At 48.9% G+C, this 249,872-nt stretch overlaps 6 protein-coding genes, 1 long non-coding RNA gene and 1 pseudogene across 38 annotated transcripts in view; 4 read left to right on the top strand and 4 right to left on the bottom strand.

Annotated features, from left to right (window-relative positions):
• Positions 1 to 18,418: 18,418 nt before the first annotated feature.
• Positions 18,419 to 36,039, bottom strand: INSRR (insulin receptor related receptor). Of its 4 annotated transcripts, none has more exons than XM_081494141.1 (23): positions 35,983 to 36,039; positions 34,874 to 35,030; positions 31,099 to 31,650; positions 29,198 to 29,501; positions 28,961 to 29,103; positions 28,623 to 28,767; positions 27,552 to 27,766; positions 27,153 to 27,279; positions 25,118 to 25,356; positions 24,738 to 24,905; positions 24,450 to 24,645; positions 24,212 to 24,253; positions 23,914 to 24,134; positions 23,521 to 23,657; positions 23,274 to 23,436; positions 22,934 to 23,039; positions 22,192 to 22,244; positions 21,780 to 22,009; positions 20,993 to 21,103; positions 20,705 to 20,864; positions 20,277 to 20,406; positions 20,021 to 20,155; positions 18,419 to 19,519 (listed from the first exon to the last, which is right to left on the bottom strand). In XM_081494141.1, exons 2-23 carry the CDS (start codon positions 34,953 to 34,955, stop codon positions 19,276 to 19,278), a joined length of 3,903 nt encoding a protein of 1,300 aa, XP_081350267.1. In that variant the 5' UTR covers positions 34,956 to 35,030; positions 35,983 to 36,039; the 3' UTR covers positions 18,419 to 19,275. The 4 variants fall into 4 exon arrangements, with proteins under 4 accessions (XP_081350267.1, XP_081350265.1, XP_081350268.1 ...); XM_081494139.1 differs by lacking the exon at positions 35,983 to 36,039 and adding an exon at positions 35,625 to 35,709; XM_081494142.1 differs by lacking the exon at positions 35,983 to 36,039 and adding an exon at positions 35,625 to 35,685 and having other exon boundaries at positions 23,274 to 23,433.
• On the top strand, positions 24,415 to 56,068 carry NTRK1 (neurotrophic receptor tyrosine kinase 1). 4 transcript variants are annotated; one of them, XM_081494145.1, is made up of 18 exons: positions 37,151 to 37,433; positions 40,694 to 40,768; positions 41,051 to 41,122; positions 41,282 to 41,374; positions 42,735 to 42,803; positions 43,572 to 43,717; positions 43,946 to 44,088; positions 46,599 to 46,731; positions 48,285 to 48,611; positions 49,013 to 49,030; positions 49,208 to 49,260; positions 49,538 to 49,640; positions 50,128 to 50,274; positions 50,591 to 50,721; positions 50,922 to 51,094; positions 53,642 to 53,882; positions 54,251 to 54,409; positions 55,670 to 56,068. In XM_081494145.1, exons 4-18 carry the CDS (start codon positions 41,352 to 41,354, stop codon positions 55,853 to 55,855), a joined length of 2,052 nt encoding a protein of 683 aa, XP_081350271.1. In that variant the 5' UTR covers positions 37,151 to 37,433; positions 40,694 to 40,768; positions 41,051 to 41,122; positions 41,282 to 41,351; the 3' UTR covers positions 55,856 to 56,068. The 4 variants fall into 4 exon arrangements, with proteins under 4 accessions (XP_081350272.1, XP_081350269.1, XP_081350270.1 ...); XM_081494146.1 differs by lacking the exons at positions 37,151 to 37,433; positions 41,282 to 41,374 and adding an exon at positions 24,415 to 24,543; XM_081494143.1 differs by lacking the exon at positions 41,282 to 41,374 and having other exon boundaries at positions 37,107 to 37,433.
• Positions 56,069 to 68,144: 12,076 nt separating this feature from the next.
• PEAR1 (platelet endothelial aggregation receptor 1) lies at positions 68,145 to 89,433 on the top strand. 12 transcript variants are annotated; one of them, XM_081494123.1, is made up of 25 exons: positions 68,149 to 68,304; positions 75,530 to 75,604; positions 76,073 to 76,201; positions 78,102 to 78,211; positions 78,873 to 78,977; positions 79,322 to 79,422; positions 80,172 to 80,264; positions 80,534 to 80,777; positions 81,534 to 81,654; positions 81,852 to 81,988; positions 82,072 to 82,284; positions 82,615 to 82,789; positions 82,884 to 83,004; positions 83,737 to 83,900; positions 83,994 to 84,096; positions 84,230 to 84,376; positions 84,577 to 84,702; positions 85,596 to 85,724; positions 85,828 to 85,956; positions 86,147 to 86,359; positions 86,595 to 86,683; positions 86,796 to 86,931; positions 87,102 to 87,176; positions 87,268 to 87,516; positions 88,221 to 89,433. In XM_081494123.1, the coding sequence occupies exons 4-25, from the start codon at positions 78,111 to 78,113 to the stop codon at positions 88,370 to 88,372; spliced, it is 3,123 nt and encodes a 1,040-aa protein (XP_081350249.1). In that variant the 5' UTR covers positions 68,149 to 68,304; positions 75,530 to 75,604; positions 76,073 to 76,201; positions 78,102 to 78,110; the 3' UTR covers positions 88,373 to 89,433. The 12 variants fall into 12 exon arrangements, with proteins under 12 accessions (XP_081350246.1, XP_081350251.1, XP_081350249.1 ...); XM_081494120.1 differs by lacking the exon at positions 75,530 to 75,604 and having other exon boundaries at positions 68,145 to 68,304; positions 78,036 to 78,211; XM_081494125.1 differs by lacking the exon at positions 75,530 to 75,604 and having other exon boundaries at positions 68,145 to 68,304; positions 78,036 to 78,211; positions 86,595 to 86,687; positions 86,803 to 86,931.
• Positions 89,434 to 90,376: 943 nt separating this feature from the next.
• LRRC71 (leucine rich repeat containing 71) lies at positions 90,377 to 102,213 on the top strand. Of its 10 annotated transcripts, none has more exons than XM_081494131.1 (16): positions 90,377 to 90,710; positions 94,313 to 94,462; positions 94,768 to 94,893; positions 94,990 to 95,065; positions 95,288 to 95,365; positions 97,147 to 97,215; positions 97,444 to 97,603; positions 97,689 to 97,772; positions 97,871 to 97,960; positions 98,640 to 98,786; positions 98,977 to 99,070; positions 99,419 to 99,507; positions 101,012 to 101,053; positions 101,132 to 101,243; positions 101,626 to 101,747; positions 101,980 to 102,213. In XM_081494131.1, exons 1-16 carry the CDS (start codon positions 90,548 to 90,550, stop codon positions 102,097 to 102,099), a joined length of 1,722 nt encoding a protein of 573 aa, XP_081350257.1. In that variant the 5' UTR covers positions 90,377 to 90,547; the 3' UTR covers positions 102,100 to 102,213. The 10 variants fall into 10 exon arrangements, 9 of the variants coding, with proteins under 9 accessions (XP_081350257.1, XP_081350256.1, XP_081350261.1 ...); XM_081494130.1 differs by having other exon boundaries at positions 101,129 to 101,243; XR_014054909.1 differs by lacking the exon at positions 101,012 to 101,053 and having other exon boundaries at positions 101,116 to 101,243.
• On the bottom strand, positions 100,439 to 214,459 carry ARHGEF11 (Rho guanine nucleotide exchange factor 11). 6 transcript variants are annotated; one of them, XM_081494111.1, is made up of 42 exons: positions 212,992 to 214,459; positions 153,520 to 153,552; positions 151,928 to 152,016; positions 150,855 to 150,953; positions 147,851 to 147,900; positions 147,441 to 147,498; positions 146,684 to 146,862; positions 145,776 to 145,847; positions 140,365 to 140,484; positions 138,426 to 138,471; positions 137,792 to 137,868; positions 136,245 to 136,382; positions 132,672 to 132,746; positions 132,382 to 132,483; positions 131,229 to 131,327; positions 129,717 to 129,759; positions 128,529 to 128,625; positions 128,262 to 128,384; positions 125,559 to 125,582; positions 124,402 to 124,546; positions 123,994 to 124,093; positions 123,197 to 123,226; positions 120,075 to 120,201; positions 116,693 to 116,872; positions 116,557 to 116,604; positions 116,163 to 116,350; positions 115,772 to 115,918; positions 115,423 to 115,502; positions 115,197 to 115,322; positions 114,521 to 114,638; positions 113,460 to 113,638; positions 112,818 to 112,893; positions 112,345 to 112,512; positions 111,551 to 111,641; positions 110,633 to 110,758; positions 110,130 to 110,191; positions 109,021 to 109,239; positions 108,310 to 108,672; positions 107,134 to 107,229; positions 105,961 to 106,208; positions 105,589 to 105,778; positions 104,497 to 105,026 (listed from the first exon to the last, which is right to left on the bottom strand). In XM_081494111.1, the coding sequence occupies exons 1-42, from the start codon at positions 213,021 to 213,023 to the stop codon at positions 104,971 to 104,973; spliced, it is 4,719 nt and encodes a 1,572-aa protein (XP_081350237.1). In that variant the 5' UTR covers positions 213,024 to 214,459; the 3' UTR covers positions 104,497 to 104,970. The 6 variants fall into 6 exon arrangements, with proteins under 6 accessions (XP_081350242.1, XP_081350237.1, XP_081350238.1 ...); XM_081494112.1 differs by lacking the exons at positions 140,365 to 140,484; positions 153,520 to 153,552 and having other exon boundaries at positions 123,994 to 124,090; XM_081494113.1 differs by lacking the exons at positions 107,134 to 107,229; positions 123,197 to 123,226; positions 153,520 to 153,552 and having other exon boundaries at positions 123,994 to 124,090.
• LOC145507514 (uncharacterized) lies at positions 198,439 to 199,544 on the top strand. The gene is made up of 2 exons (XR_014054910.1): positions 198,439 to 198,828; positions 199,253 to 199,544. It is a non-coding gene; the product is annotated as an uncharacterized LOC145507514 (long non-coding RNA).
• Positions 214,460 to 224,099: 9,640 nt separating the features above from the next.
• Positions 224,100 to 225,751, bottom strand: LOC145505230 (polyribonucleotide nucleotidyltransferase 1, mitochondrial pseudogene; annotated as a pseudogene).
• Positions 225,752 to 244,782: 19,031 nt separating this feature from the next.
• Positions 244,783 to 249,872, bottom strand: part of ETV3L (ETS variant transcription factor 3 like) — a 6,086-nt gene continuing 996 nt past the window's right edge. The window contains exons 4-5 of the mRNA XM_081494109.1: positions 249,439 to 249,562; positions 244,783 to 245,243 (exon numbers count right to left, since the gene is read on the bottom strand). Coding sequence (XP_081350235.1) covers positions 244,783 to 245,243; positions 249,439 to 249,562 — 585 coding nt within the window. The remainder of the gene's footprint in view (positions 245,244 to 249,438; positions 249,563 to 249,872) is intronic.

The raw sequence follows: 249,872 nt of genomic DNA, 5'->3' as shown, positions 1-249,872 counted from the left end.
TATCAGCAGTTGTTATTAATGACTTCCAGGCTGATGTCTTAAATCTGCAGTGGGCTTGCATCTCCGGCCACCCTAGAGGACCAGTCCCATTTCTGTCTTGTGATCCTCACTAATGAAGAGGAGATGGGGGAACGTTATCCCCATTTTCCAGATGGTTAGACTGAAGCTCAGAGAAGTTAAGTGCCTTGGCTTGGGTCTTTCAGTGTCTCGGGCGTTCATGGCAGAACTGAGACTAAAAACTAGATCTTCTTTTACTAACTTCACTGTGATTTAGGCCAACAGTCCGTGACTATGTGCCAGGCACTGTTCTTGGTGCTGAGAGTCCAGAGAGAAAAAGGATGGGATCAAGGCTAAGGCAACAGGTTTTTTTGTTTTGTTCTGTTTTAATATTTATTTATTTGGCTGCACCAGGTCTCAGCTGTAGCATGTGGGATCGTCTATCTTTGTTGCAGCACGTGGGACCTTTAGTTGGGGCATGCAAACTCTTGGTAGTGGCATGTGGGATCTAGTCCACTGACCAGGATGGAACCAGAACCTCCTGCATTGGGAGCTCAGAGTCTCAGCCACTAGGCCACCAGGAAATTCCCTAAGGCAACAGCTTTAAAGGAAGGGAAGAGGGATCAGGCAGCTCAGGAGGAGGCAAGGCCTTGGAGTGTGGGTGTGACTGGGCCAGCAGTGATGCTGGGGGTCGTGTTTACTTCTCAGAGGTGCTAGGAAAGTAGCTCTGCAGGCTAAATGAGGACTCCAGAGTCCTTCTTGGGTGCAAGGCAGCATGCACTCTGGCTCTGGCACCATCCAGCTAGGTAAACCACTGCTGGCAGCCCCTGAGCCAGCTTCCACTCCAACCATACAGCCGCCGCTCCACCTCATTTCCTTCTTCCATGAAGCTGAACTTGCTCGTCCTTCTTCTAGAAATACCTTTCCCCAACTTCTTCAACCCTGCTCATCCTCCACAGTCCCCTCTTCTGATGTCCCAACCCTGTATACACACACACACACATGCACACCCATAGCTAGATTAGGAGCCTCTGAGGTGGGCTCTCATAGTGCCAGCTCATACCACTAAGCCACCGCAGTCTCCCTTAGGTACCTGTTGGCAAGTCATTTCCCTCCTCTTGACATCTTGAGATAAGATCCTCAAAATGAGCTGAAAAGAGAGACACCAACCTGCTTGACAAGCATTTTCACTTGAGGACTTTCTCCAGACAGGGTACAAGATGAAACCACACTTTAGAGTAACCCTGGGTCAGAAAGATCCTCTGGAGAAAGGAATGGGAATCCATTCCAGTATTCTTGCCTGGAGAATTCCATGGACAGAGGAGCCTAGTGGGCTACAGTCCATGGGGTCACAAAGAATTAGACACTACTGAGCAACTAACACACACAAACACACACACACACACATACAGAGTAACCCACAGAGGGGAGAAAGGAAGAACTTATTTTTGCTCATGCTTCCCACTTTCTGTTGGTCAAAATGGTCTCAAAGGAACTTAGAGACCTCACGCCCTGTCCCTTGGTATCCACTCTGGAAGCCAGATCCATGATCCATGGTGTGGGGTTTCATATTAACCAGAAATGGGGGGGTGGCTCAGGAGATAGGTTCAACAAGTAGGGTGTGAAGACCATGCAATCCTAGGACTTCAACTTGGACTCTTGTCAGCTCAGGTCACAAAAAAGGACTCTGATAAAAGTGGAAGTGGTTTGGGAGGCAGGCAGCCAAGGAGTCAATGAAAAGGATCTAAGGAAGTGTGCAAGTTTTGTGTCCCACATGGTCTCCCCCTTATGCCTTCTCATTATGTACAGATCTTATACTCCAAGATAGGGCTTATGTTTGTTCTGCACAAACAGAGACATCCTTACTCTCCAAGAAGGAAGCTACAATCAATCACATAGCCCCCTTCCAGGTGGAGGTCAAGGGTGTCTTTCTCAAAGACTGATGTGAGAGGATTCATGAAAAAAGCTATAATCCTCATAGTTGTGACTAATTCAAAAATTCTGCTTGATAGTCATTATCTCCCTCCTCTGCTACTCATTCTAGATGCCCCCACCTTCACTTAGCATTTCATCTGGTCTGGATTGTTTACTGGTGGGGTTATTCAGACCTTCATTCCCCAAAGGTGTAGATGCCTAGTTGCCCTGCCCTTGTTGGTTGTTGTAGCTACTCAGTAACAGTCCTCACTAGGCATGTGTGCATGCTTATTCACTCAGTCGAATCCAACTCTTTGCGACCTCATGGACTGTAGCCTGCCAGGCTCCTCTATCCGTGGACTTCTCCAGTCAAGAATACTGGAATGGGTTGCCATTTGCTCCTCCAGGGGCTCTTCCTGATCCAGGGATTGAACCCTCATTTCCTGAATCTCCTGCATTGGCAGGTGGATTCTTTATCACTGAGCCACCTGGGAAGCCCCATCACCAGTCATGGAAGTACTAAGCGATGTCTCAGACATTCCTGACCAACTAACCAAGTCATTTGCCATTCCCTAGTAGTCCATGCCCATCCTTACTCTGGACCATCTTTCCCTATACGCAAAGTGGACGACTGATGTATGTTGCAGCTCTGACCCTTGGGAGGATTTCCCTTTAGCACTGTTCGTCAGGGACACTCTGTGTGAGACCATACTGATGCTAGTGCCAATAGGTCATCCTGGGACGTCTCTCAGCTGGTTACAAGGGAACCCCTGTGTGGTCATAAGGGCTTCCCAGGTGGCACTAGTGGTAAAGAACATGCCTGCTAATGCAGGTAGATGTAGGAGACACCAGTTCGATCCCTGGGTTGGGAAGATCCCCTGGAGGAGGAGATGGCAACCCACTCCAGTATTCTTGCCTGGGGAATTCAATGGACAGAGGAGCCTGGCAGGCTATAGTCCATAGGGTCGCAGAGAGTCTGACACGACTGAGGCAATTTAACATGCACGCATGAGGTCATAAATGAGGTTCAAGAAGAAGCAGTAGCCATAGAGGCAGGAGATTGGCAGTCTTGGACCACCTGTTCATACAGTTTACCAGTTCAAGCCTGGTCCAGAGGTATCATGCCCATTGCCAAATGGATTAGGTGTTTTGCCTGTCCAACTTTAGGACTCGTGGGTCAAATATCATTCAGCTTTATGAATAGGCAGTTCAGGTTGAATGGTCACTTGGTGCCCGTTGGCCGGGCACTCAGTCTCTATTAAGGCCCAATATCAAACCAATAGCTGTTTTTCAGCTGTAATTCTTTGTCATAGAGGGCATGACTTTGTTCCAGAACCCCAGGGTATGTGCTGCAGTTCCCCATCAGAGCTTTCCACTCAGCATCCTTATCCACCACAGGGACTTCTAGCACTATTTCCCAGGCTGGATCCTAAGGCCCAAGAGATGGGACAGGTTATTTATAGCCTGGACCTGCTGCAGGGGCCTGTCTTGCTCTGGGACTCACTTGAAACTGGCAGCCTTCTGGGTCACCTCACAACAAATCCAAAGAAGCCAAATAAATGCTGTCTTTCTCTCTCTCTCTCTCTCTATTTTAAATGAATTTATTTATTTGGCTGTGCCAGCTCTTAGTTGCAGCATGCAGGAGTTTTTGGGGATCTTTTTTTAGTTATAGCATGCAAACTCTTAGTTGCGGCATGTGGGATTTAGTTCCCTGACCAGGGATCAAACTTGGGTCCCTGGCATAGGGAGCACAGAGTCTTAGCCACTGGACCACCAGGGAAGTCCCTGTGTCTCTATCTTGGTGCTGAAAAGTATAAGGAACAATATCTTGTCCTTTATAGCAAGTTCCAGACCAAGGTTTTGGGAAGAAGGTAGTAATGGAGGGACTCTGAAGAGATCTGTGTCCAATATAGCAAGGATAATACAAACTGGATTACACACATATCTTTCTTTCCTTTTTCATTCCTACCATCTGCACTCAGGGAACAAAGATGTTGTGTATGTGTGTGTGTGTATGTGTTTGCCATCCTGCCCTGTGTCCAGACCTTACCATTGACCCACCATTACCTCATATAATCAGTTATTTGATACAAACTGTCAAGGGCAGGATTTGTCTTATTTGAGAATTACTTGGCACATTTTACAGGTGAGAAAACTGAGATCAAGGTCAAGAGACTAGCTTCAGTCACACAATGAGAGCTTCCAACTTGGGACCTCTAGGTATATGGGTGGGGAGGGATTTAGAGTCACCACGTCTTGAGTGTTTGCCATGAGCAAGCACTGTGCCAAGTGCTTTACAGGCGTGGACTCTCATACCTTTAATACAGACCCACAAAGGAGATGCTGTGATCATCTTCCTTCACAGACAGGGAATCTGAGACTTAGGAAGGTTAAATGACTTGCCCAAGGTCACATGGTCAGGAAGTGGGCATTAGAACCAGGTGATCTGGCTTGGGATCTCGACTACTAGCCAATACAGGTGCCAAGGAGTTAGGGACATCACTCCACATGGATGAGTGGGCCCTGCCTCCCTGCTTTCCCATTGAATGATTTCAGGATAAAGACACCCCAGGGGAGCGGAAAAAGAGCTGACTTTTTAAGCCTTTAACTGTCACTAGAACCAAAGAGCCTGCTATGAAATTTCCCTCTGAAGACCAGAATATTCAAGCTGTAAGAAACTAGAGTCCAGGAAACTTCCGTAACTACCAGTCAAAAACTCTACCCTTTTAGTAACCTATGCTTTGCTGCAATTTCAGCTCAAAACATGGACTCATTTGCAGAACCACAGTGTCTTTGAATGTAGTTTTTCATCCAGCAGAATGTGCTTGGCTGACATCACGAGTGATCATGACATGCTCCCACGATGCTACGGAAACGAGCAGTGATGTTTCAGCTTTCACATGATGCCTTTTCTCTGAACAGTTCTAGGCGTTTACAGGACCAAAGACTTGACTTTATAGTTACTCTTGCTGTATCTATTTAGTCAACACATATTCTCTTGCCTACAGTATACCAAACATGCTGGGGGCTAGGCATGCAAAAGTAAATAAAAACTCAACAACATGTTCTTTTGGAGCTCACGTCTGGGTGAAGAGAAGTACCCATGGCATATTAACCTTTTAATGCCTCTAGCTTCTTATTGCAAACCAGCAGGTAACACAGAAGCATGCTGAGAATGAGAGACTGTGAACCCGCCTCAACAGCCCCTTTTCCCCATGGGTCTGCATGTGTCTGGCTGGTTTCTAAATCGAAGTTTTATTACAGAATTAGTACATGAATTTGTAATGAACCAGGCCTAGTAAAGTTGTTTCTCGTTCTTATGAAGGTGTGAAAAAAATTCCTCTATAGTGTAACATACATAATAATTATATTTACAATTTTTTGAAAGTTATGAGGCCTTTTGCAAATGTAATATTCATATTGACACTAATAAATTAGATCCATTGCTGACTTTTAATATAGTATAGTGGGCTGAAAGAGCATCTGACTTCCTCAAGTCAACAATGAATCAGGTAGAGATCAAGATGGCCGAGTAGAAGATGTGGGGTTCACCTCCCCCCACAAACACATCGAGACTACATCTTCATGTGGAACAATTCTCACAGAATACCAATTGAAAGCTGGCAGAAGATCTCTTATACAACAAAAGCTGTGAGAAAAAGATGCCTACACAATTGGGTAGGAGAGAAAAAAAAACAATGAAACAATGAGTCAATGGCAGAAGAGACAGGTTTCTAAGTTTCTTTTCTTCATTCTTTTCCACTCCAAGGTGGAAATCTTCTCTTGTTTATGTTGCATTCTCAGTGCCTGGAAAAATGCTGTCCTGTCAGATCTAGTCAATAACACGTATTAACATGTTGAGAACATTTTTAAAACGAGAATTAGCTTTTAGAGAATTAAAAACAGCCCTTCCATACATGGAAAGATGCACAGTATTTCTAATTATTAGAGAAATGCAAATCAAAACTACAATGAGGACTTCCCTGGTGGTCCAGGGGTTAAGAATCTGCCTGCCAATGCAGGGGACACTAGTTTGATTGTTGCTTAAGGAAGATTCCACATGCCACGAGGCAACTAAGCCTGTGCACCACAGCTACCGAGCCTGCACTCTAGACCCAAAGAGCCACAACTACTGAACCTGCACACCACCTACTGCTAAAGCTGGCACACTCTGGAGTCCATGCTCTGCAACAAGACAAGCCACAGCAATGAGAAGCTCAAGCACCGCAACTAGAGAGTAACTCCCTGCTCAGTGTAACTAGAGAAAGTCTGTGCAGCAACGAAAACCCAGTGCAGCCATAAAAAAAGAAACTACAATATGGTACCACCGCACACGACTCAGAGTGACCATCATTAAAAAGTCTACCAAAAAAAAGTTTACAAATAACAAAGGCTGGAAGGGGTGTGGTGAAAAGAGAAACCTCCTACACTGTTGGTAGGAGAGTCCAATGGAGAGTCCTTAAGAAACTAAAATGGAGAGTCCTTAAGAAACTACAAATAAAATTACCATATGATCCAGCAATCCCACTCCTGGGTATATATATCTGAAGAAAGTGAAAACTAATTAAAAGAGATACATGTACCTCAATGTTCAAAGCAGCATTATTTACAATACCCAAGACATGGAAGTGACCTAAATGTCCATCGGCAGATGAATGGATAAAGAAAATGTGGTATATACATATATACACAATAGAATACTACTCAACCATAAAAAGAATGAAATAATGCCATTTACAGCAACATGGATGAACCTGGAGATCATCATACTAAGTAAAGTAGTCAGAAAGAGGAAGACAAATACTATATGATAGAACTTATATATAGAATCTAAGATATGATACAAATAAACATATTTACAAAACAGAAACTCACAGACAGAAAACAAGCTTATGGTTTCCAAAGGGGAAAGGGGGTGGGGGGATAAATTAGGAGTTTGGGATTAACAGATACACACAACTATATATAAAGTAGATTACCAGCAAGACCTTACGGTATGGCACAGGGAACTCTACTCAGTATCCTGTAATAAACTATATAGGAGAACTATGAAAAAGGAAATGCCTTTTCCATTCTTTGGAAGAATTATTCCTTGAGGCCCACAGTGACTACAGCTTAAAGAATGACTATCACATGAATCTGGGCCAGTTCTTAGAACTTCTCAAAAAAACACTAAAGTGAGCATGTTTTCCAAATATTGGTATCGAAAGCAAAAGTTCTGACTCCTACAAAACTATGAAGAGGTCTATGCTTACAATCTCATTAAGTTATATTTCTATTAATAAGACCAAAATAAAAGGACCAGTAGCTGTCTAGCATATGTGTGGGGAACCTAGTTCCAGTATATTTCCCTGGTAAGGAAACAAATACATATGCCTTTTAACTTTATAACAATGCAATTGCAATGTTACCTCTATGTTCTTGTGTTAACCGAAAACTATTTAATGGTAAATTAATAAAAGCCAGTCCATTAAAAAAAATTGTATATATATAGAGAGAGGCAGGAGAGGGGCCAAATCACTTTGCTGTACACCAGAAACTAACAACTATCACAACATTGTAAATCAACTATAATTCAATTTAAAGAAAAGCCCCTCTGGGCAGAGGTGGCTCATATTGGCACCTCCCCATCTCCTCACACTGTGCAATTGTCCCCTTCATAGGCCGCTCTCCTGCAGTTCCACACATGTCTCCTTGCAAACAATCGCAGGACAGGCTCTGTCACGGTGCAGACTTTTTCTTCTCCATGGGCACCTGCGCCTGTGTGGGTGAGTGTGTCAGAGGAAGAGGAGACTAGGGTGCTGTGGAAGGAGAATAGAAGTTGGGTTTGTTGGAGCCCCTGTTCCACCACCTTCTGGCCCTGTGACCTGGGGCAAATCCGCAGGCTCCTTGGGCCTCAGTTGCCTCACATGTAAAAGGGGGATAACCCAAACTACGCCACTGAATGCAGAAAATGTGCTATGACTCAGGCAATGCTTCATGGACCGGAAAAGGCTGTTGTATTTGGGTGCCATTGTTTTATTTATTTTATCAATAGGGTAATTATAAGAAATGGAGATTCATCCAGTTGGCCAGTTCAACAGAGCTGAACTCTCCCAGGATATGTTAGGCAGCCTAGGTAATGGAAATGCAGCAGCAAGAAGTGCACGGCCCTTGCCCTCTGGGAGCCTGCATCCTCCTGAGGAGAGAGGAGAAATCTGTAACAAAACAGGAAGATAATTTCAGATCACAAGACAATAATAAGATGATAGTGCAGGGTTTTAGACATACAGTAAAGGTTGCTTCCCTGGTGGCTCAGATGGTAAAGAACCTGCCTGCAATGTGTGAGACCTGGGTTCGATCCTTGGGTCAGGAAGATCCCCTGGAGAAGGGAATGGCAACCCACTCCAGGATTCTTGCTGTGATAATTCTCCTGCACAAAAGAGCCTGGTGGGCTGCAGTCCATGAGATCACAAAGAGTCAGACACAACTGAGTGACTAACACTCAGTCACAGTGACTCAGTGACTAACACAGCAGTTGCTGTGGAAGGCTGCTTCCCAGGAGGTGACAGACACGGTAACTCACTGACCAGGTGGGAAGGAATAGCCCTTCAAGGTCTAGAGAAAGTGTTACAAACAGGCCGAACAGGAGTGCAAAGACCTGAGACATTGAGACTGTCACAGGGCCGGGCCCCCGGAGCAGCCGCCTGTCTATGGGCTGCTGACCTCTCCTGAGAGCCCTCTGCAGATGGGGCCGGCACAGCTCCCTGGCAGGCCTTTCCCACACCAGCCACATAATCACTGGCTCAGTTACAACCTCCCATAACATTCTTTTTATTTATTTATTTTTCATTGTAAGCATTTTTTGGTAATTTTATTGACTTACTTATTTTTGGCTGCGCTGGGTCTTCGTTGCTGTGTGCCGGCTTTCTCTAGTTGTGGCAAGCAGAGCTGCTCTCTAGTTGCTGTGCGCTGGCTTCTTATTGCTGTAGCGTCTCTTGTTGCAGAGTATGGGCTCTAGGGTACATGAGGGCTCGGTAGTTGTGGCTCCCGGGCTCTAGAGTGTGGGTTCAGTAGTTGTGGTCCACAGGCTTAGCTGCTCTGTAGGGTGTGGGATCTTCCCAGACTAGGTATCAAAACCATGTCCCCTGCATCGGCAGTGGCGTCTTAACCACTGGACCACCAGGGAAGTCCCTCTCCCTCTCCTGTAATATTCTTTTCTTGGGAAGCAGGGAGGACTGGCCCAGGCCTGAAATGTGTTGGGGGAGATGGAAACAAAGTCAAAAGGCAGAAAGGAGTGATGGGGGCTCTGCCATGGTCTCTTCAGCCCATAAGTCAGTCTAACCTGGCCCAGGTTCTGCAGAGATTCAGCAGAAAATTCCACAATCCTGGTATTCTGCCTTTTGGACAAGGAGGGCCCTAGGGATGGACTCTTTCTCTCCACACACCACAAACCCCCCTTCCCCCCCACATAGGGGAGCACTATGAGAATGTGCACTGCTTGGTATTAAGTGTATACCCCTTACCCTCCCCTCACATCAGTTGTCTCCTTTTGTATCTGAAAAGAATCAAACAGAAGACCCTCAAGTCTGATTTTCAATACTCAAACACCTGATTGCCATCTTCTCCAAACCTGCTTTTAATTAGTCACCAGGCTGGGAGGGGGGCAGGTTTGGCACAGCCCCACCGATGCCAAGGCTCTGCTCGGATCGCTCTGCGTGCACAGTAGCCACCCGCCTCCCTCCGTTTCTGGAAACTGTGCCCACTGCTTTGATACACTGTGTGATAATTGCAACGGAAGCATTTTTCACCTTTAAAATGGAATTACTCACTCTCTTTGTCTGGAGGCCTGGGCCCAGGCCAGCAGCTCTGGCAGGGGAAGAATTCTCTTAAACCCAGAAACAGTGGACTCCTCCCAAAAACACAGACCAGGTTCCAGATCTGCCATCGAAATCACATGTGTTCCTCACCATATCATCAGGTGAATGTGCTTGGAAGAGCCTTAGCCTCTCTGAAGCTGTGACTTGCCATCTCCCTCCATCATTGTGCCAAGGTCAACCTGGGTGAGTTGCTTGATCTCTCCAAGCCTTGGTTGCCTGGTCCGCAACTTGGGGGAAGAACACTTCTCTGGAAAGGTGGTTTGGGGATTCCATCTGCAAATGGGTGCTGAGCCCAGCAAAGGGTCTGCTGATTTGTAGGAGGAGCTCAGGTCTTTTGTTCTCTTCTTTTCTATAAGTTCCTAGCCCCTTGATGGGGACATTTAACCACAGGCTAGGGTGTAGGGTCAGTCTCAGGTCTTCCCTCTGGCTGGGCTCCTATCAACTGGGTCTGGTCCCTCTGCTCAGTCCTGTGAGCAACTGAACTGATGACAGGAAGGACTCATGGGCATCCGTGGGATGGCTTGCCTGTTGATGTTTCCTTCCTAGAACCCTTTCCCTGAGTTCCTGGATGTATTAGTCTGCTTGAGCTGCCATAACAAAACCCACAGACTGGGTAGCATAAACAACGGAAATTTATTTTCTCACAGTTCTGGAGGCTGGAAGTCCAAGATCAAGGTGCCAGCAGTGTTGGTTTCTGGTGAGGCTTCTCTTCCTGGCTTGGAGGTGACTGTCTTTTCACCATGCCTTCACATGGCCTTTCCTCTGGGCTCACGTGGGGAAGCACGGGGCAGGAGGTGTCTCTGGTGTGTCTTCTTCTTCTGAGGACACGAGTCCTGTTGGATTAGGGCCTCACCCTTATGATCTCCTTTGACCTTAATGACTTCTTTCAAGACTTTATCTGCAGATATAGTCACATTGTGGGTAGGACTACAACACATGAATTTTGAGGGGACCCAATTCAGTCCATACACCAAATAGCAAACAATACACCAAATATCTCCCCTCAAAGAGAGAAGGGTTCTAAGGTGGCTAGGACCACAGAAGAGAAGCAGTCAAGCCCAGAGCCATGTGCATCCTCTAAGACCTCAGAGGAGAGAGCTCTCTTCTGGCTGGAGTGACAGAGGGAGGAGTCCCAGGGGAGAGAGCAATGTGGGGCATCTGGACTGGACCTTGATAAGAAGTCTTGGATGGGGAGGGCTGCCAGGTCCAGAGGAAGTCTGGGCAAAGACATGGGGCCCTGTGAGGAGCGCACCAGGTCAGATCAGTTTGCCCTCCTCAGTTCTCTTCTGCTTCTCTCCCCTGCTGTGGGTACTTGGGGAACATCTGTGCTGCCAGAAGTCTGCTCAGGCTGAATGTGCTGTTAAAGTGAATTTCAGCCCGGCAAAGGAAAGAGCTGGCCGGACAGCAGTGATGGCAGTGCAGCGGAAGGAATCCTGCAGCAGCTCGAGCCCTAGTGCCAGCCGGCTGGCCGCGCGGCCAGATGGTGCAGGGTTAGAGCTTGGTAGGGATGGAGAGGGTCGGACAGGAGGGACCTGGGGAGTCTGGAGAGCCAGCAGAGAGGGTTCTTGGTGACAGACAGTTAGGCCCCAGGACTGCTTGGAGGTATTCAGGAAGGGAGAGTGGTGGAGAAGTGTAGAGGATCCCGGTGATCTCCTGGGACCCCAGACCACCAGAGGAAGCTCCAGACGTGATGAGGGACCTGTGAAGCTGGGGGCCGCCGAAGGCACCAGGGGGTTGAAGATCAGCACAGGAAGATGTGCAGGGGAGTTTGGGATCTCGTAGACACTGGGGCCTGGAACTTGAGGTCTAGGGGGCCTGGGAGAGTTAGGGTTCACTGTCTCTCTCTTCCAGCATGTCCAGAGTGTAGACTCTGGCTGGGAAGGTGTTATGGCAGTCAGACCTGCATACTTTCTGGTGCAGCTCTTGGGGCCAAGGCCCTCACATGTGGCCTGAACCTCACCCACGACCACCTGAAGGAGAAGGCAGATAGCTCTGCAGGTGTTGAGCATCGTGCTGTGAGAGTACAGTGGACCTTCCATTTGACAAAGGCCGGGTGCAGTAAATTACTAATAACTTGCTCAAGCAAACTAGTAAGTATGTTTAGCTAAGATTCAGTTCAGGTCTGGCTCAAAAGACAGTATGTTTTCTTCTCTGCACTCTCCGCCCCTGGCTGGTTTGTTATCATGGTTTCATGGAGCATCTATTAGAAATGTATTGTGTGCTGGAGTGTGTGATAGTTTCAAGGGCTACAAAGATAAATAAGATATGAGGGCAGGGGAAATGCATGGGTAAACAAACTCAGATAATTCAGAGTGACAGGAGCTAAACTAGAAGCCAGAGATTTGGGGGATGTAAGAATGAGTGGTCCATTTTGCCCAGGATAAGGATGCATGGGGGAAGGAAGTCAAGAAGGCTTCAGAGAGGCGTTGGTAGTTGAGAGAGCTGGTTTAAAGGATGAGCAGGTGATCCTCAGGATACACAGGAAGGGGTGAGTGGAGAGAGTGGAGGAGATTCTGGGTTGAAGGAGCAAAGTGAGTAAAGATATAGAGGCTTAGAGCTGCAGGGCCCTCTGGGGATGGCATGGCTGTGAGGGGCAGAGAGCTTGAGAGAGCAGCCTGCCTGGGAGCTTTGTCTTTGCTGGTTGGCTCTGGGGAGCCCCTGGGGGACTCTCAGCAGGGAAATGATGAGCTCCGAGTGTCACTCACAGGGCTTGCAGAGCCCTGGTTCTTGCACAGCTCTGTGGGGCTGCCATGGTGCACTGCAGTGATCTGTCTGCATGCCTTCCTGCCCAGGAGACAGTGCACTGTGCAAGGGCAGGGCCTAGCTTTTGTCCATCTTTGTGGGCTCCCCAGGTGATGCTAGTGGTAAAGAACCTGCCTGCTAATGCAGGAGACATAAAAGACATGGGTTTGATCCCCGGGTCAGGAAGATCCCTTGGAGGAGGGCATGGCAACCCACTCCAGTATTCTTGCCTGGAGAATCCCATGGGCAGAGGAGCCTGGAGGGCTACAGTCCATAGGACTCTAAAGAGTCAGACATGACTGAGCGACTTAGCACACATGTGGCTCCTTCACTCAGTGCAGGACCTACTGTAAGCAGAGGTTCGGCACATACAACATGCTCTGGGGGGGTGGTTTGGTGCTGCAATCAGGCCATTGTGCAATCTGCCATCCCGCTCACAAGGACTTATGCCCACCCCTCTCCAGAGCCCTCTTAGCCCGGTGTGGGCACCTTGTAGGATGATGTGGGGAAAGTGTGGATGGGACTTCCTTGGTGGTGCAGTGATTGCTTCCACTGCAAGGGGTATGAGTTTGATCCCTGGTAGAGGAAGATCCTGCATGCTGAGTGGTGTGGCCAAAAAAAAAAAAAAAAAAAGACATTTAGGGCATCTTTGGGAAATAAAGATAGAGATTTTTTTTTTAAGTGTGGATGCATCTGACTTTGAATTCCAGCTCTGTCATTTATCAGTTGTAGGTCTTTGAACAAGTTATTTAACTTTCAGAAGACTCAGTTCCCTCATTTGTCCAATGTCAGTGATATAGTGAAGCCTACCAGCTTATTCTTTATGTTAGAGTGCATGACAAGTGTAGATATGTAGAAAGTTCTCAATACATTGTAGTTATAATAATCATAATAAATAATGACCATCATGGGTGGTGGTCACTTACCTATCATCTCAATTCTAATGCCTCCCTGCTATACTCTGCTTTGTGAGGCTCGGGCTGACTCTGCAAACTATATCTTGCAGAGCATATTTTCCAGTGGCTCTTATTAGGTTCTGCCAACAGGGAGGTTGGCTACAAGGAGAGAGGGGAGGACTTGCTTCTTCCATTTGCTTCCTTTCAATGTTGCTCCAGCACCAACTGGGCAACATTACTTCCTCCAAGATCTGATTCCCACCTCCAGAGGGATCCCTTCCCTGAGATTCTAGCCTCTGACAACCCCAACCTCACCCACATGTTCTCCCAAGCCAGGGGTGGGAGCTTCCTTCTGCTGTTTGTTCTGTGTTACTTAGTGTCCCCTTTTTGCTTTTCAGTCCTCCCACACCAGTAAAGCCAATCCCTTATATTCAATACTCTCTGTGGAGATACCTAGTGAGGTTTCAGTTTTCCTAAGGGGAGTCCTGACACTAACACCGTGGCTATATATGGCAGCCTGTATCCAGTGCCCTGTGGATGATGTGGAGTTCAGAAAGGGTGTGATAAGGGAGCCTCAGAGACCAAACATGGGGAAGCGGGTGGGGCAGATGCAGAGGCAAGTCCCAGTAGAGGACAGGATGGGTGCTGGGCAGCATGGTGCAAGCTGGGGGATAGGGAAGAATCTAGACTGATCAGAACTTTGGGTTTATTTTAGGTTGGGACGGATCATGATGCTGGAAAGGCAAGTTGCAGCTAGAAATGGAAGGCTGACATGCCAGGGAAGATTTGAAATAAAGCATGGACTGAAGAACAAGAGAGGACAAGTCACTTTCCTCCCAGCTCTGGAGGCATGGTGGGTGGCCGAAGGGGATGAATTTCCAGAAACTGACTATGTGATCTTAGACAAGTCGTTTTGCCTCTCAGATCACTGATCCATCCTCTCTGAAGTGGACTTTCCATACGCTTTGGAAACTGAAAGCTCTGCCAGCAGAAGAAATTATCAGTGTTAGATGCTATGCTATTCTGAGTAGCTCTGGGGGAGGGATTCACAGGAGGGAGGAGGATATTGTGAGGCTAGGAAAGAGAGGAGGTGAGAGTCCAGTGGGGAAAAATGTGTGGGGAGGAGGACTCCAGGGGTCTGATGGTCCACACTCTGACAGGGAGGAGAGGCTGGGCAGAGGGCAGGGGAAGGGATACAAAAGAAAGCCATGTTTGGGTATTAGCGTGGTATGTGGATAGGGCTGAGGAATGAGGGGGTGTAGGAACCCAGGCTGCCACCACCTGGAAGCCACTGTAAGTAAAGGCTGATCCGGCAGGGGTGAGTGGGGGAAGAGAGGTGGCCCTAAAGACACAGCAAGCAGAGGGCTACGGGCCTCCCTTTGGGTGGGCCCAAAGTTGCTGGGCTTGTACCTCCCCCTGCTTTATATCTCTGCTTCCTCTACCTCCCCCTGTTTCATATCTTCCCAGCCGGAAACATCTTGAGGTTATGAAAACAAACTGCCAATCCTAAATTCATGAAAACTGACTTTGGCCCAGCCTACAGCATGGAGGAAAAATGTTCTTGGAGAATATGTATGGGTCAGACCCTGAAGTACCCAACCAGGCTGAGAGAGGACAGAGCCAGGGACTTTACCCTCTCTGAGCCCAAGTTGGAGGAAGTCTCATTCCTTTCCAAGCAAACTGCTTGTTTTTCATGACATAAATTATGTATATTCTTTAAAAAACATAAAGAGAAAATACAGATAAGCAAAAAGAAGGTATAAACCACATATAACCTCATCTCCCAGATGAATGTTTACGCTTCCAGATACTTCTCTGGGTTTGTACATGTAAATGTAAAAAATCCCATTTATATTACGTGAAACCTCCTCTTGCCATTCTTCAGTGGATCATGGCCATCTTTCCATGGCACTAAATGTACTTCTGCAGCATCTTTTTAAATGATATCACAATTAGATAACAACAACAATCATTTGTATAGTGCTCTATAGCTTACAAAGCACTTGGCATCCATTATCTTATTTCAGCCCTTGTCCTTCCTAAGGGAGGTCTCTCCCTTACATAATTCTGCTTCCAGAAGAGGCCACCTCTGCCTCCTTCACACGTGGGCCTCCCCCTCACCCTGCTCCCCAGAAGTCTCTCTATAGCCCTACCTGCATTCTTCCTGCTTTGGGCAGGAGTCAATTTCCAGTTGCCATCTGAGGAGATAGATGCTGGCTAGACCCCTCTATCTCTATGTCTTTCTGGCTGACCCAGCTGTCAACCTCTGTCCTTCTGTTCACCCTCTCTCCTTTCTCTGCCCCTCAGAGAGGAAGGGGCCTCTGTCTTGTATGCTTGAGAATCTTAGGACTTGGAGGGAGCATGGGGTTTGGGGCTGACCTGGGAGCAGGAGCAGGATGCTGGCCTTCCTGTCCTCGAACCCTGCTCTTCCTCCTCTGTGATGACACCCAGTAGCCATCCTGGCTGCAGTCTACTGCTCTATGCCCAGAGCTTAGAGGAAGAGGAACTGTAACCCAACTTGTTCTGCCCCCACCTAGGCCTGATCCAGTGGCATGGGTCCCCTGACTCTCGACCACTTGACCTCAGACCTCCTATCCCAGGCCTCTGGGTCCCTCACTGTAGAAGGCTCCTATTTCCTACCCCATGAATATGCATCAGTCGATCCTGAGTTTGGAGGGGGTGGGACACGAGACCCATAGCCTCTAGCATCCCTTTGCTCAAGTGAAGGACTTGTCAAGAAGACATAAGAACAGTTCCAAAGGGGTAGGTGGTAAACATGTGATTCTTTTTTTAGATATTTATTTATTTATTTGAGGACTTCCTTGGTAGCTCAGACAGTAAGGCATCTGTCAGCAATGCAGGAGACCTGGGTTCAATCCCTGGGTTCTGAAAATCCCCTGGAGAAGGAAATGGCAGCCCACTCCAGTACTCTTGCCTGGAAAATCTCATGGACGGAGGAGCCTGGTAGGCTACAGTCCATGGGTCCAAAGAGTTGGACTCGACTGAGCAACTTCACTTTCACTTTATTTATTTGGCTGTGTTAGGTCTTAGTTGTGGCATGCCAGATCTGTCACTGCAGAGCGCAGGCTCTCCAGTTGCAGCACATGGGCTTAGTTACTCCACGGAGTGTGGGATCTTCGTTCCTGGACCAAGGACTGAACCCGCATCCCCTGCATTGCAAAGCAGATTCTTAACCCCTGGACCACCAGGGAGGTCCCAAACATTTCATTCTTTTATGCCTATCTGTCTCCACTCCATTCTCTTCCCTTCCCAGCCAATTGCAGGTGATTTTTACTGAAGTTCTGTCTGAACCTGGAGGAGACGAGAAAATCAAGGGTGTTTCTGGACCCTTCTAGTCACTGCATTCATCCTTCTGCTTCTGTGGCACATGTCTATCACTCTCTCTCACCAAGTCAACCTGTCTCTAGCTGTCTCTGAGAGAGGAGACACTTCCTCCCCCAATAAAGCTTCTCTGTATAGTTGGGAAGTCCCTTCTGAAATCTAACTGCCATCTTTCTTGCTACCTTATTACACCCAGTTTTGTTTAATTTTATTGGAGTATAGTTATTTAAAATATACATCTGTTTCTTTCCTAGGATATAGATGGCAGTAGCATTTATCTTCCAGTATCCCTACATCCTTCTCCCAAACATTCTTTTGGGTCAGTCACCAGCTACTCATCTTTGGAGGTAAAGCACAAGACACTTTTTTTCTGAAGCCCTCTTTTCTTCAGCTCCCAGTCCCTTCTTTAAACCCCTCCCCGTTCAGATGGCCAGCACTTCCTGAGCATGCCATGCTCCGTCCTGTGGAGGTGAGGGGACGTGGGTAGTGGGGAGAGGGCTTGACCCCAGTGCTGCCCTCTGGGTCTGTGCGAGTGCAGGGTTACCTGTGTGATCTGTGCGAGTGTGCGGGTCTCGGATCCAGGATTCTTGTGTGGAGCCTCTCCTCCCTTGTACTCGATAGTGGCCCCTCTGAGACCAGCATCTTGGGGGAGGAGAGAACAACCTTCCCCCCTCTTTTCGTCCTAAGCTGTGATTCTGCCAGCAACCATTAGGGGTCACTGTTGCCTTAGTCACCAATGACAGGCAGGGCAGGGGTGCGGTGGGATGCGAGGTCCCAAGTTGGGATAGTGCACGTGAGTTGTGGCTGTTATATAGAGACGGCCTTACAGACTCATACCCACTCCACTCATGCCTTAAGGAGCTGTGGTTTGCAGGACAGCTGCTGGAGTGAGCAAGTGCTTAGAAGTATAAATCTCTCTAGACCTGCTGTGTATGTGGGAGCATGTGGCATGCGAGCTCTGGCCCCAGGAACCTGGATGCAGGAAACACTGGTACAGGATTCTAAAAAGCCTTGAGTCAGGCCCAGCCCCTTCTGCTACCACTCCCTTCAGCAAGGTTTTAAGTCATTCATCTGCAATTCCTCCCCTTCAGATGCCCTGATGGCACTGGCCTAAGAGCCTGGAAACCAACTCGCAAGTGTTCCTTTAACATGCCTCCAGGGCGTCTCTGCTCATGGGATGGCATAACAGCAGGGAGCCAGACACATAGACTCTGCTCTGACGTGTTCCCTGCCCTGGCAGGGGGGCATCCAGCAGGGACTGGTAATGTCATCAAGACCCCTCCTCCCCTACCCCACGTTCTGCCCACCTCACGTCTGTCCTGAGAGACCCCAGGAAATGTCTATCCAGTGGAAACAGTGAGAGATGACCTAAAGATGAGGTGTGGGGGATGGGTTGGTGAGGCTGGGAGGCCGGATACAAAGGTTCCCCTGCCGGGCTCAACCGCTTCTGGCCGCCTGAGCCACAGATAATAGCAGGATTGTCCTGCTTCACTGCCATGGCAACCCTGGCTGCTCAGGTCCTCATGGAGGTGGTGTTTGACAGCAGTGTATTTATCCTGTATCGCTGCCTCAGGGTCACCACCTCAAGTCCCCAAGGAGGGAGGGAGGAAGTTCATCCAGTGTTAAGACCATATAGATGGAGAGATAATGGGCTGCCCGGGACCAGGGTACAGACAGACCTCGGCCTTTATTGTGCCTTCTCCAGTCTTCCCATGAGAGGCGGGGGTAGGGGGCAGGAGTGAGGGCAAGGAGGAAGCAAGGCTCTTAAAGCCTTAATAACCCCAGGGTAGGAGGGGGATTGAGGGGAAGGGCCTGGGAGAAGGGGTGAGTCTGCACCGAGGGAAGGCCCTGGAGAAGAGGAAGGGGGAGCACCAAGCTTGGGGACCCTGGGTGAGGCAAAGGAGAGGAGGGGGTGAGGGCAGGCCTCCAGGCCAGGCTGGGAACCCACTCAGCCAGGTCCCTGCATTCTCCCCACATGCGCTATGGCATGAGGCAGCGGGAGGAGGTGAGACACAGTGGTGCAAAGAGCGGTCATCTGGGCGCTCAGCCCCAGCATCCCAAACACGGACAGAGAGGCTTCCAGGCCCGAGTCTGGTGGCTCATCTGGTTTCTAGCGTGTTGATGGCGCCGGATATCCACAGGAGCGCCAAAACCGACGGTGGGGTCCCCAGACCCTGCCTTCAGAGCAGACCGGCCCCTCTTTCTAGTCTGAGTAGGCTCTCTCACTCAGAGCGTCTTGTCCACCGTCTAATCTCCACTCTTGCTGTGGCCTTGTTTACTTTCTCATGGAGAAGTCAGATCCCTGAGAAAATCTGTCCTGCCATGACTCAGCTGTGGTCTCCCTGTCACCCCCAACCTGTCCTGCTCCTGCTCTGTGTCTCCTTCGGCTGTCTCAGCATGGGGGCTGGGGTGTGAACGTCTCAGCCTCTCATGGCCGCAAAGCTTAGGTCCCTTCCTCTCTGTCCATGGGAGGTCCCTTCCTCTCTGTCTGTGGGAGGCCAATCAGCCAGGGAACGGGGTGCCCCTCAGTGTCCTGGACCCCCATTCTGGGGACTGAAGGCTGAGGAGGCCTCTTTTGGGGTTGGGGGGGAGTCAGGCTCTGCATCTGTGGGCGGCAGGGAGGCCCGGGCCCCCCGGCATTCTGGGCTATGATAGAAGGAGAGGAGGCGGAAGGAGGGCCTCAGCTCCTCCTGTATGCTGTCCAGGATGTGGGTGAAGGTGGGGCGCAGGCGCGGGTTCTGCTGCCAGCAGCGCTGCATCAGCTCCTGCCTGGTGGAGGCAGGGGACAGTGTTAGGAGGCACGCCTCCTGCCTCCTGCACTGAGAGGGTCAATCAGTGTGATGGAGGGGTCATGGAGGGGATCATGGGGGGAGTGTGTCTGCTCAGATCTGTGCTGTGTTTAGTTGCTCAGTCGTGTCCGACTCTTTGCGACCCTATGAACTGTAGCCTGCCAGGCTCCTCTGTCCATGGGGATTCTCCAGGCAAGAATACTGGAGTGGGTTGCCATGCCCTCGGCCAGGGGATCTTCCCAATCCAGGGATTGAACCCAGGTCTCCTGCACTGCAGGCGGATTCTTTACTGACTGAGCCACCAGGGAAGCCCGCTCGGGTCACAGGGGAGTAAATGGGGGTTGCGGTGGGGATTTCAAGTTGGAGGGCTCAGAGCTGGGGATCAGTGTAAGCCCGATCAGTAGAAGCCTCAGAGACTCCCAGGGGCGGGGCAGATGTGGGCAGGGCAGGGCCAAGGCAGGGCCAGGCTGGGGTGACTCACAGCTGAACGGGAAAGCTCTCCAGCTCTTCCAGGACCCCACCGTCCATGACGAACTTGAGCACCTGCTCATTGGATAGGCCCTGGTAGGGTTGTTCAGCCAGGGTCACGATCTCCCAGAGCACCACGCCAAAGGACCTGGGAGGACAGGGAGGAGGGCCTGAGCCTCGCATGCTTCATGCAGCTCAGCACACCCTAGGGAGTGCATCCCAGACCCTGCCTCCACACCCCCGAACCCCCTGCTCCAGCCAGGCCCCACCAGACGTCAGAGTGGGTGGTGAAGATTCCGTCTTTGAGGGACTCGGGGGCCATCCAGCGCACAGGCAGCAGCCCCTTCCCGCCCTTGCGGTAGTAGTCTGTCTCATACACATCTCGAGTCATCCCGAAGTCTGGAAAGTGAGGGTGGATGGGGTGTGGGGCAGCAGAGCCATTCACCAGCTCCTGCCCCAGAAGTACCTCTACCAACCCCCTCCACCTCCACAGTCTCCAAGAATCCTGGAATGTAAGGGCTCCAAGGACCTCAAAGTTCATCCCATCCAAATCCTGCTGTCCTCAGATGGGGAGACTGAGATCCAGGTCAGGGGGTGATCAGGGATAGAGCTGTGGGACAGGCCTGGGTCTTCTCAGGCCTTGCTTGGGGGAGTCTCTCTGCCCCGGCTGCCCCCACCTGCCTGGCCCCCTCTGTACCCCCAATCTTGACGGTGAAGTCCTGGGACACCATGCAGTTCCGGGCCGCCAGGTCTCGATGCACAAACTTGTTGGCAGCAAGGTAGGCCATGCCATCCGCAATCTCGCCAGCCATCTGGATCATATCTCCCAGTGCTGGCCGTGGGAGCCCAGGGTTGTTCTAGAACCAAGAGACGGGCTGGTGAAGCAGGAACTTGAGGCTGTACTCCTGCACAAGGATTATGCCTTCAACTGCCCAAGTCCTTTCTAATTCCCCAGCCCCTCACCCAGAAGCTTCCTGGTCCCCACCTCTGCCTCGGGCCGCAGAGATCGAAGATGGCTCTTGAGATCCCCTCGGGTCATTAATTCCATGATGACCAGAGTTGGCTGGCCCTGAGACACCACACCCAGGAGACGTACCTGGCATGGAGAAAGAGCCTGGTTGCAGGTCTGCTCAGCTCCCTTTGACCCACCTGGCCAAAACCTTGTTCTGCTGTGACCACAACCTGACTCAGATACCAACCCTCCTAACCCTAGCCATGACCATAACCCTCATCTTGACCTAACAATGACCTTGACCCTAACCCATGATCTTTTTTAAAATAAAATATATTTATTTGGTTGCTGCTGGGTCTTAGTTGTGGCACATGGGATTTTTTTTTTTTAAGTAGATGGCACGCAGGATCTTTAGTTGTGGCATCTGGGATCTAGTTACCTGACTAGGGATCGAACCTGGGCCCCCTGCATTGAGAGCATGGAATCTCAGCCACTGGACCACTAGGGAAGTCTCCCTAATCCATGACCTTAATTGTATCTATCATCTCAGTCTTCATGATTGGCTCAATTCTGACCTTGATTCCAGTCACCCTCCTAATAATGCTCTGAACACTCAGTAATTGACCTTCAACCATGACTGATCTCAGCCCTAGCCATGATCCTATTATAGCCCTACCATGACTTTTACTCCAATTAGGATCCTGACCACAGTCCCAGTCCTGGACTTGATGGTGCCCTGACCTCATCTCTGATCTTTTCCCTCTAACCACATGATCTTCATCCTAATTTTGACCCTGACATTGGACTTGACCTTCCTTACCACATGGTGGCACTTGAATGCCTTCATGACAGAGGCTTCCTTGAGGAACTCAATGCGTTCTCGTGGGCTGGCCAGCTCATTCACGGTCTTCAGGGCCACTGGCGTGGGCTCCTCTCCAACCTCAAGTCCTTGTGCCAGCCCCTCGTATACCATCCCAAAAGAGCCCTGGCCCAGTTCTCGGATTATGGAGATCTGCTCCCGAGGCACCTCCCACTCATCAGGGATGTACACTGAGAGGAAGTGGGGGGTCACAAGCAAGGATGCTGCTCTCTGCCACACCTCCACCCACCCTCTTCTCTTCTGAAGGGCTCAGGTTCCAAGGCTGCCTTCTCTGGGATGGCCTGGAAGTCTGTCTCTTCTCCCCTCCGGTCTCTCTTTCCCACACCACCTGTCCAGCCACCCCCAGACCTACTGTGAGAGGCGCTGAAGTATTCTGGATTCACAGAGGCATACAGGGTGCTGTTTCTGCAATGGGAGGTGAGGGGGGTCAGCCTGGAAGGGTCCTCGGGAAGGAAGGAGCAATGTCAGAGGACAAGGAAGAGGGATATTCCAAGGAGGAAGGAAGTTACTGATCCTATCTTATCTCTGGTCAGGGTGACCCCTGGGGAGCCCCAAGGACTTCCCAAGCTAGTCTTGGTCCTAGTTCTGGGATCTGGGATCTGACAGGCTAGGAATAGGGAGGACAAGAGTAGTGAGGTTCTGGTCTCCTCAGCTAGTCCTCAGAACCAGCTAATCAAAGTCCTGTCCTCAGTTCCCCCTCATATTCAGCTCCAGGGGGATCTGACATCAAGAAGCCCAGGACACATCCTGAGATTTCCTGCTTCTTTCTCTGCTATGATTGGACCAGTTTCATTAGTTCTCAGGCTGAGAGTGTGGTGACCAACAGTCCCAGTATGCCCAGACTGAGGGGTTTCTCAGAATTTGGGACTGTTACTACTAAAATCAGGAAAGTCCTGGGCAAACGTGGACAAGTTGGTCACCCTAATTAAAAAGTATGTCTCTTTCCTCCAGGTATGTCAGTGCCCCCAGGGGAAGAGTTACTGTTTCTAAGGAAGTCCTTTTTGCTGTCTCATCTACTACCATCTGATTGCACTGATGTTATGATGAGGGCTCAGGGAAGAAGGGGGTTGGGAATCAGTGGGACTTGTCATCACCTCTTCTTGCTGTAGAAGAAACCAAGGGCAGCAAGAATGATGAGCAGCATGAGCCCCACAGGGGTGACAGTGAGAAGGACATGCAGCCCCCCGGAGTCTTCTTCCTCTGGTGGCCAGAAGACAGCAGAGGGTCAAAGATGGAAAAGTCAGAAAAAAAGAAAAAACAATAATAATGTAAAAAGATGGTGAAGTCAGGGGGTCAAGGACACAGTGGGAGATGAGGATGTGGGGCGGATGGGGTAGAAAGTGGAGGGGCCTGTGGTTTCCACAACGGGAGATGTAGGTGGGGGCCCAGGTGGGGCTGTTTGGGAATACAGGTCTGAGACAGAGGCCTGCATACCTGGGCCAGGGATGTAGAAAGCGACACTGTCTGTCCAGGAGCCGTTGCCAGCCAGTGAGGTTGCCCGAACTCTGGCAGAGTAGTTTCCAGGAGGCAGCAGGGCCAGGTGGACACCCCCAAATTTGGCGTATCGCAGGCGGGACACACACAGCACTGTGGCCTCCTGAGGGCAGCACAGAATAGCTGGCTGGGAAGAGGGTGGAGGGACAGACTTGGGCTAGGTTAGGGTGTCTCCTGGGGTGCCTACCTCTCCCAGGCGGCGGTATTTGATTTCGTACTTGAGAATGAGTCCATTGGGGTCCGGTGGCTCAAGCCAGCGGAGGAGAACACTGCTCTTGCTGCCTGCTTCCCAGGCCACTTTTCCTGGGATACCATCAGCCTCTCCTGCAGGAGAGGCCATCGGGCAACCCGACTACAATTATTTCGTCTCACCTTCATGTTCAAACGCAAGGGGGCTAAACTGGGAGGTTCGAGGAAACTCTGGGAATATGGGGACTGGCAGGAGTGAGCAAGGAGAGGCCCTGAGGTTGGAGGGGGCAGGGAGGTGAGAGGTTGTCAAACTAGCTAATTAGAGCACTAATTAGATAGGGTCCTTGGAGTCGGTGTGTGGGCAGGGTAGAGCTGGGGGAGGGTCACCTACTGTGGGGCATGGTGCGCGCAAAGACGAAGGTGGCCGCGCTGCAGCCCACGGTGTGCGCCGCGTGGTTGCAGGCATGGATGTCGATCCGGTACTCTGTGAAGTGGCGCAGTCCACTCAGCACTGCTCGCTCTCGGGGCACTTTGTCCTCTTGAATCTTGAAATCCGAGCTGTTTCCCCCAAGGCGGAGAGCCTCGGCTGCCCGTCGGCTCCTCCCTGAGTCCCTAGAGAGGGCGCAAGTCAGAGCCATGGCCCCGCCTAGGGAACCGCGCTTCTCGGCCCCTGCTCCGCCCCCGGTCACCTTTGAGGGCTCTTATTGATGGATGTCACCTTCCAAAGGGATCTGGGAAGACCAGAGAGGGCCCCGTCAGGCTCGCCTGGAACGCGCCCCAGTGCCCTCCGCAGGGGCGCACCGCCTCCAAACCCACCCACAACCCCAGGCCCCGCCCACAACCCCCTCCCCACCCCGCCCCTCCCCTCACAAACCCCGCCCATCAGCACGCCGGACTCCCGCCTGGCTTTCTCGCTCCGAGACGCACTTGGGAATGGTGATGGCGTTGTGTAGAAAGTTTTCAAACTTCTTCTGGAACGACGCCTCCTGTGCCTCCAGCGGTGGCAGGACCTGCCCAGGAGGTGGGTGCTGGCAAGGGCAGCAGCCAGGCTCCCTGTCGGCCTCGAGTTCCCGGTCTTCTCGGTCGAAGCGGGGGTCGTTGTTGCTGGTGGGCAGCCGCAAGCCTGGAGGGGCGGCGGGGAAGGAAGTAGTTAGACTGGCAGCGCTCGCAGCCCAACACCCCAACCCCTCTGGGCCGCGCCTCCTCCCTGCGCACCGCGGTGGCAGTAGTCATTGAGGTAGAGGTCTCTGTCCTCTGCCAGACGTTGCCACAGCACAAGGTAGTAGGTGATGTTTCCGTTGCGCTGGATGGGTGGCTTCCAGCGCACCAGCAGGTGGGAGGAGGAATTGGACGTGGAGATGACGTCCTGGGGCACTGTGGGCGCTGAGGGTGGGAGGAGGGTACAACTGAGGGACTGCAGATCCCCCTTTTAAATACTGTCTGGTAATGGGCCCTTCTCTCTGAGGTCCGGCCTCCCAGCCTCTATAGGCCAGGTGTTCAGTGACCCAGCTTCTCTATTTCTGGTGCCCGTGTTCTTCCATTCTCACTAGGGTCCAGGCATCTAGCTCCCACCCCCTTCAAAGGCTTAAGCCTACCTGCAGGTAAGGTTCGGAGGTAGACGATGGGGCTTTGGGCTCCTTGGTGGGGGCTGTCCTCCGCTGTGGTCAGTGTGATGGCCCGTACAAACACAGCATACTGTGTCCAGGGCTTGAGTGGGGCTAGGGTCACCCCCGGCTCCTGGGTGCGGCTGAGGGGCAGCTCCACATCCAGTAGGTTCCAGCTCTGGGCCCCACAGGCATCCGGACCTACGTACTCTGTGGCATTCTGGAATGGGCTGAACAACCCATCCCTGGAGTTGAGGGGCAGCTCATTTAGCCCTGCCCCCTCTTCTCTGAATCACTCCAAGACTGTCACTGTCATTCTTCTCCCAGCGTGTGCAAGGGCATTCAGAAGCAGATGTGGGTCTGCCCTTTGGGGCAGGTGCCCTGTTGGCATGACTCACTCACTGAGTGGATCTGCTCAGGGCTGCAATTGAGCCATGATCCACAGTAAGAATCTTCCTGCAGTGTGGGAGACCTAGGTTCCATCCCTGGGTTGGGAAGATCCCCTGGAGAAAGGAATGGCTACCCTCTCTAGTATTCTTGCCTGGAGATTTCCATGGACAGAGAAACCTGGCAGGCTATGGTTCATGGGGTTGCAAAGAGTCAGACATGACTGAGAGACTAACACAGACACACAGACACACACACACACACACCACAGTATATATCTCTAAGGGAGCACAGCCATAGCCACACTGCAAGGCAGATGCCAGGGGAGTTTCCTGAAAAACCTCTAAGACTGTCTGCCCTTTGAGTCCAAAGACAGCCATGTATAGTCACACAGAATGTGAGCTGCACAAGCCAGAGGTTGGGGGGGTGGCGGTTTACATTGCGGTCCATGGTAGCACTCCTCAATATGTGGACCAGAAGATTCAGCATTACCTGGGAGCTTGTTAGACATGCAGATTTACAGGCCCTGCCCAGGACTAGTGGAATCAGAATCTTTGGGGATGGGGCTCAGGAATCTGTTTTTAACAAACTGTCCAGTTCATCATGCCAGAGTCCTTCATCTTCTACTGAGGCCTAGGAGAGCCTTGGCCCTGTGAATAGATTTCTCTCCCCCACTCCCAGGCCAGGCCCTGTGTGCGTGTGTGTGTACTAAGTTGCTCAGCTATGTTCTGACTCTCTGTGACTCCATGGACTGTGGACTGTAGCCTGCTAGGCTCTTCTGTCCATGGACTTTTCCAGGCAAGAATACAGGAGTGGGTTGCTGTTTCTGACTCTGGGGGATCTTCCCGACCCAGGGATCAAACTTGTGTCTCCTGCTTGGCAGGCGGGTTCTTTACCACAGTGCCACCTGGGTTCCTTAGGCCCTGTGCGAATGAGCAACTAAGATCTTTCCATTTTAATTCACAGGAAATTATTCCAAACCAGGTAGCTCCCATCTTCCACCTACCATAAAGGGTGACAGTACTCTTCACTCCATCTGTCTCTTCTAAAGATTTCTATTTTTGAACCTAGCCATGCTTTTGGAGAAGTCCTTCCTGTGGTCTAACCACTATCCATCCTGCTATGGTCGGTATAGTCACTCCAAAGAAAAGAGCAGTTGGTTCTTGGTTGTCCCTGCTACCGCCCTTCCTCAGGCTTTAATGAAATGCTGGCAAAGATGTGGATAAAACTGGCCAAATTAGTGGGTACTTCCCAAACCGCTGCTGGGGCAGGAGCATGTGGTCAGTACAAAACATTAGCATAGTGAATTGAGCTTTAATTATCCAAGTCTTCCCAGCAGGGCGCCTCTCCTGGGCTTTCAGAAATCCTGACTGTCTTCTCTTCATCACTGGGTGAGATAAAACTGAGGCACGGAGGGATGAAGAAGGTGAGAGGAGAGCCAGACGTGAGCCCTACAATGGAGTGAGACTTGGGGTTCTTGGCTTTCTGGCTTTCTACAGCCCCGCAGGGCTCTGCCCTCACCTACCTGTGGTCAACAAATTGGCCTGGTCAGGCTCTGACCCCCAACCCTGCTCTGGCCCCACCCCGACGTGCCCCACCCACTGACCCCGCCCTCTTTGGCCCCGCCCCCGCCACTCACGACTCCTTGTAGTACACGATGAAGCTGAGTAGGTCGCGGGCCTCAAGAGGTTCGTAGCGCTCCCATCGCAGCAAGATGCGATTGGCCTCTGTCACGTTGGACACAAAGCGCAGAGTGCGAGTCTGGCCTGGGTGGGGAAAAAGGGGAACACCCGCTTTCGAACATGTTGAGAGCACCTGCTTGAGCCGCCTACTCCCAAGCCCCCACCCTGACCCCACAGCATCCTACTGCTAACGTGGCCTCTGAAGAGAACTTATCCCATCGTTCCCTTCAAGCTTCCCCTCCACCCGGGAGCGTGTCTGGTGTGTTTTTGTGTGTGTGTGTGTCTGGGTGTTCCTTGGGGTCCCTTCTCTCACTGCCAAGGTGCCAGGTGCCAGGGCTGGGGGTGTTGGGCCTTACAGGCAGCTCGGTCTCCGTTGGTGCGGGGGTTGATCTCAGCCTTGTTTTGCCGTCCCCTGGTGCCAGTCACCTCCTCCAAGCGGTAGATGTGCTCCAAGCAGAGGCGTGGGTTGAAGGCGAAGTATATCTTGCCCACAGGAATGGTGAGCCCTGCAGCCACCCAGGAACCCAGCTGCTGTAGGTTCTGGTTATCCAGCACGTACAAGGTGTAGTTCCTGGGGGAGGCCAGGGGACCTTGCTCTGCACGGCAGGTGGGGGCAAGGGATGAGGAAGAGTGTGTCTTATGGGCTCTTCCTGAAGGGGCTGCACTGGGGGCACAGGGGAGGAGGGGCACATGGCAGCCCACCCACACCGGTACCCGTGGGCCATTAGTACACACCCACTCTGCGCCACTGACCAGGAGTGTGACGTCCAGCAAGTCACCCACGTTCTGTGTTTTTCTCATCAGTGAAATGGGGTCAACAGTTTTTCCACCTTCTTCCTTCCTGCATCTCACATTAACTGAGCACCTGCTCTGTGCCAGGCTCTGTCCTGGCTTTGGGGACACAGGGCGGAGTGAGACTCAGCCTGTGGCTATGCCTTTCCAGCTGGAGTGGGGACACCCCGTGGGGGGGAGGTATGCGAGAAACCACTTGGCTGGATGATAATTTAAAACATTATTTTGAAAAATCCTGGCTACATTAAGGGTAAGCTTCGACTGGTAGAGGTAGGAATGGGTTTCAAACCCAGGTAGTTTGCTCTGCAGCTAAGAGGATCAGATGACAACAATTATAGGCAATCCATATAGGGTGATATGTAAATATAATTTTATGTAATTGTATATATTTTGTTTCAGGCTCTGTTTTAAGTGCTTTATACATAACAGCTTCAGTAATATTCTCAACAGCCCTAAGAAATAAGTAGTGTTATGTTAACCCCATTTTATGGATGAGAAAGTTGAGGACCAGAGAAGTTAACCTATCCAGAGTCACATAGTTAGTAAGTAGCAGAGCTCGTTCCCACACACTTGACTACAGTTTTGGGAATGTTGGGGAGGAGATATGATAGAGGAAACTATTTCTGACTCCTTACCCATCCACCATGGTGTCCCCCCGGATAAGTTTGAGGTTCTTGAAAAAGCCTAGGGACACGAGGGCAAAGGAGTGCTTGATTTTGAGGAAGCCAGTGATGGTCTCTACCAGTCCCAGGCTTCGCTGCAGCTCCAGCTCCAGGTTATCTGGGGATGGGGAAGACAGGACTGGAGCAGGGGCAAGGAAAGTGATGGGTCCATTGTGGGGGAGCTGGCTGGGGGCCCAGGGAAGGGGGCCCTCAGGGCAGGGACCCAGGATGATGGAAAGTGGTGCTTTAGCTGGGTCATTGTAAGAGGGTGTGGCCAGGAGGAAGGGTGTGGCTCTGAGGAAGGCACTAACAGCCTTGACGAAGGTTGAGGATGAGGCTCCCTTCCACGTGGGTGCAGCCCACCAGATCCTGTGCTGCCTGGACAGAGTCGATGGTCTTGGTGCCCACTTTGCACTCTTTGGGGCACAGCCCCTCGCATTTGTGGCAGAATATGCTAGTAGGGGCAAGCAGAGGATGTGGCATGAGCCCTGGACCAGTGTGGGCCTCCTCGCTGCTCCAAGGGTGCCCCCCACCCACCCGACACTCACCTGCTGTTATTACGGGTGAAGCCTGGAGGGCACTGGGCCAGACAAGTACCCTGGTGGATGCCGAAGGTGGAGGCGCGGCCAGGCACAGAGCGCAGGCTGGCACAGCGCTCTGCTGTGACACAGCGCCAGGACTCATGCTGGTAGGTGCCTGGCGGGCAGGCCCGGTGGCAGGCGCCCTGGAAGTAGAGGTGGCGGCAGGCGACACAGGCGCGGGGGTCTTCCGGCCGGCTGCAGCCTCCCAGGCATTCGGGGTGGCAGCACTCGCCCCTGACTGTGCAGGCCAGCCCATGGGGACAGGGGCACACTGTGGGCAGAGTGCTGCGTTAGACCTTACCTGCACCTCCTTGGTCCTGTCCCACCCTCTCCCCAAGGGCTAACACTCTTGGTCTGCACCCAGATCCGTCCAATTCAGATGACACTGGTCGCCAACTCTTCCTCAGATGGGAGCTCTTGAAGATACGGACCATGGCCCCTCTCTGTGACTACCCACCTCCCACAGTGCCTAGTCAGGGGTATTCCCACAGTGCCTATCAGTGGTATTGGAACTCAGGACCAAGCAGTGACCTTGTCCATCAGGGCTCCCGCTCCCCAGCCTGCTGTTCTGTCTAGGCCTGGTGCCCAGATCATCGCTGGGCATGGGGCCAAGGTGAAACAGCCAGCTTCTCTTGAGGAGTGAGGACTAGGGCAAGGTGGACCTGGGAGTGTGTAGGAGAAGGGGCCATCCCTGGTCATTTGATCCAGGCCTCTGCCCATCCCTCCTCCCTCTTCAGTCTCTGCCCTGGGTGGAAGGTAGCCCCAAGCAGATGTGGAGGGGTTGGGGCTGGGTGCCAGGAGCCTGGCTCCTTTGCACGGTGGCAGCTGGATATGTCTGTGGGAGCAATGCATGTGGCAGGGGTCAGCCAGGGCATGTTGACACTATATACCAGAGAGGACATGAAGCAGCTGTGTTTACAGCCAACAGAGAGACATCGGGGGGGGGGGGGTGGGGGCCCAGTGGATACAGCAGGGATCTGGTTACTCTTCTGCCCTGATGCTGAGGCACTGGGGTGAAGGGAGCTGACCTCCAGGGGCTGCATGGAAGGAACCCCAGCTTGGGGAGTGCAGATCTGCTCCCAACCTCTCAAGGTTCCCTTTCCCTCCTCTATAACCTTCACCTCCTCCTCCAACCATCCCCGCCTTATTCCACCCCTCCTTTTCTCCACTCTTTCCTTCTGCTTCCCCTCCAGGCACCTTACCTCCTAAAAAAGATCCCACATCACATATTTGTCCTCATCTGTCCTGTTCTTCATCTGTCACCTCCTCCTTTCTTCTTCCACCCAGCTCCCAACCTCCCTATTTCAGTACTGCCAGCCTGTACTATGGCCGTTTGTACCAGAAACAGAACTAGTTACCATGGTCCAGGCGCTGTTGTAATGTTTTACAGAACAGTTTGTTCCTCATCACAACGCTATGATCATTTTACAAATGAGGAAATCGAGGCACAGGGAGGCGAAATGAACATAGCCAGTAAGTAGTAAAGCTGAGATTCAAACTCAGGACAGTCGGCTTTGCTCTTGACCTCTGCCTCATATTGCCTCTTGTGCAGCTGCCTTGTATCCATTCATGCTACTCTTCTCCCCCATATTCAACTTATACTTTCTTTTACTGTCTCCATGACTACCTGATACTGTCTTATGCCTACCCCTTGACTACCTGATGCTACGTCAGTTATTTAACTTTTCTGAACCTCAGTTTCCTCATCTGCAAAACTGGAATAAAGACAGAACCTCCCTCATAGGATGAATGAGGGTTAAAATAAATAGTGTCAGCAAAGTACTGACACATACCATCTTATGGTTGCCCAGTGCCATCTGCCTCTGTCCTCCTTGTGCTCCCTGGCCTTATTCTATGCCAGTGCCCACCTTTCTGGCAGTGACTGGAGGTCCAGCACCTGTAGTCAGTGTGCCCGCTGAAGGTGGTCCTGCCACAGGGCTCACCGGTGGCGCCCAGCAGGCCGGGGCACACATCGGCACACTCCTCGCCCAGCTTGTTGCCCACAATGTGGTTGGCACCAGGTGAAGGCTGCAGCAGGCCCCAGTCAATGGTGGAGAGATGGCACAGCTCCTGGTTCTTCTCCACACGCACAGCCCCACGCAGCACTGCCCCCAGCGCTGGCAGCCCCACATCCCGCATGTGTGGCATCTCGAAGATGACCAGCGCGTAGCCCAGGAAGAGGCGGGCACCGCGGATGACCGCCAGGTTGGGGAAGAGGTCACGCAGGCTCTCCAGGCCATAGACCCGGAAGAGCAGCAGGTAGTCGGTGACCTGGGTGAGGCGTGGGAAGCTGAGGCCACGGAAGTCCTCGCCGGTGGCTGTGAACATGAGCAGGATCTGCAGGTGGCCCTCCACCACGCTGCAGTTTTCCAGCCGCCGCAGCTCTGCCACCTCTGAGCGGATGTCCAGGCTGGGGCACACTGTGGGTACAAGCGGCAGGTAGCCATCAGTACAGCTTGGGCCAAGCACCCCATCCTACCTGGCAGTTAGGGAGGAGGGAACCACACTGGGAGGGGACATTAACGCAGAGTCAGGCTCTGTGGTGGGTATGAGGGGAACCTTCTCTCTGGGCTTCAGAGGCTTATCCGCAGCTTAGAGGATCCCCACCAGAGGAGCCCACCTAGGCAAAAGTGAGCCCCCGAACTTCCCTCCCAAACTCACATCCCCTTGTCAGTTGACCTCAAATTTCTTCTTGCAGTCAGACTCCAAAGTGAAAGCCTCCATGATTCCTTTCCTTCTCTAACCCCCACACACTGTGAGCTCCACCTTTAACATATATCCAGAACCACCTTCACTGCTTTCACCATCATCTTCTCCTGACTTTACAGTAATAGCTTCCTAAATGGTCTTCCCACTTCCGCCCTCTCCCCTCTCTCTTCTATCCTCCACTCCACAGCCAGAGTGGAAACACATCATACAAGTTGGATCACACTCCTCTGCCACTCACAACACCCCAGTGGCCTCCATCTCACTGATGAAAAGCTGAAGTCCTTACCACAGCCTACAGGGCCTCTGCACCTCTCCCACTTTATCCCCTTTTTCTCTCTTCTTCCGAGATACCGGCTGTCTTGCTTTTCCTCAAACAAGCCTGCCAAGCTGCTGCCTTGTGGTCTTTGCACCTTCTGCTCCCTCTGGCTAGAACACTCTTCCCTCTCAATGGCTCTCCACCTCTTTGAAGTCTTTGCTCAGATGCCACTTTCTCAGTGAGGACTTCTCTGATCACCCTATTATCTCCTACTCCCTTTCCTACTTAGTTTTTCTTCAAATGCTTAACACTGGCTAATATACAATTCACTTATTTATTTTGTTTATTGTAAGCTCTAGAAGGGCAGGGATCACCATGTAATTCATTGCTGTGTCCTTGGTGCCTGATATAGTGCTTGGCACAAAACTGGTGCTCAGTAAATATTTGATGAAGGAATGAATGAATGAATTCTGTGACTGAGAAGCAATAGTCTGAGCTTCATACACTCCCCTTCTCTCCCAGGCCTCAGGAAGCCAGAACCTTGGTCCCAGCATCTGTTTACTCTCAGAGGAACATTCCATGGCTCCCCATTGCCAAAAGTTCAAGTTTAAATTCTTCAGCCTGACATTCCAGGACGTTGATAAACTGGACCCCACTAATACCTTAGAAGAATTCCTTGGCCTGTTAACCCCTCAGTTCTTGTCCTGAGAGCCTCAGGTCAAGCCCCCCTTCCCCGACCCTCTGACCCTGAGTTAATTATGTCCCCTTCAGGCTCAGCTGAACTTAGTCCAGCACTCACTCCAGAACACCTGGGGTATTGCTGCAACACTGCTTTCTATCTCTCTGTCACCACTTCCAAGGAGGGACTCTCCTGTGGTTGGGGCCCTTGTCAGTCACCATGGTGCCCAGTTCAGGGCAGGAAGCACTGGGCACTCAGGGGTTGTGAGTTGAATCGCAAGTCTGGATCCCAAGTCTATTCCTCCCTCAAGGAACTGGGTGTGTCTGCATTTTTCAGGTCCCAGGACCCTGGCCCCATTTTTCTTTCTTTCTCCAAGTCACCTAGGACAATTCCCCTAATAGGCTGGATACCTGGTTCCTTCACTCATTTCTCCCAAGGATACTTTCCACGGTCCTCACTCAGAAGATTCAGGTCTGAATCTTTTGGTTTGCTAGTCAAGTCCTGCTAACGTCGGCAGCGTCCACTCCATCCTCTCCTACCCAGCCCTCAAGCAACATGGCAGGCATCTTAGATACCCAGGCCCATCCCCGTGATGTTTTAAAGGGGGTGGGCAGGATAGGCTGGCTCCCTGGGGCTTACTTCATACCTTCTTCCTGTTGTCATTAATGGTCCCTGTGCTTAGCTCTACCCAGCAACTGTGTGTGTCTGAGCACTTGCAGGTACACATGCATACACACAAAGAGAGGGAGGTGAGAAAACACTTCTAGTTCCTCTAGGCAAAGGCCAATCAGGCTCTGCAGGCAGATGGGGGGGTTCTTTCAGGAGCCCACATGCCAATTCCCATCATGCCCTGGCCTCTCTAGGGCTCCCCTGATGGGAGTCATTTGGACAAACAAATCTACCGACCTTCACAGGTTAACCCCTGCCTGCCTCCCCTCCAGACAATGCCCTGTGCAGAGCTGCACTGGGAACCAGACATCTGGGTCCCCTGACCAAACACCTCCCTCCCTCACATCCCAGGGGCGTGCTCCTGTCCTGACAACTGTGCTCCTGGCTGGCATCTGCTATGCCCCATCCTGGTGCAGCAGTGGAGGAGGGGAGGGGTGCAGGCGGTAGGGCTATGCCTTGCAGGCAGTGCCTCTGGGACCAGCAGTCTTCTGGGGACTCTGTACCCCAACCCATTCATATCACCCCTCTGTCTCTACAGGAAGGGGAGACTCTGCTCTGCCCCTGGAAGCCCTCAGTCTGAGGGCATCATGTGACCCCTGAGGCACAGAGCACTGGATTCCTGAGCTCCCTCAGTCTGGAAGGGAATGGTGGGTTTGGGGAGAAGGACATCTCTTACTCCTTCTGCCTCTGGATCTTCCACTCTCAGCATTTTTTTCCTCTACCTGCCAAGGCCCCAGCACCCCCATGAGAGCCACTTCATCTACGTGGTCCCATCCCCCAAAACTACACAGTGTTTAGCCTGGGGACTAATTTAAAGCAGCCCCCTAGCCCAATGGATGGGCCCTCAAAGTAGGGGACACAGGACAGGACCCAGAGGCAGGAGTTCAGGACATCAGTCTAGCTTGACCTTTCAGCTCTCTGAGCTTCAGTTTCCTGTCTGCACAGTGAGTTCAGTTACTTAATGGTGCCTAGTTCTCAGTTCCTTCCCATCCTGGCCCCCTTTCCCATTCAGCAGTTCTTGAAATGACCTCTAAGACCACCTCTCCCCCATTTTGGTTCTCATTCAGGCTTTACTAGGATCACTGTTTCATAAGCAGAAATGGCGGACATCTATCCATCCTTCGGTTTCAAGGAACTGAGGAACTGAGAGGAAAACACCCTTAATGTGGGAAACTGACTGCTTTCCCTGGTGGGAAGTCCTTCTGAGAGCTACCCCCAGTCTTCATGTCACAGTAGGGAAATAGATGCATTCTGGGTGGAAATTCAGTGTTTGGCTTCCCAGTCTGCTGGGAGGGAGATGGGGCTCCAGGAGACAGGGCTGGGGACTCACCCTCTCTGGTGTCCAGGCCAAATCCCAAGGAGAGGACTGCAAGCAGGCAGGCTACCCATGGCCACAGACTGGGCACTGCCATTGTCCTGGTCCTGTCTTGTGCCCAGTCCTGGCTCCTCTCCAGATGGCTCCAGGAAGTAGAAGGGTCTGACGGATCCTAAGGGACACAGAGATGCAGGCTTCAGAGGGAAAGGGAAGGGAAGGGGCAGAACGACTAAGAATCTTTCATAGAGATGGCAGGAGACAGAAAAGAAGTAATGAGAGCCACAGAGACACAGACAGTGACAGGCTGCTGGAGCCAGAGACTCAGTGAGAACCCAGAGACAGAGAGATGAGGACGGAGATGCAGACAGCAACCGGGAGACTCAGGCTTCCAGGGGGAAAAAGTCACACAGGGTGCTGAGCAAAAGACAGCGCCAGAGGCCTGGTCAACCCCGAGGGCGGGGGCAGAAGCCCGGGGAACTGGCCGAGAAGAGCAGCGGGGGTCCCGGGGCGTGCGGGACTCTCCTGGGAGAGTCGCCCCGGAACCCTCCGGGCGCGCTTGGCTCCCCAGCTCCAGCTGGCCGCGCTGCCGCGGTATCTCCCAGGGCGGCACGCAGCGGCCGCGCCCAGCTCCCGCTTCCCCGCCCCAGACCCAACGAATTGGTTTACTGGGACCTCTCGGCTCTCTCCGCCTCTCCCGCCAAGCCAAAATATTTAGCCTGACAACTCAAGGGTGGACAGATCTGTTGGGGAAATAAGGCCAAAATACCGGGGGGTGGTAGGCCTAGAACAGAGCTCCCCCCAACCTGGCTGTAGCTGCGGTGGGTCCCTCCACCCCCGCCCCTGAGGACTTCTTCCCAGGTGGGGTGCACGGCTAGCCTGAGCGGCAGAAAACGGCCCCCACCCCCGGGGAACGGGTGGTTCTGAGTTCTGCCACCCGCTGCCTTGACACCTGCGGGGTAACTAAATAGCTTGAAACCTGGCGGTTATACGACCCGTCTCCCGAATAGCCAAGCCCTTCGCTTCTCCGAGGCCCTCGAAGCCTCCTTAGGAGGCTTTTGGCGCGAGGCTCTGTCACAGTTAAGTCCCTTGGTTCCAACCAAAATCGTCGTGGAAAGGGCAATCACCCCGTGGGCTCCTCCTCTGTCTCGTCACCTTCCTGAATTCGGGCTGCTCGGTGGATCGGTCTCTGTCTCTGTCTTGGGGCATTGGGAGGAAGATGTGTTCTGGGGCCCTGGTGGGGAAAACTCTCCCCTCGGAGGGCTTCCTTCGTGGGTCCCTTTAGAATACCTCCCCCAGGACCCCTCTTCCTTCCCCTTTCCCAGGCATGAGGCCCACGGGGTGAAGGGGCTGGGACCCGCCCTCTGGCTGGTGCTGGGGACCAGGGGCTTTCCGGGTGCACGGCCTTCCTGGACCGACTTGTCCCCAGCTCCGCCCGCGGGCGGCTCCCGAGTCCGAGGAGCTAAGAGAAGATCTATTAATTTCTCCGCGCAGAAATCGATGCTCTTGTCAGAGCGGCGATCGATGCCTGCCCAGCCCAGCTTGGCCCTACCCTGCCTGGGGGCCAGTGCTGGCTGGCCCGGGTCAGTGGCTGAGGCTGGGTCGCCAGGCGCAGCCCAGTGGGGGGCTGCAGACGCGCCCGCACCCACCCAACTCCGGCGGAGCTCACCCCTTGCGCGCGGGCTGCCAGCGCCACCCTGTGGTCTCTTCTGGAAATCGGCGTCTCCGTTCCCCAGTCTCCGTTCTCCGGCTGTTTGGGGGCGACACCATCTCTTTCTGTCTCTTCTGTTTTTCCTTCTCCAGATCCTGCGTTTGGTTTTTTGCGAGTCCCTCCCCATTTCTTTCTAGGGTTTAGGGAGTATTTCCCCTAATTTATCCCAAGTGACATGCACACTTCCTCAGGTACGCGCACCATGCGTAGTGAGAGGTGAGGCCGGGGGCTGGCTAGGATGACCTGGGCTACCACCGTTTCCAAGCTCAGTCATCTCCCCTCCCCGCTAAATGCAGCGGCTCTAGGCTGGGAAAAATAATGTATCAACTTTCCAGTCTCCTCATTCCCAGCAGACACCTCTGAGGCTTTCTGAAGCTGCCCCTCCACATCTACTGGAGCTGGGGGGACCTTGGGGGAGTAGGCTGGCGCAGGGGGCCTCGGAAAAGGGTTGGGGCAGAGTTCGCGACTTAGAAGAGGAGAGGGCGGGGTTGGAGACAGAAGGGGCGGGGCGATGCCAGGCGGAGGCCTCTGGCCCCGCCCTTTCCTGGCGGCTGGTCTTTAACACCACCCAGCGCACATGTCGCGGGAGGCCCGGCAGCGGCTGCTGCAAGCGCACAGACGGCTGCCCGGCCGCAGCGAGGCGGGCGCCGTCGCGATGCTGCGAGGCGGACGGGGCGGGCACCCCGGCAGGCACCTCCGGGCTACGGGGCCGGGAAGCCTGCTGGCCTGGTTGATGCTGGCATCTGTGGGCGCTGCATCTTGCCCCGATGTCTGCTGCCCCCACGGCCCTTCGGGGCTGCGCTGCACCCGGCCGGGGGCCCTGGATAACCTCCGTCACCTGCCAGGCGCCGAGAACCTGACGGAGCTGTGAGTGTCTGGCGAGCCAGGGGGCGCGGGGACAGGCGGGCATAGCCGTGCCCCGTGGGCGCGGACTCGCCGCTTTCGTGCTAGATCAGGAGGGGCGGGTGCTGCGAGAGACTGATAACACGCAAGTCTCGGCTGTGCCTTGATTTTCCTCTGCTGCCCTGACAGCCTCCGCAGTTACTGCCTGGACTCTGGGCTCCGGGCAGCTTAGGTGCTAGCTTCGAGGAGAGGAAGGGGGGGCTCTCTGTGGACCAGATCCGAGAGAGCCCAACCTTCTAGAAACCGCTTTCTGGAGCTCAGCCACGAGCCCACCCTCTGCCCTTTGCCGCTGCTGCTGCTAAGTCGCTTCAATCGTGTCCGACTCTGTGCAGGAGGTGGTTATCTGCAGAGAACACTCCCTACCCCCAGTTTGGTACCCTTACCATTTTCCTTTCCCAGGGATAAATCCGCCCTTATGCCCTTCCCTGTCATGACCAGGCAGTCAGCTCTTTTCTCTTGAATTGGAAATTGAACTGAAATAGGTGGGAGGCGCTGGGGGGCCATAGCTTGGTGGTTGAGCTCTCCTCTCCCCATTTCCACCATCTCTCCTCCCCACCACGGCTTGATTTGGAGGTAGGAAATGAGAACCCCTCCAAGCTCCCCTCTCCCCATATCCGTCTCCTTCACCACCCTTTTCTCCCTACTTTGGGTAGGGAGACAGAGCCCTTGCTGAGAGATTCTCCTCCCTTCCAGACCTGAAACTGGGAGGAATTGCCAACATTTGCAGTACTCTGATATCCTGCATTAATTGGTTGCAAAATACTCAAGTACTTTTTAGCAGCTGGTGAAACCTATGGGAGTATTCTATAATAACTGGCTTAGAGATACTCAAGCATCATATGATGGTGTCTGGAAAATACTTGAGAATTCTATGTGGCTGGTGGGGCCAGCAAGACTTCTAGAAGAAAGGACCTGCTAGAATATCCTCCTCCTATTAGGCCTGGGGTTAGACAGTGGGCAAGGAACCCTGGCCTCATGCAGTAATAGCCTGAAAGGTATCTGTGGCAGGAGCCATCAATGTCTGGAAGTGACTTGAGCAGCCTACGATAATTGGCACTGAGTTACTCGGGTATCTTGTGGTAATTAACGGGAAGGTACTCAATCTTGCTCCCTAATGGCCCTAGGGAGGCCAGGAGGAGAGATGGCCTTGTCTTGGTCTGAACCTAGGTTTCTGCATGATGGGAGGGAGGTCTGAAGTCTAGACTGCCACCTCCAGTCCTGTGCATTTATCACTCTGGATCTTCAAAGCAGGGTGCAGGCTCTTGAATGTTTCCCATCAGCACTCTCTTTTCCTGATTCCCTTTCAAGCTCCTAGTGGGTCCAGGAGGGGGGAAGTGGGAGTGGGGAGTGTGGATAGGTGGGGGCTGGAGGCTGGAAGACATGTAGGGTGTGAGTGGAGCTGTCCCTCTGGGTGGGGCAGCAGTCTAACCCCTGCCTCCATCTGCAAGGTCCCCTCCTCCTCCTTCACCCGCAGAGCTAACGAGGAGATAATGGACTCGAATAGACAGATTGATTATGAATCCAAACGAATGAGGCAGCTTTGAGCACGCTGCCTGACAGTTTGCACATACTCGGCCACCCTACCTTCTCACTCCCTCCCCGGGTCCCTCACCCACTCCTGAGGTCCCTACACCTCTAGGCTCTCTTGGCAGGTGCAGGGGTTGAGTGGGTAGGATAGGGACCAGCTCTCAGAGTCACTGGAATTTACTCCCTAGACCTCAGGGGACTGATGACCTGACACCTGGGTGTCCTCCAGGGGCCAAGTCTGGGAAGGGCTAGCAGTGTGTGTATGTGCGTGGGGGTGGTCATTCAGGCTGGTCCTGGTTCTCACAGGTTGAGGAAAGCACAGGATAGAGGGAGAGAGTTCTGAGAACAGGCAGTGAATCAGGAGCCCCTGTATGTGTGTGGCGGGGGTGGAGGCCGTTGGGGGGGACATGACATGCCCCTGCAAGGGCAGCTGACTTCTCAGGAACTCCCTGGCGTGTGAGATCCAGAAGCTGGGCAGGGCCCCAGGGCAGCAGAACTCCCCCAGCTCTGCATGCCTGCTTTTACTTCTTTCTTTCTCTTCCCCCTATCTTGCTTTCTCTGGCTCTCTGCACTTATCTCTCTGTCTCTCTGTCTCCCTTTTCTTATCTGTCTTTCTCCTTGTCTGTCTCTGTCTCTCTGCCAGTCTCTTCCCGTCAGTTCCTCTTCCTAGGTGTCTCTGTTTCGCTATCTCTTTGTTTTTCTGCACACTATCCCCCCAGCCTTCCCATTGCTCTCTCACTGTATGAGACAGCCAGTCGATGCCTCTTCACCGTTTCCAGCTCTGACTCCCTTCTCTCATGGCCCCTTTCTTCTCCCTGAGTCCCTCCTGGGGCAGGGAGGGGCTCAAGGGGTCCTTGACTGACAGCCTGTATGCCTGTCACTGGCTTTGCTGAAAGATGCCAGGGTAGGGGGGTAGAGAATGGAGGGGTTTATACTTGAGTGTGGGGAGGGGCCAGTGGCTTTGAGGGGGAGAGGGTGATGTGTGAGTGTGTGTATGCGTGCCCAGTAGCATGGGTGAGCCCAGACAGTGGTCTCTGAGCGGGTGTGTTTGGGAGCGTGTATTTTCATGGCCCCAGGCCTTCCTTTGTGCTGGGTGGGGCAGTGGCAGTGATGAGCATAGGCCCCTCATGGAAGCGAGTGTTTGAGCATGACCCCCCATTGTTGAGCATGTGCAGGAGAGGCTCTGTGTTTAAAAGCAGGATGCCAGGCTGCGAATGGACTCATGTGTGTCTATGCATGTGAGTAATGCCCACACATTCTCACATGCATGTACATGTGTGTGCATGCGTGAGCTATGTGGCTATGTGTGTCTATATGGGAGAGTGTGAGCGTGCACATGGGGATGTCTGTGGGTTCACGCATGTATATGCTGGTGTATGTGAGGAGGTGCATCTCTGTGTATATCGTTACACATCTCTGTGTGTGTGTGCTTGAATGTGTGAGAGCATGCATGTGTGATAGTGTGAGGATGCAGTCATGGGACTGTGCGACTGTATGAAGCTGTGGGTCTCTGTGCGTATGTGGATGCATGTGGGTGGGCCTGCCTGTGCATGTGTACATGTGTAAACAGGTCTCTGTGTGACTGGATGCATGTGGGTGAATGTGGGCACATGTGGTCGGGAGGCAGGGAGGCAGGTGGGTGTGGGGACTTGAGTGTGGACCTGGGCCCCTGTGATTCCCATCCCCTCTCCCCACAGCTACATCGAGAACCAGCAGCATCTGCAGCAGCTGAAGCTCGGTGACCTGAGGGGCCTGGGGGAGCTGAGAAAACTGTGAGGGGCTCCACACAGGGCCTGGGGGACCAGAGGTTCAGGGAGGGACCTAAGACCAAGGGTGCTAGGGGCCTGGGAGGACCTGGGTGGCTGAGGACTGAGAGGCTGGCTGGTCAGAGAGCTTGGTGGCCTCAGGGGTCGAGGGTTGCCGAGGAAGTGTTTGGGGCTGGGGTGGGGAGAGGTCCAGGGCTCAGCACTAGAGACTGGGGGGCTGGCATGGGTGGAGAGCGGGGGCCCAGGTAACTGCCCCCTTCAGTGTTGATCCTGCTGTGCCCTCCCCAGCACCATCGTGAACAGTGGTCTCCGTTTTGTGGCGCCAGATGCCTTCCATTTCACTCCGCGGCTCGGTCGACTGTGAGTGACCGGGGCTGGGCAGGGCGGGCTGGGGAGACACCTAGGCTTGGGCGGCTAATGGGCTTGGCCCTCCCCAGGGCACTGTTCTGAGGACGGCCCCAGCCTGGTCAGGGAAGTCATCACACCCATTCTCCTGGGCCTTTTTCTCATCCACTTCAGGGATGGTGATCCTCTCAGCTCTCACCCTGCCAACTAGAAGGTCCTTCTTGCTGTCTCGCTTCCATGCTTCATGCTGCAGGACACTTCTCATAGGTGCCTGCCTCGGTTTTCTTCCCGGGGTTCAGACACACAGCAGTCCAAAGGGGGCAAGGATCAGGAGTGGGACCCTGGGTTCTGACCGGGACTCTGTCTCCCAACCATTTTCTGACCCCTGGGATGTCCTGGGAGCTAGGGGAGCAGATCAGTCACCTGGCATACTCCCCTGGGAGTCACAGGTACCCCTTTTGTAGAGAAGGGGGTGTGGTCAGGAGAGACCTACAAAGGCAAGACCCTTAGAGTCCCTGGTAAACCATCCCCTGGCCTCCTGAGGGTAGGAGTTCAGCTCTTCCTTCCCACCTCGGGCAGGTGGGGAGATGGGAAGTGTGGTGGGAGCCTGTGACTCAGGGAGTTGTGCTGGGGACTCTAAACTCTCTGTTGTGTCCTGTGATTTAACAACAACGACAGGATAAGGTGACGTTACCTCCCTGACTAGGTGTGGGGGCTTCAGTTAAAAATGCTTACTCAGTGACACCTCACAATACTTATTGTCAGTGAATCTTCACCGTTAGCCTGGTGAGAGAGGTAGTGTCATCCCCATTTTGTAGATGAGGATTCAGAGAATCAGCCAGGTTAAGTTTCTGGGCTGAGGTCATATAACTGTAAGTGGCAGGACAGAAGTACATTCAGCTCTGCCGGGTGTTAAAATGGGTCTTGCTGATCCCTGTGTGGTGGCTACTCTCCAACTCAGCCCCCACACGCCAAAAGACAGCTAGGCAAGGAGAAGGGTCAGGGCAGGCCCCTCAGAAGCAGACGGTCCCAGGTGTGGCAGCCTGGTGCAGGACACAGCGTCCTGGAGCCAGCCCCTTGCTGAAAAACTCATTTTCTCTATCTCTACAACTAGGGGCTGGGGGCCTGGGGTCCCTTTCCTTAGTCCTTGAGGAGGGGAAGGAAGGAGGGGTGGGGAGGGGACCTGAGGAAGGACTCTGAGTTCCGAGGCATCCGGCAGAGGGCAAGCGAGTGTGGGAGCCCATTCTCCCCTCCTCCTCTGGCCCCATCCTGGGCTCAGTGGGAGCACAGATGGAGCCCCTGCCCCCAGCTGGGGCCTCAGCACTTTGCCAGCTGGGGCCAAGGGTGGGGGAGGGGGAGCGGCTGTTCCTTCAGACCCCCTCCTCCCTGGGGTCTGGGAGGGGGTTAAGTGGGGTTAACCCTTGTTGTCCCAGGGAGATGATGGGACTCAAAGAGCCTAACCAGTCCCCCCACCCCAGTGCCTCTCCCGTGGGCTAGTTGTAGTTGCCAGGGCCGGGGTAGGGGAGCCAGATGTCAACTTCCTCCTGGCTCCTCCCCTCGCTCACACTGGGTCAGAGTGAGGTCGGGTCGCTCAAGGGGTCTGTCTGCTCTGTCTCAACTCCTGCAGGAATCTCTCCTTCAACGCTCTGGAGTCTCTCTCCTGGAAAACGGTCCAGGGCCTCTCCTTACAGGAACTGTGAGTGTGGGAGTGTCCAGGGGCAAGGGCAGCAAGTGTGTGTGTGTGTGTGTGTGTGTGTGTGTGTGTGTTCTGTGTGGGCCCTCGAGGGCCTGTTCATCTCTGTGAAGGTATGTCACTATGTCTGTATGGAACTGTTGCGGGGGTAGGGGGTTCTCTGTGGGGATGGCATGTTTGGCTGTCCACATGCATGTCTGTGAACACCCCCCTCCTCATCAAAGCAGAGGCTGTGGGTCCCTGCAGCCACTGAGGGGATTATTGCCCTGGGCACATTTAGGGTGGGGTGGCGTGGAGAGCTGGCCTGGACGACAGGTCCTCTGTGTGTTCTCAGGGCTGGGGGCTGGCACGGTTCTCTGGGCCTGTGCACAAGTGCATATCTGCCCACATTCCTAGCACACCAAGCTCATGGGGTGGGTGGACAGCAGTGGGAAATGTTTGGTGGGCACCTAAGGCCTTTGGGTCACTCCGGAAAGCAGTGAGTGCCCTTCCCTCCTTGCCACCCTACTCAGAGCCCTCACCTGGCTTGCCACCCTGGGGAGCCTGGGTGGGGCAATTCTGTACAGCCTGCAGCTAGCTGTCTTTGATTTTTGGCATTCTGTTTCTTTCAATGTCTCGTGAAGGGGGTCCATGAGAGGAACTTCTCCCATGTCCCTACTCCTTCACCTCTAGACAGTCCACCCTGCTATCTAACTGCACTCCCTCTTGCTGTAGAACTTCCTTCACATCTGCCCTTCCCCCCGACTCTCTCTCTTCCCCCACACCCACCAGAGTCCTGTTGGGGAACCCCCTGCACTGTTCCTGTGCCCTGCTCTGGCTGCAGCGCTGGGAGGAGGAGGGGCGGGGAGGAGTTCGGGAACAGAAGCTGCAGTGTCCTGGGCAGGGGCCCCTTGCCCTCATGTCCAACGCCAGCTGTGGTAGGTGCTGCAGGTGGTATGAGGGGCTAGAAAGAGGGGCACACCTGGGGAGGGGGCACTGGGCAGGGCTCAGGGAGCGAGCCCTGAAGTGGGGACAGGGGGAGAGAGCTGGGGGAAACTGAAGGTTGAGGGGCAGGGGCAAGGTCACTGGGGTGGGCAGGGGGAGGATCAGTGTCCCCAGGCAGGATGCAGAGGCCTCTCCCAGCTCTAACACCCCTCGGGCACCAGGTGAGCCCACACTGAAGATCCAGATGTCCAATGCCTCCGTGGATGTGGGGGCCGACGTGTTGCTGCAGTGCCAGGTGGAGGGGCAGGACTTGGAGCAGGCTGGCTGGATCCTCACGGAACTGGAGGGGTCAGCCACAGTGATGGTGAGAAGCCCTCCACTGTCCCCGCCCCCACGCCCTCCTCCTGATGCACCAGAGCACAGGGAACAAAGACAGGGAAAGAGAGATAGCAAATAAGAAGCACATAAACGATGAGAGATGGACAGAGATGGTTTAGACCCTTGGGACTCAGGCTTGTGCTATTGGGTAGCTATAGGCACACCACATGCCCTCAGGGAAGATCTTGGTCCAGCAGGGACCCCAGGCTCCACTGATCAGCTAGAACTTAGGTCCCCACTCTGGGAAGATATGCTGGCTGCAAAGAGAGAGGGTCACAGAGCCCTCCCATATTGGAGTTGACCCGGGGAACCCAACACACCAGCTCTCCAATCCACCTTTCTAGATAAGGACACTGAGAACCAAGGAGAGGGAACAACATTTGTGGTCCTGTACCCAGGCCAGTTCTTCAGGGCCTTCCGGTCATTTTCTAGAGAATCCAGAAGCAGCATCTCTTGGGTGTGTGATGAGCATATTAGTAAGCAAGGCACAGTTCTGGTTTCAGCTCTCTCACTAATTAATCCTTGGAGTGACTTTTGGAAAAATACCCCAATCCGCCTGCATTTTGGTTTTATCTGTCAACTGAGGAGATGGACATGATGGCCTTCAGATGTTCTGTCTGCCTCTGGGCACTTGCTGGCCTCTAGCTCTCTTACCCAGTTTGGGCATCTTCCCAGATCCTGCCCTTTGTCCTTAGACTGGCAACGGGCAGCCAAGAGTAGCCATAGCTGACTCAGGAGGTTTCATGGACAAGGTCAGCAGGGGTTGACATTGGGCTGTGCTCACCCAAAAGCTGGCCTCACATGGGTGGACACACAGAGTCCAGTCTCTGGAAGGAGTTGGGCCAGTGAAAGCAGGGTGTGGTGTCTAGTTTGGAGGCCCTTGCTTTGGAAAGAGAATCAACCTCAGAATTGCTGGTGGTCCCTTGGGCTTCCCAAATGGCTCAGTGGTAAAGAATCAGCCTGCCAAGCAGGAGACACGGATTCAATCCCTGGGTCTGGAAGATCCCCTGGAGAATGGAATGACAACCCCCTCCAGTACTCTTGCCTGAGAAATCCCACAGACAGAGGGGGCCTGGCGGGCTACAGTCCGGGGTTGCAAAGAGTCAGACATAGCGACTAGACAACAGCAACAACAACCCGGAACAATACTGAAGGAGGAACCACTGGAGTCCTGAGCAGGAGGTCTAGACATGGTAGGGGGACCACTGACCCCCGAGTGGTCCCACCTGTCCCATAGATCTTAGCCTCCAAGATTGAGTAATGGAAAAGGGGACAAGGCAGAAGCAAGAGGCTAGCCATGACCATCTGTGGAGAGACCTTTGATAAGCTGTATGTTTGGAGAAACTCCAGATTTTTGCTGTTCTCTTTGGGAGCTTCACTTCTGTCTTCTGGAGACTTCCTGTAGAAACGCCATCCCCTAGCTTAAATAGAGGGGAGGGGAGGCTGGTCCCCATCAGGTGACCATCAGGAGAGTGGCAGAACATCTCAAAGTGAAGAGTTCATGGGATACCATATTCCAGGGTGACTTAGAGGAGATAGAATAGCCGAGAGAAACTTAGGGCAGGGCTTCCCCTTCAAGAGGCTGGAACTCAGGGCTTGCACAAGAGGCTGGACAGCTCTTCTGGAATCTTTGAACTCACATATTCCAATGGAAGCTCAGAGAAACTTCACCTTCCCTGGCGTTTATTCAAGGGATTCCACATTCACAAAATTTCCAGAAAAATCAGATTTGTCCACTACTTCATTTATGTTCATCGTTTTATGAAAATAGCTTTCTAAAATGTCAAAAGATTTTGTCTGTCTCCTCGGTTTACAAAATAAGAAAATCTTGGTTCAGCAAGATTAAAAATTGTCTTAGGGCCATATAACCTCCGTGGTGTCTCAGGAAGAGAATCTGAATCTGAGTCAATCTTCCGATGATGATTCAGAACCAAGTCACTTAACTTCTCTCTAACTTCACTCTCTTTTTCCATCTGCCAAAGGTATTCATCACGGTTATACTGTTGCTTCTAACTGCTGCCCTGTTATCAGCACCATCTGTTTGTTTCTGATCTTCCTTGGGCTGAAACTAAATTTCTTAGAATTATGTGTTAAACAAGAATGAGTAGGTGGGGAGGTCCTAGCTGGTTGTCCAATTGGTTGTGTATATTTCCATACTTGGGATTTGTGACATCTATTCAGCTGTTCAGATGGGTGGCTTTATGGTTTGCGAGACTTTGTGCCTATTTTGAGGTTATTGGTTATGTTCTGGATTTTTCAGATCATTAAATCAGTGATCCAGGAGAAAGGGCAAACAAGCTCTGAAGGAGGGCCATTCTCTGCCATATTCTCTCCCACACCTCTTCCTTTCCCGTCCTTCCCTCTCTTTTCCACCTGGAGCCAGAGGGGTTCCCCAAAGACATCAGATCTGCCCACCCCCCACCCCCCTGCCCAGCTGCCTCCAGCCCCAAGCCAGCTGAAGCTCTTCTTGATTTTCCCCTCTTTTCTCTGACCCAGCAATCTGGGAGTCTGCCGTCCTTGGGGCTGACCCTGGCCAATGTCACCAGTGACCTCAATAGGAAGAACGTGACGTGCTGGGCGGAGAATGATGTGGGCCGGGCTGAAGTTTCCGTCCAAGTCAATGTCTCCTGTGAGTGCCAGTGACTGCCTCTGCACCCACCCCCATCCCTTCTTCCCTGAAAAGAGGATGTGAGGGTTGGGGGCTGCAGGGAAGGGGTGGGATGTATGTGTGTCCACAGCTGCTCCCTCCCAGCTATTTCCAGATTCCCATGAAAACCTGATCCTTTGAGGGAAGTCCTGGGGGCTCATCAAGGCCAGAGGGATGGAGAGGGATTTCTTTTTGGCCCCCTGCCCAAGTCTTGCTACCTGAGGCCCTCAACACCAGCTACATCCGTTCTCTCTGCTCCCCTGTATTTCTTCATGTTCATTCCTCTGTGGGACTTTTGCCCTACTTCCTAGTTTTGAAAGAAGAAATTCTCCATGCAGTTTCTCTTTAGGCTCACTGCCTAATTTCTCTAGGTCTGCCAACAAATTATTTAAAATCTTCTACATTGTATAAGTTTTTCTTCTTTTCTTGGGAAACATAATATACATAGATATGTACACAAAACATATACACTTTAAACAATAATTCGGTTTACAGACACTTCAGAAGATACCCCCTTCTCCCCATTCAGAACCCCATCCTTCTCCTCCACCCCATTCTGACTTTTATGACAATCATCTCCTTGCTTTTAAAACTAATTTTACACACGTATGCTTCCCTATCAGCTTGGTTGAATTTTGCCTGTTCCTGTACCTTATATAAATGGAATCATACCTCATATATTATTTTGTGTCTAATTTCTTCTGCTCTACATTGTATTTGTAAGAGTCATTCATGTTAACTGGAGTAACGATTAGTTCATTCATTTCACTGCTGAATAGTATTCCACCGCATGAACGCCGGCTGGAATTCCAGTGTCAATTGTGTATATATATGCTCCTCTGTCTGTGGGATTTTCCAGGCAAGAATACTGGAGTGGGTTGCCATTTCCTCCTCCAGGGGAACTTCCCAACCCAGGGATTGAACCTGCGTCTCTTATGTCTCCTGCATTGGCAGGTGGATTCTTTAGCAGTAGTGCTTTACCCAGTTCTTTTCTACTGAGAAACCCCATGTGTGTGGTATATATACATATATATATATGTATATATATGTATATATATATACTTTTTTCTATTGTTGAAGGTCTTTTGCTTCTTTCAGGTTGGGTCTATTTCAAACCCATATCTTCTTCCAAAAAGTTTAATAATTATATATATATGTATATATATATATATTTGCTTGTTTGATCTTTTAGGCCCCTTCCAGATCCCCTTAAGCTTGACTACACTAAATTTTTCTGGATTCCCTTATCCAAAAGACTCCATGTCTAATTTCCATAAGCTGGAACCCTACTTTTCTAGGGCTGTCACTTATTTACTTTAAACCCACCACTTAAATTCTTTAAGCTTCTGAATTTTATACACCTGCTGCCTGATTTCTTTAAGACTTACCATCAGCTTTCTTCAAAACATCTCTCCTTGTGAATTTCTTCGAGCCCGCTGACCAGTTTCTCTTAGGCTTGCCCCCTTTTGACTGTTCCCCCTCAGCCTCCTCTGGGACACCTCCTGACTCTCACTGTCACCCTCTCCGGTCCACAGTCCCGGCCAGCGTGCATCTGCAAACCGCCGTGGAGCAGCACCACTGGTGCATCCCCTTCTCGGTGGATGGGCAGCCAACGCCCTCTCTGCGCTGGCTCTTCAACGGCTCCATGCTCAACGAGACCAGCTTCATCTTCACCGAGTTCCTGGAGCTGGCAGCCAACGAGACGGTGCGCCATGGCTGCCTGCGCCTCAACCAGCCCACCCACGTCAACAACGGCAACTACACGCTGCTGGCTACCAACCCCTTGGGCCAGGCTGCCGCTTGGGTCATGGCCGCCTTCATGGACAACCCTTTCGAATTCAACCCTGAGGATCCCATTCCTGGTGCGAGGGCCACCCTGAACCCTGCTCCCACTCCCTGGGCCCCAACTGGGTGAAGATCCAGGTGTCCGGGGAGGCCTGGCTCACTTTCCACTGTGATCCTGACCCTGGAAGTTGGAGGGCCTGGTCCCAAAAAGAAAGTAGCCTGGAGTTCTGGTGTCCAGCTCTGTGCTGGCTTCCTTGCCCCTGCCTTCCCCAGCCCCAGGAGTCCTGCATCCCTGAGTTACTCCATTCACTAGGGCTGGCTGAAGAGAAAGCCATGAACCAGGGCATCCCTGGCCCAGCTGGAGCAGCTCTGCCTCCCCCTCCCACTCCCACCCACGAAGGGATGAGTCCAGAGGGGGAAGGGGACTCACTGCTCTTTTCCTCCATGTGATCGCTCTCTCTCCTCCCTCCTGCTGCAGTCTCCTTCTCGCCAGTGGGTGAGTAGCCCAGGCTGGAGGGCAGGTTCTTCTGGTCCCTGGAGCTGGGAGCTGCCGCTGGGGCAGGGGGCACAGTTAACCTGACCCTTGAGGGTTCAGGTGAGTCCAGGGTGGGGAGTCTGTGGAGGAGATACAACCTGTGACAAAGCCTATCCTTTCTACCCTGTGTCCCCACAGACACCAACAGCACTTCCGGAGACCCAGTGGAGAAGGATGAGACTCCTTTTGGGGTGAGCATGGGGAGTGGAAGCTTGTCCAGGACTTAGGACCAGGAGGCTGGGCTGGAGGCTCTTCTGTATGTCATTTCCAGTCAGAGCACAGAGAGCAGTCGAGTCTGGCCTGAGCTCCATCAACACCTTCCCAGCCATGACTCGGGGGCCCAGGGGAGGAGAAGGCAGGTGTGGGGGCCTGGCTCTGGGCATCTATGCAGGATGGAGAAGTAATTTACTAGTGGGGAGCTCTGAGGGTTCAGGATGACCCCTAGATCCAGCCACCCTATACCCCCAGGTCTCGATGGCCGTGGGCCTGGCTGTTTTTGCCTGCCTCTTCCTTTCTACAACATTTCTTGTGCTCAACAAATGTGGACGTAGGAACAAGTTTGGGATCAACCGTGAGTAGAGGGGCTGCGGAGGGGCTGTCAGTCTGTCTTGCTGGCTTTATTTCCTCCTGGTTCTTCCAGACTCTGTCCTCTGTGTGGGGGCCTGGGCACACGTGGGGTTCTAGAGAGTGGGTGTTTGGGGTATATGAGGACTCGTGAGTGTGAGTGTGTCGGTGCTGAAGCCAGGGTAGTTTCAGAAGTAGCAGCTGCTAATTGGTGGCTGGATTGTAGTCAAACGCTAAGTGGATCTGGGAGGTCTGAGCTCTGCGGGGGGGCAGTGGGGGAGTTCTCTGGTGGCCCATGGGGCCTGGGATTGGACAGGAGCCAGACAGAGAATGGCTGGAGTGCCTCCCTTTCCCCCTGCGACTGTTTTGCCTCCTAGCTCCTCGGTTCTTCCCGTGCAAGTTAGGAGGTGGGGTCACCTGGCACCCTGCAACCTGGCAGGAGCCAGGGTGTGTGCTTGGGCTGTGACCCCTGCACGTGACTGTGTCCTTCCCAGGCCCCGCTGTGCTGGCTCCGGAGGACGGATTGGCCATGTCCCTGCATTTCATGACTCTGGGTGGCAGCTCCTTGTCTCCCACCGAGGGCAAAGGCTCTGGGCTCCAAGGCCACATCATTGAGAACCCACAATACTTCAGTGATGCCTGTGAGGGGCTGGGTCAAGGGTGGGAGCGAGCCTGTGTGTGTGTGTTTGTACATATGTGTGCATGTGAAGAAGTTCCTGTGTGTCACTGCCTTTGCCCATCCCAGGCCTGAACAAGCCTTTCCTCCCAGCCCCCCACCAGCCATGTCCACATCATGTCATGGGACTTGGTGAAGGCTCACTTTCAGTGTGATCCTCCCTCTTGCCGGGTGCCCCCTGAGCCAAGCACAACCCTGCTGGACAGTCCTGTCCTTGCCCCTGTCCCATCCCTCTTCCAAGATTGGGGATCCTGGCTGATCCTGCAAGCCCCCACTCCCAGGTGTTCATCACATCAAGCGCCGAGATATCGTGCTCAAGTGGGAGCTGGGTGAGGGTGCCTTTGGGAAAGTCTTCCTTGCTGAGTGCCACAATCTGCTGCCCGAGAAGGACAAGATGCTAGTGGCCGTCAAGGTAAGATCCTGGCCACAAAGTATTGCTGGTCCAGGGCCCACCTCCCAGAGCACTGTCATGCCAGGACAGGGTGCTCAAGACGGGGGAGAGGCTGGGACCTGGCATAGTTCACAATTTGGGGGTGGATGCTGGGCCAGCTGGGATGTGGGGTGGTCAAGATTGGGCCCCCATCCGGGGATGTCCCGACCCCTACCATCCAGGCGCTGAAGGAGGTGTCCGAGAGCGCCCGGCAGGACTTCCAGCGCGAGGCTGAGCTGCTCACCCTGCTTCAGCACCAGCACATCGTGCGCTTCTTCGGCGTCTGCACCGAGGGGCGCCCGCTGCTCATGGTCTTTGAATACATGCGGCATGGTGACCTCAACCGCTTCCTCCGGTAGGAGATCCCGCCCGGCCCTGGCTGTGGCCCCTGGCCCCTGGCCTGTCATCCCTCCCCTACAAGCACATCCTGGCTTGTCTGCTGAACTGTAGGGGGAACACCAGGAAGGAGCAGGAAGGCATGGCTCCTGTCCCCAGGGAGCTCTGAGGCAGATGTGTGAATGTGGGGAGAGTCCCTGTGGAGGGCAGAGTGACAGTGTCAGGGAGACTGCATTAGTGGAAGCCATGAGCTGAAGCTGCAGGATGACTGGGCTTTGTGGAGAGTGTGTGTGCACTTGTGTGTGGCACACAGACGCCAGGTCCATAGGAGGTGGCAGTTTGGATCACGATGATAACAGCAATAACAAACATTATCAGGTGCTTACCATGTTCCAGGCGCTATGTTACATATTTTACAATTCATTTGTTTATGACTGTATGTGCTTATACCTATATAGCTATAATAATCTAAATGTATATTTATTTTTCATAGTCACCTAGCAAATTTATACTTGAGGAAAATTCTCCAAAATTTCCTTTCTTTGGCTTGAGACAGAACAACTCTGATAGGTTTAATAACTTAAACTTCTAGAAATGTACCCATTTCTCAAATGAGGCTTAGCGAGGTTCAGTGACTTGCCCAAAGGCACACAGGTAACAAATGATCTGGATGTGTGATGGTCATGTGTTCCATTTGCTGAATTCTTCCCTGATTAGGTGGAACCCTCCCCCCCTCCCCGAGGTCAGAGCAGGATGGAGCAGAAAAGGCCAGGGTTTGGGATCAACTCAGAGGAGCCTAGTAGGCTACAGTCCATGGGGTCGCTAAGAGTCGGACACGACTGAGCAACTTCACTTTCACTTTACCCTTTCATGCACTGGAGAAGGAAATGGCAACCCGCTCCAGTATTGTTGCCTGGAGAATCCCAGGGACGGCGGAGCCTGGTGGGCTGCCGTCTATGGGGTCGCACAGAGTCGGACACGACTGAAGTGACTTAGCAGCAGCAGCGACTTATTAACTGAGCCTTCCTTGCCAAGTAGCTTCCCTCTCTGGCCTCAGTTTCCCCACCAGTAAAAGGGACAACAACAAAAGAGATGGTTGGATGGCATCACTGACTCGATGGACATGGGTTTGGGTAAACTCCGGGAGTTGGTGATGGACAGGGAGGCCTGGCTTGCTGCAGTTCATGGGGTCGCAAAGAGTGGGACATGACTGAGCGACTGAACTGAACTGAAAAGGGACAACTGGGGACTGTGGTTCTGGATGAGTGTCTTTGTACAGCTGATGGTTGTGATTTGGTCTCTAAACATCCCCACTGAGAGTGCTGGGTCATTCACGTAGCCAGGCTGCAGAATTCAGCTGGAAAAGACCCCAGAGTCTGAGCTTATCTTGAGGATGGGGAGGAGCCTGGGGAGGATGTGGAACAGGAGGGAGGTAAGGTCAGACTCGAGGTTATGTGTGGAGGTGGATTGGCTCAGAGGAATCCAGGTCAAGAGGAGGCCAGAGAGAAGCCTTTCCCCTTGCTCACCAGACATTGTGTGGGCTCCGTGCTAGGGACCGGATACCAGCGAGGGCCCATCTGGGGCCCAGGATGTGGGGAGGGCAGCTTTATATGGTGGACGGAGCACGAGGAAACCGAAGGAAGGAATCATGAAAGCCCCTGACGAGTCTGGAAGACTTCCCCTAGGAGGGGCCGTCTGGTTCTCCTCGCCTCTGGGTTTCTATCTCTGCCTGGTGCACCGGGCCTCCTTTCCGAGCCGCATAACCCACTCCTGTCTCCCATTCCTTTGAGTGGCTTATCACCCTCCCTTCCTACGGGCTTGAGTCTCAGTTTAAATGTCTCTTCCTCTAGGAAGACTTCCTTAACTTCTTCCATCCCTACCCTGAGTGCCCCCAGGTGCCCCTCACACTGCATCCTACCCTCCACTGTAGCTCTGGTGCCTGGCACATTGGAGATGTTTACCAAATGTCTGGAATTAACGAATAAATAAGTAGGAAAAGGGCAATACTGACAAAACCACCAGCTCAGACAGCCTCGGAAGAAGGAATATTTTGGGAATGGTCTGGAGGGGTAGGTGTGGGGAGGAGGAGGGCATCCTGTAAACCATGGGAAGGAAGGCAGATCCCACAGGCATGGCTGAATACTAAGGGCAAAGGTGAGAGAGACAGAAATGGAGGACTCCCAGGTTTCAGGCTCACAGCCTGGGTGAGGGACATTCTCTTCCATGAGGCAGGGGCACACCTCGGGGAGGATGCTGAGCATCTTGGCAGGGGTTTAGTCGGACATGCAGCTGGGCAAGAGGTGTGGGAGCCAGTGGGCCGCTAGATGCTGTGGTTGGAGTTTAAGGTGGTTGCCTGAGAGGAAGGCATGCACTTGGGAAATGTAGGCACTAGTGGATGCACTGGAGGTGGGCACACCAACCGGCCCCCATCCAAGCCCCTCCAGACACCTGCTTCCCCTGTTCTCTCCTTTCTACCTTCCCTGAGACCCTCCCTCCGGCTCCCTTCTCTCAGGCTCCCCTGAGGTTCTCTCCTAGCCCATGCCTTCTCCCTCACTCTTTCTCCAAGGTCCCACGGGCCTGATGCCAAGCTGCTGGCTGGCGGGGAGGACGTGGCTCCGGGGCCCCTGGGCCTGGGGCAGCTGCTGGCCGTGGCTAGCCAGGTCGCTGCAGGAATGGTGTACCTGGCAGGTCTGCACTTCGTGCATCGGGACCTGGCCACACGCAACTGCCTGGTGGGTCAGGGACTAGTGGTTAAGATCGGCGATTTCGGCATGAGCCGGGATATCTACAGCACCGACTACTACCGCGTAAGAGTCTTTCATCCCAACCCCTCCCCCAGCCTCCAAACTGTAGACACGTCGTGGCCGCGTTCCCCCTAGAGGGCCTGCCCTTGCTGGGCACGCCGTCCTCTTCCTCGGGCGGTGTGGGGTCTGAGACTCTCTGATTCTGGTTTTTTAACCCTCCTCCTACTCCCTTGGCCCGCAGTGGAGGAGGGTCTGTCTCCACTGTCCCGGACGGACACGGCACCATCGGTTTTTCCTTCTTAGCCCTGGGAGAGAGAGCCACTTCTATTTATTTTTAATGACGGGGCTGGGGGTGGGTCTGCGCTGGGAGAGGCTGTCCGAGGGGCGGGCGCCCCCTGGAGGTGACGCGGCGTCCGTCGGCCCGCCGGCAGGTGGGAGGCCGCACCATGCTGCCCATTCGCTGGATGCCTCCCGAGAGCATCCTCTACCGCAAGTTCACCACCGAGAGCGACGTGTGGAGCTTCGGCGTGGTGCTCTGGGAGATCTTCACCTACGGCAAGCAACCCTGGTACCAGCTCTCCAACACCGAGGTCAGTACCGCTCCACAGGTCGCTCCCTGCCGGCCACCCCTTCCCTGTCCCTTCGGATCCCTGTTTTAGGGAATCCTGTCCCCTTCTGCCCCTCATCCCACCGCCGAGCACTCATCCGGCATCCTGCCGGCACTGTTCCCTCCGCCCCAACCCTATTCTCGTGCTCCTTCTCCTATTTTAACGGGCTCCTGGGAGAACCTCAAAGCACTTTATAAATGGAGCCTAGACCCCCATCCCTCGCTGCATTTTGTAGACCTAGTAGACATTATCGGAGTGAAAGGGAGAGGCGTGGAAAGAGGAACATAGCACGAGAGCACCTGACACTGCAGCAGGAAGGCTGGAGGTTAGACTGTAAGGACAGTCCCCTTGCCCCCCGGACTGGACACAGCCAGAGCAGGCCCCAGGTGTTCCCTCTCCCAGAGCAGCTCCCCTCACCCCCTCCTTGGCTCGCAGCTGTCAGTTTCCATTTCTCCTCCTAATGCAGTCTGCTCCCTGGAGGCTGGTGGGGTGGGGGAGAGGGTTATAGATTTTAATTTTCTCAAGCACTGAGAGAAGGAATGGAATTAGTGCTGCCCATAACCCAAGTACTCTAATGGGGAGGGAGGGAAGAAGAGGGGGATGAAGAGGCTCCAGGCCCTTCAACAATCTCCCTGCCACATTCTCTCCTTTGGATCATCAGCTTCTCTAGCAGTCCTTTCTGGAGTCAAACTTTGAGCTTTCCCACTGCAGTTTCTTGTCAGAGGAGCTAGGTCCCCACAGAGTGGTATGTACAGAAGAGGGGAAAAGTGGTGTTGCCCTCTACCTTAAAATGCAAGCCACCAACTTTTCAAGTCCTTTACCTGCAACTCTGCTCTATTTTCTTTTTGCCCTCTGGAGCTGAGAGATGGAGAACCCTTCTGGTCTTCCAATCAGCCCTCAACACTTAGTTGATGGATTTGGCAAATGTCTTGGCCCCTCTCCTTCCTCAAACCACCTGGCAAGTCTTCTGAGGGTCTGATTCCAGCCCTTTGGGATGCAATTCTACCTTAGTCCAGCCTTCACAGGGTCTATCTAGCTCTAATCCCTGTCACTGCTCAGAGTCAGAGTGGAAAGGAATCTTAGGCTTCACTGCATCCTTTTAGATTATTAGGAGCCATGAGGCCCAGACATATTGTATGATCTGCCTTGGGAGCCTCAGTGAGGCAGAGGCAGTGCTGGGTCTGGCCTCACTCTCCTGCCCCTAGCCCAGTGTGCCCTCTCCTCTCCCTCTGGTGGCCCTAGGCGATTGAGTGCATCACGCAGGGACGTGAGCTGGAGCGGCCGCGTGCCTGCCCACCGGAGGTCTACGCCATTATGCGGGGCTGCTGGCAGCGGGAGCCCCAACAACGCCACAGCATCAAGGATGTGCATGCCCGGCTGCAAGCCCTGGCCCAGGCGCCTCCTGTCTATTTGGATGTCCTGGGCTAGGAGGCTGGCCCAGGGCTGGGGCTGGGTAGCCAAATGCGGAATACTGCAGCCTGCCCTCAGCAACTGCCATGGTTCCCAGCAGCCCCAGGGTGATCTCAAAGCATCTAACTCACCCTCAGCATGCGGGAGGGGACAGGTGGGGTCTGGGAGTGCAGGATGTTCCTGCTTCTCTAGGCAGGGTTCTGTCATAGCAATTATATTTATTATCCCTTGGTTGTGTCTCTTGCCAATTCTTGGGATGACGTCCTTCTGGGAGGGGGTTATTGGGGCTCAGATAAGGGGATGACTCTGTGGGATCCTCCCCCTCTCTGGTGAACCCCAGCCACCTACCGCTACTGCATGAAGCTGTCACCTGTCTTGGGGCTGTTGTTTGCCTCCTAGTACCATGGCCATCTTGTCTGTGAGATGGTGAGGGAGCCTTGAATCAAGTTTCCTAGACCTTCAGACCCTAATTGCCGGTCTCTATATTTCATTCAGGAAGGCTGCAGTGGGAGGGATTGAGGTTAGATGGGGTGGTGGACAGGATGGAAGCATTGCTGGGGTGAGTCTTCCTTGTATTGGAGTTCCCAGAACAGAGCAAGCACACAATATGACAAATGGTTGAGAAAGAAGGAGAGGTGGGGAGAGCTTGCATATATGGGTGCATGTATGCATGTGTGTGTGTGTGTACATGTGGCTGGGACAGGGAAGGAATAGGATAAAGGAGTGGTTGAGGAAAGCAGGACCCCTTCTTCCTTCCCCTTTGTCACTCTTCTTGGCTCTAAGTGCTTTGAGATCCACATCTGGAGGCCAGGGATTGAGCAAAGTGGCTCTTTCCTAAGGACCAGGTGGGCCATCTCCCCATTCCATTCTGCCTGAAGTAGGAGGTATGCTCTCCCTGCCCTTCTGTCCCTTGGAACACCACTGGTCTTACTGAGTGGGCTGAGGCTTCTGTCAACTCCGAGACCGGGTGAGGTCCCCCACCCTGGGACCTGGGCCCTGTCTCCATCTTCCTTGCCCAGGAGCAGGGAGAAGCAATTCCCTCCCCCCCCACTCCAGCCCCATCACTTCCAATCACCTGTCCAGCTCCTGCAATAACCCACGCTCTCCATGGCTCCTCAGGGCCGACAGCATGGCTGTCTCTTGTCCCTGGGTGTCCAGCTCCCCCCACCCGGTGATTCAATCTGGGTCTTATCACCCCGAGGCCTAGCCCGATGGTGTCTGCCTCTTGTCCAGGCTGGTTAGTGCTAATGGAGGTCTGACCCAAGGCTGCAGGTTGATTGATGGGGGGGGTCTGGTCCCTGAAGGCCAAGTTCAAAAGCCCTCTTCTCATGTCCTGGGCTGGGTGGGGCTGGTGAGGCACCACTCGTGGGGAGGGAGGGCTTAAGCAAAAGTGATTGGGAGGAGAAGAGGTTGGAATATGCTGGGAGAGACAGGGTCGGAGGATCAGATCCAACGGGTGAGCCCAGAGACAGTGCAAAGAGAGAGACCATGCAGAAAAAGAAAGGGAGAGGACCTATAGACATGAAGACAGGCCAAGAGATTGCAGAGAAGGTGCAAACAGAGAAGGAGAAAGAGACATACAGATGGCTGGACACAAGTGGAGAGACGGAGGTGCGGATGAGTGGCATAAACAGACACAGGTGGAACAAGTAACTGAATCAGACAGTCCTGGAGAATAGCATGGCCTCCTGGGTGGGGGACGCCTTCTAGCTCATCCACACTCCCATCGCCCCCACCTCCTCTGCCCCTTGAGCCTCTGTTCAAGGCCAAGGAGGGAGGTAGGACACACTTCCAGCCTTGGAGACTCTGCCGGTAGAGGCGTAGGGGGCCTGGGTTGGCTCGCATTGAGCATCACTGAAGCAGAGGGGATGGAGGTCAGGTAACAGAAGGGACCTGCCAGGGCATGTGGAGCATTTCCAAGGTTAAGAGCATCAGAGGCTTTTAATACCACAGCTGGAGGTGTTGCTGGGAAAGCTGGGCAGGTGAGGTGAGGGGTTCCGGGAACAAGGTTAAGAAAAGGAAAATTCTGTAAGAGTGTGGGAGAGGGAACTGGATAGATTTTATCGATAGGGGAACAGGTGCTGAAGCCAGTGAAGCCAGTCACTCTGATCCCTTTGGGCAATTGGGGTCTGGGGCCTTGTCCTGGGTGGTGAGGAGGGAGCTCACACCAACACTGCCAGCTTCATGGCCTAAGAGCCCCACCTAGTCCCTCCCCTTCACTGATGGACTCGCCGATGAGCGCTTTGACAGGCACACCCGCCTGCTCCACGCAGTCATGTGTGTACATGCAAACATGGGCACGCACACACACAGCTCCCCTTACCCCAATTGTTGGATCTCATTGTATTTAATGGTGCTCCCCTCCGCCCACTGTGGCATGACACATGCCCTTCCCCTGTTAATCGCCTCCCGATTGTGCCAAGTCCATTAACTGCCCACCCCTGCCACTGCCACACACACACCAAGAGCTGAGCACCAGATGAGATGAACGCCTACAGGGGGATCAGTGGAATGGGGCCCTGAAGACCCCATGGGGACCTGGGACAGGAACAGCCACCTGAGGCTGTGGGGATCAGACATCCGAGCCCCCCAGATCTCCTGTGGTTCCCTCCTCTACCCCTCCCTTTCAGAGAGAGCTGTCTCTGTTGGGAGACAGAGGCTCAGATGAGGTGGTGGGTCCTACAGGAACACCCAGCATGGAGGAAAGAGCCCAGAACTCCCTTTTCTAAGGAGGCTTCTGCCAAATCCTCCACCAAGAGAAGAAAACAGTGATGCAGCAGCCAATGTGGCTCCCCAGGCGCCCCCAGAGGGGGGATGGGCTCTGCAGAACCCAGGGGTCCAAGATTTCCAGCTTTCCTAACCAGCCTCTGCCTCCTTCCTGCCTGCTCCCTCGGGGGCTAGATTCCCGACAGGAGAGCAGAGCATCTGTTTAGGTTTCCAGGAACAGTGCAGGCAGAGTGCTGGGGCAGCCTGGGTAGAGAACGTCCTTCAACTTGGGGCCCCTTGAACCCCCAAGTTGAAGAGAGATCCTAGAGAAAATTCCGGACTCCATAGGCCAAGGACTCTCTAAGTATCAGCTGTAGAAAGCCTGTCCTGCCCAATTCCTAAAGTGACCTGCTATATGAGAGAAAGGCTGACAGTCCAGAAGGAGCCAGGACTCAGAAAGACCAACTTTCAGTCTAGCCAGGCTGAACCACCAGGCAGTTCAGCAACCCCTCCAGGAGGAGTGAGGTGACTCTGTGGCTCTAAGCATCAGTCCCCTCCCAGACCGTTTCTCTCTGTCTCCCGACCCCCACCCCCAGCTCTGATGGACTCCAGTGCTAAGATGGAAAGTTTGAGCAGCTTCGGCTCTGGGGCAGTGGAGAGAAAAGAGACCTGGAGCTGGGAGAGACAGAGACAAGACAGGGCCAGAGATGCTGGTGGAGCTCACACAGGGGCAAAGAGGGCCACGGAGACAGAGAGGCAGCCTGGGGCCACGCAAAGAAACAAGAGTTGCTGGCGCAGGGCACAGAGAAAAAAGCAAGAGAGCGCCAGATTCGGGCCAGAGTTTGGGGCAGTGTGTTTTATTCTGAGCCCTGCCTCTAATCGTGCCTTGGACTAAGAGGCTCTTCAGCTCCCCTTCCACTCAGCTGGGTCCCTTCCTCTTTTTCCAGGGCTTGGTTCCCTGAAGGTTAAGCTTTAGTCTCTGCTGCCAGAATGCCCGGTTCTGCACCTACCAGCTAGGTGATGCTGAGTAATTTACTCAATCTTTCTGTGTCTTAGTATCCTCCTCTACAAAATGCAGATGATAACAGCACTAATCTCCTAGGCTCATTATGAGGTTCAAACAAGCCTCCTGAGAAAACCTCTTCCAGTGGGGCCTGATGGGTTGGTGGTAGGTGCTATGTAAATGTTTGCTGTTTTCATTCTTCCCTTTCCCACCCTTCTTCCTCCTTTTCCACCTCCTTCTCTCTTTCCTGTGACAGGTTTTGAGTACCCCCGGTCCTAGGCCTGGCCCTGGTCTTTGGGGTGTGATAAGCCAGGCTGGCAGGAAGAATGTTTTGGGGGGATGCGCGTGTGTGAGTGCTCAGTCGCTCAGTCGTGTCTGACTCTTTGCGACCCTGTGGACTATAGCCCGCCAGGCTTCTCTGTCCAGGGGATTCTCCAGGCAAGAATACTGGAGTGGGTTTCCATTTCCTTCTCCAGGGGACCTTCCTGACTCAAGGCTCAAACCTGCGTCTCTTATGTCTCCTGCATTGGCAGGTGGGTTCTTTACCACTAGCACCACCTGGGGAGCCCTTTGGAGGGGATGCTGCTGCTGCTGCTAAGTCGCTTCAGTCGTGTCCGACTCTGTGCGACCCCATAGACGGCAGCCCACCAGGTTCCGCCGTCCCTGGGATTCTCCAGGCAAGAATACTGGAGTGGGTTGCCATTTCCTTCTCCAGCGCATGAAAGGGAAAAGTGAAAGTGAAGTAGCTCAGTCATGTCCGACTCTTAGCGACCCCATGGGCTGCAGCCTATCAGGCTCCTCCGTCCATGGGATTTTCCAGGCAAGAGTACTGGAGTGGGGTGCCATTGCCTTCTCCGTTGGAGGGGATAGAGCTCACCAAAAAGGAGCTCTTGTCCCTTGATCCCAATCACCCCCTCCAGCTGTAGCAGCTTTAAAGAGAGATCCAGCCTGGCTGTGAAGTGTGTGAGGGAAGAAGGGGCTTCTCTCTTCCCCCAAAACTCCATGGGCTGTGGGTCTCCAGCCCTGGTGAAGGATGAGTGCCAGGTCTGCAGGGAGAGCAGGGCCAGAGCAGCCCCCATTCACCACTCTGTCAACTCCCAAGTGGGAACTCCCCTCCTGGCTCACCTCCTCTGGGCAGCCCTCAGGGATTACTCGGACCTTGACACCTCTGTAGGGTGCTTCTAAGGCCATGAATCCTCCCAGACTCTGAGTCGAGTCTCCAGTGTATACAACCAGGAGGGGGAAACATGCTTCTGAGGCTTTCTATCTGTTATCCCTGTGACCTCCTGATTCTGAGTGTCAGGAAATCCTTTCTGCTCTCTGCCCTCCTGCTTCCCACCTGGATGTGAAGGGGTTACTCAGCTCCAGGCCCGCCCACTGCAGGTCCCAGATGCCTGGGGCTTGTGGTCAGAGCTAATGTAGGTGGGAGTTGGAGGACAAGAGGGGATAAAGTTATTAGCATCTTCATCTTTGAGGGATATTGATTGTTGAGTCTCCAGTCTCACTTGGTCTTATAACGGGGCTCACGGGGGTGTTGGGAGGGGCTCAGAAAAAATCTCGTGAAGCCACCCCACCCCTTATCCTTGAGTGGGAACTGGGCTGCATGGGTTTTCTCAAAGGAAGACACTCAGAGACACAATTTGGGGGGCAAGGGCTGAGAGGGGAGTTAGGGTTTGGTGCCCTGGGCTGGACAGCTGGGGTAGACGTGGGCTTGGCTTCAGTTCACTACCCTTTGCTTTAAGATGTGTGTGTGTATGCGTGTGTGTGCACGCATGTGTAAGAGATAGAGAGGGAGGGAGGGAGGAGAAGGCTGGGATCCCTTCTGCTGAGGCTCATACACTTTCATCTGAGGCAAAGCCTCCTCCACTGACACTCGAATGTTCTGTGATACGTTACCTGCCCCTCTCCAAGCAGCTGACTGAATGTTCCTCATGTGATTCTGTGTGTGGTGGTGGGCAGTTCCCCCCAGCAGAGTGTGTTGCCCCCTTCCCACCCAGTGTGACTTTGGTCCCAGTGTGTCAGGTGCTGTTTGTATGTGGTATGTGGCAGTCCCTATGTGAAAGTTTGTGTCATTGGGCTCTCTGCCCACATCTGTGCAGAGTCTTGCTCCTGATCTGGAAACACCAGGGATGTAGCTGGGCAGGGAGCTCAGGGATCTGACTGTCCACCTTGTCCACCGGGCCTCTCTCCCAGCCAGAGGTCTTTCAGCTCCTGGCCGGCCAGCTGCAGAGGTGGGGACAAAACCTAGACTCCCAGGGATGAGAGCCTCAGAGAGGACGGTGTGGGGATGCTGGGGACAGAAGGGCACAGTCTCTCTCCCTTCCTTCCGCCCCTCCCTCCAGATTCCTCTCTTCCTCTCTTTCTTCAGCAGCAGGGAGGAGGGGGCAGGAGTGGCTTCTTGGGCAGGGGGTCAGACTCTGTTCCTTTTCCCCCCAGAGGAGCTGGCTTCCCTTGTGCTGGGCTAGGAGAGGAGGTAATTAATGACAGGGGGGCCAGGAGGGGAGAGTGTTCAGGGCTAATGTTGGTATTAATCAGGAGCTGGTCCCCAGTGACGGATAGGATTCAGCCTGGGCACTCTGTGTGTGTGTGTGTGTTGGGAAGTGGGGGGCAATGGAGGACCAGGAGCTCCTGGCTCATCCCGTCAGCCTCCCTCCCTCCCCATAGTGCCCCCCCACCTCCCTTGCTCTTGTTTTTCTGGAAGTCCCTCCTGCTGTCTGTCCTCCAACCTCCTGCTGATGGAGGGCCCAGCTCCCTTCTCAAGTCCAAGTCCACCCCTGGATGTGGGGGTGGAGCAGGCCCCCACCCCCACCCCTCCACTAGCCCTTATTGCGGGCAGGCATGCACGTTAGGTGATTCCCGAGGCTGTCAGCCCTGCTAATTGCCTCTCAACCTTCCCCTCATCACCAAGGCAGCCCCCCACGAACTCCATTAGCCCCCCCTCTCTCCCCTGATAGCCCCTAAATCAGCCCCAATTATTCACAGGAGGGGGGGCGGTCTGGGCTGAGCTGTGATTACAGCTAGAGTGGAGGGAGTGAGGGACGGAGCTTGAGTGCCAGGCAGCCTGACAGGAAGGCCATAGGCATGGCTGGGGGGAGGAGTATAGGGGTGGGGACTTTGGGGCAGATTCAAGTCAGAGAGTTCCCAGGGAGGAACACGGGAGCCTGAAATGAGGAGGGAAGTTCAGGTCGGAAGGCAAGCATTGGGTGGGGTGTGTGTGCCACAGCTTGTATTTCAGCCTCCCCTCCAGAAAAGAGAGGGAAAAGGTCACCGGGCACATGCCCTATGAGTGGGTTGTCCTCACCGCTGTCATCAGCATCACTGCCAACCGTTTATGACGAGCTTGGTTGGAGAGGCAGGGAGAGCAGCAAGAGCCTGCTGTATTTTCTCCTTTTGGGTTTTCCCAAGAGGATCTCAGGGATCCTTCTGTTCCCATGGGCTGTGTTTGGGGCAGAACCGCAGGCCCCTTCCTTCCCTGTGTCTGAGTGTTCTGGGGCACCTCTGTGTGGCTGTGGCTGAGACAGGGAGTGGCCTGAGGTGAGTTGTATGTCCAGGTGACAGTGGGACCAGCCCAGAGTCAACTCTCAGCCCCTCTTTCCAAGCTGGATCAAGGAGCCCTCTCCAGCCCTTTCCAACTCTTTTAAGGCCTCTGGAATGCTTCAGCAATCCCTCCCCATCCTGGAGGGAAAAGGCACCCATGCCCTCTGTTAGCACTTGCTACTGTGCTCTGAGCTCACACACTCCTTGGCACCTCTGCTCATCCATGCCATCACACTGCTCCCTGGATCAGTGCCAGGGCCTCCTCCCCACTTTCCCTGCTTCCAACCATGCCCCTTACAGCCTATTTTTTTTTTTTTAACACAAAAGTCACTCTTTTAAAATCTGAGTTGAATCATGTCCTTCCTCTGTCTCATAACCTCTGTCTTACACAGAGAAAAATCAACAGCCTTACTACAACCTACAAGGCCCTGAAGATTTGACCTCCATTCCCCTCTGTCCTCAACAACTCCCAGCATGCTCCCTGCTACTCACTAGGTTCCAGTCTCCTAGCTAGTCTGTGAACAGAGCATATGCTCTGGCCCCAGGGCCTTTGCACATGCTCTTCCCCATCTGGAATGCCCTTACCCCAGAAATCTGTGTGGCTCCCTCCCTCACCTCATTTAGGGTTTCACCTGGAGGATACCTTTTCAGTGAGGACTGTCCTGACCACCTTTCCAAAAAACTGTACCCCCAGTACTCCCCATCACTCTTCCTGTTTTGTTTTTCTTTATTGTTTTAATAACACTTATTGTCATCTGATGCATCATGATTTTACTGATTTTGTTTATCAGCTCTTCACTGGCACTACTACTAGAATGAAAGCTTGATTTTATTCCCTTTCATATTTAGGCAGAGGTTTTTGCCTATCTTGTTCATATCTCTAGACCCTATGCCTGTGCATAATAGGTGCTCACCGAATCTTTATTCATGAATAAATGAAGGAATAATTAACTCCTGGATTAGCATGTGAGCTCTCTGAGGGGAGAAACTTTTCTCCTCTTAATAAGTTATTAAATGAAAATGTCTTTAAAGTGTGCCTAGTAATCAGTAGGGTTTGTTTAATAAAAGCTAGTAGTTGCCTTCAACATCATCATGATGTCATTTTCTCTGTATTCTGGGCACTAGGTGCCAGTATCAGGCCACCCAAGATGGCTATTTTCTTGCTCTCTGTACATCCCCTGCTTGACCAGTCCCTGCTTCACCTACGTCCTGCTCCTATGACTGACCTTCCCTCTTAATCATAGAGCCTAATCAGTAAATGGTTACATACTCATCCCTGGCCCCAGCTAGTGATTGTTCTAATCTTTAGGTCAGAACTATCTTCACTGTGGTAGTTTATCAAAAGGGGGAGCCCCTCTGCTGGCTACCCTGCTAACCCATGAACCAAACTGACGTCAATTCCTTTATAACTGGAACCACCCCCACATCCCCAGTGGTTCCAGGACCTTGCATCAGATGTGTAACATCCCCCATCTGTTAAACCACTGATGCCTTTATCAATAACTCTGGGCTCTTTCTTTGGTCTTGAGGCTGGGAAATTACAGGGCTTGCAGGCCTGTGGGATGCAGCCCAACAATGGGTAAACACAAAACCAGTGCTATTGAACAAAAGGGTAAATGAGGACCTTAGACTCCCTTGTACCTTCCAGGGAGGCAACAGGGGAACTTCCATCCTTCTAGCTACAGGGCTGGGCCCAGGAGGCAGAGTTGGTGCAGAGACTTGGAAGATCATTGCACAGGGTGGCAGCCATTCACTCTAAAGTTTATTGAGTACTTACTTTGTACCAGGGTCTGAGATCCCAAAGACAATATCAACCTGGCCCCAGCACTTGAAGAACTAAGAGTTTAGCAAAAGAGAGGCAAGTTAAGCTTTCATATACAGGACTGGGATGGGGAGAAGCTGGAAAGGCTCCCAGAGAAAGGATAGTCGAGCTGAATGTGAAAAGATGAGAACAAGTTGTCGTGGTCCGGGTGCATGTTGGAAAAGAATTTTCCAGACAGGAGACAGAATGAGAGGGAAATAAAGTTTATTAGAGTGGGAGACGCTGTTAGAACAGCGGGCCAGCTCAAGGGAGAACCAACATTGAATGGGGATCCTTAATCCACTTTTATACCCAGGGTACAAGGAGTGGGGTGTTGTGTGTCATTTGCTGATTAGATGAGGCACGTATACTGGGTGGGGGGAAGAGTAAGGCAAATACCTCCTCCCTATAGGGTAGGAGGGGAGACAGGTTATACTGTTTCATTAATAGTTACAACATAGGGGAGGGAAGGATAAATGTCTGGTTTTTCCATTCCTGCATTCCAAGACCCTCCTTGGTTATCTGCTCTTTCATCCTTGGGTCACCACACAAGTGAGCCAGGTGAAGGAGGGAGGAGCCCACATTCTTCCTCTCTAGCCCTCTGTCTCCCCATTTACCCCATGAAAGTGATCCATCAAATGACCTTCAAAGCCCCTCTGGCCTCGGACATACTGCCACTCTATGGTCTTTGGCCTCCGGACCCAGGATCTGTCCTCTGGTTTCTGCTGTCCCCTGCTGGAGACTTTTGGTAACACCGGAGTCAGGAGAAGCAACATCCAACCTTGCCTTCTTTCCCCAAAGTGAGCTGCTGCTGCTGCTGCTAAGTCGCTTCAGTCGTGTCCGACTCTGTGCGACTCCATAGATGGCAGCCCACCAGGCTCCCCGTCCCTGGGATTCTCCAGGCAAGAACACTGGAGTGGGTTGCCATTTCCTTCTTCAATGCATGAAAGGGAAAAGTGAAAGTGAAGTCGCTCAGTCGTGTCCGACTCTTAGCGACCCCATGGACTGCAGCCTACCAGGCTCCTCCGTCTATGGGATTTTCCAGGCAAGAGTACTGGAGTGGGGTGCCATTGCCTTCTCCACCCAAAGTGAGCAGCACTGTCCAATCCGAGCCTTCCCTTCACCTCCCATCACTCGAAGCACCATACTAAACAACACTAGCTTTTCTCTCAGATAGAGAATATTCTCAATACGTATTTTTGACAAAGGGCTTGAAACCAGAATACAGGAAGAATTCATAATTGTTATAACCCAGCAATCCCACTTCTAAATAGTTACAGAAATAAATGAAAACATGTTCACACAGGACGTGTATGATTGTTCATAGTAGCTTTATTCATAAAAGCCTAAAACTGAAAAAAAACACTCAATGTCTATCAGCTGGTATAGACACAAATTGTGATATATCTGTACAATGGAATATCACTCAATGGTAAGCAAGGAACAAAAGATTTATGGTAAATGAAAGAAGCCAGACATGAATGAGTGCATATTGTATAAGTCCATTTATATAAAATTCTAGAACAAAAAATCTACAGTGACAGCAGTTTAGAGATTTCATAGGGCTGGCTTTGGGGAGTGAGGATGGAGTAGCTGGTGGAACCCTATCTGCAAAGGAGCACAAGGGAAGTTTTGGAGAGAGGAAAATTTTTTTTAAAAAAGTTTTTGACAGATGACACATTTGTCAAAACTAATCAAACTTGGGGAACTTCCCTGGGAAAGTCCTAGTGGTTAGGATTCAGTGCTTTCACAGCCCTGGCCAATGGCCTGGGCTCAATTCCTGGTTAGGGAACTAAGATGCCACAAGCCCCATGGCATGCCAAAACAAAACAAAAACAGATAAAAACCCCCAAAACAAAACAGCATCAAACTAAGACATTGAACTAAGTGAACAAGCCAGATATATATTGTAAGGACAAATAATGTATGATTCCACTTATATGAAGTACCAAATGAAATTCATGGAAGCTGAGAGTAGAATAGAGGGGCTGGGGAGGAGGAATGAGGAGTTATAGTTACATGGATACACAGTTTCAGTTTGGGATGATGAAAAAATTATGAAAGTGGCTGGTGGTGATGGTTGAACAATATGCATGCACTTTATGCCATTGAACTGTACACTTAAAAATGGTTAAAATGATAAAATTTATATTACACATATTTCACCATCATAAAAATGTAAAAGAACTTCATCGAACACTTTTAAGTGGGTATTTTTAAAAATTATATGTCAATTATATTACCTCAATAAAGTTGAAGTCGCCAAGGAGGAATGTACTTGTCTTGCTCTTTCCGAACTATTGTAGCTTTTTCTGTTCCGGGCGGTGATTTGTAGAGAGAGCTCTGTAATCAGACGGACCAAAGAATTTAGTTCAAATCCTGCTTTTGCCACTTGCTGGTTGGTGTCCTAATTACCTGAACATCATCACGTAAATAGAACCGATCTCGAGTTAAGGATTAAATGAACCCATACCTAAAGGTCTAACGATGTTGAAAACAAATATTAGTTGTTGACGAAAATTGCCTCTGTCCTCTCAGAGGCTGAGAAGGGAAAAGTGCCCTAAGAAGGGTGAGATACAGATTGTCCACCGCGGCTGCGATGCACTTCTCCCAGGTCGGGAGTCGCGGGCTGTGCGGAGGCGGGCGCTGGCCGCGAGGTGGCGCCCGGCTCGTGCCGGGTCTGGGCGGAGTCCGCCGAGCGCGGTGCATCTGAGCGCCGGGGCCTTGGACCGAAGGGGCGGGCAGAGGCGGAGACTCCGCGGAACTCTGCTTCCCAGGATCACACCCTCCTCAGGCGAGGGAGGAGGAGAGACATTTTCCCGACGCGGCTTTCTCAGTCTGGGATGCGCCCGTCGATCCCTGGGTTGTGTCTCTAATAAGATAACAGTTGTTGGGCCGCACTGGGAAGGTACCCGACGTAGACGATCTCACTGATTTCCCTCCGCCACCCCACTTTACAGACAGGAAAGCTGAGGCCCGAGAGGCAGCGTACCCCCTGGCTGCACAGCTGGTGAAGAGCCAAGGAGGGACTCGGGCCGGGACCCCGCTCTTGTCCCGTGCTCGCCCCCTCTCTGCACCCGGTCCAGGCTGTCAGGTCGGCCCCGCCGCCCCTTGGCCTCCCCTGTGTAGGTGGTCCCACCCCTACACAGCCTCCCTCCCCGGGCACTCTGGATCTCCCCTCCCCCGGCTCCCGGTTTCCTTGTCAAAACTTCCTGTCTTGGCGAGGGCCCGAGTTCCCACCCCCTTCCTGCCCCCCGCCCCTCCGCGCCCCTCCCCGCCCAGCGATCCACAAAGTTCGGCCTCTGCGCCGCTCCCGCAGTCGGGCTGGGGCTCCACGCAGCGACCCCTGCCCCGTCCTCCTCTGGGCCCACCCGGGCGTTCCCCATCCCAAGCAAACGGAGAAATAAGGTCGCGAGGCAGGTGAGTGACGGCGCCGCCCTGGTCCCGCGACCACTCTGCCCTGGGGGACCTCTGGGTGGAGTGTTGGTGTGGGGAAGAGAGACCTGAAGGGGATGGGGCAGTGGAGATGCGCCAAAGGGGATTGGGGGTTGCCATTCATAATGAAATTGCATGTAAATAACATGCAAATGAGGCCGCTTCCCAGCCCCTTGTATGGGACTTTGTGAGTCCAGGGGCAGCCACCACCCCACTGGCCCCCTCTGAGGGCTGGAGAGAGAAGCGTTACCAGGCCCTCTTCTTGGCTGAAGGGATGCCTAGTGTTAAGAGCACCCACGTTGGAGCCAAGGCTGCCCAGGTTCGAATCTCAACTTGTCCCCTTATTAGCTGTAGGACCTGTGTCTTGGTTTCTCATTTCTAAAAGGGGAATGATAAGATACAGTGCCTATCTTATGGGATTGTTGTGAGGTTTAGAGAGCAAAAACATGTCTTCTGATTAGAACTGTGCCTGCTCCGTGTTTATTACAGTGTCCCTCCTCTCCCCACCAGGAGAAACGTTTGAGGAGTATGGAGGGAAGGGACTCAGGTTTGCAGGTTCCTGGGGCTCACAGCTTTGCTGGTTTGAGGAGTAGGGAGTTGGCCAAAGATCTCAGGCATGTGGATCCTCAGAAAGCCCTGTGGGCTGGTGTGTGTGAGGGGGAGGAGGGTGGGAGGGTCCCAGAGGGGGCCGCATCTCCAGCCTCCAGTAGGGAACTTTCAGCTGTCCTGCTCTGGCCTTTTATGAGTGGCCTCTCCCGAGGCTGGGCTGTGACCCTAGTCCTTGGGGATGGGAACAGCTTGTGCTGGCCCGAGTTTCCCAGGCTCCCAGGCTCAGCCAGACTTCGGTTCCAGGCAGGATTGGGCAAGGGGTCAGCTCTCAACCCCAAGCTGGGCCTGGGGGGTCAGAGAGCTGTCTGAATCCCATCCCATCCCAATCCATGCGATAGTCCCTGGGGTGGGCATATGGGGGCCAAGGTGTGGGACCGCTCTCCTCTCTCTAGCCATCTGTCCCCTGCTGCTGTCTCTCCCGTTTTTGCGGTTTCCCAAAGCCTACCCAGCAAACTTGCCATTGCAGTTGGGGCTACCCTCCCTGCCACCTTGGAGCTGGTTTGACCAGGCTCCCCTCTGTCTTCCTGTCTTCACCCGGAGGTGAAGTTGAGGGTTGGCATCTGTTTCTCCACTACCCACTTCCCCCCCTTCCATTCCCTATCAGACTTTCCCAGAAGAGGAAACTAGCTCTCCAGGCAGCCCTGTCTACGGTTGGGAAACCTGGTCGCTGGGCTGCTGTCTGCCTCCCTGCCACCAGCACATGTCGCTAGAGAGGGGACTTGGGTCAGACAGGGCCTCCACCACAGTGCTCCGAACTCCTCCTTTGAGTAGCCTTGGAAGCCTTGAAAAAGACCCTTCCTGGGGTGCATGAGGGGCCCTGGGGCCCATCCTAGCTCTGGGGAGGGTGTTGGCACCAGTCCAGTCACCTAACCTATCGGAGAGAAGCTAGCAGGAGGAGCAAGAGGAGACAGGGAAGGAGAGAAAGACAAAGACAGAGATAAAGAGAATCAGAAATGTGGAAGCAGAGACCAACAGATGAAAACAACACAGGCAGAACTATTTGGAAAAACACAGCATATCTGGAAAAACAGAGCAGAGACTGAGAAAAAGAACAAGAAGGAGGTAGAGAAGGTAGAAACAGAAAGAGAGACAAAGTCCAAAGACTAAAGAGAAATCACAGGGAAAGAAGGACCTACAAGGGGCAGCCTTGTCTTTGGAGCTTGATGGACCTGGTCCACATACCCACCCTGCCCTTGACTGGCTGTGTGCCCTTGGGAAAATTACTTACCCTCTTTGGGATTTGTTTTTTGCGGGATTGCATGGCTTGTGGGATCTTAGTTCCCCAGCGAGGGATTGAACCTGGTCCCTGGGCAGTGAAAGTGGGATTACTTCATCGACAAAACAGGCAGTATAATAGCACCTTCTTTCTAGGGTTACTGAGAGAATGAACAGAAAAGATCCAGCTCACCATATAGGGGTGATAACTGGTGTCACAGCACCCACACATGGCAAGATGGAGGCCTCAAGCACACAGGTGGGCTCTGGGCCATGGAGCCTTCTGAGTTCCTCTCCCGTTTGGGACGCCCAGCCCGCCCCCACAAAGTAGCATCTGCGCCCTAGTCTGCATGGAAGGAGGTGTGTGGACAGTGAGGGGTGGGCGTAGTCCCTGAGTGGAAGTGCAGGATAAGGGCACACCCCCTCCTCTCCAGGTGACTCAGTGCACTGCACTCCCATGCCCTCACCCCAGAGGAACTTGGAGGCCAGCCCTGAGGAATTCCTGCCCACTGCCTTCAGGAGGGCCGGTCTGGAGCTGCCTTTCACTTTGTAATGTTGGGAAGTTCTTTCTGAACTCCACCTTCCATTGACTTACCAATGTTGGTTCTTAAAGACCCTGGAAGGGAGGCCCTGGTGTCTGGTGAGCCAGGAACAAGCCGCAGCCTCTCCCTCTCCCCCATTTCCCACCAAGTAAGGTCAAGCCTACCCAAGTCAAAAAGGATTTAGAGTTTATCAGTCCATCCACTCCACACAACATTCAGTTACCACCCACTTGGTGCCACACACCCTGGATGTGTGCCTGTAGGTGCTGGCCAGAACTGGGGACATGGTGATGAGGCAGGCAGAGAAGTGCCCTGACCCTACAGAGCTCCATTCCAGTGGGGAAGACAGACTTTAATAAAAATACAATGACCATGGGATGGGAGCCATGAGGGAACATTTGGGGGGCAGCCCGTCCACTCTTAGAGCCTCAGACAGGAATGGAATTAGAGGCTGTCCCAGTCTGACGGGGAAACCAGCCTCACTCACAAGCTGGCAGTCACAGGATGGGGTCCCCATTACCTCACCATGTCATCAGACTTGAGGGGTTCCGGGGGCTGTGAACTCCTGGCTTGACCTAGGTGAGTCCCACCTGGCCCCAGAGGAAGGACACTGGGCTCTCTGGCTGGAGTTTGAGGAGTGTTGGGCCCCTGGGAACTGGTCCATGTCCTGCTTGAAGCTGGCCTCAGGGAAGAATTGGGGAACAACCCAGAGCTCTGTTGGGCCACAGTGGTGAATGTGCTAAGAGCCTGGAGGAAGGTCCCAGGAAAGGGAGGAACAGGGGAGGTGAGTCACTGAGGGGGCTTCCTGGAGGAGGCTGGCCTGGAAGGAGGGGTAGGACCTGGATATTCCAGAGGTGGCCTGGGCAGAGGTGGCCGTGTGGTGAGAGACACGTCCAGTGTGATGGGAGCCCAGGAGCAGAGGCTGGCCACCTGGGCCCTGGGCGCCCTTTCCCAGGATGCTGGGGAGCCACAGAGATTAGAGAGAGGCAGTGGCCAGAGTGGAGGTGCACTTTCTGGGGTTATCTGGGGGTGGCGATGAGCAGGGGGAGTGATTCCCTGGTCTGGGTCACCCCAGAGGTCACCTCCCCTCCGCCCCCCACTGCTTTGTTCTTTAAAGCAGATTCTAATCCTGCTGGTGCCTCTGCTGATCACCTGGCTCTTGGGCAAGTCTTTCTACCGGAGACCCTCCCCAGTCTCTTCTGTGACATGGGGGTGACAGTCACTATACCTATGGGTGATGGTTAGGGTCTGGACTGGCTCCAGCCTCCAGCAGGCGTGTAGTGAATGTTTGGTGAATCAGAACTCTTGCAGTTTCTCTATTTCCTGATGAGTAAACAGGTCGGGCTGAGGACCCTCTAGCTTCTGTTTCCTGAGCCACAGAGAACACAAGGCCGGCCCCTCACCCCTGCTCCCTTCCCGCCCAGCCTTTGGAGCATGAGGAGTGTGCAGGCTTCCTGTCCCTCCATCCGGCAGACATGCCTGGCGTGCCGGAGTCCTGGCTTGGCTGGATGTAGGAGGGGCTTTGTGCATGTGTGTACAAGTGTGTACACGGGTGTTCTGAGTGGCACGTGGAGCAGAGCAGTCTAGGCTGCTGGCAGAGCTGGGTCAGAGGGCATTGCTGTGTGGGGGAGGGGATGGAAGTCTTTGGATTCAGATCTCTCTGCTCAGTGGGAAGGACCAAGCCATCCTGTCTCCAAGGCAAAGAGAGGTCAGGAAAGGGCACAGAGAACAGATAGACATGGAGGAGATCCTGAAAGACAAGAGCGGTACAGGGCAAGGCAACCTTGGCACCATGCTAAGACACGAGGGCTCAGTGTGTGGATCGTGGCTGGCGTCAGCCTCCACTCCATACCTGAAGGCAGATTCCCTAGCGCAGTGAACATACTACACAACTGTATATGGTAGCTTTGATACAGAAAAGGAAGGAGAGAGGCAGAAAGAGACCAAGAAAGTGACGGAGAAAGAAAAAACAACAGAAAGCAGAGAGTTTCTGATGAAGAAAAGACAAAAAGAGGCAGAGAGCCAGAACTTGGGGGATTCTGTTCTTGCATCATCTGCTGAGCAGCCTGTGGTCTGAGGCTCTGTTCTAGGATAGTTACTGGAACCAGTAGTTCCAGCTCCCACTGAACTCTGGGAGATGCAGGGCTGTTCTCCCATTTTACAGATGAGGAAATGGAGGCTCAACAGGGCTCAAGTGATGTGCCTGAGGTCGTACAGCTTGTAAGTACTAGAAACTTTGGTCTCCAAGATGTGAAGGGGGAAGAGAGAGACAGAGAAGAGAGGAGAGGGGGCCAGTGGAGACAAGAAAAAGAGCTGGAGCTGGTGCTCAGGCTGAGAGCTGGGGCGGGGGGAAACAGAACTCAGGCGTCCTGCCTCATCAACCGCCTTTGGCTTGAAAACGTACCTGGCAGGCAGCCCATCATTCTGGGGGATAGGGTTCTCGGGGGAAGCGTGATCCCCTCCTCTCCCCACATCCTTTCTCTTTGTCAGCATCTAAGGCCCTATTCCCATTCCCAGACATCCTAGGGGCTCTTCAGCGAAAAAAGGAAAAAAAAAGAAACAGTTTTTCCTGGAATTTATACTCAAAGAGTATGACAGTGCCAAGTGGAGTGGGGAAGGGACCGCTCTGGGTGCAAGAGGACTGGGTCTAAGTATGCTATAGCAAACAGTGGTTGTTCATTGAGCTTCTTATGTCGTTCTCTAAGCTCTTTGTGTGTATTAACTCATTTATGACTCTGCACGACAACCCTATGAAGAGAAGTACTATTATCCTCCCCATTTTAGAGATGAGGGAACTGAGCTGGGATTCTAACCCAGGTTTGAACAGGAGTGGCAGGGGCTACAGAGTTCAGAGGGTACCTTTTGCTGCACCACCTCCCAGAGAAGAGCAGCTGGAAGGGAGCTGGTGGGGAAGTCCCTCCTTCTGTCTCACTTCCATCAGCCCCACTCCTGCTTTCTGCCTTCTATAGAAATGGACCATATCTGGTCCACTAGGAGCTCCACTCCCTTCCCAGAGGCCTCAGACCCATTGCCCTCCTTCCAGCAGATGCTGGAACACAGTGAGGATGGAAGGGCTCCCTACCAGAGGGGATCAGGCTGAATAGAAGAGCAGGGGAGGATGAGCTGGGTTGGGCCCTGCGTGGGCCTGGAGGCTAAGAGGGCAGGGATGGTGGGGGGCCCTCCCAGGCGGGACTGGGGACTCGGAGGCCTGGCCAGGCGCCCAGCTGCTTTGCATCTCGAGGTGGAGGAGAGAGAAGTGTCAGCTCATTCTTGACTGTAAACACATCCTGGTTCCCACGCCTCTGATCGAGTTCTTGCGGCAGCACCCCCCCCATCCCCTTCCCCCGTCCAGCCCCTTCCAGACACCCCCTCGCCATAATCAAGGCTATTAAAAAGAGATGCAAAGCCCCTGGGATTCCCGCCTGGGCTCGGGAGAGACTGGAACTGCAGGGGGAGGGCTCTTCTGGTCTGGGTTTGGATCCCAGCTCTGATATTGCTGTCCATGTGGCCTCGGGCAGGGGACTTACCCTGTCCTTACCTGTCTCCTCATCTGTAAAGTGAATAACAATAGCTACCACCATGGGTTGCGTGCGTGATAAGTCACTTCAGTTGTGTCTGACTCTTTGTGACCCCATGGACTGTAGCCTCCCAGGCTCCTCTCTCTGTTCATGGGATTCTCTAGGCAATGATACTGGAGTAGGTTGCCATGCCCTCCTCACCACAGTGGGTTGACATAAGCTCTACCCGAGATGATCCATATAAATGGTTCAGCCCACTGTTTGTGCCAGCGTGGTAAATGATACGTGGGGTCACATTGTTATTGCAGTTGTGAGGAAACGTGTGTGGGTCCCTCAGTCCAGAGGTGAAGTGGAGAAAGGGGGCTGAGGGGGAGGTTATCTGTATGGGAAGAAGAAGGGAGCCTACAGTGCAGGCCCTGGGGTCAGATGGGGAGCCGGTAGTTGTCTGACTTAAACCCCTTGAAGGGGCATATGGACCCCAGTGCTGCTGGGCTTGGAGGTGCTGGGGAAGGGTGGGCCAGGATCTCAGGCTCCCCAGCCCCTAAGGGACAGAGGTTCAGATGTAAACAAGCCTAGGGCACCAGGCGGGGACTCCTGGTCTGGCCTGTGTTCCCTCCTCAGGGGCTGAGGCTGGGGAGGCCAAGCCCTGCCCCTCTTTGCCAGGATCCCCATCCCATCTCTCCCCGCCCTGCGGACCACCCACTGATCTCACCCACCCCACCCTGGCTTCCAGCCCCACCACTGACCAGCTGGGGCCTCCTCTGCACTCCAGTTCTGCCCTGAGGCCCTTTGGGAAAAGAGAATCACCTCACCCCTCTAGTTATTAGAGTCAACCCCCTAGGATTAGGGTTAAGCCCCCCTCATGCTTCCCTGGTGGCTCAGTCAGTAAAGAATCCACCTGCAATGCTGGAGAGGATCCCCTGGAAAAGAAAATGGCAACCCACTCCAGTATTCTTGCCCGGAAATCTCGTGGACAGAGGAGCCTGGTAGGCTATGGTCTATGGGGTTCCAAGAGTCAGACATGACTTAGTGACTAAACCGCCACATGCTCCCCTGAACAGTTTCCTCTGGAATTTGGTTAAGAGGAGGTAGCCGGTGGGAGGGGGCTGATGTAGGTGAAAGGAAGGACTTTCTCTCTCTGGGAGGGAAGCCCCCACCCCGCTTCACCTCCTGGAGCCTTTGTGCTGCAGGTCTTGTCTACCTCACTGCAGCCTTGAGCTGTGGGGATGGATCCAGGCCATGGGAAGCCTGGGGGTGAAGTGGGGGGTCCCTGAATGGCTGGAGATGAGGCTCACCCAGAAACAATGGTGATGACCCTCCATCCAGGCAGATTGGGCTCCAGTTGGAGGATGGGACCCCAGGCCAGGCTCCAGGAAGAGGGGAATGTGGACCAACTGACAGGTGAACAGGGGGAGATGTATGGAGGGTTCGGGGTCCTGTCCCTGGGCTTGCTGCCAAGCATACTTGAGGGAGAAGTGGGGAGAAGGTCGGCTGGGACCAGACAAAGGGGCTGGGGACGTGGCCAGAGGAGAGCTGGTGTAGTTTTGGAACCTTGGGAGAAGGAGCCAAATCTGTTGGGGAGGGAGCTGGGGGGGGGGCTGTGTGGGTGGGGGGTCAGACTGTGGGGGTCACCTGAAGGACACTCCTGACTGCAGCCTGGCTCTCTGAGGCCAGGCTGGGTCCCTCTCTCACCCCCTCAGAGTGGGCTGGGAAGGAGGCTTCTGGACCTCCCCCTACCTCTCCCCATCCTACCTTCCGAGTTCAGGGTGGTGGGAGGATGGAGCCACCCCATGCTCAGCCCGCAATCATGATCCCTGCTGCCCTCCCCACATGCACACATTCTAGCTGGGCTCTATTTCCTGTTTTCAGGCTCCATATCCTGAGCACCGGGCCCCCCAGGATCCTCTCTGGATGTCCCCAGGCCCTGGGGCCTGAGGACCGTGACACCCTGTCCCTGGCTCACCTGTTTCTCAGGCCCCAGGATGCCATAGAGGCCTGGTGAGTTACTTGGGGACTGAGGTTGGCCGGGAAGAACACAGAGAGGACTAGAGGTGGGAGATCTGCCCTGGGGGAGCTGTGATGGGGCCCCTAACCAGAGTCCTGGGAGGGCCTTACAGCTCTGCAAGACTGGAGGGGGTGGGTAGACATTTGTGGTGGGATGGCTGCCTGGGGAGGAGAGGTGGACCAGCCCTGTAGCTGAGAGGGTGGTGAGCAGACCGCTGGAGGGTTTACTGGTGGGGCCTAATGCACGGTGGGGAGCATCCTTAGGAGATTGATGGGAGCTGAGAGCAGCTGCTGCTAGGGACCCCAGGAGTGTGTGGGTGGGGGGCCTGGGGTGGGGCTGGTGGCAGGCATTCCAGAGATACTCAGGGGGAAGGGGCCAGCTACCATGACCTTTCTCTCTTCCTGGGAAAATTATAAGCAGATGTGGGTGCCTCAGGGAGGTGTAGAGGAGGGAGCCAGGGCAAGTTTTAGGAACACTGAACAGAGAATCTGAAACCAGAGGCGGGGGTGGCTGCTCAAGGGGCTCAGCTGCTCCTGAGCTCAGGAGCCAGAACAGACTCCTCTGAGGTCCTGAGCCGCTTCCCACCCACCGGGTGAGGCCAGGCGTGGAGGAGAGAGGGAGGAGCCCATTTCCAGATGACGGGTGGGTGGTCACAGGGAGCTGGGGGCTTCTTCTTAAGTCCGAGGTCAGGTTGGGGACCTCCTCGGTGACAGTGCCTAGAGTTGGGTGCAGGGGTGTGCTGGCATGGCTTTAACAACCGGCTCTGGTGGGGAGGGGTGTTGGCCCCGATTTGTGGTGTTTGCCGATTTCTGTGGTGTAAATAATCCCCCCATGCTTGGTTTCAAACTACTAATGTGACAGCACTGATCAAGAAGTTGGGAAGAGAAGTCACCATTGGTTCTCAGGAGACAGTAGGAGCTGTGCCAGCACACTAGTGGTGGGAGGGGCCTTTTTCAGGGTCACTGGGACCCAGTCCTACTCCTCCCCAACAGGAAGCCCCTAACTGCTGGAAGCCCCCAAACTGGGTGGTTTTGGCCTCTGCCTGCCTACCTTCAGGGACAGGTAGGCAGGAAGCTGCCTACCTTCAGCTCACCACTCGAGGCTGCTGATTCTGTCACAGAACTGCTTCAACTGTTGGAAAGTTCTTTCCCTAACTGAGCCCAGGCCAGCTTCTCTTATAACTTCCCTTCATTGGCTCCTATTTCACTGTGTTGTGCTTAGTTGCTCAGTTGTGTCTGACTCTTTGTGACCCCCTGGACCATAGCCTGCCAGGCTCCTCCATCCATGGGGATTCTCCAGGCAAGAATACAGGAGTGTGTTGCCATGCCCTCCTCCAGGGGATCTTCCCAATCCAGGGATCGAACCCAGGTCTCCCGCATTGCTGGCAGATTCTTTACTGTCTGAGCCACCAGGGAACCTTGGTACAATATCCAGGTACCCCGGGTAGGGGCTGGGCTGAGGGCTGGGAATTCACGCATAGGTCCCTGCCTCCAGAAGTCATGGTCAGGGAACAGGCACTGGAACAGCAGTATGTGGGTGAATGGTGCTGGGGGTCCCTGAAAGAATGGGTGGGGGCTGTCTGCCAGTGGAAGTTGAGGAGCAGGGCAAGGAAAGAGGGGTGATACTTGGGCTAGACCTTGAAAGGTGAGTGCTCAAGGTGAAGAATGAGAGGAGGATGTCCAGACAGAGGAAACCATGTGAGAAAGACTCAGGAGCATGGCAGTGCTCCACCCGGTCAGGAATAAGAGCTGGAGCCCGGGGAGCAGGGCTCAGAGGACCAGAGGCAGCAGCCTCATCTCCTCTCTCAGCCTGGCTCTGTCTCTGCAGAGACTTGCTCCTCCAGGTCTGTGGCTACAGTGCCCCTCACCTGCTCCGCACCTGGCCCTGTCACAGGCCCCTGCAATGTCACCACCCCTGCGGGCCCTCCTTCTCCTGGCCCTGGAGCTGGGGCTGGCTGCCACCCTCAACCCCAAGGACCCCAACACCTGCAGCTTCTGGGAAAGGTGAGAGAGGGCCCCTGCTGCACCTTGAGGGCTCCAAGCCCCCTGCTCCTTATTCTCCCCCCGGGCTCCTCTTTCCTCATCGCCTCCGTCTCTCCAGCCTCACTTCCTTCCTATTTCTGCTTCTATTACCTCTTCTCCCTCAGTGGGATGCTCTGACTCTATCCCCATCTTGATTGTTTCATTCTCCATCTCAGCTCTGACCCTGTCCTCTCTTTGTCCCGGTTCCTTGGTCCCTGTGTGAGGCTGGCTGCAGGACAAAGCACAGGGTAGGAGCTATTCACTATGGGGCAAGCAGAGGGTCTCGCCCAGGGAGAGCAAAGGGGACTGTGCTGGGAACAAGGCCAGATTTGCCGACAAGTGCTTCAACCCATCTCCATCCTCTGGGCCCAGAAGTCAGTTCCAGCTCAATCTCCCCATGTAGGGAGAAGGAGGCCAGGTGGCAGGGGTGGAAAATGGTAGGCTGGAATGGCATATTCCCAGGAATATTCCAACTCAGGGAGGATCCCTCTAGATCTAAGGACGATAGGATGGGGCTCCATCCTAGGCTTGGAGGAACAAATCTAAACGTTCCCCACTGTGGCCCAGCCCCCACACCCCTGCCCCTTGGGGCCAGCTCAGTCTCTCCCTGCCCTGGGCCCCAACCCTGATTCCTGTCTTACAGTTTCACCACCACTACCAAGGAGTCGCACTCCCGCCCCTTCAGCCTGCTCCCCTCAGAGCCCTGCGACCGGCCCTGGGAGAGCCCGCACACCTGTCCCCGGCCCACGTGAGTACCCGACCCCCTCCATGGGCAGGTGGGCTGCCAGAGTAGCTGCCTTTGTCCAGGCCCTGGGCCTCTGCACTCCCATCCTTCTCTCAGAACCTTCAAAATTCAGAGGAAGCATCTGGGCTCAAGGTGCACTGTGTGGGGTGTGTATGTTTGGGTGTGCAGGTGTGGTGTGGTGCGTGGGTGTGCGGCTGGGTGGGGGGCAAAGAGAGAATGTTCTTTCCATGCTCCCCCAGTGTAGAGTATTGGGAGGTGCCCCAGGCCCTCCCGGTGCCACACTGTGGAGGGGTGGAAGCCAGGGCCTCTGCAGGGGAGACTGAGGGCCACCTCTGGGTCTCCCCCAGTGTTGTCTACCGGACCGTGTACCGCCAGGTGGTGAAGATGGAACACCGAATGCGCCTGCAGTGCTGCCGGGGCTTCTATGAGAGCAGCGGGGCCTGTGTCCGTGAGTCCCGGGTGGGGCTGTGGAACGGGAAGAGCCTAGGCCACCTAGTCCTTCCCTGCTCCCACCAGGGTGGGGCTACTCCTCTGCCCTCCCCCTCCCTGGCCCTGTCTGTCTCTAGGGACAAAGCTGCCACTTCAGCCCTCTGTCTCTAGCTGACCCCATATCTCTCCCACTCCTCCAAGTCCGTCAGCTATCTCTGGCTCCGCATCTCTGTCTTGGGGCTGCCTGGGTCTCTTTGTCATTGTGTCTCCGGGCTCGGTGTCTGCTTCTCTCTCTGACTTTTCCTGTCCCTATCTGTTTTGACTTGTCGCTGTCCAGTCTCTCCTGTCCCCTGTCCCCAGCACCCTGAAATCTCCAGAGTGGAGCCTGCTCGCTCTCTCTCCCCTTTCCTCAGCTTGGACAATCACCAGCCCCCTACAGAGACTCCTACCCAGCCTGACCACCCCCCACCCCTCTCTGGACAGCATCCATATCTGGTTCCTATGTGAGGAACCTCACCCCCACCCTCGTTTCCCAACACGGTGCTTTGAGAAGTTCACAGAAAGGAGCTAGGGAGTCCAGAATCCTGAGGTCATGGCATGCTCTGACCTGAGTTGCTTACTCTCAGTCTGAGAGGCTGAAATGCTGCTTGGCAGGCTAACTCCAGGTCCCTGGTGTGGGAGGAAGCTGGGGTTGGGCTTCAGAGGATAAAAGGTGGGTAGGGCAGGAATGGAAGCATCTTCTCACCCCAACCGCCATCTCTGCCCCAGCGCTTTGTGCTCAGGAGTGTGTCCATGGCCGCTGTGTGGCACCCAATCAGTGCCAATGTGTGCAAGCCTGGCGGGGTGACGACTGCTCCAGTGGTGAGTGGCTGGTGACTGCAGGGCGAGTCCTTTTGTGCCTCCAAGGAGGCACACCCTCCCTACCAGGGCACAGGTGCTTAGGACCCCAAGGCAACCACCCAGCAGAGTCCCACTGCAGCCAGCTGCCTCTTCTAGGGGTATGGTGCAGGGGATGGGCCAAAACCGGGCATGGGGGCATGTATGGGGACCAGGAGACAGAGACTGGAACTAACTGGAGCTGGGGAGGGGCAAGACCCCTGGTGACCCCCTTGCACCCTCTCATCCCCCAGCTTGTGCGCCAGGAGTGTGGGGACCGAAGTGTGACAAGCCCTGTAATTGCGGCAACGGCAGCTCCTGTGACCCCAAGAGTGGGGCATGTTCCTGTCCCTCTGGCCTGCAGCCCCCGCACTGCTTTCAGCCCTGCTCCCCTGGCCACTATGGCCCTGCCTGCCAGTTCAGCTGCCAGTGCCATGGGGCACCCTGTAACCCCCAGACCGGAGCCTGCCTCTGCCCCCCAGAGAGAACTGGACCCAGGTATGTAACGGGAGGAACGCACACTAACGGGATTGCAGACACAGGATGCACGGGCATATATGGGGATACCAGGGGACTCAGGATCCTCAGTTTGGGGATGGAACCAAGAGGCCAAGATCCTGGTCCCAGCTTTGCTGTTCCCTGGTGGAGCAACCTTGAACACATTACTGCCTCTTCACGAGTTTGATTTCTATGAAATGGGAGCAGTATGGTCCATCTCAAAGGGCTGCTGTGAAGATAACATGAGCCAGAGTCTGTGTGAAAGTATGTCCCAGATGGGGCTGAGACAGTCACAGAGAACCTATTGCAAGGCAGGGTGCAGAGGGTGCTGGGGAGTCACAGGAAGGAGACCATCCATGTAGTTGGAGATCAAAGATCCAGCTTCATGGAGGAGCTCCAGAGTTGAGCCCTTGGGATGAAAACTATGGCAGGCAGAGATGTTCCCCCCAGAGAGAGACCAGCATGAGCAAAGGTGGAATGGAGGGCATGTGGAGAGCAGACAGACCACCCATGGCTCTTCACTCTGTCCCACTTGATGGGGCTGTGTGTCCCTGCCATTTCCAGTCCTGGAAACTTTTGATCCCTGCCCTACCCAACAGGGAAGGGGGATGAGACACCACAGGGATGGGTGGGTGTGGCTCACTGAACCCTGGGGTCCGGAGGGCCTGTGTGTGGCTGACCGAGCCTGGGAGGCAAAGGGGGAATTCCGTAGGTACTGCTTGTTTACAGACTGACCTCACTCCCTCTGTTCAACAGCTGCGAGGTGTCCTGTTCACCGAGTAGTGCTGGCTTCTCCTGCCCCAGCACTCCCCCTTGCCAAAATGGGGGAGTCTTCCAGGCCTCCCAGGATTCCTGCAGCTGCCCACCTGGCTGGATGGTATGAAGGGGGCCTGTGGGTATGAATTCTGTGGGTGGTTCTCTCCAGGGCTTCTGAGAGGGATGTGTGTGAGGTGAGTAGGCTGTGGGGGCCCTGGAGAGATTTGAGTGTTGGCGGGTATAGGGTATTGGTGGGGCCTCTGGCCATGGGGAGGGAGCTGGGCTCCTGGGGCTCTGTTGACCTCTCACCCCCCACAGGGCACCATCTGCTCCCTGCCCTGCCCTGAGGGCTTCCATGGACCCAACTGCTCCCAGGAATGTCGCTGCCACAACGGAGGCCTCTGCGACCGATTCACCGGGCAGTGTCGCTGTGCTGCGGGATACACGGGGGACCGGTGAGTGGTGTTAGCCCGGGCATGAGGGGTGCGAGGGCGGCTGTGGACAGCGTCTGCCAGGCTCACTCCCCCGAGGCGACCAGGTGCCGCGAGGAGTGCCCGGTGGGCCGCTTCGGGCAGGACTGTGCTGAGACGTGCGACTGCGCCCCGGGCGCCCGCTGTTTCCCGGCCAACGGCGCGTGTCTGTGCGAACACGGCTTCACTGGGGACCGCTGCGCCGAGCGCCTCTGCCCCGACGGCCTCTATGGCCTCAGCTGCCAGGTGCCCTGCACCTGCGACCCGGAACACAGCCTCAGGTAGGCTGTGGGACGCTGTGGTCAAGGGGTCAGGAGGCCAGTGGGAGAGGCCTTCGGTGCTGACGCCACCGGAGTCACGAAAAGCACGGGGGGCATATCCTGGGAGGGAGGGGACACAGATGTGACAGAGGGGAACCGGGCGGGGCCTCGGGAACGGGGATGTAGGGGACCGCCCTCGGGACGGCGCCGAGCCTCCCTGATTACCCCTCCACCCCGCGAGGCTCGGCTTCCACCACGCGGAGGCGGTGGGGGGGGGCGGTAGGGGGGGAGGTCGGCCTGCGGACCCGGCTCAGACCGCCCTGCGCCCGCGCCTCCGCCCTCCGCCCGTAGCTGCCATCCGATGAGCGGGGAGTGCTCGTGCCTACCGGGCTGGGCGGGCCTCCACTGCAACGAGAGCTGCCCGCAGGACACGCACGGGCCGGGCTGCCAGGAGCACTGCCTCTGCCTTCACGGCGGCGTCTGCCAGCCCGACAGCGGCCTCTGCCGATGCGCGCCCGGCTACACGGTGAGGCGAGCCCCGCCGCGAGGGAGGTGCGGAAGAGGCCGGGGGAGCCCGCCCGCCCCTCTCATGAGTGCGCCCACCCACCCCCCACTTTCAGGGACCGCACTGCGCTAGCCTCTGCCCCCCTGACACCTACGGAGTCAACTGCTCCGCACGCTGCTCCTGCGAAAATGCCATCGCCTGCTCGCCCATCGACGGCGCCTGCGTCTGCAAGGAAGGTACTGGGTTGGGGGCTCTTGGAAGGGCGATTGGGGGCGGGGCCATGGGAAGAAGGGAGAGTCCAAGTGCAGGGGCAGGCCAAGGGTAGGGGAGAGGCTGCAGGGTAAGGGAGGAATCACTGGGCAGCAGCTGGACGGCAGGAAAGTAACCAGGCTACTTCCTTCCTGGAATATCCATTTTGCTTTTATTTCAACCACAAAAATCCCAATTGCCCTTAAAAGCCCAGGCCAGAGGCATCTCTTCACTGAACGTTCCTCATCCTCAGTCATACAGAATCACAGAATGCCGGCGCCAGGAGATCTACCAGGGGTGGCCCGTTGGCAGTCTTTAGGGCTGGGTTCTGACACACATGTTTTGTTTGACTAGCTCTCCATCATATTTAACAAACGTCCCAGTCTCCAGTACCCACTCTTCCCTATTGTCTTACACATTACCTGGAGAACACATTTAGTTACTTAATGGGGCCTTTGTAAGCATTTGGGTTTGCTGCCAACCCCCTTCTTTTGGCAAAAGAGGCAACCTAGACCCAGAAGGGGGTGGTGCATCCCCTACGGTTATTCAGCCTTCTGTCCAACATCCAACTATTCATATGCTTGTCTCCTATGCGGCCATGAGCACACCCATCCCCACCCTGTGCTGGTAGCTCAGAGTCTGGCACAGTCATTGGCCAGTGTGTGCTTGCTCAGGAGGGCAGCTGGGTCCCCATGCCTACCTACAAGTCCCTCTTCCAGGTTGGCAGCGTGGTAACTGCTCTGTGCCCTGCCCGCCTGGAACCTGGGGCTTCGGTTGCAATGCCAGTTGCCAGTGTGCCCATGAGGCAGCCTGCAGCCCCCAGACTGGAGCCTGTACCTGTACCCCTGGGTGGCATGGGACCCACTGCCAGCTCCCCTGCCCGGTAAGTGTACAACCACCTGCCTGCCTGGGTGGAGGGGAGGGCACCACATCCCCCAGCTTACTGGCCTGTCCTACCCCCCACTCCCTCTCTAAGAAGGGACAGTTTGGTGAAGGCTGTGCCAGTCGCTGTGACTGTGACCATGCCGATGGCTGCGATCCTGTTCATGGACACTGCCAGTGCCAGGCTGGGTGGACAGGTGAGCCTTATGGTGGGCAGGCCCCAGGCTTACCTTGGAGTTGGGGGAATGTATCCCACAGGACATGTGTGCAGAGAATCCTTATGGATGAGGAGAGGGGACACAGGCCAGACTCATCCTACCCCTCTCACAGGTACCCGCTGCCACCAGCCCTGCACTGAGGGCTTCTGGGGAGCCAACTGTAGCAACGCCTGCACCTGCAAGAACGGGGGCACCTGCATCCCTAAGAATGGCAGTTGCGTTTGTGCACCCGGATTCCGAGGCCCCTTCTGCCAGAAATGTGAGGCTCCCTCCCCTCCCCCTGCCTTTCAGTCCAGTGTCAGATGCCAGAAGCCCCCCCTCTTCCCTTCTTGGTCTCCTGTGCTGACTCCAGTCTATGGGCTGGTGACCATAGCAGGAAGGAGGGAGCGAGAGGGTGGAGTCAAGGGCTGACTGAGGGTTGGCCCCTGCCCCCAGTCACCACGAGCCCCTTTCCCCCAGCCTGTCAGCCTGGCCGCTATGGCAAACGCTGTGTGCCCTGCAAGTGTGCCAACCATTCCTCCTGCCACCCTTCGAATGGGACCTGCTACTGCCTGGCTGGCTGGACCGGCCCTGACTGCTCTCAACGTACGTGTTGGCTTGTGTGTGAGTGCATGCCAAGGGGATGGGCTGAGGACCAAGAGGCTTCCATTCCCCTGATCCTGGGTATAAAAGCCTCTGGGCCCACCTTGATTCAGTCACTGATATAAACACAATAAGCAGATATTTATTGGGCATCACCTATATGCTAGGTATTGTTCTAGATGCTCAGGATGCAGCAATGAACGGGTCAGGGAAAAAAGTTCCCTGCCCTTCTGCATGGGAAAAAATGGGGAAACCATAAGCTCAGTTTTGGACATTTTTTTTTTTTTTGCATTGCCAATTTATTTTTTATTTATTTATAATGGCCTCTTTCCCATATAAACATATGAAGAACATCATGGAAAAGATTAGTCCAAAAAACTGAATAAAGCAAACTTTGAAAAGGGAAAATGAGAAGCAGTTACCATGGAAAAGATGGACAGGGTAGAGGGAAGTGATCTTGGAGATGACTTTTTCCATAGAATTCAGGAACTATTAGATTATCTGCTAGTATCATATACACAAAAATTATGCCTTGAATAGTGTGAGCATTTACTTCTCTCTTTCATTAAAAAAAAAAAAAGTCCAGAGCTAAGCGATGTAGGGTAGTTTGGAAGCCTTTGGTTGTCTGGCCCTGATCACATTATTTTGAAAGGCTGTTAGACAGGCAAGTGCAGAGGTTAGGCAGGCAGCTGGGCACATGGGTCTGAAATTCAGCCTAGAGACACGGCTGCAGATACGCGTTTGTGAGTCATCAGTGTGTAGATACCCTTCGAAGCCTTGGTGTCTCTGGGGAGACCAAAGCTGAGTGGAAGGCTTCAGCGATGCTGGGGACTGAGAATTCACCCAGGAGATGCTGACCCTGCCCGCCAGACAGGCTCCAACCTTGTCTCCTGCAGCATGCCCTTTGGGACACTGGGGAGCCAACTGTGCCCAGCTCTGCCAGTGTCGCCATGGTGGGACCTGCCACCGCCAGGATGGGAGTTGTTTCTGTCCCCCGGGCTGGACCGGACATCTCTGCTTGGAAGGTACCAACAGAAGGGCAACTCCATGCCCCGACCACCAGCCCTAACCTGAGGAGGGGACTGCCATTCCCTTGCCTCTCTGATCTCCTCTTCCACTTTCTCCCAGGCTGTTCTCCGGGGATGTTTGGTGCCAACTGCTCCCAACCATGCCAGTGCGGTCCTGGAGAGAGGTGCCACCCGGAGACTGGGGCCTGTGTGTGTCCTCCAGGGTACAGTGGTGCCCCCTGCAGGATCGGTGAGTTCTCATCTAGCCCCTGCCTCTGCACTGTCCCCAGGGAACCAGGACAGAGGTACCTGTCCAGGTCTCCACTAGGTGGAACTCTTGTATCACCCTGCCTTCCTACTGGGGCCTCTCCCATCCGTACATCCCAAGCTCACCAAAAGGGCCAAGACACTGTCCTGAGCAGCCACTCCATCCCACACAGGAAGCCAGGAGCCGTTCACCATGATGCCCACCTCTCCAGTGGCCTATAACTCGCTCGGGGCAGTGATTGGCATCGCAGTGCTGGGATCCCTGGTGGTGGCCCTGGTGGCGCTGTTCATTGGCTACCGTCACTGGCAAAAAGGCAAGGAGCACCAGCACCTGGCAGTGGCCTACAGCAGTGGACGACTGGATGGCTCTGAGTATGTCATGCCAGGTGAGCTGGCCTGGGGGCGGGACACACATGCGTGGCTGACTCTTAGGCACAGGGCAGATGGGATGCGGGGCTTCTGCATCCCTCTCTGGACCTAGGAGATGGGAAGTGGGGAGCTGGAGAGAGGAAGGGAGGTCAGAGAGGCCGATTACGGATCTCCTGGGACAGAATGGCTGTCTTGGGCCCAGGCCTGTGTCTGACCTGGCAGGCCACCCCACACCTGTGTCTGTTTGTGCAGATGTCCCTCCGAGCTACAGTCACTACTACTCCAACCCCAGTTACCACACCCTATCACAGTGCTCACCGAACCCCCCACCCGCTAAGAAGGTCAGTGCTAGGGGTGGGCGTGCACCGTGGGTGCCTGGTGGGTGCAGCTCTGGGTCTCCAGAGAGCTCCAGCTCTGCGTGTTCCTCTCCCTGTCCCACCCCTCCCCTGCCAGGTTCCAGGCAGTCAGCTCTTTGCCAGCCTTCAGGCCTCTGAGAGACCAGGTGGAGCCCACGGACTTGATAACCATGCCACGCTACCTGCAGACTGGAAGCACCGCCGGGAGCCCCCGCCAGGGCCTCTGGACAGAGGTAGAAGCCTGGGGGCCAAGGCCTTTGGTGAGGGTGGATGTGTGCAGCCCAGCATCTGGCTCCATCTGAGTGCACACGTCTGGAGAAGGGGTTCCGGGCCCCAGTTCTAGAGGAGGGGACCCTGGGGTGGGGACCAGGGGCTTGATTGCGGGTTGCTTTCTCCTTGTTAGGTAGTAGCCACCTGGACCGAAGCTACAGCTGTAGCTACAGCAACAGTAATGGCCCTGGCCCATTCTACAGTAAAGGTGAGCGCACGGGGTGGGGGGTGGGGGGTGCTGGCCTGGAGTTTAGGAGCCAGTGCCTCCACCGAGCTTGACTTCTTTCCCCCATCTTTAGGACCCATCTCTGAAGAGGGGCTGGGGGCCAGCATGGCTTCCCTGAGCAGTGAAAACCCCTATGCCACCATCCGGGACCTGCCCAGCCTGCTAGGGAGCCCCCGGGAGAGCAGCTACGTGGAGATGAAAGGCCCTTCCTCAGGGTCTCCCCCCAGGCAGCTTCCTCAGCTCCCCGACAGCCAGAGACGGCGACACCCTCAGCCACAGAGAGACAGTGGTACCTATGAGCAGCCCAGCCCTCTGGTCCATGGTGAGCCCTCCTTTTCCACTGGAGCAGAGAGAACAGGGACAAGGGACGTGGGAAAAGAGAAGGGACAGGGGACAAGAATGTGGAGGTGGCATGAAGTGGTAGCAAGAGCAAGGTCTTTGGGGTCAGTTGTTGTTTAGTCGCTAAGTCGTGTCCGACTCTTTGCAAGCCTGTAGACTGTAGCCACCAGGCTCCTCTGTCCATGGGATTTCCCAGGGAAGAATACTGGAGTCAGCTGCCATTTCCTTTTCTAGGGGATCTTCCCCACCCAGGGATCGAAGCCACATCTCCTGCGTTGGCAGGTAGATTCTTTACCACTGAGCTATCAGGAAAGGCTTCTTTGGGGGTCAGACTTCCGCTCAAACCAAGGGTGATGTTTGGGAAGTCATACTGCCTCTTAGAGCCTGTAGGTGGCGGTACCCACCTCACAGCGCTACGGATTTGAAATGGTGGTTTTACAGCACCTGAGTTGTAAACTTGATACCCAGAAAAGCTGGGAACAAGGCAGGTGACAGAGTGTCTTCCTATCTTGTGAAGTGGGCAGGTTGAGGTGGCCTCCCCCACTGGCAGCTGAGGAGCTGCACAAAGTGGCGGATAGCCAGGCACCATTCATCCGTCTTTGGGCAGAAGAGGCTGGAGAAGGGAGGAGAGTGGTGGGAAGGGGAGGAGTCACCTCCCTCTCTGTTGTCTCCCCTCTCTGTCTCCAGACCGAGACTCTTTGGGGTCCCAGCCCCCACTGCCACCGGGCCTGCCTCCTGGACACTACGACTCCCCCAAGAACAGCCACATCCCCGTACACTATGACTTACCTCCAGTACGGCATCCCCCCTCACCCCCAGTTCGGCGCCAGGACCGCTGAGGAGCCAAGATGGTGTGCAGAAGTCAGCATACCTGTTCTTTGCTGCTCGAGGCTGAAGACAGAGCCCACTGTACCCTGCCAGGGGCAGGGAGGGGACTGACCGGCCGTGAATATGAACAGTTTAATAGAAGAAGTGAATGGAGAGGAGATGGGAGCCTGGCTCCCAGGTTCTATCATGGGAACACAGTCAGCAAGAAGTCTGTGTTCCTTTTCCCCAACCCAGTGCTTCCCAAGGCCCCCAGGGCCCTGTGTACATAAACTGGTGGGTTCAATGTTGCTGGATAACTGATTTCAAATCAATGTAAAAAATGTGTATTGGGTAACTTTTCTGTGCACTCCTGGCCTAGGCTCTGTGCATGTGCGTGTGTGTGTGTGTGTGTAGGGGTGTGTGTTTGTATGTGTGTGTGTGTGTGGTTTCAGAGGGGTACCAGGCACTGATCCTGACTTGGGGCACTCACTATAATGGAGAGGCAGCCCAAACCCAGTTAACTCTAGACATAGCCTGATTGGCACCCCTGCATTCATCTGGTCCTCCAATCAACTGCTCAAAATACAAGCTGGTTAGGTTACCTCTGTCTGAAAGTCTCCATTGGTGGCCCATGGCTCTTGGGCTACAGTCAAAATTGTCCAAGGCCTTAAAGGCTTTGCTGGCTTGGCCTGTCTGTCTCTTCAGCCTTACTCTGAACTGTGTTCCCTGTCTCTCTGCTCCAGTTACACTGGCCTCTATGTCCTTCTCTCAGCCACATGGCTTCCTATGATAGGGACTTAGCGCATCTGGAATGCTCTTCCTCCCCCACTCACCTGTTAACTCCTGCTTGTACTCCACATACCATTTTCTCTTTCATAGCATTGATGACAGATGTATTTATGCACCAGATACCTGCAAAAGGCCAACAGGGTGCCAGGCACCTCTCTAATGTGTTGGTTTTTAATGTGATTATTTGATTATTCTCTACCTTCCCCACCAGGCTGTAAGTTCCCTGAAAGCAGGAATCCTGTGTTTATGTTCTACATTGGTTCCCCTTGGCACATAGTAGGCACTCAATAAATGTTCCCCCAAAGGCTGAGTGGCTGAGTGAGTTAAAGATACCAACGGTAAATACTGGCAAATGCTTAGATGGGCAAATTGCTGCTCTGAGAGCTACAAGCCTGGCAGGTCGAAGCCTTTCCCAAAGGGTAGAATTTCTACAGGGGAACAGCACAAAGGCTCAAAGGTGGGAAGGTCTGGGAGTGGGGGTGGGGGGGATGGAATGGAGTGGGCAGGAGAGCAGAGGGGACAGGGAGAGGGTATACTCAGACGGGGGCCCACCAGGGTCTAGACTACCTGAGGACTTTGAATCCAAATTTCTAGGAAGCGTGACCCGCCTCCTTAACTCAGTGGATCAACCAAGTCCCCAGACCTCCAGGAAGCTAAATATATGGGGTCGAGATTATAAACCAAGAGCCACGCCAACTCGCCAATCTGCGGGTCTCTCTGGGACTTTTCCACCGGCGGCCCTCTCCTTACAGGAGAGAAGGGCGGACACCGCAGACTGGATCTGTCCCTGCCCGGACTCTTTCCTAGGTTCCTCCGCCAGCCAAGATCCCTAATACGCTGAGTTGACGTCCGGCTTCCCTGGGCTCAGTTTCGCGGATGACTTTGGATGGCTTCCAGCCCGCCCCCCCAGCCCCACCTCTCCGCCCTGATCTCGCCCTAGCCCCGCCCCCTCCTTTGGTCCGGTCGGGTCCAGGCCGGGATCCACTCGTGTCCCTCCTCCACGGCCCCGCCCAGGTTCTTCTCCTTTCGCGCTGGGTCCACAGGGTCCGGCTCTCCTGGGCTTCCCTGCTGCTGTGACCCGCTGCTGCCCAGTCGGGCCCACTCTGCCCTGACTCCGCCCTTCCCGGGCGTCCTCCTCCGTGGCTCCGCCCTCCGGGCCCCGCCTCCTACTAGTGACTCTGCGGTGCCCCTGGCGGCCTCGCGTGCGCTCCGCGGTTGCCCTTTTGCCGCGGGCCGGCCCACCTCGCGCGGTTGTCGTGGAGAGCGACGCGGAGGCGACGCCACCGCAGGCGGGTCCAGCTGGTGCAGGCGGAAGTAGAGACCCTTGATTCAGCCACCTCCAGGGCAAGCCCCATAGAGTCTGGTCCTGCCTCCTCGCCCCCGTGGGGGTCCCCAGAGTCGCTGCGGACGGCAGAGGCATGTCGGGGGAGGCAAGCGCACCACCCGCGACCTCACCCAGGGCCCCGCGTCCCGGGATCCAGAAATCATCGGGTGCAGTGACCAAGAAGGGGGATCGCGGGGCCAAGGAGAAGCCGGCGACCGTCCTGCCGCCGGTGGGCGAGGAGGAGCCCAAAAACCCTGGTACGTTGGTGACGGGGTTGGGGGGTTAGGCCTCTAGGCTTCGGCTCCACGCACTCCCATCATCAGCCACTCGTCCCTCGGATTAGCCAGATTGGATGGGGCGTCGTCGTTGTTTCAGGCACTAGCGGGCGAGGTAGAGGAGCCAGCAAATAATAATAGAATTTCTAGTGTTAAGGAGTGCTATGTGGGAAAGGACTCCACCAGCAGAAGTTTGGTATGTGAATATAAATAGCTCCTGGCACGTGGTAAGAGTGTTGTAAGTGGTCACATTATTGGTGTTCACATGTTATTAGGCATGTTTATTCTCTGTACTATGGAGTCCTGCCCTGCCTATTGTGAGGAGGCACAATGGGGTTGATGGTGAGAAAGTATTTTTATAAACTCCACATTCACTTACTTGTTCACTCAACAAACCATACATTGCACACCCATTCCAAGTGCCCTGCTCCATCCTGGGATATGAATCACAGTTTCAGTCCCAGCACAGTTCCTACAACTCAGCTTGGCAGGTGTTTGTATTGAACTTGATCTTAAAGAACCCACATTGGTTTGGGATGCTGACAAATACAATAAGATGTGCTAATTTGTATGACAGAAGAGGGTCCAGGGAGTGATGGGAAGATGCAGGGGCACTGCCAAGAGTGACTTTGAGTTTTATAGATATTCATTTATTCCAACAATTACTTTTTTGATGTCTGCTCTGTAGCCAGGTCCGATAGAGACAGAATGAGATGGACACAGTCCAGCTGGAATGGAATTTACATTCTCTAGGAAACGAACATCATTGGAAAAGTATGCATATGAGTGTGGCTTTTTATGTTGCAAGTGATAGAACTCCAACCCAAACTAATTATCCACAAAGGGGAATTGATTGGAAGCCTTCTTGATTCAAACCCACCAGCTTTGCATTGAAGACAGACAGGAACTTGTGACCTCTGGATTCACAGAAAAACAACTTGGAGAAAATGCTCTGATTATCAGACCTTGGTCAGGTGCCATCTCCTTGTCGGTGCTGGTGGCTGTGGGAGGGGAGCTATAGGAGCTGGAGAAAGAGCATTTTCTAAAAGGAAAAACAAGACAGTTTAGAATCTCCTATAGATATGAGCCCAGCTACATCACACACATACACACACACCACTCTGGCTGCTGTGTGGGAAATGGAGTAGCAGAGGGAGAGAATGGGGGCAGGGAGATGAGTTACAAGGCATTTTAATAGCCGGGGTGAGGGACAGTTGTAGCTGGAGGAAAGTAATGAGGGAGCTGGGTTAGGCTTCTTGGAAAAATACTTCCATGGTAGAAAAAGAGTTTGTGAAGTAGTGGATGGTGGGGGAGTGAGGGAGGTAGCAAGAATGATTCCATGTTTCTGTACTGGACATGGGATGGGTTAAAGGGCCATCCATGGAGACAGGCATGCATGAAGGAAGAGCACGAGAGATTTCCAAGGGTTGATGTTGGCTGAGCAGCTGGATGGAAGGGTCTGGAGACGATGTCAGGTCTGGAGATGTGAATTTGAGAGCCGCTGATGTTTGGGTGCATTTAAACCCTGGGAATAAAAAAAGATTCCCCTGGGGAGGAAGGAAGTGGAGCCAGAGACAGGAAAGGGCTCAGAACCCAGCCTCAGGGATCTTAGAGGAAGAGGAGCTGACAGAGGAGCCAGAGAGGTCAGACAGAAAGGGAGTGATAACAGGACAAGGCCACATGGTCACAGAAGCTTTAGCAGGTGCACTGTGGCAGGGTTCAAACAGGGTAAAGAGTGAAGGCAGATGTAGAAAGTTTACAGATTTAGAGAAAATCCCATCTGGTGGCTTCTTTTCAAGAAGCTATGAGGTAAGGTCATAGTGAGCGTGAGGAGGGAGTGTGAGAGGGGAGGTAAGTAGGAGCAAGGCCCTTTCAGGGCTGTGCTGCCCACTGAGTGGCTGCTAGCTAAAGCCCAGATGTGGAATATTTCCATCATTGGGGGCATGCTATTCTAGAACGGGGTTCTCAGGTGCCCTCCTTGGCCCATCTTTGGCATCATCTGTGAACTTACTAGGGCTTCCCAGGTGGCTCAGTGGGTAAAATATCCACCTGCCAATGCAGGAGACACAGATGATGTGGGTTCAATCCCTGGGTCAGGAAGATCCCCTGAAGGAGGGCGTGACAACCCACTCCAGTACCCTTGCCTGGAGAATCCCCGTGGACAGAGGAGCCTGGCAGGCTACGGTCCATGGGGTCACAAAGAGTTGGACATGCACAGTGAGCTTGTTGGAAATGCAAATTCATGGACTCTGTTTAGACTATGGGATCAGAATCCAGGAGGGATGGGGCTCAGGAAATTCTTAACAGGCGTTCCTGATGATTCTTACAGACAGATGTTAAAGTTTGAGAATCTCTGTTTAGAGAAGATGGTGTGAGTGAAGTGAGGAAGGATGGAGGAGTTCTCCCAGCAGAGAGAAGAGCCTGGGAAAGCAGGACCCATGCAGGAGTCAGCTGTACAAGGGGCTTCCCCTCACCTCCCAGTGCCTCCTCTCATTTGCCCTCACTGTGCTGAGCACACAATCTCCCAGTGGCCCACACCCTGTGGGCAGCATCCCCGGTGTCAGCTGCGGGGAGTTCTTTTCTCTGGGCACAGCCCCTGCTGCCTGTGGCCTGGGTGATGTTGCTGCGGGGTCTCCAGGCTGCCCTGCACTTGAAAGAGTAGGCCTTCATCAAGCCCACCCTCTGCCTCCAGAGCCTCCCCTTTGCTGGGGACACCACTTTCCATCTCAAGGAACCACTTCTTCCTGGGAGGCCCATGTAGGAGCAGGAAAGTGCAGGCATCTTGGGTACTCAGACACCTCAGGCATGCAGAGCCCTCAGGATGGGAAGTGCTGGGCATCTGCCTGAATTACTACAACTCCTGGATGAGTTAAGATTTCCAAAGCACTTAGAACAGTGTGGGACAGGAGTACGGGCTCTATCCATGTTTCTTAAATAAATAAAGCCTACCGCCCTGCTTGGCCTCAGTCTACGCGTCAGGTAGGGGGAGTAGGGGTGGGGGAGTGGGGTGGGGAGATAAAGAGGTCCTTGTGGGTTCGTTCTTTTTCTCACATCAGGCCTGGGCCTTCTTTCTTCGTGTGACCCTGGGCAGTCCCCGCAAGGAAGGAACAGGGGAGGTGGCTGGGCTTGGGAGGCAGAGCACCCCTCCCCCCAATCCCAGGGAGCGGAGAGCTGGAATGGAAGCGGCCTTGACCCGCGGGGTGGGTGGAGGAGCCGGCACATAAAAGAGGCTCCCGCCTTGCCGACATTCCAAGCCCTTTAGTCCCCTTCTTCCAGGTCTTGATTTCCCACTGTTTCCTGTCAAATGTTTTCAGTGTCGGTCTCTACAACGCATCTTACATGTTAAAAATGGCCGTAAGGATGTCTGCCTCTATGGAGGGGCTCCTGGCCGCCCGAGGCCAGAAGCCCAGCGCAGGCGAGCGTGGGAACGCGGCGCTGGGCGCGGATCCCAGGCAGGAGGGGACGCGGGGCTGGGTGGGGCGTCCTCTGGTCTCTGCTGCCCTCTGGTGGCGGCCTTGGGCTCCAGCCGGCGAGCTCCGCGCGGCTCGGCCCTTCCCCGCCCGCTCTCGTCCCCGCCCCCGCAGAGGAGTACCAGTGCACTGGCGTCCTCGAGGTGGATTTCGCTGAGCTCTGCACGCGGTGGGGCTACACGGACTTCCCCAAAGTGGTCACCCGACCCCGCCCGCAGCCGACCTTCGTCCCCTCGGCCTCTACGTCGGAAAAGCCCACAGTAGGTGAGTGTCAGTGGAGCCGCCAGGGTGTCTGCCAGGGCCACCGCGTCCATCCCCAGCCTCCCATCGCACGGCGGGCGGAATGGCGGGGACGCAGGGCATTGTGCGTGTGAGTGAGGGGGGTGGATTTCAAGGGGGTGGGTGGGGAGGCGGGTGTGGGGTGTTTGTTTCGGGGGCTCTCCTGTCTCTCCGGAGGGGCCGTCTCGGCCTCTCTGGCAGCCGTAGGTTGGCCGGATCGTGGGGCCCGGGGCGGTGACTCTGCCCTCTCCCTCCTTCCCCGGCTCCTCGCACCCCTCCCTGCCTTCCAGATGATCAGCGGCTGTCGGGGTCCTGCAGCCTCAACAGCCTGGAGAGCAAATACGTGTTCTTCCGGCCCACCATCCAGGTGGAGCTGGAACCCGAGGACAAGTCCGTGAAGGAAATCTACATCCGCGGTGAGGCCTCCTCCGCGCACTGCCCCTCCCACCCGCCGTCCCCCACCCCGCCGTCCCCCTCCAGCCCGAGGTGCCTTCCTTCTGTCCCTTCCGCAGGTTGGAAGGTTGAGGAGCGGATCCTGGGTATCTTCTCGAAGTGTCTGCCCTCACTCAGCCAGCTGCAGGCCATCAAGTGAGGGGACATGAGGGTAGGGGACTGGGGGTGGGGCAGGGGCAGGAGGCCAGTGGGGGTGGCAGGCTCCTAGCGGCCTGGGGGAAAGAATGGAAGGGGCATGGAAGACCCTGGGGAGTTGGGGGAACAGGGGAACGAGGAAGTGTGTGGCTGGGGTGTCACAGTGGCTGAGGAGGAGAGGCGACGCTCCAGCTGCGATTCTGTGCTTCCCACCGTCTCCAGCTTGTGGAAGGCAGGGCTGACTGATAAGACCCTGACCACCTTCATTGCCCTCCTGCCTCTCTGCTCATCCACGCTCAGGTACGCAGAGGGGAACAGGCAAGGGGGGAGGAGACCTGGGTAGATCGGCTGGCTAGGTGGTTGGAAGGGAGCAGTTTGGGAACAAGGGGGACAGGTTCCAGCTCCTGTGGCCTGGGCTGGCATTCCTGTGGAAAGAGGTGCTGCTCGTGTCTGTGGGCTTTTGAAGCTCCCATCTGACAAGCAGTGGGGTCCCCTTTTCTGTCTACACCAGCACCTAAAGAGCCAACCTTTGGGGCCTTATTCCATCTCCTGTCCATCAGTCCTGCCACCACCCACTCTCTCCCTGTTCCTCACAGCCTGAGCTCTGACGCTGAACCAGGGACTGGTTCTTCTCCTACAGGAACTAGCAGTCCTGTGAGGGAGGGAAAAGGGCATAGCAATGAATACTGCAGGGCAGTGTGGGGACTGTAGTGGTGGATGGTTTATGAGAGACATGGAAGGCTGCCTGGAGGAAGTGGTACAAAGCTGAGCCTTGAAGGAGGAATAGGAAGAGGCCAGGCGGGGAACCCGGAAGGGGCTTTCCTGCATAGGAGGGAGTCAGAGCAAAGTGTGAAGTAGTGACTACAGGTGTGGTTGTTGTAGAAAAAACACAGCTGATTTGGCTGCCCTTTATTGAGGCTCCCCTAGCACCCTTGACTTCTGCTTTACAGACCCTCCCACCATCACTGGCTGGCCTCCCCACTTGTCTTCCGTAGATGGAAGGGATGCTTCTTGAGGGCAGGGCTTTTGTCTCCTTCAGCTGGAGCTCTTTGTTCATTCTCTCAGGGTAATTAGAAACAATTCAGCCAGCAGGAAAAAAATAACTATTGAATTCATCTTAATATGTAAAAATAAGTCAGATCAACACAATAAAATAATAAAAAATAAACACAATCAGGTTCAGATGATAGATGAGCCAGGCTGAAATGTTTAGCAGACATCATGAAAGATTTTTTTTCCTATGGGAGAAATTTTTTAACAGAGAAGTTTATAGCCATTAGTTCCATGTTTGTTGTGACTTGGAAAAAGATCTCGAACCTGTGTTGGAGAAGCCACTGCCCTGTGGAGGGGTCATGTACTGGGTAACTGTGGCTGTGTAACAAGTTACTGCAAATTATAGTGGCTTAAAACAACAAATGTTTATTATCTCACGGTTTCTGTGAGTTAAATCCAGGTGTAGGTTAGCTGGCGCCTCTGGCTCAGGGTCTCCGTGGGGTTGCAGTGAGGCTGTTGGCTGGGGTTGCCCTCATTTTGGGGGGTGCGGGGTGGTGGTGGTGGAACATTGGCAGCCAAGCTCACTTACATGGCAGCTGATTGGCTGTAGTGCCTCCACTTGTGAGCCTTTTCCTAGATCATCTGGGTGCTCTCACCACCCGGAAGCTAGTACCAGAGAGCACCCCAGTTGGAAACCACAGCCTTTTTGTAATCTAAACTTGAAAGTGACCTCTCATCACTTTGCCCTTTGCTTATTCATTAGAAGTGAGTCACTAGGTCCAGCCACACTCAAAGGGAGAGGATTACACTGGGGCATGGATAGAAGAAGTGGGGATCACTGGGGTCATCTGAGAGGCTCCTGTACCATCTTAGAGGCTCCCGTCACTAACTGGAGAGTAACCCCTTCACATGGCACACTTCTAGATTTCTAGTCTGGAGAAGGATCACAGATAATTTCCTGTGTCAGGGAGTTGGGGGTTGGGGCATGTTCCCAAGCTGCTCGCCAGAGCCCCGCCCTCCCTCTTTGTCCCCTTCCCTCACCTGGCCTCAGTGGTACCTCTGGGGCCTCAGATCTCTCCCACCCTCAGGAAGGTGTCTCTGGAGGGGAACCCACTGCCGGAGCAGTCCTACCACAAGCTCATGGCAGCAGACAGCACGTGAGACTCCTTTCCCTCATCCCCTTTCTCTGGGATGGCTCGTCCCCCATCCCAAGTCATCCTTAGTTCCCACCCTGCCTTGTCCCTCTAGCACCTCCCCAAGGACCCTCAGTTCCTCCACCCTCAGACCTGAATGGCTCTCCTCATGTCCCCAAGTTTTCCGAGGTTACCCGAACCGCCCAGGATCCCAGGTTTCCCGTGACCTGCGTGTCTCTCTCCGTTGCCCAGGATCGCGCATTTGTCTCTGCGGAACAACAACATCGACGACCACGGGGCGCAGCTCCTGGGCCAGGCTCTGTCTACACTGCACAGCTGCAACCGGACCCTGGTCTCGCTCAACCTGGGCTTCAACCACATCGGGGACGAGGGCGCGGGCTACATCGCGGATGTGCGTGCGCAGCGGGCAGAGTCCCACGCGAGCTGCGGCGCCGGGGGCCAGCCGGCTGGCTCACTGCCCCTCCCTGCCCCCGCAGGGACTCCGGCTCAATCGCTCCCTGCTCTGGCTGTCCCTGGCCCACAACCGCATCCAGGACAAGGGCGCCCTGAAGCTGGCTGAGGTGGGTGCTCGGGATGGGTGGGGCCGGGGAGCGATCCCCGCTCCCAGTCCCCGCTCCGCTCCCCGGACGGCTGATCGCGAGATGCCGCCCTGCCCCAGGTCCTGCGCCCCTTCGAGCTGACGCATATCGAGGTTGTGGAGCGCCGGCGCCTCCTGCTGGAGAAAGGTTCGCAGGAGCGCTCGCGATCGGTGAGGAGTGCCCCGAGCCGGAGAGCTGAACCGCTTCCCAGGTCACGGCTGGACGTGTCCTAACCTGTCTACTCTCCCTGTGTTGTGACCGTTTTTCTCTCCGACCTCAGCACACATCTAACAAACGTTTGGTCTCCAACCGCAGAACCACTCCGCTGACGGCAGTGTGTGTTAGTTAAGAGAAAGGACTAGATTTATAGACCGCAGGGACTTGGAATCTGGCACATCCACAAAACAGCTTGGGACCTTAGGCGTGTGACTTAACCTCTCGGGCCTCAGTTTCCTCATCTGTAAAATGGGGAAATAACTGTATCTACCTCATAGGATTGTTGAGAGGATTAAATGAGTTAATTCAGCTAATGCACTTGGAAGAGTGCCTGGCACTTAGTTTAAAATATGTTAGCTACAGTTTTCTCCCCTCAATATGAGTCTGAATGCCTTTCCTACCCTCCCCACCTCCCACCCCCGCCCCCAAGCTCATCCCTGGATCCCTCTGCCATTTCTTCCCAAAATGCCCTGCAAGAGTCCCAAACAAATTATGTTAGCATTTAGGCAGGGAGATTGGGATGGGGGTGATGCCAGCCTGACTGCCACCCAGGCACAAGGTTTCCTCTCACCCCTCACTAGGGAAGGGGCACTGGCTTCTTCCTCTTCCATCCTCTCCCATTTGTGAGCACAGCCTTCCACCTCTCGGCACGGGGACTCCAAGACAGAGCGTGAGAAGAATCAACTGATGGGGGTCAGCAGTTTTGCATTGGCTGAGAAGGACAAGACGCAGACAACGAAGACACCCAAGGGTCTGGGCAAGAAAAAGGAGAAGTCGGGGGTATGTGTGCTGAGGGCAGCAGAGCCTTGAGTGCTAGAGGAATAGGGGAGGAAGCTTCCTTGATAAACAAGTGGGGTGGAGGCTGGAAGGCCTTTGAAGGCCCAGGGTCCTAGTGCCGACTTCTTCCCACATCTGCTTCCCATCCCCCAGGGAGGTAGGACTCTCATCTCTCTTTTCACATCCTCCACAGGAAGTGGTGAAGAAAGAAGAGAAGTCAGGGCCTGGGCAGTCACCCACACAAGGATCCCCTAAGAAAGAAGACTCCACAAAGGCAGGCAAGGGGAGTAAGTGCTGGCACCCGGCTGCAGGTCGCTTGGTGTGGACGAAGGAGGAACCCTGGGCAGGATGAGGAGCCTGCCCTGAGCTAGTCTTTCTTATTGATGCTGTTGGAAACCCCAACCAGCCCCACTCACTGCACTCCACACCCTGTTTCCCTGGGCTGGAGCCCTGTGGCCCCGCTCTCAGAGGATTCCCCCAACCTGCCTGGCTGGAGCCCCACTTCAGCTCTATTTCTATTGCACCCAAACCCAAAGTGTGAGGAGTCCCCTTCCTTGCCCCAACCTTTCTCCCCGGGGAAACTGGGTGTTGTCAGAGGTCTGCCCTGTGCATTTTGGCTCCTCTTCCTACTCCAGAAGTAACCATCCCCGAGCAGAAACTAAGCAAGGGAAAGGGGGCCAAGATTGGGAGCAAAGAGAAGCGCAGCATCCTCCTGGAGTCCGAGGTAGGCTGGGAGAAGTGGGATGGGGGGCACGTCCCTGGGGTTCAGACCCCCAGCCCCTCCTGGGATGGAGTCGCCAGTCCTGTACTGTGGCAGCAGCCACCTCACCTGGCATTGTGCCCTCAGTCCTGCCCGCTTCCTATCCCAGCCTGGGCTTGCAGGGGGTAACAGCTCAGTGCCCCCTCCCCTTCTATTAGGAGCCCCATTTTTGATACTTGCCTCAACTCAGTCTGCTTCCCAAAATGCCATCTGTTCATCTCCACCACACCCACAGTTGCTTGTACGGTCGCAGAGGGAACAGAGCGTGTTCTTTGGCCCTGCCAGCAGCTCCCCGGGGAGGCAGGGTGTTTTCCTAGTTGTGGTACTGCCCTCACCCTGTGCACAGCAACTTGAGACCCTTTTCCCTTTGCCCCTGCAGCCTCCCTTTTCTCTTTCAATGTGGACCAACTTGTCCCTTGCTTTGAAAACCTTCCGGACTGCTGACTCCATAGCGCCTGCCCCCCACAGTGGAGTCAGCTGCCCAAGGGCTATGTGCACTCACACAGTCATACATCGGGGTATTGTGCTTTGCTTCATTGAGATTCAGATACTGTGTTGTTTGTTTTTTTTTAAACAAATTGAAGGCTTGTGGCAACCCTGCGTAAAGCAAGTCTTTTGGTGCCATTTTTTTTTCCCCCCAACAGCCCTTGCTCACTTTGTGTCTCTGGGCTACCTTTTGATACTTCTCTCAGTATTTCAAGTTTTTTCATTATTATTATAGTTGTTATGGTCATCAGTGATCTTTGATATTACTACCCTGATTCTCTGGAGGCTCAGATGATTGTTAGCATTTTTCTTTTTAGCAAGAGTATTTTTAAATTAAGGTATATACCTTGCTTTTTTTAGACATAATGCCGTTGCACATTTAGACTATAATATAAACATAACTTACATGCACTGGGAAGCCACTTTATTGGAACCGAACCCACATCTCCGAGGTATGCCTGTGTTCCAAGACCCTCCCCTTTTCGGAGTCTTCTCTAGGACCCAAGATAAGATCTTACAAAAGGGGAAAGTCAGGTGGAGAAAGTGGACAAGTGTTCCCTCTCAGTGCCGGTTTTCAGCCCCTGCCTCAGCCTTGATCCAGGCTGCTGTTCCTCCCCAGGATGATTGCCCTTTCCTCTCATTCTGTCTTCAGCCTCGTCTCCCTGTAGTTCCTCGTCCTCATTGCTCTCCCTGTTAGGAAATAGTGAACTTGAATGCCAACACTATTTCACGCCTCTGCACCTGCTGGCACTTTCCCCTCTTCATCTGATAAGGACCACACACTACTGAGAGGCCAGCTCCCAGGCCATCTCCTCCAGGATAGACTGCTCCCACGCCTGGCTAGCTGTCCCTCCCTGTGCCCCCCCAGTTCTGCTTCCCTCTGTCAGCTCCAACACCATGCTGCATTAGTCTCAACTCTCTGGCTTCCCCACACAGAGCTGCTTCTTGAGGGTATGGGCTTAATTTATCTTTGTATCTCCAGCACTCGGGACAAAGCCTGGACTATAACCGGCCCTCAAAACATGTATGTTGAATGAATGAATGAATGGCCTGTTGACCAGCCCCCCTCTCCTCTGCTGCAATTAGTATTCTGCCTTAGCAGCTGGTTGGGGAAGCTACTGAGATGGTCAACCCTCTCCTGGAGCCTGTGGAGCACCGCGATGGCAAAATTTTCATGCCTGGGAACAAGGTCCTCTTGCACCTCAACCTTCTCCGTACGTTTGCCAGTGCCCCCTGCCTTCCTCTCAGGCTAGCTGGGCCCCAGGCGGCCACGAGGGCACCCCCATGCTGCTTCATGGAGCAGAACCTGGTTCTCCAGTGGTTGGGCATCATGTGAAGGCCCTCTTGCATGGGGCTTTGGGGCGGAGGCTTTAGGGTAGGGGTGGGTTCGGACTCTGGGTCAGGCAGTTAGAGAGCAGAGAGGAGCAAGGTGAAAGACTGAGTGAAGTGAGACAAAAAGAAGTAAAGTAGAGTAGGGATGAAGGACCAGATCGGGTGTTAGTCTGGGTGAGTGAGCTGGAGGAGCAAGGGGTTAGTAGGGTGTCGGCAAGGAGGTGGTTGGCGCTCAGAGGCCACCTCGTCTACTCCTTCCGCCAGGAAACCGCATCACAGAGGTGGGGCTGGAGGCCTTCCTCACTGTGGTGCAGTACCAGGCGCAGTTTGCCAAATCCAAAAGCGCGTCCAAGGGCCCTGTGGGGTTGCTGTGGCTGTCCCTGGCGGTGAGTCCCCATCGCTCTCGCTCTCCATTTCCAAGGCAGGCCCTGTAGTTTCCCTTTTTATCACAACACAGCCTTCATCCCTCTTGCTGTGAGATCGACAGTCAGGCTCCTTTTTGCATTTTTTCCCGTGCCCCCCAGCCCCTAAGCCACCTTGTCCTAGGAAATGATTTTTCCTCGGATGATTCCCCTTCATTGCTTTTGTTAGCTATTAGTGTGCCTTTTCTTCTTTCAGAAAAACTGCTTCTCCCCACAATGTCCTGCGTACACTATGATCCAGGAGCTGATGCTGCCAAGGGACCCCATCAGTAAATCCAAGCACAAAGAGGAGGAGCCCATGGCTTTCTCCATGTAGCCCCCATCTCCTGCTTTTTCCCAGAGATTCTGGGCCATGGAAGTACCTCCTTTCCACGTGTGGGCTGGACCTCTGTGGGGAAAGCTCAGATCATTAACAAAGTCTATTGCTGTACTTCTTTCCTTGAGGTTGTCTGAAAGCTTTGTCCCAGAACTACTCAGAATAGTTTGACTTTATGCCTGTTAACCGTGTGTTAATATGGCCAGAAATGGCCAAATCCCTTTATGGTTCTGCTGGGGGTGATCTCAGTCCCTCTGGTTGTGGCCGGCCAGGGGCATTGCTCTCCCGCCACCGCAGGACCTAGTTCTTGCTTGCCCAGCCTAGAGTCACCCCCTCCTCCCCCACCAGAGGACATGTGATATGCCAGGGTTTGCAGTGTCTCTGGACTTAGAGGCAGAAGGGAAAGTCTTGGGAGAGTAGCCAACAGGCACAGCGGAGGGGAAGAGTGGGTGGGGCAGAAGCATGGAGCGCAGGCTCCACCATTCCACCTTCTCATATCCCTTCCCCCTCTGGACTGGTTTGGAGGAGAGGCAAGGGCTCAGCTTGTGAAAATATGCTGAGCTAGTGCGCTGCTTTGTTTGGAGAGGGTGCCAAATCTCTCATCATGTTTGTAGCAAAGGCAAAGCACTAAACGTGAACCTTGATGACACTGCCTACTGCCGTCAGCGACCTGAAACCAGAGCCACCCAGATGGTGCTGGGAGCAGGAGAGGTGGGGGCCCTGACTCTTCATCCTTTAGTGCTGCCCCCACTGAGATGCCCTGATCATGCCTCCAGAGCCCAGGACTGGCTTCTGGGGAGCTGACATTTACTCTTCCAGGAGCTGCGTGAGAAGCATCCTTTCTTCACCTCTGAGTAAATCTAACCTGGTCACATCCTCTCAACCCCCACTCCCCTTTTTGTTGCCTCAACAGAGATCTGCTCTCTGTGCCTCCCTGTGAGGCTCTGTGGCCCCACAGTCCTCCCTCTGCCTCCATTCGCCAGCACTGCTGCTTGGCCTCTTGGCAGCTGGCTGCTGAGCTTCTGCAGGGAGCAGGGTGCAGGAGCAGCTCTTTGAATCTGCAACACTGAGGACATCGCAGGTGCTTGGTGATGATCCGTCACCCCAGCCTCTCCTGTTACCCCTGCCTGAGGCCTTCTAAAGCTTCAGTGGAGCCTTAAAGCCCATGTCCTCATCCCTACACTTTATCAAGAATAGCTCATGTATTCATTCTGATTCTCAACCAGACTGTAAGCCCCCAAGGTCAGCACTCAGCATTATGCTGGGTTTAGGAGGTAAAACAGAGGGGAAAGAGAATCTGTCCCTTAGTCCAACAATGACAGCAAAGAGAGAAGATCTGAATGGTTACAGTCCTGGGGATGTGGCTGTGTCTGACGAGCTGCTTCAGGAGGGTGTCAGAGCCTGCCAGAGGACTCGGAAGGCATCTGGCCGGGCCTCTGAGATGACCCTCCCCTGTGTGTTGCCTTTAAAGTCCTAAAGCTCACTGAGGGCAGCCCATGAGGGCTCTTGACTCTGGGACCACTGCTCCTTTGTGTGTGTGTGTTTAAACTGAGATAAGTGTCTTTGTATGTCTTAGCCGTGGGGGCTGTATCACTTGGTTTGCCCAACTGAAGTTTAGCAAGTGTACCCTGGAGCTTCGGGAGAGAATATGGCAAGGCCTGGGTCTGGGGGCTGCGTTCTGTTCCCTCTAACCAATGCTAACCAGTCTCAGAGGGAAAAACTACAGTATCTTTGATCACAGTGGTTCCAAGAATCACACACATACCACCACAGTTGAAGAATATTTAACTTTTCTTAAAAAAAAAAAAAAAACTTAACCATGAAAGGAAGAAAATAAAAGAGTATACATTATTTTAACAGCAAAACAGTCATTTCCATATCTATATTTTATATATTATATATATATATTTATATATATATATGTATATATACACCTAGCACAGTGTGTATATTCTATTAGACAGTGGGGAGTGCAGTGGACGTGGTAATGCGGGCCAAGGCTGTGGTAGCCCCTGGGGATGGTCCTAGGTTAGTTTAGGGACTCCAGCATTCAACCCTTTACCCCCCTCCTGGGGCCCAGTTTTCAGCTCCGTACCTGATACACTGGTTTTCTACAGGGAGAGGGTGGGGAAGGGTGGACACAGGTGGGGTAAGAAGTTCCCCTGAAGATGATAAGTCCTGGGAGGGAGGGAGGAGCTCAGCACCGGGCCAAGGAGGCTGGAAGCTGGAGGCCTCAGGAATGGCTCCACCTTTGGGCCCTGATCCTGGAGCTGGGCCACTAACTAGGAGATCCAAGTGAACCTCCTGTTCCCTTAGCAGCCCCTCTGTAACTGCCTCCAGCGCTCCAGGATCAGAAACAAAAAAGGGTGAAGTTATTTACAATAGCAAAGATACACATACAATACATACATATTTATAGGAAACCAAAGTGACCAAGAGAGGAAGAGGTGGAGACACCCACCCCAGCCTGGGGGGCCTGTGGAGAAGGGAGGGGAGGAAGAAAGTGCATTTACACTGGAGCTGCCTCCTTACACTCACACTGGCTTGTCTGAGGGCACCCACACATACAGGTGCGCACAAGTGCGTGGGGATGGGGGGGCCTTTCAGATGCAGTCAGCATGCTTAGGAGACGGGAGGTCTTGAAGGGGTGGGCTGAAGGGAGGGGAAAAGACACTGAAACTTGACTCCAATCTGAGCAGACCAAGCAACATGCGGATCTTCCCCGGGGTCGGTCCCGGGGTCTCGGCTGGAGCCTTCTCCTCAACCGCCTCTACCGCGGGGAGGAGGTCTGGGGTCTCCCCACCCTGTGCCCTGCCTCAGGCCAGTCCCTAGAGGGGGAGTGGGGACGTGAGGACTCAGTGGTTCCGACAGCTACGGTCCTGGGGATGTGGCTGTGTCTGCCGTGCCGTCTTCCAGCGGAGTGGGGCCTGTGGGGAGTGGGGATGGCGGTGAGGAGCTGGTCTCCGAGACGACCCTCCCCCCATGTCTCTCCTGGGCAGTCCTCAAGCCTGTGAGAGCAGCTCTTTAGTGCCATCCTTCTGTGACAGGCATTCCCCACCAGAAACCTCAGAGTTTCTTGTGGGGCCTGGAAAGGGCTGTCTGCTGAATCCCATTTCTGTTTTGTGGGCCCCCAAACCCATGGGTAGGTATGGGTCTGTCTGCCTGAGTGGGAGCACAGCCGTGGCCCCAGCCCACACAATCTGCTTCTGAACCACTTATTAAGGACAGGTTTCGGATGTGAGACTAGGTACCTCCTGGTTGGTTATCTCCAGAACCCAAGGAAAAAAGAGGGTTCAGTTCTAAGGTTCCCACTTTTAGGGGGGCTTCCTCCTCCTGAAGCTGAGGAAATGAGTGAATGAATTGTACTTGAGGAGAGAGAAAATGAGACCCCTTCTCAGAACTCCCCCATCCTCATAGCCGTTTCCTCAGGAGGCGAAGGCCTTCTCCACACACCCACCCCCCCCCCCGACCCCAGAGGCCCTCACTCACCGTCCTCAGGACAGGGCCCCAGTTCGCGGCTGTCCGTGGAGTCAGAGGCCGGGGGCTCCTTGGCTGGAGGGGAGAGGGGCCTTTCTGTCCATCTAGCTGCCTCTGTGTGGAAACTGCCCACAGGCGTGGTGCCGCCAGATGACTCACCCCTGAGGGACCTGAGCAGCTCTCGGTGGGCCAGCTCCATGTCCTGGAAGAGTAGCAGAGGGACATCTGCTCTCCAGCCCCTCTGGGGAAGAGGCTGTGCTTGAGGGTGCTGGGGCGGGCTGAGGGCAGAGCCACTGGCCAGGATCTAGGGCTCCTGCGGAGACAGCTCTTGTGGGTGACGGGTCTCAGGGGACGGACTGCACCTCTGGGGACCCAAGTCCTTACCTTGAGCCTGTTGAGCTTGAGGGTAAGCTGCTCGATGGTGCGGAAGATCATGCCCACGTCCCTGAGGGCCAGACTTGGGGGAGAGCGGCCAGGGTGCTTTTGATCTCCATGGCCTCCCTGAAGTGGGGGCTGAGGCTCTGTCTGCCAGGCAGGGAGGCCGTCGGGCTGGGAAGGGCTCGTGTGTGCTCCTGATGGGTCAGTACTTGAGTCAGAGGGTCCTGCCGGCATGCTGACATAAAAGCAGTTCCCTGTCCCCAGCAAGACAAAGAGATTAGGAGGCAAACAGAGGAAGTCTAAGCAGTCTTCTGCTCCCCCAGTGTCTCCCAGGCTGACCCATGGGCCCAGGGAAGCCATCCTGCAGATGAGCTCAGAGCAGGCTGGCCCCAAGCTGCCTGCCAGTCTCCCAAAGCCCTTCGCCTTGAGAACCTTTGAGATGGTGATGCTGCCCAGTGGGGTCCACACCAGGGGGAGACTAAGAAGCTAGTGGTAGAAATTAAGGGAGAAGGGACAGGGTGGTTGTGTTTCTTCTGGGAAACTGCAGTGGCCCCCATTCCCTGAAGGAAGGGTGAAGAAGGGGGGTGAGCTGGCTTTAGGTGCTTCTGAAAGAGGTGGGTGGGCACCTCCTTCTGCAGCATCTCAGGCTCTGCTGAACTTCAAGACAGCTTCCTCCCCAATGGCCAATTACTTCATGATCTTTGAGATACCTCAACTCATCAGAGGGGGTCAGGGACAGCTAGAGAAGGATGCTGAGGGTCCCTGACAGGACAGTAAGCACAGGTAAAAATGTCCAGGAGCCTGGAAGGCCTCGCAAGCCCTTTTCCACAGTGACACTGACTGGTGTGGTGGTTGGTGTTGGGGGAGAGGTGGCTCAGAACGTCAGGCTAAGGACACTGCGCTCACCTCCCCCACCTCCTGTGACTAAACACAGCTGCTTCACTCTACTGCTCTGAAAGGGGACTGTGCAGCTCTTGGGAGAGGGGCTGTCACAGGTCTGTCCCCCCACCTTTAGGCCCAGGTCCTACTCCCCCTGATTCCAGACAGTTGAGGGATTGTGTATGGTGGTCCGTGTCCACATGACTGCAGGCAGGGGTCTAACACTGGAAGCCCAGCTCTGCCCTCAAGGGCTCCCGTTCCAGCCCTGCCTGTCTCTGGCTCCAAGGAGAAGTTCGTTACCCGTAGCCTTTGCTCCGCCTTCCACTTCGGGTGGCTCAGGCTCTGACTGGCCACTCTCTGGTAGTGCAGGGACCACCTTGCTGCCTGCCACCTCCGCTGCACCAACACCACCACCAGGGAGAGCAGAGACCGAGACAGAAGGAAAAGGAAGGGAGACGGAGCAGGAAGGAGAGGGAGAAAGAAGAGGTGGGGGGGGAGTGAAGAAAAAGAAAAAGGGAAGAACAAAGTAAACACAAGATCACACATGATTACACCCCGCAGAGCTACAGAGAACTGCTCCACCAATTCACCAATTCACCAGAGGAGAGAGAAGGAAGGTCAGGTCCTAGAAACCCAGGAGAGAGCGCACACCTCGGGCAGGTGCATAGAAAAATGCTCCTGGAAAAGGAGGCAGAGCTGGGCACTGGGAGAGGAAAGGAGACCCCCTGGCACTGGTGTGGACGCCCTCCCACCCCTCAAGAGTACCCTGTGCTTCGCTTCCTCCCCCTGCTGCCCTCCTCAGACCAGGCTGCCCTCTCCTCAGCTGACTTTTCCCTCCGTAGTCTGGGCTCTGGCCAGACAAACCTGCCCTGAGCCCTCGTCCCAGTCAGTCCTGGCTTTTCCTGTCTTAAAACCGGGGCCGCCCTAGCTCCCTGCTCATTCACCAGAGCCCCCCAGTCTCCACACGGCTCCCCAGCCTTTTCCTGCAGCCCGTCCTCTTGGCTCTGCCTCCAGACCCACCCTGCCTCCGTCCCACACATCAGTGCCTTCCTTGCTGCTCTCTGGAGCCACTGGCTACAGCCCTCTGCCCATGTCTTTCTGGGGATGAAGATCCTGAGAAGAGCCCCACTTCTTAGGACTGCAAGAGCAGTGAAGGACGCTAGCAGAAACTTATTGGCAGCTGACTTGTGCCACAGTAATATCCTCATAACGTAGAATGAAGTCCAGAGGGGCTTCAGAATTTCTCCCAGGGACACAGGGATATTAAGTAACGGAGCTAGGACCCTGTACCTTGGCTGTCTGACCCGAAAGCCTTTACATGATGTCAACATGCCTCCTTCTCCAGGATCCGGACAAACCTCTGCACACATGGCTTCCAGACAGGGGCGGGGAAGGAAGCAGCCAGCTGGAAGACTCAGTGCTCCCCTAGCAAAGTTGGCCATGTGCCCCCCCAGGGGACACCCCAACTTACTTTACCTTTTCTTACAACTTTGTAACTTCCTGTGCCCTCTGTGCTCGAAGCTTCTTCCTCCGGATTTTTGTCTAGCTCGGGAGATTCCCAGATCCCAGAATTCCTGGTCCTTGGGGGCAGTTGTTCCAGAGAACGCAAAGCCATATCCTCCTGCCCTGGCTGGCTCCACTCTAGCCCTGAGAGCGGGGCATTGTCCCCTTCAGCCCCAGTAGGAGCTCGCCCTGGGGAGCCTGGGTCCCAGGGGTGCGAAGTGATGCTGATGACGGAGGGTGTAGGGGTCAGGTCATCCTCGGGCTCCCTGGCAGCTCGTGGGTCCGTGGGGTGACCAGGCAGCAGGCTCCACAGGATCAGGTGCCGCAGGTTCTCCACTGGAGGGGAAATAGGGTGATGGCTTCCTGGACACAGGACCACACACCTGGCCATGGCAGGGGTGGGGTGCAGAGGAGGTGGGGGGCTGCTGCTCCCTTCTCTCACCCCCGACCTGGTAACACTGCCTCTGCAGTCACAGGGTGGAGCCGGGGGACCCTGGCCAGCCAGCTGGGGGATGGGGTGAAGGCTGGGGCCAGGGGACAGGAACGACAACGGTCTTTCTGCATCCTCTCCTCGAGCACAACTCAGGGAGAGCCTCTGAGCAGGCGGAGTTGGGTATCTGCCTGTTGACACTGGCCAAGCCACTGGGGCACGGGGGCTGACAGTCAGGGTCAGGAGGCACTCACCATCCTCCAGGGCTGCATCGGCGAGTCCTTCCATGAACAGAGGGCCTGGGAGGGGCAGAAGGATGGGGTCCCTCGTCCTGCTTCCCCTGTGCTCGCCGTCCAGCGAGGCAGAAGGGTGAGGCAAGGCTCCCAGCTCCTCTTCCTCCACGCTGCCCTCCTGCCCAGCATCTGCCAGCAGGGCCGAGTGCTTCCCTTTGATCCTCTGCTGGCACCCCATGCCTGTTTCAGATGGGAGGACAGTGTAAAGCAGGGAAAGAGGGAGGGCATGTATGGGCTAATCCCAGGTCCAGCTTCCGGTTCAAGGGGCTGGGAACACTGGCTGATTCATTCCACAATGTTTACTGAGCCTCGATCATGGCCAGGCACCGTCCCAGGGTCCTGGCACATGTCAGTAAAAAAACCAGAGATCCCTGCCCTGTGGAACTTAAATTCTAATTGATGAACATAGAGAAAAAGAAAAAAAGTAAATTAACTACATGATTTAGCTAAGAAGTGTGATAGGAAAGAAAAAACCATACCCGGGGGGTATGAGAGGTCAGGAATGCTGGTATTAGACGGAGTGGTCAAAGGAGGTAACTTGGTGCAAAGCGGACAGTCTAGCTGCACAAAGACTTGAAGTGGGGCGAGAGTTAGGAGAAGCATTCAAGTGGAAGGAAATAGAAAACAGACCCAGCCAGGGAGCCTACTCACGGAGACTTCTCTCTATACTCGAGGTGATACGTTATTTCACATTAAAAACTCAACGAGAGTTCTGTTTGGGACCCTCGTGCCCCTGTTGATCCCATCCTAGTGACTGTATCTTCAGCCCTCTGAGCTCCACTCCCCATCCCCACCCTTAGGATTCCTGTACCAGCACATCTCTAACAGCATCTGGTTCTCCATTAGGAACCCCCAGACTCTACCCGACTGCCCCCTCTTCCTCCTCAGGTGGGAAGATCTGTTCACTTGAGCCTGTTCTCTTTCCTCTTCCAGACCTCCTTCCTCATTCTGCTTTTCTCTGTTCTTATGGCCCTTTATGGCTCTCTCCAATCACCCACAGCCACCTCCTTACATGTGCCTACTGAAAGTGAACTGGGTCGGGCCCCTACAGAAACAGCTCAGGGACTTACCTCCAGGGGCTGCCTCAGGCTCTGGTTCACCACGGAACACCTCGGAGTCATCTGGTCCTGCCCTGCGGGGAGAAACAGTCAAGGTGAGAGAGGCCCACCTGCCTGGAATTCTGGCTCTCTGCCAGTTGGGAAGTGGCCAGGTCATGAAATTCCACTCTGGCCTCCTGAGTTCACATGGGCAATGAAGGAGCAGGGCCCAAGAAGGCAGTGGTTTAGATTTCAGACTGGCTGTCTGGTTAGCAACCTGGAGAGGAGGGTGGGGGCTGGCCAAGCTTCTCTTGGTCCTGATTCTACCCCCTCACACCCACAATTCAGGCACAGTCTGACCAGGGCAATGGGGGGAAGAACAGGCAGGGAGAGAAGGTGGGTGTAGGCGTACCTTACTCCACCTGCCTGCTAACATCTGTCAGCTGAGGCTGCCCAAACCCAGGGGTGAAGTGCTTAGAAGCAGCAAACAAGTGGCTTGGAGTGGGGATGGTGAGCGGGCCCGGAGGGCTGCGCACCTGCTGGGTGTGGGGCTCTGGTCAGCAGGCTCCTGGGAGCCTGGGGGCGGAGGGTGGATGGGTGTTGGGGCAGCTCCGGGGAGCCTGGTGGCGTTCCGAACAGCCTCTTCTAAGAGCTCCATCCACCTGTTGCTCGGCAGGAAAAGAGAGGTCTGGTGGTGAGAACAGGACAGAGGAGCACAGTGTCTCCCCCTACCAACCCTGAGTCAGAGCTGCGAAGCTCTTTGCCAGAACCTGCCCTGAGGACCCTCTGCCCAGCGGAGGTCCCACCTCCCGTGCGGTTCTGACTGGCTGCCCCACTTGGGGCAGGTTTATATACTTCGCAGGTTTATATTACTCGCAGCTACCAACTGCTGAACACCAACCCTCTGTTAGGCTCTGTGCTCTGCATTCTGTACCTGTTCTCTCTCAACGTAACTCCCAAGACGCAGCACTATCCACATTCACAGATGAAAGCCCCGAGAAACTGTCTGACCCAATCTGTTTCTGGCCTCTGGGTCAGACAGGCTACTATTGAGGCTGGCTACTGTTGGGAATATGGGCAGGTGGATGCCGGGGGGTGGAGATGACAGTTCTGGAGGCAAACACCTTTGAAGAATGCGAGCATTTAAAACACTTGATGGAGAGAGAGAAGAAGAACCCAGGGGAAGGGAGTGGGGCCAGAGAAAGGAGAGGAGCAGCGGATTGGCTGGAAGACTGCTGGTAACGCCTCCTTCCTTGGACAGGCCGCTCACGGGGTCAGGGATGATGATCCCGAAAGCCTCTCTGCGTCTGTCTTATCTCCCTCTTCTGCGTCAAGGCCCCATCCTCTAACCACTCTGGGCCCAGTTCTGGTCTCTGTCCATGTCCCCACACACCGCCCTGGTCCCACAGGGACGGCAGTTATGCGGGACTCCCCCGCTTCCCAGCAATCCTCACGTGTTCTTGTCCGATGATGTCAATGCCACCAGCTCATAGATCTGGGGTGGGCCCAACTCAGAGGTACAGATGATGAAGAAGGCCCGTTTATCTGTGTGGAAGAGAGGAGCAGAAGGGTCTGTACTGGGGGTGGCAGAGGCATGACTGCAGCCTGGGTCGGGTGACAAAGTGGGGACTTGAAACCCTGACCCTCAACCAGATGGAGAATGCAGCAGGAGTTGGACCTAGGTCATTGCGTTCCACTTACAGGAAGGACAGAGGCCCTTCTGGTTCCTCTAATGCCATCTTCATAGTCATTACCTTCCACTTTCCTCACAGTGAGGGCTGAGGGTTATAAAACTACATCACACCCATCCTCCCTTTTCACCTCCCCCTAAGAGACAGGCACCACGCCCCATGTTATAGTTGAAGAAAGCGAGCCCAGAGCCCTTCTTGTACATGCTCCACTTCTCACTAAAGTGCTCCAAGCACTGGACTGGGCTCTGGATTGTGGGTGTGAACTCTGCCTGTCCCTCCTGCAGCAAGAAGGCATGTCCTACTCGTCTCTGCCCAGTTCTGCTTCCTCATCCTCAGTCCACCCTAGGTGCTCACATCCCATCCTGCCTGCACCAGGCTGTCCACCTTCATCCCCATCCTACCCATACTGAACCACATCTTCCTGCTTAGATGAGTCAGGGTAGAAGGAAAATCACACAGGCAGGTCAGTAAGTTCATCACCGAGCGCTCACTGGACACGAGTAATAGGGCGCATGGCCTGGGAACTGGGCCAGCTGGGGCCGTCTCCTCATGGGTACCTGTGGCCACCGAGCGGACGAGCACGGCGTTGAGCTTGAGCACGGGGCTGAAGGTCTGCTTGCTGTCCGCGGAGCCCACGGCCGTCTTGCTGTGGCACTTGAGCAGCAGCTTCTCATCCTGTTTCTGCAGCAGCACCAGGAGGTCCTCCAGCAGCAGCACGTGGAGGTCTGGAGGAGGGTGGTGCTTGTGAGGGGCTCCCCGCTGCCTGCTCAGCCCTCACCAACACCTGGGATATCACAGGCTCCTGGATGGTCGTCCTCAGGGTCTGGTGACCTCCAACTGCTTGGTTTTTGGTTCTCCCTCCCCATGCTGTGCTTAAGGTGCCCTGAGCTCTCAACCCCAGTGGTATTTGGAGCTGCCTCCCAGCTACCGTACTGCCCTTAAGAGTGCCAGGTACAGGGCTGATGATCCAGAGAGGAAGAGCCCGGTGATGCCCTAGATTCCCTCCTGGCCCCAGGCCCCTGGAGCTTACCCAAGGTCTTATCCTTGCTGATTCTCCAGGTCAGAGGCCCCTCATGGATCATCTTTCTGGTTGTTAGATCCAAACTCTGAAAAAAAAAGAGATCCCAACTCTGTTAAAGAGACACCATTCATTCAACAAGCATCTGAGAACCTAGACTCTATGCTAAGGTGCTGGGCATCAGTGGTGTGAACAAGAACTAGTCCCCTGCCCTCACACTCTTGTGGGGATGCAGACAAGTAAAAAGGCAACTGCAAAGTCACAAGCCATGTGCTGTGCTGGGGGATACACTGGTGGCCCTGGCGGGGGTCTCTCTACCCCCTACCACATGCTGTTGAGCCTCTTAAGAGGGTCCAGCCCATCCCTTCAGCTTTATTTCCTCCCATATGGCCTTCACTGTTACCTTGAGTCTATTCCCACCTCCTGCTCTCCCAGGCTGAGTTCTCACATCTAGCCTTTGTAGTTGGGCTGTCTGCCCTTGTCTATCTAGGGACAAGGTGACAACAGTAACCGGTGCTGTGTAATTCCAAGGCCCTCATCACACGTCCTTTTACAAATGGGTGCAGGTCTCCGCCCCCCAGTACTCTCCAGGTCCTGAGTGGATTGCAGCTCCTAAGGAGGCCCAAGAAGTATGTGTGCCTGTGGGGCTCTGACCTTGAACTCTGCTGCCAGGGGGTTGCTGGCCCTCTCCAGGGAGGTGGTGTCCAGGCGCTTCTGGTAGCCTTCCAGACGGTGCCGGTTCTCTGTCTGCTTCACTGCTTCGTTCACATACTTGAGAATCTCCCGGCACTGGTCCCGGGCCCGGCAGAGTTTCTCATGCTCACAGGTGCCGCCTGCCCGTGGGGTAACAAGGGGTTTTTAGGGCTCCTGCCAGATGAGCCTGCCACAGCCTGACAGGATCTGGCTACCAACACACACTAGCTGGTTACTGGGGCCAGTAGTCACGCATCACGGGGATGGGTGGAGATATGCCACCCTAACTTGGACCTCAAATGTAAGGATGACATATTCTGAGGATCCATGGGCTTCAGACCTCTGCTCTGCAGACACTTGATGGCTCTTGGGAATTCCTGCCTAGACTACAACTGGCTCTACAGGTGTGGGGACACAGATAGGGACCGAGGGAGCGACGGCACCTCCCTCAAAGAACAGGGGGTTGTGGGTTCTTCCCACTTCTCCACGCTGATGCCAATGTCTCCAACTTGAGGGTGGTGAAAGGTGCTCGGGATCCCACGGACAGTGACGACCTGGGGCTAGACCCCCTATTCAGCTTGGTTCCCCTACTCCTCTGGAGTAACTCACCATGCACGGCTGTATCTTTTGTGCATCGCAACACCCCCAGAGACGTCCAGCAGGGGGCATGAATGGGACTAAAATCCAGTCACAACCTCTGGTGCGGGACCACGCCCCTCAGAGGAGCCAAGGTGCCCTGTGTGCCAACCCCACATCATCAGAGGCTTCACTCTCACCTGCACAGAGGCCCCACACAGGCCAGTGGCAGCCTGTACCTCCCCCTGTGCTGAGCACCTTATTTATTGCCAAAGCACATTACAATGGTTATCTTCTCTGAGACTGACCATAAGAACACAAGGATGAAGACCCTCAAGACCAGAGAGGTCAAGTGACTTGCTAAGGTCACAAAGCAGGTCTGTGCCAGAACCAGGCTCTGGGCTATGGGGTGCTGCCTCCCAAGGCCAGGCATCCGTGGGCCCTACCCTCCGTGTGCTTGATGATGTTCTCCAGCAGCAGTGGGTATTTGGTGAGCCGCTGCATCTCGGAGATGATGAGGTCTCGAAGCTGCAGTCGCCGGCACTGAGGGTGGCTCTCGGCCTCCTACATGGAAGGATGCACAGAGGAAGATGGCAACCTGGGTTAGGAGCTGGCTTGTGGGCTCAGGACCCACAGGACAGGACAAATGCTAAATAGGTCCTAATTCCAGAGAGTCACTCAGAAATGGTGGTGGCAGCTTCTTGCTTTGATATTTAGGAAAAAGCTGGTGGGAGCAGGAAGACAACAGCCCAAGAAAAGGATATGGTCAAGCCATATAAAGCAGGATTATTCCCACTTTATAGACAAAAAAACTGAGATCCATCTGAGTAAATACAGGCACTAGTAGGTGAGCAAGACCATCCAATGGCAAGTCTGGTGTCTCTGTCTTGAGAGTGGGTATATGTCAGTATTTCTGAAGAGGGGGCCTGGGGAGGGTGTGGATGGAGCCGAGTTGCTGGTCACCAACCCTGGTAGAGAGAAGAGGCCAGGGTGCCTGGAGCTGGGGGCCAGCGGAGCAGTCTGTGAGATTGTGGGTGGACCTGGTAAACTCTCCGCCTCGGCCTTACTAAGCTAAGACTGAACTGGCTGGTTTCAGCGGCAACAAGCAGAGGCCAAGCGTACCTGCATGAAGAGCTGGAACCGGCTCTCCTTGCGCTGCCTGGTCTTGATCAGCTCCAGAGCGATGGACTGATAGGAGCAGAACTGTGCGGCCACCTGTTGCAGCTCTTCCCGGGCGGGGCCGTCGAACTGACAGGGAGAACGAACACCACACAGCCCACATCACACCCCTGCCTGGAACCTCTCCCACTCTTCCTCCAAGGCCTCCCCGGGACCTGGGCAGCCATACCCGAGCCAGCATGAGGTCACTGACTTCTTTGATAATGGGGCCCTCCTCCCGGAGCTTCCTCATAGCTTCACACCAGGAATCTGGGGCAAGGAGAGAAGACAGAAGCGCCTGGGGTTGAGCTGTGTGGCCAGGCCCTTGGTGACGGGGGAAGAGGGCTCTGAGAGTCGTGCAGTGGGGGGCAGGGTCTGGGAGCCACTTCACTCGTGGGGGAGTTGGAATGCTGGCTTCAGGCTGGGCATCAGGTTCTCCCACCAAAGACGACGGGCAGGGGCTATGTGCTCAGGGGTCCTGGCTATGGGCAGAAATCTGAAGGCTGGCCAGGGGAGGGGGCGGGCAGGGGGATCCTCACTGTGGATCTCGATGAGCTCGGGCAGGTTGGGGAAGAGCCGGGCCAGCTCCTCACGGGGCAGCAGGCCCTCCTTCTTCATCCGCTGGTAGAAGATCAAGTCCAGGACCCGGAGTGTGCGCAGATGGGACGCCTCGGTCACGAAAAGCTCTGAGCAGAGACAAGGCGCAGGGACAAGGAGGGGCAGAGAGACAGCAGGACAGCCATCAGCAAGGATCTACTGGGACCTCTCCTGAAGGCCAGAATGGAGGTGGTCCTCGCAGAAATCACAGCATGGGCCGGCCGTGCCCCTAAGGCCCCACCCTCTCTTTTCTATCACCCTTTGTGTCCGAGGTGCTCTGCACCTGTTACCACATAAGTCAGAGTGGAAGCAGGGAGAGGCAGCTGGTCTCACCATTGATGACCTCCTGCCGGTCAATCTCCCTCTGGCTCAGCCTGGCCACCACGTCCTTGCCCACTGTGTGCTGCCAGTTCTGGGCGTCTGGCTCTGGCTCCAGGTCAGACAGCTGGCCCAGATCGTCTTCTAGCAGGTTGGGGAGGAGGGCGTCTGTGCAGAACCCCAAGCTGGGGGACTCGATACTCCTGGGGGAAAAGAGGTGGTGGCTAAGTGTCACACGGAGGAAGAGGTCAAACGTGGGGTGTGTCTCTCCCTCTCCTGCCCACCCTGCTTGTCCTGGGCCCTGGGAAACCAGGGGGCCAGGAAGAGGAGCTGCACCACCAACATGCTGGCAGAAGGCACAGCTGGGTCAGGGACACCTAACAGAGACGCTGCTGCACCCATCACTCACCTGCGGCCCATTTTGGGGGTGAAGGGAGGGGTTGGGTTCTCAAGAGACCTGTGGAGAGAATGTCAACTCTCAGCCACCCTCTGCTGCCTGGCCCCCAAGATACCAGCAGGCTGAGCCCTCCCGGAGCCCCGCCCACCTGGTGGAGAGGCTGGAGGCGGAAGAGGAGGCTGACTGGTGGAGGCGGGCGGCCTCCGCGGCGGCATCCATGTCCACGTCGCTGCGAGAGCGGGGCACGTTCTCCGCCTTCCGGGACCGCTTCATCTCCTCCCGGCCCTTCAGGCTCTCAGAGCGGCCCAGGCGAATCTCTGAGCGTGAACTGGGTGGAAACAGCAAGAGACCTTGGGGTCTCACATCTGACCAGCTCTGACCTGCTACTCCACCTCAGGGCCTGCCTCAGCACTGTAGGCTTCCAAACACTAGACCCAATGTGCCGAAACTCTTGGTGGCAGATGCTCCTCAGTGACAAACTGCTTTTATTACAGACTCCTTCCTCTCCCTAGCTTGGCTTGATGGACAGAGCCTCTCATCTTCCTCTTTCTTTTTAAAAAATTTTATTTAGTTAGTTTTTGGCTGTGCTGGGTCTTCGTTGCTATGCGGGCTTTTCTCTAGCTGCGGTGTGCGTGGGCTTCTTATTGTCGTGGCTTCTCTTGTTGAAGAGCACGGGCTTTAGGGCATGCAAGCTTCAGAAGCTTCAGACTTGGGCTCAGCACCTGAGGTTCCCAGGCTCTAGGACATAAGCTCAACAGTGGTGGCCCGCGGGCTTAGCTGCTCCAAGGCATGTAGGATCTTCCCAGACCAGGGATTGAACCCTTGTCTCCCTCACTGGCAGACAGATACTTTACCACTGAGCCACCAGGGAAGCCTTCATCTTCCTCCTGACTGATCAGAAAGGGATCCCAAAAGGAAGCTAAAATCTGGGACTTAATAGAATCAGACTTGTGGGGTGTCTGGATGCCAAAGACCCCGAGTCCCCATCAGGCTGCTGTGGACAGCAAAGCCTATCACCAGGAACCATGAGGTCCTACTCTCCCTGCCCCCGCCATCTCCTGGCCGGCCCACCTAGCCCTCTGCTCTGGAACAGGTCAGGGCCCACCGTGGACTCTGCTCGAGGCAGAGCTCTCCTTTTACAAGATCTTCTAAGAGGAAAGTACAAATACCCCCTGCACATACTCTTTAGCATTCTCCATACTGCCTGTCAGAAAAGTCTATCTGAATTCCCACCCCTCCAGTTGTGAGGTGCATTGTGGATTTCTTCTGTTCTTATCCTGAGAGCATCCTTTCTAGGCTTCCAGCCCCCTCGGAGCAGAGCAGCTTGGAAGGGTCCTTCAGGGGCATGCTTACTGATGGGCAGAAACCTGCTCCCTGGCCTGCCATTCTTGGCCACTGAGTGTCTGTGGGGCTTGAGATGCTGACGACTGGGTGCTGCTCTTTTTCAAGTCCTGCAGTGCATCAGCCCTGTGACAGCTGGCATCTCTGACCCCTAGCTACCCCAGGATGGTGCCTCCCCCCATGGCCCTGCTGGGCCGGTTCTTTGCTGACATTATTGCTAATCTATTTCCTGCTCTGTCTCTAGGACCACAGAAGGCCTGGGGAGTCTGGAGAGCTCTTAATAGCACAGCAGACTGCTGCAGAGAAGGAGCCAAATGGCTTGGTCTCCATTCATCAAGTCTCTCTAAACTGCCAAAGGATCCAAATGCCACTCCCCTCTGGGTCCCAAGGGTTTGTCTGCAGGGTTATAACCCTACTGAACTCACTCCTTGAAGTCTGTTAGAACAATTCTAACAGACTACCTCAAAACACTTGTACTGGTGCCCCACAATGGGTCACTTTAGCATCTCATCAAACCTTGTGCAATGAGGTTCCTGGGGTTCTTTCAAGTACCCAGAAGTGAGTAATGATCCCATGAAGAAGGGAGGCATACAACCCTTCTCTAGCCAAAAGCTCCTAGGTTACTGCTGTCTAGAATTGGCGGCTTCTTATACCTGTTTAGTTTCTACAAAAACCTCCAACACACTATGCTGCCAATGTCATGCTGATGTCATGTCAAGACTGTAAGTGAATTTATAATCGTCAAATCCAAATGCTTCTGCTAAGAGTGGATTTAGGATCCTCACGAATGTCTCAGGGCAAATTTACCTAACAACTTTAAGAATACGTTTACAAATGGTCTCAAATATTTCCTCAAAATGCTGACAATGTATCTTATAATTGTATATTTGATACATCTATAAGATCACACCTACCTCAGCAATCATATAATTTGTATACTTAATTTATTCAATAATATTAGAACTCAACCTCTGTTGTTGTTTTGTTGTTTAGTTGCTAAGTTTTGTCCGACTCTTTGCAGCCCCATGGACTGTAGCCTGCCAGGCCGCTCTGTCCAGGGGACTTCCCCAGGCAAGAATCCTGGAGGGGGTTGGTGCTTCCTTCTCCAGGGGATCTCAGCCTCTGACCCCGGCACAAATCTAACCTTTATCTTGCCTAAATCTTTGTTAACTCTCACTATGGCAAAACCTTTTAACATGTATTACGCTTATAAAGGCTTAGTATAAACAGAATGGAGTAGCCCTGCACACAAGCAGGAATTTTGATAACTAGTTATTTCAGGGGTAAAATAAATGGTTTGATTGTGCAGGCTGCTTCATGCCTTTGGGCCTGCATATAGTCCAGCTCAGCAGTGTACACAAGAACTAGTTTTGTACACAGACCACATTTACTATACCTCAAGTGTGATTTAAGGAAGGTGCAGGATGTTTCTGACTACAGGCAGTTTTTACTTTTAAGTGCTGGCTGTAGAATGTTAGACGTAACTTGATGGTTGTCACGTCACAGTCAAGAGCAAGTCCGAGAGTACGTGTCAATGCCAGAGAAGGGTTCTTCTCAGAACCCGGCCAAAGATGGAGAACGTGAGCAATACCACAGCCTCCAGTCCCCTTGTTCTTCTAGAACAGTTCATTTTGAATCAATGGCCGTTGTATCTCTTTGGTGAGGTGGACATCTGATGCCCATTATGCTATCTGCCTTTATAGCACCCAACAGAACCTCATCTTTAGCTCTCTTCTTCATGGGCACCAAAGACTGTCTTAACCCAACTTCCTTATTTTCCAAGATTTCCCTTCGCCAGCCCCCTCCACTCCCCCACCCCCAACCCGGACTCTTCTCTAGCTGTGTCATTTAGGGTTTCCTGACTAGTTGCTTTGTAACACAATCTAGCTCATTCTTAGTGTGGAGGCTGCTGAGTGGCCACGGAGTGAATCCAAAGGAATTTTAAAGGCACATGATTCCTGCTGGAAGGTCAGGGGCCCTGCTCTCTCGCCTGCTGGCCTGACCACCAGCACACAGTAGGTCTTCTTCTGGAGACACCCAGGCAGGAAGGTTGGGGGAGAGGGAGAGAGTGCTACAGTGGGAGCCTCACAGTATAGTGGGGGGTGAGGTAGCTGGCACTGAGCCCTGCTCCGACCCTGCCAGCGCTCCCCTCTCTGGGCAGCCAGCAGGCCCCATCCAGCCACTGTTACCTGTCGCTCTCCAGCAGGTCTTCGGGAAAGCTTCCTGTTGAGAGGCGCTGAGTCCCGGGTTCCGGGGCGTCGTACTGCTGGTTGTTTTCAAAGTGCTGAATGATGTTCCTCACGTTGCCAGGTTTGACTGGAAGCAGAAAGATAATGAAAGATACTCTGCTTTCAGTTCAGGGACGACTCCTCAGGGCCCTCGCTCCCCTCGAGCCCAGAAGACAGTGATGAGCAAGCATGGATGAGAACAGCATGGGGCCGAGGGTCAGGAGACACAGAGCTCTGGCTCTTCCACTGTGGGGTGTGGCATGTGCAGTCCCCCCACTTTTCTGGGGCTACTTTTTCTTCAGGTATAAAATGAGAAGCTTTGGAAATACATTTGCTCTGGATATTTCTTTTGGTTTGCACATTCTTTATTACAATGACTCTCACGCTTAAGAATCATTACTAGGTTTCTAGGTTTTTCCCAAGAGCCATATACAGGCTTAAAATATAGCCAGGAAGACCAAAAACACATCTACCTATAATTTGGCCAGGTTGCCAAATTATACCAAGCACTTTTCAAATTTATATTACTTTTAGAGTTCACTCTTCTGTTTTTCCTTGACTTGCCTTCCTGTTCTTTCTGCCTCCACTCCTGCCTCTTCATCTCCATCATTAAAGAATCAGACACTTCATTACCAGTGGTGAGTGGGGAATGGGTCTTAGCAGGACAGATGTTACTCTCGGGCATTCAAAGCTAAGACAAAAGAGAGCTGTCTCTGTTCCAAGTAGAGAGGGCAGGTAAGAGTAAAAAGGTGTAGGTGATACCACATGGAGACCCTGGAGAAGAAAGCTCAGGCTGGGGGCTCAGTGGCTCCCATCTTCAAAGAGGATTGGCTAAGCTCCAGGTCCGGGCTGTCAAAACAAGAGATGGGCTAAAGATGCCACTCTCCCTGGACCAACAGGAAGGATAAGTGGGATGCAGAAGGCAAGACAAATATCCCTAGGCGCCAGGCCCCGATCCTATCTGTACTAACCAGAGACTCTGCCATCGACATACACAAATTTATAAATCTCCCTGTGGATCTAAACCTGAGATTCATAAGAAAATTTCCAAGCCAGAAGAAACAGAAAAACATTTAACTGGGCTCTTCAAAGCTCACCATTCCACATCCTTTAGACAAGTAATGCTTTTCTAAACTGCAAAATAGGTGGCTGTGTATATGTGGTAGGAGTTGAGGCTGTTACCATCACTCTCATTTTGGAGATCAGAGTCAGAGTTGCCTGTCTCAGATTGAATGTGCATCTGGGCCCTGGGGCAACTGCAGGAGCCAGGGGCAGCTGTGCAGCCACAGCCAGGACCATCCCTGGCTGGGGGATGATGTGGCAGCCTGGGAATGTCCTAGAACACAACAACTCCGGGCAGAGTCCATTGTTCCCCTTCCCCTGGGCCACTTGGAAAAGGCCCAGTTCTTGGGATATAGTTACACCCTAGCTTACACCCTAGACAAGGAATAGGTGTGGCCCTGAGATTTGGTATAACCGAATAACCCAGAGTAACAGGGGAAAAAACACGAAGAAAGGAACGCATTTTTGAAAAGAGCAAAGTTTTTACCAGCAGCCTTTGCTCTCCTTCCTCTATTCTCTGAATAACAATGAAACAAAGTAAAAGTGAATTATATGTCACTAACAATCAGATACATTAACTAATAAACCAGGCTAATAGGTGATGATCATAAATGGCAAGGTTCTCAGTAAATGAGGTTTTCTAGCTTTGGTGGGTGTTTGGTTTTAGATGTGCATACAGATTTGTCTGATGTCCTGGGAACTTGAGAACATCAAATCAAATCATGAGATGACAATAGAAAGATCTGACTTAAAGAGATGGTGAATACCCAGCATCCTTGTCCTGCTCTTGGGATCAGCAACCCCACCCTGGGTGTTCCTGGCCCCTCTCAGGCTGACTCAAAGCAAGCAGCCGGGGCAGGTCTTAGGCATGCTGCTTACCTCATGCCCATCTCAAGGAGGGTGGATGGGAGGAAGTATGTGCTAAGAAATAAGAGACTGGGTTTCAAGGCCATTCTTTCATTTTTTTTCCATTGTTTTACAGAATCCCCCCTCCCCTCATCCCAATAATTCTTTACTTTTATTGTTTAAAATAGCATAGCAAGGCTAGGGATTTAACTTTAAAAATAACTTTGAAAATCATTATTTTAAATTGTCATTTGATATAAAGTGAATTCTAGCAATTGATTAAACTTCTGATTGCATCTCACTGCTCTCTCTCCCTTTGATTTACTATAGAACCTAGGAAATATTAATCACTTAATTCTAAGCATATGGACTCCACAGATGGGAAAGGAACCTGTCCAGCTCCAGGTTCTAAGTTTCTTTGTTAACGCCAATTATATATGTATTTATTTTTAAAAATACACAGATTTTAGAAGATATTAGGTCCTCTAATATACATACATTAAGGTCATTCTTTTTAAATGTTGCAGTGACACTGTGCTGGCAAAGTTTTAAGAGTCAGAAGAGATGCAAGTGCTGCACAAAAGGGCTTAAGCAAAGGAGATGACAGAAATTAAAATACCTCAAGGCAAAACTGTTGAAGACCCATTATTAACTAAAAAACAAACAAACAAAAAAACCCTACATAACATTCGAAAAATGAGGATTTTATTACATCAATTGAAAACAAAAACCTGAGGAGCTTGTGCAGGACATTTCAGTGTGAGAGTTTCCCTCATTTACACAGAGTCCTGGACTTTTGAAGCCGCATCCACAGAGAGGGGACAGAACTAGAGAAAGGCCTTAGGTCGTGGAACATCTTGGAGGGCCTAGGAGCTGGCCTCTGCCAGCACCGCCAGGAGCAGCTGTGCCTGGGGGGCAGCGGCCCAGCCCCTCCCACCCTGCATCAGGCAGTAGACTCCTGTGCCCAGCGTGAGGGCAGGAGCCCCTGGCAGGGGCTTGTCCTGGGGAGCTTTAGCAGCATGGAGGCACACGTAAGAGAAATGGAGTGAGGAAAGGGAGGAAGGATGGGCAGAACGGGAGGAGATGAAGGAGAGGGGAAGGAGGGCAGACAGGACTTGGGAAATGCAAACTCAATGCTAATGCAAAGAAAAACCCAAAGAAAATGGTCCTTTTACCTTCCACAGGGGACAAGGGAATATGAAATGCTAAAAGGAAACAAACAAAAACAAAAGTAAACCATGAAAAGTCAAATTAATGTTTCAAGAGTCAAAATAAAAATTACATCAAGCTGGGAAAATGAAAGGCAGTGGCAAAAATCAGGACTGATCCAGTAGAGCGCCCTCCTCCCCGCCTCCCTTAGGCAGCGATTTCAAGAAAGGCAGGAGGCCTGCACCACGGTTCTTCCCAGATTTCCAAGACTAACACGGGGATCTTAAGATAATAACTGGGAGTGCCAGCAGCAATGTCCAGACAAACGACACACGGTTGGGAAGAGATTGGTGACAGGATCCATGGAGGTTTGGGTTTCTGATGGCATGAGGGGAGCCTATGGGTCCCAAAGCTGCCCTCTTTCCACTCAGTTCAGCTTAACAGTCATTGAAACCCTCCATCAACGGCCTATAATTGCTCCCAACACACAGGACCTCAGGAGGACAGACAAGTCCATGGGTGAAGATGAGGGAGGCCCTAACTGTCAACAGAGCAGTCTTTCCAAGGTGGGGATACTCCTCTGTATGGCTATTCGGTATCTCTGAGCTCCTAGACCCAGGCACTGGCATGACCTCCATGGCTCTGAAGCTCCTGTACCTCAGGAGCCCGTGCTGTGTGTGGCAAGGATGCAGGAGCACTGAGAGGAAGCTGACCTTGGAGTTTGGGCCTCTGGCTCCCAGAAGCACAGGGAGGCCCCCTGCCAACGTACTGGTCTTGAATGGGCAGAGGCCCCTGCCTAAGGCTTTGCTCCCCGAATACTCACTGCTCTGGGAAGAGGTTTTGGGCTTCCCGATGTATTTGAGAATGGGGTTTCGCTTCTTGTCCTCCAAGGCATCCTTGTCTTTCTTGGAATTGCTGCTCTGCTGAGACAAGAAACACTAGGGTTTGTAGAAGGCCTCGGGAGCCAGACTGGGCCACTGATCACCTGGCCACTTCCCTTAAAATTGGCCCTAAACAAGCAGCTGGTGAAGACTCATGCTTGTACCCTAACTAGCACATTTGCTTCTGGCCAGGGACTGGAGGGAGGGAAAGAGAGATCTAGTCTGGCGATTCTCAGTGACTCCATGTCCAAAGGCAGCAGGACGAGCCAGGCAACCGGAGAGGGCTCTCCCGGCTGCCTCAGTGCAGGGATCTCGCCAAGCGATGCTCCTGTCTGGGGGAGCTCTGTCACCTTCTTGGTTTTCGGGAAGAAAGGTAGCCACTTGTCTTTGTCAGGAGCGGACTGGGCCTTTTCAGCCGTGTTGGGAGGTCGTGTTTCTCGAAGACGGATGCCCGCATGGCTCATGTAGGTATTGAGGGCGAAGCCCATGGGGGCACTGTAAGAGAGGAACAGGCGGTGAATCGGAAGCAGGTGGAAGGGCTGTGACTCTGCAGGCAGGGTGTGTGTGAGGGTGGGGTGGTGGTGGTGTTTCGACTTGCATGACTCCCAGAAGTCAGAATTCTTTCCTATGCAGAACTCTTTCCAACCAAGGGAGAGTGGGCAGTGGAAGGACGCATCAGTTCATCAAAACAAAAGCAAATAAGCCACAGGCATGCCTGGAGGATGGTGGAAGCCCACAACTAAGGTCCTCAGGCATATACTCGGGGCTGGGATGGCAGAGGGATGGGAAGAAAAGCCACCTGGCCCCAGCAAGTCCAGGTAAATTGTCCAGGTAATTGCCACCACCCACCCCAAGTACAAGAAATAAAGGATAGAAAGGATCTGTCAGGTTGCTTCCAACTGCCAGAAATGAAACTGTCCAGAGTTCTGTGTTTAAAAATGTATTTGTCTTTCAATGCAGTAGACAGATTATCCACTTTGTGGATTCAATGAAGCAAATGCTTCAGCCCTGGCTTTCCTCCTCTCTGAAACAGACTTCTATCCCCATCTTCTCTCCCTTATGAAGTGTGTGTATGCTCAAGGAATGCATACTCATTCTAACATTGGCTGCTGAGACACAAAGGCTGCAAGGGGAAAAAAAGTGCCAATGGAGTAAATGTGTTGTACCCCAGCTCCCCTCTGTAGGTACTGCTAACACAGGCTGATCCTATCACCGCTCCCTCTTTCGGCAGTTTACGAGAAAGAACTGGGGAGGCAGAGCCAGGGCTGAAGTGGGTGGAAAAGGGGAGGCCAGGAATGGGGTTGCTGGCAGCTTGGTGTCCTCACACTGAGGAGCGGTCCCACGTTCCCGGCAGTCAGGCATGGACCTTGTGACCTCCCCTGTGTTATGTTACACAGACACATGGGAAGTAAGCTCTGATGCTAGGGAGTCCCCTGTGCTTGGCAGATACGCACCGCCCAGTAGCTCAGCCCCACTCCTTCCACCTTGAAATCATAGACTCACTCACCTCCTGTCTTCCTCGTACTTGGACCTGGAACAAAAGAGAGAACAAATGACTCAGACTGCAAAGGCAGAGGCTCATCCGCTGTGCAAGACTGAGAGGAGGGTAAGTCCTTTCCTAGAGGAAGGGAGGGTGTCTGGGAGGGGAGCAGGATGATGAAAGGTCAGACTCAGACCCCTGTTCTCAGCTCTGGAGCCAGCCTGGGGCTCAGGAGGTAGGGGTTCTCACTCCTCTGAGGGACTCAGTTAGCAGTGACAATGATGATGGTATCCTTCTGGCTAAAAGGAAGGGGCACTGTGGCAAACACAGCCTCTTGCTTGGTGTTTGTTTCAGCCTCTGGAGCTGTTATGGAGGAAGAGGCTCCTCTTTGTGTCCACCTAGGACTAAATTAGAAGGGTTGGGCTGGCACTGAGGCAAGAGGAAAGAAGGTGAGGGAGCAGAGGTAATACCGAAACTTGATTCACAGGAGCCCATTTAAAAGAGATAAATGACAACAGCAACTAGTATCTGCGTGCTCACTATGGGCCAGGCACTATTCTGAGCTATTTACATGTATAACATTTATACTCAAAATAACCCATGAGTCAGTATTATATATCCATTTAATGAGGCAAGGCTTCATTCTTTTAAATAGAAGCCACTGTAAGTAGGGTACCTGTGCCGTCAGTAATAATTTCTTACAATTCTGTGGTGCCAACGATCTCAGAACAGGCTGGGCTGCGTTTCGCCTCCATCCCTGTGTCATTGGGGTGACAACCATCATCTGGCTGTTATCAGGGAAACTAAGGCCCACAAAGATTCAGGCTGAGGGTCAGAGGGTTGTTTTCAGACTATGCCCGCCCCGTGGGATCTCATCTAGTCTCATCTCCAACCCGGACCTCTTGTCAAATGCCAGGTTCATACACTCAGCTGCCTACTCAAATCTCCAGTCTGATGTCTAAAAAGACCTGAGATTTCTGACACTTGCAAAACTGAGCCCCCAACTTTCTACCACTAAACTGCCCCCCATACAGCTGTCCCTAACTCGAATGATGACACCTTTGTCCTTTTAGTCGTTAGGTAAGAACTATGGAGTCTTCCCTGGTTTTTCTTTCTCTCACATCCTATACATCATTTTTCAGGAAATTTCTCCATTGGTTCTACTGTCAAAACATACTTGGAGGTGACCTCTTTCCACAGCCTCCATCACCAAGGCTCTGGCCTGAGCCCTACTGCGTGAGCTACGGTAACTGACTTCCCTGTTTGGAACCCCACCGTCCTCCACCCACACTCGCGTCTCACAACTCCAGTGGCTCCTTGTTCACTGACAAAGAGAAAAACCAAAGGAGTTACAACAGTTCCCAGGCTCTGTGAGGTTGTACCTCCAGTTACCTCTGACGTCAGCAGTGAGTTTCTCAATCTGCTCTGGTCACACTCACCTCCTATTGTTCCTCAAATATGCCCTGGCTGTTCCCTCTGTCTGGGATGCTTGTCCCCCAAGACGTTTCCAAGGATGATGTCCCCATTTTCTTCAGCCGCCTAAATGTAACTTCCTGGATAAGGCTTTATTTGAAGTCATAACCCACTGGCTTAGGTGCTTCTGACCTCCCTCAGCCTGTACTAGGTACGGTTTACTTATTTATTATACACTGCATTCTCTTCCCACAATAGCATAAGCTCCAGAAGCACCGCTGTTTGTTTACTAATGTATTCTGGGAGACTAGAACAGTGCTTAGCACCAGTGGGGACTCCATGAATATTTGCTGAACTGAAATATCAGCAGAGATCATCTAGCCCAACTTTTGTCATTTTAGATGAGACCTGGTGGCTCAGATGGTAAGTAATCTGTCTTCAATGCAAGAGACCCAGGTTTGATCCCTGGGTTGGGAAGATCCCCTGGAGAAGGGCATGGCTACCCACTCTAGTATTCCTTCCTGGAGAATACTCATGGACAGAGGATCCTGGAGGGCTACAATCCATGGAGTCTCAAAGAGTAGGACTCAACTGAATGACTAACACTTTCCCTTTCAAGGTGGATGAAATGGTTTGATCAAGGCCATACAACTACTCAGAATTCCCTGACCGTCCAGCTGTTAAGATTCAGCACTTCCACTGGAGGGGCCACAGGTCAGACCTCTGATCCAGGAATGAAGACCCTGCATGCATGCCCATGGTGTGACCAAACCAAAACAACCCACACAGCTACTGAGTGGAGAAGCAGCAGCGGGGTGAAAATCTACGTTGACGCCTGGGAGCATCCCCACAAAGTCATTCCAGGAACCTGGGACATGTTCAGAAAACAGGACTGGAAAGAGACAACCACAGCAGGTGTTCCAGAAGTGCATAAGTTCAGTTAGCTCAGTACTCTGGTGTACTTAGTTAAGAATGGTTCAATTTCTCATGAGCCATCTGCCTCCTGAAGGAACTTCATCCCCTGGAGAATCAGCGCCAGATATGACCTTCAAGCAAGAAGGGAGAACCGTCAGGGAGAGGCTCTGAAGGGAGCAGAAAGCTCCCTGCGTTCTTGCAGCCTATGGTTTGTCACAACCACTGGATTACTGTCAGGAGCCCCAGCCTGGGACATGAAGCAGGAAGGTGGGACTCTCCCCATCTTCCAGGGGAAGACGGGTCAGGCAAGAAGTGGAAGAGGGGGAGAGGCTGGGAAACAGACCCATGAACCACATCACTCTGTGCAGCATGTTTGGGGGTGGGAGTGTACTGGAGACTCACAGGATGTCTCCTAGGGCAGCCAGCTGCTTCTCGGCCACCTGGCGTTCACGGAGAGGGTCCCCATCCAGCTCCAGCAGGTCATTTTCACCGTACAGGCTGCCCAGCCCCAGGGTGCGTTTTGTTCTGAGCCAGACACACAGAGAGAGAAACAAATGTATACCAACGTCCAACACTGGACAGGGAGTGAGATGCACACACACACACACACCAGGGGAAAGAAAAGGAGTGAGGAGGCAGGGAGGGAGCAGGAGGGTGGTCGCCGGACACCTGTAGTCATGGATCTGCTCCTGGATCTCCGGCATGGCCGCCTCCTGAGCTTCACAGAGAGCCACACGCACATCCTCACCACTTCGCAGGCGCAGGTCTGTGATGGGGGCAGAGGGAAGACAGCAAGGGGAGGGGTGTTGGGGAGGAGGTTACATTGGCTCAGCACCTCCAAGTCTCTTAGCTCCCTGTGGTCCCAGAGGGCAAGCTGGCGTTCTGTCCTCTTGTTAACTAAGGCAAGTGAGGCCTGGACCTACCAGGTCTCTCTTCAACTCAGCACTGGAATCCTGATGTCCAAGCCTCAAGGATAAAAGCATTTTCGGGTTGTTCTAACTCATTAAGTGGGGAAACATTAAAGCTCCTCTCTGGATGTGTCCAGACGCTGTGCTCTGACATTTAGTGCAAACCTCTAAGAGGCTCAGTCTTCCCCCACGGCCCCAGGCCTACCTCGCAAAGCTGAAAAAGGCAAGGATGCCCCAACTCCCCACCAGAAACTGGACAGTGCCTTTCCTGTCCCTACATTCGCCCTCTGCCTGTGCCCACAAGCTTCCTGTCATCCGGGCCTGAAAAGTGCCTCTTTTTTAGGGCAGCTTCAAACTCCTACCCTCTAGAAAGCTCCGGGGATTCGCCTCTCAGACTGACATCCTCTCCACACTGCATCCCTCAGCTCTTCTACTGAGACTTGAGGGAGGAGGGAGCAGAGCAACCACCTCGGGCACTGGCTCCGCACTGCATTACTTAAGGAACTCAAACAAAGCAAAACAAAAGAACAAAAACACTCCAGAGATTCTGACTCTGCAGGTGGGGTGGAGTGAGGCCCTGGTTTCTGTGTTTTTAAGAAAGAATTCCCCAAGGGATCCTGATGAGTGACCAGGTCTAGTAATCCAATTTCCTCTTGGAACAGTTGAGCCAACTGAGGCCCAGACAGGTCACGTGGAAGGCTGGGAGAAAAGACCTCGGTCTCCTGATCAAGTTGTGATTCCCCACGACAAGTTCCCAGGCAGGATGTGTCCTCTACTTGTGCTTGTCCATGGACTACTGCGAGGAGGAACTGTCCCTGTTTCTCCCTATCTGAGAACAGCTGCCCAAGGCAGGGACTGTGTGTGTCCCCTCCTTTCCCCGCCCCCCATCCTGAAGGCCCAGCACAAGATGGACCCAAAAGGACACAAACTGACCACGGAGCCAACTTACCAATTTCTGCCTGTAACATTTCTGGGACCTTCACTCTCAGAGGCTGAAAGACAGAAGGTGGGGGCAGAAGTGGTGAGGTCCATACACACACCGGAGCGGAGGTGGGAGGTACCATTCAGGGTAGGAGGGGCTCCGGAATATCATCTGCGCCCCCATCTCCCTGCACTACCACACCCTCCACTCACCTCCCGCCAACTGAATTCTAGGTTAGCGATTTGAGAAGTGGACTCTGAGGTGGCAAGGCAAGCTAGGGCCATACACAGGGTGGCACCTGTACTGTTTCCACTCTTATTTCAGGGACATCAGGGTGCATGTGGAGAAGGAAATAGCAACCTACTCCAGTACTCTTGCTTGGAAAATCCCATGGACGGAGGGGCCTGGTAGGCTACAGTTCATGGGGTCGTGAAGAGTCAGACAGGACTGAGCGACTTCACTTTCACTTTTCACTTTCATGCATTGGAGAAGGAAATGGCAACCCACTCCACTGTTCTTGCCTGGAGAATCCCAGGGACGGCGGAGCCTGGTGGGCTGCCGTCTATGGGGTCGCACAGAGTCGGACACGACTGAAGCGACTTAGCAGCAGCAGCAGCAGCAGGGTGCATGAAATGGAAAGGTCCGAAAAAGTGACCTGGGACCAGTTTAGCCATGAGGGAGGAATATTCATGAGGTGATCTGACAGCCCCCCGTTTCTTTTACTCCCAAAGGAGAGCTGGCCTCCGTTACCAAGTCTTCCCATGAGTGCGCTGCCTGGCTCTGCTCTACAACTGCCTGACAACTCGATCCTCAGGCGGTTCCCTAACAACCAACAGGGAACAACTGGCAGCTCTACCCTCCTTACTCAAGACCCGCTGAAGGGGACAAAAATAAAAATCTTGAGGAAAAACAGTTTATTTCCCAATATCATCAGTCCTAGTAGCTTACTGCCAGATGAACAAAGTCATTTTGGAATTACTTCAGTTGATCAGATTAGAAAGTCCAAGATGGGAACTACCCTCTGCAGGCCAGGGCACTGCCACCAGGTAACCCCAACACATCCTTGGGAGCTATGTCCAGAGGTAGAGTGCTCATCCGGCCCAGACATTCTGGGGTACCCTCCCTTTGAACCCTGCCTTTGGGCAGTAACAGCAAGTCAGGCTGAGCTTCATAAATCTGGGCTCGCCTCTTGGCTCACTGATTTCTATCATCTGATGTCTTCATCCCAGGGATGAGCAAGGCAAGGAGAGTTGAAGGAAACCAGGGCACTGATCCAGAGGAAACCAATTAGGACACGGTTCAAGTTCTTTTCTTCTCTAAACATTTCAGAGAGAGGCAATGTGCATTCTATCTTGCCACATATGGAACAAAAGAGGTACAAGAGCTCAAACTCTAGAGACTAGAGCTAGGAGCAGAACCCAGAAATCCTCTTTAAGAACCTGTCTAAATTTGGCCTGAATGTTTTGCTTAGTTTTCCTTCTGCCTTTGAGAGGTCGAAACAATCTAGTAAAACTGTAATCCAATTTATGACTGCCTTACCGCATTTTTCTCTAGGAAAATATTCCAGATGTCTTTTCCCAAGCTTCGGGAATCCTTGGGGTTTGTTTGCTGATAAACTTCTGCACACAAGTAAAAAAGCTAGGAGAGAGAAAATGGGTTAGAGTGTTGATTCTCAACCCGGAGTCTTTTTGCCCTCCAGGAGACACCTAGTAATGTCTGGTGACATTTTTGACTGTTACACCTGCTACTGGCATCTAGTGGGTGGAATACAGTGACGCAGCTAAGATCCTGCAACGCACATGCCAGCACCCCAAAAGTTCAGTGGTGATGAGATTGAGAAGCCCTGCTGAGAGTCTTTCAGAAACCTGTGGTTGATCATCCCCAGCCCTTGGTGTGCACACGCCTCCTCCAACACGATCATGCCCCAACTCTGACTCCTCTTCACACCTGACATTCTGTCTCGTACTTGTTCATCTGTTGTTTCTAAGGGCCTGTGTTTCTCTTTGTGTTGTCTCATCTTCATTCAGGAATGCTCCTAAGATACCAGCGCTTGGGACACACACATGGGTGTTCATGGAACACCTGCTGAGCAGAAGGATGCTGACTCTGGCTTCTAACAGAGATAGCCCCGGAAAGGAAAGACGGTGGTGCGTGCCAAGGGCAAGAAGCTTACTCTGGAGAACATGACAGCAGTCTCTCTCCTTCCTCTCCCTTCCTTTATGAGCAGCTGAGCAGAATGACAGAAACTGGTAAGGCTGCTGGCTCAAAGCACTGTTGCCAGGAACCCTGGCCTCCACCCTGCACGATCAATCCTCTTTGTCGTCACCTTCAGACTGAAGACATTTTATCACCTTGCCTGTCTGCCAAGCTTTCCTGTGGCAACAAGGCTGATCTTTAAACTCCCCATGATTCATCTGTATCCACCTTCACTCCAAAAACGCAGAAAGACCATCTCTTCCAAGCAGACTCAGAATGACAGCTTTCTTAGTCTAGCCCTTCCTCCTCCTCCCAATGCTATCGATACAGCTAGCAGCAAGAATCCATTTCACCTAGGTTGCACCTTCTTTTCTATTTTGTCTCTGTCTTCATGATGTCTGATTGTGTCCATGGATCTGACTGACCATATCTAGAGCACAGGGACAGAGGCCAAGCATAAGCAGGCATTCAATTGAGACAGACACTTGCAACTTACCAGGGGACTGGGGTCTGCCTGAGAGAAGATGTACCGTAGAAAAACCCCCAGGTGAGCTGGCCGTGACTTAAGTTTCTCAAAGTCCTGGAATATGATGTCGCTCTGGAAGGCAGAAGGATGGTCAGGGCTGGGGGGCACAGAGGGAGAGCACCGCCTGCCCCAGCTCAGCTCCCATGGTCCCCGCCTGATAAGTGCGGCTCCCTCCCCCACGCTCCCTCCCAGTTAGTGCCAGTCCAGAGCGGCGGGTATGACACAGAATGATGAAAGGAGAAAAATCAGGAAACTGTTACCTCGTTGTTGAAATAACCCGGGTCATAATCTTCCTCTGGGCCAATAATTAAAGGCTTTGGGCTCTGATCTACACCCTGGGGGAGAGAGTCAAGTTGCAGACATGAGAGGGCAGAGGACAGGAACCTGGCCTCCGCGGTGGAGTCTGCTCAGGGACAGCACAGCGCTGACAAGGAAAGCCACAAGGGGCTGCTCCACACTGGCACCTCACCAACCCCCCCAAATCTCAGAGGACAGAATCAATGATTTTCACTTGCAGGAAGGCAACTGCTCCTGGGTGGGGCAGGGCAGACTCAGAGCAACCTGGTCACATGATCTATGAAGATGGGAAGTGAGAGAAAGTGCTTACTTCCTGTTTGTGAAAGATCTGAGGAAGGAGTGTCAGCCTGCAAAGAACCTAGAGCTCCTGCTGGACCAGTGGGCTGGGGGCTTTGTTGTTCTCCTCAACAGCCCCACGCCCCCCACCCCAAACACACAGCCTCCAAATCCCGTGCCTTCCACGCACTCCTCTACAGTCACCGGGCACCCTCCACCTCTGCTGCAGGAGAGCCCTGTGGTCCCTCTCCACCTCCCTGAGTGAAAGTGGATGGAGCTGATCCTTTTCCAACACAATCGCCATCATTTCCCTGGCCGGTTCAACAGTCTGTGGTAAACCCCCACATCCTGTCTAAAAGGCAAGCTTCTTAGCATGGGTTTTCTAGCCTCCCCTCTTACGCCACCAATTAGGTCTATGAGAGATTTCACACTGTGCACACTTCTCAGATGCTTCACTTCAGGCTTTAGTCACTTTAGTCACCTAAAGGTGACTTGAGCTCTCAAAGCTCTCCTCCCAACTATACTTTTCACTCAGTTTACTCTCCCTCATATTCAGTGATTCCCCAACAAGGGCTGTGTTCTGGAACCGGCCTAGAGTAGGCACTTCTCATGCTTCTTTTTTCTCAGGTCTAAGATACCTTCCTGTTCCACCTTTTTGAGGGACTTCTCCTGACAGTTCCTCCCCAATACTCCTCACTCATTTTTGTTCTCCTGGGTGTTTACAGACTCTGCGCTCAGAATGACTGAGTATACAACACGAGAGACTCAGCATACATCTAGAGATCAGAGTCCAGCACCCAATTATAATGGCATGTTTGAAGCTGCAGAGTCAGGCCTCATGCGCTGGCCCTGTATTCCTCAGACACACCCTGAATATCCTCCTCTCCCCTGACACTCACTCCCCTGGGTCCAGGATTTCTAGAGGGTATTGGATGACGGCTTCTGGCTCTACTTGGCTCTCTAGTGAAATCTGAAAGCACTAGCTTTTTGCGTGTTTGGGAGAAGGATTTATTTCTTTAAAGTCTTTACAAACCTTACAGTTTTTCTGATTGCAAAAGCAGAATATGTTTATCATGTGTGCGTGCATGCTAAGTCGTTACAGTTGTGTCCGACTCTTTGCGACCCTATGGACCATAGTCCGCCAGGCTCCTCTGTCCATGGGATTCTCCAGGCAAGAATACAGGCGTGGGTTGCCATGCCCTCCTTCAGGGGATCTTCCTGAACCAGGGATGGAACCTGTGTCTCCTATGTCTCCTGCATTGGCAGGTGGGTTCCTTATCACTAGTGCTACCTGGGGTTTCTATGGCAGCGGTACTCAGGTTGTGTGAAAACTGCTGGGGATTCAATCTAAGAGCTTGTCAGCCTCTTCCAAGAAAAGCAGTGGCTGAGCAGCTCATCCTGAACCCATTGTAGAGGTTACATGTGTGCGCGCGCTCTGTCGCTCATTCATGTCTGACTCTGTGACGTGTGTGTGTGTGTGTGTGTGTGTGTGTGTGTGTGTGTGCGCGCGCGCACATGCGCTCTGTCGCTCATTCATGTCTGACTCTGTGACCCCATGGGTAGAGGTTACGTGTGTGTGTGCGCGCGCTCTGTTGCTCATTCATGTCTGACTCTGTGACCCCATGGATTATAACCCGCTAGGCTCCTCTGTCCATGGGATTCTCCAGGCAAGAATACTGGAGTGAGTTGCCATTTCCTATCAAATATTGCAGAATTATATAACAAAGTTTGAATTCCCTATGATTCTACCCCCTAGCTGCTGACAGTTTCATGGACGGTATAGGTTTGCACCTGTGTTCTTACTAACATAAATTGTTATTAAGAAACTGGAATTATACTATATGTGCTCTTATCACTCAAAAATAACAATTTAAATAGCGTTCCAAGTTGAAACAAGTTCAGAGAAGGAGGAAAAGGACTCTGAGACCAATTATTCCACACCTGCTCTTATTAGCCACCTAAAGTAAAACTTCCTTTAAGAACAGGATGTGCGCCTGACCTCCTTGCCTTGGCCCTATAGTACTACTAAGGGGGAGTGGGGTGTACAGAAGTGGGAGAGGTCATCAAAGAGTCCAGGACAGGAGGCAGTTCTGCACTGGGGCTCAGGAAAACCAAATTCTAGTCTGATGCTGCCATTAGCAAGCTGAGTCTCTGGATGGTCCCTTAACCTTTCTCTGTCTCAGTTTCTCACTGAATAAAGATTTTCATGCCTGTCGCCTTTTCTGGTGGTGACAATTAAATTAGAATTTTTTTTCCTAAAGGAAATAGCACAGCAGCTGGTGCACCAAGCACTGTAACACATGTGCGATCCACTTCCCTGCTTTTCCCCTCCAAGACCTGAAAGTAACTAAACTCGATTCTACAGGGAGGACTAGAGCATCAAATAGTGTATGATGCTTGTTTTAACATAAGGTAATGGCAGATTTCCTTTAAAAATAAACTTAAGTTTTAAGAAGTTAGCGTAGACAAAAATATTAAGTAACATTATACAGTTAGTATGAGGAGATGGAAAAAAATTATGGTGGTAGCAGATGAATTTTAAGAACCTTTAAAGAATTTTAGGAGGCTTTACAAAACTCAAGAGCTTTCTTGCCAGTGTCTCTAACAGGGAATGACTGAGCTTCTGCCTGAACAATGACAGGCAATTCCCTGGCTCTCAAGTCAGACCATTCCATTGTCTTACAGCTCAGATTCTTCGCAAGCTTTTTGCATGGAGCCAAAACCTGTCTCCCTGAAATCTCCCCCTGGACCTAGTTACCCTTGAAAGTAGTAGCTTTCAAATCAGGTTTTGCAGAACCTTAGGGCTCCAGAGAAGTACTCCTGAGGTCGGGGGCCAAAGTGGGGTGGTTGATTAGGAAAAGTTCCAGGTAGTGAGCTTTAATGTGTTCTCTATATTAGGGTGCCAAATAATAAGATTTTACTCAAGAAAGGAACTTTGCTAAAGAAACAGAAGGTTGAAAATTACTATTCTGGGGAAACACTGAACAAATCTATTCTATACAGACATTAAAATAAAGAGCAGCAATCTGCTCCTTGGACATCACTTCCCTACAGAGGTATTCACTGACTCTTCACCCAAAAACTCAAGACAGCTGTTCTCCCATGTATGTATTTATACCATGTTCTTCCTTCACTATCTGTCCTTTAGTCAGTGTCTACCTCTAAACAGGGGTTCAGTCTGATTATCCAAGGCCGTGTGTGGGGAGCCCAGTTCTGAAAAGAGGGAGAGGAAAAAGCCCAGAGTGGCTCTGGTCACCCACCTGGTCACTGCTGGGGGGACCTGGTGCATCTGAGCCCTGCCGCCGGTGGTGCTGCGCCAGCCGGGCCATGATCACAGGGGAGGTTCGAGGACTGTCCAGCCCAGCATCTGACAGTACCGAGTTCCGATTCACCAAGGACTAGAGGAACAGAGGACTCTGTGAGAAAGAAACTCACCCAGAAGACCCTCAGGGCTCTGCTCATCGGCTAATAAAAATTTAGTACTTACTCTGTGCCTGGCATTATACTAGCCCTTGGTTGTGTATTACTTCATTTAATGCTTACAACAGCCCTGAGGTAGAAGCTATTATTCCTCCCACTTCTCGCACAAAGAAACTAAGACTTGGAGAGGCTCCAGGACTTGCTGAAGATCAGATAGTTAGTCATGCAGCATTCCCCAGGCAGCCTCACCCCACTGCACTAGGCCCCACTGCTTCCAGACGTGGAGCCTGCAGGGGTATGTCTACTGCGGATTATTTAGGACCCTTCTCGCCTTCAGTGTCTTTCCGACATACTGAGCCTTCCACATACATTCTTCATATTCCCATAAACGGGCAGGAGCAGTAAAGAAATAAAATTCCAACCATTATTTAAAATCAGGTTTTAAACATGCTTTCAATTACTTATTTCATTAAGCTGGCTAAGTAAATATTTTGATAAGACTGTTATTACTTCTTCCATTCACTCTAATTTTTATATTCCCAGTTCATATCTGTAATTAATATATGCAGACTGAGAACACCTAGAAGACCACCTTTGAGGCCAAAGCCTGGTGTCCAAAGCTCTTCTGACCACTCCAGAGAAGACAAGCTGTTCAAGTAAAAGATCTATGACTAAGAAAGAGAAGCTGCCACTTCCGATTAGGCCGAGTTCGCTGTATTACTCTGCTGCTGCTGCTGCTAAGTCGCTTCAGTCGTGTCCGACTCTGTGCGACCCCATAGACGGCAGCCCACCAGGCTCCCCCGTCCCTGGGATTCTCCAGGCAAGAATACTGGAGTGGGTTGCCATTTCCTTCTCCAGTGCATGAAAGTGAAAAGTGAAAGTGAAGTCGCTCAGTTGTGTCCAACTCTTAGTGACCCCATGGACTGTAGCCTACCAGGCTCCTCTGTCCATGGGATTTTCCAGGCAAGAATACTGGAGTGGGGTGCCATTGCTAAGATGATGCTATCTGCACCCAGGTGGAGATGTGTTTTTGGTTCAGTCAGTGTTATACAGAATTTCTGTCTCTGTTCTCTTACACTGAAACAAGGCTTGCTACAATTAATGCTACAGCCTCTCTCTCTACACCTGACTCTATATAACAGAGTTGACTATGATAAAATAGAAGCCAGATTTGATGATCTTGCATGTAGGATGCATTTAACCCCCCTTTTTCTTTAGAACTCAGAACAGAATGACTAAAACCCTTGGAACCAGAATTACAGCAGAGGGCCCAGATGACAAGCTAGAGGCCTCGGTGCCTGTGGTGAGCAGAGAACCTATCGATGCCCAGAGAAGGAACGTTGAATGCATGGTTTTAAATGGGGCTCCCTGCCACCTGGGCACTCACCTCGCTGAGGGAAGGAAAGCGTTCTGTGCCAGAGTCCAAGCCACTATCCCCTTCCTGGGAATCCAGAGAGAGTCGGCCTGGGAAGGAAAGAGTTTACACGGTAAGGAGGGAGCTGTGGCCTAGGGGAGAGAAGGGTCTTTATTCCGGGAACCTGTGCCCAGGGCAGGAGGGCGAAGCTGCCACCGGCCTGCCTTTCCCAGTTTCCCTTTAGCTCTCCTGAGACTTTTGACACCTAGCTTTCACCTATCTGCACATCTGTGCCCAGGCCATGTCATCTTCTAGAATAATCCTCCATAGCTCTACCTCCCAACAAGTCCTAGCCCTCAGCTCATCCCTACCCTCTTCTGGTTCCCATCCATTTCTTCTTATGTCAGCATCTCTTGAGCTCCAAGCTGCCAGGCACGCTGTTGTCTGGGCCACCATCATTCTAGCATCTCCTCGGCACTTATCTATCCCGGGCTATTGGTTAGACATTCGTTTCCCTGTCACTTGGACTGCTTTCTCTTATTACTCTATTTCTTGGAGGCAGGGACTGTATTTTACCCCCTGAATTTGCCCCAAAGGGAGAGGATGATAGATAAGAAATGTTAACTGGAGATGTACCAGGGAAAAAAGGGATGCTGTGGGGACTCACCTTCTGACGATCTCTGGCTGATGTCACCATATACTGGAAGTATGTCCTAAAAAGAAGAGAGGTCTGGAGGGAGGGCAAATGCTGTGAACCTCTCCCCCTACTGTTTTCCTTCAATCAACCCTTCCCTCAGTCTCAGCAGATAACATCTGCTTACAATTAGTGGCCTCTTCTGCTTCATTGCCTTACAAATGCCCAGTTAGAAGAGCTATTGCTTCATCTGTACAATTTGAGGAGAATGGTGACCCCTAATGGTGAAAAGGGAGCTTTACTAGTGGTAAAATTCTAAAAACTTACTTGATTTCTCACCCTGGACCTCAAAGCATCTACTGCCTCAGTTGGGCTCGTCACTGAAAGAACTTCCGAACCATCAAGGAGTATGAAAAGCTCCCGCAGATGCAAAGCTCTGCCTCTAAACATCTTTGAAGACTGACAGGCATTGGCCTGAGGCTGACCAGCCACTGTGGAGGGAATAATGTTGCTAATGCTTTACTGTTTATGAAGCACTCTTGTCTATATCTCATTTACTGTTTTTTTTTTTAACAACTCGGAGGCAGGTATAGTACTCCCATGTTATAAATGAGGAAACAGAAGCCCAGAGACCTTAAGTAACTTGCCCAAGCTACACAGCAGGTAAACTATAAAGCCAAGGTTGACGCTCAGACCCCCAGATTCCAAGCTGAGTGTTTCAGACTCATCACTTACACAGCACATGAGCATAGAGGCAGCGGCAGCAGCAGACACACACTGGCCCCGTCCTGAGGGCATCCTTTAATTCTGACAGTGACACCATCAGGCAGATCCTGCCGTATCTCCATTTCATAAATGAGGACACCAAGGCTCCCAGGGATTATTATTTTTATTTTTTTAAAGCCTTTATTGAACTTGTTACAGTATTGCTTCTGTTTCATGTTTTGGTTTTTTGGCCACAGGGCATGTGGGATTTTAACTCCTTGACCTGGGGTTGAACCCGTACCCCCACTGTATTGGGAGGTGAACTCTTAACCACTGGACTATCGGGGAAGTCCCCTCCCAGGGAATCACTGAGTCACTTGCCCAAGAGTCTTAAAGCTGGAGAGCACTATAGCTGGGAGGTAAATCCAGATGGTCTAAATCCTAAACCTGAGCTTCTATCAACCATGTGATACTGAGAAATTCTTCAGAAAGTAAAAGTTTTAATTTGTTTAGCTTGTGTTTCCCAGACTTTTTTGATCTGGATGTTCTGAAAAAGAAAGTAGATAATCCTCAAATAATTTCTATTGATTTTGGCAAATATTATTCTTGGAGATCTTAAAGCGTTTGGAGAGTTACTTCTTATTTACCCAAAGAATGAAGGCCTGATGGACAGAAGTAAGACACTAATGAAGAGTCAAGTCCCTGACTAGGACAGATAAGGAAGCATCTCCTCCCTAGGATTTCCTGCACAGTGTGGTTAGCTGCCACTACAGATCCCTCTCAACTGCCTGGGGTCCCTTTACTTAGGCTGACTTTTAAAAGTGCTCACGTTACTTTGAGAAGACCTGTTACTGGAGGGCGAGGTGACAGGAAAAGCTATCAGATGAATAATGAGTAAAATTAAGTGTTGGAATATACCTCAGCTATGAGGCAACTACCCAGCAGGCGATGGATAATCAGCAAATTAAAGCTGACAGTCTGATTTACTGCATATTTCTTTCCATTTCCATTGCAACTATAAGCTGCTGGAGGGCAAGAAACAGGCTATCCCTTTTCATGGGGTCCCAAGTGTCAGGACAGTGCTCAGTCTCTGCGGTGCTAATTGAAGAACTGCTGACCTCTGTTTCTTTGTGAAACACTAAACACACACTGGTTCAACCCCAGGGTCCTGGGTGACTCGGGAAGCCTCTGTCCTAGCCTTCTCCCTCATGCTCCCCTCCGTCCACCTGCACGTGCCCTTCCTAGAGCTCAGCCTACCATCACTCACCACTAAGCCACCAGTCTCCTGCTGGATCTTCAGCTGTAACTGAGTGACTCGCCGCCGGGCGCCTTCGATCTGCTCTTCCAGCAGGCTGGCGGGGTTCCGGCTATACACCTCACAGATACGCTGGGGGTGGGGTGGGCGGGGGGCGAGGAGGACAAGGAGGAGGGGAAAAGGCAGAGGAGCGGTTAGTAGAGAATGGACAACTCACCAGTGGGGAGAGTAGGCAGTTATCCCAAAACAAAGGGGAGAGAAAGGAGATCTCTGCCTCTGAGGAGGTGCGTGTCATTTCACCAGCACTCAGGAGCAAGAAGAGGGCCACGTGGTGAGAAACAGAACACAGGAAGCAATGGCAGAGAGACAACACAACACAAAGGCCAGTCCTGATCTGACTTGTTCTTCAGGCCTACATGCTAAATGAGGTCTTCCTTGACTGCTACTCAAGAGTCAGATATTTAAGTGACTGACCAGACCAGCACACACAGAAAATGCTAAGGAGGAAACAAACACAGTGAGAACCACAGGAGCTGAGATGAAGAAGCATGGACCAAGGAAGCCAGCACCCCCGTCCCCCAGCCCTGGAGCTGGGAACCACTGACACTTATCTAGCATCCTTTTAGCACACAGCTTGGGCTTTGCAGTCAGGAAGGCCTGCCTTTGAATGCTGGCACCTCTACTTACTAGCTGTGTAGACCTGGGCAAGCTTGACTACGTCCTCATAGATCAAATGGAGATGTGGTACCTGCCTCTGGGGATGGACGTAGGCTATGAATGAGATTATGTATGTAAAGTGCTGAGTAGAAGGTCTGGTGCCTAACTACTTGACTGAATGCACGGCAGCTATTATTATTTTACTACAATAGGAAATGCTTGATGAAGCTGGTGGGTTAAATAGTTACATAGACATTGGGTGCACATTTTCTCCAAGCTCATCTGGAGCCTCCCTGTGACCCCTCATACTTACTGTTTCTTCTCCATGTCTCTCAAGCCCTCAGCCCTCCTCTTAGTCTGCAGATATCATCTGGTAATAATGTTCCCAACTTCACTCCATTTCAAAGCATCCGCAGCTACCCTTACCCTCTGCCTTAGAAGAGAAACTCTGTCTAAATCCTGTACAAGGTTAGTGCCTCCAACAGCCTCGGGCTCCTCTTGGGCATCATTTACATATCCTCAAAGTTTCCTCATTCTAGTGGCTCCTTCCCTTCATCCTATAAAAAAGCTCAAGTTTCCTGTCCTAAAACGAAACAAACTACTACACCAAAACCTTCTCCATCAACTCTGATTAGTCTTCAAGCCACTGCCTCATTCTTTTCTCCCTCCTTTTATAGCCAACATGCTTCCAAACAGAAGTCTCTATGTAGAGCCCAGGCTTCTCAGTCTTCTAGTCACTCACCAACATACACAGTTTAGTTCCTCCCATCACCATGCTCTTCTGAAATCCAGTGATTTCTTCTTAGTCCTCATCTCTCCAGAGCTCTTTAAATACCCACCTCCTCAAAATGCTGTCCTCTTCTGACTTCTCATCTTGACACTGACTTGGGTCACACCCCTCCCCCGCAGCTGTAGCTTTACCCCAGCCTCCTCTCTTAAATCTAGGTGAGCCTTCAGCTCTGCAAACATCTACAGAGAGCTGACACATGCCAGGCCCTGTGCCAGCTGTGCAGGAGGAATATACCAGCGTAGGCAAGGTCCTGGCCTTCAGGAACTCAGTCCAATAGAGGATGACAAACAAATAATTAAAATACAAATACAGCAGCAACTGTTTAGAGGTTGATGCAGTGTGTCACAGAAGCACAGAAGCTCTGAAATTCCACCCTCAGCTCTTTCCTCTTCTCTGTCCTGGGTGATATCATCTAGTCCCCAATTTCAACTGCCACCTGTATGCTGAGGCTACCCGAATCTCTATCAATATTTCAAAATCCAATCTTTTCTTCTGAGGTTCATCCTTGTTATCTCCATGTGCATGGGGGATGGTCTTTTTACCTGAACCTCCCATGGCTGCTTTAAACTCAGTACATCCAAAGCTGACCACCATTTCTTTCCCCTAAATCCTTCTCCTATCCTCTGTCTCACTCCATCAATGGCATCACCATCTATCCAGGCACCCAAACTTGGGGCTATCTTTTCTTTTTTCTCCTTTACTTCTCCCTTCTAGTTGATACATTTCTTATCTACTGTAACAGCCTCTGAGAAGGTTTCCTTATGTATCAATCCACTTAATACACTTTTCTAAAGAACACTGATTTGAAGATATGATCACTCTCCTACTCAAATCCTTGGATCAATTACCACTGCTTTCAGAATAAACTTCAAGCTCATCGTGTTACTGAAGGCCCAAAGCACTTTCCAGAGTGAAACAGACTGAGCCCAACTGAAATGTCATCTCATGAACCTTCTCTAATCATTGTATAATTAATTAGTCCTTCCTTAGGGCTTTAATGGCATTTTAAAAATATTTAAATTACTTTAAAATAATTTAAAATTTTTATAATTTAAACAATTTAAAAATTATTATAGACATATAATTCACATAAATTCACCATTTTAAAGTATATAATTCAGTGATTTTTAGTATATGCAGAGCTGTACAAACATCTCTACTATCTAATTCCACAATACTTCCTTCAACCCTACAAGAAGGTAGTCACTCCCAATTTCTCCCTTCCTCCATCTCCTGGCAACCACTAATTTATTTTCTGTTTTTATGGATCTACCTCTTCTGGACTTGCACATAAATGGAATCATACAATATGTGGCCTTTGGTGTCTGGCTTCTCTCAATTGGTATGTTTTCAGGATTCTTCCATATCAAAGCATGCCATCAGCCCCTCACTCTTTCATATGGCTGAATAATATCCCATTTTATGGAGAGAACATATTTTGTTCATCTACACATCAGTTAATGAGAATCTGGGTGGTTTCCACCTTTTGGCTATTATGTAATTAATAAATGCTGTTATGAATGTTCACATAACAGGTTCTATGCGTTGGAACTCTCTTGGGTATATACTTAGGTTCGTGGAGTTGACAGATCTTATTTCTGTGTTCAACATTTTGAAGAACTGCCAAACTGGCTGTACCGTTTTACATTTTCACATCAACAGTGGGAGTAGAGTAGGATAGTGAATACGTAGACAAAATATAAACAAACATTTCCCCAATTTCTCCACATTTTCACCAGCAACTGTTATTTTGGCTCTGGCCATCCAAGTGGGTGTGCAGTGGTATCTTGAAGTATTGGTTGGCCTCTTTCTAATGACTAATGATACTCAGCACCTTTTCAGGCGTTTACTGGCCATTTGTATGTCTTCTTTATTGGACTGTCTACTCAAATCCTTAGCCAACTTTTAAACTGGGTTGATTTTTAAGTATCTATTACATATTCAGGTGCTAGACCTATATGTTCATGGCAAATAGATGGGGAAACAGTGGAAACAGTGGCAGACTTTATTTTTTTGAGATATAAAACCACTGCAGATGGTGACTGCAGCCATGAAATTAAAAAGACGCCTACTCCTTGGAAGGAAGTTATGATCTACCTAGACAGCACATTAAAAAGCAGAGACATTACTCTACCAACAAAGGCCCATCTAGTCAAGGCTATGGTTTTTCCAGTAGTCATGTATGCATGTGAGAGCTGGACTATAAAGAAAGCTGAGCACTGAAGAATTGATGCTTTTGAACTGTGGTGTTGGAGAAGACTCTTGAGAGTCCCTTGGACTGCAAGGAGATCCAACCAGTCCATCCTAAAGATCAGTCCTGAGTGTTCATTGGAAGGACTGATGTTGAAGCTGAAACTCCAATACTTCGGTCACCTGATGCGAAGAACTGGCTCACTGGAAAAGACCCTGATGCTGGGAAAGATTGAAGGCGGGAGAAAGGGACGACAGAGGATGAGATGGTTGGATGGCATCACTGACTCAATGGACACGAATTTGGGTAAACTCTGGGATTTGGTGATGGACAGGGAGGCCTGGCGTGTTGCGGTCCATGGGGCCGCAAAGAGTTGGACAAGACTGAGCAACTGAACTGAGACCTGTATGAGCTGCAAGTATTTTCTCCTATTCTGTGGTTGTCTTTTTACTTTCTTGATAGTGTCCTTTGACGCACAAAAGTTTTCAATTTTGATGAAGTCTAATTTATATTTTCTTTTTTTTTTTGGTTATTTATGCTTTTGGTGTCACAGCTAAGAAACCACTATCTAGTCCAAGTGGTTTATCAAGGAATAAACAGCCATGTCTTCTACTAAGAGTTTTATAGTTCTTAAAAAGTTTTAACTCTGATTTAAGTCTTTGATCCATTTTGACTTAAATTTTATTTACTGTGTTTAAATTTATTTACTGTGTAAGATAAGAATCCAAACTCATTCTTCACACAGATATCCTGTTGTCCCAGAATCATTTGTTGAAAAGACTATTCTTTCTTCACTGAACTATCTTGACACTTTTTCAAAAACCAATTGCCCACAGATGTATGGGTCAATCTCTGGACTCTGAATTCTATTTCACTGATTTACAGGTCTATCCTTATACCAGTACCACACTATCTTGATTACTCTATGACATGTGTCAAAATATCAGTATCAGCACTTATTATACTGCAATGCAACTCTTCCTTCATTCATCCATTGATATTCTACTAGACTATAAACTCCTCAAAGGAAAGGTTCATCTCTCACTTATCTTTATAATTATAACCATTCTAACCTTTGTCCCTAGCACTGGTCCCCACCTCCACTGCAGCACACACAGTATCTAGCACACAGCAGGAACTTATGTTTGTTAAGTAAATGAGTATATTTTCATGTCTTGGTGCCTTGGACCTATGCTGTCCATTCTCAGCATTCTCTTCCCCATCTCTTTGGCTTATTGAAGCCCTACTCTTCAAGGCCCAGCTGAAATACAATCTTTTCAGTGAAGTTTCCCTCACATCTCCCATTATTAATTAATAATAATAATCTGCTCTCTTCCTTGTCCCTCCCACTCTCTTTCCTACTGCAATATGAATTTTCCCTAGGAGATTGTGAACATGTTGAGAGCAAGAACTATCTAATCTTTTAGGAATTAAAACAATGCTTTACATACAGTGGGCACAACAGAACTGAAATGAAGGGGCCAGGAGCTTGCTGTAAGCCACAGCTATTATTGGAATCTGATTGCTTCCTTCCAGCCAAATTAAACTTCTTGTTCTCCCTGCACATCATTGCCCAGGCCTGGAAATATCTCTGCATCAGTCAAATTCTGCTTTAACAAATTCCACTGGCCTATGACAATTCTTTAGAGGTCCTGAGGTTTGACATTAAGGTTTTCCTGTGATAGCGTATGGCCTGCAAATTAAGTTGTACACTTTGGTAGATTGCTTTGATAAAGTATTATTTCATTAAGGCAATGGCCAGTCTACCCTCAGCAGTGACCTTACCTGTAACTCTTTTTCCTCCTGTCTCAGCATATTCCTAAGGATCTGGGTGGCATGTTTTTGAAATTCGGGATCCTAAGAGTGGAAAACATGACAGGAGTGAGAGTTGGGGACCAAATCAATAGCTTTATTCTCCTCTACCAGATGATTCCTAGGCAAGGAAAGCTATGATGGGACAACCTGGATTGTAAGAATGTTTTGTATAACACTCACTATCTCACTGGAATTCAATAAACATAAAATCTTATTTTGATTTCACTCCTAACTTCCTAGAAACCCCGACTATAATCACATCTGGTATCAAACTGCTCTCTAAAGTCTTCTAGGACTTGCTGGTCAGTCTTCTTTCCAATCGGAAAATCCTGTTCCCTATTACTATCTGCCTCTAGTCCTTTTTTAACTCCTCACACAGGTCACCCTGGTCCTTGGGTTCTCCCCCTACTAGTCTTGCTCTTTCCTGATTCTCTCCCCTATAGACTGGGCTCCATATTTCATTCCTCCAGGCCATCCTTTTCCCAGGAAGCCTCTCCTTTACTCCTTGACTTATTCCACACCTTTGCAACAGTGACTGTTAACAGTCTTTACAGCCTCCTCTGACCATGCCTGGAGGTGTGCACCCTCGCCGTGATGGGGAGGAACACTCTCAAAGGGCCTCCTTCGAGCTCTGCACGCACACAGGAAAGACACTGCATGCTGCTGCCTGATAAACCGCACATGCACTTACATGGAAGGAGGACATGAAATGCCCTTTTAATGCAGTTCTCATTTTGTTCCACTTTTTGATGGCCTTCATATAGTTCTTTTTCTTATCTCTTCCTACTGGCATGCCATTCGATTTAACCTGCTTCCATTCCAACGGGCAGCTCTTCAAAGGGAAACCAGAATGAGGAGAGGAGCAGGAGGACCGTTACCTGCAGAGGTCTGGGTCCTGTGATGCGCTGTGGAGGTGGCAGAGGTGGAGGAGGTGGTGGTGGTGGTATCACCGGGGTGACTCGGGGAGCTCCTGCTGGGGCTGGGTCCTGCTGGGGCCCAGAGACACCAACGGATGAGGGCGAAGAGCCCAGGAGAGTGAGAGCAACATAGGCACCAGCTGGAGGAAGACAAACAGAGGGCTGCTCAAGTGGTACTGTTTGCAACAGCAGACACTCAGGTACAAAGGAGGGAGTTCTCCCTTCTCCTTCCATTAAGCTTATAATTCTGTAGGTCAAGTTCTCCTCACTTTTAATGCCCCACCTGTTCTCTAATTCCTGTCCTTCCATCCTGCATCAGCACAAGGCTCCTTTCTTTCCCTTTCCTCAGGCAGAGACCTCAGCCAAAACCCCACCCACAACTACTTGGGAGCTGCCCACTCAGTCCCTTGTTTCCCAGGACTGGGAGAGGGGAGTGAGCGGTATTTGAGTGAGACCTGGTCTTAGTAGAACATGATCTAAAAGGTAGTGCAAAGATGGGTAGAAAAATAAACATGTCGGATGAGAGATTAATAGCGTCTCCACCTGAAATGACAGTAGGGAACCATGGCAGTCTATGATGATCAGGCCAAGATTAAAGACTTTAGCCGCCTCCCACGTCTACAGAGGAACCCTGCTGGGTCAACAGGCCTGCTTCCCCCTGTACCCCCAGTCCATCTGCTCCCCGACTTTCTTTCATTGTCACCTCTTTCCAACTCACATTTGATGAGCTTCACCACCTCCAGGTGTGAGCTATTGGTCACCATGGTGCCGTTCACCTGTTGCAGGACAAATGACATGGCTGAGTAATGGCAGTAGAAGCCCAGGGGATCGTTCTCCTAGGTCAAAGCCGCTCCTTTAGGGAGCCATTTATCAGGGCTCTTTAGTATAGTGAAACTTGTTACAGAACTTAGTCACAGTCAAGAAGGGCCTAGAATATGGAACCCAGCTATCTTAGTCCCCACTCTCTGTCACGGTATACTGATCATTCTCATGGTACCAGCCTCCTGGTCAGTGGCTGATGACAGATGCTTTGAAAACAGAAGTGTATAGGACAGGCCAAGGCCAGAAGTGACCCTGCACTCCCCCTCCCCTGCCAGGGGTGGCGCCCAGAGAGGGAACTTCACTCACTTTGATGATCCGGTCACCTTCTTTCACACCGGCTTTCATGGCTGCACCTCCTGTGAGGAAGCAGAAGGCCTGGTCAGTGGAGACCCACCACCTTTGCAGAGGTCACTGAATTTCCACCCGTGAACCTGCCAAATCACCTTCTCCCTCAAATCTCTTCTCACCTCTGCGTTAAGTATTTCACGTGCTGGGTGCGTATCCTATTCTGCCCCAGTGCCACAACTACCTTTGAGCTAGACTGGACTATCCGAGGTCACATCTCCTGTTCTTTCTGCCACCTGGCTCAGAAGCAGACTTCTCCTCTGAGAGCCAGGCCACACTGGCAGAGAGGCAGGGCCAGACTCCAGGGAGAGCAGTGTGTGCTTTATTTGAATGTGTCTGGATATGTTCCAAGGTCAAATAAGAGTTTATTTCTATTATCCAGTGGGAAGAACGAGTTTACTGTATTAAATAACTGTTGAAGTAATTATTAAGAGGAATATGAGAAAAGAATTGCAACAAGAGTTTTCAAATCGTGGTCCCTAAGCCCTGAGAGGTTCATAAAGACATTCTGGGTGTTCCTAGCATTAAGGAAGATAATGATCACTGCTTTATTTTCTGTTAAAAAATGGTTCTGCAGCCACAGCGGTTCTGACTACCATGTATAGTCGTCCCTGGGTATCCACTGGGGATTAATTCTAGGACCTCCTGCAGATGCTCAAGTCCCTTACTTAAAATGGCATAGTACAATACCTTCTGGTTTCACATCTGATGATTGACCAACTGCAGATGGAAATTTTGAGCCACAGTTGGTTGAATCTATGGATGTAGAATTCTCAGATTCGAAACTCGCGGATATGGAGGGCAAAATGTAGTTTTAAATGAGTTAGAGTCCTAGTTTAAATACTCTAGTTTAAAGACCCCTCAGAAAGCACAGGCAACACTTACGTTGAAATAAGTTCGTGAGAAGCATAAAAACTATGTTTTTTGTAAATTTGCCCCGATGATCATTAAATCCGTAAGTTGCATTCGTCTGATCAAAACAAAACTCCCACAAAGCACATCTATATGTTTCTAGTTCAAAAAGAGAAATTACAGTGATGACTACATTCCAATTTGGCTTTTCAGTATTGGGACCCAGACTACCCAATCTAAATTGTGCTATTTGTGGGAAAAGTACTAGCTTGAAAACTCTCGTTTACATGGTCATCTAGAGGAAGAGTGATTTTGCCTGAATGCATGAAACACTCACAACTTAGTGATTAAAAAAAATTTAAACTTTTCAGAGTAAAGGAATTACAGAAGTTATAGACTTCAGTAAGCATGAGAATCACCAGAAGAATTTGTCAGAAAGCATATTCCTTGGCCCTCTTGTCAGAGAGTGATCCAGGACTTCAGGACTTGGGCCCTGGAATGAGGATTTGAATCATCCTAAGGGCCGAGGTGATTCTGATGGAGCAGAGCACAGACTACACTTTGAGAAACGGTGAACTGAGAAGCCTACAATCTGGAAAAGATAATAACAACTGCGTTGTTACTCTTGTGATTTCGACGCCAATCCAAATGAGGTCTCTTCCTCTCTCCTGCCCAAAATACACACTCATACACATATTTTCCAAAACTCATATTTCACTGCAAGCCATCCTTTTGTTCTTTCCTCTCTGAGTCTGACTCTGCTCAGGCCTAAGAGGGGGTAAAAATTGGAGGAGCACTGAACTCATAATTCACTGGAGGGGATCCTCATACATTCTCTATCAAAGAGATCATAGAGGCAAAGTACAAGTTACTGGCAGTCCTACTCGCTCTCTCTCACCCTAGTCCAGGAACCTTGAGAGAATATGGAAGCAAAGAAGAAGTTTCTTTTCCAAGTTCTACCCTAGGATATGAAAAACAAACCTCCCCCTGATAAAAGTTAACCCCCAAACATAAGGAGTGCTAATTATTTATATCCTCGTATGGCCCACATACCTCATTTGGTCATGAATTTGAAATTCTCTTTTCACCTTTCACATAAATAAATTCCAAATATTTCTTCCAAAATTATGTAAAGCACATATCCTTCCCATTTTGCACTGTATTTAGTAGGAAAATGCTGGCCGATTACCTACCCCTTTCCTTGTACTCTTCTTCCTGCCTGGGATGTACCATGCTGCCAGGCCCAATCCCATTTGCTAATGAGGTTCACTCCTTTTAGAGATACTTGCCTCATATTCTTTGCCACTCCCATCTCCTTCAATAGATAGATAGTCTTCAATCTGGGTCACTTAACAACAGCGATTCTACCACCGGACATTATAGACCTCTGAAATACCTGAAGCTTTTCCATACACAATTGATTTGCTTACAATGCCCTCCCGCTCTCTACTCCCTTCCCACCAAATTCCCATCTCGTCAATGTGTTCTCTATGGCCATCTTTCAAACTACTCCTGAAATCTGATTTTCTTCTAAGAAGGCTCCTCAAACTCATAAGACAGGAGATCCTATGCTTCCGAAAAACTACCCCAACACAACCTTCCAAGGACTCTTTCTTCTTGTGTACTGTCCAACATACATCTTTCAGTCATTTATTACTTAGTGTAATTGTATCTGCAAACACATCTGGAACAGAGTGCCTGCCTCAACTGTGAACTGCTGTAGCACAGTAACCATCTGTGCATGGAGCGAGGTCATGTGAAGGTGAGAAGAAGAAAGTGGGTCTTCAGTTTCTCCATGGCATCTTCCAACCTGGGACGAGGAGCTCCCCTGGAGGGCAGTCAGCACCTGCATGATGACCTGAGGGCTATTTTGCCTTTTTCACACTTCCAACAGGGAATCAAGCCTGGAGTGTGATCCCTAGAAATGCTTAGTATTGTGGCGGCTTCCCCAGATGCACCCAGGGAACCAGTTCTAGAATGAACCGTGCATGCCACAGGACGCCCCGGCCTCTAGTAAAAGCACATGCAAGTTCTCCAAGTCCTACGGCACTGTCACATCCACGGTGACTCTGTAAGAACTGTCCACTGTTGGCGAGGGAGACACAACACTCACCAGGCCGCACAGACTGCACCAGGACGATGCGGTCCCCGCTGACTGTGAAGCCGAAGCCATGCTGGTCCTTTTGGATGATGACACAGCGTTGAACAAGACCTGGCAAGAGGGGAGAAGGAGAAGGAGGTTCAGCTGGGTCTGTCACTGCAAAGTCAGTGCACACAAGCCAGGGCCAAACAAGCAGAGCCCTAGTGCATTTCTTCCTCCAGAAAGCCTTTCCAGATTCCCGAGACAGCCTGTCCAAACACACTCTTGCAATGCATGCCTTTCTCAGCAATTGACAAAACCCTGTCACCTACTCTGTATTCTATACAAGAAATTCCCCTCTCTGAGGCATTGAGATGTTTGTTTCTCTTGTGCATGTCTCTCTTTTTAGGCTTGTTTGGGTGGGACTGGCCAAAAAAAGGGCCTGGCCAACTCCAGGCTGAAGACTAATGTCTCAGAGAAGCAGCCCTGGGACCGAAGCCTAAGTGACCCTGGAAGTTTTCCATCAAATCATGTTCAGTGAATATAGAAGATGGGACACCAGTGCTTGTTGACTCTGCAGAGATGGGTAATTCATGGGGGCAACTGAGAGCTGGCCTTGTGCCAAAACTCAGGGAAGGATAAACGACTAGAGCAAACCCCTTTTGCCACATGTACAATCACACACAGAACGTAGGAAAAAAGGAAGACAGGCTATAACTGCCCACAGACTCCATCCCTGTGGGCATGTATTAGATACTGTACACTGTGAAGGTATGTGTTACTGTTTCCTGTAATGGAGAAAGCATGAGTTCCAGTGCTAACACCCCACTGGTTTCAAGTCCTGGTTTTGTCTCTTACAAGTTTGCACACTTGGAAATTTTTTTAACCACTCAGCTCCCTCATCTGTAAGATAGGGATAATAAAATCTACTTTCTACAATTGATAAGAGGACTGAATAAGACAATTGGTAAAAACACATAACACCATGCCTTGCGCACATTATGAGCTCAATATAAAGGCTAAGTTGTCTTATATCTAGGGTATGCAGGTCTGTCTGTATGGGTGAACACCTCTGTGCCTATGTGTTAATGCCCTGAGAAGGTTACCTGTTGTCTCAGATGTGTCAGAGGGCTGGCGGTGGTGAGAAGGGGACTTGCGTTCAGGTGCTGAATCTCCCAAAGACAGGCTGCTTAACCTGGAGAAAGAGTAAGAAAAGCACATCAACGAACTGAGCAGGGAGGGACCACCCTTGTAGCAGAAGGAAGCTCTGTCGACAGGGGCCCTGAGTCTCGCATAAGAAGAGACTGACCCTCTCACTCTGTACCCCGCTCCATCTGGTGGGAGATTGGCCATGTCTATACCATGGGCAATACCACCTATCTGGAATGCTAGGCTTGCAGAGCAAACGTGATCTCTTTAATACCCAGCAAGGCGTCAAGGGAAATAGCCCTTCCTGGAGTCAGGAGACAAAGAGACAATAGCAAGAACAGGGTGTGCACAGATACACACGCTGGTGGGTCTTACCAGGCTGCAATGGGGCTGATGGGACAGAACGGAGGCAGCGGAGAAAATGAACGCGAGAAAAAGACAGGAAAAGACAAACAGCTGGTTAGTTTTAGGCGATGATTTGCAAGGAAGGGGAGACTGCAAGCCAAGGATGGGAGGGTCAAAAACACACACAGGCCTGCAGGACACAGCAGAGGACTGAAAGGGCAGCAGCAGAGACACTCGCCCTCACTTTAGCTTCGTCTCTCCATCCCTCTCCAAAACAAGTGTCTCTAGGAGGGTAACAAGGCCTTTAGTTGGGTAACTGGCAACTTCACCTGTTGGACAACTGGCAATTTGAACCCTTTTCTAGAAAGGCGGAGTAAAATTATGATCCAAGCTTCTGAGATTCCATTTATTTTGTATACCACAGAGAACAGAAATTGGATCTGTTTGATAGTAGTATTCCAATCCCATTCCTACAGCCAGCTTAGGGCATCCTGCTTAAAAACTATTACAGCCCTAAAATCTCAAAGTACCAGGGATCACCAAATCAGATCTAATAATAAGGCCTTGCAGGAACAGGAGAAGCTCAGATCTTTACTATGCCTCTCCTTTTTAGAAAAGTGAGCTGCCAGTTCCTAATCAATAGTTGCTGCCCCTCCAGAGGGCATCTCCTAGCCATATCCAGCAAAAGACTATGTAAAAGGGTCTTCACGGAGGCCCTTGTGTGGAGGCAAAACACTGCAAAGAATCTAAGTGTTTGCGGTGGGTGACTGGTTAAATAAACTGCAGGATATCAATATAATGACACAGCCTTCCATCTATAAAAGAATGAGGGGTCTCTTTATATATGATAAGGAATGGTCTCCAAGAAACGCTGTTGATTGAAAAAAACATGATACAGAATTATGTAGATGGTAGGAGAGAAGAAAATGATTTGCTTACATGTTTGTTTACATATATATAAAACGTGCAAACTATCTCTGGAAGGGTACAAAACAAACATATATCATTGGCCGCCTCTGAGGGAGAAAACTGTGCTGGGCCAAAGGGATGGAGTTGGAATCTTTCCATTATCTTCTCATTGTTACTGTATAAACTCTAAGTCATGTGAAGGTATTAACTATTCAACTAATAAATACAATACAAGCACATAACTTTTACATATAAAAGGGGGGTTCCTTCCCCCTCACCCTGGCACCCCACTTACCTGGACAGGTGAGACTGCTTTTTACTGGCTGATCTTTGGATCAGAGATAGAAGGACATCAAGGAAGAAGAAAGCGTGGGGCCCAGGAGAGAGTGACGCAGGAGAAGAGGAAGAAAGGAAAACAAAACAAGACATAAACCAGACAAGACACTGGAGACGGTTGGTTCAAAAGAAAAACCACTAGCAAGCTAAGAAGAACCCAGGGGTGGAAACTGGCCACGGTACAGCAGGTCCAGCTTACTAAACTGCAGATTTCACCTGCACCCTGTTGCTGATGAAAACCTTTTAAAGCTTCACCACCGCACCTGGCGGAAGGTCACTAGCTACAGCAGTGGACAGGAAGTACTGCCTGATGCCAGTCGGCCAACCCTTCCACCATCTCTGCAGCTCCCAGGACCTATCCTAACTGCAGTGTGAATACCTAATAGAACTGCCTGTTCATTTGTCTCTGGGACTGTAAGGTCCATCGGGTCACGGTGGTCTTGTTGATCAGCAGTCCCCATGCCTGACACGGTAAGTGCTCCGTCCTGTGTCTGGTCCCTGCTCTTCCTGTTCTTTCACTTGCCATGGTTTCTGGCTCCTGTGCCTCATGTTGGTGGCACATACTGTTCCTTCTTCCTAGATGTTCTTTCTACTCTACTCCCCATTACTACATCTGTCAACCAGACAGGAAGGCAGACTTTCAGAAGCTACAACTTCTGGCTGTCTTCAAATTATTCTAGTCTATCATACCCCGCCCTGCCCTCCACCTCCTCATCCAAGGTAAAGATTCAACTTAGATCATTTAGTAAATGTCCTAGAACCTATGAATGATAGCTAAACTTACCGTGGTAATCGTTTTATTTAATTGTGGCTGTGCGGAAGGGTGGTCTTAGTTGCTGCATGGGGGATCTAGTTCCCTGACCAGGGTTGAACCCAGTTGGAGCATGGAGTCTTAGCCACTAGACCACCAGGGAAGTCCCCTGTGGTAATTATTTCACAATACATGGATGTCAAGTCCTTATGCTGTCCATCTTAAAATCAGGTAGTGCTATATGTCAATTATATCTCAATAAAATGGGGGAGGGAAAGTCTTAGAATACAAACCTGTGTTATTTAATACAATAGCCACTGCTGCTGCTGCTGCTGCTAAGTTGCTTCAGTCGTGTCCGACTGTGCGACCCCAGAGATGGCAGCCCACCAGGCTCCGCCATCCCTGGGATTCTCCAGGCAAGAATACTGGAGTGGGTTGCCATTTCCTTCTCCAGTGCATGAATGGGAAAAGTGAAAGTGAAGTCGCTCAGTCGTGTCTGACTCTTAGCGACCCCATGGCCTGTAGCCTACCAGGCTCCTCCGTCCATGGGATTTTCCAGGCAAGAGTACTAGAGTGGGGTGCCATTGCCTTCTCCAAGGGGTGCAAAAATGAATGAGACACAGTCACTTGCAGGTAATGGATGAGGTAAACATATAGAACTTCAGTACAAATGCTGAGTGGCAGATCTACTTCCTGCATCAGTGAGAGATTCGCAGAATAAACTTTTAAAGGTCTTTTATTCCGGCTGCTCGTCTGCTGTCTTTGGCCAGATCTGTCACATCCCACCACTGAGCTACCCAGAATGGGCCTGAACTCCTCCCTGCTCACTAGTTCAGGAGAAAGCCCATCCCATCCTGGGACAGCTTGGGCATCCTCCTTGCCTTGTTCTGCTTGGCCCTGTGAGAGGCTGGTTTCCTATGCCCACATTAAAGCTTAGAAGGAATGGTCTGGTAACTTAACCTGCTTTGGTTTTGCATTTGGGCTGGGTTGTGAACTGTTCAACATAACAAAGGGCACACGAGGCCAAGGTTTATGTACCTGGCTGTAAAGGACTGTTGGGGCAAAGACAAGGATCATTCCAGCAGCCATGGAAAGTTCCTTTAAAAAAAAAAAATCATGGCATAGGGCGGAGACAGTGGAGGACAAGGTGGATTACAACATAATTGTAACAGGTGCAGGGGTTTTTTTTCCCCTCTTTTAGAACTTAAAGGAAGAAAAACTACCACTGAATTAGAGGAGGAAGAAATGCTTGTATTAGCAGATCAAGACTATCATGCAGGCTCTCCCCCTTCCTGATGACATGCCCATTAAAATTTAGCAGCAGAGATCAGACTCCAATCAGCCTAAATCTGATGGGAACATAGGAGGCCCAGGAAAGCAGAGAAGTTCCCTCGAATCTGTGGCCCTCTAAATGGCATCACTGAGATAGATCTTCTGATCCAACTTCTCATTAAGCCCCGTATTTATCCAGTCAGAGACTTTTAAGTCCTTTTATGTTTTCCCAGAATTGCTTTTTCCTTTTCATTATCATTGCTATCCATCACTTTAAGCCATATGTCCATTACTAAAAAAAAAAAGAAGAAAAAACAGCTCGTTTTCACTCTCCAGTTCCTCCAGTATTCTACCACAATGGACTAACTTTCCCAAACACTATTTCTTTGGGTCCCCTCAGGTCAAGAACCTAGGATTTCCCTTCTTACTCTTTATATGATCAGATAGGTGTGTTACCTACTATTAAAAGCTTTTCATCAAGTGGATCCAAGTACCTTTTCAAATTCACTCTTATTGTTCCCTTTGCCCTGCTTCTATTGGATCTTAAAAGATGCTGCACTCATTCTTGCTTCTGCTTTATCATGGCCTCCATCCCTTCTCCTTTTCACTTCTTTTTCAAGGCTCTGGTCAAATGGCACTGATTCTATGAAGCCTTCCCTGGCCACTACAGCTAGCATTTGTTTTACCCCAATATTTTTTTGGAAAAATCTCAAACCTATATATTAAAGTTAAACGAGCAGCATGATGAATAGTTACATACCTTTCATCTAGATTCACCAATTAACATTTGTCACACTTGCTTTATCTTTTTATGATTATATACTTTTTCCCATTTGAAAGTTGCAGATGTCATGACATTTTACCCCTAACTATGTCAGCATATATCCCCCAGGACCCCTAAAATTCTATATAACCACAATGCCAACAGCACACCCAATGAGTTTAACTTTGATATAATATTACCTAGTATCTAGTCTGTACTCAAATTTCCCTAATTCTTTCATTAATCTCCTATATAGTTGTTCCCAACTGCCTCAATACAGGATCCAGTCATAGATCTTAGAACTGCATTTATTCATAGCTTTTAGATTCATTTAATCTAGACTATCACCCCCTTCCCCCCTCCCCCAACCTACTTTTCTTGGTGTCTCCTAACACTGACATATAGAAGAGTTCAAGCCAGTTTTCTTATTGAATGGCCTGCAATAGATTTGTCTGTCTCTTTAGGATTAGGTTCAAATTAAACATTTTTTAAAAGAGTGTTAGATAACTGATGTGACACAGCTCACCCATTTCTGGTGATGATAGGTTTGATTACTTAGGTAAGATGGTGCTCCTAAGATTTCTCAATGGTAAAACTATATTTCCCCACTTAAATTAGTGGGAAATCTGTGGAGTGATATTTTGAGACTGTAGGAATATCCTGTTGTCCAACAGCTTCCCACCCAACAGTTTTATTACCCACTGATGATCCCTGGGGACTGACTGATGCCTCAGTGGGTCAAGAACCTGCCTGCCAATGCAGGAGACACAGGAGACCCGTGTTTGATTCTTGGGTTGGGAAGGTTCCCTGGAGGAGGGCATGGCAACTCAGTCCAGTATATCTTGCCTGGAGAATACCATGGACAGAGGAGCCTGGCGGGCGACAGTCCAAGAGGTCCCTGCCTGATCCACTTACCACACTGGTGGCTGCAAAACGGCACTCTGCTAAGTCTATCATTCCGTCTACATCTATTAGCGGGAAATCTTGTAAAGAAGGTCATTTTATTCCTTTTCTGAACAGTGCTATGAACTCACAAATTTTTTCCCTCCAATGAAAATGCATTATAATCCATTACTGCTTTTTAAAAAATGTTCAAGTTGTCTCAGTTTGGCTGGTGGGAGCTTCTACAAGCCAGCTCCTGTGTCCTTTAAAGTGTCACCATCTGCCTTTGAGTGCATCCTTATTTACTGGCACACAAACACAAAAAAAAACCACTCCAGGCTCACCTCTTACGTTCCCTATGCCAGACTTGGACTCAAACATTTTTTTTAAGGAGCCCTGGTTCCTTTTAGTAGGAAATGTGTGTAGAAACAAGACTGGGTGCTAGGTGCTCATTGTTGCTAAGCTGCCACTGCTTCCCAGCCCTTTCAATGGACAGAGCCAGGAAATATTAAGAAATTGTGAGTTTACAAGGAAATCTCGTTTGACTCCAACACTACAGGGTCCTTCCTCATCTTCCCCAATTCCATATTTTATCTTTCTTTTCCCACAGTGAGAACTTGGTTCACAAACAACAGTAATATATTTATATATTTATTATAATATAATCATCTGCTCTACTCCATTTACACATCAAAGATGGTTTCCAGAGTTATTATCCCGGTAACACTAGTAATGGCAAACTAAGTAGAGGTTAGAATTTCCTCGCAATTCTTTTTGTCCTTAGACTGTATCCCACTAGGCATATACAGCCAGTACTATTTGTGAAAGTCACTTCAGATGAATTTTTTATGCTATCAATTTGAAATGCATTTAGGTTTCATTCTTTTTTTCCCTTTTTTGCTGCGCTGTGTAGCATGCGGGATGTTAGTTCCCTGAACAGGGCTCAAAACTGCATCCCCTGCAGGGTAAGCATGGAGTCTTAACCACTGGACTGTTGGGGAAGTCCTTAGGTTTCTATTTATATCTGTACTTAACTTTAGGGTTTACTTTTTCAGGGTTATTTATTTTTTAAATCTGTCAAACATTTACATGGTTGAAAACTCAAAATGCAATTTAAAAGGTACATTCAGAAGTGTCCTTGTCCCTTCATCCCACTCCTCCCCAGGTAACCACTTCCATTTGTTTTTGGTTTTCTGTGTTTCTTCTTGTAAAAACTAAACAAACACATATAGATATTCTTATTTTCCTTTCTTGTTTCCACAACAGGTAGAATCCTACACTTTTTACACTTTGCTTTTTTCATTTATTAGACCTTCAAACAAACTCCCTATCAGTTCCCAGAAATCTTCCATTTCCTCAGCCTTTTCTTTACAATGCAACCCACATTCTGACACAAATGTTCCTCCCTGCTCCCAAGCATCTGGTGTGTTAGCCGTGCCAGAGGGCAAAGGTTACAGGGTGTTCTTCCCAGTATGCTCTCCAGCACCAGACACAGGATGGGTGCTCTGTAAAAACAAGGAGAAACAGCCTCCTCATTCGAGCTTAGAGGGTGTGTGATGAAGCAAGACAAGGGCTGGTGATCTTCCAGACAGCAAAGCTAAAGGGCGGTGACCAGCCCACGTATCATTCTGCTGGCCTATGGTATTTGTGTGTGTGTGTATTCAAGGGATTAGATGTGGTAGAGAGAGTGCCTGAAGAACTATGGACAGGCCTATGGTGTGTGTGTGTGTGTGTGTGTGTGTGTGTGTGTGTGTGTGTGTAGAACTATGGACAGGCCTATGGTGTGTATGTGTGTGTGTGTGTGAGAGAAGAACTATGGATAGGCCTATGGGTGTGTGGGTGTGTGTGTGTGTGTGGGTGTGTGTGTGTATTCAAGGGATTAGATGTGGTAGACAGAGTGCCTGAAGAACTATGGATGGAGGTTCGTAACACTGTACAGGAGGCAGTGACTAAAACCATCCCAAAGAAAAAGAAATGCAAGAAGGCAAAGTGGTTGTTTGTGAAGGCTTTACAAATAGCTGAGGAAAGAGGAGAAGTGAAAAAAAGAGATCTTAATAACCTGGATAACCATGATGGTATGATCACTCACCTAGAGCCAGACATCCTGGAGTGCAAAGTCAAGTGGGCCTTAGGAAGCATCACTATGAACAAAGCTGGTGGAGGTGACAGAATTACAGCTGAGCTATTTCAAATCCTAAATGATGATGCTGTTAAAGTGCTGCACTCAATATGCCAGCAAATTTAGAAAATTCAGCAGTAGCCACTAGGCTTCTTTGGTGACTCAGCTGTAAAGATTTCGCCTGCAATGTGGGAGACACGAGCTTGATCCCTGGGTTGGAAAGATCCCCTGGAGAAGGAAATGGCAACCCATTCCAGTATTCTTGCCTGGGAAACACCATGGACTGAGGAGCCTGATGGGCTCCAGTCCATCGGGTTGCAAGAGTCAAACTACCACCACCACAGCAGTGGCCACAGGACTGGAAAATGTCAGTTCTCATTTCAAACCCAAAGAAGGGCAATGGCAAAGAATGTTTAAACTATCATACAATTGTGCTCATTTCACATGTTAGCAAGGTTAGCAAGGTTATGCTTAAAATCCTTCAAGCTAGGCTTCACCAATATGTGAACTGAGAACTTACAGATGTGCAATTTGGGCTTTGAAGTGGCACAGGAATCAGAGATCAAACTGCCAACATTCGTTGGATCATGGAGAAAGCAAGGAGTTCCAGAAAAACATCAACTTCTGCTTCATTGACTGCTAAAGCCTTTGTGTGGATCACAATAAGCTGGAAAATTTTCTTAACGAGATGGGAGTACTAGACTACCTTTCATAACTCTTGAGAAACCTGTACAAGGGTCAAGAAGCAACAGGTAGAACCAGACATGGAACAACTGACTGGTTCAAAATTGGGAAAGGAGTACGACAAGGCTGAATATTGTCACCCTGGTTATTTAACTTCCGTGCAGAGTACATCATGTGAAATGCTGGGCTGGATGACTCACAAGGTGGAATCAAGGTTGCCAGGAGAAATATCAACAACCTCAGATAATGCAGATTGTACCACTCTAATGGCAGAAAATGAAGAGGAACTAAAACACCTCTTGATGAGGATGAAAGAGGACAGTGAAAAAACTGGCTTGAAATTCAACACTGAAAAAAACTTAAGATCATGGCATACAGTCCCATCACTTTATGGCAAATAGAAGGGGAAAAAGTAGAAGCAGTGACAGATTTTCTTTTCTTGGGCTCCAAAATCACTGTGGACTGTGACACAGCCAGGAAATTAAAAGATGCTTGCTCCTTGGAAGGAAAGCTATAATAAACCTAGATAGCATATTAGAAAGCAGAGATGTCACTTTGCAGACCAAGGTCCATATAGTCAAAGCTATGGTTTGTCCATCATATATGGATGGGAGAGCTAGTCCATAAAGAAGGCTGAACACCGAAGAATTGATGCTTTCCAATTAAGACTCTTGAGAGTTCTTTGGATTGCAAGAAGTCAAACCAGTCTAAAGGAAATAAACCCTGAATATTCATTGGAAGGACTGATGCTGAAGATCCAATACTTTGGCCACCTGATGTGAAGAGCCGACTCACTGGAAAAGATCCTGATGGCTGGGAAACAGTGAAGGCAAAAGGAGAAGCCATGGGCAGAGGATGAATGAGATGGTTAGATAGCATCACCGACTCAATGGACATAAATCTGAGCAAATTCCGGAAAACTGTGGGAGACAGAGGAGACTGGCATGCTACAGTCCATTAGGTCAAAAAGAATCAAACAAGACTCAATGACTGAAATATATATATATATATATATATATGTTTAAAATTAATTGCTAAAAACTTTAAAAATCAGGCAATTTCATCTTTAAAAATACAGGTTTCTGTTTTTCCTTGAAAAGGCCAAAGTTCTGACACCACTGGGTCTTGAGTCTCACGCAGTGACAACTGGCTGAAGCAATGGAAGATTGCTGGTCTCTTCATCCTCATCCCCACCACAAATGCGAGAACGAGCACAAGGATGAGAGTATCTCTGTTCTGTGATAATAATTAAGTTCTTCTCACCTACCAGGTACTGTGCTAAACATCTGACATACATTATCTTATTTAATAACCATAAAAAGCCTGGTGAGGCAGGTAGCACATCTCCATTCTCAGATGAGTGAACAGAGAGCTTAAGTAAGCAGAGCTAAAATGTGCATAAAGTTGACCTGACTGCAAGGTCTGTGTTCCTAAACAAAAAGCTATGCCCATATGCAGATCCAATTGGTCTTTACTGGGCTTTATTTTCCTTTTTAACATGCATGCGTGCATACAAGGTATAAACATACATATATATACCTCATATGTGCAGACGAATATGTGTGACAAGATATATACATAAGATACAGATACATAATACATATATAAATATATAAATATATATATATATATATATATATATATATATAAAGATATAACACATGACAGATATAAAGGGCACACTATACATAGGCTGACATAGGTGTTTTGAGTTTGGGGCAAAGCAATCTTCTTGAATCCCTGCCCCAAGTGAGGAACAGTAAACCAGGAAAGAGCTACTGTGCCAGGACCTTGGTTCTAGATAAAGTCCACACTCTCTGAACCCTGACCTGGTCTTACTGGTCTGGCTTCCCTTATCTGCCAGGGTGGAGCTTTAGGCAGCTTCCTGGCACCCTAACTTTCTAAGGATTCTGCCTCTGGGTAGAATTTTCCCTATGGTCTGAGACTGGAAACACAGCATATGCCTATAGTACAGAAAAAAGGCCAGTTTGCAGATAACTCTTGCTGACAAAATATGACACAAATGCTAAGAGCTTATATAACAGGAGACATTTAGAGGTAGAACAGGGTACAGATCAAATAAAAGCAGCGGTTTCAATCAGAACCAGAGTGCAAAGTTAAGACTTTAAATGATATTGCAAAAAAGGGCTGGGCTTGGAAATCAGAGAAGTTCAGGTGCTAATTCCAATTCTGTCTCTAATTCACTGTGGGCCACCACCCACTTGACTTCCTCACATGTCAATTCTTCTGTAAAAGCAGAGGGCAGAAAAATGGAGTGGGAAAGTCTGGCAATGTAGCCAGAGAAGGCTCACATCTCAAGTGGATCATTTACTAGCTGATGAGCAGCATACGCATTACGTGAGGCTTCAACCCTAGGAATTCAACTCAGCAGGTCTGTGGTGTGAATGCTATTTCTATTTCAAGTGATTCCTTATTCAGAGGACCATAACTTTGAGGAACTCTCAAAACAAGTCCCTTAACTTCTGAGTCTATCATCTGTTTTCCCTGTGTCTCGCTGTTCCCTGTCCTTCACCATCTCCCAGAGCTTGCTCAAACTCATGTCCACTGAGTCAGTGATGCCATCCAACCTTCTCATCCTCTGTCAGTCCCTTCTCCTTTTGCCTTCAATCTTTCCCACCATCAGGGTCTTTTCCCATAAGGGGGCTCTTCGAATCAGGTGGCCAAAGTATTGGAGCTTCAGTATCAGTCCTTCCAACGAATATTCAGGGTTGATTTCCCCATGGACAGAGGAGCCAGGTGGGCTACAGTCCATGGGATCACAAAGAGTCAGATACAACTGAGCGATTGAGCACACACACACACTCATTGTACCATGACCTCTGTTTTCTCTATTAGATCTTAAACCCCTTGAGAAGAAGGACGGCATTTTACTCAACCTTGTATCACCAGCCAAGGTCCAGAACAATGTCTGGTGCATGGAGAACACATGATCCAAAATGTGTGCTTAAGGAATGTACACGTCCTTTCTTTCTCCCAGGGCTAAGTTGAGGATCAAAGATGTAATGTTTGTTAAGTTTTTGGAAGTGCAAAGTCCTCTGCAAACAGTTCTATTGTGTTTCCTGTCCAGGTCCAGCTTGGGTGACCTACACTCAGTATGCGTCAGAGGTCAGGGGAACAGGCAAGAGTGAGTGAGCGAACAACACATGGAGAAGTGGAAATGACTCCTGATGTGCTCTGATTCCAGGCAGGGCCAGGAAAGCTCTCTTTTCCACTTTTAGAAGGATTCTTGGAGAACAAGAGATCTGGGGACATGTTCAATAATCAGAGTGGATCACTTGGTAGACAGTGTGTGTGAAAAAGGGAGACAGAGAACTGGGGTGTGATAGGGCTGGCTAGCTTGGTTCCCCATTTCAGACTCAGCATGCGGCCCATGTGGTTAAGGTCTGGAAAGCATAGCCTCAGGGGTAAACTACAGGGTCGAGCTTCAACTCAGCCTTTTCCCGGCTGTGTAGTCTCAGGCAAGTCACCCGACCTTCCACGCCTCAGTTTCTCAATAACAAATGTGGATAATGCCACTTTCCTCAAAGGGTGACTGGGAGGACCAAATCCCTGTTGCCAATCCCTCGAAGCTAAAATGTTCACACTGAAATCAATCTCCCCAGCCTAAGCCTAACCCTGGCTCCTGGGCAAATGGTTTCTCCTCAGGAGACAGGGCCACACAGTTGCTCAAGCCAGCAACCTGAGCTATCTTTGACACTCCCTCAAATCTAATCAACCATGAAGTCCTATTGATATTACGTACCATTATTTTTGGAATCCACCTACTTTTTCTCCTTCCTGACACATGCTGGGCTTCCCTGGTGGCTCAGACGGAAAAGAATCTGCCTGCAATGTGGGAGACTTGGGTTTGATCCCTGGGTCGGGAAGATCCCCTGGAGAAGAAAGTGGCAACCCACTTCAGTATTCTTGCTTGGAGAATTCCATGGACTGAGGAGCTTGGCGGGCTACAGTTTATGGGGTCACAAAGAGTCACATACAACTGAGGAACTAACACTTCACTTCTTCACCATTATTTCTGGAATCCACTTACTTCTGCCCCTTCCTGACATAGGCTGATAGAAGAACAACTGGTCTCCTCACATCTCCTCCAGCCTCCACACCTCTAGAAGCCAACCATTCTCTACACACGCTGGGAGGGGTTTCTTCAAAAGATAATTTAGAATGCACATCACCCTTCAGTGGTTTCCCACTGTCCTTGTATGAAGCTCCAAGTCCATAGCATGGGGCTGGCAGGTCCTCATCTCCTGTCACTCAGCACCCCGACCCACACCCGCCTTGCTTACTATATTCCAAACCCAGGGGCCTCCTCACCCACCTTGGCCAAACTAACTCACACTTTCTTCATGGTCCTCTGTAAACAAATGCTTCTTTTCAATGAAATTTTCTCTGATACTCAATAAGCTGAATCGCCCCTGAAATTTCCCATCGCAATGCCTAACTCAATAGTAACTAGTTATTTGGGTGTTTTCCTGATTGTTTAATACCTACTTTCCTCATTTAATGATAAACTTCACTGTCTCTTATTCTTTACAGCACACAGCAGCTTCAGAACACAGTACATAGCAGACATTTAATAAATACATGTTGAAGGATGAACCCAGACAATACATGCAAAGGAACCTTTTAGACATCAAAATATTGTAAACACACACACATCATCAAAAGGAAGAGCTCTGAGTAACCTCATAACACATGTTTGTTAGGGTTAAATTCAGTTTCATAGTTTTAAAACAAAGCTAAATGAAGTAGGAAGGTGTCAGCCTCTCTACGGACTTAAAGCAGGGAGTGACATCAACCTGGCTGTAAGAACTGGCTAAGCTCCCAAAGTCTTCCAGCCTCCCAGATTTCCAGAATTCAACTGTGTACACAGGCAGTAAAGCATCCACCAAACAAGAAAATGCATGTTATGTATCCTATTGTTCACTGCAGCACTATTTACAATAGCTAGAACATAGAAGCAACCTAGATGTCCATCGACAGATGAATGGATAAAATTGTGGTATATATACACAATGGAATATTACTCAGCCATAAAAAGGAATGCGTTTGAGTCAGTTCTAATGAGATGGATGAACCTAGAACCTATTATACAGATTGAAGTGAGTCAGAAAGAGAAAGATAAATGCTGTATTCTAACACATATATATGGAATCTAGAAAAACGGTACTGAAAAATTTATTTACAGGGCAACAGTGGAGAAACAGAGAGAATAGACTTATGGACTTGGGGAGAGGGGAGGGGAGGGTGAGATGTATGGAAAGAGTAACATGGAAACTTACATTACCATATGTAAAATCGATAGCCAATGGGAATTTGCTGTATGGCTCAGGGAATTCAAACAGGGGCTCTGTATCAACCTAGAGGGGTGGGATGGGGAGGGAGATGGGAGGGAGGTTCAAAAGGGAGGGAATATATGTATACCTATGGCTGATTCATGTTGAGGTTTAACAGAAAACAGCAAAATTCTGTAAAGCAATTATCCTTCAGTAAAAAATAAATAAATTAAAAAAAAAAAGAAAATGCATGTTAAAATTGGTATTGGTTGACTACAAAGTAGATGTGGTTGACGGGATGATCAGAGGAGGAATCAGAAAGGAGACAGGCTTTAACCAGAATCTGGAGGGAGGGGCGGGAGGAGAGGCACAACTCCGGTGGGAAGCTGTGCTGTGCAAGGTCATGATGCTAGGGGAGGAAACAGTGAAAAGTTGAGGCACAGAAGGAGATCGAGAACACAGCATATCTGGTGAGCCTGTCAATGCGCCACAGGAGGAGAAAAGAGGGAAGGACCAGACAAGAGGCGTGAACAAGAGAGAAAACTGAAAAGACATGGGTTCTCATCCTGGTTCTACCACTGAAGAGCTGGTGGACCTTAGGAAACCCTCTCAAACTTTCCTAGTCTTAGCTTCTCCACCTGAAAAATGTGGACAATTCATGTGCCTTGCTCTACCTATCTCATAGAGCTGCTGTGAGAATTCATTGAGATAAGGTGGCTCGAGCGGTAAAAAAAAAAAAAAACCTGCCTGCCAAGGCAGGAGACGTAAGAGATGCAGGTTCAGTCCCTGGGTCAAGAAGATCCCCTGGAGAAGGGCATGGCAACCCACTCCAGTATTCTTGCCTGGAGAATCCCCATGGACAGAGGAGCCTGGTGGGCTACAGTCCAAAGGGTCGCAGAGTCAGACACAACTGAAGCAACTTTGCATGCAGTACACAAGGAATATCAAAGGCTTTGGAAACTAAAATAACACACTCATGTTAGGAAGTATAAGGGCAGAGGAAAAGGTTAGGGCCAGTTATGGATTTTATTCTTTACAGAGGGGAGCTGCTGAGGGCTTTCTACAAGGACTAACAGGGTAAGATCTAGCCTCTAAAAAGTCAGGTCTGACTGTAGGGACTAGAGCGGATGAGAAGCGGGAAGGCTGGAGGCCCAGAGCCCGGATGGGGCAGACACAATGTGCACCTGAATGGGAGCCCAGCTGCTGGAATTCAATGGCAAAGGCAGGAGACAGACAGACCACTGAGAATGGGCTGCCAGCAGCTGACCTCAGGAGGACCTTCTAGCCTTGCACTGTGTAACAGGGAAGCGTGGGTCACACGGGGCTGCAGAGCACCTGAAATGTGACTAGTATGAACTGAGATACTGTCAGTACAAAACACATACAAGATTTCAAAGGCTAACTACAAAAAAAAAAGGAATGTAAAATATTAATAAGTTTTATATTGACAGCATGTTGAAATAACATATTTTGAATATATTGAGTTAAATGAAATACACATTAAAATGAATTCACCAGTTTCTCTCTACTGTTTTTTAGGCAGCTCCTAGAAAATTTTCAATGACACAAGTGCTTGCATTCTATTTCTACTGGACAGCACTGGTCCAGCCTCCTCTGGCCACAGCTGTGCCACGCTGCCTTCTCCCCCACGGAGGGCCTCCTATCCTTCAGACCAGTCAAAGGAAACTAGAAGCCTGCCCAGAGGTACCCCTCCCAAACTTCTCTGTCCCTCAGAGCACACGGTCCACCTTTCTGCCTACGCACTTTGTACATGAGTGCTGTCCTTTCTCCGCGTTTGCTGGACTGTAAGCCCCTGAGGGTGCGCCACAGTGTCTCTGGAGCCCCTGGGAGGAAGCAGTGGGCCCCACTCTGGGGGGTGGCCATGGGCAGTGCTGAGCAGAGAACAGTGCCACACGACCCTGGCTGGGCACCCTTCTCTTCACTCAGAACCCAACATCCCACTAGCCTCCCAGGCTCTACCAGCACAGGTATACGCACGCAACTGATGTCTCTAATTTGTCACATATTCTTCAGAGAAAGCTCAGTGCTCGGGTTATGCCCAGGAATTCAAACTGATACTGAGGAGCAGTGTGGGGGGAGGGCGGAGTTAAACAAGAGTGGGTATGTGTCCTGGCTGTTGCTGATCACTTATGTGGCAGAGGGAAAATTACTTCCTGTGAAACTCAGTTTTCTCATCTACAAAATGGGAATATTAGCTACCTGTCCTGCAGGTCTGTTGTAAGAACTGGTGTCGTGTATGTGAAGTCTCTAGCACAATGCCTGGCACACAACAATGTTCAAAAAATGATCGCTATTCTTGTCATTTGTAAGATTCTAAGTCAAACATAATTAGTAAGTTACTATCAAAGCCATCATATCCTGAGACTTCACACAAAATAAACAAATTTTGAGTTATCTAATTCAGGGGCAATCATCTCACAAATCTCCTCTGAAGCAAAGGACCTACCACTATTTTATTTAGCTCACATTCATTTGCTTTTGTCTATGTATCCTCCAAAAGTTACTTCTGATGAAAATAATGTGCTTTAGGACAGAAAGAGAAAACCCAGGAGACCTGGATCCCAGTGCCAATGCTGGCATTCACTAGCTGTGAAACTCCAGATAATAATCAAAACAAGTCTCTGGAAGATCCAGCGTGTGTGTGTGTGTGTATATGTGTGTGCGCACGTGTGCATGTGTTTAGGGCAGGGGCACAAGAAAAGAAATCAGTGATACTGCCACAGCAGCAGGGAGGGAGCAGGCCAAGGTATTGAGAAGGCAGGACTGACAGTCTAGACATGTGAGTTCTAGACCAAATCTGCCCAATTTTTTTTGTTTACCCTTGAAAAATGAGGAGAAAATTATATAGAATAAGCACCTAATATGTTACAGGTATTCATTTAATCCTCACAATAACCTGGTGAGGTAGACATTGTTATTTTTCTTAACAGATGAGAAAATGAGATTCAGAGAAGTTAAACAGTTTGAAGGACACACAGGTATCAAATGGTAGAGTGAGGATATGAGCTTAAGTTGGCCTGATCAATGTTTTGCAATGAAGGGGCTGGACCACATTACCTCTCATCCTTTCTTGCACTAACATTATGTAATTCTTTGTCTCTCACAGTGCTTTTCTGGCATATCAGGTCTTTGTAGCACAGGGGGCTCAGGTAGAACTAAATTCATCTGACTGGGAAAAAACAGTAGACACCCTCACCAGCAATCATCTTGAAGCACTTCAGGAACTGTACTGGGAAGGCCCACAAGATGGCTAAGAATATTTTTTACTGGTTTCCCAGTTTTAACAAAAGCAAAGGAATAAAAAGCAAAGCCTAGAATTCACAAGATAAAGAGTAAGCATCTGTCATGAGGCTCAAGGCTTAGAAGGGTGGAGTGGAAAAGAGGAATGAAGTTTCTTCCTCACCTACATCATGCCTACTGTGTGACAGTGGACAAGCCACATAACACCTCTAAGTTTCAGCTCTCACACTGATAAAATGGGAAGACCACGCTCTGCACTTCTCACAGAGAACTGTGATAACTAAATTATTTGTAAACCAAAAATCACTCTACAGGTATATCTTGTTTTACCTAAAATTTTCCTAGAAAAATAAGCAAATGTGTTCCGAAGTAAATCCTCCTAAAGGTGATGATAATACTTTTAAAACAAACTTTCAAAAGACTGGGTTTTCTCAAAGCAAGGGATACTTTGCTTTATACATCATAAAAATAGAACTGTTATTTGAGTCAATTTTTTATTGTTGGCACAAAAAGGACAAATCATACAACAAATAACCCAGAATAACAGCCAATCCAAGAAGTCTCCATTTTGCTTCAATTTTTTTTTTGGTCATTTGTCTCAGAAGATTCACCTTTGTGATTTACTTTGTTAAGGTGGGCTTTAAACTAGTGGTTTCACTTGCCTGAGTTCAAAACACAATTGACAAGAAAGTACTTGGTGGCAGAAGAAAGTTAGTCTTTGATTTTAAAACTGCTGAGGTCAAACCATAAAATGAGGAACTAGCAGGGGTCACCTGAATTGACATTACTGCATGTGCTCTTCTTTGCAATCCCTTTCCTTCCTCAAGGAGGTGGGTGTCCTTTCCTTCCACTGAGGTACTGCAGGAAGATGCAGACCTAGTCACTGCATCTAAGATACCAACTGTAATGGGGGGAGAGGATCCAGATCATCACAGGCTGAGAACATCACAGAACATCACCTCCACATTCTTAGCTAGTGACTTCAGGAAGACAGAAGGGTGGGTGGAGGAGGTTCCTCTCCAGCCTGCAACAGGCTCCCTACAAATTCCTGTTCCTCCTTCTAAAAACTGCCCGGAAACTCCCCTCCTTCCAGAATCTTTCCTCAACTAACTCTTGAATGATGACCATTCCTGTTCTTTGCATCCTGCTAGCCCTTAAGCATTTGACTTGTGCTATAAACACACAAGAGTCCCTTGAACAGCAAGGAGATCAAACCAGTCAATCCTAAAGGAAATCAACCCTGAATATTCATTGGAAGGACTGATGCTGAAGCTGAAATTCCAATACCTTGGCCATTTGATGCGAAGAGTCAGCTCATTAGAAAAGACCCTGATGCTGGGGAAGACAGGGCAGAAGGAGAAGAGAGCGACACAGGTAAGATGGCTGGATGGCATCACTGATTCAATGGATATGAACCCAGGCAAACTCCAAGAGATGGTGAGGGACAGGGAGGCCTGGTGCACTGCAGTCCATTAGGTTGCAAAGAATTGGACACAACTTGGCGACTGAGCGATGACAACATAAACACATAGATCCTTGCCTCCATACTGCTTTAAAAGGGAACTCAAGTAGTCTGTGTTTTTTTCTAATAAAATACTTGTTCTCAAAGAGGGACTCATTGTCTTCTTTTCTGTTTCTTTAGCACTTCATCTCCAGTCACCTGTCCTGGACCCCTCAACCAATAACCTGAGCTCTACAAAGGATACTTTACAGACATAGTTAGTTAGGAAGCTAACAAAAAGCCAGCCAGAGAAACTTTGAGTCAACTTCCCTAGTAGCCAGATCCCCTGACACTCTCCTCGCAGTTTCACTGCCAAGTGATCCACTTTGGACCTCTCTGACCCTTACTCCCTCCCATCATATGACTGATGAGACTGGGATGGCTGGACAAGCCATTGTTATTAAAACATAAACTTAGCCTAAGACAACTCCAAGCAACCAACTCAGGCATATGCCTGCCTAATAGGAGGCAGAATGGGCAGGCCACAAACCAAAGGAACCCTCTCCTGGCTCCGCCCAGCTGGACGAGCACTTCTCGAGTCTGCAGGTCTAGCTCGTACACGTCAAGAGAGGAAACCAGCCGCTGTCTTTTCTGTTGGGGGGAGATGCCAGACCATTTTGTGGGAAGACATGGCTTTTTATCTTTTATTTATTTATTTAGCTGCATCGGGTCTTAGTTGAGGCATGCCGAATCTTTAGTTGTGCCATGCAAACTTCTTAGTTGCAGCACGTGGGATCCACTTCCCCAACCAGGGATCAGACCCTGGACCCCCTGCATTCGGAGCACGAAGTCTTAGCCACTGGACCACCAACAAAGTCCCCAAGACAAGAGTTTTTAGAGCAAGGGCTGCTACCATTTCCAGTAAGTGCTGTCTCTTATGCCCTTTCCTACAGAATGAAACCTTTCATACTGGGGTGGGGGTGGGGGGCTGCACAACAGTGAAAGATATACTAAGAAAACAAGAATTATTGGGAATTCCCTGGCAGTCCAGTGGTAGTACTCTGTGCTTCCACTGCTGGGGGCCTGGGTTTGATCCCTGGTCAGGGAACTAAGATCCTATAAGCCACGCAGCTCAGCCAAAACACCACCACACCAGAAGCAAAAATAACTGGCGCTGGTAATGGAACTGTAACCCCTCTGTAGGGGTTACAGAAATGCTTAGCAGAAATGCTAACCATCTGTTCTGTGCAGCTACATTTTAGAGCACATAATTTGACTCAGTTTACTATCAGGCAGTATAAGGTACTTTAAATAAAATGTCCTGAGGGTTTGAACCTCTGGATTATAATCCTGGTTCTAAGCCTTAGTTTCTTTATAAGCAAAGAGTGTGGTGGTATGTGTGTGCACGTGTAGAAGGGAGTGATGGAGAAAGGAATGGATGAACCAGATGGTCCCTATAGCTCCTTTCCGGGGACTGGAAAGCACACTCTTATTCTATCCAGGCACAAATCATATTATAATGAGGGTTTATTATATCAACAAGTGACCACCTTGAGTAGTGGCAGTAACAGTATTTCAACTTGGAAATTGCCAGTCTCCAAAACATAATCTTTAGGAATCCAACCTGGATTGATTAAGAGAAAAACAATGGCAACTGAGCGCTTGTGTTGATCTTATCCAGGCACATAGTATATACTCAACAAAACTGTGTTGAATGGTGAATGACTGACCTTGAAGTTCTAACTCTTAACAAACTCCAGTGCCTCAGTACCCTTGCCTCTGGCCCAGTTTTCCATGGCTGAAGTCAAGTACTACCTTCTCTAGGAAGCTTTCTTATTAATAGTGCTACTTCTCCGATGACCTTTTTCGTTGTTAAATTCATTTCTGCTGCATTTTGAGTCCATACTCTATCACTTAGTGCTTGACTGTTTTCAGATTATTTCATCCATATTCGTCATGTCTCCCTCCAAATAGATAATAAACTTAAGAGCAGAAATTCTGTTACATTCTTTGTTGACAGAGCCCACAATATCTAGTATGGTACTAAACATATACTTAGCAAATACTGTGAAGTAACTGATTGATACTCAATGATGGCTACCATGATGACAGCTAGCATGTTTCTCAAGCACTTACTGAGACAAGACAGTATGATTAGGACTGCAGGGTCTGAGTCCCTCTCTCAGATGTAAATGTTGGTCCTGCCACTTGTTAGCTATGTGACCTGACAAGTTACTTAACCTCTCTGTGCCTCAGGTTCCTCATCCTTAAAATGGGGATAGTAATGGGACCCAGCTCTTAGAACTGTTGTTAGGCTTGAATTATTTAAAACATGTAAAATTAAAATGCTTAGGCCAGGGCCTGGTCTCAGTAAGAACGATCAATAAATATTAGCCATTCTTATTTATTTTATTTAATTCTCACCATCACCCCATGAAGTGGTACTATTAATGTGGCAGTTTTACAGTAAGAAGCTGAGGCAGAGTGGTTAAGTAACTTACTTAATGTCATGTATCCAGTGAGTGAGATGGAGCTGGTATTTGAACCCAAATGGTTTAACTTCAGAAACCGTTCTCTTGTTAATGTTCTGCTCTCTTAGGTTAGGAAGAGTTCTAACCACCCATTTTACTTTGCAATAGATCCATCCTTTAAAAAAAAAACAAACCTGAAGCATAGTTGATTTACAATGTGACCACTAGCGCTAGTGGTAAAGAACCTGACTGTCAATGCAGAAGACACAAGAGAGGCAGGCTTGATCCCTGGGTTGGAAAGACCCCCCAGAGAAGAGAATTGGCAACCCACTCCAGGATTCTTGCCTGGAAAATCCCATGGACAGAGTAGCCCGACAGGTTCCAGTCCATGGGTTTGCAGAGTCAGATACAACTGAGCAACTAACACTTTCACTTTCTGCCATGCAGCAAAGTACAAGCTAGGTTTCAAAGAGGCAGAGGAACCAGAGCAAATTGCCAACATTTGTTGGGTCATGGACAAAGCAAGGGAGCTCCAGAAAAACATTTACTTCTGCTTCATTGACTATGCTAAAGCCTTTGACTGTGTGGATCATAATAAACTGGAAAATTCTTAAAGAGACGGGAACACCAGACCACCTTATCTGCCTCCTGAGAAACCTATGTGAGGGTCAAGAAGCAATAGAACCAGACATGGAACAACTGACTGGTTCAAAGTGGGAAAGGAGTACAACAAAGCTGTACACTGTCACCCTGCTTATTTAACTTATATGCAGAGTACATCATGCAAAATGCGGGGCTGGGTGAAGCACAAGCTGGACTCAAGATTGCCAGGAGAAATAACAACCTCAGATATGAAGATGATATCACTCTAATGGCAGAAAGTGAAGAGGAGTTCCTCTGATGAGAGTGAAAGAGGAGAATGAAAAAGCTGGCTTAAAACTCAACATTAAAAAAAACTAAGATCATGGCATCTGGTCCCATCACTTCATGGCAAACAGAAGGGGAAAAAGTGGAAGCAGCGACAGATGTTCTCTTCTTGGGCTTCAAAATCATTGTGGACGGTGACTGCAGCCATGAAGTTAAAAGACGCTTGTTCCTTGGAAGGAAAGCTATGACAAACCTAGACATAGGTTAAAAGCAGAGAAATCACTTTGCAGACCAAGGTCTGTATAGTCAAAGCTATAACTTTTCCAGTAGTCATGTATGGATATAAGAGTTAGTCCATAAAGAAGGCTGAGCGCCGAAGAATTGATTCTTTCAAATTGTGGTGCTGGAGAAGACCCTTGAGAATCCTTTGGACTGCAAGATCAAATCAGTCAATCCTAAAGGAAATCAACCCTGAATATTCATTGGAAGGACTGATGCTGAAGCTCCAATATTTGGCCACCTGATGTGCAGAAGTCACCTCAATGGAAAAGATCCTGATGTTGAGAAAGATTGAGGGCAAAATGAGAAGAGGGCAGCACAGGATGAATGAGATGGTTAGATATCATCACCCACTCAACGGACATGAATTTGAGCAAACTCCAGGAGATAGTGTAGGACACAGGAGCCTGACCTGCTGCAACCCCTGGGGTCACAAGGAGTCAAGACACAACAACATACAGCAAAGTGATTCAGATATAGATATTCTGTGTCATGTTCCTTTCCATTATGGTTTATTACAAGATACTGACTATAGTTCCCTGTGCTTACTGTAGGACCCTGTTGTTTATCTATTTTATATAGTTTGTATCTGCTAATCCTAAACTCCTAATTTATCCCTCCCCTGCTTTTAGTAACCATAACCTTGTTTTTGCCATAGATCTATCCTTAACTTGCATCAGTATTCCCTTGAAAGCTCAGATCACAGATTCGAGATGACAGAGACTGGCTGCTTATTTTTCATATACATGAACTTAGATTCTGCCAGCATTAAGCATATGCTGGGTGGCAGGTGTAGTGCTAAGTGGTGTTTCATCTGATTCTTAGAACTCTGAACATATGTATTTTCCAGATGAGGAAGCTGCAGTTCAGAGAAGATAAAGGACTTGCCTGAGGTCCCAGGGTTAACGATGGCTCATGCCAGTCCTGAAACGCAGATTCCCAGCCTCCAAGTCCAATAGCTTAGTCCTCACTAAGCCTGGCTGGCTCTGGGTTTTTCCTGGCACAAGTGTAAAACACAACGTGGATTACCATTTGTACTTTTGCCGGCCAAACACACAGGTTTGGCAATCAAATCCCTGGGTTGATAATCTTGATGCTGATATTGGCTCTATGACCTCAGGCAAGATATATAATCTCAACCTCAAGTTTTCCCATCTGTAGCAGAGGTTAGGAACTACTTTGCTGGACTGTTGTGACACTATACAGTGCTATTCATTAAAGCGTTCAGCACAGGGCACACAATAAATACCCAAAATCTGCATTAGCTATTACCATTATCACCACCATGGGGAAAGGGGCTTAAGTTGCTCCCTTATAATGTTAGTCTAGCATTTCCTCATCTATTATTTAGGAAAATTCCTGTAAAAAAAAAGACAGATGTTCAAATCAAATGACAAGTGGGAAAACTAAGGTCTAGAGACATTAAGTCCCTTACCCAAGGTCAGGAATAGAGTCCACCTCCTAACTTTAAGCATAGAGCTCTTCACCAGATCTGGCTATCTGCTGCCTCTCTAAACTTTTCAAAAATGTCCAGAATTTCAGAATACACCTCTCTCAATTCCCAAGGAAGGCCTTGGGGTCCTTAAGACTATCCTAATTGCCCCTTTAGAGCTTTAGGGACTCACCCTGCCCCCCAACCAAAAACGAGTGCTGGGCAAGTTGTTCCAAGTGGAAAATTCGACTCCATCCTAGGCGGAAACCCCACATCTCTGCTGTTCCAGCAGATTTCCAGGACGCGCTGGCTCCCGGAAACCACAATTACAGGCAGGCTCGAGGCAGAGGCGCAATTAGGCCCATTCCATCGGCTCAGCAGGCTCCCGGCCTCTCCCTCCAGGGCTTACTCCATCTCTCTGCCTCTCCCATCCCCCTCACCCAAATCCCAGCTCAACCACTGCTCAGTGGAGAGAGATGCAAAGGGAATTTCCATCCTTTCTTTCTTCCAGCCCTGCTCCATTTCCAGGAAACCAAAGAAGGGTGGGGTTAGGGTTAAAGAAGCCATCTCATGGATGTAACTAATGCTGAATGGCAGCAAGAGTTGAAGTAATTTTCACAGAAAGAGAAGCACTCTTGAGGCCCCTCCCCACATTCCATCCCTTATTTCCCACAAAGATGACGTTGGGAAGGATGATGCTGGGAAGATGAGACTCTACCAAATGTGAAAATGAAGGGGATCTTGTGGAATAGCAAACAGTAACCTCAGTCTCTCCAGATGGAACAATCTTGGCTGGAGAGGGGATGGAGAAAAGATGACATTAGAAGGCCAAAGGGATCTAGAACTCTCTTATCTCTAAGATCCTAGAAGAGTCTTGTAGGACATCTACCCCACCCAGACTACCTCTTAATCATGGCAAACAGGAAAGAAAGCCAGATCTTGCCTTCTTTTCTAAATATGCTGCTCTTCTACGCTGAAACATGGGACTGATGTCCTGATTATTTCAAACTCCAGTATAAGGGCATTCTATGTAGTACCTTCCTTCTCCATTCCAGGGTCCACCGTCTGTTGCTTGGGTGGTGGATTTGCTCAGCTGAGCCCTGATGATCGCTCTGGATACACCAGTATGGAAGAGAATGCTGTCCCCTATTGCTCCCCGTGGTCTTGGGGCTGTCTGCACCTCCTGTCCCCACCATGCTGAAGGTTTCCAGTGAGTCTGAGTACCCTAGAATTACCTGCAGGAACTCTCAGCAGGTCAAGTGAATGTTGGATCGGGCAGAGGATACAGATGGGGTGGCATCCCAGACAGGCAGTGGACTTCAACATCCTAGAAGGCTTTTGAACAGTTATGGCTTGGGGCCCACGCCTGACGGCTGTCATGGCAGTTTCCTGAGGCCAGTCCAGAGCCCCCAGAATTGTGGTTGACAGAGCAAACTGAGAAAAGCCCCAAAGCAGACCGGTACCGACCCAATTCCACTCATCAAAACCTTACTTAAAACATATTAACCCCAAGAAGCTTTCCTTGATTTAGCCTCTCCTAACCAGCCTCTCCTCCTAGGCAGGCACAACCTCAGCCCTCATAAATTCACTCTGTATTACTGGTTAGTTACTTACAACAACCTCAGTAAAAAACAAATAGCCATTCAAACCATTTAAGTTATATTTGACATACCCAGCATGGCCAAAGATGAACACGTCTCTGGAATTCATTCTACAAAGACCTGATTTGTGCACTAAATGGCACTTGTTTTGACACTCTTTTTCTAAGTATTCTTAAATCAATATACTTCCACATTTCTGGTTTCCCCAACTAAGCTGTAAATTCCTTGTGAGGAAAGAATTTGCTTTCCACTTCTGAAATATCTTTGCATTCTTTCCCCCCTTGTTCGCCACCTGGATAAAATAGGTTTTTTTTTTTTTGCACAGGCACATATGTGCACACATAGAAACAAATGCACACACACTGCATCCACTGCAAAATATAGGATTCTACAAAGCACTGTTTGATCCATTTGTTCAGCGAACCAGCTGACAAATGGCCACTGACACAAATCACAAATCTAAGGGATCAGACAGCCAAAGAGAAGCTAGAGACATTCAAGATGGAGCCACACAATCACATGGGCTAAGAATCAGAGAGTCGGATTAATCAGATGCCTGCCAAGATTCCTTCCAATCCTGGGGGTGATTGTGATTTGAAGACAAAGTTGGACTGAGGGAGGGAGGGAGGGAAGGAGCAAGGATCCAACCCATCAAAAGCATTGCAACCATAGGGTAGAAATGGTAGGATTTCATTTCTGTCACTCCTTCCAGGGTTTAGAGAAAAAGCTTCTGAGGGCAAGAAGGGGACAGGTCTCTGATCCTGCTTGCCTTCTGGCACAGAAGGCTGCTTTGGAATGGGATTCAATGCTCCTGTCCCTGGTAACACAAGGGAAGTCAAGAGGCACTTGGATAGGTGTCAGGTCACAAAGGCCATGAAAAGATGGCAGTGACCAATGAATGGCTTCACCACCTGCAGGTACCTTCTTGCCTGGATCATGCTGGACCTTTAGTGGTTTGACTGATATGTGAAACCATCCCCATAATCCACTAACGGTAAATGTGCCAAGGGCCAGAGTCAGAGGATGAAGTGGCAACCTGTAGCATGAGGCCTGTGCCACAGGCTTAGTGAGGATGGGGTTCCTGCAGGGCCAGCCTGGCCAAGACTAGCAGCCCTCTAAATCCTAACCAACCTGTGTTAGAATTTCTCCCCTAAGGGGTTTTGTGCGCTCAGCAGCAGTTAAGGGAAGATAAGGGACAGGCTAAGATGTGACTTATTCTGTGGAGAAAGGAGAGCATGCCTCACCTTGTGTTAGCCTGTTCTCTGCACATATCACAGGACACGGGGAGGATGAGAGGATGGAAAGGAATACAGGGCAGAAAGGAAGAGTTAGAGCTGGAATAAGCGCAGACATGAGATGAACAAAGTGAAGAAGGGGAGGAAGCAGGGAAGTCACAAAAGAAAGGGAAGAGTAAATCAAGAGCTGACAGAATAAAAAGACTCGGGATCAAGGGCTACTGGGAAGATGTGGAAAAAGGAGAGGGAAAATGAAAGCAAAAGAGAAAAAGCATTCAGAAAGGGAGAGAAAGGAGTTGTAGACCTATTTAAACTTCAAACTAGCTCAGGAGTTGGTACAGATTCTAAGCCCGCCAGATTCTCCCTGTCTCTGACAGCAGGGCTATTAAATGGAACTTCTTATTACAGTCTTTGGGTTGAGATTTAGAAAAGCGCTGTGAAATCATTAATTAGTGCAGAGTGTCTGGCACAAAACAGGATGACGGGGTGGTGGGGAGAAGGGTTAGTGGAGAGAGAACTGGGTAGCTGGCAATCAAGAACCAGGTTTGCTGCAGGATTTCTGGATTATGGAGCTTTCCTGAGGAAGCTCTCAGTTTCCAATGTGGCTGGGCAGAATTAATTGGTTGTTTTTTTTTCCTGGCCTCACTGTGTAGCATGTGGGATCTTAGTTCCCTGACCAGGGATCAAACCTGTGCCCCTTGCACTGGAAGCGTGGAGTCTTAACCATTGGACCACCAGGGAAGTCCTGGCCATGCAGAATTAAACACACTCTCTACCCTTTTGATTCATATACTACCTAAAGTGGTCTTCTCCAACCACCATATCTAAAACTGTAACCCCAGGTTTCTGATACTTCCTATTTTTTCTCTTTAGCAATTACTACCTAACACACTATTGTTTCATTTTTTATTTACTTCACCTAGAATGTAAGCTCCAGGAAGGCAAGGATTTTTGTCTCTTTTGTTCACTGCTATAGTCTCAGTGCTTACAATAGTTCCTGGTACCAAGGAGATGCTCAGATGCTCAAAAAATACTTATTAAAGAATAAACCTAACTCCATTTGAATCTAAACCCATTCAATTCTCAGTTGCCTGAGAGAATGTAGCGGGGGCATTAAATATAATTAAAAAATAGATAATGCAAATGCACTTCTCACAGATGCATTTCTCTAAAGAAATGTTAAGGGGCTAGAAGAATCTCAACATCTTTATTTCACAGACAAGAAAACTGAGGATCAGAACCTTTGTTATGAATTGAATGTCTGTATTCCCCCCAAAACCATTATGTTGAAGCCCCAACACTTGGTGTAATGGTATTTGGAGATGCACCTTTGGGAGGTAAAGAGGGTTCAATGAGGTCATGAGGGTGGGGCTCTCGTAATGGTATTTGTGCCCTTATGAGATAAGACACCAGAGAGTTGCTCTCTGTGTTCACACACAAAGGAAAGGCCATGTGAGCACACAGCAAGAAGTTGGCTGTCTACAAGCCAGGAAGAGGGCCCTCACCAGAGCCCAACGTGGTGGCAACCTGGTCTTGGACTTTGAGCCTTCACAACTGTGAGAAAACAAATTTCTATTAAGTCATCCAGTCTATGGTATTTGCCATGGCAGCCTATGCTGATGAAGAAGCCTTTAAGTGAATTTTCTGGGTCCTCTAGTGACAGGGCTCCTATCCCAGGTCAGTGATGTTTCTATTACCCCAAGGCCTTGGAATGGGTTTGCACATCAATGCAGGAGTGCTGGCCATTTTGGAGATAATAACACTGGGAGAAGCTGGAAAAATGGGTTGGTTCAGTGTCTCTACCTCATCGTTTATTCAACTCTTCAGAGCCTCTCACTCTATCTACACTTGGAGCTTTGCCTCTGGGAGAGATACAATGAGAGCTACTCTTCAGCTTCATTTCTTTGCAAAGTGGGAAAAGAACCAACAGGCAAGGCACAGCTTAGCTTTCAGAGGCTCTTCCTCCCGGCTGCCACTGAGTCACAGAGTCGCACTCAGGAGTGGGAGTGAAGACCAAGTTCACAGGAAATGAAAAGTCAGACTGCCGGGTATGTCACCTGTAGGTAAGTAGGAATAAACTGGAATAAATTCTTGGGGCAGTTTAGAACTGACACTCCTGCACATATGTAAGAACTCGAGTGGGTGTATATTAAACTTTAAAATCACCATTTTCAGGTAACCTCTTCATTTCTTTCAAAAGTTTGCTTCTCAAGTATAAAATGGAGTTATACTTAATATGCTTCCCCAGTTCAGTTCAGTCACTCGGTCGTGCCCAATTCTTTGTGACCCCATGGACTGCAGCACGCCAGGCTTCCCCGTCTATCACCAACTTCCTAACAGTTCAGAAATCTTTGTATTTATGATCATATTTATGTTTATCAATAGTTAATAACTACTTATTGGTACACAGAAGTGAGTTACACATCTGAGGTATTATTATTAAGGTAGAGGCATGATTTCTATCCTTGGGAAATTTACAATCTTGAGGAGTTAGGAAGACAAAGGCAAAAGAGACTTAAGGCAAAAGAAAAGTTAAGAGCAAATCCACAAAGAGCCAACTGTATACAAATAGCACTGAGTAACAAATACAGCGATTGGAAGACACGGCTCTTCAAGAAGAGCAATACTGAGGTCACTGGTGTTGCACTAAGTTCTTAAAGGGCAGCCGGAAGGGATAACACCGTCCTTCTGTTTCTCCTAGCTCCTAAACCCAAGTGAACCAAGATTTGACCTAAACACAAGGTGACTCCTTATCAATGCAAATTCATTAGCTAGTCTAAGCTAGCTGGTGGAAAACTTTTACAAAGGTGAAGCTAGTCTACCTGGCTGCAAAGTCTGCGACACACTAAGTAGTCCAGCTCTGAACCATTTTATTCCATTATAAAAGCATGCCATCCCCCCAGTTCAGTATTCAGTGGCTGACTCGCACTCTGAACCTCTCTTACCTTCTCCCAACATGAACTTGCTGCCTGGAGCACCTATTAAATTCTATCTCACCCTTCCCTCAAAAGCAAACAAATAAACCACTGCTAATATCATGCTCAAAGGTGAAAGACCAACTGCCTTTGCCCCAAGATCAGGAACAAGACAAAGATACCTGCTCTTACCACTTCTTTTCAACACTGAATGGGGAGTTCTAGCCAGGACGATCAGGCAAGAAAAAGAAATAAAAGGCATTCAGATTGATAAGAAAGAAGTAAAACTATTTCTCTTCACAGACTATGTGATCCTGTATATAGAAAATGTTATAGAATCCATAAAAAACTAACAGAATAAATGGTCACAGGATACAAAGTTGACATAAAACATTTATATATCTATACACTAGCAATGAACAATACAAAAATGAAATTAAGAAAACATTTCCTTTTTAATAATAGCAGAAAAATAAAATACCTGGGAATAAATTTAACAAAAGAAGTGGAAGACATGTACAGTGAAAACTACAAAACATCACTGAAAGAAATTAAGTGAAAACATATCCATGTTTGTGGGTTAAAAGATTTAAGATTGTTAAAATGGCAATACTCCACAAATTGATGTATAGATTTGGTATAATTACTGTCCAAGTCCCAAGTCTTTTTTTGGGGGGTGGTGGGCAGAACTTCACAAGCTGATCCTAAAATTCACATGAAAATAAACAGCTAAAACAATCTTGAAAAAGTTGAAAGTGAAAGTGACAGTCGCTCAGTTGTGTCTGACTCTTTCGACCCCATGGACTACACAGTCCATGGAATTCTCCAGGCCAGAATACTGGAGTGGGTAGCCTTTCCCTTCTCCAGAGGATATTCCCAACCCAGGGATCGAACCCAGGTCTCCTGCATTGCAGGTGAATTCCTTACCAGCTGAGCCATAAGGGAGGCCCAAGAATACTAGAGTGGGTAGCCCATCCCTTCTCCAGCAGATCTTCCCGACCCAGGAATCGAACCAGGGTCTCTTGCATTGCAGGTGGATTCTTTACCAACTGAGCTATCAGGGAAGCCTTGAGAAAGTTGGAGGATTCATATTTCCCAATTTCAAAATCTATAGTAAACAAGTCAGAATGGGACCAGCATAAACATAAGACATATAGGTGAACAAAATAGAGAATCCAGAACTAAATCTTCATATTTACAGTCAACTGACTTTTGACAAGGGTGCCAGGACAATTCAATGGAGAAAGAACAGTTTTTTCAATAAATGGTGCTAGAATTGGAAATACACATGCAAAAGAATGAAGTTGGATCCCTACTTCACATTCAATACAAAAATTAACACAAAATGAATCACTGACTTAAATGTAAGAGCTAAAACTATAAAGCTGTCAGAAGAAAACAGGAGTATATCTCTGTGATCCTGAGTTAGGCAATGATTTCTTAGATATAAAAGTGAAAGCATAAGCAACAATAGAAACAATAGAAAAAATAAATTGGTCTTCATCAAAATTAAAAACTTATGCTTCAAGGGACAACAACAAGAAAGTAAAAATACAATCCACAGAATGGGAAAACAATATTTGCAAATCATATATCTGATAAGGGACTTGTAACCAGAATATATTTTTAAAAAACTCATATAAATCAACAGTTAAAAAAAAATCATGTCTGACTAAGTTGTGTCCAACTCTCATGATCCCATAGACTGTAGCCCCCCAGGCTCCTCTGCCCATGGCATTTTCTAGGCAAGCATACTGGAGTGGATTGCCATTTCCTTCTCCAGGAGATCTTTCCCACCCAGAAGTCAAAGCCGAGTCTCCTGCAAAGCAGGCAGATTCTTTACCAACTGAGCTATGAGGGAATCCCACCAAAGATCAGACAACTCCATTTAAAAAATGGGCAAAAAATCTGAATAGACAGCTCTCTAAAGAAAATATACAAATGGCCAATAAGCACAAAAAAATATGTTCAATATCATTAGTCATTAAAGAAATGCAAATCAAAATTACAATAATTCACACCCACTCTGGTGGCTAGAGCCAAAATAATGGCAAATAACAAGCATTGGTGAGGGGTGAGGATGTGGAGAAACTGAAACCCTCAGATACTGCTGGTGAGAATGTAAAACAGTGCAGCCACTTTGAAACACTGTTTGGCAGGTCTTCAAAATATTAAACACAGAAATACGTATGACCCAGCAATTCCACTCCTAGGTGTATATACCCAAGAGAACAGAAAGCTGTACACAAATGTTCATAGCAGCAGTATTCATAAAAGTTGAAAAGAGGACAAGCCAAATGTCCATCAACTGGTAAGCAGATAAACAAAGCTGGTGTATCCATACAATGACATATTAACTAGCAATAACAAAGGGAATGAAGTACTGATACATGCTGCTGCTGCTGCAGCTAAGTCGCTTCAGTCGTGTCCGACTCTGTGCGACCCCATAGATGGCAGCCCACCAGGCCCCCCTGTCCCTGGGATTCTCCAGGCAAGAACACTGGAGTGGGTTGCCATTTCCTTCTCCAATGCATGAAAGGGAAAGTGAAGCCGCTCAGTCGTGTTCGACTCTTCGCGACCCCATGGACTGTAGCCTACCAGGCTCCTCCATCCATGGGATTCTCCAGGGAAGAGTACTGGAGTGGGGTGCTCTCCAGTATCCATGCTACAAAATGGATAAACATGCTAAGTGAAAGAAGGCAGTCACACGAAGACCTCATGTTGTATGATTCCATTTATGTGAAATGTTCAGAAAAAACAAATTCACAGAGACAGAAAGTAGATTGATGGCTTCTGGGAGCAAGGGTGAAGGGTGGGGAGCAGGAGAGGGGAATGACTGTTAATGGATGGGGAGAGGTGCTTTTAGGGGTACTGAAAGATTCTAAAATAAGACTGTGGTGATGGTCTTACAATTCTGTCAATATACTAAAAACCAATTAACTGTATATTTTAAAAGGGCAAATTTACGGGATGTGAAATATATCTCAATAAAGTAAACAAAAAAACCAAAGAGCCACCCACCCCTATCTTTTCCTGGTTTCACTCATTAGAAGAAAAGATCTTTCCTAGAACACTCACACGATGAGTTGCCTACTTTCCTCTCATACTCTACTCCAGATGGACACCTATCCTTCATATATCCAAAGTAAACAGTTTCTCTGTCTAGTTATTAGTTTGATATTTTTGCCCAATTATCTACGCTGAACCTGGGTAAAAAAGAGAACCTACTTCACAGTATTGTTGTTAACTATTAAACACTATTTAGAACAGTGCCTGGTATATAGTAAATGCTATTTAAGTTTTAATAACTATCATCACTATCATCACCATCATCATCATTTTTGAGCCATTCATTCAACAAAATTTACTGAGTGCCTAATGTGTATGAAGTAGCACTGCTAGCTTTCATGGAGAAAAGCAAAATAAGACACAAGTCAGATTCTCCTTCCTTGTCTGATGCAAAGTCATTGAGGGCCTTCATTGAGATAAGGGTGCCATTTTGGGGGGTTGATGGGACAGTGACGTGGGAGGGGGAGCATGGACTCCTCACCCTGTGCTCTGCTACCTAGTGCTGAACACCTGCAACTGACTACAGGCCTGGACCACTGGCCATGGTTGCTCTACACTAGAGAAATCGTGTTTATTTCCAGGACTGAATTCCACTTCCCTCCCATCACCTGTACTCGGGTCTGTTTCCAACAACCTGCACATTCCATCCCAACCCACACAGATCAGGAGCCTTGTCCAGGGGTGGGTTTACTTCACAGGCACAGTCATTTCGGTTTTCCCTCTCCTTCTTTAAGTAGCACAGCCATGTCTGCCATGCTCACTCCTTGTATGTCTAGCAAACTCCTGCTCCTTCCTCAAGCTCCAGATCACACATACATTAATACTTTGGTGAAGCATTTCCCTGTCTCCAGCAGTCGCTCACACTCTCCCTCCATGATAGCACCTCTTATTCTATGGAGTAAATCTCCGTCTATGGGCCTCTTACAACACACTGAATTCCTTGAACATATTTTCTTTTTATCCCTTAATTTCTATGATTTTCATCTCCACTCCACCTCCTCAACTCGATCCCAGAACTACACACTTTGGATGCTAACAATGTTCAGAATACTTCCATCTCTGAAGACGCAAACGCCAGTTTCCCTCACTCTCGCTCACATTCAGTCCTGCTAGGTCTGCTCTTCCAACTGTAAGTGACCTCACCAGACCCTTCTATTTTCCTTCCAGGTGTCAGTCACCTCTTGGCTTCTCTTCTGTAGTTGATCACCTAAAGTCACAATCCTGAATCCTGTGTACCCCCAAGGTCCTTCAAATCTGTCCAGCAAACCAGCACTGCAGCAAAGCTCCCATCTGTAGCCTCTGCTCCTACTGCCAGTCAGGAGGACTCAGCTGGGAAAAAGACTACACTGCCATGTGGTCCTGAGTGCAGACCCAAGGTCTCCAGCCTTTGCCAGGCCTTTAGTGCCTCCAGCCAGGGCTTCACTCAGTTCAGTTCAGTCGCTCAGTCGTGTCCAACCCTTTGCGACCCCATGAATTGAAGCACGCCAGGCCTCCGTGTCCATCACCAACTCTCGGAGTTGACCCAAACCCATGTCCATCGAGTTAGTGATGTCCTCCAACCATCTCATCCTCTGTCGTCCCCTTCTCCTCCTGCCCCCAATCCCTCCCAGCATTAGGATCTTTTCCAATGAGTCAACTCTTCGCATGAGGTGGCCAAAGTATTGGAATTTCAGTATTGGGCTTCACTAGTCTTGGCCAATTCTCTTTTTCACATCCCTTCCACCAATACTCCAAACATTTATGGCTCTCTCCAAGTTCCATATCTGAAGTCTGCCCTCACTCTGTCACTAGATTGTTTTTCCTCTTACCTCACTGAAATAACCCGAGTCCTTAGGCATCTTCTTCAGTATCCTACTTCTACTTGTGAGCTCCTCAATCGGCATTCACACACATCTTAGTTACTTTCCACTAGTCAAGACCCTCTCATGAGGCCCCTCACGCCATTCCTCTCTGCTTCCTCAGGCCTCCTCCTCTCCTAAATCTTCAGCATTCCTCTAATTCTATTGGCTCTATGATCTCAACCTATAAATTTATGCAAAGCTCCCTTAACCTGAAGAAAAAGTATTTCCTCTACCCTAAAGTTCCTTCAGCTTTTACCAAGTAATTTCCTTCCTCATCCAGACTTCTGGAAAGTATAGAGTAGTTTACACATATTTTCTTCACGTTTTCACCTCCCACTTACTGTTCAACCCACTGTAATCTGACTTCTGCCTCCAGACGCTGATGAGATTGTTTTCAGTGAGACTGCTGACCCTGAACTGTTAATAGTCCCGTAACTGGAAGTTTGAAGGATGTCTTTTCTAGATCTCATCTCTCTGGACTGCTCTCTGATTTCTCTTGTTCGGGCCTGCTGCTCTCTTCATGGGGGACAGTGCTTTTAACCAGCCCCTGTAACACTGATGACTTCCTGAAGCTTGTTTTCAGCCCTCACACTCTCTCAAGTTTCTGACTTTCATATGTAACTTTCTGGGAGACACCCTGACCTACAGACACTCCAACTCAATGCACGGAAACCGTCATCTTTATACATCCCATCTCTTTCCTCCTCCTGTCTTCTCTCTTTCATCTGACGTAGATACTCCAGCAATCAATCCTGACTCTTCTTCTCTCTAACTACATACGCAGTTAAACAAGAAATCCTGCCCATTTGATACCAATGTTTATAATTCTCATTCCTTCCCCCCCTTTACTTTAAGACTTACAAGAGACCAAATGGCACTGTGCTTAGGAGCACAGACTCCAGAGCCACAGTGCCTGGATTTGAATCCCAGTTCCACTACTTACCAGCTGTGTGACCTTAACTTTATAGCTCCTTATCCTCAGTGTGAAACAGGGACACTGACAGTACCTAACTTGCAGGGTTGTTATGAGCAGTAAAGGAGTTATTACGTGCAAATTGCTCAGGACGGTGCCTGGTACACAACGAACACCGTGTTAGTTTTCTTTAAACCAACAAACAAAAAACAAAACAAACAACCAAGCTACTTCACTCCACTCCCTTGACTGGGTCAGTTATCTTTACTCTGCGCCCCTATCTCACAGTGCACACCCCCACCACTGCACTCACCCTGCACTAACTTATTTATTTAATAGTCTATGAGATACATGAGGCAGGGAGTGCCTTATTCACTCCTGCAGCAAGATCTCTTGTCACACTTGCACTGTAGCCCTCCGTAAGGCACAGCGTGTATCTGTCAACAACCATAAGCTCAGAGAGGGCCTTAACACACGCGGCACATGTACGTGCAGCTCATTTCTTAGCCCTGAAGGAGAAGAAGTACAGGGATGGAAAATCGGCCACCAGATTATTAGCGCATTGGTCCAATGGGTGTGTTTCCATCATGAGCTGTACACACTCATTCACTCAGCCAACATTTACTCAGTTCCTACCATGTGCCAGTCACTTTGCTATATTGGTCCCTGCCCTCTGGGAATTTTCAGTTCAGGAAAGTGAGAGATTCTTTTTGCAATAAGGTGACAGGAAGGAGATCATGACTACTGAGGTTTTGGAAACAAGTAAGGAGTGTGGATCTCTAAGTTTTTAGTCTTTCTCTATGATAACAAGCACAATTTCTCACCTCTAAAATGAAAAATGCTGTTACTATTTCTTAAATTATATCACTTTGCAAACCAATAAAATACTAAATTATCTACCAAAAAGAACAAGTACCTCCAATCATTTACTCTCTGATGACCTGGAAAATTTTCCTTATCTGTAAAAAGGGAATAATCCTATATTATTTAGAGGAGCCCAAAGCATGACAACTATGCTAAAGAGAAATTATGCTAACACACACACACACATATCAGTGTCTATTTAGCACCTCCCACTCACTAGATTCTGGGAGATATGCTGGGGCTACAAAGTCAGAAGCATAGTTCCCCTTCAATGCATATGACAGGAGAAATGCAAAGACCTCAGGAGTTGCTATGAGAATTTAAAAAAACAATAGGATACATGCTAAAATGCTTTAAAAAAAACAACAAAACTGCAGAAATGGGGCAATAGTACTGAACCATAGGTGTCTTAAGAATACACAGCATAATTTAGTATTAAGAATAACATGACATTGGGCTTCCCTGACATTGGGCTTCCATGACATTGGGTGGCTCAGTGGTAAAGAATCCGCCTGCCAATGTAGGAGACACAGGTTCCATCCCTGGTCAGGGAAGATTTCACATGCCATGGCACAACTAAGCCCATGTGCCAAAACTACTGAGCCCATGCTCTAGAGCCAGAGAGCCGCAACAACTGAAGCCCTTGTGCCTAGAGCCTGTGCTCTACAAGAGAAGCCACTACAATGAGAAGTCAGCGCGATGCAACTAGAGAGTAGCCCATAATTGCGGCAACTACAGAAAGAGCCTGGGCGGCAAGAAAGACCCAGCATACCAAAAATAAATAAATAAAAGAATAACATGGTATCAAATATTTCTACTCCCATTGCTTCTGGTCAGTGAGATTTAAGGCTGGAAGCAAAGACTGTTGCCTTCATGTTAAGATTAAAAAAAAGAAGAAAGAGAAAGAGAATTTAGATAAAGATGCAGTCCATTCAGACTCTCAATAATAATAAAGTAAGTACAGTTGTACTTTGGTATCTATAGGGGATTAATTCCAGGGCCCTTCCCCCTGCTACCCACACTGGCAAATACCAAAATCCATGAGAGCTCAAGTTCCTGATATAAAGTGACAGAGTATCTGCATATAACCTCTGACATCCTCCTGCATCCTTTAAATCATCTCTACATTACTTACAATACCTAATATAATGTAAATGCTATGCAAATAATTGCTGGTGCACAGCAAATTCAAGTTTTACTTTTTGGAACCTCCTGGAATTTTATTTTTTTGAATAATTTTGATCCAACGTTGGTTGAACCCATGGACGCAAAAACCAAGGATACAGAGGGCGAACTGTAACTAACAATCAGGATGAGGAGGTATCTAATTTTTCAGGAGAGTGTATCTTAAATGTCTTCCTATCAGTCATCTCTGAGTATTCCTTTGTCAATCATACCCATCCAGAGCAGCAGCCCTGTAGAGATCGTTCATTCTTTCCTGATTCTGAACCACCTTGCATTGAAGCTCCTGTATTCTAACTACTATGGCACTTACTACACTTATTTGTTAAATTAAAATTACTTGTTTAGGGGGACTTCCCTACTATTCCAGTGGTTAAGACTGCAGCCTCCAAATGCAGAGGGCTAAGGTTCAATCCTTGGTCAGGGAACTAGATCCCATATGCTGCAACTAAGACCCAGTGCAGCCAAACAAATAATTAAAAAAAAAAATTACTTGTTTATACTTCCGTCTCTTCTGTTAGTCACTAGATACTGACTGATACACAGTGGATACTAAATGTTCACTGAATGAATAAAGGAATGGATAGGAGGACTTAATAATCTCCTTTTTATTTTTAAAGAATTCCTAGGGAGGAAGAATCCAACGTCTGCTTCACATGTCTAGCAAAAAATTATAAAATCCTGAATTTCCTTCAAAACTCAAAAAACATACAGATTAGAAATAAAGAGGCAGGACTTCCCTGGTGGACCAGTGGTTAAGAATCTGCCTGTCAATGCAGGGGACATGGGTTCAATCCCTAGTCTGGGAAGATCCCACTTGCCGCTGGGCAACTAAGTCCGTGTGTCACAACTATGGAAGCTCAGGAGCCCTAAAGCCTGTGCTCTGCAATAAGAGAAGCCATCTCAATCAGAAGTCTGTGTGCTGCAACTAGAGAGTAGCCCCTGCTCACTGCAACTACAGAAAGAAAGCATACACGCAACAATGAAGACCCAGCACAGCCACAAATAAATAAAAAATTTTTTAAAATGAAGAGGCCAGCTCATTATATGCAAACATGATTTAGAATCAAACAAGCTGGTTCTAAAATGTTAAGGAATTAACAAAAAAGCTATGAGAATTATTGAGTTTAGGAAGGTAGCAGGATACAGGGAAAATACACAAAAATTAACTGTATCTGTGCATGTATGCTCAGTTGCTCAGTTGTGTACGACTCTTCGTGACCCCATGGACTGCAGACCGCCAGGCTCCTCTGTGCTAGGAATCCAGGCAAGAATACTGGAGTGGGTTGCTAGTTCCTTTTCTAGGAGATTTTCCCAAGCCAGGGATTAAATCTGCATCTCCTTCGTCTCTTGCATTGGCAGGTGGATTCTTTACCATTGCATCACTTGGGAAGCCCAACTGTATCTGTTCATATGGACAAAAAATTAACTGAAAATTGATATTTAAAAACTATCATTTAAAATGGCATTCAAAATATGAAATATTTAGGGATAAATCTGACAAAAGATGTACAACACCTGTACACTAACAACTAAAAAACACTGCTGAGAGAAATTAAAGACCTAAATGGAGAAATATACAATGTTCATAGATCAAAAGACTGAATACTGTTAAGATGCCAATCCTCCAAACTGATACAGGTTTCAACACAATTTCAATTGTAACTCCAAAAGGCATTTTTGTAAAAACTGACAAGCTGATTTTAAAATCTACATGAAAATGAAAAGATAATTCCGAAAATAAAAGAATGCTACAAAACTTGTATCATCTGATACCAAGACTATAAAACTATGATAACCAAACCAGTGTTACTGACAGATTTAATGGAACAAAGTAGAGACCAGATGACATATATGATCAGCTGATTTTCAGCAAAGGTACCAAGGCAACTCAGTGAGAAAAGAATACTCTTTTCAATAAACAGTGCTAGAACTACTAGACATTCATACATCAAAAGAGACAAATAACCTCAACACTTATTTCACACCTTACTGAAAATAATTAAAAGTAAGGCATAGATTTAATTTAAGAGCCAGAACCATAAAACTTCTGGGAGAAAATCTTACTTTGAATTTGGCAAAGATTTACTTAATAAATGCAATGAGTATAAATTATAAAAGAAAAAAATTTATATACTGGATTTATCAAAATTAAGAATATTTGCTCTTCAAAGACATTATTTTGCTGCATGTGAATCTGAAACTAGTTTTAAAAAACATTGTTACAAAAATGAAAAAGTATGTCACTGGGAGAAGGTAGTTGCCAAAGCATATCTGACAAAGAAATTGTGTCTAGTGTATACAAAGAACTCTTACATTTTAATAACTGAGTTAATACTGAGCAATTATGCTCAATTAAGAAATGGACAAAAGACCTAAACAAACACTTTATCAAAGAGGACATATGCATGGTAAACAGGCACATAAAAAATGTTCAGCATCATTAGTCATCAGGGATATGCAAATTAAAACCACAATAAGATACTACTACATACACATTAATATGGTTAAAATTAAAAAGACTGACCATACCAAGTGCTGGCCAAGACACAGAACAACTGGACCTTTGATACATTGCTAGTAGGAAAGTAAAATTGTAAAACCACTTTGGAAAACAATTTGGCAATTTCTTTTATTTTGTTTGGCAATTTCTTAAGATATAACCCAGCCAATCCTTTCCTAGGGTTTACACAAGAAAAACGAGAACAGGTGTCAGCACAAAGATCATACATAAATATTCATAGCAGTTTTATCTGTGGTAGCCCAAATGTCCATCAACAGGAGAATGGATACACAAATTATCCATAAAATGGACTGAAACTCAGCACAATGGAATAAAATTCAGCAATAAAAAAGAATACACTACTGATACATACAAAAACATGGATTAACCTCAAATAACTGTGCTGAGTGAAAAGAAGTCAGGCAAGAAAGAAGGACATAGAATATAATTCCACTTACACAGTTACAGAAGATGTGAACTAAATCTACAGTGAAAGAAATCCCCAAGGGCAGTTTCCTGGGGATGGGAAAGAAGAGAAAAGAATGAATGAGATACAAAAAGGCACGAGGAAACTTCTGGGGGCTGATGGGTATGTTCCTTTTCTTGACTATAGGGACAGTGTCACAGATGTACACAATGTCAAAATGTATCGAATTATACACCTTAAACGTGTGCATTGATTGTAGATCAAATATACCAGAACAAAACTATTAAAAGAAAAAAAAAATGCAATAAGTGCGAGGGAAAAATATTCTGGGTCCACTGGAAACTAAACACTGCTCTTTTCAATGATAAGACATGCAGGCAGTCTCTATTAACTGGTAACACAACTCTGTCCAAAGACCTTCTGTTTAGTATTCGTGTCACAGTGCTGCTAGACCTTAAAATGAGGCAATGGCTTCTGGACTTAAAATAGGAGAAAATCACAATATGTACACTCTTCAATTTTATCTGTTGACACAACAAATGATTATTTAATCAAGTGATGCACAGGCAACTCCCAAATACCGACATTTGGAGAGGCAGCACAAATAATCAGCAAAAATACATAATCTAAAAAGCATTTTCATTTCCCTTTGTAACTTAACACGTGGCACTGTTTTACAGAAGATATATTCTTAGGAATGTTGGGCTCTGACTAACGTTAAAATAAACTTTCTTCCTCCTCTCCCCTTATTTTATACTAGAGCAGGAGCTAAGGAGTTCACAGGTGGCAAGGATAAATTACAATGATGACATGGATAGAGCAGTTGAATTACATGTAGACAATTAGAACTCAAAAGCATTGATACATATCCACCATTGTTATACACTTACAAGTAAGTATCTGCCCAGGTGCTCCCCACTCACTCCCCTTAGCTCTCCAGAAGAGCCTTTCTGGGTCTCTAAATGCTTGTGCTTCAACGTGGAATGTGCTATAGCCTTGCTTATGTACACATCAGAAAAGATGAAAGAAGCCAAAGATCTAATGCTGAGATTCTGTCACTAAATTCTCAGCAATTACAATCTCTGATGTAGTTGCTATTTAGGAAGGAGGCAGAGAGACAGGTGTGATTGGGGCACACAGCTCAGGTAGAAGAGAACCGTTCAGGAAGACACCAGGACTTCAGGCCAGCAGCATATGCTGTGCTTGATGCTTTCAGAGGGGCGCTACACAGATGCATCCTTCCAGTCCTGGAGCCTTTATTGAGTATTTATTTGGGCACAGCGCATGCTGAGCACTAAAAAAGAAAGAAGAATCACACCTGCATCCTTGCTCTGCAATGCTTGTCATTTAAAAAGAGACAGTGACGAGGACACATTTAAAATCAAATTAATAACCATCAACAATATAAATTTTATTATCATTCAAAATGCATCTAACATTAAGTCTTAATTGTGTGGCCATGTAATGGGAGTTTTAAATCTGAGTAACCGTGATGGGATTTCAAAAAAGAAAAATCAGTCCAAAAATGAAAACAACTGTTGGTTATCTATGCTAAAAAGATGAGCAAAGTAAAGCAGTGGTAAGAAAATCAGACTGAATTCAAAATTTCCTATTCTAGTCCTGACACTATGCAGTCACATGAAAACTGCTTAATTTAATCTTCAGTTTTTTCATGAGAACCCTAATCTCACAATGCTGTTCTAAAGATTAAATAAGACGCTATGTACAAAGATTACCATCAAAATGTTAGTATACATTATTCAGCAACATGTAAAAAGGATTATATACCACAACCAAGTGGGATTTACCCCAGGAATGCAAGGTTGGTTTGGCATAAGACATTTCTCTAAAGAAAATATACAATGAGCAGGCACACAAAAAGATGCTCAACATCATTAGTCATTAAGGAAATGCAAATCAAAACAATGAGATTATAATGACAAGTGTTGGAGAGGATACAGAGAAACAGAAACCATCACAGATTGCTGGTGGGAATGCAAAAATGGCACAGCCACTTTGGAAGACAGTTCAGCAGTTTCTCAAAATGCTAAATACAGGGCTATCATATGATCTAGTCATTCTCCTGTGAGGTATATGTACTCAAGAGAACTGCAAAGAGGGACTCAAACATACCTGTATGCCAATGTTAGTAACAGTATTATTCATCAATCACCAAAATGTGGAAACAACCCAAGTGTCCATCAGCAGGTGATAGATAAAAAGATGGTACATATACACAATGGAATACAGTATTATTCAGCCATAAAAAGGAATAAAAGTTTGATAAATGCTACAAAATAGATGCAACCTGAAAATATGCCAGGTGAAATAAACCAGACACAAAAGAACAAAAATTGTATGACTCTATTTATATGATGTGTCCTGAATAAGCAAATCTATAGAGATAGAAAGTAGATTAGTGTTTGCCTGAGGCTGTGGGGAGAGGGGAATGGAGAGCAACTGCTAATGGGTATGACGGTTTTTTTTGGGGGGTGATGAAAGTGTCTGGTACTAGACAGTGGTGATGGTTGCACACTTGAGGGTGAATTTTATGACATGTGAATTGTATTTCAATAAAGCTGTTATTTTTTTTAAAAAAAAGATGTATGTGTGAAAATACTCAAACTGTAAAACTGCAAAGTAATGCACAAACACAAGGGATTATTATCATACAAATAAATGGCTGTGGATTGTGAAGTCATGAAGGTTAGATGAAGTAGCAATTAAATCAGCTAGTTCACTAATCCTCAAAAGTCTTGTCTGCAGGTATGGGAAACGCCCAGTCTATTATGTATTTTACATCTAATGTATTTTTATCTCTTGACTTTAGGGTTTATTTATAACAATTCCCTTTTCATCTTTGACCAATAAAGATAATTAAAGATAAGACGTATGGGGGAAGGGAACAAAACCCCATTGAAACCTATCCTATTCCCAACTTTAAGATATTTGTAGAAGTAGGGGAGAAGAGAGAATAGGGAATGACTGCTAATGAGTAAGGGGTTTCCCTTTGGGGAGATGAAGCATTTTGGAACTAGAGAGAAGTGATGGCTGTACAACACTATGAATGTACTTAATGCCACTGAACTGTACATTTTAGATGGTTAATTTTATATTATGTTAATTTTACCTCAATTTTAAAAATAAAACTCCCAGCAATCCCACTGCTGGGCATACACACCAAGGAAACCAGAACTGAAAGAGATACATGTACCCCAATGTTCACTGCAGCACTGTTTACAGTAGCCAGGACATGGAAGCAACCAGGATGTCTATGGGCAGACGAATGGATAAGGAAGTTGTGGTACATATACACAATGGAATATTACTCAGCTATAAAAAGGATTGAATTTCAGTCAGTTCTAATGAGGTGGATGAAAGTGGAGCCTAATATACAGAGTGAAGTAAATCAGAAAGAGAAACACCAATATAGTATATTAACACATATATACGGAATTTAGAAAGGGTAATGATGATACTACATGCATAGCAGCAAAAGAGGCACAGATGTAAAGAACAGACTTTTGGACTCTGTGGAAGAAGGCGAGGGTGGGATGATTTTAAGAGACTAGCAATTAAACATGTATATTACCATACGTAAAACAGACGACCAGTATAAGTTCAATGCATGAAGCAGGGCACTCAAAGTGGGTGCTCTGGGACAACCCAGAGGGATGGGGTGGGGAGGAAGGTGGGAGGGGGGTTCAGGATTGGGGGGACACATGTGCACCCATGGCTGATTCATGTCGATGTATGGCAAAACCCACAATATTGTAAGGTAATTATCCTCCAATTAAAGTAATTAATTTAAAAAAATAAAGCACAGTGTGCTAGCTAAGGGGAAAAAAGATGTTTGTACCTATGCCACAATAAAAACAACAGAGATTTTTGACTCAGTATTTATGCCCATCATCTCCTGCCTAGATTTCTGCAATAGCTTAATAGTCCTTTCTGCTTTTCTCCTGAACACCTAGTCTATTCTTAATAAGAGAAAATCTTTTAAAAGAGGGTATCAGATACATCACTTCTCGAATCTGGAGTGACTATTCCTTTATTACTCATTTCCTATTTTTTGAACACATACCTCAGGTTAAATATCTGTTGATAAATATTAAATACCTATAACCTCTAGCACAATGCTGACATACCAACTTGGGATCAATAAACATTTCTTCTTGAAGTCAGTGAACTGCCAGACTTGAAGTTAAGATCAGAAAGCAGAGGAGATTCCTTATCTCTACCTTGCGTGCTAAGTCGCTTCAACAGTGTCCGACTCTTTGCGACTCCAATGACTGCAGCCCCCCTCCCAGGCTCCTCTGTCCACGGGATTCTCCAGGCAAGAATACTGAAGTGGGTTGCCATTTCCTTCTCCAATAAGCTTCCTAGGGGTGGGCTAAGATGACTTTAACTCCCCATTCCAGTAAAGTATTATGCTGCTTAAGGGTTCTGAGGTCTCTTGCAGGTGTCTTCCCAAGCAACCTTTAGGTTCCCTAAAGTCAGGAACCACTTGTCTCCATTCTCTTTCCCAAGGCATCTAGAAGAGTACATAACATGGGGCCAGAGTAAATGCTGATGGATATGAGACGAGGGGAAAGTCTGGCAGAGAGGGGAGAAGAGCCTCAGATTCCAGCAGGACTCATGCTGCCAGCTAGTTATCTCATCCTCCCCTCCTCACCACCCCTCCTCCATGCCATGCCCTCCTGAAGCTGCAGGTTCTTAGCCCTCTGAGTTGGTAATCCTTGTGCTTCAGTCAATCTATTTTCTAATCTTGTAGCTTTCATATAAAAGGCTCTCCATGAGACTGATAGTGACAGACAGGATGGCCACACAGATGAGTGGGCTCCCCTGTTAATTACCACCAGGAAGGGAAGGCACTCCATTCATGAGAAAGACAGGAGATAAGCTATATCAGAAAGGAGACAATTCCAAAAGCTGGAAAAAGCAATCAAAACAATGTGTCCTGGGGGAACCCAGCTCCAAGGAAGGAGAGAAGGAGAGAGAAACTAAGTCAACTGAAGAGAGATGCCTCCCTCATGCCCTGGCTCTTCCCCACAAGTACACAGTGAGGTTAAAGCACAACAATAGACGGAAAAGTGCTTTGAGGAATAAAAGCACTGTGTAAATGCTTCGTACTGCAAGGATTATTACATTAAGTGGTTCTCATCCTTTGCCTGGTTTGTGTCCCAGTTCCTCCAAAAGTACCTTAATAAAACTCCCCAAGCATTTGATCACCAAGACAGGAAATGAAATGAAGCAGACTCTTAGTGAAGAGCCCCTGATGACACAAGTATCAATTTGGAGGCAGAGGCAAATCACCACCAGGGTCAGATGCAGAGGAAGCGTCAGTTTTGCATCTGACATTACTCTTCTAACTGAAGACAAGACAACTTTAAAGTTAATCAGTTAAAGTTAAATTGAGAGATTTTCTTTCTCTATCTTCTCTAGCTACTTTCCTATCATTCTGTGCTTCCTATCCTGTAAGCACTATGTCTCAGACCCTCCTCCTGGAACATACACACACACAGACACACACACATACACTTTCCAACTGGGAGCACCCTTTCCAAAGTAACCAAGCTCACAGAGCTCCCAAGCAACTCAATCTCTGGTATAAAGAATAAAAGCAGCCGAGGCAAGACCACAGGAGGAAAACACAACTCAGAGTCCCAGAGTCCTCATTTCTGAGATGAGTTCCGTGGGGCTCCCTGGAGCTCTGGGTGATTAAGAGTGTTACAGCACGGCCAAACTAGACATCCTTCTCAATCAAGAGGAGGAAGCCCAGGATTTAGAGCCAGGGACCTAGGTTCACTACAGTGGTGATTTCAAGTCTCAGCTCCCATGGACCTCAGTGTTCTCATATGTAAAGGAGAACAATAACTGTAATAAGTGTGTATCAGAATGACTGTTAAAGCACTTTTCAAAAAAATGGTAAAGTACTGGACACCTGCCAGCTGTTACTATGGATCTTCCCTATCTACTCTTCTATATACTTATATGGCTAGATGTAGTGTCCTATGAGAGAACAAAAGGGTGTAGAATTTGGATTTCCCTAAAGAGCCAGATGGATTAGAGTTAGCAGTTAGTCTGAAAAATTGCAAGAACCTTTAACCAACAGAGAACCAGTCAACACTTGAACACTAACCGATTAAAGCTACTGGAAAAATCCCAACTGGAGAATTTAGGGCACTAGCTGACACCATTTCTGGAGAAGGAAATGGCAACCCACTCCAGTACTCTTGCCTTGAAAATCCCATGGACAGAGGAGCCTGGTAGGCTACAGTCCATGCGGTCGCAAAGAGTCGAACACAACTGAGCAACTTCACTTTCACTTTCACTTGACACCATTTAAAGAGTCCAGAGTCCAGTTGTAAGTACTATGGGAGTATTTATACATGACGGAAAAGATAAGCAGATGTCATATAAAAAAATCAACAGCAATTTATGTGGTGAGAGATATAGGAAAAAGAAGAAACCTGAATCAAGGAATTAGTCAGGTAAGACTTCACTTGTAAGGAAGTTTTGAACTGGTATTTGAAGGACAGGAGGGACAAAAATTAACTGTAAAGAAGTTAAGTAACTGCAGCAAATTGAATTTTTCAAAAGTAACCACAACAAAATTTCCCATCCATGCTCTTCCAGAGCCTTGCCACTTCCCATCAGGAAGCCGAGTCTATATCCCTTCCCTGATCCTGGCCAGGCCTTTGTGACTCCCTCAGCTCATGAGAGTAAGGCAAAAGTGACACGAAGTGACCTCTGAGGCTAGCTCATAAAGGGGGATGCAGCCTCTGCAAACGTCTTGGGATGCCTGCTCTGGGAGCCTTCAGTCACTCTTTAAGAAGTCTGGCTACTCCGATCCCACCATGTGGAAAGAGAATCTGGAGATTCCAGAGAGAGAAAAAGAGAGAGAGAACCACAGAGTGCAGGAGCTCCAGCTGTTTCAGCTCCCAGCTGTTTGCGTCTTCCCAACACAGAGGCCACAGTGAAGAGACCTTTGAAGCCCCAGGCCAGGTCGGCCCCTATATAACTCTACCTGGGTGAGAGATCCCAACCGGGAACAACTGCTTAGCTCAACCCAGTCAACCCCCAGAACTGTGAACAAAATAATTAATGTTATGTTAAGCCACTGTTTGGGGTGGTTTGCCATGCAGCAATGGATAACTTGAACAACACTGATCTGTGCAAAGCCTCTGTGATCAGGACAGGTAAGTCATACCTAAGGAATGAGGACCTGGCTCATCCAACTGGAGACTTTAAAATATGAGGTAGTAAGGAGATGTGTGGGTGTGTGTGTCCTCAGTCATGTCTGACTCTTTGTGACCTCAAGGACTGTAGCCCACCAGGCTCCTCGGTCCATGGGATTTTCCAGGGAAGAATACTGGAGTGGGTAGCCATTTCCTTCTCTAGGGGATCTTCCCAACCCAGGGATTGAACCCGTGTTTCTTGTGCCTCCTGCACTGGCAGGCAGATTCTTTACCACTAGCACTACCTGCCAACTCTTACCTATGTCAGGTATTTTGCTAAGCACTTTACATGCATTATTTTTTTTGCAAGAAAAGTACTTAATTTTTTACTTAATTTCTGGAAGAAACCTATGAGAAAAATACTTTTTTTCTCATTTTCCAACAGGAGAAACTGAGGCTGAGAGGGACTGAGTAACAGGAAACCCAGGTCTATTTGACACAAAATTCATACTCCTAACAACTAATCTACACTGCAATCTGGTGAGCAGAACCTTAAAAGAGTGACCGAAGTTCCACAGATTAAATAACATGAGAGTTGGGGGGATCTCAGAGATCAAATCCAACTTTCCCATTTTACGATTGATGAAACTGAGTGAGGCCTAGCGAGGTTAAGTGACTTAGCATAAAACTATCCATTACTCAACAATAAAAAGACAAATTAACAAAAAATGGACAAAGAATCTGAATAGACATTTCTCTTAAGAAGATATGCAAACTGCCAACAAGCACACGAAAAGATGCTCAACATCACTTGTCATTGCATGCGTCCTTGCTTCAATCATGTCTGACTCTGTGTGATCCTACGGACTGTAGCCTGCCAGGTTCCTCTGTCTGAGGGGATTCTCCAGGCAAGAATACTGGAGTGGATTGCCATGCCATCCTCCAGGGGATGTTCCCGGCCCAGGGATTGAACGTTGGCAGGTGGGTTCTTTACCATTAGCAGCACCTGGGAAGCTCCACTAGTCATTAAGAAAATGCAAATCAAAATCACAATGAGATACTACTTTATACCCAGTAGGATGGCTATCATCAAAAGACAGACAGTAAAACAACCACTGGTGAAGATGTGAGAAAACTGGATTCTCAATTCGTTGGTGGGAATGTACAATGGTTTAGCCACTTTGGAAAATAGTTCGGCAGTTCCTTAAAATGCTGAACACTAAAATACCATATGATCCAGCAATTCCCACCCTATGTATATACCCAAGAAAAATGAAAAGATACATCCACACAAAAACTTGCACACAAATGTTCACAGCAGCATTATGCATCATAATCAAGCAGCAGAAATGGCCCAAATGCCCATGAGTTGATGAATGGATAAACAAAAGGTAGTATATCCATACAATGGAATGTTTCTTGGCCATAAAAAGGAATAAAACACTGATATTTGCTACAACATAGATGGATGAACTTGGAAAAATATGTGTGAAAGAAGTCAGGCACAAAAGGCCACATATTATATGATTCCATGTATGGGAAATGTCCAGAATAGGCAAATTTACAGAAAGTAGATTCATGGTTGCTTAGGGCTAGCAGGGTGGTGAGGGGAATGACTGCTAAGGGGTATGAAGTTCCTTTTGGGGTGATGAAAATTTCTTGGAATGAGATAATAGAGATGTTTGCATAACTGTGAATATACTAAAAACCACTAAACTGTATATCCTAAAGTAGTGATGGTATGTGAGTTATATATCATAAAGGTGTTAATTAAAAAATCATACCCATTCATTTAGGGGGCTTCCCACGTGGGGTAGTAGTAAAGAATCTGTCTGCCAAGGCAGGAGGCACAAGAGAGTCGGGTTCAATCCCTGGGTTGGGAAGATGCCATGGAGAAAGAAATGGCAACCTGCTCCAGTATTCTTGCCTGAAAATCCCTGACAGAGGAGCCTAGTGGTCTACAGTCCATGGGATCACAAAAAAGTCAGACTCGACCGAGTACACATGCACATGCGTGCACACACATCTATTCATTTAGTGCAACTTTACTGAGCATCCATTCACTACACAGTCCCAGGTACCATAGGGTACACATAGATAAGATCCTTGAATAGCTTAAAGGTGCCACATTGCTTAGTGAAAGAATGCTGAGTCACTTCTGAGATTTTATTCTTCCCAATGTCACTGAACTTACCTGGCCCCCAAGTGCCATTTTTTCCCCATCATTAACCAACCAGGAGGCAGAGAAGGAGGGAAGTTTTCTTCCCCTTGAATAGTGAATGCAAACCTCAGGTACTACCAGGGAGCCATGGACAAGGAAAGCTTACTGGGAAGAGATTAAACACTCAAGAGACTTGGTTCCTGATCAACCAATCTATCTTCCTGGAGGGCACCCTTTATTTGTGTCAAGCAAACCTGATGTCTGGCTCCCTCAAAGATGTACATTTTACCGTGAGCTTGGTCAGGGGGACAGGAAAATGGAAAGAGCACGAGGCTAGAGCTTTGTAAGCACAGATTTTTTTTTTTTTTAATCCAACTCCATTACTTACTAGTTTACAGACTTAGACAAGTCATTAAAGCCTCCCTGAGCTTGTTTCCCCACCTATAATATGGGAATGCAAATACTTGCCCAGACTATCTCAAAAAGATAACAGACCAAGAACACTTTACAAACTCCATACCACAGGGCAGAAATACAAAGAAGCGCCTTCATTATGGCACTCTTATCTTGGCACTAAAACCTCCATCCTTCTCTATCAGTTGTGTTCTCTCCTACTTTAAAAACTGACTTCTCTTGACTCTAATCTTTCCTTTAATCCTGTCACACATCTCCCCTCCTGCCTCTACCACTCTAGATATACACCAAACTCTGACTTAAAAACAACCTAGTTCTACCTGGAAAAAAGGAACTCAAAGGCCTATTATTGGAGACTAATGGGCTACATTTTTCCCTCCTCTTTCTGACTAAATTTCATAAAAGAATTGACCAGACTATATCACCCTTTCCTCACCTCCTCTTCCCTCTTAAACTCATTCCAAACTGGCTCCTCTCCCATTCCCAGGGCCATGAAAACCCTCCTAGTTACTAAATCCAGACACTTCTCTATCCTTTCCATCCTTTGCCCCCTGGGAGCACTTGACACCGTTGGCCACTCCCTCCCCTCATTTCTGAGATTCCACACTGCCCTAACTGCTGTTCTCCTGCCACTCCCCACCAGTCTCTTGTGTGGGATCCTCTTCCTCTGCCTCCCTTTTGAAGCAGTGCCCCTCAGGGTTCTGTCCAAGGCTCTCTTCTCACTCTACACCCTGTCCCCGGACAACCTCATACATTCACTGTTCTGTCCAGATGTTGATGACCACACCCCCACACACTTGCCTGACCTCCAGGCCTGTGTAACCAGCTGCTGGCCTGCTTAACACCTTCCCTGTGATCACCCACAGGCACTTCAAACTCATCATGCCCAAAAGGGACTTCCCTCAATCACACTCTTCCTCTTGAATTCCCCTTTTCACTGAAGAGTACCACCCAGGGACTTTTCCTTGTGGATCAGTGGTTAAGAATCCGCCTTCCAATGCAAGGGATGCAGGCTCCATCCCTGGTTTCCTTGATCTCAGAACTAAGATCCCACGTACCTTGAGGCAACTAAGCCTGCAGGCTACAACTCGAGAGTCCCTGGGCCACAACTAAAGATACCGCATGCTGCCACTAAGACCCCACTCAGCCGAAAATGAATGAACAGTACCACCCAGCAGCCCAAGCCAAGAATAAGACTGCCATCTGTGCCTCAACTCTCCTTCACAAAACCAACCACTTAGACTTCATTTTTCTCCATCTCCACTGTCACTTCCCTAGTAGATGCTACCCTCACCTCCTGCCCACATTACTGCAGTGGGCTCCTAATTTGTCCTCCCTCTCTTTGTTCTTCATTCTTTCAATGTGAAGGTCCACATTGCAGTCGGGGTGATCTTGTTAGTTTTTAAAAGCATATCTGACCATGTCACTCTCTACTTGTCTTGTAATGCTCCTCCACTGCCCTCAGGATAAAGTCCAAACCCCTAACAAGGAAGATTACATGGAGCCCTAGCTCCCTGCCTACTCTCCTGTTTCATCTAATTAATTGTTCTAAAGTCTCAGTGTAGGGGCTTCCCGGGTGGCTCAGCAGGAAAGAATCCACCTGCAATGCAGGAGACCTGGGTTCGATCTCTTGGAGGAGGAAATGACAACCCACTCCAGTATTCTTGCTTGGAGAATCCCATGGACAGAGGAGCCTGGTGGGCTCCAGTCCATGAGGTCGCAAAGAGGCGGACATGAATGAATGACTAAGACTGCCCACCACCTCTCTTTAGACCATAGCTGTTTTCAGCTCCTGTCACTCCAGGCCCTTTCTTGCCTTCTGTCTTCAGCACATGTTGTCCCCTCTGCCTGGACTTTCCCTCACTCAAGCCTGGCTCTCATTTTCAGGCCTCAATTAAAGGTCACTTCCTCCAGGAAAGCTTCTTGATGGTCTCCCATGTGACTCAACTGATTTCACAGAAGAGTTCAGGGTGGTATCATACAATTCCTGTTCCCTCATGCCTCCTAGAGGGCAGGGTAAGCAACTTATGCATGTTGAATCCTAGTGCTTTGACGGGCACCAGCCAGTGAAGACTTCTTAAATGGACCAATGCCACTATTTGAGGGATAGCATGAGTATTCCTAAACCCCAGACCCTGTTCCTGTGAACACACTGAAGTCCTAGTGGCTTTCTGCCCCCATCCCTAGGGCTCTGAGGAGAAAAGGGTCTGCGGTTCTAGCCTCATACAAGGTCCCATTCACAAAGCTATTTACTACACTCTCTCCAGCCACCTCCCCCCAGAACAACAGTGGCCTTTCTCTGCAGCAGCAGTCTCTTGGAGGAAAGCTTCTGAGGGCTGTGCTCTGGGAAATGAATGGGGCCAGCCTGGGGCAGGCAGGACAATGGCAGGGCGGGCCAGTGCCGTCAGACCCCTGCAGGGAACAGCAGCTCTGAAATCAAGCGGCCAGTGGGGAAATCCCCTGAGAACTGGGAGAAGCTGGAGGCAAACAACCTCAAGGCTGTTCTGCCCCTAAAAGAAATACCAAATGCCCAGGACCTAGCACCCAATAAGAACATGGAATTCTTGGTCTCCACGCCTAGCAGCGATGTTGAGAGTTGAGTGTGTGCTGGTTGCTCAGTCATGTCCAACTCTTCAAGATCCCATGGACTGTAGCCCGCCAGGCTCCTCTGCCCATGGGATTCTCCAGGCAAGAATACTGGAATGGGTTGCCATTTCCTTTTTCAGGGGCTCTTCCGGACCCAGAAATCCAACCCGAGTCTCCTGTGTCTCCTGCATTGGCAGGCTAATGTTTTTTTTTTTTTGACCACTGAGCCACCTGGGAAGCCGTGTTTAGTGCTGCTTTCTTGAAATCCCTTGGGTAGGCCTGGAGGGAACTGAAATCCCTTGGGTAGGCATGGAGGGAACTGGGAATGTCAAGAATGAACGACAATTCAAGTCAGGTAACTGCAGGGAGGAATACAACTCATATAAAGAGAACTCTACTGGGCACTAGAAGACAATCTAGAAAGATGAAAATATTAAGAGACATTGCTTCTGAACCCCAAGAAACATGAAAGGACACAATAATCAACATAAATCATGCAAAGAATGGAAAAGCACCCAATATTTATTTATAATAGTAGACCATGTGCTAGTGATTCTGCTAGAACTTGACATAAAGTATTTTATATCAACATATGAAAGGTGTAAGAGGGACTTTCCTGGTGGTACAATGGTTAGGAATCCACTTGTCAAGGCAGGGGGCCCAGGTTCCGTCCCTGCTCCCCGAAGACTCCACATGCCATGGGGCAACCAAGCCCGGGCACCGCAACCACTGAGCCTGTGTGGCCTAGAGCAAGTGCTTTGCAACAAGAGAAGCCACTGCAAAGAGAAGCCTGTGCTCTGCAACTAGACAGTAGCCCCTGCTCACCGCAATGAGGGAAAGCCCATGCGCAGCAATGAAGATCAAGGGCAGCCAAAAATAAATAAATAAATAACTTTTTAAAAAGGTAGTAAAAGTGCATTTGCTATATGGATGTGCAAAAGGAATGCTGAATAATATAAACGTACTATAGAGTTGATGATATTAACCAGAAAAGGCCTCCTTGAAGAAACTAAGATTAAGGAGAGCTTCGAAGAGAAAGATAAGATGCACATAAAGATGTGGAAAGAGTGATGGGGTCTAGGAAACAGGCTGGCCTACCCGAGGCGGGATCTTAGGGGACAGTAACAAGACCTACAATTAGTGAGATGTGGGCTGAATTGAAGCAAGTGTGGATCCTAACTTGGGGAGTTTGGGCTGGAAAGGAAAGACACTGAACAAAAGTTTCCAGCAAAAAAAAAAGGAACTCCTTGGGACAGAACCTTCTGCATCCAATTTTTAACTAGTACATCCTGTGTTTGTTCTGTATGTTCCCAGAGCCATGCCTGTCAGTCTTGTTTAGAATCAGCAGAGGTCTCAGCACCTTAGCACAGGTCTTCCGGTGGCAACTGAGGAAAGTTCAGGCCAATCTGGGGTCCCTGCCAAACCAAATGCCTCAACAATACTAACCATATGTTTGGCACTATAGAATTCACCAAACGCTTTTATACAAATCGTTCTGATCTCACAGCTAGTTAGCGGCTGAGCTGGGGCTCACACAAAGCTCTTCTAGCTTCAAGTCCTGTCCCCTCTATAATCATGCTACTAGGGTGGTTTCTGCAGAGACAGCTCTTGAGCCCTGGAGTTTGGTCTGCTGTAAGTGGGGTATGATTAATTAATCAGGATTTCAAATACATGTTAATCTCCTCAAATCATGACCTATTTCCTAAGGGAATCTCGAAGAATTCACTCCCTTCTCTCCCTTCCTTTAGAAGAACTCTTAAAACTATTTGGTAAATAAATAAATAATACTATTTGGTAGAAACAGCCTAACCTAAAGGCCTTAGCAAGATAAGTATCATTTGATATGCTGTGTTCAGTGAATGGCTGGGTACCCATGGGAGGTGGAATGACTTTTAAGGATGGTCTCATTCTCTCGAGCAATAGCACTACCCTTCTAGTCAGCCAGTCTCCAAAAACTTCGGAACCAAATTTCATTCAGCCTTAACAACCATACCTTGTTGATTTTCCTTCCAAAATGTCTTTCAAATCCTGCCCTTCTTCTTTGCTCTCACATTATCTTTTGCTGTCTCATTTACATAATATCAGAATTCTCTTTTTAAATATTCTTTTCATCACCATATATTACACAAACCTCACTGGTTCTCATTTCCTACCACATCAATCTGAATATCTTTATCCCCTCCCCACCCTCCCACCATACTCACCCTGACAACCTAACTTCTCTCTGCTCTACAAAGACCAACACTCTACCACCCTGAGGCCACCTTCATGCTTGATTCTACACCAGAACTTTGCCTTTGTTGTTCCCCTTGTCTGAAACATCCTCCTCTCTTTCCTTGACTTAAATAATATCTAACTACCCCTCCCCTGGCTGTTCTCATTAGCACCAACTTCTTCCTTGTCTCTAAAATGTACCTTTTTGGTATACATCAAGATTCAGCAATGATGTACTATCTTTTTATTGTTTTATGCTGCTTCATTAATTACATTTCCCAACAAGAATGTAAGCTCCACATTCTTGCAAATTATCTACCAGAACACTAAGAACTGAGCTGAGCATGGAGCTATTTGATAACTGTCTGCCAGCCAACTGACTGACTGCAAGCGCCTCTGATCACAGGTCATCATCTGGAAGGCTGTTAGATTGGTCCTGTTTCCTCTGTGATTCGATGCCAGGCCACGACTGGTGACTACAGATTCCACTGCACCATTTTATGGTAGCTTTAAATAGTGGAGAAGAAAGTGCTGAAAATCAAGACTGAGTGAAGTCACTTCTCTCTGCACTTCTCGAAGCTCCTTTCTCACAGAGCCACATCTTAGTTTGCTATTCTTTAGAAAGAGAAGAATCTTGAAGTAGTCATTAAAGATGACAGAGGGATACAAGTGACTTTAGGGCCTGTGCTGAAATCAGAAGTAAAAGGCAGGAAGATGGGCTTAAATAATAGCAAAGGAGGAAATTCCCTGGTGGTCCAGTGGTTAGGACTTGGCGCTTTTACTGTCAAGGCTGGGTTCAACCCCTGGTCGGGGAACTAAGATCCCGCAAGCCATGCAGTGCAGCCAAAAAAAAAAAAAAATGTACTGAAGGAAAATTTGGTAATCAAAAGAATGTTCAACTATTCAACTCATGGAACCACAGGGGATCAGTGAAAATGGGAGCCCCTCAACCTTCTGAACCACTCAAGAGATAGCCTATTTGGAGTCAAGAGTAAAGAAGAGGATCCCTTAAGACTTAAGACTTCTGTGATTTTCCCCTCAACTCTGTTCATTTGTTCTAGGGCCACAAATCTAGGTGTTTCTCCAGGCCTTGAAAATGTCTTCCAAATCCTACTCCAAATTTGTTGGGGGCCACAGATTTCCTGGCCCCTCCTTATGGTTCTACATCACTGTACTTCTTCCATTTCCCCTCCCATTTCATCAGACTGCTCTGGTCTCTACTTTTTTTTCAAACTTCATTTTTCACTGGTTTTCAGGAAGGCAGATAGGGTTCCTGAAAAAAAGTCCTGGCTCACTGAAAGAAAGGGCACAAGCATTATGTTTTCAGAGGCTCAAAGAACATAACAGCTAGATGGAATCAAATCTGAGAGGCTGGCTACCCTAATTTACTCATCTATTTACTCAGATGCTGGGGGGTGTCTTCCCTCAGAACTCCGCGTCTCCTTTCACAAGGGATCTAACACAATTTTTCATAAAGTAATGAATACTTTTTTCTCCTGAAACCAGAATCTGCAACTTTCTGCAGTCCTGCTTCCCTCCATGGGGCAAAGGAGTGACCTTGGATGCCACTAGCAGGTCTCCACTCGGGTCTTTTCCCAAGGACGGTGACTGAGAAAAGAAGAACGCACAGTCCACGGGGAAACGGGTTTCCAAGACACATGCTAAACCTTGAAATTAAGTTTTAAAAATAATAAACCAATAAAATGGATTTTTAAAGGTAGCACTTTCACTTTTCACTTTCATGCATTGGAGAAGGAAATGGCAACCCACTCCAGTGTTCTTGCCTGGAGAATCCCAGGGACGGCAGAGCTGCTGGGCTGCCATCTATGGGGTCGCACAGAGTCGGACACGACTGAAGTGACTTAGCAGCAGCAGCAGCAGTGCCACTATGAAGATGTGAAGCAGATTCAGTCAGTATAGATTAAAACCAGTCCTCTCACGTTTCATGAACTTCAGCGTTAACAAAGCCCTTTCACATACAGTGGAGGCCCAAATCTTTAAAGCAGTAAGGGACACTATCCAAAAGTTTCCAAACTCTATTCCATGGAGGTTACAAGCTTCCAGAACTCCTTTGTCTTTGTACCAGTTTGGGGACTAGCCATGTGACCTTCACAGAATCGTTTTTATTTCTGACGAACTCATTGTCATTAAACTTTCCACATTTTTGGGTCTACTCTCCTAAATACAATGAAAGGGACTCTGACAGTACTTTGACTATTAAAAAAAAAAAAACTAAATAAATTTGTTCATCAAAGGGTGCTCTTTCAGAAATGTTTTTGAGTATGTGAAGGTAAGCTTAGACTGCTCCTGTTCATAATGGTGATTAATCGCCAAATGTTTCATGTGCAAATCCATTGCCATCTCTAATCTCACGCCTGGAGAGCACCAGGGTACATTTTGGAGAAGGCTCAGCATTTCAGGGGACTTATTATTTGGAGCTCTGGATCCCTGTCATTGTTCTGGGAGTGAAGTCATTCAGTCGTGTCTGACTCTTTGCGACCCCATGGACTGTAGCCTACCAGGCTCCTCTGTCCATGGGATCTCCTAGGCAAGAGTACTGGAGTGGGCTGCCATTGCCTTCACCAGGGGAAAAATCTTCCTGACCCAGGGATCAAACCCAGGTCTCCTGCATTGCAGGCAGACGCTTTACTGTCTGAGCCACCAGGGAAGCTATTGTTCTGGGAGGCCAACATCTAAACTAGGTAGAAACTGAGCTGCGTGTCTTGTTCCTAGGGCTCAACAAGAACCTGAAGTGGGAGCGGGGAGCCGGAGGTGGGAAGGGTTTTCCCCCACCTCCTCTTCGGCCAAGGCCACCAGCTTTTCTTCTCTACAAACATTCCTCAGCCTGAAGCTTCTTTCCTCCCTCCTCCACCTCCTTCCCCCTCCTCCATACACCTCACTCCAGATTTTGCCTCCTCTGGAAAAAAAAAATGGCTACAGGCTGGGGAAAAGTTACATTCAATCTCAGATCCTTGATAAGGAACAGTTGCTTGGGTCTCGGTTTATTCTGAATTAGGAAAGTCATATGCTTCTAAAACAAGGAACAGCCAGAGATCATAAAACAAATCCTTTCTATCCCCATCTAAGGAAGCCAAGGTAGCTCAAGCCTCTCCCATTCATCAAAATTCCTGGGAAGGAGATTCAATAACCTTCCCCTTCTCATATTCTACTATCATCACCCAACCCTGACCATTGGAAAAGTATGCCTTCTTTCTAACCTCATGTACTTCTGCAACAAAAAAGCCTGTTCACTCTGGTTAAATTCTTCAAAACAATGGAAAGATCTTTCGGTCACTCTTAATTTGTTTTGGGCCAGTTCAGAAAGTAGTGCCCAAAGCTAAATCAAATCCTTGAGTTTACCATCTAAAATTTCTAGAGCTTTACAGTTTAGAAAGCAATGTGAAATATTACCTGATTTGATTTGCTCCTTTCAACAGCACCATGAGAAAGATGCAATAAATATTATAATCCTCAAATGACAAGCTATGTGAAAATGTTTGTGACTGGAAAGCATTTCATATAAATGAGCTATTGCCTTACATATGAGGAAACCAAAGGAGGCATGTGATTTGCCCAAGGTCACACAGTTAAGGGGAATGCCAGGGCTCAAACCAAGAACTCGGCTTAAATCTAGTACTTCTCCATCTGCTTTGGTCCTCACATGAGCTAACTGTCTCTGCACAGAGAAAAACTGTTTTATGGATGCAAACTCCTAACCCATCTGGCCATCTCAAAAACATTTGCCATGGAGAACTAAGCAAATGGATATACATGGCATAGCAAAACTCATTATCATTCCCACAAAAATAATTCACTATTATTATCTCTGCTTGCAATATCAAACACATTTTTAGAAACTTTTGAGAAGAACACACTAATGGGCAATAAATTGTCCATGGGCAAAAACTGAAAGGGACATGAACAGCTACAATTCAGCCCATCTTTCAGTAACAACTGATTAACACTGCAAGATCAAGATTAGCTGTGAATATTTCATGTTTCTTTGGACCAGGAGTCACTCCCCAAGAGGGGATTAAAGACTTTCCACAGCCTTCTATTCCTTGAGCCACATCTCTCTTCATTGACGTGGTCCTCCATCGTGTTGCTTATGTCCTAGAAAATACACATCGTCAAGGAAGCCTTCTCTAACTGACCTTACTTTGACTACATTTGAAATTAACACATGAACCTCGAAAAATCTGAAATGGATGAACTTATACGTGCTGACATATTCATTCATTCCAATATTCATTTATGCCAAGTATTTAGTGAGCATTCATTCAATGGAAGGCACTAAGCCAGGCATGCAGGGATATACCTGAGCAAAGAAAACCCAGTTCCTGCCTTTACAGAGTTTATAGCAGAGTGTTGCTTTTATATCTCTTATACTTTTCCTAGTTTCTCAAATTAGACTGCATACTCTTTGTAAGCAAGAACTGCACACTTAAATTTTCTGAAACACTGTTAGAGCACAGTACCTCACACTAGGCTCCCTACACAGCAAATGGATAAACTAAAAGAGAGTCCCTGCCTCAACAGTCTGAAATCCTTCCACTCAATCCCTCCAGTATGGTATAAAATTGTGTAACACTGTGAAATCTTTAAAATCCACAGGGGTATCGAACCTGAGATGTCAAAAGATCCAACAGAACGAACCTACTGCTAAAGGGGTAAAGATCCAATGCAGCTGGAGATACCTTTAAAGGGGACTCAAGCCCCAGAACTGACTCTCTGATGAGGAAGAGAATTGGGGTGGGAGTGGAAGTGAAGAATGCTCTCAACCTGCAAAGCTGCACTATCCCAAGTGCAAGGGAGTGCCAAAAAGCATCATACTCTACTGCCAGAAAGAATAAAACTGTGCCCACTCCCATTCCACAAGACTAGTAGACAAATCTCCTGGGTTGGCCAAAAAGTTCTTTTGGTTTATAAGACTATAGGGAAAAACTGGAATGACCTTTTTGGCCAATCCAGTACTTAGGGTGGGATAACAGTAAGAGCATCTGGTTTAGAAGACCTGCATCTGAGTCCAGCTTCTGCCACTAGTCAGGGAAGATGGCACTGGGCTAGCCAGGTATCCTCTCTGAGTCTCAATCACCCCTTCTGTAAAATGGGAATGAAAATCTCTGTCTTGTCTGCCTCACGGAAATACTGGGAGGTTCAAATAGATACATTCCTATGAAAGCACTCAGAAAAACCATGCTATACACATCCTGAGAAGACTGTGAGGGAGTCCAAACTCCCAGAGGAGCATCTCACTCCAGCCCAGGAAACTTCATTGCCTCCATCTTTCACCCCCAACACCTGGGTTTCTACCCTCTCACAACTCTGAATTCAGAGGAACAGTTCACCCCCAATCTCAAAAAGGCAAATGTGTTAATTCCCAAATTCCAAGAGGGTAAAAGAGAAGGGCAGTCATGTAACCATTTCAACTCCCTGCCTTGACAAGAGTCAAACTAAAGAGAAGCCACAAAAAGGGAAAGAGATGGAGGTTTAAGCAGTCACATATACTATCTGTTCTTTGTGGCTGTCTGCCTTCTCTCCACTGCCAAGTCAGGTCCCCGTCTAGGGACTGCTGAACTAATCTAAACGGGGCTCAGAGGCAATACAGAGATTAGTGTTTGGGAGAGAGAGAGATTATATGCATTTCAGGCCACATTCCACTGCCAAAAAGAAATTATCAGCATGGATAATCAAAGGTTAACTGGACAGGGAGAAAACAACTCATTGCTCCTTTGCAAATATTCTTCCCTATCTCTCCAGTAATTCCCACCCCCCCAGGCCCAGTTCTTTCATTTGCTTGTTCAGTCCTCCAACCACCCATCCATCCAGTTAGGATGTGTGCAGCACCCACAAAACTACCCTTTCTCTAGGTTCTCTAAGGGTTGAAGAGAAGGGGAGGAAAGGAAAAGGCAGATACCTTATGAAGTTGTAAACTGTAGTGTACTGATGAGGAGGCTGGGCAAACTCTGGGGGGGGTGGGGGGGAAGGGTAGGGGGTATGGGACACCCTGTGCTCAGACTCTAACAGCCAAAGCCTCTGCACATCAGGCCTAAGAGCCCAAAACAAATCCTTCCGGCTCTAGGCAGAGGGAAGGCCCATTTTGCAGAGTCAAGCTTATTAAAAACGGCTTGGCAGATTAAACCTAGAGCATTAGCTGGTTGGCCGATTTCAATTTAAACCCCAAGCTTGGAGAAGAAATTCTAGGGTTGACCTATGCCCTTCTGCAGGCCATTATCAGCCACTGGTAAAAATCCAGACCTGTATGGGGGCAAAGTGTGTTTCTGTCCCATCATTCAGGCCAAGAACATCCTCCTCATTCTAGAAATGGGATCCACCCCATCACCAAGCCCCACCATTCCACAACAACCAGCCGGTGGAGGCCCACGCCCCTGCCAGGGCCCTTCCCCCCGCAGCTCCAACACCTAAAGCCAGTCCCAATCACCCTAGGGGTCTCACGTGACCAGGCTTGTGCCCGCCTCCCACCTCTAAGCTGGCAAGTTAGGGACTCAAATTCAGCCTCTGGCCTGGCAAAAGTCAAAGGCGGCTAGAAAGCGTTTCCCCCTTTCCCCACTCCTTGCGTCACTGTCTACTGCTTGCATTTAAAAAACACTGATTCAGGAGATACGTTTTGAACATGGACACACAGAGAGGGAACATAAACACACATGTCCAGACAGTCCCCAGGGACCCCACCAATACCCACAGCCCACCCAGATCCTTATTTTGCAATCTTTTATCAAAATGCAACATCTTCTTTCCCAGTCTTTCCTTAAGTAAGTGTTGAAAAGCCACATTATTAGCAAACTTACCTGTCTATACTCTGAGGTAACCTTACACTCATGGTTTCTCGGTGTCTCCACGGTTTCAGAATCCTGTAGTTGTGATGTCTTGATCAGGATTGAATCGCTCGCAATTTTTAAGAAAGGTGAGAGGAGGGCCTCCCAACTTGAAGACAATCCTTTTTCCTCCAGCTCTCAGGACCCGGGTGACTGAAGCTCCATTCTACTTCTACCAGTTAACATGGTCTCCTTTCTTAGTCCCCCCCTTACCCCTCCCCCTCTTAAAAAAAAATCGAAAGAAAAAGAGAAAAACTATGACCTTCTTAGAAACCAAAAACCCAACCACAAATCTCTTCAAGGTTAGCGCTATGGGCTTTAAAAAAAAAAAAAAATCATAGAAAGAATGCGCCTTCAAAATATTAATCTTAACTGCAAAATATAGATTAAAAACATCCTTTTAATCCAGTTTTCCCAGCTGTTCTTATGTTGGCAAGAGCCTCAAACTCCAAAGGGGAAAAAAATAATTCTCTGGTCTCCAATGCTTGAAACGACAACAGATATACTGAGGGACCAAAAAAAAAGATGAAAAAAATCCAAACTGACACCTGGAAAAAAATCTTCCAGCTGATTTGCACAGTAAAAAATAAATAAAACCATACAATAGTATGTACACAACAGCACTACTTACAAGTCCAGTGCAACCCTGGGAAATCAAAATTATAAATTTCCTTTAAAAAAAAGCTTTTAGATGAAAAGGTTCTGAAATTCTGAAATGAGCCAATCGCACCAAAAAAAAAAACAAAACAAAACACCTGAATGCAATGCTTTTTACCTTTAAAATGGTAGCAATACCACAAACCAGAGAAAAATCTCTGAAAATATTCTCTTCTTTTTTTCCTTTAAACTTGCAGGTTTCTCCACCTACCCCAGCCTGATTCCCAGCCTAGGTTCGGCCTTTTTCTGAAAGACAATTTCCTGAGTTAGTTCTGTTTTGCTCCTCCACATCCAGGCTCCAAAATTTTCTCTTGCCTCAGCCTCCATGAAACGGAGCTTTCGCTTCTTCCCGTTTCCCCTGCTCTCCCTCTCGCCTGGCCAGAAAAACTGCCCCTTATTATTAATAGTTTGGATTATTATTGTGGATTTGAGTTCAGGGTGGGATATTCCTCCACACCAGCCTCCTGGACAATCCGATCGCCTGGTTTCTCTCGCTCGGCCTCTCTTTTTCCTCCCTTTCCGCCCCTCGCCTAACCTCGCAGGCAAGAGCCCACCGCGCCTGGCGCAGGACCGCCGGCGGCCTCCGGCTCCCGGCCCCGCTTGCCCGCTCGCCCCACGCCCGACCGCCGCACTCCGGCCTCGGCAGCCGCGAGACTCCGCGCTCGGGCACAGGCAGGAAAAGCGGCGGCGGCAGGCAAGCACCGGCGGGCGTCCGGCTCCCGGCGTCGCGGCCGCGCTCGCCTCCTTCCGGGCCCCTTCCCCCTCCCCGGCTCGCCGCTCGCTCGGGCGCAGGCCCGGCCGGCCGCCCCCTCCCCGTGCTGCCCTCCCTCCGCCTTCCCCGCGAGCCTTTCTCCTTCCCTCGCTCCGGCGGGGGCGGGGCCGCAGCCTGCTCCTCCTCCCGGCGCTGCCCGCCGGCCTCCCCCCCCCACTCACGCCGCGGCAGGGGGCGGGGGTGGGAAGCCGACCGCCCTTCCCTTTGGGTGCTGCGGCCGCGGCTCCCGCCCCGCCAGCCCCTCTCCAGGTCTCCCTGCGCGCCCTGCCCCTCCGCGACCCCTCGCCGCTGGTCCTCGGCCGGTCCCCTCTGCGGCCCCACAGTCGCCGGCCCTGCCTTTCGGTGCGGCCTAACCGATCCCGGGCTTAGCCGGATCCCCGGCTTTTCCTGGCCTGGCTCGCCGGCGACCCGGCCCGGACCCCGAGAATCACAGCGCGCAGTCCCCTCCGCCGTCACCACTCCGGCCACCTACTTGCTGCTTTCCCTTGGGTGCTTTTCCCCTTTTTACTGCCCTGAGTTCTCAAGACCTGACCTTTGTTTTTTACCTCCCTTGCCGCCCTACTGCGGTGCCCGGCGCTCCTAGGCCCCCTCCTCACGTGGCCCAGTTTTTGCTTGCACCGTCGTCACCTCTGCTCTCCCGCCACTGCTCACTTTACCTCCACCTCATTTCTCATTTTTCAAACATTAGTCGCGGTCTCCAACCTGGGTGCCAGGAGCTCTCTTAACAGTTTTCTCCTTTTTCGATGGCCCTTCTCACTTCTTAGACCCACTGAAGAGACCCTTCTGGTCTTGCCGCCCCGATTGTTTGGGCATCTTACTACCAGTCTGGGTAAAGTGTTTTTGAACTCGATGGAAAATCCTTTCAAGGACAGTTCTATTTGCATAACCTCCTCTCATAGAATCACAGTTTCTAAATCTTTCCAAGGAACATGACATTAGTCAGAAGGTCCCAAGCGTTATGATTAAAAATAATTAAGACCAAAAGGAAGCTTTTGTAATAGGACTGGGAAGTGAACTTTGTCTTTGCGCCTGGGTGAATGCTATTGTAAAATACCCTGCGGGCGGTGGTGTGTTTGCTTGTGGTCTCTCCCTTCCACACCATCTTGATTGTTCTGGGGTGAAATACATGTATATGTGTATTTACCCATACACATCCATAAAGAGGGAGCTGAGTGACCTCAGCACTCATCACTGTTAGAAGTGATGAGTTTGCAAATAGCAAGAGGAAAAAGAAACGAATAACCTGAATTATACCAGATACAAGTTGGTATATAAAAGAAAGACTTGCACCCCATCTCTACCAACACATAAGCCAGAACTCCCAAAGACAGGTGTTCTGCCAGGAATCAGGCAACACAGTTGAAATTGCTACTGACCTTGTTTATTCCCTTCCTATACTACCTGCAAAAACAATGGTCCCAATTATGTACACTTCCTCTGTAGTGATAGATCAGTGGTCACCATTTTCTTACCATGCTTCCTTAATCTATGTAATATTTTTAAACAATTATTTACATGTATTTTATTGTTGTTGTTTAGATCCTAAGTCGTGTCCAACTCTTTTGCAACACATGAAATGTAGCCCACCAGGCTCCTCTGTCCATAGGATTTCCCAGGCAAGAAACTGGAGTGAGGAGCCATTTCCTTCTCCAGGGGCTCTTCCCAGTGCAGGAATTGAACCCACATTTCCTGATTGGCAAGCAGATTCTTGACCTCTGAGCCACCAGAAAGCCCGCATATATTTTATTACATACCTTATAAATCTTGCTCTAGAGTAGAAATATTGAAAGATTATTTAAAGATGAAGTACATTTTAAAATCATATTTTTTAGTGAATGTTAATGACTATCATGACTGGAAAAGATACTTGTCAAAGAGGTAGGCTCAAGCAGAAGTGCATTCTTGATTGCATTTATTAAATTATGATACTCATCTTCCAGTCCCATTCAACGCGATGCAAAGACTTTTGATTGAAATTCAACTAGTAAATTTACAGCTTAAGTCAATCAGTCCTTCTTGGGTGATGGGAAGGTTTTACATTTTATATTTTAGCAAATGGGTTCAAACCCCCTTGGAAGTATCATTAAGATTTTTTAAACAAATTTAAAATTTTGTTTCTTAGTTTTCAAGTGTGCAGACAAAAATTTTACTGATGAAACATACTCTTTTTGATAATTAAAAAGATAACAGGGACTTCCCTGGCAGTCCAGTGGTTAAGACTTCCAGCTTCCAATGGCAGGGGATGTGGGTTTGATCCCTGGTTGGAGAACTAGGATCCCACATGCCACATGGAGTGGACAAAAATACATTAAAAAATAGCAATTTTGGAACCATTTCAGTCAGGTTTTCAAAATACTTTCTCCATAAGCATGAGTTTCTTTAGAAAAGCAGTAACTTTCTCACTAATTAATAGACTCATCTTCACCTTGAAGGGACAGATTAAGTGGATTTTTGCTGGGGTTTTTTTGTTTGTTTGTTTTTGAAAATAAATGCTTGATAGTATACTCTTGCCAGCCATTTCTGATAGGACTTGGTAAAATGAAAATGTGTATCCCTGCTTTGTTCAGTATCTCTTCTTACACCTCTCTCAGGAGATAACCAATGAATCTCACAGAACAAGAATTTTCATGGTCATTTTCCCTGTGTTTACTAAAAGTTGTAACATTTGTAGCAATTAGGAGGCTTATTTTTATCCAGTGAATGGCATAGGTTATAAAGAAACTGAATGCCTGAACTGTGTGTGGCATTATGGCTGGTTCCTGGAAACATCTCACATGCTGCACATGACAGATGACTTCGGTAGTAGTGATCCTGTGAGAGTGTTAGGTCAGTCTGTATATTAAAGATAAATAATAATATCTATTAATATAAAGCTTAAATAAGTTATTTTTGCTATAGTTAAATGGTACTGTGAATGCACGTAAGTATTTTCCTCTTGTAGAGCAATGCATCTTTGTCTACTCCACCTTGAAGACTGTGGGGTGATGGGGAGTGGCCTTAGCAGGATAGAACTCCCTGAAGTTAGCTGGCCATGTAAGTGAACTGCTAAATCTCAGTTCAGGGGAATAAAAAAAGAGTTAGATTGTAGCCAAGACAAACCAGGTTGTAGGAGTCTGGAAGCAGTTGTTGGTGAATGAAAAGAGCGCTAGGCTAGGACTCCAAAGAACTGAGTTTGTTCTGGGCTGTATCCCTTTCTAGCTTTGTAACCTGATGTTTTCAGGTTGTGTGGATTAAATAAAGTCAAACCTGGGCTATGTAAACCAGGGGTTCCCAACCTCTACGATCTAATACCTGATGATCTGAGGTGGAGCTGATGTAATAATAATAGAAATAAAGTGCATAATAAATGTAATGCTCTTGAATCATCTGGAAACCATCCCCCTTCTACCCCCAATCGATGGGAAAAGTCCCTGGTACCAAAAAGTTTGGGGAGCGCTGGGCAAGAAAATATGAATAAACTTTTAAAAATATTATCTTAAATTAATAATTATTTTACCTTTTTCCCAAGAACTCTGTTAATAAATGAACTGTCTCTGCCCAACACGCTGTGGGATAGGTTGGGCATTCTTGTTTTGTTCATTAGTTGTTATGTTAAATTTATTTACACCTCAGGAAACTATGGCAGACAGGGGGTTTAGGTGATTTGCATGAAATCCCATTAGTCTGGTTGTTTAGGCTTGAGTTATATACCTCTTTATTTTTAGGTGTGAGAATCAAAGAGAAAAAAAAATTTTTTTTTTTTTGCAGAGAGAGATTCTAGAAACTTAGTATTTAATTGAATAGCTGAGGGAAAGCTGTGGTGGAGAAACTTGAGTGGTTCAGTGTGAGTTGTAGAGAAGCAACTTTTTCCTGCATAGACATCCCCAGTCCAAACCAAGTGTATCGTCTTAGAAAGATGGACTCAGAAAGACGGATTTCAGTCATTCTGCTTCTGAGATGCTGTTAGGAGATAGGCCTAGCAAATAAAAACATGATGCTATGGTTTATCAGTGATTTTTTATCCCTCTTCAAACTTTATCAGTTGGAAAGATGATGTGCACAGCTTCACTTAATTCAGATGTTTAGTCCTAAGGGTGAGAAAATTTTGTGATTTAATTTTAGCTGATTCAGATTTATCTAGCATATTGCTGGATAGCCAGAATAACCAACATTAAACTTCTGTTACAGACATCATTTCATTGTCACTCAGAACATTCTGATCATTTAGCCTGTTGAGTTCCCAATAAGATTTTAATGTGAAAAAATGGTAACACCCAAAACATACATAGTGCTTACTGGGTAAATACTCTTCTAAACAAACTGCAAGTGTTAACCACTAGATGATTTCAGCGGCCTTTGGAGGTGGTTATTATTATCATCCTTGTTTTCAGATGGGAAACAGAGGCTCAAGGAGGTAAAATAACTTGCTCAGGGTCTCAGAGCTGGGGAACTAGGCAGTCTGGCCACAGAGTCTATGCTTAACTGTCAACTGTGCTGCCTGTGTGCTGCAGGCATCGGTGAAAACAAAACAAACAAACAAAAAGCAAGGAACAACACATAGGCAAAACCTTATCAGAAAGGAGAGCAGGGCATATTGAGGAGAAACTGGGGAGCATGGAGCTGGAAGTAGAAGTCAGGGGTTTAACTCCTCAGGCCTCCAGAGAGTCGTTTTTCCCATTAAGCAGTGACCAGCAGATTTTGCCCTAGAGCTCTCACTTCTTCTCTCTTCTCAGTATCCCTTGAGATATCACCCCCCGGAAAAGTTGCTCGCTCATTACTTTTGAGGATCTCAAGGCATTCAGTGGAGAAGGGGCTCCTCTCCTTGACTCCCGTTGAGAGAAGGTCTGCATTGTGTGATGTGTCCCCTCTTAGGTGTGCCCTCCAACCTCCTAAGCGGGGTACCTTCCTGTCTGTTGTTACCTTAGAAACCAGCTCTCTCCCATCAACACCCCTAGTAGCTGAGACAAACTGAATAACAAGGGAAGGTGCCAAGATAAGTTGTAAAGGAAAATGTGTGAAAGAAAACCAGTTTTAGATTGAAGGCTAATATTTTTGGAAGTTGGGTGTGTATGTGTGTTATTCTTTTTATCCCAATAAGAAAAAGTAACCAGGATCAAATGTAAGATGCAAAAAGAGTGATACCAAGAGGAAGATTAAAAAAAAAAAAATTACTCAAAACCTGTTTTATTTATTTATTTTTATTTTTGGCTGTCCTGGGTCTTAGTTGCTGCATTTGGGCTCTCTCTAGCTTTGTTGAATGGGGGCTACTCTTCATTGCAGCACACTGGCTTCTCATTGCGGTGGCTTCTCTTGTTGTGGAGCACAGGCTTTAGGCACATGGGCTTCAGTAGTTGTGGTGCACAGGCTTAGTTGCTCTGTGGCATGTGAAATCTTCCCGGACCAGGGATCGAACCCGTGTCCCCAGCATTGGCAGGCAGATTCTTATCCGGTGTACCACCAAGGAAGTCCCCAAAGCCTGCTTTAAAAATTGAAAAAATTGTTCTTTAAAAGAGATTACACGTATTTAAAATGTATGTAACTTGGTAAGTTTTGATAAACATGAAACAATCACCACAAATCAAAACCTCTTTATTACCTCAAAGTCTACTCTTGCTCTTTTCTAAGTCTTCCCTCCCACTGCTTCCAACTGGACCCAGCCAAGCTGACTACAGGTGTGTAGCTTTTATTAGTCTTCTCAAATAACCAGCTTTTTGGATTCACTGAATTTTTTCTCTATTGTTTTTCTGTTTTGTTGATTTCTGTCCTGATCTTTATTGTTTCCTTTCTTCTGCTTGCTTTGGATGTATTTGCTCCTCTTTTTCTAGTTTCTTACAGTTGAAGTTGAGATCTTTGATTTGAGATCTTTCTCAGAACCTGGCTATACTGGTACTCTGATTTTGGATTTCCTGTCTCTGGAATTGTTAGAAATAAATTTTTGTTGTTTAAACTAGTCTATGATAATTTTTATAGTAGCCCAAATTGACTAAGACAGTTTCATTGACTTTGTCTATTTTTTAAAATTCTGTTTTATTTATCTCTTTTCACAGCTTTGGGTTTAGCTTGCCCTTTGTTTTCTAGTTCCTTAAGATGTGCGTGTGTTTGTGCTCAGTCAGTCGTGTCCGACTGCGACCCCACGGACTGTAGCTCGCCAGGCTCCGCTGTCTGTGGAGTTTTTCAGGCAAGAATACTGAAGTAGGTTGCTATTTTCTACTCCAAGGGATCTTCCAATACAGGGATCAAACCCTGTCCAGTGACTAAGACTCTGCCCTCCCAGTGCGGGGGGCTGGATTTGATCCCTGATAGGGGAGCTAGATCCCACATGCTGCAACTAAGGGTTCTCATACAGCAACTAAAGATCCAGCATGCCATAAAGAAGATCAGTGATCCTGTGTGCTGCAACTAAACCAGCGCTACCAAATAAATACGTATTTTTAAAAATGGAAGTTAATGTATTTATCTACATAGTAACAATTTCTGATGCCCTTCATTCCTTTTTGTAAATTGGAATTTTATCTGGTATCATTCTTTCTGTTTGAAATGCTTCCTTTATCATTATTTCCTGTGTAGGTCTGCTGGTGTAGGTAATGTCTTTGGTGTAATTTTTTTTCTACTTTCTTGTGCTTGGGGTTCACTGAGCTTCTTGGATCTGTGGGTTACGGTCCTTGTTAAATTTGGAAATTTATTGGTTAATTATTTCTTCAGCTATTTTTGTCTGTTCCCCATCTCTTTCTTCTCCTTTGAAGGTAACATGTATATTAGGCTACTGAGGGATCTCACAGCTCACTGATACTCTTCCTTTTTTCTCTTCATGTTTCATTTTGGATGGTTTCTCTTGCTCTTCTAAAAATCCATTAATCTTTTATTCTGCTTTATCTGATTTACCATTAGTCATATCCAGTGTATTTTTCATCTCAAACATTTGTAGTTTTCATTCCAAGAAGTTCAGTTACATTCTTTTTAAAATTTCTTGTGTACCTATACTTAATGTGCCCAATCTTCTAATTTCTTGAACATATAGAATACAGTTATAATAACTATTTTTGTGTCCTAATTCTATCCTATATGTCATTTCTGGATCAGGTTCAGTTGATTGATATATTCCAGTTGATATTATGGGTCTTAATATCCCCCTTCTTTGCATACCTGGCAATTTTTAGTTGGATGCTAGATATTTTTTATATTCCTATATATATTCTCAAATTTTGTAATAGAACACAGTGAAGTTTCTTGGAAGCAGTTTTGCCCTTTCAGTTGTTACATTTAAGCTTTGTTAGGTGGAACAAGGACAATATTTAGTCTAAAGTTGATCTCCCCCACCCCAGCTACTGAGGTTCGATCTTCCAATTGACTGTAGGATATCCTATGAATCGTGAGATCTTTCAGTCTGACTGGTGGGAACAGGCACCTTGCCTGGGCCTGTGTATTTCAAGGATTCTTCTTTCTAATCCTTTCAGGTTGTTCTTTCATCAATCTAGGATTGTTTCCTCATACACATGCACTGTTCTAAACTCAGTTGTATACTTTAGGGGGGCCCAATGGAGATGTCTGGAGTCCTCATTCGATGCGGCTTTTTCCTTTCTGATATTCCGGCCTCTGGCAAACCATCTGGCCCTCCAGGACTCAGCTTTATCTCCTCAACTCTGGGGCAATACTGCACTCCACCTGGGCTCCCCTTCCTGTACCTTGGCCTGGAAACTGTCCACGAAGTAAGCTGGAGCAACTGTAGGACTCACCTCATTTGTATTCCATTTCCCAGGAATCACTACCCTGCATTACCTGGTTGCCAACGTCTTGAGAACCATTGTTTCGTACATTTTTGTCTGTTTTTTAAAAAATTATATATTTTTATTATTTTTTAATATGATATATTTTATTTTAGTTTTATTGCATATTTTTATGGGCTTCCCTTGTAGCTCAGCTGGTAAAGAATCCACCTGCAATGTGGGAGACCTGGGTTCGATCCCTGAGTTGGGAAGATCCCCTGGAGAAGGGAATGGCTACCCACTCCAGTATTCTGGCCTGGAGAATTCCATGGACTGTATAGTAGTCCATGGGGTCGCAAAGAGTCAGACACGACTGAGCGACTTTCACTTTCATTTTTAATAGAGTCAGATAAAGTTTTACAGTATTCAACATGCTATCCTGACAGAGAAAACGTACAAAAAGTAACTTATCTAAGATCTCAAAAAAAAAAAAAGCTGTAAAGTTGAATATCTCTACTTAAAATGTTATAGTTAATACCAATTCTTTCAAGAGACTCTGGCCTAGGATGCTATTTTTGAGAAGTAATAAACTGTGTTGTCTGTCTCCTCTCCAGTAATGAACTTTGTCACTTTATTTTCTTTTTTGTTAAAAATATATACTCTATTTCCAACTAAAGGGTTGTACACAACATATATGTATGATATACAAACCATATATGATATATACACATATACACATTGACTTCATTTCTTGATATTTAAAAATAAACTTTATATATTACAAAATATATAAAGTTTATATAAGTTTATATATTCTGTATTTCTATCACATGTAGTCCATTATCCTCATAAATCTTTTTCTGTAAAATACAGGTTAATACCAATGAAATGTCAGAAATTTTAATTTGTGGATCAATGATAAGAATATCCTTCATCAAAATGTAGCTTGGTGTTAAATTACTGAGCTAACCCATGTAGGATATTCTACTCATATGGGGAAATAGAGCATGTGATTGGCAGTGCCTGGGTAAAACTGATATGCAGTAAATACTGTGTGTATTTGTGTACGCTTTGTCACTCAGTGTCCAACTCTTTGCGACCCCATTAGCCTGCTAAGCTCCTCTGTCCATGGGATTTTCCAGGCAAGAATACTGGAGTGGGTTGCCATGCCCTCCTCCAGGGGTTCTTCCTACCCCAGGGACTGAACCCGCAGCTCTTATATCTCTTGCATTGGCAGGCAGATTTTTTTATCACTGAGCCACCTGGAAAGCCCAAACACTGGCTGAACTTAAAAATAATTGCATGCTCTATTTGTCTGTTTTTTCAGTTGTTTCAGTTGAAACAACTGAACTCAGCCCCTGTTATACCTTTTTAGTGAGATGTGGAAATGCTGGCTTGCCCTTTATCTTCAAATTTAAATCCCAACTCTATACTTAACATTTGAAAAATTTTCTCATTGATGGAATTAAAGGAAGACTTGTCATGTTACCATTGCAGCCTGTTGTGGGTGTTTGAGCCAGTTGTCTGGGTTTGAATTTTGGATGCCTCAAGATTCAAGATTCAAGCTGTGGGGCCTTGCATGCTATGCATGCTAAGTCGCTTCAGTCGTGTCCGACTCTGTCCGACCCTATGGACAGCAGCCCACCAGGCTCCTCTGTCCACAGGATTTTCTAGGCAAGAATACAGGAGTGGGTTGCCATTTTCTTCTCCACTGGTCTCTAAAGGTTAAGAACTAGTTTTATTTTTCCAAATTATTAGCAGTTGGGAGTCTTATATGTATAAATGATTTACTTTTAATAATAAATATGTATTGATTTATAATGTAAATAATAATACAGGTAACATGGAATTAAAAAATGGAACACATAAAGTGAGCATTTTCATACAAATCGTTAGAATATATTTATATTATATATAAATCTATACATTAGAAGATGCTACTGAAATTTTGCTCTATAGAATATAGAATATCACAGGGAAGAATTAGATGATGACTGTGAAACAGATTCTCCCATTACAATACTACTTCCGTCATTTAAAGTTTTGACAACAGTTGTAGCTGGAGACGGAAGCACTTTACGAGAAAGCCTTATTCTTCCATCAGGTGGATCACGTCTGAAGTATTTCACCTGAATTTCTTGGCCAACTTCTAATCCTAAAGCACTGGGATGTTTAATATTTCGTTGATCGAGTTGTGTGTTGTGAAGTAGTACTGCAGTCATATTTGGATAGAGTTTAACCATTACTCCAGTGTCTCTGATTTCCGTTATTGTGGCAGTGTACACTGCTCCAAATTCTATTTGCTGCTCTTGATCATCTTTGCAGATATCAGTAATGAAGTCTCTTGCTTCATGCATGGCGCTAGGTATTGGCGCAAAGATAGAAAATGTTTCTTCATCTGCTTGGCTAATAGTGACTCCTGTTTCAGCCTGAAGTTTTTTTAAATGGTATCCACCCGGTCCAACAAATTTCGCTCGTTTTGATAACAGAACCTGAACAGTTTCTACAACAGGTCCATTGGGAATGTTAATTAATCTATTTATGCCTGTGTCCACACTTTTGATTTATTATATATTTTTATTACATGCATATTTATTATATATATTCTTTATTTATTTGGCTGTGCTGTGTCTCAGCTGTGGCATGCAGGATCTTCAGTGTTCATTGCAGCATGTGGGATGTTTAGTTGTGGCATGCAAACTCTTAGCTGTGGCATGCGGGATCTAGTTCTCTGACCAAGGATCAAACTCAGGCCCTCTGCATTGGGAGTGCAGAGTCTTAGCCACTGGACCACCTGGGAAGTCCCATATGTGCATGTTAATACTTTGGCCACCTAATGAGAAGAGCTGACTCATTTGAAAAGACTCTGATGCTAGGAAAGATTGAGGGCAGGAGGAGAAGGTGGCCACAGAGGATGAGATGGTTGGATGGCATCACTGACTCAATGGACATGAGTTTGAGCAAACTCTGGGAGATAGTGAAGGACAGGGAAACCTGGTGTGCTGCAGTTCATGGGGTTGCAAAGACACTGAACAACACCAACATAATAATACCTTCCTTATAAGGTGGTTGTGAGGATTAAATGAGTTAATACTTGTAAAGCACTGTGCATTGCCCAACACACAGCAGGTGATTATTATATGTTAGCTGGTCATATGTATGAAGAGTGCAAAAAGATGAGCTTGACTAGTGTAGGCTATAGATTGGTGAGAAGTCATAAGAAGTGAAATTAGTAAGCTGGATGGGTGCAGTGGAAGAAGGGTGTGAGATTGCACTAATCAGTTTAATTGAGACAATTCCTGGCAAGGGGTACAAATTGATATTCTGTTTACCTATAAATATCAAATTGGCAAAGCACTAGAAAAATGAAATTATCTATTGTGGGCAAGAAGGATTCCATGAAATAAAAACTCTCACTGAGTGAATGAAGTGAAAATTAATTTTTACTCTTTGGGAGACAATTTGGTACAATGAATAAAGAGTCTTAAAGAAGACATATCTCTTTTCCTCAAATTTATTGAATTATGATTTACATATAACCTTATGTATATGTAATGTTTAATATATGTATTAAAATGTTTATTTAATTTTTTGTATATTTGGCTGTACCGGGGTGTGTCATTCGAACTCTTAGTTGTAGCATGTGGAGTCTAGTTCCCTAACCAGGGGTTGAACCTGGGACCCCTGCATTGGGAGCAAGGAACCTTAGCCACTGGACCACCAGGGAAGTCACAACTCTGTGTAAATTTAAGGTGTGCAATGTGATGATTTGATACACGTATATATAGTGAAATGTTTACCACAACAAGATCAGTTAACACATCCTTTCCTTCACATAATGGTAACATTTTTGTTGTTGTTATTATGGTGAGAACACAAAAGTTCTAGTATAGTAACATTGTCAAGTATACTGTACACTATTGTTGACTATAGTCACCATGCTATATGTTACATCCTTGGAGCTTATTTATCTTATATCTGCAAGTTTGTACCTTTTGACTAATCTCTATCTGTCCCCCCAGGCCCTGGTAACCGCCATTCTATTCTCTGTGTCTATGAGTTCAGTGTTGTTAGACTCCATATATACGTGGAATCATACAGTTTTGTCTTTCTCTGTCTGACATTTCACTTAACATAATGCTCTCGAGTCTCATCCATGTCATTGCAAATGGCAAGATTTCCCTCTTTTTAATGACTGAATAATATTCCATTGTATTGCTCATGTCTTTTGATTCAGTAATTCCTCAAGGATGTTCGTTGTAGCAGCATTGTTTATAGTAAGGAGCAGTTGGAAAAATACCTGATGATATGAAACAATTAATTGAGTTACAGTCCAGCTGTATCTGGGAATAGTGTTAGGTATCCTAATTGTGTAAAACAAACAAGAAACACAAAAATATTCCTACATACATACACACACAGCTGCTAGGCAATATTCTAAAATATAATATTTCTAGGAGATGGGATGACAGATTATCTTTCTGTCACCCAATTCCAAAGTGGGGGACTGGTAGTCTTGGTTCCACACACCAAGGAATTACCAGTTGTGTGCGTGTGTGCTAAGTTGCTTCTCCTGCACTGGCAGGTGGGTTCTCTACCACTAGTGCCACCTGGGAAGCCCAACACCCGTTGAGTGTCCCATCAGTTCAGTTCAGTTCAGTCACTCAGCCATGTCCGACTCTTTGCAACCCCATGAATCTCAGCACACCAGGCCTCCCTGTCCATCACCAACTCCCGGAGTTTACCCGATCTCATGTCCATCGAGTCGGTGATGCCATCCAGCCATCTCATCCTCTGTCGTCCCCTTCTCCTCCTGCCCCCAATCCTTCCCAGCATCAGGGTCTTTTCCAATGAGTCAACTCTTCGCATGAGGTGGCATAATTCATTTCAATTCTGACACTATCTACCCAGAGATAGCATCAGGTTCCACAGGTTAAGGGCTCAGTCCCACAAGATTGCCCTCCACTTTAGATGCAAATCGCAAGTCCAGGTTGTCACCTGTGCTCCTGACCAAGTGGCTTTAAATCAGAGGTTCCCATTACCACTCTCCTCCCCCGCCCCCCCCCCCCCCCCCGTGCCTTGTATTCTACTAATTTGCTAGAGCAGCTCACAGAACTTAGGAAAGCAATTTACTTCCTAGACGACAGCCAGATGGAAGAGATGCCAAAGGCAACATGTGTGGGAAGGGCCTTGGAGCTTCCATATTCTCTGAATGCCACTCTCCCCAAACATCCATGTGTTCAGCAACCCAGAAGCTCTCCAAACAGTGTCTTTTCAGGGATTTATGGAGTCTTTATTACATAGGCATGATTGATTAAGTCATTGGCCATTGATGGTTGAACTCAATCTCTAGCGTCTCTCCTTTCCCTGGAGATAGTGGGAGCTAAGTGGGGAGACTGAAAGTTCCAACCCTCTGGTCATATGGTTGGCTCCATTGGCAACCAGCCCCTGTCCTTAGGTGCGGTCTAAAAGTCGCTTCATTAACATAACAGAAGACACACTTATTGCTCTCATCGCTTGGGATATTCAAGGGTTTTAGGAGCTCTGTGCCAGAAACTGGACACAGACTAAATATGTATTATTATAAATCATGATATCACATAGATGATTTATATTATCTTTATACTTTGTTTTTTCCAACTGTTCTGTAATAACTTCATTTAGAATAAAAACATCTCATATATATTTTAAATGATTTCAATTTTAATATAGGACAGCAGGGAAACATCAGTATTATCTGGTAAAGGAAAAGGGTAAATATGGTAATTTAGTTCTAGCAGCAGTATGTGGAATGGGATAGATAAAACTCAAATATTCTGATGACTGCTTCTTTATGTACTTGATGAGTTTCACTGGAAGCTTTTGGGGAATCCTGCACAAGGACTTACACACATGATGACCTTCCCCACCTACGTTTTGAGAGGAATATTACAAGGAGCTGCTCCTGCCTGCAGCTCTTTGCTGGCAGGATAGGTTCCCTGCCTGGTGGTTTCTGAGAAGCGGGTATGGCAGCTCCAGGGCGAGCCCAGCACGGCTGCCAGACTATTCTGATGCCTCGCTAATCCTCACAGCTGGCAAGCACACAGCAGTCAGACTGGAGAGATTCTCCACCAAGATCGTAAGGACTCCAAAAAGTGGAGAGACGTGGCCTTTTCTGAGAAGTAGGTTAGCATTAAGGACAGAAGTGAGAGTAGGGGACTTCCCTGGTGGTCCAGTGGCTAAGACTCGGAGATCCCAATGCAGAGGACTCGGGTTCAATCCCTGGTAGGGGAACTAGATCCATATGTCACAACTAAGACCCGGCACAGCCAAATAATAAATCAATAAATATTAAAAAAGAAGAAGAAGTGAGAGGCTGAAGGGCTGTGTTGTGAGATAGGCTGAAGGCTGAAGCTGAAACTGGGAGTTCTAAAACGAGTATGTGGGGCAGGCAAAAATTCAGTTTTAAAATGAATGAAGATGGAGGAGCAGAGATTAATTGGAGTAAAATGGGCATTGATGAAAGAGGCGGCTCTAATCAAGCAAGAGGCAGTCCTGGGGTTCTCAGGTAGGTGAGGGAGAAGCCCTTGGCAGCACAGAATTTTCCGTATGGTGTTACAAGTCTTCAAGTTGGTGGCAGTGAGAAACAGAAAGGAATCAGCAGAAGACCAGTTACCTGGGTGGAGTTGAGTGAAGGAAGGATATGGAGGCTATGGGTACAAAGATGGACAGTTAATAAAGAGAGCCGTTGCTGTGCTAAGCAGATGGACCAAGCTAGGTAAGCCAGGTTAGCACAGACAGCAAGGAGCACCCAAGTTGAGTCCATGGAGTTGAGGTGGTAGAGCTTAGCCCGCAAGCCAGGGAAACACATGGTCATGCCTGAGGAGTGCCCAACACTGAGCAGTGATATGTGAGCATCCTAGCAGAGTGTGGGCAGCAAAGGTAGCGAGTACCATACTGGGAGGTTGGGAGCAACCTCGAGGCTATCATCTTCAGGGGTTCACAGATTTTTAGAGCTGTGAAATTTCTTAAACATGACTCAGTTTAATGCCTCCCCCTTTTTTTTTCCTAGAAGAGAAAATGGAAGCCTAAAGAGATGATCATAAGTTGTCCATACTCTTTGAGACCCTTACCATTTAGCTACATGACCATATACTTCTATTTGTTACAAGGGAATTGACATATAAGGAACTGGTCATATCTAAGATTCTGGAATCTTGCTCATAGTCTTTCTATATTTTGTGGATGCTACCATCATCCTGCACAGTTTCAGGGTCAAGATAATGACTGTCCAATATTCAAGCTCTTTATGTCCTTTGACCTTCTTATGTTCAACCCGTTTTCCTTTTACTCTATAGCATCCACTTACTCTTTTGGCCATATCATGGGCCTTATTATCACCTGATTCTTCCAGTATCCCTGGCTACAACCTCCTGCCCTATCACGCCTCCAGTTTTTCTAGTCAATTGTTCTAGATCTATGAACTATCACTTCAATAACTCAGTTGTCCATACTCCCGAATGCATTGCTTTCTTGTAAACTTGAACCAAAGAGCAGCACACCTGTTCCTCTTTTCTAACACTGTATCTGTGCTGCTGAGGACTGCTAGGGAGTCATCCAAACATGAAATTTAACACCAGTACAGATTTATGGTCTCTTATGATGAATTGCTGTGATCATGTGTGTTTCTGAAAGGTATCAAATCCTCCCCTCTTCTCCATAGCAACTATTGTAAATCTCCCCTTTTGCCTCAGGTGTTTTCCCCACCATATCTCTTCTCACTCTTGTTTGATGAAAAACAAACAAACAAACCAGTGTGGCATGTTAGGAGCTTAAAACTCACCACTCCACTTTAAATTAAAAAAAAAAAAAGTAGAATCAGAACAAAATGCAAGATCGAGTTCTTAGATCTACCAAATAAGGAACATCACAAGGCAAATTGCTGTGCTACCTAGTTGAAGAAATAGATACATAGATAAAGAGATGCATCTTACCAGAGCAGAAACCCATGAGCAGAAACTTCCATTGGAACCAGAGCTGGGGTAGGAAAACCTGACCTGTAATTGATAAATTGCTGCAGGCTCAGTGTGGATGTCTGTAAGTTAAAGATTCTAGGGGTACCCAGTCACGGGTGGAAGGGGGACACTCATTTCTGTGAGTTTTGACTCAAGGAACTCTATCAGGTCTTCACAGTGAATATTGGAGAAAAATCCCCTTGTGTTCTGGCAGAGGGTTGGGAATCAGAAAAAGAGGCATTTTGAAATACATTAAGAATATTTTCTAATCTGTCTTAATAAGGTATGCCTTCAGGAGAAACTATCTTACCAGGACTTATCCTACTGGGGTTTTATCAGAGCCTAACATATCTGGGGGAAGGGAAAATACCCAACTCCAGCCCCCTTTAGGGAAGGGGAAAACTTGAGAAGCACTGGTGAAGGTCACAGTCCAGGGGCACAGGCTCACTAAAAGACAGAGACCTAATCTATAGAACAGCTCCCCTCCTACCAGACCTTGCTACTATGCTCCTAAAGGCCTATTTTCCTGTTTCTTTTACCCAGGACATCATGTTTGCCTTTCAACAAAAAACTACAAGGCATACTAAAAGACAAAAAGACACAGTTTGAAAAGATCAAATAAGCATCACAACCAGGTCAGATATGGCAGGAATGTTGGAATTATCAGACCAGGAATTTGAAAACTATGATTACTACGCTAAGGGCTTTAATGCAAAAAAATAGAAAACAAGCAAGAACTGATGAATAACATAAGCTGTGAGATGGAAGTTCTAAGAAAGAATTAAAAAAGAAATGCTAAAGATCAAAAACACATTTTCTGTAACAGAAATGAAGAAGACCTCTGATTAACTCATTAGTAGACTGAACTTAGCTGAAGAAAGACTCTCCAAGCTTGAGAATACAACAATAGGAAAGCAAAGAGAATAAAGACTGAAAAAGATGGAACAGAATGTTCAAGAGCTGTGGGGAAAAAATACAAAAATGTGACATGCATGTAATGGGAATATTAGGAAGAGAAGAAAGAAATGTTTGAAGTAATAATGACTAAGAATTTCTCCAAATTAATGTCAGATACTAAACCAAGATCCAGGAAGCTCAGAGAACATCAAACAGTAACATGCCAAAAAAGACTATACATAGGCATATAATATTAAGCTTCATAAAATCAAAGATAAAGAAAATATCTTGAAAGAAGCTGAAGCTGTGATGGGGGTGGTGGAGAACACCTTCCCTATAAAGGAACAAAGATAAAAATTATATACAACTTCTCCTCAGAAACCATGCAAGCAAGAGGAGAGTGGAGTAAAATATTTAGTGTTAAGAGAAAAAACCCACCGGCCTACAATTTGCATTTCGTATACTGCGAAATATCCTTTGAAAATGAAGGAGTGGTTAGGACTCCATGCTTCCACTGCAGGGGGCCCAGGTTCAATCCCTGGGGTGGCAGGGGGACTGAGATCCTACAAGCTGCATTGTGTGGCCAAAAAAAAAAACAGAGAGAGAGAGAGAAATAAAGACATTTTCAGACAAACAAAAATTGGGGAAATTTTTTGTCATTAGACTTGCCTTAGAAGAAATGTTTTAAAAAGTTCTTCAGAGTGAAGGAAAGTAATATAGGTCAGAAACTTTAATCTGTAAAAAGAAAGAAGAGCATTGGAGAATGAGTAAGTGAAGTAAAATAAAAACTTTTAGTTTTCTTACTCTTAAGTGATCTAACAGGTAACATTTTGTTCAAAATAATAGTAATAGCAACAATGTATTTGATTATTATACATGTATATGCACACAAAAATATGTATATATGTGCTTATGTATCAGAGAAATGAATGACAGTAATGATAAAAGGGACAGGAGAGAAGAATTAGGAATATTTTATGATTATGAGGTACTTCCTGTGCATATCTGAAAGTGGGCTTGGATTAGTTGGAAGTATATATTACAAACTCTAGGGCAACAACTAAAAAATGTAGAAAAAGAAATACAACTGATATGCTAAGAGAAGAGAGAAAATGAAATGATATAACAATAAAGTGTTTAATTAAAACCACAAAAGGCAAAAAAAAGTGTAGAAGACAAAAATAGGAACAAAGAACAAGGATGCCAAGTAGAAAAGTAACAAATATGGTAGATATTAACCTGACTGTATTAATAATCACTTTAAATGTCAATGACCTAATTACACTAAGAAAGACAGAGATTGTCAGAGCAGATCAAAGAACAGGACCCAATATGTTATCTACAAGAAACCCACTTTAAATATAAAGACATATATAAGTTAAAAGTAAATGGAGAAGATTCACTTACTTCCCTGTTTTATATTTATCTTGTTAATAATAAAATATTTTTTATTTAAAAAGTAATAGATGGAGAAAGACATGCCATGCAAATACTAATCAAAAGAAAGTAGAAGTAGCTATACTAATTTCAGACAAAGTCAACTTCAGAGCAAGGCAAGTATCAGGGATAAAGAAGGGCATTACAAATAAACAAATTAATAAAAAAAGGAGGGCATTACATAATGATAGAGGGGTCAGTATCCCCAAAAGCTGTAATGATCTTTGTGTGTATGCATCTATCAAAATACATAAGGCAAAACCCAATATGACTGCAAAGAAAAATAGATGAATTCACTGTTGTAGTTGAAAACTTTAATTCCCCTCTATCAGAAATGGCCAGATCCAACAGGCATAAAATCATTAAGGACACAGTTTAATTCAACAGTATCATCAATCAACTGGATGTAATTGACACCTATAGACTATTTCATCCAACAAGAGCAGGTTATATATTCTTCTCTAGCTCATGGAATATCCACTAAGGTAGACCACATTCTGGGCCATAAGACCCATCTTAACGAGTTTAAAAGAATAGAAATCATACAGTATTTGCTCTCACACACCAATAGAATTAAACTAGAAATTAATAACAGAAAGATAGTTGGAAAATCCCATAACACTTGGAAACTTAACAACGCACTTGTAGATAATAAAAGGTTAAAGGAGAAATGTCAAGGTAAATTAAAACATATTCTGAACTAAATAAAAATACAATTTATCGAAATTTGTGGAGTGAAGCAAAAGCAGTGCTTAAAGAGAAATTTATAGCATTGAATACATTTATTAGAAAAGACAAAAAATCTAAAATCAATAATCTAAGGTTCCACCTTAGGAAACTAGAAAAAGAGGAGCAAATTAAACTGCAAATGAGAAGAAGCAAAGAAATAAAAATTAAAGCAGAAATCAAAAACAAGAAATCAATAAAGAAAATAAATGAAACCAAAATCTGTTTCTTTGAAATGATCAATAAAATTGACAAGCCTCTAACAAGGCTAAGGAAAAAGTGAGATGACACAAGATCAGAAATGAAAGAGGGGACATCATCTCAAAACTCGTGGGCATTAAAAGGTTAACAAAGGAGTATTATGAATAGCTCTATGCCCATAATTAGATGAAATGAACAAGTTCTTTGAAAGGTCCAATCTGCCAAAACTCACACAAGAAGAAATAGACAATCTGAATAGGCCTAACAATTTAACAGTTTATAACTATGAAGTTACTAGAATATTAGCTGGCATATAGTAGCATAGGATAGTTATTGTTATACTATTAATATAAGATCATGAACATAAGGTCAATATATATCTTTTTTATTGTCCAGTGATATTCTGGGACCAGCTTGAACTGACTCATAAGAACCAGTTGTGCCCATTTTATCCCAATTCCATAGTCAGAGATGTCATAGAACTTGATATTGACTATGGTGGGAATATTTACGCCTGATAATTTGGCTAATGCTTCAAATCTGGGATTTTTGTTTGTTTGTTTTTGGAGAGTTGGTTTACTGGTATGCCATTATTTAGCCCAATGCCTGGCACTTAGTTGGCACTCAGTAAATATTTGTTCAGTGAATAAACATATGACCACATTATTTCATTAAGATCTCTTCAGCATACCTTGAACAGAATAAGGCTCAGGGTGGAATTTCTTATCCCTGGAGACCCTTGCTGTGTGCATTACTGGGGTATTACTTGCGTGTTACCTGGCTGCTCTCCAGCAGCAAACCTTGGCATACTTCCCTTCCAGTTTTGGTTTCTTAGAAACATTTGACAAAAGGGAAGAGGGATATAAAACAGGAAGGCCATCCAAGGAGACTCATTCTGATGAACTGGGCTGGTCTAGGGTCTCAGAGTCAGCATCCAGTATCTGTGTGCAGAAACTGCTGCAAGGCTGCTGTTTGGGTTTTGCAGTCTTGAGATCTCCGTGAGGATGTCAGAGTGAGTGAGAGAAGGTCAGGCGACTCAGTGTGTGTACTAGGCTAATGAGAAAATGATGTGTGGAATTGATATTAGATGTGGAAGAGCCCCTGATTGTGAGGGCCCATGAAAAGGTAGGGATGGGACTGGGAGGAGGCTTCAATGTGGGACCCTCAGGGTATTGTAAGCAGGTATAAGATCATTATTCATCCTAGTTGTCATTTCCCTTTTTCCAGTCTCCTTTCTTCTGCAAAATGATAGTAAAACTTGATCCTCCCCCAATGAGTATATATTGGTGGGATGTGAGTTTGGAGAAGGGAGGGTATGCCACATATTTGTCATTATAATTATTATTAGTACTATAGGATAGTGTAATAGTTTCACCACAAAAATGCAATTATTGCTTTACACCTTATAACAGTAGCACATGCTTTTACAATCGTTATTTGATCTTCCTACTTGATCCTATGATATAGTTATGGCAGATTTTACTTTAAAATTTGTTTACTTTTAATATAAGTCATTTTGTAGTTTAGAAGAATTGCAAGTATAAATATTTGCAGCCACCGGACTCGCCTTCTGCGATGGCTCACACCCTATCTGTGGAGTTTTTCTCTCTCTAAATAAATCCACTTCTTACCTAAAAAAAATAAATAAAAATAAAATATTTGCAGTGAAAAGTCTATTTTCACATCTGTCCTCCAGCCACTCATTTTCTTCTCCCCAAATAAGTAACCTTTGATATTAGTTCTTGTTTATTTTTCCAGACATTTAAATGAGTTGACCTAAAACAAAGAGGCTGCTAGATATTTGGCCAGCAAAGATGGATTTATTCAGGATCAGCAGAGAACTGCAATTCAGGGTTCATAACCTTGGTGAGCCATCTGCAAGTCCCCCAGTGGCAAGGGAAAGAGAACACTTTTTAGAGAGAGGAAAAGGAAGTTGGGAGAGCTATAGTAAACAAAAACTCCATAGCTTTTCATTGGCTAAGTTATTTCCAGGAAAGAAGAGGGGTCTTTCTTCTTCCTGCTGGGCTCTGCTACTATCGCAGAGAGTAAGAGCTCCCCCTTCTGGTCTTCCAGCTCTATTTCATTGCGATTTCTATTGAGTAATTTTTTCCAAATGCCTAATCGGAGAAGGCAATGGCACCCCACTCCAGTACTCTTGCCTGGAGAATCCCATGGACGGAGGAGCCTGGTAGGCTGCAGTCCATGGGGTCGCACAGAGTCGGACACGACTGAGCGACTTCCCTTTCACTTTTCTCTTTCATGCATTGGAGAAGGAAATGGCAACCCACTCCAGTGTTCTTGCCTGGAGAATCCCAGGGACGGGGGAGCCTGGTGGGCTGCCGTCTATGGGGTCACACAGAGTCGGATACGACTGAAGCGACTTAGCAGCAGCAGCAGCAATCAAGTAAACATGAATGTGTATTTCCCCCTTTGGGATAAATAATAACATCCCACGCATACTGCTATGTCCCAGAGGTATTTCGACATCAGTACACAAGGTTCTTCTTTCCTTTTGTCTTTGCACAGCATTCCATTTTATAGATGTACTATAATTTGTTGGTTTAACACTGCAGGCGGACATTTCGGTTGCTTCCATTATTTTGCTTTTGAAACCATGCTGCGTCGAATTCCCTTGTAATATTGCACCAGTGTCAGTTTATCTGTATTGTCCCTGTTTCATAGATAGGACAGCTGGGGCTCAAGGTGATGCAGTGACAGTCCAAGGTCACAAACGATCATCGAAGCAAGTTCTATGACCCAGGCACAGTGAGAGTTTCCTTCCACTATCACGTGGAGCCTGGATTTTAGTTCAACATTCGTTGCATCATGCTGCCACAGCCAAGTCTTCCCTAGATGCTGGCATGCAGAGATGGGGAAAGACCTATTTGATCCTGCTGACCGGATCAAAATAAGCTTCTGAGCGAAATCCTAAAGGATGGGGAGGAATTAGCTTAAGCAGTGGGCAAGACAGGGATTTTTAGTCTGTGGGACAAACAGGCACCCAAATCCCCAAGGCACAAGCAGTTCAGTGCCAGCAGGATGTCAAGTGGGTGGTGGGAAGCAGCTACAGAAGTGTCTCTGAGTTTTTGATGGGCGCTAGTTCCTAGATTCCAGGCTGTACTGAACTTGGACTTGGTTCTTTAGGTCTCAACTTGGAGTGGATGGGATTTCTGTGGGAAGATTAACTTTCATGTCTTAACTTTTAATGATAATATATAAAACAAAAAGAGACGACCATGTGCTGGATTATCTGTGTGGTGCTTAATAACCTATATTGCCAAATGACTCCCGTATCTGCATTCGCCTTTGTCTTTGTGATGAGCTGGCACCGAGTAGTGGTTCTTTAATTGTCTCAGCTAATGAGTCGGGAACAGAGGACTCAGTATGTAAATGACGCGTTTGTGCCTCCAGGAGGCCAAATGTCCTCCCAGCAGGCTGAGTGAACAAAGGGCTAGCAGCAGTTCGAATAGAGAAAAGTGGTGGGAGAAGTGAGTCATTGCATGCCTGCCAAACTCCAGAGACCCCGCCCTGGAGGGATCAGTTCCACAGTCACATTTTGTGCAGCAATTGGTTTCAGCAGACATCATCTGTCACAATAAATTAATGTTATTATTTTAAGATGCATTGGGTGTATAGTTTTGTTTCTATTTAATTGGTAAATTGCCATTACTTTTATAGTTTTATGTGCTGTAAGTATATATTTATATCTAGTTTTAAGCCTATATCTATTTAAATGACCTAATCATACAGATAATTATCATCGCTGGAGGTACAGAAGCCTTTTTTTCTTTTTAGGGGAGTCACTGAAGGGTTTTGAGTCACCTGATTAGACTGGCTTTTTAAACAGAACATCCTGGCAGTATGGATTACGGACTGGAAAGAGACAAGCTTAGATTCTCTAAGAGGCCAGTGGGGGCCTAAACTAGGTCAGTGCACCATTGTCCAGAAAAGAATAGATTTGAGAAATGTTTAGGAGGTGGAACTGGTAGGATTTGGTGGCTGACTGGGGGAAGGAAGTGAGGAAGAAGACAGCATGGCCTGACACTCTGTAATTTCTAGTTGGTGTAATTGGCTTTATTGTGATATCATTAACTATTAATAAAGTTAGAAACTGAGAGTAAAAGGGATTGAGGAGCCTCACTGGATGATGAGACAAACAGTTCCATTTGGGGCATGATATGTGTGAGTTGCCTATGGGACAGTCAGGCAGAGATGCTTGGTGGGCAGCTGGACCAATGAGCCTGAAGCTTGAGTCAGAGGTTGGTGCTGGCTGTGGAGGTGTGGTGGTGGTTAAGACAAGGAGAGAAGACAAAACTGAAACCATCTAGGGAGCATGTGTTGGATAAGCAGAGCTGTGGCTGGTGTTCTGGAGAACACTGGAGGTGGGGGTGCAGAGGGGAGCCCAGAAAGAAGTTTGAAAAGGAACAGTCTTAGGGATGGGAGAGTTGCAGTGGATGGATCTTAGCGACTAATGGAGCAAAGGGTTGTCAACAATGTTGCACGCAGAAGGGAATGAATAAGATGAGGACCAAAGTGTGGTCACTAGATTTAGTAATATGAAAGTCACAGAAAAATATGGCACTAGTTCCCTTCCTCAGCCCCAACACAACCTTGGAATCCTTCTCAACTGTGTGCTTCCTCACAGTGGCCCGGGTCAATTAATTGGAGTTGGCACAAGAGTTGACACCTGCCTGACCTTCCTTGTTAGGTTAGGATTACACCTCGGGGAGACAATGGGCTGGGGAGACAATCCATTCCTAGGACTGGAAGAAAAGACCAAGGTAGGGGAGGGAAGCCCTAGGGGGAAGTGAAGTAGACTGACAGGAAGAGAGCAGGGAATAGGTACCAGGAGATTTAGAACAGATGCTAAGAGCTGATGTGGGACCATCAAGAGATTCGTGCCAGCCTAGATGAGGTTGGACAGGGCAGCTTCATGGTAGCACCCTGCTCTGCAGTTGTGGGATTTTCTCCATCAGTCCACGGCAAGCTGGGGGTAGGAAGAGTGAATGGACCGATTACTAATACATAGGAGTTGATACCCAGAGTTTGTGGCTCCAAGTGACCCAGGACGACTTATTCTTGGTGACCTTTGAAACCTCAACTGAAAAACAGATGGGTTGGATGGATAATCTGTCTGGCTTCATTTCTGATTTCCTGGCAATGGTCCGTGGTAATTGTGCTATTTGGGTCTCATTCCATTTGGATGCAAAACCTCTGGCCCAAAGACCAAATCTCACCCACTGCTTGCTTTCCTCAGCCTGAACCCTTCAGGTAATTACTGCTGAGCTCACTCAAATTTCCCCTGATGGGTTGCTCTGACTGGTCTGAGCCTCTGAAAGGGTTAGAACAAAGCAATGAAAGAATTAAAAACAGTATTAATTAGTAATAGTATTAACATTTCAAATGGAATTAACATCTCCCAGCCAGATGACCAGATAAATTACTTTTGTAGGTAATTATGATAAGCAATTAACACTAAATGAGATAAGTGATACCTTGCCTGGTGCCTGGAACATTTTCTTCCTCTCTTTCCTCGAGACCTTCTGAAAAGCTCTCTTTTTGGCTAACCCTATTTTCTACCTTCATCCTTTGCCAGCCATAATATGTAATGTAAACTATTTTTGGGCTTCCCAGATGTCGTTAGTGGTAAAGAACCTGCCTGCCAAAGCAGGAGACATAAGAGACACAAGTTCCATCCCTGGGTCGGGAAGATCCCCTGTAGGAGGGCATGGCAACCCACTCCAGTATTCTTGCTATGAAAATCTCATGGACAGAGGAGCCTGGCGGGCTATGGTCCATAGGGTCACAAAGAGTCGGACATGACTGAAGTAACTTAGCACGCACACAAACTATTTTTAAAATATTGTATTAGTGAGGTTGCCTTTGTTCCCAGGTTTAAAGCAGGAAAGTCCAAGTTATAGATAGCATATAAACATAAAAATGTTCAGTTTCCTCACCACTTACTAAAAACACACCAAAGAAGACAGTAACGATGCAACAGTTTGCTCTTATTAATCAAAGTGGGGGAAGGCAGGGAGAGGTTCCAGGGTCTAGAAGAACTCATCCTTTGCAGCTGACATCATAGACCAGGATTTGAGGCAGGATTATGGAGCCAGATGGCTTGGATTTGAACCTGGCTCTGCCACTTGCTGGAAAAGTGGCCTTGAACAGGTTGTTTTACCTCATTATGCCTTGGTATCCTGTAAAATGAGATGATAATAGTACTTACCTCCTAAAACTATTGTGGCTTTTGGATGAACTGATGTATCTAAAGCTCTTATGACACAGTTGGCTCATAGTAAGCAGTGTGTAAACGTGACTTTTTAAAATATTATAATCTTTTTTCAGAGGACAGTTGAGCAATATGTATTGAAATGTCATAATCTTTGACCCAGTTATTTCACTCCTGGGAATGAATCTCAAAGAACTAATTTAAGGGGGAAAAAAAAGATTAAAACTATGGACAAAAGTTTTGAAACGATTTTACTTACGAAGCAAATAACAAGAAGTAACCCAAAAAGTCACCAAAAGGGTAATGGTAAAATCGGTGTTGTATCAACATGATAGAATAGTCTGCCCTTGTTAAGATTTGTTGTTGTTGTTGTTCAGTTGCTCAGTCATGTCCAATGCTTTGCAACCTCATGGACTGCAGCACAGGCTTCCCTGTCCTTCACTATCTCCCGGAGATTACTTAAACTTATTTCCCCTGAGTTGATGATGCCATCCAACCATATCATCCTTTGTCTTCCCCCTTCTCCTGTCCTCAATCTTTCCCAGCCTCAGGTTAAGATGGGTGACATTAATTACAAATGTATTGTTCAGTTGCTAAGACCTGTCCGACTTTTTGTGACCCCATGAACTGCAGCACACCAGGCTTCCCCCTCCTTCATTGTTTCCCTGAGTTTGCTCAAACTCATGTCCACTGGGTCAGTTATGCCATCCAACCATCTCATCCTCTGTCTCCCCCTTCTCGTTTTACCCTCAATCTTTCCCAAATTCATAGCACAGTGAAGTGTTTATGAAGTAATATTTGATGAAAAAAGCGATCACAGAATTATATATCTGTTTTGATAACTTTATAAACAATCGACACATGTTGCCTGTGCTTTTGGAGATTAGAAAGGACTTCTTAAGATTTACCTTTAGGCATTTTAATTAATTAATGAATTAAAGTGGAAACAAGTTTATTTAAAGAGGTACACATTCCATAGGGAGAATGAAGTTCATTTCAGAAAGTGAGAGCGGCCTACTTTCAGGTATTTTAAAGTAGGTTGAATACCAAACAAAATTTATGTTTACATTAGGTGTTGAGCATGTATGCAGAAACCTCGCCTCTCAAGTGCTTGGTACTCAGTCACCTACTGTGACTGCCAAGCCCTGACAACACCACCCTACCCTCCTCTCCAGGGCCAAGTCACCTACTTTCTGTGCAAGGCGCTGCTGACTCCTGCCACTCTCTGTGATCCTTCACAGACAGAAGTGTCTTAAGTGACCTCAGAACATGGCAGCACAGTGTTTGGCACGTAGTGAGCATTTAAGAAATGTTTGTTGAATTATACATACATGTGTTCGTATGTGTGTGTATAAACTTATACGGTATTTGAATTTTTTTCTCCCGTCTTGGTCAGGGTCTTCATTAGCGGAAAAAAGGGAGAGGACAGGGATTATCCTCATTGCCAGCAATGATTCAGGGCAGCAAACAGTTTGCTTTTGTTTTTGTTTTTATGTCTTTGAGGCCTCTTCCATATGCTAATCAAGTGTTCTAGTGACAAAATAGCTTCCCTTTAACAGCATGTGTTGCGTCACCTGAGAAAACCAGCCTTGTGGGGACGTGACATTAGCACACATCAGGCAAGTAGAGGACAGCCCCAGACGATATGTAATCATGTGCCAAAATGTGCACACAGAAAGGAACATGTCTGCTACTACGATCATATTCAAAATGACACAAGACTTGGGAATTCCCTGGTGGTCCAGGGTTAGGACTCAGTGCTTTCACTGCAGTGGTCTGGGTTCAACCCCCAGTCAGGGAACCAAGGCCTGCAAGCTGCGAGGTGCAGTGGAAAAAAATTGCAGAAGACTTATTTACAAAACTCAAAATAGACTCAAGACAAAGAAAACAAACTTATGGCTACCAAAGGGAAAAGGGGGTGGGGGAGGGATAAATAATGATTTTGAGATTAAAAGATTCACTCTACTATATAGAAAATGGATACCAAACAAGACGTACTATATAGCACAGGGAACTATATTCAATATCTTGTAATAACCTATAATGGAAAAGAATCTGAAAAAGAATTATATATATATATACTGAAAAAGAATATATATATATATAATGGAATCATCTAAATTTGTAAACATTGTAAACAACATTGTAAATCAACTATGTAAAAAAATGTAAAAATCAACTGTAATTCAATTAGAAAAAATCACACAGAAATAACTTTAAAAACTTCCATGTTAATATATAATATGCTTTTATTTCTAAGGAATTTTAAGGGCCTCAAGTGTCAATCCAAGTGATTATGGTGAGATGGGAAGAACATTAACTGATAATTAGGAAATTTATATTCTAAATTTGGCTCCTCTACATGTGTGATTTTGAACAAGTTCCTTCTTCTCTCTGGGCCTATAAAATTAGAGGGTTGAACTGGATGATCTCAAAGGTCCCTTCTGGCTATTAACATCTGGTTCATGAAGTCTGGGCGTTCTGACACCCTAAAACTCTGCTGGAACCCGCAGGTGCTTCTGTTGCTGCATCTGATGTGACGAGCCCAGGAGATCAGGAGCAGTTGGTGAGCTCACTTTGCTGCGTCTCAGCCCAGTTCCCACTCCTCCTAGAAGGGTGAGTAGCTGCTTGGTGCTCTTCCTAGGGGAAGCCTAATGGCCCCAGAGGGCCAGAGTGCGTGATGTCTAGGGTTGATGGCTGCAGCGGATTGTACCAGAGGAGTCGACAATCGATCCTCTGTTTTACCATTAGATTTGTGGATCCTTTAGTGAATATTCCATGGCTTGAAAATGGGACTTCTATCTTGCAACTCTCTTCCACCCCTAAGAAGACTCCAAGGTGCTCATCACCCCTTCACTTTTAAACAGTGTTCTTGGCGGGCTTTACTCATTCAGCCTAGTTGGGAACTCTAAGCCCTTCTGATCGGGAACCTTGATTCTGGCCACCAGAGGGCACTCCTGCAATGTGGACATCAATAGTTCTCTTTGCGTTGGTGGAGCCAGGGTCCCATCTTAGGACATCTGGACTTGGTGAAGCCATTCTTAAGTGATTCTCAAGCAGGTACGGTTTCTTCCCCTGGGGGGACATTTCATCAGGTCTAGAAGAGGAGAGATGGGGAGACTGCTGCTGGTACCTAGAGGCCAGGAATGCATAGGATAGCTCCTTACCAACAGAGAATTTTGCAGCCCCAAATGTCAATACTGCTGAGGTTGAGAACCTCTGCTCAACTTGAATCTGTTGTCTAAACTGCAGAGTGCACTGCCTGGAAATTTATGTCCTTTGAAGCTGAGCTTTCAGTCTCCTGGGTTCACCATCTCCAAAAACAAACTTTAGAAAAGTGACCACAAAGCATTTTTCATTGTCTGAAACGTGGGGGTCATAGCAACAACAAACGACTGAAGAGGAGGAGGGGTCAGGCAGAAGGCACATGGGGGTCCCTGTCTATGGGACCCTGTCCTTGAGACTGGCCTCTCTGAAGAGGACACTAGCCCTATGACAGTGAAATCCATTTCCTTGTGTCGAAGCAGACAACATTAGCTCTTTGTCTCCCTAAACTGGGCAGGATGATGGGAAAGCCCCAGGCTGGGGGTTCATCCTTCCCATAAGACTGGGGATGGGCCTGTGATTTTGGGAGCAAATGAGAAGCAGTTTTCACTGTAGCTCCTAGGATCTCCTGGGAGAGACACTCTGAGGCCCCCCTTTTTGGCATCTGGGGTAAGGGAGAGAGACTGAGATGAAGATCACTCACAGATGCTTTCTCCCAGGCTCTATTCAGCTTGGAAGCCTGGGGGCTGGTTCCTTGTTCATCTTAACCTTTCTGTGGGGTGAGGGCTTAGCCCCAGCTATCTCTGGGTCTCTTCTTCCCCATTCCATCCATGAGAACATGCATCTGCCACAAATAAGGCCTGAGCAGCAGTGAAAAGCAGAATGAACAGGGAGCTCCGAGAGAAGGATGCACCCCTACTCTTTGGATGAGAGGCAGGGACAAACAAGGGACAAAAGACACCCTCTGAGCCTCCTTAGTTTCTGCTCTCCATTGCGGGAAGGAAGTAGAGACAAATCCTAAACCTGTAATTGGCAGCCTAGAGATAGCAGAGCAATATGGTTCTGTTGCCTTGGCTCCTGGATCGTTCTTCTTTTCTGATGGCTTTTCCTTGGTTGAACAGAAGACCCCTCTCTCCTCTTCCCCCAGCCACCTGATGCTTCAATGGGGACCCCTGCCAACACCCTACTTCATCCCCAGCCCCTTAGAACTCTGCTTAGAAGTCCATGGCAGGGACCCGGGGTTGGGGGGACGGTTACTCTGTGAAGCCCTTTGCTCTGCTCTGAAGTTCTTTCCTTGAGGCTGGTTTCCCACTGGTCTGGGGAGCAACTTGGGTTGCAGTCTCAGCCTTTCTCTCTGGGACATGATGGCAGCAGAGGGAGGAGCCTGGCTGGCTCGATTTCTACTAGGCCTCAGGACCCCTCCCAGACCCCCTCATCCCATCTCTTCCCATTAGAAATCTTGGGTGGCCTTTAGCTCCACCCCAGATCAGAGGGCAGCAGGGGGTGGTCAGCCAAGAGGGCGGTTTGCCAAGGGCATTTTATTTGTGGTTTGCCATGGAGTGTTACAGAGCTGAGAAGGCCCGTCCCTCCTGATCCCACTTGCCTAGGTCTTGGAGAAAGAAGGGGACAGGAGCTCCCAGGGTCACAGAAAGCAGAGGGATGGGAGAGAAGTGCATGGAGGCACAGGAGAGAGACGGGAGACCTTAGCCTGGGTGAGGGACAAGTGCCCCACAGAAGAAAGAAGTTGCCCTGAGACTTGGGGAACAAAACAACTCCTGACCCCTCCCCAACTTAGACTCTTAATTTCCCCTCTTTGTGGGCAGGTATGGGGTCTTTCAAATGATGGGAACCTCTTTCTCATCTCCCTCAAAAAAGAAAAGATTTGAGATTAAGAATGTCTCCTTAATGTGATCAGCTGTTTGGTGAGGGGGCACTCTGCCTCGGGTTTCCCATCCTCACATATACTCCTTCCCTGCGATGCTCCCATCCCCTTGGGTCCAACTCCATCCCTTCAGCTCATCCTGCTTCCAGCCAGGGGAAGGTGCAAAGCCAGAAGGGAGGTAGACAAGAGAACAGATGGAGTTTGGGGGACTCCCCGCAACTTCACATCTTCCTCCTCCATTAAGGAGGATCCAGGGGCCACACTGCTTTGAAGCTCTCCAGACTGGGGGATGCGGGGCTCTCCTCTCCAGTGCTGGTTCCCTGCCTCTCTGAGGAGAAGCCCTCCCTGGGAGCCGATGTGGTTTTGGGCTTTACCTCCAGCCCCTCGGGCCTCAGGGACCAGAGTCGGAGCCTCTCCTCAGGCCCCTGCGCCAGTCTGGCCAACAGTGGAAGCTCTGGAAAATGCTGGGCTGCTGGGGCACAAATGGGTCCGGGGAGCAGGGTGCCTGGTGTGGAGGACCCTGGGAAGTGCTGCTCTGGGGTGACAGGGGGCAAGAAGGGTGCTGAGAGGTGGGGCCAGTTGGAGGGGACAGGGAATGGTAGAGGAGGGGTGAAGGAGGCAAAACTAGGCAGGTCGTTTAGGGGGCTCCCCAGATGGCAGCAAGGGCCAAGCCGGCAGGGGACCAGGGTAGAGCCAAGTCCTAGAGAGAGAGAGAGACAGAGAGAAGGGGAGAGAGGGAGAGAGGGAGAGAGAGAGAAAGGGTCAGTGAGTGTCCACCACTGGAGATGACCCCTTTTATCGCCCACTTCCTATTTCTTTTTGCTCCTGCTTGAAACTTTCTCTCCCCACACAGGCACTTTCCTTTTTTCTTTGATTCACATCTCATCATAAACGTCATTTCTTTGAGGAAGCCTCCATGCCCCCCGAGCCTGGGTAAAAGCCCCTGGACAACACCCACCCCCCCACCTCCTTCCTGGTCCTCTCCTCCAGGGCCTATTGTTCAGAATCAGCAGTCATTTGTGAGATAATTTAACATCTGTGTCCTGACACTGTGGGGGCAGGAACTGTGTCTGTTTTATTTTGGATCCTGGGATCCAGCCCAGCCTGGCGTGTATTAAGTGCTCAATAAAAATGCATTGGATGAATGAATTGAGGATATTCTTTGCCATAATTCAATGGATCCGTTCTTCTCTCTCCTCATCCCTGTAGAAGAAGACTCTAGTTCTATTCTAGTCTGGCAAAGAGCTGGCTGTGTGGCTCTGGGTTTGTCATTTAAATTCTCAGGTCTCAGTTTCTTTATCCATAAAACCTCTCTCAGCTAAGATCAAGCAGTGTTACGGGTACAAAGGGGCCTGCAGAGCTGTGAGGCCAATGTGTGTGGGGTGAACCCCAGCCTTCCCCTGCTCTGGCTGGTTCTGGCCCATAGTTCTCTTCGTCCAAGAAGCTCTCCCTCCTTCTGTTCCTTCCAAATTTACCCCATTTCCCCAGGATCCTACAATAGGTGTTCCTAGCCTGGGATCTCTGGGAATGATTATGTAGAATTTCACACCATTTCCTATAGTTCAAAAAATCTAACTCCAGAGCTTCCCTGATGGCTCAGTGGTAAAGAATGCGCCTGCCAATGCAGGAGACATGAATTCAATCCCTGGTCTGGAAAGATCCCATATGCAGTGGAACAACTAAGCCTGTGTGTGTGTGTGCACGTGCGCACACGTGCACACTCAGTCATGTCTGATTCTCCAGACCCCATGGACTGGAACCCTCCAGGCTCCTCTGTCCATGGAATTTTCCAGGCAAGAATACTAGAGTGGGTTGCCATTTCCTACTCCAGGGGATCTTCCCGATCCAGGGATCGAACCTGGGTCTCTTGTGTCAGCAGGTGAATTCTTTACCACTGAGCCACCTGGGAAGCCCAACTAAGACCATGAGCCACACTATTGAGCCTGTGCTTTAGAGCCCGGGAGTTATCACTTCTAAGCCCATGTGCCACAGCTACTGAAGCCCACATGCCCTAGAGCCTGTGCTCGGCAACAAGAAAAGTTCACCGCAATGAGAAGCCTGTGTACCACAGCTGAAGTGTAGCCCCCGCTCACCACAACTAGAGAAAAGCCTGCACAGCAATGAAGACCCAGCACAGCCAAATAAATAAAATTATTGAAAACAACTAACCAACCAACTAAACAAAAAAAACCTAAGCCCAGTTCCACATTTTTTCTTAGCAAGGTCAAGTATGAACTCAAGGTGATAACACCAGCAGGGCTATAGCTGGTAAAAACTGGAAAAACCATTTAGTTATTACTGAATTCATCCAATTTATTTGGTAAGAACACATTTCTGACATTGGATCTGTGAAAGGGGAAAACAGTTAAGATAATCCTTCATGAGGCAAAGCATGGACTCCCCTGCCAGCGTGTGTATCTGTGTTAGTCGCTCAGTCATGTCCGACTCTATGCGACCCCATGGACTGTAGCCCTCCAGGCTCCTCTGTCCATGAAATTCTCCAGGCAAGAATATTGGAGTGGGTTGCCATTTCCTCCTCCAGGGGATAGTCCCAACCCAGGAATTGAACCTGAATCTCCTGTGTTGTAGGAGGATTCTTTACCATCTGAGCCACCAGGGAAGCAAAGGTCATACAAGTATGGAATGTAGCCTACATGGACTGTAGAATGCCAGGCTCATCTGTCCATGGAATTCTCCAGGCCAGAGTACCAGAGTGGGTAGCCAGTCCCTTCTCCAGGGGATCTTCCCAGCCCAGGGATTGAACCCAGGTCTCCCACATTGCAGGTGGATTCTTGACCACCTGAGCCATCAGGAGAGCCCAGCATGTACCTTCTCCTGAATCACTGTCCTTTCCTTAGATTCTTAGGTGAAGTGGGGACTGTTGCTTTCCCCCAGGAAGGCTGTATCCCTTGGGGGTTCTGAGGACAGCATCTCCCTCAGAGCCCCACAGCTGAGCAGGCAAGTGAAGGAGATGATTCTAAGAGTCCTCCTCCCCTTCCCCTCCCCTTCCTAGCTCTAGCCCTGTGGCTTCCTGCTGCTGGCTCAGTAGTCCTGGCCTCTCTGCTGCCCAGAAGCAGTTTTGAGTGAAGGCAGAGTGAGGGGTTGGCACCGCCTTCTGGAATCCCAGTCCAGAAGTGGGCCATGTGGGTGCTGCTGGCCTTCCGGTGACCTAACTTGCTGAGCATGCCTCAGGGCCCCAGCACAGGTAGGGCCTGTACCCACAGAGGGCAGGGAGGTGCAAAACAACTCCAAGCTGGGGCTCGCCAGGGAATACTTTTTTTTCCCCCTGATAGTTTCTCAAAGAGAGAAGCTCTGTGCCCAGGGCATTCCCAGAACTAGGAAGGGGTGGATGAGAGTGGAAGAACAGGGAGGTGTTCAGGTGCTGTCTTGCTCTAGGCTGTCAGACTTGTGGCCCTACCAGTCCTGGCAGGCCTTGGGCCGCACCACGCCCACAGCCTTGGCTGCGCTCATGAGGGCCTTGAGCCAGGTGCTATGAGTTCTCTGGGAGGTAGGACCTCTGGACTGGGGCTAAGGCCAAGGGTCTTTGTTCCACAAAATTGCCAGAAGTGGAGGGATATGTCGTGGGCCTCTGCAGAAGAGCCTGTGGTTGGTCAAGGATCTCTGTGATTTTTTTCACAAGAAAACCTGATTTTGCTGCTTCCCAGGTTATAGCCCTGGAAGAGGTGGTGCCTGCCTGCATTTTTACCATGTCCCCTTCAATCACCATGTGCTGATACACTGGTGAGCTCCCCAGTGCCTCTTTCCTGTCCCAGGGCCTTTGCACACCTTGTGCTCTCTGCTTGCCATATGCTTGCCTCTCTCCCTCTGAACTAAGCTGGCATTGGTTTACATTCTGGGTCTCAGCTCAAACGTCACTTTGTCAAGGAAGTCTTCCTGGCTGCTCTCTGCACCCTGAACTTCTCTGTAGCATTTGGTACAGATACCAATACTTGTCAGTTTGTTGGATTATTAACTGAATATCTGCAAACTCACTCTTGCCTACAAGCTTTATAAAGGCAATCTTGCTCACATGGCACCCCAAGCTCTAGGACAGGGCCTGGCACATTCAACAGGAGCTCATGAGCTATCTGTTGAAAGAAGTAATGAGTGAATGAATGAATGAACTTTATCTTACCACTTTCTCTTCAACTGGGCCTCCTTCTCCACCCAGGCCCTTGCCTTGGTTCTGGCTCCATCACCAGCTACCTAGATCTTCAAAAGCCTCCAGCACTAGTTGTAGGCGTCTTCCATCCCAAACTCTATATACATCCCAGGTTGTCTTTGTAAAATGAACATCTGGACACGTTTCTCCCTCTGGGTTCCTCTTGCTTTCAGGATTAAGTCCAAGCCCTTCAGCATGGCTTCTGAGGCTCTCTGGGACTAAACGCCCATTTCCCTTGCCAGCATCATCTTGCCAGCTGTGTCTCTCCTCTTCCTCCTCATCCCTTCTCCTGTCACATGCCTCACTCTGACCATGTAAGCTACCAGCAGATCTTCAGATTTGACTACACTCATTTGCAGCTTTTTCCTTTATAAATGCTGTTCCCTCTGCCTGGACATCTTTCTCCATCTTCTTCACCTGCTCAGGTGTAGCCTCCTCCAGGAAGCCCCAACTCCTCTGCATTCCAGTAGCACCTTGGGCTTCCCTGAATCCCAGTACTGGTCACTGACCACCCTCCTATCTCTGCTCCTCACTGGTCTCTGAGCATCCCGAGGGCCATCTTTCATACGTGGACCCCCACACATAGTAAATACCTGGTGTGCATTAAGTGTTTGTTGATTGTATACATGATGTATCCCCTGACTCATGCCCCCTCTTCCATGTGCTCAATCTGAAGGGTTCTCCCCTCCTATGTTCAAAATTCCCTGGGCTCTCTCCAGGCGCAAGCACTCACGGTGGACACTGCTGCTGATTCCCTTCTTGTTCCCAGAGGCCTCTGGTGGCCCTTGAGGGGTCCACTGTCCAGCCAGCAGCTGCTCCGCCATGGCCCGATGGGTGATCAGCATGCTGTGTAGGAGCTGGGGAGTGAGGAGAGGCAGGCATGGGGGCAGAATGGGCCCTCCTTGGTATGCATTCCACAGTACACATTGTTTAACAACCAGTCATTAAAGTAATGAAATAGTCTCATAATGGTTCTTAAGTCAGCACTGCCCACATGTCCCGCACCCTCTCTGGAGACCCCACACCCTTCCCGGTGACCCACCATTAAAGGAGTCACGCCTGGTGCAGAAGGAGTTGCCCTCTCTCACAGGCTATATTGTAGGGATTGTTAAAAATGGAGGGGTGATTCAGAGTATCACTTCTGCCCCTGGGACACTCGGACTAGGA

This window comes from Giraffa tippelskirchi, chromosome 5 (assembly GCF_054371585.1).
Source record: "Giraffa tippelskirchi isolate mGirTip1 chromosome 5, T2T-mGirTip1v1.2.pri, whole genome shotgun sequence".
Classification (NCBI taxonomy): domain Eukaryota; kingdom Metazoa; phylum Chordata; class Mammalia; order Artiodactyla; family Giraffidae; genus Giraffa; species Giraffa tippelskirchi.
Note: the sequence above shows the minus strand (reverse complement) of the source record. Positions and strands in the feature narration are given on the sequence as shown.

Excerpts from the sequence above, each read along its gene's own strand:
- INSRR (XM_081494141.1), bottom strand. The coding sequence starts at position 34,955 with ATGGCAGTGCCCAGTCTGTGGCCATGGGTAGCCTGCCTGCTTGCAGTC. Across the intron at positions 23,658-23,913 it reads TGCGCGCACCATGCCCCACA|GAGAGGCTGATGGTATCCCA; the intron begins GTAGGTGACCCT and ends CCTCTCCTGCAG. Across the intron at positions 22,245-22,933 it reads TTCTTCTACAGCAAGAAGAG|AAACAGCACCCTGTATGCCT; the intron begins GTGATGACAAGT and ends CTCCCATTGCAG.
- NTRK1 (XM_081494143.1), top strand. The coding sequence starts at position 37,144 with ATGTCGCGGGAGGCCCGGCAGCGGCTGCTGCAAGCGCACAGACGGCTG. Across the intron at positions 49,641-50,127 it reads GAACAAGTTTGGGATCAACC|GCCCCGCTGTGCTGGCTCCG; the intron begins GTGAGTAGAGGG and ends TGTCCTTCCCAG. Across the intron at positions 53,883-54,250 it reads ACAGCACCGACTACTACCGC|GTGGGAGGCCGCACCATGCT; the intron begins GTAAGAGTCTTT and ends GCCCGCCGGCAG.
- PEAR1 (XM_081494117.1), top strand. The coding sequence starts at position 77,925 with ATGGCAGTGCTCCACCCGGTCAGGAATAAGAGCTGGAGCCCGGGGAGC. Across the intron at positions 78,978-79,321 it reads CACACCTGTCCCCGGCCCAC|TGTTGTCTACCGGACCGTGT; the intron begins GTGAGTACCCGA and ends GGTCTCCCCCAG. Across the intron at positions 87,177-87,267 it reads TGGCCCATTCTACAGTAAAG|GACCCATCTCTGAAGAGGGG; the intron begins GTGAGCGCACGG and ends CCCCATCTTTAG.
- LRRC71 (XM_081494130.1), top strand. The coding sequence starts at position 90,548 with ATGTCGGGGGAGGCAAGCGCACCACCCGCGACCTCACCCAGGGCCCCG. Across the intron at positions 97,216-97,443 it reads CTCATGGCAGCAGACAGCAC|GATCGCGCATTTGTCTCTGC; the intron begins GTGAGACTCCTT and ends TCCGTTGCCCAG. Across the intron at positions 97,604-97,688 it reads GCGCGGGCTACATCGCGGAT|GGACTCCGGCTCAATCGCTC; the intron begins GTGCGTGCGCAG and ends CTGCCCCCGCAG.
- ARHGEF11 (XM_081494111.1), bottom strand. The coding sequence starts at position 213,023 with ATGAGTGTAAGGTTACCTCAGAGTATAGACAG. Across the intron at positions 116,873-120,074 it reads GACCTGCTGGAGAGCGACAG|TTCACGCTCAGAGATTCGCC; the intron begins GTAACAGTGGCT and ends GTTTCCACCCAG. Across the intron at positions 106,209-107,133 it reads AGGCGGAGCAAAGGCTACGG|GGAACTGCTTTTATGTCAGC; the intron begins GTAACGAACTTC and ends TGCTGGGGACAG.